The sequence below is a fragment of the Micromys minutus genome, assembly GCF_963924665.1.
Source record: "Micromys minutus genome assembly, chromosome: 5".
NCBI classification, from domain to species: domain Eukaryota; kingdom Metazoa; phylum Chordata; class Mammalia; order Rodentia; family Muridae; genus Micromys; species Micromys minutus.
In genome coordinates this window covers 49,318,152-49,599,218 of record NC_137974.1, presented here as the reverse complement: position 1 = coordinate 49,599,218, position 281,067 = coordinate 49,318,152, and the positions used below count along the sequence as shown (strand labels likewise).

Genomic DNA, 281,067 nt, shown 5'->3' with positions numbered 1-281,067 from the left:
ATGGGACTTCCTATTCCTTGGGAGCACTGCCAGCCTGCACTAGTAATTCCAACATGAGGCTGACATGGGCCAAGTCAAGGTCATCTTCATCAGTTCCCAGCAGATCTTGAAAAGTTTGCCACCTGTGCCCACTGGTGCTGCCTACTGAGTGGTCCAATTTGAACCTCTTTTCCTCAGATCTTTGCCTCTGTTTAAGAACGACCTCATTCACCAAGAGATTAGGATAGAGATGGTCAATATTTTCCACAGCATAATTACACTTGGGACATTTATTATTGTCCTCCAAGCTCTGATGAATCCACTTGTTGCAAAAACTGTGGCCACATTTTGTCATGTATGCCTCCACAGTCTGTGTGACGGAGATGTGAAGATTCGCCAGGGACCACCTGACATTATCATCCAACCTCACACTTGGCATGTGGAGATTTGCCTCGCATGATGCTTCCAATATCACTCCCTGTGTTAACGGGGATCCACTAGATTCCAATATGACCCCTTTATTAACAATTGAGATTTATGTGGTCCCTCTAATTGTCTTGATTTATGGCTCCCTTACTCTCCTAACGTGTGGTTGTCTCTTTGATGGGACAATATTAGGAGGCTGTTTGACCCCTCATGGATGACCACTTATGATCTGATGGGAGGAATGGCCATACTAATAAGTTTGTTACTAATAATACTCTTAAATAAGTGTCTCATATCTCCAGTGTTTCATAAATAAGGTGAGCCTCCAGGCTCTTGAAAATCCCGATTGCAGTTCCCCCAAGGAAGTGATCCAAGCTTGGATGGCAGATATCCGAGAGACCACCACGCAGGCTGTTCCTCATCTCCCCCATTACCGTAGGTCCCAGGGCTCTCTGCAGTACTCTACCCTGGCAGCTATGTGGCTGCCTGAGCCCTGACGCTTAAGAAAGGCACAGCCTGGCCCGTGGGTTTGTGGGGCAGGAGGCAAGCCTGAGGGTACAAAGGCCTCTTAGCATTCTTTTCTGTTCTTGAATGACAGCATGGCCCAATGTCCCTGTGGCTAAAATGAATGCCAGAAATGTGGGAGCCTGATTTTGTCGCATGCTTCTGTCAGGTTCCTTTGTACAGACCACCTCTCTCCTGCCCTGGCCGAGAAGGCTCACTAGATCCCAGCCTCACATCAGCAGTCTCTGTGCGAAATGGTGTTTAAAGGGTTCTGCTATATGTGGCCTTGCATGCAGGAGGCCCTGGGCTCCGATCTGTGCCCTGGCTAAACCTGCCTGGTGGAGCTCTGGAGACAAGAGGCTAGAGGGTTAAGAGTTCAGGGTCACCCTCAACTATGTAAGACCCAGTGTGAAAAAAATAATTAAAGAATGATTGTTAACACATATTTTTTAGAACATGGTCTCCTTGCTGGGGACAGAACTTACTAGAGAGAGTTTCTTAGGTTAAATGAGGACCTGGCTCCAGCCCCCCACACACACATAACCCCAGTGAAAACACCCCTGGAGTGTGTGTGTGTGTGTGTGTGTGTGTGTGTGTGTGTGTGTGTGTGTTGGTTATCTCTCTGGTGTGTGCACATGAGTGCACAAGTGTACTCACCTGTGAAGATAGAGTCAGAGGTGTGAGGTTCGTGTGGCTTCTTTCCTTCCTTTCCCTCTCTACCTTACTTTCTTTCTTTCTTTTTTTTTTTTTTTTTTTTTTTTTTTTCTGTTTGTTTGTTTGGTTTTTTGACACAGGGTCTCACTATGTAGCCCAGGCTGGGCTGGAGCTCACTCTGTTGATCAGGCTGGCCTCAAACTGACAGATATCCACCTGCTTCTGCCTCCCCAGTGCTGCGGTTAAAGGCCATCTGTTCAGCTTTATATCTTACCTTGTGGGGGGGAGCATGACCTTTGCTAGCCAGGAATCACTAAACTCTAGAGATCCTCCTGCTATACCTCCTCAGCTCAGGGATCACAGATTCACACTGCACACAGATCCCAGCTCAGGGGCCACAGATTCACACTGCACACAGATCCCAGCTCAGGGGTCACAGATTCACACTGCACACAGATCCCAGCTCAGGGGTCACAGATTCACACTGCACACAGATGCCACCCAGCTCAGGGATCACAGATTCACACTGCACACAGATCCCAGCTCAGGGATCACAGATTCACACCACAGCAGACTCTGTTTAAGTTCCAGTCCTTGTGCAGTGCAGAAAGATCTTTGCTCACTGCATCATTTCCTGGCCTCTCCTCGGGTTCTCCAAGAACTATCATAAGCTCAATTGGCAGTGGAACCCATAACATTAAGCTGAAAATGTGACCCACAGAGAAGTGAGCAGAAGTCACAAAAGTCTCCTATGACTGGGGAGGCTTTCCTGTCCCTGTGTCTGTGGGCTCTGCTGTCCTCCGAGGTCACAGATAGGATGATGTGTACAACATAAACACCTCAATAATTCCAAAGAAGAAGCGAGAATCCCTTGGGTGTGTCATGGAATAATGTCCTTAGTGTTGTTCACAAGGCCAGTCCTCACTGCAACAGTGAGAAACACTGTCTTGCCACATAACAGACCTCTCAGAATAGCCATGTTCTAGCCAAGTCTGATGACACATACCTGTCATCCTACTTATGCACATGCTACTCAGGCGGAAACACAAGAAGATGAAGAGTTCAAGGGTAGCCTGGGAAAGTTAGTAAGACACTATTTCAGCATAAAATCTATATTAAAAAGAGAAGGAATAATGAATTAGCCATACAGCATCATACAGGAGGGGCTGGGGGCATGGTCAAGGGTGGAGCACCCACCTAGAATCCCCCTGTGAGGGGCTGTGACTCAGTGGTCAGCACTTACCATACAGGAGGGTCCAACCCTCACCACCACAAAAGATAAATAAAATCCAGCAGCTGTGTACAGGATCTCTCAAGTTCCTCATTTGTTATGGAGCTGCTGTGGTGAAATCACATCCATTCATGCCAGAGAGAGAGGACAACTCTCAGGAAACCACCACCGGCCTCGTGATTCAGAATCTGGTCGGCATTCTCATTTCTCCTTGTAACGACTCTCAGCAGTACCGGACACTCCAGCCCACGAGTTCTCATTTCCTTCTCGAAATGTAATTCTTGGTGTCCTTATTTGCTTAACCAGCACAGGGGATGGAACCCAGAGCATACTACACAAGCACCTTGCCCTTGGGTTCATTAAGACAAGGTCTCACAACAGCCCAGGCTGGGCCTCGGTCTCCTGAATGATGGGACAAATGTCACCACCATGCTGAGGTAGTGGCAGCTGCCTTGAATTCCCAGAACTTAGGAGTCAGAGGCAGGCAGACAGCCAGAACCACAGAGACCCTTCGCCAAAATAAATAAATAAGTGTGTGTGTGTGTGTGTGTGTGTGTGTGTGTACATATATATACTAAGTCTCTCATCCATTCATTGCCTCTCCATCATCACACCTAGCCATCCATTTGTCCAACTATTCCTCTTCTAAAACATCCCACAGCCTCTTCCATGAATCTCTGGCTCCACTCCTGCTGCCTACCCCTTGCAAGCTCATCTGGCAGACTAATCAGTACTCCAATACGCTAACTAGATGTCTGTTCTGCTTGGCAAAGCATCACTCTGAGTAGGTGTTGTGTGTGTGCACATGTGTGTGGAGGTGCATGTGGAGGCCAGAGGTCAACCTCAGGTGCATTCCTAAATCCCACTCCACTGTGTTTCTGACACAGGATCTCCTACAGGCCCGGAGCTCATTGGTTATGCTTAACGTGCTAGTCAGGGGCCTTCATGTGTCTGCCTCTCAGTGCTTTGATTAGAAATTTACTATTGGCCTTAGGGATCACAATCTGTGCCCCAGTAACCCAGGTTCAGCCACTCAACTTAATAAGCCTATTAAAACAGCCAAATTAGCTGAATGTGGTGGCATCTGCTCTTAATTTCAGCACTAGGGAGGAAAAGGCAAGCAGATGTCTGTAAGTTCAAAGCCAGCCTGGTCCAGGCAACTGGGGCTGCATCGTGAGACCGTATCTCAAATAAATAGACAAATTAGTAGTGAAAAGAAGGGGGAAATGTATGTGGCCACATTGGGAAAAGGGACAAAAACATCCATGACTGCCACCCCCTTCAAGTTCATCTTGGGTATGTCACCAATGTTAAGTAGAAGGCAGGAGAGACAAGGACTGACGATACCAGCAGTTAGAGTACCGGTTGTTCTTGCAGAAAACCGGGGTTCAGTTACCTGCACCCATATAGCAGCTCACAGCCACCAGTAGCCCCAGTTCTGGAGAACTTGGTGTTCTCCCCTGGCCTCTGAGGGCACCAGGCACAAACTTAGCATGCATAGATACACACAGATAACACTCACTCACATAAAATGAAATAAATCTCAGAAAGAGTGGGAGATGCTAAATACATAGTCTGCTACCATGTGGTCCTGCCCATCACGTTTGCAGCTCCATCCTCAAGCAAGATCCAGCTAGGCGTCCATCTTCAGCGCTGGAACGTCCAGCAGCTGGAGGAGATTCTAACTTCAGGGATACCCAATAGTCTGGTACCCAGCAGGAAGCTCCTCTGTTTTTATCCTTACTCCCACAGGCAGGCCAGTGACACCTGTACAACCTTTAGGCCCAGTCTTTAAGAAATATTTGTATTATGTGTGTGTGAAATGGGGACACGTGTGTACAATGCCAGTATAGGCAAAAAAGGGCATCAGGTCCCTGGAGCTGAGTTACAGGTGTTTGTAAGCCGCCAGGAATGGGTGCTGGGAAATGGACTGAGGTTCTCTGGAACATCAGCAGGCTCTCAACTGCAACCCATCTCTCCAAAACCACACTCAGCTTTTTGATTTTTGGCTGGGGGAGGGGGAGGGAGGGAAGGAGGGAGGGGTAGGTTTCCTGGCTGTCCAGGCTGGCTTCAAACTCAGAGCTCCTCCCTCTGTGCCTCCAGAATGCTGAGATTAAAGGCCTCCACCATTACACTCAGCTACATATCCAGCATTTTCTGATGGGTTCTGGGGATTCAAACTCAGGTCCTCAAGCTGGGAAGAAACACTTTCCTAACTGACCATCTCCCCAGGTCTAATGTAGTTTTGATGAAAGGTTTTGGAGAGTTATTTCTCTACCAGTGAAATGAGATTCCAGCCAGATTAGGAAATATTATGTGCAGGTTTACAAGGAAGCTGCTCTCCAGTGCGTTCACTGGTCCAGGGAAGTTACCACGGGGTGGGGAGAGGTCGGGGAAGAGAAAGAAAAAAGGGGTGGGGGGTCTGGATTCTATAGGGAGGAGCCTCTGGGGAAGGGCAGCCCATCTCTGGGCTGGAAAATTCAGAATTGGGGGCAGGGTATGCCAGGTAAGAACTGAGGGATGCTGGGATAATCTGGAGGCCAGGTCAGTTTGGGTAGACAAAATATGGACCTCAGTCCCTTGTCCCAGGGCCTGAAATCAAAGAATCCGCAGACATGCAGTGATCTGACCCGCTGCCCACTTGATTGCTACCTAATCTTTCAGGCCATTCCCTCCTGCCTGTGGACCTTAGCACATGGTGATGAAACCTCTGAAACCACCTCTCTCTGATCTTATCACAACCTCCATGTTTTAACTTAGTGTGGCAGACACTGTTGTGAAGACTATTATCTCATTTAACACCCCCAAGAGCCTTAACATAAACTCAGCTGCTATGTTCATCATTGTGAACAGTCAAGCACCTGCCCAAGTGTGCAGTTTAGCTGGCACTGGCTGAAGCAGGGTTTGAACTCATCCATGCCCGACTGCAGTGTGAAAGGGTTTGTTTCATCTTGTTTGATTTTGTCCTGTCTGGTTTTTATCTCTTAGAATCCTGTTCTTTCCTACCGAGAGACAGAAAGAGACTGGATCTGGAGGGGAGAAGAAGAACTGGGTGGAGTAGAGGGAGAGAAAAACTGTAATCAGATTATACTGTATGAGAAAAGAATCTATGTTCTACAACAGGAATAAGAAAGACCCTGCCTCAAACGATAAAAGAGTGGGGGACTAAGGAAGGCTTGATGCATGGACCTCTCTCCCTCTCTCTCTCTCTCTCTTTCCCTCTCTCTCTCTCTCACACACACACAAACACACACACAAATGAAGGGGAGTCTAAGGACAAACCCAGAATGTTCTCTTGCTTCTTTTCTTATGCAAATATAGACATATATGTTTATTTTTGTAATAATTTATTCAGTGTTGGAATGGAAGTCAGGGTCTCCTGTGTGAGTCCCAGCCTCTCTCTTGGAAAGGAAGTGGGGGGGGGCTCACATCAGTGAGCAACTTCTTTGCTGAATGATGGTCTTCCCGGGCTGTTCCACTGTCCCCCTTGAAGAATAGACTAAAGGCAGCTTCAACCCTGCTAACACTACTGCTTCCTTTGGGCCTGACCTCAGGCTGTGATGTCACTAAATTCAGGTTGGGTGGGAGGGACGAAGGGATTTCCACTACCCCCTCATAGTCGAGGTAAGTCACCTGAAGTCACAGCTAGGAAATGCTGAAATGGAAATTTTTTAAAAATCTGTTGAGGCCCAGAGTGGCTGTGGGTTCCCAGTTTGGGTGACTCACACAGAGTGAGGAAATGCTAAACACATCCGTTGAGTTTACAAATACAATGCTAACAGCGGCAGCCCTGGGACCAGTGTATATCACACATCAGCTTGGGTTGTCGGGAGGCCTTCCTTGTGGCTGCAGTGAGTCCCATGCTCAGGATTACAGAGGATGGCCTTTACCTTCCAATCCTGTGAACTGCAGATATCTAGCTGGTTTGTAGGACTTCTCTGTTTCTTTTTAATTTAATTTATTTTGTTGTTTGTTTTGAGACAGGATCTTGCATATCCTGAGCTGTCCCACTTTGAACTCCGACTTCTCGGCCTTCACCTGGAGTCTTCAGTTGAGGGACTTCTCAGCCTACCTGACCACCATGAGGGGGATTTCCTTCACAACTTCTCCTTCATCCATCTGTATCTGTAACTATATTGCTCCAACAGATTGTGTCTCTCAACACAGTACACAGAGTCTAACACCATCCCGTCAGAAATCATAGGCTTTCACACCGGATGGCTGGGGTGGGAAGTTGTTTTGTTTTTGTTTTTTGCTTATTCCTAGTTGGATTCCCAGGAACAGAACACTCTGTGGTAAAGCACAAGCCTCACATGCATGAGAGGTTCTGGTTCTATCTCACAACATCTGCCACCCTGACGGAGCACTCAGGATGCTGACCTGAGTTTGAGGCCAGCCTAGGCTATATATGGACTTCCAGGCCAGCCTAGGCTACATAAGATTCTTGTCTCAAAAAAGGGGTAGTGGTACAGAGACACTTCAGCCAATTATTTTAAGGACCTGCCCGTAAGTACACAGGGGGTGGGAATGAAGACAGAAAGATTCTTGGGGTCCAATGGCCAGACAGCCTTGCAGAAACAGTGAATTCCAAGTTCAGTGAGAGTCCTTATCTCAAAAAACAAGGTGGAAGAAGACACTGAATCAAACTCTGTCCTTTATACATATGTGCACACATGTATACAAAGACATATTCATGAATGAATACCATAGACATGAACATTTTAAATTAAACAAGAAAAATAAAAAATAAAGACTTATTTACAAACATATTTATTTTTCACATATTAATATAAATATAAAGTTTGATTTGGGAATCTTTGGTTTCTAGCAGCTGCCCAGCAGTTTACTAATGCTATCCAATGAGTTATAAAGTCTTGCCTGAGCTATGTTCACAATAAATACTGAGTCCAGTTAAAGACAAGAAGAAAGTCCTGGCAGAGGGGACCCCTGCTCAGGCCCCATGAGATATAGCAGCTTGGGGTCTTAGCAACCAGAGGTCACAAGAAGGGTGGCTGAGAGCACCCATGTGCAGTATCACGTGGATAAGAATTCATCCCTGTGGGCTGTCAGGTTTCACAAGAAAGAGTCCAAAGCTGGTAGTATTGGGATGAGACAACTCCCAGTCTCTGTATGCATCCTGGGCTCCGTGCAGATAGGCCCTCAGACCCACACTGAGGCGGTGGCCAGCCTTCAGGAACAACAGGTCATTCCAGGATCGGTTCACTAATTTGTCCTCCATGGAGCAAGGGAGCAATTCCACTGTCAGGGCCAAGTTGTCCAGGTTGTCGACCTGAGGCGTTGCTTGCAAAACAAGAGAGACCCAGCCCTGCACCTTGTGACCCGTGTTTGTGGATGTTGGACTGAGCTTCAGTTCCAAGAACACGTAGTAGAGACCAGGATTGTCCACCACCAGCTCCTTTTTGTCCTCCTCGTACCTCAGACCTTGAGACAGGTATGAGCTCCCAGCTCCATCTCGGCTGTGCCAGTTCAGAGTCATGTTACTCAGAGACGCTTCTAGAAAAAGAAAGGTGACTTGCTGGGGGTTGTGGGGTGTGGGAAGGTGGGACCATGGGAATGGGGAAGAAAGAGAGGAGACAAAACCAAAGGGAAAGGAGGGAGGAAGGCCACTTAGAAGAGAGATAATTTAAGAAAGTGGTCTGGAGTGTTGAGTGGAGACACACGTGAGCTCCAGGAAGGTGAGTAAGGAGCCACAAAGGGGTGGGGAGGGAGAAGAGAGAGGAATCAGAGGAGGGAGAGAGGAAAGGGATGGGATACAGAGAGTGCAGGAAGGGAGGAGTCTCTAGGGACAAATAACTTGACAACTTAACAAGACTTGGCAGGGAGGGACTAGGGCTGGGCCTCATAGGGTGCCTGAAGCCCAAAGGCATTTATCCCAGCCTGCTGGAGGTGTTGCCAACAAGGTGGCCAGCCCCAGCTACAGAATGAATTTGGGGGAATCCTGGGCTTCATGGGAGGAAGAGAAGAAGGAGAGAGATCTGAATTCTCAATTCTCTGAGGACCTAAATAGGATCACAAGGATGACAGCTGGTGCTGTGACAAGTGAGAAGGGCTGAGTAGGTGAGAGAGAGGGACGAATTAGAAGGTTGAACGGGCCCCCTTGCTCAACCTCCCTGCAGGACCCGTTGGGAATAAATCAGGGGGCACTCACGGTTTTTAGCCAGTAGCTTGGCGAACACGGGAGAGCCCTGGGAAGAAAGAAGAAAGGTAGATGCTACCTTACATCCTAAAGAAGCAGATAGGAACTCATATGGCCCAGCATACACTGGGGTGTCAACTTTGGATGGAGAAGGCGCCCCAGGGGCCTAGAGGGACTGAAGGGAAATGCGCTGCACCATAGGGAGTCCTCCCCGCAGGTCTTCATCGGAGCGCTCGAGGGGTTAAAGCGCAAAGGGGCTTTCTCTCAGTGCGAGACAGAGAGGGCGAGAGGGCGTGCTTCAAGCAGAGTAGCTGGAGTGGAGCAGGGGTGGGGGGCTGTTCTCTCCGCATCAGTGCAAAGATGCTTCCAGAAGGTAAGAAAGGGTCCCTTACAGATAGGACGAGCCTCACCTGTTGTGTAGTGTTGGGGCAGCCAATGTGGGAAACAGGGGTGACCTGGTCTGCAGTATTCTCTCGGGTACCCAGGTCGGGCGAGGTGGTGATTGTGAGCGCTGGCCGAGGCTGGGTGAGGATGATGAAAGGGACACAGGCGACCAGGAGCAGCAACACCAAGGCGCCTAGGCCGTAGAGCTTCGGGTGGCGGGAACAGAAATGCAGGGCAGGAGGCCACGCGGCCTCGGGATCCCAAACATTAACTGCAGGGCATACAGCATCCGTAGGGAGCGCAGCGTCTGTGGGGCGCACAGTTTCTGCTAGGAGCTCAGCATCCGCGGGGAGTCGCGTATCTCTGAGGAGCGTAGCATCAGAGGGGCACGCAGTACCTGGTGGGTGTCGGGCATCCGGGGTATCCTCCACTTCAAGTGTGTGCTGGTCCATTGCCACGGTCAGGCAGTGCACGTCCCCCGCCTGTGCCTGCGCTTTAAAGGCTACGGAGGCGCCTTTTCCGGGGAGGGAGGAGGGAAGCCGCGGGGTTCCCGGGCTCCGCGCTCCGCCCAGCGACTCCCGGAACTTTTCCCCTCCTCCTCCTCCTGTCCAGTCCTTCCCCAGCATCCAGGCGCTGTGTCCCCGTTCTTCTTCCCCTTTTATTGGTGGTGGTGGTGGTGGTGGTGGTGGTGTGTGTGTGTGTGTGTGTGTGTGTGTGTGTCGCGCGCGCGTGTGTGCGTGTGTGTATTTGTTTTTTTTGTTTTTTTTGTTTTTTTTTTTTTTTTTTTTTTGGTTAGTTGCTTGCTTGCTTTGCTTTGCTTTGCTAACACTGACACTTTAAAGAGTTGTTTATATGATTGGGACCATGTGATGTCGGGATCCCTTCCCTCCCTGGCCTCTCCGGAGTCTCAGCTCTGTCTCCCTTCTTTTCCTGTGTCCCCACTGATAAGTTATTTCTCCGCCCTTTTTTATTTCTGATTTTCTGTACCAAGTCTCAAACCTCTGTTTCTCTCCCTGTCTCTCCTGCTCTCTTTTTCTTCCAACCTCTAACTCCCCATCCCTGGCATGTCCTCAGGCGTTCCCCTAAACACAGGGCTTTTGCCCAGGACTCTGGGGACATCCAAAACTCCCCACCTCCCAGCGGAATTGAAGAGCCCTGCAAAGCACCCACCCAGCCTCTTCCTCCCCAGGACCCCATCTCTACCCTGGGCTTTTCCTGGTTTGTCCCCACCCACTTTCTTGGGGATTCCTGTTAGTAGCCTCTTAGGACTCCAGAAACAGTAGGCTGGAGAGTCCAGATAAAGAAATCCCCTCTAGGCTGCCGACACAATTTCAATTTCCCATTCTTTCACTGTTCTTGCCTGAGGGGGAAGGTAGGGGGAGGGGGAAGCAGCAGAGAAGGCCCCCAAAAGCAGAAATGAGAGGCAACTGGCGCTGGGCAAACCCTGTCCTGGTCTGGTTCGATCTGCTGAGATGGCTCACACAATCACCAAGCCTGGTGACCTGAGTTCAGTTCCCAGGACCCACATGGTGAGAGAACTGGCTCCCACAAAATTTTCCTGCAAATGCCTTTTGGCCACTACATGCATACAATCAGTAAGTGTAAATTTTTTAAAAATTAAGTACTGACATGCCCAAGCCAACATGGACCAGACCATTTATCTCAGCAGGAAACAACAGGCTATGAAAAGGGGAGTTGTTTGTTTTGACCTAGGAAAGCCTCAAGCATGGGGAGCCAAGGTTCTAACAACGGAGACACCCCCAGCCCCCACCCCCAACCCCACTTGCTTTATCTCCATACTGGGCACAGAAACCACTGAGCTCCCTAGCCAAGCATGAAGAAATGTCAGTCCCACATCAGCTTCCCTGGGGAATGACAGAACAACCCCGCTTGGAGGGCTGGGACATTAACAAGATACAAAAAGACACTTGGGTGATAGAGAAATCGAAGGCTCCACCTAAGCAGTAGCTGCTGGGCACCAGCAGAGATTCAGCTGTGGAAACTCTGGCCCTCACACAGACAATGGTCACCGCTCTCTGCTGGACGCTCACACTGCTCAGAATCAGCCCACACCTGGGTGATTCTCACACACAGGAACCCCTCAATGCCTGGGATATTTTCCCCCTTCCTGCCTCTGCTGCACAGTGAAGACATTGTCTCATCTTCATTTATATCCCAGTTGACATAGAAGTGAGTAAAAAGACAGATGGAGACTTTCTCTCTCTCGATGTTTGAAGACTTCTACCCCACATGTTCATCATCCACGTCACCGTCACCGAGGAACTGGAGTCCTGACTTAGCTAAAAGTAACTCCACTCAGTCAGCCTCCTCTCCTGCAGAGCCTGACGGTGCCTTTATCATCCTGGGACGATTAGAAAAGTGGTGGTGTTTCTGAACAGAACACACACACAGAGTTCATACCATTAGAACAAACCATGTCTGGTGTTCACCTGTGAGCCCAGACAGGCACACACAGAGAGAAGAAAAAAAATTTTAATATTAAAATTAATTTATTTTGAACAGGATCTCATGTAGCCAAGGCTGGCCTGACACTCCATATATAGTCAAGGATAAACTTCTGATCCTCCTGCCTCCATCTCCAGAGTGCTAACAGGTCCCTGCCACCATGCCTGGTGTATAAGATGCTGGGGATGGAACTCAAATCACACACACACACACACACACACACACACACACACAGACCAGCTCCTGCCTGTTAAGAAGAAAGATTTAATCTCAGCACCTTCTAAGCTGCAGCAGCAGCAGCAGCTAGCTCCCAGACCCTGAGACAATCTGTTTACAATTAAAACCACAGGCCACAGCCAAGTATTGCCTAAGCCGGCAGTGACAAGAACTGGGAGGAAAGCATCTAGATCTACAATAACACCAGTGACAGAACCCCACCCTTGAAGATCTATGGAACACCACCCCAATGAGCTCTTTGGTTTTGTTTTCTGCTAAAACAGCCTTGCCATGTTGCCCTGGCCTTCCTTTCTCAGCCTCCTAAGACTGTGTGTAGGATGACAAGTGTACTTTGCCACTCTGGTGCCACAGGAATGTTATGCTGGCCTTCTACATCACCCACCTTGACTTCCTCTGTTAACTAAGTGCCTTCCTTGCTTATTACTGCCCCCCACTCCTGCTGATGTATGGCATCCTTAGCAGTGTCTCTATCCACTGTATTCCCAGGTACCCACAGCATATGGAGCAAAAAGTATCTCCATATTTATGGGAAGAAGGAATGAAAGAAGAGTGGGGAAAAGGAAGGAACAGGAATGGGTGAGTGAACGTATGGGTGGATGAGTGGATAGATGAATGGATGGGTGGGTGGGTGGGTGGATGGATGGATGGGTGGGTGGATAGATGAATGGATGGGTGGGTGGGTGGGTGGATGGATGGATGGGTGGGTGGATAGATGAACGAACAGATGGATAGATAGATGGATGGATGGATGGATGGATAGATGAACAGACAGATGGATGGATGGATGGATGGACAAGCAGACAGATGGACAGACAGATGTACAGATTGATAGATGAGTCAGTGAATAGGTGAATGGGCAGACAGGCAGATGGATGGATGGACAGACAGATGGATGGATAGGTAAGTGGGTAGGTAGGTAGATGAATGAATGGATGAATGGGCTGAAAGATGGATGGATAGATGGATGGATGGGTGGGTGGGTGGGTGGATAAATGGATGAATGGATGGATGGATGGATGGATGGATGGATGGATGGATGGATGGATAGATGGATGGATGTAAGAGTGGATAAGCAGGAAAGAAGAAGGTATATAGAGAAAAGCTCAAACCTGGTGCTGATTCTGCAGGACTGTGGTGAAGCAGGTGCAGCTCCAAGCCTACTGTGGTATGGGCCTTACAATGCTGGATGCACTGTGGTGCCTTTAAGCTACACTACACTCATTCAGGTACTGCAGTCAAACAGGGTCTGAGGGTGAGGCTCAGTGGCAAGCACTCACTGGGGTTCATCCCAGCACCAAAAAAATGTGGTAGATAACAAAAAATCTCTCATGGTTTTTGAGTTGTTTTTCTTATTTTATGAATACATATTAGCCATATACTAGCTGTAGATTGATGTCAAGGTGGTACATGATTGGTCAGTAGAGAGTAGGCAGAGACAGAGTTCTGGTAAGGAGACAGGAAGTGGAGAAAGGGAGAAATGGAAGAGGAAGCAAGATGGAAGCAGACATAAGTGTTTCTCTCATTTCATCTCTAGATTGATAAGATTGTTATGATTATTTCTAAGGATTTCTATGGGTCTATTTATCTTATCTGGATGGGCAGTTTATATCTTTGTCCACTGGTTGTAAGCTTATTGTATAGAGGGTTTGTGGATTGAGAATTTAACATATAAACCTGTTTGATAAGTTAATAGTTGTAGAGTCATGTTTGTACCTGGCAGTGGAGGAAAGTGAGTGAAAACAACACACAGGGGAAGTGGAGTGAATGGCACCTGAGTTTTTAGAAAAGGCATGAAGCAGCTAAGTCAGAGATACCCCGCAGTGCCACATGGCCCCATGGGTGCTGGCCTAAATGCAGAATAAAAGGTAAATAACCGTTTAATATTTACAACAATTAGCTATATAGTATTTCATTCCTGCATATAATTTTTGATCATATTCACCCCATTATCCTCTTACCTTTTTAATTTGATGGTTTCTGTGTCTGGTTTTTTTTTTTTTTTTTTTTTTTGTATTTATATATTTTAAGTGTATGAGTGTTTTGCCTGCCTGTATGTACGTACACCAACCTGCAGACCCAGTATCCAGAGAAAGACAAAGTCAGAACCCCTGGAACTGCAATTAATGACCGTTGCAAGCCACCGTGTGAGTGCAAGGAACAGAGCCCAGGTCCTCTGCAGGAGCAGCAAGTGCTCTAACCACTGAGCTATCTCTCAGTGTGTGTGTGTGTGTGTGCGCGCGCGTGTGTGTGTGTGTGTGTGTGTGTGTGTGTGTGTGTGACTGTGTTCCATGTGCATGCCTTTTGAGAGGCCAGAAGTGGAGTTACAGGCAAGTGTGAGATATCATGTGGGTGCTAGGAACTGAATGAGCAATGAGCACCCTCAACCACAGACTGCCTCTCCACCTATGCACCCATGATCCTCTCATCCACTTTCACTCTCATCCGTCCCTTCCTCTTCCTAAATATTTTTTGAGACTAGGTTTCAGGTAACCCAGTCTGGGCAGGTCTTGCACTTCGTCCTGTTCCTCCTGCCTCTACCTTCCCAGTGCTTGGGCCACTGTGAACTTAGGTGAAAATAACGCCCTGCTTTCTACCTAGGGGGACATCAACGCACATGCCATGTATATAGATCCAGAGATTCACTGTAAAATATGAAGCAAGCTGACCAAGGTGTTCCAGGGATGTTCTGAGCTGTGTGCCTTCACAGAGCTCTGGACCTTCCTATCTGGGAAAGCAGACCACATTCCCTCCTAGACTGTGAGGAAGCCAGCTGCAGCCTAGCTGACAATTGTGCTGTGCTTGGGACCTCAGAGGCAGGAAGCTCTACCCACCATGCTGAGCTGAGCTTCCCCCTACCTACGCCTCCCCCCCCTGCAGTCGTCCCCACTGTGGTGCAGTCACAGTCTGCTCCGTTGTCTTCCTCACAGCCTGGAAGAACTCAAAGGAGGAGAGCAATTAGAGTGACCTGCCCTACAGTGTCAGCTTAGACACATCTATCCCGCTTCTCAGGTTCACTGAACGGGCCAGTTCCCCACGATGTATGACTTGGTATTTTCTAAGAAAAAAAAAAGCAAAGGTTTTCTATCCCAAGGTTTCTAAGGCAGGATTCCGTTCCATTTTACTGTCACTTTCCGTCACTTCCCGGTCAGCCAGAACGAGTTCCAGTGCTGGGTAAAAGCTCCATCCCAGAACCACACCTCTTAACCCCCTCATTGGAGGACTCTAGACGGTACTCCACCCCCATGGTCACCGCCCCCAGCCCTTCACTGGGAGATTCTAGGTGAGGCATCACCCTGACCACTCCCCTAGCTCCTCAGTGGGGGAGTCTACACAGGTGCTCCACCCCTGACCACGCCCCCAACCCCCTCACTTGGAAATTCTAGGCAGTCGCTCTGTGCTGAGCCTAGTAATCTTCTCAGCCCTTAAGCTGGGATGTTATGTGTGCACTACCATAAGCAACTTAGTGTTAACTTTTTATTTTGTTTTGCTTTATTTTCTGATGTAGAGTCTACCTAAGTTGCCCAGGCTGGCCTCCAAGTCCTAGCTAGGTTCATGCCCACCTCCTGCCTCAGTGTTCCAAATGCTAGGATGACAGGTACTGACCCCCAGCATACACAATGAGTGTCAACAGCTTTTTGTTGTCTTACCTTGAGTCAGGGTATTGCTATCAGCCCCGGGCAGCCTCAGACCCTCAGACCCTAGTGTACCAAACTTGCATGTACACACCATCAGGCAGGCTTAAAAGTCAGCTTCCCTGGCTCTCCCACGGTGGGCCCATGGAAGCTACACAGCATAGGTTCAAATCTCAGCCCCACCTCCTGAGCAAGTTCCTTTACCTCTTGGTGCCTCAATTTCACCATCTGTGAAGTGAAAGTAACACCAATGACTATCTCAAAAAGCAAGGTGTCCACAGCGTGGGAACCAGCATGCTGCCAGACACACAGCCGGCACTCAGCCTTGCCACTGGCAGCCTAGACAGCCTAGCGTGTGGCAGTGACTACACGTGGACTTTGAAGCTCTGAAATCCAATACGTAGTTCCTGCCTCTGGGACGACCTGTGAGGATGTTTGAAGAGAACTACACAGATCCGGAACTCTGAGGTGGAGTTAGAAGGATCAGGAGTTCAAGATCAGCCTCAGTTACAAGTCTAGTTGGAGGCCAGCCTGGGGTACATGAGACCCCTTGACCACCACCACCAACAAAGCCCAGAAGCAGCAAAAAGTACAGAGAACAGAAATTATCTCTCTAGTCATCAAAGAGGAATTGGTTGAATTAATCTTGATGAGATCACCAGTCACACGACAGCAAAGGCAGTTAGCTCATGTCTTTGAACCGCTGTGACAGGATCTTCCAGCCTGAGTGAACAGAAGGTCACAGATGTCTGCTGGAGACTGGCCCACACTGTAGACTGTGGTACAGCTTTAGCCTGCATTTCCATGTGGACAAAGTTTTGATAGGTTCCCCTCTTCTTCCTCTTCCTTCCCCCATCCTCCTCCTCCTTCCTTTTAGCCATGAACAACCTGTAGTCAACAACCTGTAGGCACCCAGTAAGAAAGAAAAGGTGACCACAGCTGTCTGGAAGAAGGGAAAATTTAGTGTCAACAATAGGTGCTTCCCTGAGAAAGATGGGGGGGCTGGGCAGGCTGGGGACCCCTCAGAGGAGCAAGAGTTAGGTCAGTGATAGGAAATCAGCCAAGCTGAGTAGAAAGGGAATTCCAGCCTGACTACCATCTCTAAGGGACTCCCCACTACTGCCAGGGAAAGCAGTCGTTGGACAACCACAGTTAGAAATGTAAATGACACCCACAGCCAGGACACAGAACAGACGCTCACATCAACCACAAATACAACACAGTCTGTCTGTCTGTCTGTCTGTCTCTCTCTCTCTCTCTCTCACTTACTCACACACACACACACACAGAGAGGGGGGAGGGAGGAAGGGCAAGAGTGGGAGAGAGAGGGAGAGATCATCGTCAAACACACTGAAAAGGCAAGGTGTCATTCATATCTGTCATCTGAGCATTTGGGATGCTAACGTAGGACATTGCTCCACGTTTGAGGCCAGCCTGACTATGTATAGTTTCAGGCTGGTCTTAGCTTTAGAGATAGACCCTGTCTCATGAGAACAGAAAGAAGAAAGGAGATAAGAAAAGGGAAGAGTACTCCCACTCTGCTCTCTCAGAGAACCAGGGTTAAGTCCCCAGCCCTCACACGGTGGCTCACAACCTCCTGTAATTACAGACCCAAGGGGATGTGACGCCCTCTTCTAGCCTCCCCTGGCCCTGCGCTTACCTGCACCTACCCTGAGTCACACACAGACACATAAATACAAGTAAAACATTTAAATTTGTTTTTATATGCCAGTCATGCAGAGCTATCTCAGTGATACTTGTCTCATTAGCATGAGGACCTGAGTTTGATCCCTAGCACCCCTGGCTTGTCATTTTTATTTTATTTTATTTTGTTTTGCTTATAATCCTAGCACTGGGAAGGCAGACACAGGAGGATTTCTGAAATTCACTGGCAAAGCATTCTAGACAAATAGCTGGACTCCCCAAACCAGTGACAGATTCGATCTTTAAAAAAATAACAGTGAGGGGCTAGGGGGCTCGGCAGTTAAGAGCACTGGCCGCTCTTGCTCTTCCTGGCAGCTCACACCTGTCTGTAATTCCAGTTCCAGGGCTTCTGACACCTTCACACAGACATGAATGCAGGTAAAACACATATGAACACAAAATAAAATAAATTAAAAACAAAAACAAAAAGCAAACAACAAGAACAAAAACAATACTCCAATAAGACATCCAAGTGCCATCTCTGCACAACTACCTCCTGCTCAGCCTTGGATTCCAGCGCGGGACACACGCGCCCCCTTGAGGGCATCCTCCTTGCCAAGCCTTAGAAGGACATAATATCCAAACAAACCTGGAAGCCCGAGGGCCGGCCCCCCAGAGAAGCCTGTACGACCGCGGGGTACGATCAGTGAGGATGTTGTTAGGGGAGGCAGGTCACTGTTGTTCCTAATGAGCCAGTATCAGCAACACGAAAGCGGCCAGAGCCCATGGGTGACACTTGAGAGTAGAATCTGGTTTCCGAGCCCAGACACTCCTCAGCCATTCTCCTTAGGCTCTGCCCACTTCCCAGTTATCAGTCTTCCGGGCCCTGCCCGTTCCCTTGACTCTTCCCACTTCTCTACCATTCTACCTCTACTACCCTTAAGCCCCAAGCTTCCAAGAACCGCTTGTTAGTTCCTCCCACCTGATCTGTCATTCCCTCTTAGCCCCGCCCACTTCCCCGTTGTCACTCTCTCCAAACCTTCATTTGTAGTCCCTCCCAATGGCCCCTTCACTTTCTGTAGCCCCATATCCTTGCTTCTCTGCTGTGTGCTGCCCGGGTCTCTCTCACTTCTCTGGTTCCTCCGACTTCTCTTTCAATCTCTATAGGTTCCACCCACTTTCTACTACCATCCTCTCTGGCCTACCCCGCCCACTTTCTCAGTCCCTCCCAGCTGCTCTGTCATTCTCTCTACGCCCTGCCCACTTCCCCAGTCCTTAGCTTCCTTGAGATTGTGGAGTCCCACTTTTGACTTCATTCTCCCAGGCTCCGTTAGCTTCCCGGGCGGTTCAGTTCTCTTGCCCCGCCCACTTCCCTGCCAATCTCCAAAAGCCCCACTCAGGCCCTACCCCGTAGGCTTTTCCGACTTCTCCATCAGCCTCCCAGAGCTGGCTGGGGTCCTTCCCACTTCTCCACCATTCTTCCTATTCCATTTGGCCTTTCTTCTCATAGGGCTGTATGGTAACACCCGACCCTAACAACCTAGGTGAGAAAGTCAGCATCCCTCAGTCCTTCCTCAGAGAAAACTCACTCTCTTCGTCTACCTGGGACCTGGCTGAGGGCAGGGCAGTCTTCTGGGCCTTCTCTCCTTCTTCCGTGCCTTACAAACTCTCATTCAAGCTGCTGACATCCACTTTATTATCTTTAAAGTTCAGTTTGCTTTTATTTATTAATGTGTATGTGTTGCCTGTGACTGGGTACTTTGAGTGTTCAGAGAGGCCAGAGGAGGCTAGAGTGATTCTGAGCAGGGGATGCGTGCTGCGGACTGAACTCTGAGGCTCTGAAAGAGCAGCAAGTGCTCTTAGCCACTGAGCTATTTCTTTAGCCTCACCCCCAGTTCAGGAGACTACCTTACCTGAAAGTGGGGCCCAGCTTTGAGCCCCACTCCCTGAGGGATGAGGCTGCCTACCCCAGTGTACCTATTCATCTTTGTGGGATGCAACCAACGTGTTGTTTGTGTCAACGGGGTGGGGGGTGGAGGGAAGAAAGGGGCTCTGCATAGGTGTGGCTTCCAGCCCACCACACTTGGCATGCACAGGTGTGTATCTGTTTGTCGGAAAAGTGTGTACTGCATGTCTGATCTGCCCTGTTTGACCAAAAGTCAACTTGAGGAGGAAAGCTTGTGGTCTACCATCTAGGGATGAACTGGAAATAATGTAGAAGCAGAAACTGAGGCAAAGACCATGATGGAAAGGAAAGAAACCCACTTCTTCCTGTATGCTCAGCCTGCCTTCTTATGCAGCCCAGGACACCCTGCCTGACAGATGTCACCGCTCACAGTGAGTTAGACCCTCCCACATCAATCAGAAATCAAGAAAATGCCTCACAGGCCTACCCACGGGCCAAACTGATGGACTTAATGCTGTCTGAGTCACCCATGCTGCCTTAAGCAACCCTCGGAGTGTGTCTACTTGACACAAGGTAGTCATCAGAGAGGAAGGAGTGCCCCCATTAGATACAACTGCAGGCAAGCCTAAAGATTATTCTTTTTTTTTTTCTTGTTTTCTTGTAGGGGTGGGGTGAGACAGAGTTTCTCTGTATAGACCAGGCTAGCCTCCAACTCTGCCTGCCTTTGCCTCCAAGCACTGGGATTAAAAGCATGCACCACCTGATCTGGCATGGCATTTTTTTAACTTAGTGATTGATAGGGGAGGGCCTGCCCACTGTGAGGGCCTTCTCTGGGCTGGCGCCCTGGGTTCTATAAGAAAGCAGGCTGAGCAAGCCCTGAGGAGCAAACCAGTAAGTGGCTCCCTCCATGGCCTCTGCATCAGCTCCTTCGTCGGGTTCCTGCCCCATTTAGGTTTTTGTCCTGACTTCCTTGGATGGTGAACAGGGATGTGAAAGCATAATTAACCCTTTTCCTCCCCCAACTTGCTTTGGCTACCGTGTTTCAGCACAGAAATAGTAACCCTAGCTTTTATTAAGAATTATTTATTAAACACTAATAGACTCATTGCCTCACCAAACTGAGCCTCAGTATAATTGTTTGTTTTTCTTTCTTTTTTGAGTTGTCATTTTTAATTTATTATCTGAGTGTTTTACCTGCCTAGATGCCTGTGCCTCGCTGTGTGCAGGACCCATGGAGGCCAGAATTGGGCAACAGATCCCTTGGAACTGGAATTACAAATGGCTGTGATGCATTATGTGGATGTGGCAAACTGAAGCCAGTCCTGTGTTAGAACAAGTGCTTTAACCGCTGAACCATCTCTCCAGCCCCCATGGTTGTTTTGAGATAAAGTCTTAGTGTGTAACTCTGACTGCTCTGGAACTGGCTCTATAGACTAGGCTAGCCTCAAACTCCCAAATGCTGGGATCAAAGGTATATACCACCACACCTGACTGGGATTAGGTTTTTTTGTTTTGTTTTGTTGCCTATTGATGCCCTCTCTATCTGGCTACATTACTGAAAAGCCCAACTGCGGTCTGGGACTGAATAAAAAGAAAAGCATGGGGCTGGAGAGATGGCTTTGCTGTTAAGAGCACTGGCTGCTCTTCCAAAGGTCCTGAATTTAATTCCCAGCAACCACTTGGTGGCTCACAACCATCTGTAATGTGATCTGGTGCCCTCTTCTGGCATGCAGTACATACATAGAGTATTCATATATATATATGAAATTTTCATATATATAAAATATAAAGTTCTGTACATAGAGTATTCATATACATAAAATAAATAAATATTTTTAAAAGGAGAAACCATGCTGGACTGTAGACCTTTGAACTGTGAGCCTAAATATTTCCTCCATATGCAGCTTCTGTCAGGTGTTTCATTCCAGTCATAGACAAGTGACTAATACAACGGCCGTATGCCATCATCACCCCTACGTACATATGTTCTTCAAAGGGGACAGGGCCTTTATGAGGAGCAGAGGCTAGGCTGGGACAGGATCGTCATCTGTCCCCTTCTCAAGGCTAAGCAAGGGAGTCAGAAGCAAAGGGATGCTGAGTTTAAGCTGCCTGGCTTTACCAGACTTCAATGCATTGAAGTCTCAGTTGAAGTGAATCAAGAAGGCTCAAGGGGCTGGGCTAACGGCTCAGTTGGTAGAATGCTTGCCTAGCTTGTATAAAGTTCAAAGTCTCATTGCTAGCATGGCACAAAACTGAGTGTAGCTCCTCTATCATTCCAGAATTCAGGACGTGGAGACAGGAGGATCAAGGCCAGTGAGGAGCATATGGAAGGGAGGGAGGGAGGGAGGGAGGGAGGAAAGAGAGAAGGGAAAAGGAGAGGAGAGAAGAAAGCAGGCAAGCTGGAGAGGAATGAGAGACCTAGAATATAGTCTTTAGTGCTGGTCACCCTGAGAGAGAGCTCTTTGACATCAACCCCTTTCCTACATGGTTTGTTTGATCTCAGGAAGTGACAAACCCCACCTCCTGCTCACATACTACACTGTTGAAAATAGATTCTGGCTCAAACATATATACTGATGTCACATATGACCCCAAGCATGTGCTAGGACAATCCAGAAACATACATGTATAACCTTTTTGGGACAGTGAGATACGGTCTTACTATGCATCCTTGGCTAGCCTGGAAATCCCCCAAGTAGACCAGGTTAGCCCTGAACTCAGAGATATGCCTGCCTCTGTCTCTGAAGGTCTGGAATTAAAGGCTTATGCCACCATGACCAGCAAACTTTACTTTAAGAACAGTGTCTAATCCAGGATGGCCTCAATCTGACTCTCCTGCCTCCCTCTTCCAAGTGCTGGGATGACAGGTGTGTGCCAACTCAGCTTAATCAATGTTAGGAATGAAACCCAGGGCTTCCGCTTTGTTTGGCTGAAGACTCTACTCCTTTTCCATATGAAGGAAGGAGCAAGCTGTCTGACACCAGAGGCTGGAGGTTTCCAGTTCCCATGGTCCCCTTGGCCTCCAAGGTGACTCTTGCCTTCTTTATCCTACACATAGCCCAGAAAGATTGGCCTGGAAGATGTTGGTCCACCTCCTATGCCTGCGGCTATGCTCAGTGACCTGTGTGAAGATCTGTGAAGTCATAAAGCCATAGTCTGCTCTGGTCTGTGATAAGTGCACATCTTAAGTGACAAAGGCAGCCCCTCCTTGGACATGAGTCACATCCAGCCCCACCTTTTGGCCATATGCCCACCCACTATAACCGTCTCCTTCCATTGCAAAAGAAGTTGGACCACTGAGTTTGCATTTGGCTAGCTGGTGTTGCAGGAAGGTACTGAAGAGACAGACACGGTTCAGCACCAACTCCACCCTCATCTCGGGGGATTCCTCTATTCCAAACACCCCTGTGCTCGGACAGAAAGTACTGTGTCCTTTCTGGTCCATGGTCTTGAAATAGTAACACTCATTGTCAATTTGATAACACAATCTAGACTTACCTGGGAAGAGAGTCTAAATAAGGGCTTGTCTGTTTAGGTTGGGCTGTCTATTAGGGATTCCCTAATTACATTAAGTAATATAAAAAGACCCAGACCACTGTGGGTGGCATCATTCCATAGTTAGAGGTCTTAGACTATGTAAGAGTGAAGAAATGAAGCTAAACGTCAGCAAGCAACCAGACAAGCATGCAGGCACTCATTTCTCTGCTGGTGACTAGATGTCACGTGATCAGTTCCTATTTTGACTTCTCCACAACAGTTGAACTATAACCTGAAATTGTAAGCCAAAAATAAGCCCCTTTTCCCCATAAGTTGGTTTTTATGGGGGAGTTGTTTGTTTGTTTTTTGTTTTGTTTTGTGTCAGAGTATGTTCTTGAGCAGCAGACTTAAAACTACAACAGAGTTTAAGGGTAGGTTGTTCTTTCTGGGTAAGAGATTCATTAGAGTTATTAACTCCATAGATGGACAGACAACGGCACAGTGTGGACTCTGGAAAGAGACCAGACCCACATGGCAGAGTCCCTTTCCTCCTTAGATGTTGGAGGATTGAAAGAGCCATAGAGGTCAAGGACAACACAAGAAAACCTACAGAATCAACTAACCTTGTCACATAGGGGCTTACAGAGACTGAACCACCAACCAAAGAGTATGCATGGGACTGACCTAGGCCCCCATACATATGTAAGACTTCTGACAGCAGAAGGAAAGAATGTCTCTGACTCTGTTGCCTACCTTTGGATCCCTTTCCCCTAACTGGATGGTCTTGTCTAACCTCAAAAGGAGAAGATACACCCAGTCCTACTACAATTTGATATGCTAAGGCAGGTTGATATCCATGGAAGGTCTCCTCTCCTCTGAGGAGAAAGGAAGGGCATAAAAGAAGGGGAGGTGTGGGGGAAGGTCTGGGAGGGGAGAAGGGAGGGGAAGCTCCGGTCGAGATGTAAAGTACATAAATAAATTAATTAATAAAAAAATAAAATTATATCTGTTTAAAAAAGAAGTTGAAGGAGAGGTCACAAGACTGAGGAACATCCCATGGTACGTGCTGGAGCTGCCTTCCAGCTGTCTGAATCAGCTCGGGGTGAAAAGGGCAAGGATCTAGAACAAGAAGTCACTAGAGATGGGAAACCAAATGTCAAGGACTGTCACTGTTTGACAAAACTGGAGTGGTCCTAGCTAACACCCCTCACACACACAAACGTACACATACAGGCAAGCACACACACACACACACACACACACACACACACACAATCCACAGTGACGGGCAGGGCTTAGATTGGACTTAATATCCCTGCCCCCACACCCACACAAAATAGTCATTTTTAGAACCTCCATCTCCCATCCCTACAGCTGCAGAGGATTCAAGCCAAACCAGAATCACTCACTTGACAAAGTATCACCAGGACACAGAAAAACAAGACCTAGCTATGTTATAGCCTAAGATCAGGATGAGGAACTGGCAGAAAGCTCTGGGAAAGACTGTGAGTTAGATGTGCAACCACCCTTACAGCACAGATCCCCACCTCTTACAAAGACAGGACAGATCCAAGACAGGGTGAACTGCACTCACACAGCCACCACCCAGCTCCTGGAGGAGAATATGCAGAGGTACGAGCCCTGGCTTCAGGTTACCTGATGGCTTTGGACCCTAGCAACACTATTTTTCAAAGGCAAGACATTTGGCCATCAGCTTGGTTTTTTTCTCCTAATAGAAAGCAACAAAGTAGCAGGAGTCCTGCAAGCAATGAGAGCCTGGGTTTGGGATGTTCTGGCTTATGGCCTATTTCCAGCAGCAACAATGTCTCCACATTGCAGTGAGGAGCTCCTTTCTCCTTAGGCCTCCATTTCATATCTACAGAATTCGCATGAGCCGTTACCTCCAATCACTGCGTTAAAACCTAAGCAGATATCCATAAAGCACTTAGAAAAGGATGTGGCCAGTGGATTTAGGATAAAGATACTTTTTAAATGTCGTACTGGAGACAGAATAGGGACAGGCACATTCTAGGCAGGGGCTCCACTCCGACCATGCCCCTGACCCCTCACTAAGGGATTCTAGGTGGGGCTCTACCCCAATCACGCCCCAATCCCCTCACTGATGATTCTAGGCAAGAGTTCTACTACTTTGTGTTTTCAAATTTTTAATTCCAAGCTGTTTCAAACTCACAACTGGGGAAGTCATGGGCTCGCAGGAGGAGAAGGCTTATTACTGTTGTTCTTCTAAGTTGATTGGCTTCTAAAACTTTATGTTTATACCCATAGACAAGTGCTACTCCTAATCTTGAGCATAGAAGATTCTGCAGAGAGGAGGGGTAAATACAGAATGCTTAATGAGAATGCTTAAAGTGCTGAGAATGAGACCAGCCCTAAACAGGATGTTAATACCCTGCCAGCTAAGGATCTGGGAACATAGGAAAAGAGAGGTGATTTTTAGCAGGGCCACAGTGGTATCTCCTGGGTAGGCAAAACACAGATGTTACAGTCATAAACACACAGAGGCTTCTGCAGCCTGCACAGGACTGATTCTATTAGCAATCAATCATGGGTTTGCCGGCTTATGGGACCACATCTCTCCTTGCTAAACTATTGGTTTCTAGTGGCTTCTGGAAGAGCGGTAACCAATTTTTAGTGTTATACCCATTGATGTGCACCAGGATCCAAAGGCTACCCATGAGCACATAGACAGCCCTGGTAAATCTTAGTGGGCTGCAAGACAAAAGCTATGAATATAGGAGAAGGAAGGGTAGAAAGGAGGGGGCATCAATAGGAGTGGGAGGGAGATAAGAGGAGAGAGAGTCAGGCTTTATCAGTCAGATTAATTAAAAATCTGGGGGTTGGCTGGAGAGATGACGGTTCAGTGATTAAGAGCTCTGGCTGCCAAAGGACCCAGGCCCCCACATAGTAGTCCACAAGTGTCTGTAAATCCAGTGCCAGGGGATCTATGTCCTCTTTAGCCTCTGCTGGCTATATGTACGTGCAGTGTAGACCGACATCAGGCAAAACACCGATCCATGTAAAGATAAATAAACAAAATAAAACTAAAACAGGAAGACTTGAAGTTGAGAAGGTTGGGGGCATTGGGGTGGATCTGGAAGAAAACAATCTGACTAAGAAAGGAAGAAGGGACGAAGGAGAGAGGGAGGGAGGGAGGGAAGGAAGGAGGGGAAAGAAAGGGAGGGATAGAGGAAGGAGGGAGGGAGGAGAAAGCTTCAGTCTTTGGCCAGCTGGCAACATCACTATTGGGTCTGCAATGAGGAAAAACTGGTGTGGTGTTTGTGCGCTCTATGGGAGAGCACTTTCCAAGCATACACGAGTCCCCAATTCCCAATGCCATATAAACCCAGGACATGGTTCTGTACACTCAGGAAGTGGAGGCAGGAGGATCAGGAGTTTAAGGTCAGCCTTGGCTACTTATTGAGTGGGAGGTCAGTTTAGGCTGCAGCATGCAGTCCTGAGGAGAAATCTTTCACAACAAGGAAGGAACACAGCAAAGAGCGCCTATAACCTCAGGGGATGGATGGGGGGGGGGGGAGAAGAACCCATGGAATCCAGCAGTCCTTGGTCAACAAGAGAGACCAGGACACACTCTAACTTCCGCATATGCTCACACAAACTCATGAACTTGTTACAAGGATGTTTTAGAGGTCACTTTTAGAGGATGTTGTTATCTCTTGTAATCCCACCATTCCAGATGCTGAAGGCAGGAAAGTCGTGAGGCCAAGGTCAGCCAGTGCAACCGTGATATAGGGGAAAATAGGAAATCCTGTAATAAAAGAAAAAAATATCAATAACAAAGCAGATATGTTGAGGTGGGGAAAGCTTTCTGCTGTCTGTGGGGTCCAGTTATGAGTCTTAGCCCTCTGTGAATTTCCAAGCCCTCCTTGGGGTGACGTCCATCTTGCAAAAGACCCAAGTCCCAGCTAACAAGAGCCTTCCAGCGCTCCTCAGACCATGGAAGGAAACCAATAGAAGGGTTCCAAAAGAGACTTCAAGGAACCAGCGTATCTCACACACATCTGCCACCTTGAAACCAAACTCCACTCCGGAGAGCCTGGAGCTCAGAGCCACCGCCCTTCCCCACCTATACAAAGGTTCTAAGGAAACAGGCGGTCTCGAAGGAATGAAGAAGGGAGAAGCAGACAGAGGAATGTTGGCAGGGACTGGGGCTGAGATGGAGGACGCTGTCCTAGATGCTGTTTACAAGACTCCGCGGCGCCTTTCCATGCAGCCTTTATGAAACCCGAGCGGAAAGGAAGGATAGCGCCTGCAAGGAAACTAGAGAGGCATAGACCGGGACCCTGAGGTCTCAGAAAAAGCGCTTGGCGTGGGGCTGGGGTGGGGGGAGTTCCTACACCTCCGAGGCCCCTCCCTCCACCCACCTCCATAACTATAGTCTCTCCATCCTTCACTGCCAGCTTCCTAGGCGGGCCCAGGAGGTGGAGCACCCGGGTGACCCGGCGGTGACGCAGGTACGGCTCCGCTGATATAGAGACGCCCGAGGGTGCAGAGACAGAGCTCCGCAGCCTTCTCATCTAGAGCCAGAGCCACAGCGACCGGTCGACACCCGTCCATCAGCCGCCACCAGCAGCACCACCACCATGCGGGAAATCGTGCACCTGCAAGCCGGGCAATGCGGCAACCAGATCGGGGCCAAGGTGGGCCGGGCTGGGTAAGGGGTGGGGATGCAGAGGGGCTCAGAGAGGGGTCCTTGGCTCTCCCAAGACTCACCCAGGAACTCTGCATCCCAGGTGGAGGAGGGGAGCCAGGGCAGAGTGAGACAGGGAACAAAGAGGCTGATGATGGGGGCAGGGCCTGGCCTTATTTCCCTTGGCCACAGCTGGCCACACAGCTGGGCCACTGTCACTCTCACTTGCCTGGCACAAAGAGGCACGGTCCCTCCTCCCAGGGCTGGTGCCGGGATAGACTGGCACCAAGTGTCTCTGGTGGGGCCCAGCCTCTCCCTACCCCCAACGTCTCCCTTCTTGCTGGCTCATGCTTTGCTGTGGCTCTGGGTTCCCAGTCACCTCATAGGCAGACAGTCAACAACTGGAGAGGGGTTCTTAACAATGTCCTAGACACAGCCTCGTTCATCCCTCCCCACTAGCGCTGTCACCCACTCTGACAGCTTAGCACTTGCTGGGTAGAGGCAGGAGCCCGAAAGTAGCCTCCCATACACAGTAAGTTGGAGGCCAGCCTGGGCTACATGAAACCTTGTGTCAAAATAAATAAATAAATAAGGGGTGGGGCTATAGCTCAGTAGGTTGAGCCCTTGCCCAGGTATTGTGGTATACACCTGTCATTCCAGCCACTAGGCTGAGTTGAGGCAGGAGGATCAAGAGTTCAATATCATCCAAGGCTATCTGGTGAAATTTCAGGCTAGCCTGGGCTTTTGAAGGCACTATATAAAAAAATAATACATACATACATATATGTACGTACATACATAAAATTTTAAGACAAAAATCTATTCAGCACTTCCCATCACCCACTCCATCACTAAACAAACAATAAGGGGGGGGGCACTTATGGCAAAGCTTGACAACACAGGCATATGGTATGAACACACACACACACAGAGAAGATGTTTTTAATATTACTTATTTCATGTATATAAGTACACTGTAGCTGTCTTCAGACACCTTGGAAGAGGGCATCAGATCACATTGCAGATGGTTGTGAGCCACCATGGGGGGAATTGAATTCAGGACCTGTGGAAGAGCAGTCAGTGCTCTAACCACTGAGCCATCCCTCCAGCCCACAAAAAGGAAAACCTATCCACTTTGCCCCCATCCTCTAGTTCTGGGAAGTCATCAGTGACGAGCACGGCATCGACCCCACTGGGACCTACCATGGGGACAGTGACCTGCAGCTGGAGAGAATCAATGTCTACTACAATGAGGCCACAGGTAGGGCAGGGGGTGGGGGATGCTGTCAAGAAGGGACAGAATGTACCCTGGAGCCTGCTGGGCCTGGCTCTCACCCCAGCCACCTCCATCTGCCATCCCCACAGGTGGAAATTATGTTCCCAGAGCCGTGCTGGTTGACCTGGAACCTGGCACCATGGACTCCGTCCGCTCTGGCCCTTTTGGCCAGATCTTCCGGCCAGACAACTTTGTGTTTGGTAAGTCCCTCTCCAGTGTGGGCCCACAACATGCTTGTTTTTGTTTCTAAGTGTTTAAAGAATATTCTGTAACTAGCACCAAAGAACCCACCTTGACAAGGCAGTCAGGGATTTGATTAGGCACACCCAGAGAAGCCTGGGGAGACATCAGACACAGCTGAGGGGCTTCCTTAAAGAGGAGGTTCTATTAGATTGGGGCTTCTCTAACCTACAACTCTCTATTTGGGGAGGTTAGCCTTAAACTAACTTATGCAACTTAAGATAGCCCTGAATTCCTGATCTTCTTGCCCCTACCTTACCAGTTCTGGGGTAGCCCATGGGTTTCCGTGGTGCTAGGGTTGGAGCCTATGGCTTTGTGCATGCCAGAGGAGCATTGTACCCATGAAGGTCAGCCCCTATAAGAGCACTCTGCCCCCTGAGCCCATCCCCAGAGGAGCACTCTGCCCCCTGAGCCCATCCCCAGAGGAGCACTCTGCCCCCTGAGCTTCATCCCCAGAGGAGCACTCTGCCCCCTGAGCCCATCCCCAGAGGAGCACTCTGCCCCCTGAGCCCATCCCCAGAGGAGCACTCTGCCCCCTGAGCCCATCCCCAGAGGAGCACTCTGCCCCCTGAGCCCATCCCCAGAGGAGCACTCTGCCCCCTGAGCTCCATCCCCAGCCCTCTGGAAACAATGTGCTTAGGAAGGACGTGAGCAGGGTTTTTGTAGACACCACTCCACTTTCTGGAAGGGACTTGAGCTCGGAGGAGTTGGTGTTTGTCAGTCTGTCTCCAGCCTCCCTCCTTTAGCTGCCAGCTCCATGGGGATAGCAGGGAATCAGGGAGCAAGCAGGTGACAGCAGGTGGCCTTGGGCAAGTGAGTTTCCCTTTCAGATGGGTACAAACTTCGTGGAAGAGAATGTGTGCCTGAGTGAGTGTGGTGGACAGAAAGTCCTCTGGAAATGATGTAGAGAAAGATACAGAGAAGTGAGGTGGGCCAAAGAGCATTCACACAGTGTGTGTCTGAGACAGAGGAGGAGGGGTTAGGAAAGGAAGGCAGAGAGAAAAGAAAGGAAACAATTAAAGAGAGGCTTGGGAGATGACTGTAAAGTGTTCAGTATGCAAGCATAAAAATGTTGAGTTCAGTTCCCAAGCACTCATTTAAACACAAAGGCACAAGAATGTACGTCCGTAGCCACAGCACTGGGGATAGAGGCAACAAGAAAATCCTTGGAGCTCACTGTCTACGAAAGTGTTGAGTTCTGGTTGAGTGACAGACCATGTCTCAAAGTATGGAGGACAGACATTGACCTCTGACCTCCATACACCTGCGTAGACAGGCGTGCACTCGCAGTACACACACAGGTGAAATGGAGCAGAGGTCTGCTGGAGGTCAGGGAGGGGCCGTGAATACTAGTGGGGAAGGAATTCCAGGCAGACAGACTGGCCTGTGCAAAGAAAGGTCCCAGAGCAGGACACAGCCCTGTGAGATGGAGAAGCAGCCAGGAGGCCGGTGCGACTGACTATATAAATGGGAATGAGGAAACATGGAGGAAACAGGAGGGAGCAGGGCAGGCAGCGGGAGTCGGCCTTGGGCTGCAGGGCCAGCAGGAACGAGTTAGGAGGTGAAAGAGGAGCCTTTGGGGCCTGACTCAGGTCACGAGCGCCCTCTGGCTGCTGCGGGGAGAACAGACAGGAAACCGCCTCGTCAGGGGACAGGAGGAGGCAGAGATTTTCAAAGTTTAGGTGAGGTATGATTTTACTTAGCTTTTTGTAGTAGCCTTCTATCTTGTGGATGGTGTGGCAAAATTGAAACACATACTATTAACTTTAATTATCATATCATACAATGGTTGAGGCTGGTGAAATGGCTAAGTTTAGTTCCCAGGATCCTGGTGTGCTACAACCATCAACTCCAGCGCCTGAGCCTCCAAGGGCACAGACACACAGACGAAAAACTGCTCACGCCCCAAAAATATAAATAAAATAAAAATTGAAAGATAGCTATAGAATTAATCACATTTTAAGAGTTGATTGTTTGATAATGAAGTATTGATTATTATTTGTGCCTGTTACTATATTAAGTTGTGTTGTCTGTGATAATAGTAATAGTTGTGCTGTTACACAGTAGGGTTACTGTAGACAGTAACAACAGACAGGATCTCATACAGCTGAGGGGAGGGTCTTAAATGTTTTTAGGATAAATAAAACATTGATGTATGTTTGGGGAAGTTGGTATCTTTATCCTAATCCAAACATTGTATAGTATAAACCTATGTGTATGATTTTTATGTCTTGGCTGAAAAATAAATCTGAAGGCTTGTGATAGAGAAACAGTCAGGAGGCTTGTGTGTCTGGAGCAGAGGGTGTGAGGGGACAAGATGGAGGTAGAGGTGGAAGGGAACAGGGCAGGGTGGGCAGTTGCCTGGGTCCCATGTCCAGCACCACAGACACTGAGTTTCCTGATGTCTCTCAGCATCTTAGTGTTCAGTGGAGCAAGAAGAGCAGGAGTTCAAGATTATCCTGAGCTACGCATGGGGTTCGAGACCAGCTGTGGTAGTCTGTTCTGTCAGCCTAGCACTTTGCAGGCACAAAGCCAGAGAAGTTTATGAGCAGCCACGGCTACACAGTGAGAACCCATAGAAAGAAAGAAAGAAAATCCACCTAAGACAAACCACTGGAGGGCTGGAGAGAAAACTCATGGGTTAAGAGCACTTGCTACTCTTTCAAAGGACCTGAGTTTGAGTCCCTGCACCTATGTCAGATGGCCCCACAGCCACCCCCTGGATCCCTGAAGGTTCTAAGACCCTCTTCTGCTCTGTAGGGGCACAAGTATTATTTGCAGCACACACAAAAAATACAGCTTTTTTTTGGTTGGTTGGTTGGTTGGTTGGTTGGTTGGTTTTTAAAAGTCTCACTGTGTAAACAGGCTGGCCCTGTGTTCTGCCTCCCCAGAGCTGAGGTTAAAGGTACATACCACACCCAGCTAAAACAAAGCTATTAAATTAAATTAAATTAAAAATAATAAATAAATGAATGAAATGAAATAAAACTAACCACCACAGTCCCAAAAGTAAGTAAAATAGCAATAGTGTTAACATTTTTCTTCCAGTCTTTCTATTGTTATCTATTTGTAACTTATAGAATCTCATGTAGCCCAGGCTGGCCTCCAACTCATTATGTAATTGTAGCTAGTCTTAAATGCCTGGCCCTCCAGCTGCTACCTCCTGTGTACTGCAATGAGAATGAGGCCAACACACCTGGCTTCTGTTGTGACAAGGTAGGAACTCTAGGCCTCATGCCTGCTAGGCAAGGCTCTGTCCATTGGAGCCTAGCCAGGTACTTTTAACATTTTCTTGTCTAATGATACGGATAGGGTGCAGTGCAGGTGGGTTAGCGGGTCCACCCCTCCCCCATGCCTGAGAATTCAACCCTGTACCTTCCCCAGGTCAATCCGGAGCAGGCAACAACTGGGCTAAGGGTCACTACACCGAGGGCGCAGAGTTAGTGGATGCAGTCCTGGACGTGGTGCGCAAAGAGGCCGAAAGCTGCGACTGTCTCCAGGGCTTCCAGCTCACCCATTCGCTCGGAGGTGGCACTGGCTCAGGCATGGGGACCTTGCTCATCAGCAAGATCCGGGAGGAGTTTCCAGACAGAATCATGAATACGTTCAGCGTGGTGCCATCCCCCAAGGTGTCTGACACGGTGGTGGAGCCTTACAATGCCACGCTGTCTGTGCATCAGCTGGTGGAGAACACGGATGAGACCTACTGCATCGACAACGAGGCCTTGTATGACATCTGCTTCCGCACTCTCAAGCTGACCACGCCCACCTACGGGGACCTCAACCACCTGGTGTCAGCCACCATGAGTGGGGTGACCACCTGCCTGCGCTTCCCCGGCCAGCTCAACGCAGACCTGCGCAAGCTGGCTGTGAACATGGTGCCGTTCCCCCGGCTCCACTTCTTCATGCCAGGATTCGCACCCTTGACCAGCAGGGGCAGCCAGCAGTACCGAGCCCTCACCGTTCCTGAGCTGACCCAACAGATGTTTGATGCTAAGAATATGATGGCCGCGTGTGACCCGAGACACGGTCGCTATCTGACCGTGGCGGCTGTCTTCCGGGGACGGATGTCCATGAAGGAGGTGGACGAGCAGATGCTAAGCGTGCAGAGCAAGAACAGCAGCTACTTCGTGGAGTGGATCCCCAACAACGTCAAGACGGCCGTGTGTGACATCCCACCCCGAGGCCTGAAGATGGCAGCCACCTTCATTGGCAACAGCACAGCCATCCAGGAGCTGTTCAAGCGCATCTCGGAGCAGTTCACCGCCATGTTCCGGCGCAAAGCCTTCCTGCACTGGTACACGGGCGAAGGCATGGACGAGATGGAGTTTACGGAAGCCGAGAGCAACATGAACGACCTGGTGTCCGAGTACCAGCAGTACCAGGATGCCACGGCTGAAGAGGGCGAGTTTGAAGAAGAGGCAGAAGAGGAGGTGGCTTAAGTCACCAGCCATCACTCTGCCCCTAGGGCAGCAAAGCTTTGACCCTGAGCACCCCACCTCTGCACCCAGCTGGTCATCCCCTTGGACCCATGAGCATCTTCACCGAGAGGGCCAAGCCCAGGTTGCTTCCACTTGCTTCGCCTTTAACTCCTAAACCCCACTGTCTTTCCAACCCAGCCAAGAAGGGCTCCTCTAGTTCCCATGAGAGCCCCCCAACACACACACACACACACACACACACACACACACACACACACACAGTCCACCTCCTTTGATCTTGAAAATCCTTTCTTTTAACCCCTGTCCCTTCCCCAGCATTCCTGAACCGTTCTCCACCTGACATGCCCAGACATTTCTCCGGATCTTGACTTAACAATTCCCCAGCCTTCAAGCCCTCACCTTACCTGACCTCTGATCTCCTAGCTCCCTACTCCCGACCCAGCACCTTCGATCTGGCTCCCATAAGTCTCCTGTGTTCCTGCCCTTGTGCCTTAGTTCAGTTCCTACCAGAGAAGTGCTGGAGAGGAAAGAGAAGCCTGTTGCCTGGGGTGAGAACCCCTCCCCACTATGCACCCCACCCTTCCCTCTCTACCCCCAACCCCCCCTCCCCGCTGACCTTCCATCAATAAATGCTTTGATGTGGCTTTCTGCTTGGTTTAGTTTCTTCTCTGGGCGCAGCTAGGGAGTGGAGGGGTTCACAGAGTGGAAGAGGCCACTGAAAATCAGCTCCTGAGGTTGCAGAGCCAAACACACCAGGCTAGACCAGGGTAACTTTGCCACTTGCACACCAGGAACATGCAAGCTCTCTGCCCGTGTCACCAAAGCTGGGGCCACAGTCTAGACTCTACCAAATCAAGGGAGATTTATTCAGCATGGACCTGAGGGACCTTTTTTTTTTCCCCCTCTTTCCTGCGTAGCCACACTGAATGAATGAATCTTCCGCTGCTGCTGCTGCTGCGAGACAGGATCTCCCAATGTAGGGAGTTTCAGGTTGTCCTGGAACACACTGTATAGCCCAGGCTGGTCCAAAACACACAGAGCTCTGCCTGTCTGTGCCTCCTGAGAGCTAGGATTAAGAGGCGTGGCTGGTTGGCTTTTCAAAGATGGGTAGCTACACTTAAGACTTTTTAAAATTGTTTTTCAATATAATATTGATTTTATTTCTAATTATGTAAATGGGTATCTGGAAGCCAGAGGCATCAGATCCTCTGGAGCCATGTGATCCATCACTTATACTGTGTGTCTTAGGGTTTCCATTGCTGAGAACAGACACCATGACCAAGGCAACTCTTATAAGAACAACATTTAATTGGGGCTGGCTCAGAGGTTCAGCCTGTTGTCATCAAGGCAGGAGCATGGCAGCTTCCAGAAAGACATTGGTGCTAGAGAAGGAGCCAAGAACTCTACGTCTTGATCCAAAGACAGTCAGAAGACTGTCTTCTTTCAGACAGCTGGCTGAAGGGTCTCAAAGCCCACCCCCTCAGTGACACAGCTGAAGGAGTCCAACAAGTCACACCTACTCAAATAAGACCACACCTCCTAATAGTGCCGTTCCCTGGGCCAAGCGTATTGGAGCCAGCACACTGCACTAGAGCAGCACACATACTTCAGTACTGAACCATGTCTCCAGTGCCCTCAAGTTAACTTCTTGGGGTACAGATGGCACCCTAAATTTGGCAATACCCAGGCTGTCTGCCTGTCTTCAGTCAATTCTATGACCACTGATGGGGGGGAGGGGGTGTGTGTGCGTCAGTGTGCCCTTGTTCGTGCATACTTTACCTTCCATCAGAATTCTTGTGTAGCTCTAGCTGTCAAACTCTCAGCCTCTTATGCCCTTCAGTGCAGCTGCCCCCTGTAAATGACACGGAGAAACAGCACAGGGAAATGACGGGGGTGATCTTCGCACACTTTTAATACTCAGAGGACTCAGAAAGAAAGGACCTGGGTGTGGCCATGGGGACCATAAGGGTGAAGCTGGACCTCCCAACCTGGCCCTGCTTCCCACAGACCCTGTCCTCACCTAAGCTATGAAGCCGAGACACCCGAGTTCCTCACAGAGGATGGGGGTGGGGGCCTCATTCGTCTGGGACGTCACCCTGTTAAACTTCCTCTCTCAGCCACACAGGAAACTGAGCGGATCGGGGCCCAGCCCCAAGCAAACACAGGCTCCCCCAGCCCCAGACCCGAGGGGCCCAGCTGGGCCAGTCCTTCAGAGACCATGGGATCCACTGAGACGTAAGAGCTGGCATCCCTCCATCCTGTGCAGCAAGATTGCTAAACCTGAGCCTGGGTGGGGGTGGGGAGCTGTGTATCTGGGGCTATGGCAGGGGAAGGCCCTGGAAGCAAAGCTACCCAGCAACCAGGGTGGACTCTCGGGGACCTGACCAGGCCATGCAGGGTCCCTCTTCAGTGTTCCAGCTCTGGGTCTGTGTAATAAAAACAGGGTATAGTGCCCCAGTAAGGGCGGGGGGGGGGAGGGGGGAACGGTTGTTTCCAGGAGGGAGTTGGCAGTGAGGTGTGAGAGGGTATGGTGGAGATTGTCTATCAACCTTAGTGTGGAACTCATAGGTGCCTTGTGTCCGTACAACAATGAGATGTTGGAGGTGCAGCATCAGGGTGGTGTGTGTAACTGAATGGGATGCGGTGTTAGCAAGTCAGCTGCCTCCCTTGGTTTCTGAAAGCTAAGGCCTCAGCATCTTCTGCTAGATGTAGTGGACAGCAGGAAAGCCAGGCCATGGGGCTCGCACTTCATGCCAGGACACCTTGCTCTTCTCTCTCTGCTGAGTGTGGGCCCCACAAAATCTCACAAGGACAAGCCTTAAATATGCTCAAAGGTACAGGTAGAGAAGAGGTAGGACTCACAGCACACACCCGAGACACTGCAGATCCACAGACTCTCGGTAAAGGCACCAGAAAGAGTCATAAATATGCTCTTTTTATACAAGCTCTTGTTAAAGGCAGACACACCGTCACAGGCATGTCTCTCTGTCTCTCTGTGTGTGTCTCTGTCTCTGTCTCTGTCTCTCTCTCTCTCTCTCTCTCTCTCTCTCTCTCTCTCTCTCTCCCTTCTCTCTCCTCTGTCTCTAACCTTCTCTTTGGAAACAGGGTCTCGGTATATAGTCCTGACTAACCTGGAACTCATATATAGACCAGGCTTGCCTTGAACTCGGAGATCTACCTGCCTTTGCCTGAGGCTAAAGAGGCCAGCAGTTTTCTCTCTTTTCCTTCTCTTCTCTGCCCCATGCTTCTGCAGCATTGATGCTGGGCTCCATCCCTCAGGGCGTCCATACCAACTCACCTATTACACACACAGGGAACACACAAACAGAAGCATACAGAGTCAGACTCAGAACACACACACGCATGCACAAACACACACACACACACACACACACACAAGCTAAAGCCCCCACATGGTTCACAGAAGGCATCCCTCTGCCATGTTTGACTGGTTCTTCGAAGCTGGCCGCCCCAAATCCCTGGAGGAGGGTAAGTTGGGAGACCTGGGGCTGGAGAGATGGGAGGGAAAGCATGAGGCAGCAAGTTCAACAGCTGGCTCTTCCTGCAGATCCCCCCATCCTGTGGCAGTTCCCTCCTGACTTCCAGGAACAGGTATACAGAAGCCTTCCTAGGGCCGGTCCAGCAGAAGGAGGGGGTTTGGGCCTTGAACCCTGAATCAGGGAGCAAGGCCAAGAGGAGTGGTGTGCTAATGCTTCTTCCCTCTCTAGGAGGCCATGCAGATGGTGCCCCGGTTCTGCTTCCCCTTCGACATAGAAAGGTATGGAGGGGACAGAGATTCGGACACACACACTCTTTAGGACCCGAAGCAGGACCTTAACAACTAAAGCTTTATAGGCACAGGACCCAGAGACCCATGAACTGAAGGACAAAGGAAGCTAGGTGGTCCCTCAGAGGGGACTCAGAGCGTGAGTGTGTGTGTTCATTGGTGAGCAGCTGCACGTGGAGGCCAGAGGCAGACTTCAAGTGTCATTTTCCAGAAGCCATCTACCTTTTTCTTTTGTTATGTAAGCCATCTTACCAGCCCTGCATTGGTTTAGTTTGGTTTTTTTTAGATTTCTTTCCCATGTATGGGTGTTTTGCCTGCACATATATATGTACACCACATGTATACCTGGTGCCTAGGAGGATATCAGATCCCCCAGAACTTGGAGTAATGTGCATTGTGAGCCATGGTACGGATCCTGGGAACCAAACTTGGTTCCCCTGTGAGAGCAGCTAGTACTCTAACCACTGAGCAACCTCTCCAGTCCCTATACACACACTCACCTTGTTTTTTGAGGCAGGGTCTCTTACTAGCTTGGAGGTCTCCAAGGAAGCTTTACTGGTCATCCACCCCTAGGGCTTTGAAGATTTTACTACCCTGGCTCTGGGCCACATTTATTGCATTGTGTGTGTGTGTGTGTGTGTGTGTGTGTGTGTGTGTGTGTGTGCGTGTGTGTGTGAGAGAGATGTGGATATATGCTTTGTGGTGTTGCTTCTCTTCTACCATACAGGGCTCCAGAGATTGAAGTCACACTGTGCTTACATGTGCTTACATGTAAGCACATTTTCCTGTAAGCCACCCTCCCTTGCCTCCAGATTTTCTTTCTTTTCAAAGACAGATCTGTGGAATGGAACTGCAGTTGTTGGTCTTGCAAGGCACACACCTTAGTGGTGGAGCTATGAAACCAGGCTCCAGCACCCAGGGTTCCTGACTCCCAAGAACCCACATATACTGAGCTCTCATATGAAGCCTCAAAAGAAACACTGCATTCACATTCATAGGCCATCTTAGGGGTGAATAGAGTTGTGTTAGGAGAAGTGGGGAGCAAGGAAGTCAGAAAATAGATGCCCCATCTCCACCAGAGTCTCCCCCCCCCCCCAGGGAGCCACCCAGCCCTGCTGTCCAGCATTTCACCTTTGCCCTCACTGACCTGGTGGGCAACCGTAGATTTGGCTTCTGCCGCCTGCGAGCCGGTGCATGGAGTTGCCTCTGTATCCTCAGGTGAGTGATATGGGGGCCTGAAACCAAGTAGGAACAGACAGGAACAAACACTAGGGCCTCACAATGAATACAGAGACTCACAACTGATCCCAAGTGCAGGGAATAAGAGGCCAGGAAGTCCTCAGCCCGAAACGGGACACATGTACCTCCACCCTACATGAGGCTGAGGCGTCATCTTGGAAGCGGTGGGGTGGAGAAACTGTAAGAGTCAAAGGTCAGAAGGACCAGAATTAAACAGTGTCCCCTGGGCATGACAGGACCAGTGCCCATGAAGGCACAGGGGCTCAAGACCTACACAACAGCAAGCCAAACAAAATCCCAGCATGGCTAACTGTGGAGCTGTTAGCAGCTGCTGGCTGCTGGGGTCAGGCACAGTGGGTCTCTTTAGAGGTTTGCCATGCTCCTGAGAATGGCTCTACACCCATGTAGTATAGACACCACTAAGTGGACTCAGCGGGGCTTTTGGCAGGTCCTGGGGCAGGGGATGAAACAGGGTCTCAGTAAGTAGCCCTGGCTGGCCTGAAACTATTATATAGAACAGGCTAGCCTCAAACCCCAAGAGATCCCCCTACCTCTGTACTGAGAGCTAGGGATTAAAGGTGTGCACCACTGCCCCTGGCTGACTTGGTAGGTTTAGAAAACATCACATAAAATTGAGAGGGGAAAGTTGGGGTGGGGGAAGTGTTGAAGTGGTAGATATGGGGATAGATTTGATCAAAACACGTAGTATGCATACATGAAAACATAGTATGCACACACAAAATTCTCAAACAATACATTTGTAAAAGTATCCCTCGGGGGCACTTTCTACAGTCTGACCCTTCCCTTCTCTCCCCAGCCACCTTCCCTGGTTTGAAGTGTTCTACAAGATCCTCAACACTGTAGGGGACCTCCTAGCCCAGAACCAAGTGAGACCAGCCCCACCTTCAGTCCCCACCCCAGCTTCTCCATCACCTCTCTGATATGCCAGGTCTCGCCTCACTCAGAGGAAGACCCTCAGAATCCCAAATCGTCCTTCCAGTACTAACTCCTGCATTCCTCAGGTCGCTGAGGCTGAAGAACTCCTACAGAACTTGCAGCAACACCCACTTCTTGGACCAGGGTTTTCAGGGGGACCAGAGATGGTGAGTAGCTCCCATGTCTTTGGTATCAGCTCCTTGTTGGTTGTGAAGGCTGTGAGCCGGGCTGGGGAACCACACAGTTACTCCTGTCTCCCAGGCCAGCAGCAGCACCGTCTGGAGCAAGTGTGGGATCTTGCCTCCTGCCCTGGGGAATAGCAGGCTGGTGAGTGGAACCGAGGTCCCTCAGACCGGAGGGGAGGTCACTGCCAGCCCTGCAGACTGAATCGCTCCCCATATCCCCATTAGCTATCTTGTTTTGTGGCCCCAAATGCTGCCGGCCTGCCATCTATTCCTGAGAATGTGAGTAAGGAGGAACTATAAAAGGTGGGCGGGACAGCAAATCTTGGCTATTTGCCCCGCCCCCAGCCGCTGTGACCCTCCATCCCTCAGAGGAACCTCACCGAGCTGGTGGTCGCTGTGACAGATGAGAACATCGTGGGGCTCTTCGCGGCACTGCTAGCGGAGAGGAGGGTCTTGCTTACTGCCAGCAAGCTCAGCACTGTAAGGCGGGACCTCCACCTCCCAGGGGAGGGACACTCATAAACCTGCCTCACTCAGTCCCACCCCTGTGGGGACAATCTGAGGAGGTTGCACAATAGCTCCAATTCATGGGTAGCACAATTCACTGAGGACCATACCTGGCCTAGTTGGAAGAGGATGTTAAACTTTCCAGCTGGGGCCTTAGCTCCGTGGGTAGAGCACTAGCCTGGCAAGCATGAAGCCCTGGGTTACATTCCCAACCTGGCATAACCAGACCAGCCTGATACAGGCACCCACCAGGTCTCAATGAATGATAGATGATAGATAGATAGATAGATAGATAGATAGATAGATAGATAGATAGATAGATAAACACATTGATAAACAGATAAAATAATGGAAAATACATTTTAAAAGATTCTAGAGGGCTGGAGAGATTGCTCAGTGAACAAAGGTGTCTGCAGCCAAATTTCGAGAACCTGAGTTCAATACCCAGGGCACACATGGTAGGAAGACAGACCCAACTCCTACATGTTGCTCTCTAAATCTGCACAAGCGAGCTCACACCCACACTCACAAATATATAAACGTAATTTTTTATTTCTAGTTTTACTTTTATGTTATACAGTATAACGCTTTTTAATGTATATATCTGTATGTGGGTGCCCAAAGTGAAAAGCCCCAGAAGTTGGTGGTGAAGCAGTTGTGAGCCACCATGTTGTTGCTCAGAGCTGACCCAAGAACCTGCTAAAGAGCAGCCAATGCTGTAACCACTGAGCCATCTCTCCTGCTCCTCAAGTGTGTTTCCATGTGGTTGGGTTTTTTTTTTTTTTTTTTTTTTTTTTTGGTTTTGACTTGGTTTGCTGTGGTTTCAAGACAGATTTTCTCTGTGTAGCCTGGCTATTCTGGAACTCACTGTGTAGACCAGGCTGGTCTTGAACTCAGAGATCCACCTTTGTCTGCCTCCTGAGTGCTGGGATTCAGGTCAGAGCCACCACATAAAGCCCAGAGTGATTTTTTATCTGAGCACATTGAGCTGTGACTGGCCAACATCCTGGTCTCCACTCCCTTCCTAAGGGATCTGGATTCCACCCGGTGCCCCAGCAACGGATGGGAGAGACAGATCAGGGAGGTCTGAGTGCCCTCCTCAGCGCCCCTCCCAGCAACCCAGGATCCTGAGGTGAGGATTCTGAACCCACTGCCTTTGTCCTTCTCACCCCGCAGCTGACAGCCTGTGTCCACGCGTCCTGCGCTCTGCTCTACCCCATGCACTGGGAGCATGTTTTGATTCCCACGCTGCCCCCGCACCTGCTGGATTACTGCTGGTGAGACAAGAGGAGGTGGGGGACGAGGAGAGGTAGGCAGAGGGAAAGCCTGCAGTGCTGTTAGACAAAGGAAGGAGGATCTCCTTATGTCCCAGGCTAGCCTGGTCTACACTGAGTCCCTGTAAGAAAAAGTTAAAAAAGAAATGAAAGAGTACCAGGCTTGGGGGGTTGAGGTATGCATCTGCCTCTCCAGTCCGTGCTCTCTCCACAGCGCGCCTATGCCCTACCTAATAGGAGTCCATGGCAGTCTTGCTGAGGTAAATACCCAAGGCTGGAGTCAGGGAGGGATTCCCTCTCCCTCCGGTTCCTCAGAGTTCCTCCTCTATCCGGGGATCTGAATGACAGCTCGTGTTTGTCTCCCTCAGAGAGTTCGGGAGAAAGCACTGGAAGACGTTGTGGTACTGAATACAGACTCTAACACCCTGGAGACGCCCTTCGACGATGTGCAAGCTCTGCCACCAGATGTGGTCAGTGCCGTGGCCTCCCACCCTTCCTCCTCACGATGAGCCTCCATCTCTGCCCAACCCTGGGTCTCTCCTGTGTGCTCAGGTATCCCTGCTGCGGCTTCGGCTGAGGAAGGTGGCACTGAGCCCAGGGGATGGAGTGTCTCGTCTCTTCCTCAAGGCCCAGGCCCTGCTCTTTGGAGGGTACCGTGACGCCCTTGTCTGCACCCCGGTGAGCAGATGGAGGAGGAGAAATGCCCAAGGACAGACCTCTCAAGGAATAAATCACAACATTAAGAACACCTAGTGGTTTAGGGTCTCAGGTAGCCTAGGCTAGCCTCAAACTTTGAACTCCTGACCTTCTGGTTTTTGTTTTGTTTTCTTGAGACTGGGTCTTTGTAGCCCAGGCTACCCTGGAGTTCATTATGTAACCCAGCAGCAATCTCCCTACAGCAGCCCCTTACGCTATCAACATTATTTAGTGCTGACAGCCGCATTATAGATGAGAATGAGATGAGGCCCTGCGCAGGATCAGGTACACAGTAGGCAGCCAATTAGTGCTTGCTGGGTAGCTATGACATTGGAAGAAAGATGATAGAAGAAAGGAGAGCCCCAGGGAATTCCTGAAGGAATCCTTCTTCCAGGGTCAGCCAGTGACCTTCAGTGAGGAAGCTTTCTTGGCCCAGAAGCCCGGGGCACCCCTGCAGGCCTTCCACAAAAAGGCGGTACACTTGCAGCTGTTCAAGCAGGTGAGCGCACTGGGCGGTACCTAAGGTGAAGATCAGGGATGGGCTGCGGGCCCCTGGGGGCGGGGCTCACCGTGAGGAGTAAGGATGGGCTGCGGGGCCCCTGGGGGCGGGGCCAAGTTGGATGCCTAGTTTCTAGAATGGTTTCCTAATTTGGGGGGAGGTCTTGGTGGGACCCTGATAGGCTGGCTTTTAAGTCTTTAGGGAAAGCATGCACTTGAGTCTGACCCTCTCTATCTACCTCAAGTTTATCGAATCCCGACTGGAAAAACTCAATGCTGGAGAAGGTTTCTCAGACCAATTTGAGCAAGAGATCGTTGCCTGCTGTGGAACTTCCTCAGGTAGCCCGAGGCTCTCCCCAATCTGTTTCCCAAGCTTAGGCTGCCTTAATAACCACAGCTCTCTCCCTTCCTCCCAGGCACCATTCGCTCCTACCAGCTCTGGGTAGATAGTCTTAAGGTAATAAAAGCAACCCCCTGTTCCTGTTTATAACCAACTTCATCACCTTACTGCACAGCCCGCAAGAAGGTGCTTGGTTAAAACTGAGGGCACAGAGAGGGAGGATGCTGCCCAGCAGAAGGCAACCTGAGGTGGGAAGTGGGGTGTGGGGTCCAGACCAGGCGACCTCAGGGGCCCAAGTTTCTCCCATTTGGTGTTTTCTCACCCAACCCCTTACAGAAAGGTAGCGACGCCCTCCTGCATTCAATGAAGGCTAAAACCCGACCAGCGGTCAGGAACATGTACCGATCGGTAAGACTGGGCCCTGTGGCTCACAGTGACTGGGGTGACCACAGAAAAGGGGCATGTGGAGAGTTTGTGTTACGTGTTTATGTGCACGTGTGTGCCTGTGCATGTAGAAGCCAGGAGTTGGCATTGCTATGTACTACCCATCTTTGTTTTTGTTTGTTTGAGAGAGTCCCCACATGTGGCCCCGGCTGGTTTTGAACTCAGACATGCACCTGCCTCTGCCTCCTGAATTTGGAACTGTTCCCCACTGCATCCATCAGCTTGAGGGGTTAGGAGGAGGGGGAATACACTTATTTATTTTAGTTATGTGTTTGCATCATGGTGCATGTGTGGAAGTCAGAGGACAACTTAAAGAAGTTGATTGTTCATGTCTTTAATACCAGCACTCGGAGGCAGTGGCAGGCAGATTTCCAGCCTCGTCTGCATACTGAGTTCCAGGACAGCCAGGGCTACACACAGAAACTCCGTCTTGAAAAACAACATAGAAGTTGCTTGTGTCCTTCCACCACATGTGTCCCAAACATGGGAATCAAGCAAACTCAAGTTGTCGGGCTTGGCGAAGTCACTTTCACCAGAGTCTTTCGGACCTCACTACCTAGGCTTAGCCTGGTTGGCCAGTGCTCCAGGGATCTTCCCCGCCCGCCCCCCCCCCCCCCCCCCCCGCTCTAATGTTGCAGGCACATACCACCCCCAACTTTCTCTGTGGAAGGAAAGAATTTAGCTGACTGATCCTTCTCTCCAGTCTAACAGAGAGAATGTCTTGAGTATTTACAGAAGACATTAAATATCCCCACTTTAGCAAATTTAAATATTAACAAATTTTTCTATGCTATATTCATTTGCCATTTTTCTCTTTTTAGTGGGTAGGTGTGCCTGCTTGTATGACACCATGTGTGTGGAGGGCAGAAGAGGGTAGTGGATCCCTTGGAACCATAGACTGTGGCAGTTGTGACCAACCTGATTATGTGTAGCTAGTCTTTGCTACTTTGTGGGTTCTTTTTCCCACCTTTCATTCTACCCCTGATCTCACAAGCTATTACTAGATAGAAGAGAAGGGGTGGAGGAAAGAGAAAGATCCCTGAATCTAATTTCTTTCCTTTTTTTTTTTTTTTTTTTGACAACTACTTACAAACCATAAACAATCCCCCTCCCCATGATTACCTCCCCCTCGGGCCCCTAACATTTATATATAACCTGTGAACAGTTCCCAAAATTCCAGCTACCACACACTCACAGAAACTATCTGCAGCTAGCAAAACCATGTCTATGCTGGAGCCCAAGGCAAATCATTGTCAGCTGCTGAGAACGTCCTATATCCCCCACACCTGGGATTAAAATGAAAACTTTTATTTCTGTGTCTTTAAAGAAACCCAAGCTCCAGAACTGTCACTGCAGTGCTGTGACATGAGCCTGAGCCCTCTGCGTGAGCGGCAAGCTCTCTTACGGTGCTTCTTGCTGTCAAACCTGACAAGCCAAGTTTGATCCCTAGAATCTGCGAGAGAGCGGATACCCAAAGCTGTGCTCGGCCCTCCACACCTGTGCACGACGGTTTTTCTCCCCCAAATAAAACATAAATAAAATTAAGCACACACACAAACGCTGACAGCCAAGATCTGTGGACTACTTTTGTTACTTAGTTTCCATTCTTCATCCCCCCCCAACCCCCGTGGAAGGGGATCTGGAGCTCAAAATTTGGAGGCTAGCCTTTACATTTCAGATCTGTCCATTTGATTTTAATTCTGCACACAGTGGTCAAACCTTTGGGTTTTGGCAGGGTGACTCCCTCCAGGAATAATGTGCATCGAAGGTATAAACATAGCATGAAAGATACAAAGATGGAGTGGGTGGTAGAAAACAGTTGTGTCTAATACTGTGTCCGGTCACCACCTAGGCAAAGTGTGGCTTGAAGGGTATGCAGAACCTGCTTATGGTTAAGGTAAGACCATCCAGGGTGAATTCCCCACCCACAGATAACTGAGGGGAATGGAGGTGGTACTCCAGCACACACGTGCATCCCTTCACAGGATGGAGACTCTGGCCTGCAGAGGGGAGGCTCCCTGAGAACACCAAGCCTCACCAGCCGCTCAGACAGTCTGCAACAGCGCCTGCCTATCAGCCAGCACTTTGGACAGGTAAGGATGCCCAGTGTCCAACACACATACACACAGAGAAGGGGGGTGGGGGAGATGCCTGCCTTCCAACATATATACATTCACAGAGGATGTGCTCACCTTCCACCACACACATACATACACACACACACACACACACACACACACACACACACACACACACACACAGAGTCCACCACATATACCAGATTCTCCCCAAATCCTGCATTTGTCTCCAGTGTTCACCAAACTATCTCCCTTTGTTGAAGTTCAAATGTAGCTCACTTACTACACAGCCAAGCATGGATTTGAACTCCTGATCCACCAAACCCAGTTTAAATGGTGCTAGGAACCAAACCAGGGCACTGTGTGTGCTAGGCAAGACCTGCACCAACCAAGTTACATTCTTCCAACCCCTTGGTTGGGGGCTGTTTTGTATATTTTGGATCAAACTTGTCTAGAACTCAGAGATCCACCTCAGCCCTTGTCTTGTTTTTAGAAGAATCTCACTATATACAGGACTTGAACTCACAGTGATCCTCCTGCCTCAGGCTCAAATGCAGAGATGACAGACATGCAGTGCCATGTCCAGCTCTCTTTCCAATTCAAACTGGAAAGCCCCAGCCCTGGATTCAACAGCTCCTTCCTGAAGTTTCTCCCATGTCTTCCTCTCTTACCTTTTTCAGAACAGACCCCTCCGCCCTAGCAAGAGACTCAAGCCAGAAGGGGAACCGTCTGAACCACTGCAGGAGAGGTAAGAATTGAAGCAGATCAAAGGAGGTACAAGGGTCACAACCAATGGGGGGAGGGGTGTCTTCTAGACTCTGAAGACAAAGCCCAGGATGTCAATCCTCAATCCAGGAGCCCCACCTTGAATGCTGGGAACACTCAGAATTGCTGGGCAGAGGACTCTCTAGATGACAGCTTTCTGGGGTCCGGAGAAGAGCTGGATCTGCTGAGTGAGATTCTAGACAGTCTGAGTGTGGAAGCCAAGAGCAGCAGCCGGCTGAAGGCCAGCCAGAGTTTGGATTGCTGTCAGCAAAGGGCCTCAGAGAGCTGTTCCAGCCTGGTGAGAACCCCACCCCCACCCCACCCCACCCCACCCCTACCCTGTCAGCTTCTTCACCATCTGACAACCATACCCTCCATCCTGCTGTGCCCAGCCTGACATCCCAGTAGGATCACCATGGCAACTGGAAGAAGACAAGAGATCCCAGGATCTTCAGCCTTGGTCCCTGCCTGGTGACCTGTCACTTCTACAAGACACCCCATTTTCAGAGGTTGTAAGCTACTCAAAGAACTCCAGTTCTCAGCCACTCTCAGACGTCTCCTCTCTGCCTACATCTTCAGAGACTTCAGCAGAGCACCCCAACCATGGACCCTCACAAAGCCCTGGCTCCAGGCTCCTCAGAGTACCCACTCAGCCCACTCCTCCGAAAAGCCCCCAAATTCTTGCCTCCACAGAGCCCAACTCTGATGCTGTCTGGAAATCACAACCCAGCCTGTCTCCCTCCTGCTGCCATTCTGCAGAGAACCCCAAAAGCCAGCCTCCCCAGGTCCTGCTGGGCCAGGCTCATATAGAACCCCCCAATGAGCTGGGAGCCCCCACTTCTTATGTCTCTCATGTAAGCAAGCAGCAAGAGCTCCAGGGCAGGCAACCTCGAGTTGCTGACCTGAAGAAGCGTTTTGAAAACTAAAATCAGGACTGAGAGGGGTTCCCAAGTCTCAATAAAGCTGAATGTTTTTTCCTTGATAAATTTCTCTGGAGCTTTTCTATCAGCCCAGAAAATCTGCCTCATCCACTAAGCAATCTCTGTAAGGTTCATCTGAAGGCCCTTACCCCAACTTCCAGTCTATTAGGACCCCAAAAAGTTTACAATCCAAATCTTACTCTCATTTATCTAAGCTAATGTTACCACAAACTTAAAAAAAAAAAAAACCCAAAACAAAAAAAAAAAAAACCAAAAAACCTTTATTTTACCTATCAATTTCATATAAATATATAAAAAGTGAGCAGTCCCATCCTCCCTTGCCCTCGAAGTCAAGGACTTTGAAGAGCTTTCTTCCCTCCTATTAAGCATTGTGAGTCTGATTGCCCCAAGAGGGTGTGGCCTTCCCACAAGGTCACACAGCAAAGAAGGGAAGATGAATGACAGGGGAGGGGAGGAGCTAGATGGGCAAGCAGCCCCGCACTGGCTCCTTGGAGTCCTGGGGGGCCCGGGCCTCAGCTGCTGCGTGGGAAAACTGAAAGAAAGGACAGGAGGTTTGTTGGGCCTACAGTCACAGTAGGAGACACAGCAGAGGCAAGATCATATGAGGTAAATGGTGAGGGGTAAGGCCCCCCCTGTCCCGACACCCCCAGTTTCATGCAGAGCTAAGCAGAGGCAGCATAGCCCACCAGCTGGATGCCCCAGGGTTCCCCAACCCAAGTCCTCCTGAGTCATCAGAGGCTGGTGTGTCTCCGAGGTGGCTGCTGTGTGTCAGGGTGTGCCAAGGCAGTCCTGGGCGTTGGTGGTGATGCTGGCCTATGGCCGACACCCCTATGTTCAGATGAGCCGCTCCTCCGGGGGCAGCTTGAGGTTGGGGGGTGGTGGAGCACGGGCACCCACCTGCTCCTCACTGCTGGGCCGGTAGGTGCCCTCTGTCTGCCGCTTCTCTCGGAGTTTTCTCATTAGCAGGAACAGCCCCACTGCTATGAGGACGACTCCCAGGATGGAAAAGACCACAGTGATGGCCACAACAGCCTCTGAAGACTGTAAGGAGAGGGGAGTGGACAGGTGACCAACTGCACGGGGTTACCCACTGAAGTCTCCAACCAGGGCTCCTGTCTCTGGGAGAGGTTTCTGGGCTGTTTTCAAACTGAGAAACAACTCCCTTCAGCACCTCCCACACTGGTACCTGGTACCTATCCTGTCCCTTCCACGCTATGAGCATCTGGGGCTCTAACCAGATACAGTCCTCTTGTTTTTTGTTCTTTCTTCCTTTGGTAGTGGTTGTTCAGTCTCCTATAATCTTTAATTTACTATATAGCTAAGAATAATCCTGAGCTTCCTTCCTTCTCCTCCTCCACAAAACTGGTACTGGGAATACAGGTGTGTGCCACCACACCCAGAGTTTTTATTGTCACATGATCTCATTTATACCTCAGGCTGGTCTTAAATTATGGCAATCCTCCTGTCTCAGCCTCCGGTGTGCTAGGGTGAGTGACAAGTGTGTAATGCCCATCAGGCAAGACACTGTTTGGTTTTGAAACAGGATCTCGCAGTAGTCCTGGCTCGCCTGGAATTCACTATGTAGACCAGGCTGGCCTTGAATTCAGAGCTCCACCTGTCTCTCTCTCTCTCTCTCTCTCCTCTCTCTCTCTCTCTCTCTCTCTCTCTCTCTCTCTCCCTGGAGTACACAGGTTACCACACCCAGCATTCCTGTCCACTGTTATGTAGAGAGGTCTTGCTACCTTCTGTCTGGGACACAGAAGTCCCATTGCTGTGTGGCTTTGTGGGTAAAGTGCTTGCCTGTCATGCATAAAACCCTGGGTTTGACTCCCAGCACCCCATAGACCCAACGTGATGCTGGACACATGTTAACTCTGCAATGAGAAAGGCAGTAGGATTCCAAATCCAAGGTCATCTGATTACAGAGGAAGTCTGAGGCCAGCCTGAGCTACACCAAACCCCATTTAAAAAAAAAAGTCAGGGGTAGGGCTGGGGTGTAACCTGACTGTAGAGCATATGCCTAACATACACACAGCCTTTAATAGTAATGTCCCTGCACCTGCCCCAGTGCTCTGGTTCTCACACACCAGCTCTTCCCGCTTACACCTTCCCAACTCACCAGGCCCCCGCTGGACCCATCATCGCCTGGGGGTTGAGTTGTGCTATTTGTGAAACGGTCCTCTGCTGTGGAAGAGAAAGAGGAAAAAAAAAATCCAAGCCGGGGTCTTCACTAGGCATTGCTTACACAGCACTCAGCCAGACCTTGCAAAACTCCTTCCAGCTGGAACAGAGGCAACAGGTACAGCAGGCCACCCACTCCACCCTCAGGTGTGATGCTGGTTCCTCTGGCCACTCTCAGCCCAGCAGGGAATCTAGCCACCCAGAGTCACCATTGTTAGCCTATTAGAATAGATGGCTTCCAGAACAGTGTCCCCTCCACCATCACTCTAGCCCAGGGCCCTTAAGGACCTGGGTGGGGCTCAATCTTCCCCTGGAGTATGTGACTCACAAGGCCCCCCACCCCCAGGCTCCCGAAACTGGAACCAGAGAGACTGAAGGAAGGTCTGGCTGGGTCCACACCTAAGAAGGGCCAGCCCTGTCACCTGGGCCTTCAGGCCTCCTCCAGATCCCCCTGGCTGCTTAAGACTCTCAACTATGCAGACTCAGGTGCCCAGGCGCTCCCCTCCTCCACCTCCGGGCTCTGCCCAACAACCCCCAGCTCCTAAATTCCACAAGACTTAAGGGCTCAGGAATTCTAGGATACGGGTACGGGGTTTACTTTTCAGACTCGTCCCCAAACACATTCCAAGCTCATTCCTCAGACCTTTCGCCCTCTCTGGGTCACAAATGCCCGGCACTTCTGAAATCAACTCGGGAACCCTCCTCCCACCCGAGCGCCGCTCGGGACGGTACCTACTTGCTAGGCTCCAGCCAGAGGACAGCATCGGCAAGCCAAACGCCAAGAGCGGCCCCAGGCCTGGGGTCGCCATGAGCTTGGGCGAGGAGTTGGTGGCGCCAAGGACAGGACTTCCCCAGGGCGCCAATTCCTACCGCATCTTGGGTCGAGGGCACCTGCGACCCAGGACCTAGGAACCAGACCAAGGGGAGAGGGCGCAGCATGGGGTGAGGAGCTGGACTCCAGCTCAGGCCCCAAAGACAGGCAACCCAGTCTTGGAGAGTGCTCCCCGCCCTCAGCGCCAAGGGTCAGAGATTAAAGATTAACTCCCCGACCCGGTTCTTGGGCCAGGGAAAGGGAAGGAGGAGGTGGGGACAGGACAGGCTGCGCAACCTGCCTCCCTACCTTTACCGGGCGTCTGAGAGGGATTTCGCTCAGGTTCCCAGTCCTGGGTTTCCCACTGGAACCCCAAGTCGCTGTCCTTCACCCGGTCGCTCCAGATCCCACCCGCCCCGCCCGCTCACGTGACCCGGAAAGTTTAGTCACCCACCTAGGCAAAGAGCGCACTTCCGGCTTGTGCACCTGAGCCTGGCTGAGAGGGGCGGGGCGAAGAGGGCGGGGCCCCGCCGCCAGAGCACCTGTAACGGGAACTCCATTGCGACAAGGAGCAGTGCGGAGGCAGAAGCCAGCAGGGACTGCACAGCTGGGGTCCCTTTGTAGCATAGGTGTGCAGACGCGGGGGGTGGGGGGAGGCTGGCGACACTCCAGAAAGATACACACCTGTAAGGGGCGGGCTCCGATGAGTAATACTGAAGAATTCATACCTGACGTCAGACCTGGTAATGCTAACCTGTATCCTAGGTGTACTGTGGAGGTTGAGGCAGGAGGATCCCAAGTTCAAGTCCAGCCTGAACAAACCCTATTTCAAAAGTAAAAGGGCTGGGAGCGTGGCTCAGAGCCAGAACCCGTGAAGGTCGCCTGCCAAGAATGTCTTAGTGACAGGATCGCCCCTTACTCAGCCATGAATTCCTTCCTAGTATGCCTGAGACCCTGGGTTCCATTTTCATCCCTTAATCAATCAGTCAACCAACCTGTACAGACTAGTTGTGTAGAAAGACACACATGTGTAGAAAGACACGGTGTAATCAGAACACCTGCTTAGAATTAAACCTGTGCGGTAAAAGACACCGGGACAAAGCACTGTGCAGAATCTCGCCCATCTGGAAGCTGAGATAGGGGTGGGACTTTCACATGTTCACCAAACATGTATGGGCGCAGCCTGAGTGAGAACCACACGATTTCTCGATGTATCTTTGGGTAAAAGGTGGTCATGAACCGAATATGATAGCACAGGGCTACCGTCCCAGCAATTGGGAATCTGAAGCAGGCGAATTACTGCACATTCAAGGACAGTTAGGCTACAGAGACCTGAGTCAAAAGAACAATAACAGCAAATAGTCGTAGAGCTGAAGCTGGAGTTCATTGTCTAGACTGACTGTCTAGCACATAGGAAGCCCTACAGCACCCACTGTAGTAACATATGCCTTAGATCCCCTGTCTGAACAGTGACTTCCATGGCTATATAGAGAGACTGTCTTTAAAAAAAAAAAAAAAAGTGGGCTGGAGAGATGGCTCAGTGGTTAAAAGCACTGACTGTTCTTCCTAGAAGTCCTGAGTTCAAATTCCAGCAACCACATGGTGGCTTCACAACCATCTGTAATGGAAGCCTATGCCCTCTTCTGATAAAATAAATAAATCTTTTTTAAAAAGAAAGAAAAACTAAGAATAAATAAAAGAGGCGTGTCCCTTCCTAGGTGTGGTGGTTTAAAATCTGTTAAAATCTCTGCTCTGTCCCTAAATGGGAATCCAGACTATGAATTTACGCTTTTGCTCTCTCCACTGTAGCGTGGGAAAAGCCAGTGCCACCTACCTACCTACCTCGCAGGGTTTGGGCAGATTCGGTACTGAGCCGCAAGTGAAGGACTCTGGCATGCGCAACACACTCAATGTTAGCTATTATTTATTATTCCCCAGTCAAACGGACGCCCTTCCCCCTGACGGTGAGACAAGAAACTGCACCCGAAACTTATGGGAGGGACTTCAGCAGGTGCAACCACAGTCCCCGGCTGCGGCCCCGCCTCCAGAGCTCCTCCCCCTTCTGATCTTTATCCTCTGTTGCACCGTAGATTCTAGTCCCGGACTCCCTTTCCAAACAAAAGTGCAAGGAGCAGCCTTCTGAAAGTCTGATCTGGGCGCGGCCCCTTTAAGAGCGCTCAGCGGGCTGCGGGCGGCCCGACTGTAGGCCGCGGCAGGTCAACCGCGAAGCCCCGCCCACGTGGAGCGGAGGGCGCAGCTCCGGCGCATCTGACCAATAGAGACTTAACTTTGCAGCCGCGCCGCTCGTTGACCTTGCGTTTCTCTCTCTGAGGGCCACCAAAAAAAAGGAGGCGCGCGGGCGAGCGGAATGAAGTGTTGAGGAGGGAGCCCACCCCTCTTTGTTGATCTCCTGTTTCTGTCATCAACTGGGGAAAGAGCAGGCAGGCATAAGAGGCTTTTAAGCTGGTTCAGAATTCTTGCATAGTCCTGGGAGAAGCAAAAAACTTGAATTTCTGATGAGGGTTCCGTAGGAGAAAGAGGTGTTAATGAACGACATTACGAAATCCAATTCCTGACAATTTCCTACCAAAACCATTTAAGGAAAAGGGGTAAACTGAGGCAAGCAGAGTACTAAGACGGTTGCCTCTCCTACCGTCCCAGGAATGCGCTGTCAAAATGTGCAAAACCAGAGCCTCCTAGAATGCTTCCCCACGCCCCCTGCTCCGCCCCCAGCCCTCTCCCCCAAGTAATGCGGATCGGAGGAGGAGACGCGAGTTCTGGCGCGGGCGGGGACGACTAGCATTCATCACTTCCAGCAAGTGCCAGAGCTCGGCCCCGCAGCGAAGAGGCTGCGGTGCGGGTGGGCGCGGGAGCTGGGCCTGTGAGGACCCCGGGGGGGAGGGGGAGCCGGAAAGCCCCCCCGAGGCCATCGCTGCGGGGCCTCCCCTCCCCCCTGGGCGGACGCCATGCGGGGGGGCTCAGGCGACGCGGAGCGGCGACAGCGCTGGGGTCGCCTGTTCGAGGAACTAGACAGCAACAAGGACGGCCGCGTGGACGTGCACGAGTTGCGCCAGGGGCTGGCCAGGCTGGGAAGGGGAGATCCGGACGGTGCACAGCAGGTACTATGGGCAGCGACAACCGCGGCAGGGTTCGCCCGCGCCGTAACCGGTGCCCCTTAATGCCGCGGCTACAGCAGCCACATGCTACCTGTTGGCTGGACCCCACCACCTCTGTCTAGGCTCCCTTCCCTCTGTCCACCCGCGCCTGGCCTGACGTCGCCACGAGACAAGGCTGCCTAGGCTCCCGGGCCTGCAGCGGCTGCGGCTGCCAGGACCCAGTGGCCCCTCCCCCCACCCCCCATGGCCGTGGGATGCCTACTGGGATGGACTGCAGAGCCGGACGCTTTCCTCTCCCCTGCCCGGAGCCAAACCCTCCACTGCTCTATGCACAGTCCGAGGGGTGACCGGCTCCCACCTGCAGTTAACGCAACTTCACCATTCTGCTGGAGCACATACTGAACCCCTAGCCAGGTCTCCTAATTTCTTATTTGCATCCTCCCAACCCCTGCGCGCTTTTCCAGACCTGGCCAGTTGCCCCTGGACACTCCAGCTAGGGATGCATTCCATCTGGGGTCATTCCGCCTCCACGGGGCTCTGACCTGTCTGGGAAGGAATTTGAGGTCGAGGTCGGAGTGCACTTTATCGGTAAAGCACTTTCCTAGCATGTGCAAAAGCCCTAGCTTACAGCCCCAGCTTGGGAGGTGGCAGTGGGGAGCAGCAAAAACTGGCCCTTCCTCCATGGGACAGGTATCTCACATGGAGCCCCTAGACTTCCCTAAAACAGACCTATTGCATTTTTGTTGACCTTGAGTCCAACTTTTGGATAGGATATAGTGGTTCCATGGCTGTTGGACAATATATGAACCAGGACTGTTTCTAACAGGACAATACACACACACACACACACACACACACCAATAAGACAGCCAAGGAGATGGGGTTTTATAAGAAAACGCTGGGTGGGCAGGTTTGAGAGACAAGGTGATGAAACAGTCAGAGATCAAGGTCTCCTCTAATACACAGAATTTGAGGCTAGCCTGAACTACATGAGACAGGTGTCTCAAAATGACAAAAAAAAAAAAAAAGTGCCCCAGGTTGCCACTTCCCAGTTGTATGACCTTGAACTGCCTCTGTGACTCTGTAGAGTTCTAAGTCAGACAGACAGACTGAGGCACCTAGCAGATTCTTACTGTGGCCTGGGCCATCTTGCTGCAAAGTGGGCTAACTGACCACAGAGGTGAAGCCTCCTGTTCCTTACATGAGGAGCTCTGAGTTCCTAAGGCATGAGGCATGTTTTAGCTGTCCTTCTCACAGACACCCTGTGGGGGTACAGTCTGCTGGAGTCCCCTGTGTCCCCTTTTTTCTCTGCTAGGGCATCTCCTCTGATTGGGACTCTGACCCAGATGGCGGCCTCAGCCTGGAGGAGTTCACTCGATACCTGCAGGAACGGGAACAGCGCCTTCTGCTCATGTTTCACAGCCTTGACCGGAACCAGGATGGTGAGATGGGCTCTAGACTGGGAACGGACACGCACTGAGGAATGGGGAGGGCTCCTTCTGACTCATGGGGTATTTCAGGAGTTCTCAGCCGCAACTAGGTGATTTGAGCCTGAACCATCCCATCCCACCTCCTGCTCCTTTTGCTGTAGACCCCTCTCTCTATCCCTACCCATTTCTTTTCAGATGGTATGGTAGGTTTAGAGACCCTCAGATACAAGGATACAGTAATACCCTTTGACCAAGCATTTTTTAGATTCCTGAAGTTATTACCTTAAAGTTGAAGAGATAGATCGAGGGTAAAGTGCTTGCCACAAAACCACAAGTTCCTGAGCTCAATCCCAGCTCCCATGAAATGGCTGGATGCAGAAGAACATGCCTGTAAGCACATCCCTGAAGAGGGGGAGATGGAAAATGGACAAATAACCACATACAGCTTCAGTCCCTTGTAACATAGGTACCTCTGTGATCACCCCTGAGCTCAGCCATTCACTCCTGGAATAGAAGACTCTCACCTCACTCAGTCTCAACCCTGGATAAAAATCTCTCCCCTTTCCATGGTGCCAAACAGCTTTGATCCCAGCACTCAGGAGGCAGAGCTCTGAATTTGAGGCCAGACTACAAACTACAGAGTGAGTTCCAGGACAGCTAGGGCTTTAAGAGAAACTCTGTCTCAAAGGGGACGGGGAGGAGTCTCCCATGAGGCTGAGGAGCTGACTCAGTTAGAGAGGGGTCTGCATTCAAGCCCCAGCACCCATGTTGAGAAGCTGGGCATGGCGGCACCTGCCTGTGACCCAGCACTGGTGAGTGAGGTGAACCTTAGGGTTTGACTTCCAGATAGCTCAGTGAACTCCGGATTCAGTAAGAGACCCTGTCTCAAAATAAATTAAAAAAAGATGGGGAGAGACTGAAGACAGCCATCAACCTCTGACTTCTTCCTCATCCACATGCACACAGAAGTACACACACACACACACACACACACACACACACACACACATGGACTTCTGAATCTCCCAGGCCACCTATGGTTTGGGTATCTCCTGGGGCTCCCCTTTTCCAGGTCACATCGATGTCTCTGAGATTCAGCAGAGCTTCCGGGCACTGGGTATCTCCATATCAATGGAGCAAGCAGAGAAAATCCTACACAGGTAAGTTAGAGTCTCACCCACACCTCATCCCACCCCTACCCTGCCAGACAGCACTGTCCTCTGAGCCCCAGACTGGGTTGGCCAGGAGGCGGGAATGAAAAGTTGGACTTTGGAGTCAAACAGATCTTAGGCTAGTGGACTGATGACCCTCTCTGGGCCTGAAAAGGACTGGTAATACAACTACCCCATAGGGTTGGTCTGAGCAAGTTACACATGGAAGCCAGCCAAACAATGTGACTAGACCATACCTGAAGACTGAACCTGTCATCCTAGCACTCGAGAGACCAAGGCAGGAGGATTACTATGAGTTTGAGGACAACTTGGACTATAAAATGAGACTTGACAAAAAAAAAAAAAAAAAAAAAAAAACCAAAAGCCAGGCAAGTGAGGCTGTAGGTAAGGGCACTGACCCCTCAGTCCTGATGGTACAGTTCGATTCCAAGACCCGTGAGGTTGGAAGTTAAGAATCAACCCAGCAGGCTGTCCTCTCACCACTCCATGCAAGCCTTGGAGCATGTGGCACTCTCATACACACATGAACTTGTTTTTAGACATGCTGGTACAGTACTATAATCCAGCATAAAGGAGGCTGAGGTGGAAGGTTTGCTATGAGACCCACGCCAGCCTGGGCTGTAGAGGACTAGCCTGACTCGCTGAAACAGGGCTGGAGAGAGAAATGGCTCAGCAGTTAGGAGTGTGCATGATTCTTCTAGCAGAGTCTGATTCCCAGCACCCGAGTCAGGTGGCTCACAACCATCTGTAACTACAGCTTCAGAGGACTGAACACCTGAAACCTCACAGGCCACACACACACAATTTAAAATAAATGGATATATATATTTTTTTTAAGTTGTAAAGCTCTTTAGCCAGGTAGTACATGGAAAGCTAATGCAGGAGGATTGCCCTGAGTTTGAAGCCAACCTAGTCTCCAGGGTAATACCCTTCACCCACTCCCCTCTCCACCCAAAACAGTCATGGAGGTGCCCTAGTACTCAGGTGCTAAGGCAGGAGGATTGCTGTGAATTGCAAACCAGCATGGACTGTAGAGTGAGATCCTATCTCGGACAAGCCAATGCTATAGGGCAATGAATTCTGCACTCCCCAAATCCATAAAGGCTAGTGGCACCCACGTCCTCCAGCCCAGACACTAAACCTGTGCCAACCCTCCCTCCAGCATGGACCGAGATGGCACCATGACCATTGATTGGCAGGAATGGAGAGACCACTTTCTGCTGCACTCTCTGGAGAATGTGGAAGATGTCCTGTATTTCTGGAAACATTCTACAGTAAGTTGGGGACCACCTACAGGGTGGGGGCTAGTTCCAGCTTCTCCCCAGGGCTCAGAAGTTCTAGGCCAAGACTCAAGAGGTGTTGTCAGCATCTGAGGACTCTCTCAGTGAAGCTCTGTGCCTTTATTATTCCATCTGGGGCTCAGGAGCCTAGTAACCACTGATGGTCACATCTGCTATCTGCTCAGAATCCTTTGGTCCTGCTTAGACTCCCAGGACAGCTAGTAGGAATTGGGGTTGGGGGAAGAAAATACACCAAATGGTGTTCCCACACTCGACCCACACAACTGCCAGATGCTGAGCCCCTGGGGCTGATCGAAAGATGCAGGTAGACACTGTATCTTGAAGGTTCAAAGGAGTCCACAGGAATGGGGAGGAAGGTCAGCTCTTGCACAGAGGTAGGAATCACTAAGGATCTTGTGGTGTCTGGAAGATCAATCTGTGGGATCTGACAGGACCCCTGTCATGTTGGCTTTTTCTTGGGAGATGTCAATAGCATCATCTATTTACTCAGTTAGGTAACAACAGACCATCACTTGGCGAGCCCATGAGTTTCTTCAGCTTAATTGCAGAGCACAGTGAGGGGTCACTTACAGGACCTAGAATACCCCAAACAACTACAGCACTGCTGATTCTCATCCCATCATGCAGTCTGCACCATGGAATCTTTCAATTAGCCTTCGGCTTCCTTGCTAGTGTTCCCCAGGATTCCTTGCAGCTGGGGTGGGACAGTGAGTGGACTTCCATGTTACATCCTGTGCCCCTACCCCTCACACCCTAGGGGGGTGTCAAGAACACCATTACCATAGACCCCGTTATCACCAGATTGTTCTGCTCAGTTTGTTGCCATGGCTACCAGGCCAAGGTAATCACTGCCTAAAAATGGCACTGGGGTGATGATGTCATGCTCAGAGGAAAAAGCCATACTACAATCCTCTCGGGAGATCCAGAGACGTCCACCCCCAAAAATCTACTGTTGGGAAATCTATTGCTAGACTCTAAGAAGGAGTATATTCCTTGGGGAGGACTCCTAGAAGAGGGCTTCTAGAGGAAGACTTAGGAAAAGACACCTGGGGAAGACTCTGGGGGAGGACTTCTAAGGAAGGACTCTCCATGGAGGAGATGGCTGAGAAAGCAGCTCAGTGGATCTTGTGGTCGAATCTGGTAGATTCTTCAGTAGGATTCAGTAGATTCTTTGGTGGGACTCTTTGTGAGATCAGGGGATTCTCTGGTGAAATCCAGTAGCCCATTTCTTAAGTTTCAGTGGATTCTTTCTCTCAGGGGTGGGGATGTGGAGACAGGGTTTCTCTGTGTAATCTTTATGTCCTGGAATTCATTCTGTAGAGCAGGCTAGCCTCAAATGCACAGATCTGCCTGCCTCTGGCTCCTGAGTGCTGGGACTAAAGGTGCATCACCACCACCCAGCTCAGTGGGTTCTTATGTGTGGAGAGGCACATGTGTGGAGGTCAGAGGACCACTTGGGGAAGGGTTTTCTCCTTCCATCATATGCATCGTGGATGTTGAGCCCAGGTCTTCGGGCTTAGTCACACACATCTAAGGAGCCTCTCACAGGTCCCTCAGTGTACTCTTGTGGGAGTCTGTGGCTCCTTTGGTGGAACTCAGGGGACTGAATTATTATTTGGAGGACTCAATGGACCCCGTAGAATAATAGTTCTCACCCTGTGAGTTGTGACCTCTTTGGAGTTCGAAAGGCCCATTCATAGGGACTGTATATCAGATGTTTATTTAGTGGCACAAGGTAGGATCCAGAAGGAACCTGCTGGGCTCTTGAAGCAACACCCTTTGGTGGACTCTGGGATGTCCTAGAATTCATAGAGGAGACTTCTCCACTTAGGGCCCCTGTGCATCCTCCCCCTCTGCTGGAACATGACATCAGCAGCCCCCATCCTCAGGTCCTGGACATTGGTGAATGCCTCACGGTACCTGATGAGTTCTCCAAGCAAGAAAAACTTACAGGCATGTGGTGGAAGCAGCTGGTGGCTGGAGCAGTGGCTGGCGCTGTGTCTCGGACAGGCACAGCTCCTCTGGACCGACTCAAGGTGTTCATGCAGGTGAGAGGACCTGAAGGGACCCACCCCACCTTCCAGACCCAGACCCAAAAGGGTACTGCAAACCCACCTTCTCTCCCCATCAGGTCCATGCCTCCAAGTCCAACCGGCTCAACATCCTAGGGGGCCTGAGAAGCATGATTCAAGAAGGGGGTATCTTGTCCCTGTGGCGGGGCAACGGCATCAATGTGCTCAAGATCGCCCCTGAGTCTGCCATCAAATTCATGGCTTATGAACAGGTAGGGCAGCTCCAGGAGAGAGTATATTCAACTTTGGGAAGCAGAAAGTAAACAAGAGGGCTTGTGGGCTTAACTTGCAGTCCCAGCACCGTGCCTCCTGCTGGCCAGCACTGTGGCAGGCAAAGAATGGTGGAATGCAAGGATCACTCAGTAATCCCCAAGGTTCCTATGCACCCAGTCCCACAGGCATGTTCCACCCTCAGATCAAGCGGGCCATCCGTGGGCAGCAAGAGACACTGCACGTTCAGGAACGCTTCGTGGCTGGCTCCCTGGCTGGGGCCACAGCTCAAACCATCATATACCCCATGGAGGTGAGAAGGAGGGGCTGGAGGAAGATCCGGCATGGGAGGGTGGGCCTCCTGTACCATTTCATTGCCCACTCTGCACTCCGTGTAGAGCTAACTATAAATCCGACTGCCTGACTTGGACAGAAAGCCACTTCCTGTCTAGCTTGTCTGGGTATCTCAGTTTGAGCTGTAACTCCTAGGGACTTGGTTAGAACTGTTTGCACAGTAGTCATAGCAACTGGCCACTTATGGATATGCCTGCCAAGATCGAGGATGACCTACCACACCTGGTTTATGTGGTGCTGGGGATAGAACCCAGTGTTTTTTGCACCCTAGGTGGGCATTCTACCCACTCACCCCAGCAGGGGCCTCAGTACATCTGCTTTCAGGAGTAGCCACTTCTAGGTGATGTCACTCTGGGCATGATGGTTCTGAAAGCAATTTTCAAGAAGTTAACAGAGTTCTCACCCAGGTACTAAAGACTCGGCTGACTCTGCGCAGAACCGGCCAGTACAAGGGGCTCCTGGACTGTGCCAGGCGAATCTTAGAACATGAAGGGCCCCGTGCCTTCTACCGTGGCTACCTGCCAAACGTTCTGGGCATCATCCCCTATGCAGGAATCGACCTAGCTGTCTACGAGGTCTGTAGATAACCACCTTCCCTCCCTTCTTCTTCTGGGATCCGGCCTAGGTCTCTCCTTGCTAGTTGTATAGACTTTTTATAACTTGGATGGGCAATGATGGGTCTGAAAACTATGTTGGGTCTTGGAACCCTGGAGAGCCCCTCCAGACATCAGACCTCTACCTTCCATCACGAAGGGCTGCAATGGCCTTGTTTCTGGCTTCACATGGTGTTACATGCTTGTGGCCATGGGATGTGAGAAGCTGAAGTAGGATCTGGGTTCAAGGCCATCCTGCCCTAGGGTAGTCAGTTTCAAGACATTCTGGTTGTCGTGTGTGGCAGTGGTGGCTCATGCCTTTAATTAATTCCAGCACTCAGGAGGCAGAGGCAGGTAGATCTCTGAGTTCAAGGCCAGGGTGAGTTTCAGGACAGCCAGGGCTTCACAGAGAAATCCTGTCTCAAAAAACCACTAAAAAAAAATCCTGCCTTAAAAAATTAGCAACAACCAAATAGAAAAATGGGGACTAAAGAGATGGCTCAAAGTCTTTACTGCTTTGACAGATGACCTGAATTCAGTTCCCAGCACCAACATCCAGGTCTAACAAAGCTTTCTAAGTCTAGCCCCAGGGAATCCAATGCCCTCTTCTGATCTCCAAAGGCATTGTACTCATATGGTGCACACGCACACACATATATATATATTTTTTTATAATTTTTAAAAGTTATGCAAAGCCTAACTTTTGAGGCTGGTGTCTGTCACCCAATACCCAGAAGGCTGGTGCAGGAGTATTACAACAACTATGCATATTAGTCTAAGGCCTTTAATCCCATGCCTCGGGAGGCAGAAACAGAGGGATCTCTGTGGGCTCAAGGCCATCCTGGGCCACAGAGAGAGGCCCTTTCTAAAAATAAGAACAATAATAGAATCATTCTCCCTCCTAGGGTGCTGGGGATGAAACCAGGGGTTCACATTTGCCTTCTTGAAGTTATGGAAGCTTTAGTTTTATAGGAATTGGGGACCCCTCCAGCTCCTAGGAATAGTGAACACAGTACACAGTACCATACAGAGATGCCCATCTTCCCCAAAGTATGTGTGTGTTTGCCTTCTTCTCTAGGCCAACAAATTACCCCCCCCCCACATCTGTAAAAAAATATTTTCAAATTTTATTATTTTGGGTGTTTGCCTGACTATGCTGTGTATGTATATGTGCTGCCTGTGAAGGCTAGGAGAGGAGGCCAGACTCCCTGAACTGGAGTTACATCTGGTTTTGAGTCACCATGTAGGTGGTGTGTATTAAACCTGGGTCCTCTGCAAGAGCAGCCAGTGCTTTTTTTTTTTTTTTTTTTTAATTGGTATTTTCTGGATTTACATTTCAGATGCTATCTCCTTTCCTCCAATCCCATTCCCCCTCCACTTGCTTTCATGAAAGTGCTCCCTCTCTCAACCAACCTCTCCACCTCAGTGTCTTGGCATTCCCCTACACTGGGAAAATGCACCCTCACTGGACCAAAGGCCTCTCCTTCCATTGATGCCAGAGAATGCTATTCACTGCTACATATGCACCATGGGTCTCTCCTTGTGTGCTCATTGGTTGGTGTTTTAGTCCCTGGGAGCTCTGGAGGGTTTTGGTTGGTTGATAATGTTTTTCCCATGGGGTTACAAATCCTTTCAGTATCTTCAGTCCTTTCTCTAACTCTTTCATTGGGGTACCTGTGTTCAGTCTGATGGTTAGCTGGAAGCATCCTCAACTCTATCTGTATGACTCTGGCAGAGCCTCTGAGGAGACATCCATATCTGGCTCCTTCCAGTAAGCAGTTATTGGCATCAGAAAAAGTGCTTGGGTTTGGTGGCTGCAGATGGGGTGGATCCCTAGTGAGGCAGTGTCTAAATAATCTTTTCTTCAATCCCTGCTCCTCTATTTGTCCCTGTATTTCCTTCTGTGAGTGTTTTGTTCTGCCTTCTAAGGACTGAGGCATCCACATTCTGGCCTTCCTTCTTTTTGAGCTTAATAAGATCTATGAATTGTTTCTTGGGTATTCAGAGCTTTTGGGGACTAGTATCTACTTATCAGTGAGTGCATACCATGTATGCTCTTTTGTGACTGAGTTACCTCACTCAGAATGATATTTTCTAGTTCTATCCATTTGCCAAAGAATTTTATGAAGTCATTGTTTTTAATAGCTAAGTAGTAAGTACTTCATTGTGTAAATGTACCACATTTTCTGTATCCATTCCTCTGTTGAAGGACATCTGGGTTCTTTCCAGCTTCTGGCTATTATAAATAAGACTGCTATGAACATGGTGGAGTATATGTCCTTGTTATATGTTGAAGCTTCTTTTGGGTATATGCCCAGGAATGATATAGCTGGGTCCTCAGGTAGTACTATGTCTAATTTTCTGAGGAACAGCCAGACTGATTTCCAGAGTGGTTGTACCAGCTTGCAATCCCACCAACAATAAAGGAGTATTCCTCTTTCTCCACATCCTTGCCAACATCTGCTGTCACCTGAATTTTGATCTTAGCTATTCTGACTGGTATGACGCAGAATCTCAGGGTTATTTTGATTTGCATTTCCCTGATAACTAGGGATGTTGAGCATTTCTTTAGGTGCTTCTCAGCCCTTTGATATTCCTCAGTTGAAAAGTGTTTAGCTCTGTACCCCATTTTTAATAGGATTGTTTGATTCTCTGGAGTCTAACTTCTTCAGTTCTTTGTATATATTGAACATTAGCCCTCTATCAGATGTAGGATTGGTAATGATCCTTTCTCAATCTGTTGATTGCCATTTTGTCCTCTTGATAGTGTCTTTTGCCTTACAGAAACTTTGCAATTTCATGAGGTCCCATTTGTCAATCCTTGATCTTAGAGCTTAAACCATTGGTGTTCTGTTCAGGAAAATTTCCCCTGTGCCTGTGTGTTCTAAACTCTTCCACATTTTCTCTTCTATTAGTCTCAGTGTACCTGGTTTTATGTGGAGGTATTTGATCCACTTGGACTTAAGCTTTGTACAAGGAAGGATTGATTTGCATTCTTCTGCATGCTGACTGCCAGTTGAGCCAGCACCATTTGTTGAAGATGCTTTTCTCTTTCCATTGAATGTTTTTAGCTCCTTTGTCAAAAATAAAGTGACCATAAGTGTTTGGGCTCATCTCTGGGTCTTCAATTCTGTTACATTGATCTACCTGCCTGTCTGTGTACCTATACCATGCAGCTTTTATCTCGATTGCTTTGTAATACAGCTTGAGGTCAGGGATGGTGATTCCCCTGGTTCTTTTATTGTTGAGAATAGTTTTTGATATTCTGGGATTTTTGTTATTCCAAATAAATTTTCAAATTGCTCTAACTCTATGAAGAACTGAGTTGGAATTTTGATGGGGATTGTAATGAATTTGTAGATTGCTTTAGGCAAGATGGCCATTTTTACAGTGTCGATCCTTCCAATCCATGAGCATGGGAAATCTTTCCATCTTCTGAGATCTTCTTCAATCTCCTTCTTCAGAGACTTGAAGTTCTTGTCATACAGATCCTTCACTTGCTTGGTTAGGGTCACACAAAGGTATTTTATATTGTTTGTGACTATTATGAAGTGTGTCGTTTCCCTAATTTCTTTCTCAGCCTATTTATCCTTTGAGTAGAGAAAAGCTATTGATTTGTTTGAGTTAATTTTATATCCAGCCACTTTGCTGAAGTTGTTTATCAGCTGCAGGAGTTCTCTGATGGAATTTTTGGGGTACTTTAAGTATACTATTATATCATGTACAAATAGTGATATTTTGACTTCTTCCTTTCTGATTTGTGTCCCTTTGACTTCCTTTTGCTATCTAATTGCTCTGGCCAGGACTTCCAATACTATATTGAATAGGTAGGGGGAGAGTGGGCAGAGTTGTCTAGTCCCTGATTTTAGTGGGATTGCTTTAAGTTTCTCACCATTTAGTTTGATGTTAACAACTGGTTTGCTGTATATTGCTTTTACTATGTTTAGATATGGGCCTAGAATTCCTGATTCTTTCAAAACTTTTAACATGAATGGGTGTTGAATTTTGTCGACTGCTTTCTCAACATCTAATGAGATGATCATGTGGTTTTTTTCTTTGAGTTTGTTTATATAGTGGAGATCACATTGATGGATTTCTGTATATTAAATTATCCATGCATCTCTGGGATGAAGCCTTCTTGATCATAGTGAATGATTGTTTTGATATGTTCTTGGATTATATTTGCAAGAATTTTATTGAGTATTTTTGCATCAATGTTCATGAGGGAAATTGGTCTGAAGTTCTCTTTCTTTGTAGGATCTTTGTGTGGTTTAGGTATAAGCGTAATTGTGGCTTTGAAGAACTAGTTGGATAGTATTCCATCTGACTCTATTTTGTGGAATAGTTTGGAGAGTATTAGTATTAGGTCTTCTATGAAAGTCTAATAGAATTTTGCACTGAACCCATCTGGTCCTGGGTCAATGTGTATGTGGGCATTTTGTTGTCTTTGTTGTTATCAAAGACCTGCCTTAGTCCATGGTGATCTGCATGGGAGTATTTCAATCTTCTTATATCTGTTGAGGCTTGTTTTGTGACCAACTATATGCTCAGTTTTGGAGAAGGTGCTGTGCAGAAAAGAAGGTGTATTATTTTGTTTTAGGATGAAGTGTTCTGTAGATGTCTGTTAATTCCAATTGGTTCATAGTTTCTGTTAGTTTCACTGTGTTTCTGTTCAGTTTCTGCTTCCTTGATCTGTCCATTGATAAGAGTGGGGTGTTGAAGTCTCCCACTATATATACTTCCACTGTATGGTGTAATATATGCTTTGAGCTTTAGTAGAGTTTCTTTTATGAATGTGGGTGCCCTTGCATTTGGAGCATAGTTGTTCAGGATTGAGAGTTATCTTGATAGATTTTTCCTATGATGAGTAAAAAGTGTCTTTTATTATCTTTTTTGATAATTTTTGGTTGAAATTTTATTTTATTCGATATTAGAATGGATATTCCAGCTTGTTTCCTGGGATCATTTGCTTGGAAAATTTTTTCTCAGCCTTTTACTCCAAGGTAGTATCTCAATAGCCCATAACAGCTCTTAGTTTTTTTCTCAGCCTTTTACTTCGAGGTAGTGTCTCGATAGCCCATAACAGCTCTTAGTTGCTCATTTGATATCTGTTTCCTCAGCACTGAGACAGTGGCTCTCTTTGCCACCTGTAGATCTAGTGCCAGTGGATCAGATGCTCTCTCTGGCCTCCATGGCCATTGCTTATGGTATATGGACATACATGGAGGCGAAACACCCAAACACATAAAATAAAAATAAAAAATAAAGTTAAATAAAAGTAAAGGCACATCCCTTAAGTCTCAGAACTTGGGAAGCAAAGGTGAGTAGATCTCCATGAGTTTTGAGTCCAGTTTGGTTTACATTGTATGTTCAAGGCCAACCCGAGCTACAGAGAGATCCTGCCTCAAAAAACAAAACAAAACAAAACAAAACAAAAAAACCAAACCAAACCAAACAAAAATACCAGGTTGGGGAGCTGGGGAGAGGGCTGAGTTGCTAAGGTACCCGCCACATAAGTATGAGGAATTCTGATCCAGAATCTAAATAAAAAGGAAGAGTATCTGCCACCCTGAGGCTGGGAGGTGGAGGCAGGAGAATCACTGGGCTCAATGAGCTCCAGGTCCCATGAGAGACCGTGTCTCCAGTGTAGGTGAGAATGGCTTAGGAAAACTCCTGTGTCAACCTCTGGCCTCCACACGTCCTTGAGTACACATACACATAGACCCCCTCCCCCAGAAAATAAAAAGGAGAAGGAAGGATAAGTGGGAGGAGAAGAAAGGAAGATCTTGGAAAAATGCCGGAGCTTTGAGCACATGGCTCCCTTTCCTTCAGTTTCTTGTCTGCCAAGTAAGAACCTCATGAATAGGCATCTGCCATTGGCTGAGATATTCTGAGGTTGCAGTGAGCACCGATGTGGGGATAAGAGGAAGGCAAGGCCTCTTGCTCAGTGGCTCACCTCGGGTGACTAGCCGGCCAGCCAGCCTCAGAGACCCTCTTCCTACCTCCCCAGAGCTGGGTTCACAGGTGTCTGCAGCCTCCCCGGTGCTTGTGTGCAGGCTGGGACTTGAGTCCAGGCCATCTAACTCATATACAACTCTACCTGTGGAGCCGTCCGCTCGGCCTCTTTATTTTAAATTTTACTTACTTGTTTTTTTTTTTTGTTGTTGTTGTTTTTGTTTTTTTTTGTTTTGTTTTGTTTTGTTTTTTATCATAGTGTTTCACGTTATTGCCCAGATGAATCTCAAGCTCCTCGGCACAATCAATCCTCCTGCCTCAGCATCCTGGGCAGCCTAATTGACAGATTGTCACTGCCATTCCCTGCAGCATTCTTTCACTGTAAATTGATCACTCCTACTTTTTAAATTTATTTTTATTTTATGTGCTTTGGTCATTCTCAGCTACATAGTAGGTTCAAAGCCCGTCTGGGCCAAGCAGGAATGCACCTGTGTTTGTTTTGTTGAGACAGTTTTTCTATATATAGCTTTAGCTGTTCTGAAACTCAATCTGTAGAGCAGGCTGGCCTTGAACTCACGTAGATCTACCTGCCTCTGCCTCTGGAATGCTGAGATTAAAGGCTTCCATACCACCATCGCCCTAGCCCTGGAGTACATTTTAAAAAATCCAAAAGGGTGGTGGCACACACCTTTAATCTCAGCACTGGGGAGGCAGATACAGGTAGATCTCTAGAGTGAGTTCCAGGACAGCCAAGGCTACACAGAGAAGCAGTATCTCTAAAAACAAACATAAATCCAAACCAAGGAAACAAAAACCCCAAAAGTTAATCCTGGATGTACAATCCTTCCTGCTGTGGACAGAGGTCCCAGGCCTGGGGTGCACAGTACAGAAAACAAAGAGGAAGGAATACAGGGGAACTGCTCATAGAAGCCAGGCTGAGTAGCACAAGCCTGTCATCCCAGCACTGGGGTGAGTGAGAAGATGACAACTTCAAGGCCAGTGTGGGACAGACTAAGTCCGTGTTCCACAATGACAGTTTTAAGAGCGAGGGATGTAGCTCAGGAGGTGAGTACTGAGAGTAGCTCAGGGCAGAGCGCTGCCACTCCCACCTAGAATCACCCAAGGAGATGCTGCGGCATGTGACACTGGCCCATTGGGGAAGACAAAGCACATCATCTAGTCCAGTCCCAGCAAGTGTGGTACAGAGAGCTGACAGCAGCGGCTTTGACAACAGGAGCTTCCCATCTGCAACTCTGAACCCAGCTGCTCCTTCTCTTCTAGACCCTGAAGAATCGCTGGCTGCAGCAGTACAGCCAGGAGTCAGCTAACCCGGGCATTCTCGTGCTCCTGGCCTGTGGCACCGTCTCCAGCACCTGTGGCCAGATCGCCAGTTACCCTTTGGCACTGGTCCGCACCCGAATGCAGGCCCAAGGTGAGAAGTCTGGGCAGGAGGCTGGGGTAGGAAAGTCAACCACTTAGCTTCCACCCTTCTTACATAACTGTGTAGGTAGAGTCCTGAGCCAGGATCCTTGTGGGTTTGGGTGACCTTCATAAACCCTTCCTCTTGTCTGAGCTTCAGTTTACCCATCAGTGACCCTGAAGAAGGAGGATTTTACCTTAATGGTCTGAGAGTTCAGTGGTGTCAAAAGTACAGGGAAGTACCACAGACAACGTTGTGGCATTGCTGGGCCTGCCAGTAACTTGAACTGTTATTCAAAACTGAGAGAAAACAAGAGAGTGGGCGTTGCTAGGTACAACATTGCCAAGGTCAAGGAAGGACAGTTTGCTGGGTCCTTCCTTCCTTCCTTCCTTCCTTCCTTCCTTCCTTCCTTCCTTCCTTCCTTCATATATTTTATGAGACAGGACCTCACTGTGTAGCCCTGACTGGCTGGAACTCACAATGTAGTTCAAGGTTGGCCTTGAACTCAGAGAGAGCCCCCAAGTGCTTGGGTTAGAGGCATGGCCAAGCAGGCCTAGCTATATTACCGTTGTTATTGTTAGACAAGATCTCACCATGTGGCCTGTCTAGCCTGGAATCCACAAAGACTTACCACTGGCCCTGCCTCCTACACTCAGCCTTAAGGATAGCCTACTTGCTATGTTTTCTTTCGATTTTAAGGTATTTAAATTTTTTAAGATTTATTTTTTGGTTCTGCACACATGCATGTGTGTGTGTGTGTGTGTGTGTGTGTGTGTGTGTGTGTGTAAGAGAGAGAGAGAGAGAGAGAGAGAGAGTGACAGATGGGGGAGGGAGAGACCCACTGAGGCCCATCAGACCCCCTGGAGCTAAAGTTACTCTGGTTCTCTGGAAGAGCAGAAAGCATCCTCTGGCTGAGCCATCCCTCTGGCACGTGATCTTAGGTTTGCTTTTGGTTTTGTTTTTTTAAGACAGAATATTGCTATGTACCAGGCTGGGCTAGAACTCAGGATAAGCCTTCAGCCTCAGTTTCCCCGTTTTTGTTTTTCCTCTGTACTTTTCTCCCATGAGTTATTCTCTCTCTCGTTCTGTTATCACTAAATCTGTTTTTGTGAATCGATCAGCGAGTGACTAAATGCACTCTCTACCTTCATGTTCACCCCCCGAGGATGAGGACAGAGATGACATAAATCATTCCATGATCAGGTGTGATTTAGGAGGAGAGGTAGGAGCCCAACTTAGAATAGGTACCACGGAGAGCTCCTCCAAACAGCCAGCTTTGGGAAGGAGAACAGGGGGATGAGTAGACTAACCCTTGGGGGGAAAGCATTAACTTTAAGAAAGGGGGGATTTTTCACCTCTTGTCACACACAGACACACATATGTATTCACACATATGCACTCTTAAATACAGACACAAGTATTTCTTATACACAGAAATACCTAATTGCTTACACACAGAGACATACAAATACATACTTTTACACTCTCACACATGTACATAAGAACTTTCACACATGCATATGCACACACAAAGACACATTACACACTCATACATGCATACATACATTTATGCACCCTCACACACAGATACATATATGCATTCTTATATAGTTGTACATATGCACCCTTATACACAAATAAACTGTGCAGCCTTATACATATACACAGACACACTCTGACACATGTCCACACAAATCACAGATATGCACTCTCACACATGCACACACCGACATACATATGCATTCTCATATAGTTATACATATATGTGCTCTCACACATACACAGACATACTCTCACACATGTTCATACAAGTCACACATATGAACTCTCACAATGCACACAGACACATATATATGTACTCTCACACATGTTTACACAGAGACACACATACATGTACTCCATAATGCGCACACACAAACAAATGTACACAGACTCATGTACATATTCTCATGCATGTACATACCTGATGTTTCCATTCATCCCCAAATGTAGTCCCTAAGAATAACAGTTCCTAGACCCACAGACATCCTGGAGTCTTGTGGTAGGTTCCACTGTTCCTCTGTCTTACCCTCCTGCCTCCTGTTTAAATGGTCACCAGCCCAGCCCTAGGGTGAGGCAGGAGGGAGAAATGAGATGGGGAACCTTTGGTCTTAACCTAGCTTCCAATCATCTACAGCCTCCATTGAGGGTGGCCCGCAGGTCTCCATGGTGGGTCTGCTGCGACACATCCTGTCCCAGGAAGGTGTATGGGGCCTCTACCGGGGCATTGCCCCCAACTTCATGAAGGTCATTCCAGCTGTGAGCATCTCCTACGTCGTCTATGAGAACATGAAGCAGGCTCTGGGAGTCACATCCAGGTGAAAGACTGGGAGCCTGTCCCCCAAGAGTTCCTCATCTTCATCATGGTATCCCCTGCGCTGATTGTCTTCAACCACCAGAGACTGGTGGCCTGACCAGTGGATCCTAATTCCCCACCCCAAGGCACTGGACCCCAGTACCCAAATCCCAAATCCTAGCCTTGTGTCCTGACCATGGTACCACTGCACCCCACACTTCAGCCACAGGATCCTAGGACTTGATCCTCAACTTCATAACCAGACCCCCAAGCCCAACCACTGGACCCCACATATCAGTAGTCTGACACTTGAAACGTAAAACTATCCATACTGTGACCCCAAACCCCTTGATTCTGTTCAACTACACCCCAAAGCTGGATCCTGCTTTTCCTTGTCCTACTGGGTACTGGGCCTCCCTGTGCAGCAGCAGGTGGCCCCAATGCCCCAAGCATGGGGGCACTCGTCCACATAGCCCATAACCTAGAACTCAAAGCCTCAGGCACCAGACCCAGTGCCCTAATGCCACACTGTACTAGAGATCCCCAAACTTGCTGCTGAATTCCCTATTATCTGCCTCACAGCCCAGCCACTGGATTCTAGGAGCCAAGAACTCTGAGCTACAGGGTCCTGACAGGGCAATGCCAAGATCCTGGGATCTGTCACTGGATTCCTAGATCCCTGGATCACAGGTCCCTTACCCTAGCCAATACATTTTTCTCAGTTTGGGGTTTCATATCTTCCAATTTACACAACCACTGAACCCCAAGTCCCAATCCACTGGATTCTTGCTCCTGGAAGCATGGGTGTGCGACCTCCAATCCCTCATGTGGATCCCACGTGCCCCAGCTGCAAAATTCCAGATCCCACATTCTTTCAACCCCTTCTCTGGACAACATCCATAGAAGGCCAAACTCCCAAACACCTCTAGACCCCAAGGTTTTTGCTCCCATACCCCAAATGTCACTCCCCAAGTCTAGATCCCAATAGCCCAGTGACGGCATCTCATACCCCAGACACCCTGGAGCTGATTCCCACTGCACGAAAGCATGCCATCCGAGGAGCCTTCTGGAAGCTCAACCAGAAGGAGCTTGGGACATAAGAAGGCTGAATCGCACCTCAGCTAGAACACACACCCCTCCCACCGCTCCCCAAGACCACTACAGCCCTGTCCTCCACTCTCTCCAATGTCTTCCACATTCCCCAGCCCTCCTTCCAGGCTGGTAACTCCCAGAGCCTAGGCCCCTCTGGGAGAGTCCAGTCTGCTTGTTCATGGGTTGGGAGCTGCCAGGGGAAGTCAGGGACACCACCAAGGGGACCATCCACCTTCCACACTGCCAGCCCTGCTCGGGCCTCAGAAAGTCACAATCAAGGACCAACACGCAACATCCTTCCTGAAACCCAGCCCAATACTCAGATTAAGTATCCCCAAGCTGACTCGGGGTCTATTTTTCTACCAGACAGAGAACAAAGTCCCCTGGCTCCTACCATATTCCCATACCCTCCGCACTTGGAGATTAGATTCCGAACTTAGAACTGGGAGTGCCCTGCTTCACCTCCCAGTCTTTAGGGGACCTCATCAAAGGACTGAGAGGAAAACTGGGATGTTGGGGGACATGGTTTCCACCTCTCCCTCCAACCTACACCAAGTCCTATCTCCCTGCCGTGTGTGTCATTTCAAAAAAAAAAAAAAAAACAAATAAATTTTCTAAGCTCTTATTGTTGCTTTTTAATTGCTTGAGTTACATTTGCTTATTTGAGTGAGGGGCATGTGGAAGGTAGAGGAAAACTTGGAGTCTCTCCTTTTGAGTGTGTGTTCTGGGGACCTCAGACTCAGGCTTGGTCTGGGGTTCCTTGACCTACTGAGCCATCTCACTGACATCATTGTAGTTTTGTGACTTTTTTTAAAAGTATGAACAGGGGCTGGAGAGATGGCTCTGTGGTTAAGAGCACTGACTGCTCTTCCAGAGGGCCTGAGTTCAATCCCCAGCAACCACTTGGTGGTTCACAACCATCTGTAATGGGATCTAATGCCTTCTGGTGTGTTTGAAGACAGCTACAGTATACCCACATATATGAAATAAATCTTTTTTAAAACAGGTGCACATGTGTGTTGTATGTGTGTAACCAATGTGAGGTACTCACAAGGAGATGAGACATGGGTCTCTATGTCTCTCTCCTTTCTGTAACACATATACACACTCCCCATACTTCCACCCTCTTTCACCTTATACCTTCCTTTACCTCTCTCCTTCCTGCCTTTCTCTATCTCCGTCCCTCCCCCTTTCTTCCCTACTTTCTTGCTTTCCTTCTGTCCCCTCCTCCTCCTTTACTTCCTTCCTTCTTCTGACTTTCCATTGTTCCCTCCCCATCTCCTCCTCTTTCTTTTTTCTAAAAGATTGGAGCCTCAGTTTTCACTCCATTTATAAAGAGCAAGGTAGCTGGAGAGATGGCTCAGTGGTTAAGATCACTGACTGCTCATCCAGAGGTCCTGAGTTCAAATCCCAGCAACCACATGGGGGCTCACCACCATCTGTAATGGGATCTGATGCCCTCTTCTGGTGCGTCTGAATAGAGTGACAGTGTTCTCAAATATAGATTGAAAAAAAAAAAAAAGTTGCAGTCTCAACACCCACATAGCAGGTCCCACCCATCGGTACGGCCTGCTCCAGGGATCCAGTGTTCTCTGAGGACACTGCACTCATATACACATGCATACAATAAAGTGACCTCCTCTATCAGATCCCTAGGATCCACACGCAAGAGAAAGGATGGAGCAGATGTGCATGCACCTCTGTACATGCACCACAGTATGTATGTACACACACGTACACATGCACACACACATGGGGAGGGGGACTTAAAATCTGGATGAGCTGGCACAGCACTTGAACTGGTTAAGGCAGGAGGATCAGGATTTCAGTCTTTCTTGAGGTCATCCTGAGCTACATGAGACCCAGTCTAACTGATTTCCTACTTTTAAAAAGATTAGATTTTATTTACATTTTTATTGTATGCAGATGTGGCAGCATGGAGCCCATTTACTGGTCTCTGTAGCTACCCCCACAACTCATCTCTGGAACTCTCCATCGGTCCACACCAAAGCTCGGCCTCTGTTCAGCACCAACGTCATTCTGCTTCCTGCCTTGGAAACCAGAGGCAGGAGAACCAGAAATTTAATTTCATCCTTAGCTACTTGGTGAGTTTGAGACCAGCGTAGGCTGCATGCCACCCTGTTTCAAAACAAAGCAAATGAATAAATAAATTTTGGTTGGGCACCATTCAGAGGACCTAAGCTGTAGGAACTAGGATGTGGACACTGGGAAGAAAAGGACCAGCCACACTGCCTACCATCATGCTTGTGAGCTCACAAGCACTTTTGTGACCTCATCCCCCCTTTGCCCCTAAAATCACAAGGTCAGATAACCAGCCACTCTCCGCTGGGAGCTGGATAGATGCTGCAGGGGACACTGAGACTGGGACCCTAATCCTTCAGCAGCTATGGGAGTTCATCTTGAGGTAACTCAGGATCCCTGTCCGAGGATCCAGACCTTGCTTAAGAGGGTCAAGGCCTCATTTAGGAAAGTGCTACCCTGTCCCCCACCCCACCCTTCTCCACTCTACCCCACCACTATCTGAAGCCTGGAACCCAGGGTGCATACACACGTAAATGAGTATGTTTGGACCCATGGGTGAGAACAACCCTGAGCATCCACCATGGTAGCAGTCTGGGGAGTAAGGTGGCACAGGCTAGACCAAAGGAAGACAACTTCAAGGTCCATATGGTATGGCCCATCTTCTCTCTCCAGGCAGAGTAGAATAACCTACATGACACCATGTGTGAGGTTCATACCTGTTATCCCAGCACTCAGGAGGCTGAAGGCAGGACACCGAAAGTTCAAAGTCATCCTCAACTGTTTAATGAGTTAGAGACCAGTCTGGGCTACTTAAGACTCTGTCTTAAAAGGGGAGTGGGGAGGAGAGAGGGAGGCTGGGGCTGAGGAGATGGCTAAGGAGATAAAGTGCCTGACTCTACAAAGCAGACTTCAGGTCCCTAGAACCGGTGTAATCTGGGCAGGCCTGACAACCACATGTAACCCCAGCAGCCCAGAAGTAAGAGATGGGGGAGCAAGCTGGCTAGCTAAACTAGATGAACTGCTGAGCCTCTGGGCTCAAATGAGGGACTCCACCTCTCTATATAAGGTAGAGGGTGGTCCAGGAAGACACTGGACATCAAATTCTGCCCTATACACACTCACACATACAGACACATACTACTACAAACATGAATGTACTCTCTCTGACACACTCACAAATATCCCTACACACACTCACTTGTGTGTACTTTCACACACACACAGTTACACATACCACTGCGCGCACACACTCACTTGAGTGCATTCGCTCACACACACAGTAACACATACTCACATGCATGCACTCACACACACAAAGATGAGAAAACAGACTGGAGCAGTTAAGAGTTCTTGCAGAAGACAAGAACGCAGTCCCCAGTACCCACACGGTGGCCCACAACCATTTGTAACTCCAGATGCACTGAACCCAATGTCTTTTTCTGGTCCCCTTGGATACCTTCACACACAAACAAAAGGTAAGTCATTAAGAAAGACAGGAATAAGCTGGGTGGTGGTGACATATGCCTTTAATCCCAACACTTTGGAGGTGGAGGCAGGCAGATCTCTGTGAACTGGAAGCCAACCTGGTCTCCACTGTGTGCCAAGGCAGCCTACACAGTGAGACCCTGCCACAAAACAAACAAACAAAAAAGCACCCCAAACACCTAACACCACCTCCAAAGAGTTGTCCACATCGAGGAGGCAGCAAACAAAAAAGTAGAGCAGGGTTCCAGACGGAGTGAGCTGCTTGAGTACCAAGCATGGCCAAGTGGTGGCTGTTCCTACAGGTTCTGGACACGGGAGAGCAGCTGCTGGTCCCTGTGGATGTCTTGGAAGAGGAAAACAAGGGGGCCCTGTGGAAGTTTCTGCTCTCCGGAGCCATGGCTGGGGCAGTGTCTCGTACAGGGACAGCACCTCTGGACAGAGCCAGGGTGTACATGCAGGTTTGTCCACAGAACTGGGACCCTTCGCAGGGACAGTATCGATGGAGAGGTGGAGTTGATGAGACTCAGGATGGACTGGAACTAGACACAGAGCTCTCGGAAAGTTGCTGTGGAGGCTGAAGTTGTGGAAGATGGGGACAGGAAGTAGAGAAATGTTGGGGTTAGGTTTAGAGAACTCCAGACTAGGAGAGGAGGTAGAAAGGTTTGGAGATTTGGGGGTTGTGGGTGGTGTCTTTGGGATGCTTGCTGGGCAATGGAAGAAACTGAAGATGGACCCCCAAGGCTTCATGCATACCCGAAAAGCATTCACTGCTAAGCAAGGATCCCAGACCACCTTTCTTTTGAAAACAAACGTTTTGTTTTATATGTTTGAGTTTGTGCCTCTGTGGACTGTGTCATGCAGTGCTGCTGGAGGCCAGGAGAGGGCGGTGGATCCCCTGGAACTGGAGTTACCGATGGTTGAGAGCCACTGTGGGAGCTGGGAACAGACCAGTTTCCTTTGCAAGAGGTGCTCCCGTCCCCTGAGCCATCTTTTCAGCTACCAGCTCAGTGCTCTAAAGAAACTGTCTCACCAGCTACCCTCTTGTCACACTTTATTTCCAGGCATCTCAGTAAGTAGCCCAGATAATTCAGAAAGAACTTGAATACAATGTTCCTGACTCAGTCTCCTAAATAGTTGAGATCACAGATCAGCCTTGCCGGAGGAGGTCTTTTGAGAAATGTGAAGACTAAATAAATGGATCTAACTAGTGGCACAAGCCTGTGATGCCAGCTATTCCAGAGGCTCACACAGGAAGAGCTCCACTTCAAGGCCAGCTCAGACAATTTTAGTGAGAAGACCGTGTGTCAAAATATAAAATAAAAAGAGGTCTAGGGATGGCTCGGGTGGCGCCTCCCCACCCCCACCTAGAATCCCTCAGTGAGGGTCTAGGGGCGCGGTCAGGGTGGAGCCCCTACCTAGAAACCCCCTTAGGTAAGGGGTTTGGGGGGGGGACACCCGGAGGGCTCTCGGGGCTGCATACTCTTCCTTCTCCCCAGGTGTATTCCTCCAAGAGTAACTTCAGGAACCTGCTGAGTGGACTGCGGAGCCTGGTGCAGGAGGGCGGCATCCGCTCCCTCTGGCGGGGCAATGGCATAAACGTGCTCAAGATCGCCCCAGAGTACGCTATCAAGTTCTCTGTCTTTGAGCAGGTGAGCCTGAGTCTCACCACAGATCAAGCCCCAAGAGTGCAAGACAGCTCTCCACCCGCCCCAGACATACAGTGGAAGTGACTCTCTCACACCCACTCCCCTTGCAGTCTAAGAATTTCTTCTACGGTGTGCACACATCCCCGCCCTTCCAGGAACGGGTGGTCGCAGGGTCTCTGGCTGTGGCTATCTCCCAGACACTCATCAACCCCATGGAGGTAAGGCAGGGGCGCCCTGGGGGCCAGAGCTGGTTCTGGGGCACCCCTAACTTCCTCCTCTTCCTGTCCCACCCTTTACATCCCTCCTCCCTCTTCCTCCTCGTCTCAACCTCCTCCCTTCCTTCTTTCCACTCTCTCCCCTTCCTTGCTCTCCTCACTTTCTTCCACCCTTCTGCCCTTCCTTTTTTGAGGGGGCAGGTAGTGCTGTTGTTAGTGGTATTTTGTTTTGTTCTGTTCCCCTGAGACTGGGTTTCTCTGTTTAACGCTGGCTGGTCTGTCTCATAGAAATCGTCCTGTCTCAGCCTACCTGGTGCTGGGATTAAAGGCGTGTGCCACCACATCTGGACCTTTTCCTTATCCTTCCCTCCTTTATTCTGTCCCTCCTCCACTTTGGTTTTTGTGTGTTTGAGATAGGATTTCTTTGTTTAGTCTTGACTGTCCTAGAACAGGCTCTGTAGACCAGGCTAGCTTTGAACTCAGAGATCTGCCTGCCTCTGCCTCCAGAGTGCTGGGATTAAAGCCATGGAACACCATTCCCCAGCCTTGCCTTTTCTTTTTAAACTGTACTATTTTATGTGTATGGATATTTTGCCTGCATGTGTATCTATGCACCATGTGAATGTCTGGTGTTCATGAAGGCCAGAAGAGATCACAGAATCCCCTGAGACTGGAGTTAAAGATGGTTGTGAGCTACCTTGTGGGTACTGGAGCTATTCTGGGTCCTCTGGGAGAGCAACCATCTTTCAGCCCCATTCCTTTTCCTTCCCCCTTCTTAGTCCCTCAACTCATCCCTTCCTTCTCATTCCCTTCTTCCTCTTCCTCCTTCTTTCTCCTCTGTACTCCCCCTTTCCTCCCTCGTTTATTGACACAATTTTCAAATTGTAACATGGAACAGCTTAGAACAGAAGATCTGTTGCCCTGCCTGGGTCTCCCACGTGCTAGACTCCCAAGTTATAGACACTAAAGGCAGCTTTCTTCATTATTTTTTTCTTCTCTGATGCTGGAACTCAGGCCTGTTCAGGCTAAGCAAGCCCTCATCACCGAGTCACCACACTAGCCCATACCTCCTTCTCCTTGCTGTGTGTCATGCACTGATCTGTCACTCCAGATGGCCCATCCCTTGTTTACAACAATCCCACAGATTTGCTATGTACTTTCCTAAGGTCCTAAGCTTAGTTATAAACCTTCTTACGGTGCCCAAGTTCACACACACACACACACACACACACACACACACACACACACACACACAAGCAATGTGCTACATCTTTTGGCTTTTTAAAAAAAGATTTATTTATTTATTTTTATACATGAGTACACTGTAGCTGTCAGACACACCAGAAGGGGGCATCAGATCGCATTACAGATGGTTGTGAGCCACTGTGTGGTTGCTGGGAATTGAACTCAGGCCCTCTGGAAGATCAGTCAGTGCTCCAGCCCTAGTTTTGTTTTTTAAAGTGTAGCCCAGGCCGACTTTAATCACGACATGTAGCCAAAATGACCCTAAATTCCTGATCCTCCTGCCTCCAGGTGTGCACACCGCACCCAGCACAATCTACTCTGGTCCAAAGTCAACTAGAAGTTTCCAGTCAGCCTCAGCTCTCCCTACAGTTTGCCAGGATCTCTCTGCAGTGCGACCCTCCCAAGGCTGCCTTTTCTACCAGGACGGTGCATGGCTTAGTGTGCTTTGAGTTTTTTCTCTCAGGCTGTGACAGATGTGTGAAGATGTATGTGTCCCAAGGTTTACAACAGCCCCAAACCACCCATCTCTCTACTCCTTTGCTTCAAAGACACTCAGCCTGCCTTCCTAGTTTACTGTTTAACTTGTAGATTTAGTCAGACAGGGTGACCATACCCCTAACTCCAGCACTCCAGAGGCAGAAGCAGGAGCATGTCTGAAAGACCAACCTGGTCTACATAGAAAGTTCCAGAACAATCAGACCTGCAGAATGAGGCCCTGCCTCAAAAAAAAAAAAAAAAAAAAAAAAATTTAGAGACGCTTTTGTATTTCAGAAGCTAAGTCTTTGTTTTTGGTTCTCTCTCTCTCTTCTTTGTGTGTGTGTGTCTGTGTGTGTGTGTGTGTTCATGGAGGTACCTCTTTTCTTGTGGGGCAGGAGCACCAACGAAGATTAAGTTCAAGGTTTTGTACATAGTAGGCTAGCACTCCACCACTGAACTACATCCTGTCACCCTGTCCTGGGTTTTTGTGTGATTTTTTTTTGGGTGGGGGGATATGTCCATTTGTGCATGCAGTGGCTATAGAGGTCAGAAGAGACCATCAGATCCCCAGGAGCTGGAGTTACCAGGTGGGTTCCACAATCAAACTTGAGTCTTCAAGCTTGGACCAAATGCCTTAATGCATTTGAGCATCTCACAAGCCTCTTCTGTTTTTGGTGAAGTCTCATGTAGCCCAAGCTATATATCTCAGGATGATCTTGACCTCTCAATCCTCTTCAGCTACACAGCGAACTAGGGGCCAGCCTGGGCTACTTCAGACCCCTTCTCAAGCAAACAGAGTAGAAATTTGGTTGTACCCTGGGCAATGATTACAGTTAGAAGGCAGACCACCAGACCCCACCAGACCGAGTTTCTTTGTGTAGCCCTGGCTGTCCTGGAACTCAGTCTGTAGACCAGACTGGGCTGGCTTTAAACTCAGAGATCTTGTTCTGCCTCCCTAGTGCTGGGACCAAAGGTGTGCACCACCACTGCCGGCTTTTTTTTTTTTTTTTTTGTTTTGTTTTGTTTTGTTAAGACAGTTTTTCAGGTTTGGTAGGGTAGTAGGACGTGTCTTTAATCCCAGCACTCTAGAAGCAGAGGCAGGACAATCTGTGAGAGTTTGAAGTCAGCCTGGTCTTTCTTCATAGTGGGTTTCAAGCCAGCCAGGGCTACATAATAACATATTCTATCTCAAAAGAAGGAGCAGGGTAAGGTTTCATTGTAGCCCAGGCTGGACTGGTACTCTCCTTATATAACAAGATGACTTTAAACTTCCTGTCCTGGGGCTGGCGAGATGGCTCAGTGGTTAAGAGCAATGACAGATCTTCCAGAGGTCCTGAGTTCAATTCCCAGCAACAACATGGTGGCTCACAACCATCTGAAATGAGATCTGATGCCCTCTTCTGGTGTTTCTGAAGACAGACACAGTGTACTTATATATAATAAATAAAACTTAAAAAAAAAAAAAAAAAACAGAAACAAAAACAAAAACTTCCTGTCTCATTTCTACTTTTGGGTGCTGAGATCACAGATGTGTGCCACCACACCCAGTTTATGGGGATGCTTGGATGAAACTCAAGACTTTGTACTAGGCATGCCCTCTACCAAAAGAGCCAGAGCCTCCATCTGTTGTTTTTTTGTGAAAGGGTCTTGCTGTGTAGCCCGGATTCGGTTGAAGTTTGTGATCCTCTTGCTCCAGCTTCACCAGTGCTGAGATGATGGGTGTGTTAGCAGAAAGCCTAGGTTTAATCTTTAAAAAGCTCAACAGCCACAGGTATTATGTTATATGAGAAGAACCTAGCTAGTGCACTTCTGTAAGACTTCCTCTCTTCCATATAGGTGGTCTATCTCAGGTTGCATATGTACAACTGAGCCCTTGACAATATCTCTACCTACAAGGGACAGGCTAGGGCAACAGGCCTGGCAGAGCGTTAAACCAAACGGACCTCCTCCTGCTCCAGGTACTCAAGACGCGACTGACCCTTCGCTTCACCGGCCAGTATAAAGGGCTTCTGGACTGTGCCAGGCAGATCTTGGAACGGGATGGCACCCGAGCCCTTTACCGAGGCTACCTGCCCAACATGCTGGGCATCATCCCCTATGCTTGCACTGACCTGGCTGTTTATGAGGTGTGTGTCTCCAGAGGAGAGAACACTGGCTTCAGGCCAGCCCGTAGTTTTCTCCCTGTTCCTTCTCTTAAATCTTGGTTTTTAGATTATTTAATGCAGCATTTGGGAGCTGGGAACTGAACTTGAGTCTTCTTGGTGGGGGGGGGGGGGGGGAAACAAATCCTTTTTACTGAGGAACCATCTCGCCAGCCCACTGTTTTTGTTTGGTCCCCTGATCGCCACACAGGGGTTCTGTGTGTATCCCTGACTGTCGTGAAACTCACTCTATAGACCAGACTGCCCTCCTACTCAGAGATCCAAAGCCTGTTGTTTTTTAAGACAGGGTCTTGGTATGTAGCCTTGTCTAAATTAGAACTCAGTATGCACATGAGGCTAGTCACAAATTTAAAGAGCTCCTCCAGCCTCGGTCTTCCAGTGCTGAGTTTAAAGGTGTGTGCCATCATGCCTAGCCGGCTTTGATTTTGAGACAGGATCTTAGTATGTAGCCTTGGCTGTCCCTGAATGTAGAGACCCACCAGCAGATCCAACAGTAGAGGGATGGACGGTGAACACCACCATGTTTGTCTTGACTCTGAGTCCCTATCAAGAGCGCTCTTGTCTCCTTTTGCAGCTACTCCGGTGCTTGTGGCAGAAGTCGGGCAGGGACATGAAGGACCCCAGTGGCCTCGTCAGCCTGTCGTCTGTAACACTGTCCACGACTTGTGGCCAGATGGCCAGTTACCCACTGACTTTGGTGCGCACGAGGATGCAGGCACAAGGTCCGCCTGACTCCAGGAGCCACTGCACATACCTATCCCTTGCCTTACTCCAGCTCACTGAATTTTCTCACCCTTCCTACCAATTTCCAGCCTCTCTATAACCCATCTGGTTTATACTTACCTTTGCTAAGTACTGAATCCACCGAAGCTTAGGTTCACCTCCAATCTAATCCCGGCCCTCAAAATAACATGCCTATCACCCGTCATTTGGGAGGCCAGCCTCAGCTACCTTAAGGCTGGGGCTCAAGGTACAGAGTGTGCCTAATATGTATGGGCTCAATCCCTAGTACCATGTAAACTGGGTGTGGTACTGTTGATACTCCAGCAGGAGGTATTAAAGGCAAGGGGATCAAGAGTTCAAAGCTAGCCTCAGCTACATATGGAGTTCTAGGCCAACCTGCACCACATGATACCATCTCAAAATAGACACATACACAACAACTGAATGATATCTGCAAGTCCTTCAAAGTGTGACTCAGATCCTTCACTGTGACATCTCCTGTCACACCCAGTGCTAAACTTGTCTTTGTCTATTCCCAGACACTGTGGAGGGCTCCAACCCCACCATGCTGGGAGTCTTCAAGAGGATACTGAGCCAGCAGGGTTGGCCTGGGCTATACAGGGGCATGACACCCACATTACTGAAGGTGTTACCAGCAGGCGGCATCAGCTACCTGGTTTATGAAGCCATGAAGAAAACCCTGGGTGTACAAGTCCTCTGCAGATGACCTGCCCGGAACGAGAGTGGAAGACCCGGTGTTCCTGAGTCTCAAAAAGCACTTCAGGCTCAGGCTTTAAGCCATTTTGGTTTGCAAAAGCCATCCAGGACTAGGGTTAGAAGAGTGCTGCACGCCCTTCCTGCAGGGATATAGTCTGCGTTAGGATTCCAGCCTGGTTTTTGCAGGCTTGTCCAAGAGAAGATGCAGACAAGGAATAAAGATAGTTTTGGATATCTGTGTCTGGGATTAGCTGGTTCTGGGTGGGGATCTCGGAGAATGTGGGTATATAGTTCAGAGTTTTTGCCTAACATGAGATCCTAGGTTCAATCCTCACCCTGACGACCTGGGGAACAAGGTGACCTGAGATTTCTTGGGTGAATGCTTGGAGCTGGAGTCTTGAACATCCCTATAAAGGGACATGGGACTCCTGAGTCCAAAGTGGCAACTGGACCCCTGTAGAAACTTGGAATCGCCTCTGGGTCCAGGGTTGGGAGCAGGAGGCTTGGACCCCTGTGGGGTACTAGGGTCGAGGTTGGGAATAGGCTTGAAGTTTGAGGGGTTTGCCATGTGTCTTGGAAGTGAAGGCTCTAGGTCCTTTGTATGAGAAAAAATCCTGGAGGCTTCACCCAATTTCGGGCCATCCACAAACCTATAGAAATACCGATTTCCCAAGGCTTCAAACAGGCCACGTGCAAGGCCTCCCCAAGCCAGGCCACTGATTTAAGGTCAACCCATAGTTCCGGCAGAAGTTCACCACCTCCCACATCCTGCCATTCACTTCTGCTACCACTAATCCGCTCTTGCCGTCTGGTAGCGGGTTCCACCCCAATGCAGATGCACTTTCACTGGCTCCCATCAAAACAGAGCGCTATTACTTCCGTTGCTGCCATTTGTCCATGGAGGGGTCAATCATTAAACGCTTGCCCTTGTCGCTCAGCCATTGGCTCAGAGGTTAGAGGGACACGGATTCTGAGAAAAGTCACGTCCAAATCCAAAACGCTTCAGGGACTGGGTTAAATGGCTGCCAATCTGGGCAAGCACCGCCTCCTAAGTGTATTCATTAGCTGGTATTTACGACTATCTCGCTGAGCGCCCGCCCTGCTCATCCAAGAGAGCTTTCATAAGTCCCGCCCCCAAGACCACGTGACTGGCCAGAGCCATCACTCTTATCCTAGAACCGCCCCGAGAATGTGGAACTCATGCTTCATTGGGCCTCCTGAATTCTCGCGTGACTTCCAATTGCCCGCCCAGCGCCAGCAGCCCTCGGTTTATTGAGTCCTATAGTCGTCAGTCACACCGCGCCTCCCGCCCCCAGCATCTTCTGGAACTCTGACTGGTCGTCCAGACTTACAGCCCACGATTGGCGGGCACAGGGCGAAAGCCGCATCCTACTGGCTGTTCCGCGCCGTCCGTCAAGCCGGCGGCGGGAGGAGGTGCCCCTCCTTCCCCCCCCCCCTCGTCGCCTTCCCAGCCGCTGGCTTCCCATCGTGCTCCGCGGCCGAGTGGAGCGAGGCCTTGTTCCCGCGTTGAGCCGCCGCCGCCTCCTCAGCTTGAAGCCTCCGCGCCAGGCCCGTCCCCGCCGCGCCATGTCGGACTACAGCACCGGAGGTCCTCCGCCCGGCCCGCCGCCTCCCGCTGGCGGAGGAGGAGGAGCCGCGGGTGCGGGAGGAGGCCCTCCGCCGGGCCCTCCGGGCGCTGGAGACCGGGGCGGCGGAGGCCCTGGCGGCGGCGGCCCGGGTGGAGGAGGCGCGTCCGGGGGCCCCTCGCAGCCTCCTGGTGGTGGCGGCCCGGGGATCCGCAAGGACGCCTTTGCCGACGCGGTGCAGCGGGCCCGCCAGGTGAGGGGGCCGCGAGGGCGCGTGCGCGCGCGGGGGAGGGGGCGGCGGCGCGCGCGGGGTCGCGAGAGGGTCACGTGGGCGGCGGGCTCGGGGCGGGGAGTCTGGGGCCGTCACATCATAAGGGTGACCCTCTGCGTGCGTGGAGTTAAGGGTGCGCTGAAGGCTGATCTTCGAAAACCAGACTTTGCACTGGACTATTCCTCTTAGGATACCAGGGCTTGCAGTCTTTGGGGTCTCTGAGACCCACCCCCGTACTTACACCTGGTCTTCTCTATTTGAACTAGACGGTTGCAGTTTAATCCTTGGAGTTCCCAGGATTTTATTTCTGAGTGTACTAGAAGATTCCTCTAGGATCCATAAAGGTTGCAGTCTGGGACAGTGTTCCCAAGAGCTGTCCCCAAGCTTGCACTCCTTATTTCCATTCAGGACATAAGGGCTTGTATTCTGAGGACCACTCCAAAGTCTAAGAGTGTTTGTGATTTGGAGAGGTCTCCTGGTTTCCCATAGGCCTCAGCTTGAATGTTAAGAGGGTGTCCCCAAGAATCATTCCTGGGTTTGCACTTAAGCACCCCCTTAGGACTCATGGGGTCTTGGAAACTGAGGCAGGTCCGTAAGAGCTATTCCTGAGTTCATGAAGAATGGGGTCAGAGATGCTGTGAGACCCTTGGAATCTTAGGGTCCCCAAGAGCCTCTCGGGGTTTGTAAAAGTTGCATTGCAGAATGCTAGAGGACCACTATTCAGAGACATGAGGGCTCAGAATATATTAGTTCCCAAGACAGCCCTAGGTTTGCATAGGGACTGAGTTTAGGCATATACTTAGAAAGTGAGGAGACTCACCTTAGCACATATTTGCCCCAGAAGTTCAACTACCTTTCTGAGGATCTCACTTTACACAGTTACTCCTATTTTCATATCAAAACGGGTCCCCCAATCCAGTCCATTTCTGACCCTTACCTAGGAAGGGATTTGGTGAGGGGTGGGGAGAAGTCCTTTCTGTTGGATCCAGATGGTGAAGAACGAACCCTTTATTAGAGAGCCTGGTCTTCAGAGTGAGGTGGGGAAGGCAGACCAGGGAAACTGCTTTTTGCTGTTTGAATTCAAAAGAATTGTCTCCCTTTGGGAACATGGCTTGTTTTCATGAGAGCATATAGAAGTGTTATGTGCTGGTGTGACCCGGCTCAGCTTTGCTCACAACCCCACTCAGGTCTGTTCTGAAAGTTGGAAGGGCCGGCCTTACTGCAGATGCTGGTATCCTGGGGTTATCCCAAGGCCTCTGGGCTAAGAACTGGCTTCTCCCTAGGTGGGAGGACTCATTGGGTTAGTGCCCTCTTCCTTATCATCTCTGCCTTCCTCCAAGTTGGGGTGGGCTTTAGCATGCCTTTTTTCTGGTCATCTCCTAAAATTAAGAGGCAGCTTCTCATGGGTAAATGTTATGTCATACCCATAAGTGCTGTCAGTTGGGGTGATACTCCCTGTCAAGGGTAGCATGCTTTGGGGGGGGGTTATAACAGTAGGCCAGATCCTGAGTTCAGGATTTTGGATGTATTTGCTGGCTTAAGGGTGATGTGAATATGTTCTCTGTGCACTTGAAACTCAGTGTGTGCCCCAAAGGGGCTTTTGTGGATGTCAGGTGCCTTGAAGATTGGTTGAGATGTTTCAGTATGTTTTGTAAAAATGTCCATAAGAGACAGGATAGTTGGAAGGACCACACTGAAGTCCTGTTTGCTGTCCAGGTTACTTGTGAGAGCTGGTCCAAGACTTGTGGGCACAGGTCCTGACCATAATGGGGACAGGGAGCCTGCAGTTCTTAGAAACCTTGGGAGACATTCATAAAAGCTTCCAGAGTGTCTGTGCTTCTCAAAATCAGGGAGTCACTCCAGGCCAAGGCTAGAGATAAACTTGAGGGTTGCTTTGGATGGGTAACTCATCTATACTTCTACCTCACCCTAGATTGCAGCCAAAATTGGAGGTGATGCTGCTACCACCGTGAATAACAACACTCCTGATTTTGGTTTTGGGGGCCAAAAGAGACAGCTGGAAGATGGAGGTAACCAGTGGTGGTGGTGGTTGACTCTCACCCAAGAGAGAGGCCTGGGGCTGAGAGTAGCATTTTGTCCCAATGGGGCTTCAAGACAGGGGAACCAGCCCAGCTTTTTGTTCCATCTGCCATTCTTGAGTATCAGATAGCTGAGAAAAGAGCAGGTTGATTGTGACCAGGGAGAGTGGTAGGTTCTCAAGATTGCTGCTTCTCTTTGATAGAATGACACAGGGCACAAAGTAGCTTTTAAGCAGGACATTTGTTTCCTGGGCAAGTCTGACTCTAATCTGGGAGGACCCTGTGGTGTTAATAATGTTCATGTGTTAAAAGTTAACTTTGTCACTCTGAGTTAGTAAATGAGATGGGCATGTTGCCCCTTTCTGGACCAGCACCTTCTAATTCTCCATCTCAGCTGTCATGTAGATCTCTGCTGGTGACTATGCCTAGAATATGCCACACCAACTTTGGGGTTGAAGCATTGCGGGTGGGTAGTGTCACATCTGACAGGCTCTCTCTCATCTACAGACCAGCCAGACAGCAAGAAATTGGCTTCCCAGGGAGACTGTAAGTCTACTGGGTGTGTGCAAGCAGGGGCATCATGGGTTGGGGTTGGGGAGCCCAGATAGATGCTAAGCTAGACTCTGCTTTGAATTTCTCTTCCCAGCGATTGGTTCTCAACTAGGACCCATCCATCCTCCCCCCAGGTAAGCTGTACTGAGCCTCCTCCTGTCTTTGTTTTAAAGGGCTGGCATAGAGTCATCTTTGGAGCCAGAGGATGCTGGTGGACAGGGAAAAGGGTGCACTTGTGTCCATGAGTGTGCTCTATGAATAGGGGTGGATTGTAGCCATTGTAGCAACATGGTTCAGCACTGGCTATGAGTGGTCAGATGCTCCCAGGGGCATCTGGGAGCCTGTGGAGTATACTGCTATCTGGCTGCCTCAGATGGCTTGGGGTGAATATGACTGGGTTGTTGAGATGGGCCACAGGTTTTCTTTGAATGAGTCTGTTTGAAATACAATGGACACTAATCAGAATGAGATGAACTACGTGACACGTCCTGGACCATAGGTGTGGTATGGAAATGTACAAGGTGGGGAAGCTATACTCAGTCAATAGAGCATTCACCTTGGACCCCACCCCACCCCCAAATACCTTGCCTCAAAACAAAACACCAGGCAAAGTGATACACATCCTCTTACCACGGGGGAGGTTAAGGCAGGGGAATCAGAAATTCAGTGCCAGCCTGAGCTATATGACATTTTGTCTCCAAAAATCAAATTCAAGTGTTTTTACCTGAGGAAATAGGATTGCCATGGGCCACTTGTAGACTCTCTGGTCCTGAAGACATTGCCCTTCTGTTAGTAGCAGGGCGTGCTGCAAAGACCTGGAACTTCAAAGGGCTACCAGGCCTTTATTTCCAGGAAAGCTGTATGGTTTCTCCTCTGGCTGGAGGCTGATGTTGAGTGTCTTTTCCCACAGGACCTCACTGACAGAAGAGTACAGGGTTCCAGACGGCATGGTGGGCTTGAGTGAGTGTGGGTTCACTTGATGAGGGTGGGTGTCTGAGAGCCTGTGGCCAAGGAATTTCTGTGCAATAGTGTTCAAAGGACTGCTGGTGGGGAACCTTGGTCTGGGTGTCCTTAGCCTTCACCTTTCTCTTCTTTCCACTCAGTCATTGGCAGAGGTGGTGAGCAGATAAACAAAATCCAGCAGGACTCAGGCTGCAAAGTTCAGATCTCACCAGGTACAGTCCTCCATCTATAAAGTTGCCTGGGACTTCAGGGCAAAGATGGCTCTGCTGGGTGGATACTTCCTGCAGAAGTGCAGATACCATGGTGGCAATGTTTGTACTGTTGTTTTTTGGGGGGGGGTTTGGTGTGTTTGGTGTGCACCTGTTATGGTGCACACATGGAGGTCAGGCTAGCTCTCCCCCCCAGTTATGGAATCCAGATACTGAACTTAAGTTATCAGGTTTGTTGATGAGCACCTTTGCTCCCTGCCCTTGTTTTTCCTCTTTGCTTTTGGGGTAGTCTAGGGGAACGTGGGCATGGACGTGGAGGCACCACTTTCCAGGTGGCGGCTCAATGGTGTCACCTTAAACTGCTGCAGAAAGCCAAATGGCAGGCTCTCGAGCTGCTTGGGTCTGCCTCTGTGGAGCATGTACATGGGGCTCCTTTTAGATTTAAGGTGGGGTCCTGGGTGTTAGGAGTAATCCTGAGCTGATTTCTGGAGTCTCCCCTTTTCTCTATCCTCTTGCCTTAGCCGCTGGGTTCTAGGAAAGATGTAGTGCTCTGCGTGTCTTCCTCCTAACTTCTGTCTTAACCTGATGGGTTTTAAAGAAACAACCTTCTAGTGTCTCATGGCAGGGGGTGAAATGATTTGTAGGAGAGGGCTGCAGGTTGTTCTGGACGTTTCTTGTCCCTAACCCCTCTGCACTGAGTCCGAGTCACTCTTCTCTGCAGATAGTGGTGGCCTCCCTGAGCGCAGCGTGTCCCTGACTGGAGCACCTGAGTCAGTCCAGTAAGTCCCCAGAAGTTAATGACACCTATGTGTGTCCTTCCCACTAGACTTTTCCCTAGATCTTTATGGACAATTTGACATCCTCTCTCTCAATCTTGAACAGCCCCAGGTCTGACACCCACCAGATAACTCACCTGAGCTGGGTGTACTGCAGATGCACACTCTGAGTGCCACCCTGTTATCTTTCCAGAAAGGCAAAGATGATGCTGGATGACATCGTGTCTCGGGGCCGTGGGGGCCCCCCAGGACAGTTCCATGACAACGCCAATGGGGGTCAGAATGGCACAGTACAGGAGATAATGATCCCTGCTGGCAAGGCTGGTCTGGTCATTGGCAAGGGTGGAGAGACCATCAAGCAGCTGCAGGTGTGTGTTGGCACAGGCCAAAGTATTAGTCCCCACGTTCTCCAGCGTCCCTGAGGCTGCCTCTGACAGGTACTTACATTATAGGAGCGGGCCGGGGTGAAGATGATTTTAATTCAGGATGGCTCCCAGAACACAAATGTGGACAAGCCGCTGAGGATTATTGGGGACCCATACAAAGTGCAGGTGAGCTCCCAGGAAGCATGGACTTGGGAAGGCGTCACTGTCCAGCCTTGCCTGGCTATTGCCAGTGCAGCCCCCCACCCCCCAAGCCTTTCAGCCTCTTGCCCTGGATGAACAGCTCTTTAAGGCATTTTGCAGCTCCACAGGGATGTCGGGGACCCTCGCAGGTGCCAGGAGGTGGGTGCAATGGCAGCACACTTGCCTGTTCCCACTGTTGAGTGTGGTATGTTCACAGCAAGCCTGTGAGATGGTGATGGACATCCTTCGAGAACGTGACCAGGGTGGCTTTGGGGACCGCAACGAATACGGATCTCGGGTTGGCGGAGGCATTGATGTGAGTGCAAGCGCTCCAAGGAGGTGGGAAGCTGGGAGCAGGGCAGAGCTAGCAGCACACCAGGTGACCCTGTGTCTCCTGGTCTCCCAGGTGCCTGTACCCCGGCATTCAGTTGGTGTAGTCATTGGCCGGAGTGGAGAGATGATCAAGAAGATCCAGAATGATGCCGGTGTGCGCATCCAGTTCAAGCAAGGTGAGGGGTGGGTGCCACCTTGGCCCAGGCACTGGTGCTGCCCGCCAGCTTTCCAGACCCTCAGTGCCTATAGAGGCTTGGTGCCTAGTTCCTGTCAGTTGCTTTTCTGAATTCTGTGGACCTCGAAGGTGGGAGGATGCTCAAGCTGTTAATCTGAGTAGATGGACGTGTTCTGAGAAATAGGGCTTCCTGCTTGTCCACATGGAGGCAGCAAACCAGAGGAGCTGATTTTGAAGGAGCTTGGCTTTGCTTTGAGTAGTATCTGTTTCTTGGATGTCAGATGACGGGACCGGCCCTGAGAAGATTGCTCACATCATGGGGCCTCCAGATCGGTGTGAGCACGCAGCCCGAATCATCAATGACCTCCTCCAGAGTCTTCGGAGTGGGCCCCCAGGTCCTCCAGGGGCTCCTGGCATGCCTCCTGGGGGCAGGGGCCGGGGCCGAGGCCAAGGCAACTGGGGCCCTCCTGGAGGAGAGATGACTTTCTCCATTCCTACCCACAAGTGTGGGCTGGTCATTGGCCGAGGTGAGTTCCTGAGGCTCTGCTCTTTCCCTGCCTGGCTCTGTACTTGCCAGCCCTTCACTGTCTCTGGTCCCACAGGTGGGGAGAATGTGAAGGCCATTAACCAGCAGACAGGCGCCTTTGTGGAAATATCTCGGCAGCTGCCACCCAACGGGGACCCCAATTTCAAGTTGTTTGTCATCCGGGGCTCGCCCCAGCAGATTGACCATGCAAAGCAGCTCATTGAGGAGAAGATAGAGGTACGTTCACAGGTGCTGGTGAAGGTGCCCTCTCCCCTTTGGGTTGCTCACTGCAGCTGCCACTTTTTCCCTTAGGGACCCCTCTGCCCAGTTGGACCAGGCCCTGGGGGACCAGGCCCTGCAGGACCCATGGGGCCTTTCAATCCTGGACCCTTCAATCAGGGGCCTCCAGGGGCACCCCCACAGTGAGTATTTTTCTTGGCTCTTGGGTTGTGTTTAGTGTTGTGGGGCCTGGAAAAAGAGACAGGCCCTTTCTCACTGGACTGTGCAGCCCAGTTCCACTACCTTTGACCTTGGTCTTGGTTCTATGTCAGCCCCAGTTTTCTGTTGTTGGTAAGGACTTCTGTTTTTACATCCTCGAACCAGTTCTCATGGCCACTTCTCTTCTCCCCTGCAGTGCTGGTGGTCCTCCTCCTCACCAGTACCCGCCTCAGGGCTGGGGCAATACCTACCCCCAGTGGCAACCACCTGCCCCTCACGACCCAAGTAAGTGTCAACACCACGTAGGAAATTTGGGGAGTGACACTAAGCCAGTTACTGGGCCATTCCTCAACCAACCTTTCTTCCTATAGACAAAGCTGCAGCAGCAGCTACAGACCCTAATGCTGCCTGGGCTGCCTACTACTCCCACTACTACCAGCAACCCCCAGGTCCTGTGCCAGGCCCTGCCCCAGCTCCTGCAGCCCCACCTGCACAAGGGGAGCCCCCCCAGCCTCCACCTACTGGCCAATCAGACTACACCAAGGCTTGGGAAGAGTATTACAAAAAAATTGGTAAGTTCAGTGCTGGGGAGTAGTGGGTATTCTGCACAGGGTCCAGCTTCCCTAACACCCTATCCTGTTCCTCAGGCCAGCAGCCCCAGCAGCCTGGGGCTCCCCCACAGCAGGACTACACCAAGGCCTGGGAGGAGTACTACAAGAAGCAAGGTAAACTGCTGGGTGGGTACGGGTGGGGCTGCTGTGGGGAGGGGAGGTAGGATTTTGCCAGCCACTAACTAATCTCTGTGCCCACAGCACAAGTGGCCACTGGTGGGGGTCCTGGAGCACCCCCTGGCTCCCAGCCTGACTACAGTGCCGCCTGGGCTGAGTATTACAGACAGCAGGCTGCTTACTACGGACAGACCCCAGGCCCTGGTGGCCCACAGCCACCTCCCACCCAGCAGGGACAGCAGCAGGCAAGTGGGAACTGCCACCCTCCTCCTCCTCCTTTCTCCTTCCAACCCCCGGCCACCGTCCATCCTGCCTTAGTGGGTAGCGCCGGAAACCCTTTCCCCTGCGGGGTGTGCCCTTGATGCCAGCCTCGGGCGCGTGGCCAGAGTCTCCCAGAGCCCCGCAGCCCCGCCGCTGGGAAGCGCTCGATGGGTGCAGAGGCTCACGGAAGAGGCTCCTCCGGTAGCCACTGTTGGTGCGACGTTGGGTGCTGGGGGCACGGACCGCAAAGGTGGAACTCTGAACTGCTGGGGTGTCCCGGGTGGGGGCAGGAAGTGGGGACTGTGCTGGGTGCCACACCGGTTGCTGAACCCGCTCGCTCAAAATCTGGCCACTTGGGAAGAAAATGTATTTTTTTTCCCCTTTCAGCATCACTATTTTGGGTTTTGTTCTTTTTTATTCTTTTTTTTTTTTTTTTAAGCCACCATCTTTATTCCCCATGCCCAAGTAACTGCGTGTTGCAGGCGGCCCTGGCTCTGCTGGGATGGAGGGGAGCCCACTGAGGGGACTGGGCCCTCCCTGCCTGGCAAGGCCACCTCTGGTGTGCTTGCCTCTGTGTCCCGGTCTTGTCTGTGAAGTGGGCATGACGATCGTTGCCACCTTCCAACCTACCTCACAGGGGTGTTGTGGGGACACCATGATCTGAATGTTGTGACGCCGAGCCACCGCCTCCCTCCTCTGTCCCCTCCCCCCTGGCACTTCTCCCCTGTATGCCCTCTTCCACACCTCTGGCTTCTGCTGCAGACTACTCCTCCTCTTCTTCCTCCTGCTTCTCCTCCACCAAGGAGCAGTCTGACCAGTGGAGTCCCCAAGACAGACAGTCATAGCCCCCTGCTTAGCCTGTGGGGGCTTGGGCCTGGCCTCTTGGCCCACTGCCTGGAGTCGCAGCCTCTTGTAGCCAGGCCGCCCCTCCTGCCATGACCATTCCTGTCTCTCCCTCTCTGCAGGCAACTGAAGCAAATGGATATGAACTTCATCTGTGAAAATATTTTTCCCTCCATTTTTTTGTTCCATTTGGGGGTTTCTTTTATTGGTTTCTATATTTGATTGGTTTGGTGAGAGAGCTGCCTAGGGTTCAGGGGATCCCCTTCATGCTAAGGCGCTCCCTCTCATTCTGTGTGTCTCACATTTTTCCTTTCCAAAATCGGGATCCTTCATGTTGAGCCAGCCTTAGAAAATAGCGAGAATTTAACCTCTGCCAAAAAAAAAAAAAAAAAAAAAAAAATTTAAAAATTAAATCACAAAGAGCAGAACAAAACCTATAAAATGATATATATATAGAAATATATAAATCTCTATCCCCCAGCCTTCGAGCCCACCCTCTGAGGGAAGCGATTCACTATCTCCCTACTGTCCGGGGCCCTATTCTTGTTTTTCAATAAACTTTTTAAAAGGAAAGAAACAGTCACTCTTGCTATCTCTTTTTTTTTTTTTTTTTTCAGTTTTTCTTTCTCTTTTTTTTTTTTTTTTTTTAAGTTAGAGTTGGAACATTCCTTGGACCAGGTGTGGGTGTCACAGGCCCCTCCTGCCCATTTCTCTCTGTCTCTCTTTCTCCCTGCTCCCCCCACCCCCCCTTCCCTGGCTCCTCCCTGTACCCACCCCAACCCCAGGACTGGCCTGGTACGTTGTCATCTGTTGAAGATGAGATAAACTGAGAACAAAACAAATTGTATGGCAGTTTTTACTTTTTATCGCTCGTTTTTAACTTCACAAATAAATGGTAACAAAACCTCCCTGTGTCTTGCTGGCTGTGGTCTGTTGGTCTCCTCTGCCCTTCAAGTAGTCTTTGGAAGCTTTCAAGCATAATCCTGGTGATGAGAAGCAGGGATTTTGTCTTAGCTTTAGATAGAGGACAGTTTGCAGGCATGATCTTTCCTGACCTCCCCTTTCAGAGCACTGGGTAGAGAGAATGGAGTTGGGTGCAGTCCCTGAAACCACTTATCTTTCAGGGAGCCCTGCCCAGCTGTCTCTGCACTTTCCCTTTGGGACCTGAGGAACCAGGCACTGAGAAGGGTCCCTGGGGTTCATGTTCCCATGGATGTGGCCACACTTGTCACTAAGGGCTGCCTCATGGAAGCCTCCCATTGGGGGTATGGGCCTGACTTGAGTGTGTGTAGCTAACATTGAGTAGAAAGTAGGGGCCAGGCCTGGGTGAGTAGTCAGTGCCAGGGGTTCTGAGGCAGAGTGGCAACCTGTAAAGCTCCTGCGATCAGAATCAACCAGGGAGATGGCCTAGCAGGTGAAAAGTGCTAGTCCCAAAGCCAAGTGCGGATACTTAAGTAGTCTGAGCCAAATGTGCTTGTGGGTCAGCAGAAACAAAGACTCCCCATTCTCCAAAGTTGCCCTCAAATTGTATTAAACCATGCCTTGCTAAAATAATTACCAAAGTCCACATGATACAGTAGCAGCTGCCACTTGTAGATGAAGTTGGTTTCCCTCCAGCTGTGCTAGGTACCTGTCTGCCCATAGGGACCCTGTTAGCACCAGGGACTCACCGAAAGTCTGGGTCCTGTGCTGTGAGAAGGGAGGCAAGATGTTGGCCCTGTCCTACCTAGCTCATTGCAGACTCTCAATGACTGAACAGCACTTGGCAAAGATGCTTTCAGGGGCTTCTTCAGCCAATATCTAGGGGAGAAGACATAAGATCAAAGATGGAGCCCATGGCAGGAGCTATATTCCAGCCCCTTGAGGTGAGCCCTGATACAAGCAGGTTTGCTGTATTGAGTGTCATCCCATGTCCTATGACTGGGTATGGGGGCGGGGCAGGAGTGAGCCTTGGGGACCCCATAGGTCCAGGGAACAGAATGCAGCCTCCCATGCTTGCTTCCCACAGGGTTCCAGAGCGTCACAGCTACACAGGTGTCAGTTGGAGACCCCATTGTAGCTTTCAGAAACTGGAAGCACATTCACTGGCTCACACCTATAATCCTAGAGCTCTGAGGTAAGAGGATTACATGAGTTCAAGGCCAGCCTGGGCTACACGAACCCTCTAAGGAGATGGAATCTGGAGTTAATCCCACCCCTACTCCTGATTTCGTAGTGGACAAAGTTGAAAACCACAAGCTCGCCATATGAGGCTTGGGGCTCACTTCTGGGTACCCACATTTCGCAGAAGGTTTTTTTGCTGGTAAAATGTCAGGACGGGCTCACATAGGGTGTAGTGTGTCTCTAGGCGCTTTCGGATGGCTGGCTCTGAATCATCTGCCCGGTGCTCCAGCTGTCCTCGTCGTAGCACTCTGCGCACCATGGTCTCCATGGAGCAGTCAAACACTATGACTATGTTGGGGGCCCTACCCACCTAGGAAGCAACCAACAGAAACCTAGGTGAGAGCCTTGCACCCATTTCTGAGAGGCACCAGACCTCTGTGCTCTACTTTGTAAAGTGCTGTGCATGTGCTCATGGAGGCCAGAAAAAGACGACAGGTCCCTGGGAGCCACCTACATTGATGCTAAGAACTGAACTCAAGTCCTCTGCAAATAGCAATACACACTCTTGTAAACACTTTTGGGCCAAATATAGTTGGCTCATGCCTTTAAATTCCAGCGGTCCAGAGGTAAAGGCAGGAAGAGCTCTGAATTCGAAACCCAGTCTGGTCTATGGAGCGACTTACTTGGGGGTTGGTTTGTTGGTTGGTTTTGTTTGTTTTTTTAAAACAGTGCCTTGAACTTTCAGAGACCTGCCTGCCTCCTCCTCCCCAGAGCTTGGATTGAAGGTGAATGCCACAATGCTGAGCCATTTCCCCAGGCTGCAACCTTGTTGAGGCAGGGTTTCTACAAGTCAGCTAGGCTGGCTGACCAGTGAGCTGCAGGGATCCTCCTGGCTCCCCATTCAAGAGCTCAGATCAAGCATGTACACCACACCCAGATTCCCATGTGGCTCTGGGGATGGAATTCAGGTTCACACACTTGCAGGGTTAGCAACTTTGCTGACCTAGCCATATCCTGTACCCCTTGGTTTACTTTTTGAGACAGTCCAATCATGGAACTCCTGATCCTGCTGCCTCTAATGCTGGAGTTCCAGGTGTGCACAGCCACAGTGGATGTGTTCTTTTCTGTTTTACTTATTTACTATTATTTATTTAGAGACCAGACTGTTTTATATTCCTAAATCTAGCCTCAAACATCCTTCCTGCCTCAGCATCCTATGTGCTGATACCATAAATCCTTTTATTTATTTTTTTGGATAGGGTCTCATTATATATCCCTGAAACTGATCATGTAGATCATCAGGCTGGCCCTGAACTCAGACCAGATGCTGGGATTAACTGTATGTATGCTGCCTTACCCGGTTCTTTTTTGAATAGGGTCTCATGAAGCCCAGGCTGTCCTGGAATTCCCTATGTAGCACAGGATGACCCTGAATCCCTGGTCCTCCATCTCCCCAGTTTCAGTGCTGGGATGATGGGTATGTACCACCATGCTTAGTTTCTTGCTTCCAGTGGGGAGTTAGGGACATCACCAAAGTCCCTTACCCCACAGTCTTGAGTTGACACAAATGGGGGTTTTACTTCTACACTTCTAAGCCCTAGGGCTCAATAGAGCCCAGGGATTCAAATATGGGAAGTGAATTCTCTGTCCTTTGAGCCTAGTTCCACCCAGTCTGAGGCTTAATTTGCAGTGGTGGGTAGAGCATGAAGGTTCTCTCTCCCTCAGCCCCCCCCCATAGGCAGCAAAGTCACCTGCTGCCTGGACATCTGACAGTTGTGTCACCTGCATGTATGGTTCTGGTACTTCATTCCTTTTCTTTATTAGTATTGGAAGGAGGGGAGGCATGTATGAAAGTCAAAGGATAACTGTGGAAGTCTGCTCTTTTCCATTTTTAGGTGGATTTCAGGGATAGAACTTGGGGTTTTCAGGCTTAGCAGCAAGCACTTTTACCTGCTGGCCTCGTTTCATTCTTTTTAAAGATAGTTTTTAAACATATATATCTGTGCTACACAAGAGTGCTGTTGCCAACAGAGGCCAAAAGCAGAAGCTGCACATGGAGCTATGCAAGTGGGTGCTGGGAATTGAACCAGGTCTTCTGGAAGATCACTGAGTGCTACTAACTACTGAGTCAACTTTCCAGTCACTCACTTTCTCCCTCTTTCTCCCTCTTTCTTCTTTTTGTCCTCTTGAGACAGGGAGTCTTCTCTGTGTAGCTCTAGTTGTCCTAGAACTTTGTGGACCAGGCTGGCCTTAAAGAGATCCACCTGCTTCTGCTTCCTGAATGCTGGGATTAAGGCGGACTGCCATCATGTCCAGCCCTGTTTTATATAAAGATGCTTGCCCTGTACACTTCCTCACAGAATGGAGACCATAGGCTCCACACTGGCAGACAGGTATTTCCTTAATACCACAGGCTCAGACATCCTAGATAAGAGAATCGACTTGACATCAGTTCTGTAATTGCCCAAAGCTGCCCACATCCTCTACACCTTACCTGTAGATGACTCAGAGCACCAGATAAAATAGCCACAGTGCTTATTGTCAAAGCAAGTTTGTATGTGTCTGGTATAATATATCTACTTCCATGTATTTACTCTGTCCATGTCACACATGTTAGGACATGTTAGTGCATGTATGGAGGTAGAGAACACCCTACAGGTGTCAGTTCTCTCCTTCCAGCATGTGGGCTCAGGACACAAACTCATGTTCTCAGGCTTGGCTACCCTAGCAGGCCCTACCCACTGCTTCTGGTCTGAGCTTCATTACGTGTTTGGATATGGGACTGGTAATGAGCCAGGGCCAGCATATCTATATGCATCTCGCAACCCAAGACAGAAGTGTCCACAGTGCATCCCTGAACCACACCAAAACGCCAGCTAGGCAGTGGTGGCCCACTCCTTTAATGCCAGCACTAGAAGGCAGAGGCAGGTGGATCTCTTGAGTTTGAGCCCAGCCTGGTTTACAGAGTCAGTTATAGAGCCAGAGCCACACACAGAAACACTGTCTCGGAAAAAAAGTCCTGTGTGGGTATCCTAGAGTGTACCCATGTACCCAAATACAGTGAGTGCATAGTTAGGGCCACTGCATGGCTCAGTGATAGAGTACTTATTCTTGGAGAGGACCTAGATTTGATTCCCAGCATACACACAATGGCTCACAACCATCCTAAGTTTAGTTCCGGGGATCTGATGCCATGTGCACAGCTAGACCTTAAAAGGGCACCAGGCATAACTGTGGTAGACATACATATATACAAGCAAAACACTCACATGCATACATTGAAATATCAAAAAAGCAAGTAATTGGGACCAGAGTGGTTAACGCAGTCCTGAGTTCAATTCTCAGCAATCACATGGTGGTCCACAAACATCTGTAATGGGATCTGATGCCCTGTGGTGTGTCTGAAGAGAGCGACAGTGTATGCATATACATTAAATAAATAAAATATTTTTTAAAAAAAGAAAAAGAAAAGGGATAAAGAGCAAGAAATTAACTGTTACCTGTCCAGCCTGCTGTGGTGATGTGTTCTTAGCTTTCAGGAAGATTGCAGGGACTTCTAGGCCAGCCTGGCTACATAGAGAGACACTGTCTCCAGAAAGAAAGCAAAAAGCAGCCAGCCAGCCAGGGCTGCCTCACTTCTGTTACCCCAGCATCAGGGAGGTGGAGGCAGAAGCATCCTCAGCTCAGGGTCATCTTGGATACTTAGAGATGGAGGCTAGCCTGGGCTACAGAAACGTTCTGTGAAGTGAGGCTACTACTCCATCCTGACTTCTAGCCCACAGTTCCCTTTGGGTTACACAGTTTAACATTTTAAGAAATTGTGATCAGTATTTAAACGGGGTGGAGGGGGGCACTTCTGCAGCACAGCTCTCAGCTTCCCATAAACTCTACTGGCTTGGTAACGTGGGTCCTGCACATCCCCATAGCAACAGCAGTGTGAATGCTTCCTAAGCCCATTGGCAACACTCTCCGTGGTTAGATTCACCCTCTGGAATCTTCCATAGGCTTACACCATCGGCAACCCAATTTCTTCATTCATGTGTTTGTGTGTGTGTGTGGCAGCCAGAGGTCAGCCAGCATGAGGGCCTTGTTCAGTTTCTATTGTTAGTTTGTTTGAGACAGGGTCTTTTTATGGAATTCCCAGCTGAACTCCAAACGTAGCTTAGGCTGGCCCAAAAATCACAGTCCTCCTGCCTCATAGGATCCCAGTGCTGGGGTGACAGGCATGTACCTCCACGCTCAGCTTCTGACATTACTAATGCAGAAAATAAATCACATGTGCAGGTTGGGCAGAGCATGGTAGATGGAGGGCTCGCCAAGCATGCCCAAGGCCCTGATTTCCATCCTCAGCATATAAACTAGGTGTAGTGGTACAGCCCTGCCATCTCAGCACCCCAGAGGTGGAGGCAGGAAGAGTAGTTCAAGGTCAGCCTCTACTATGTTATGGAGTTTGAGACCAGCTTAGGCTGTATGAAATCTGAAGGAAACAGGAGATGGAGGTGGGGCTCAGGAGAGGAAGGAAGAAAGGCTGAGTCTCCCAGCCACAGGTCCTCCATCCATCACTAGGGCTGTATGGCGAGTGGGGAGGGTGTTCTGGAGCCTCCACTCAGGTAGCACACACCCTAACAGGCGCTCCGGTTCTAGAGGATCTTGTCACTCACAATCCGCTCAAACTCTTTGGCCTGTTCCAGCTCTCTGGGGAAGCCATCGATGAGGAAGCCACGGCTCTTTGGATAAGACAACAAGTTGTCACTAACCATGTCCAGAATGAGACCCTGGGAAGGAAAGGGTATAGACTCAGGATCCACCTCTCCAGAGAGGCCAGGGGTTATAAAGGCCATTCAGTTTGGAGCCCTTTGTAAGACAGAGAAGCAGGTGCCCCAGAAGTTAGAGATGTAGGATCCCCTGGAGCTGGATTTACAAGCTGTTGTGAGCCACCTGGGAACTGAACCTGTGTCTACAGAGCAGTTAAGTCTAACAGCTGAGCCACCTCCCCAGCAACTAGGCATGTAGCCCAAGCTGTCCCTGAATTCAGAGACTCCCCTGTGTCTGACTCCCGAGTGCTTGGCTCTTTTTCTTTCCTTTATTCCGAACCCTTATACACCCATACACCAAGGCCTCACAAATGCTAGGCAAACCCTTGTTCTCTGAATGAGACTCACAGACTCCTCATACTTTGTTTTAGAGACAGAGTCTCACATAGCCAAGCTCGTTGGAAACTTGCACTGTTCTTAGACTCAGATATCCTCTTGCCTCTCCCTCCCCAAAGTTGGGATGAAAGGTGTGCCAAGTTCAGTGACCTTCTTCTTGCCTTCACCTTCCTGAGTGACAGGCTTGCCCCACTCTGTCCATCAGATATCTTAAGACTCTGATAGCTTATATTACCTGACATACCATCAATCTAATTCTAGATACATGGTTATGCTCTGCTGTATAGGGAAGGAAGTGTATCCCTGTGTAGCAGTTTGCTTCCTGGACATTTTCAGTAGGGTCCATCGAAAACGTGGGCAAGCAGTTTGTGGATACAGCAGCTGATGTGCTTAATTTACTTACCTAGGGTCCATGTAACCCAGGCTGACCTCACATTCCCCATCCTGTCTCAGCCTCCCAGGTTTGGGGATGGCAGGTGTTTGCTACTTTGTCTGGCTTTCTTCTTCCCTCCCTTTCCCCCCTCCTTTGTCACCCCTCTCCCTTGCCTGATATAGCCCCTGACATATCCCAGGGTTAAGACAGGGTTTCTGTGTGGCCTCAAACTCACTTTATAGACCAGACTGGCCTAGAGCTCCCAGAACCCCTTCTTCCTATGCTTTCCCAAGTGCTGGGATCAAAGATGTGTGTCACCACTGCCTGGCCAGGCTATACTGTTATACATTTACCATCTAAATAAAGGTATTAGATCTCTTTATTATTTATATAGTTGGGGAAGGATAGTGCATGTGCCATTCACAGGATTGAATTCAGGCTGTAAGGCTTGGCTGCAAAATGTCTTCATCCCAATGTGCCATCTGTGGCCCCTGGCATGGACTGGACTTGTCTATGCAGTCAAGGATGCCTTGAAACTCCTCATCCTCCTGACTCCACCTCCAGAGGACTGGGTTGCCCAGCATGTACCCAGTTTCTGCATTGCTGGAGATGGGACCCAGGACTTTTTTATTTGTATGTGTATCTGTACACATGTGTGTGAGTGTGTGCAGAGCCCTCAGAAGCCAGAAGAGAGTACCAGAAACCCTGGAAATAGTTAACAGATAGTTGTGAGCTCTCATTTGGGAAACAAATCCTCTGGACAGGGGAAGCCAGTGTCCTTAACCCTCACATCATCACAGCATTGTCAGATAAGAACAGTGTTAGTGGACTGGACAGATGGCTCTGGTTAAGAGCACTGACTGTTCTTCCAGATGTCCTGAGTTCAATTCCCAGTAACCATATGATGGCTCACAACCATCTATAATGGGGTCAGATGCCCTCTTCTGGTGTGTCTGAAAACAGTTACAGTGTACTCATAAAATAAATAAAATCTTTTTTTAAGTGTTACTGCAGCAAGGCAGTGGCTGGGCCACAAGACCTGGGCTTCTTGGGGACTGTCTGGTTGAGTCCCCTTCTGTGAACTCTCACCGTGGGTACCAGGAGTCCCTGCTGCATGATGTTCTGGATCTGCCGGCCCCTCTGAGTGCTTCTCTGAGCCTCTTCCCGCAGCAGTTGGCCCAGTTCCACGTGGTAGAAGCCATATTTCATAGCCATGTTTCTGCACTGGGTCCCTTTTCCGCAGCCAGGCCCCCCCACCACAAAGATGATCAGGGGATACTTCAGGATGTCTATGGTGTTCAGGGAAGAAAGGGGGTGCTAGTGCGAGTCTAAGAGACCCTGGCCTCACTGAAGGCTCCCTCTGTTGGATTTTCCTGAGCAGGGCACAGGTGATTTGCACAAACATCTATAAAGTGCCTTAGCGACTCTATCACCGGATTTTACAGATAATGAAAGAGGAAGGCCCTCAGACTCACCCAGTACTACCCTGCTCTGCCCAACATGGGGTCTTTTCTATCCTACCTGCTTGCAGCTCTATTCATACAACCCCTGAGTTAGGATAACGCTTCCCTGCCCTTCCCTCTCCTCCACACTCAGTGATGTTTTTTTGTTCTTTGTTCCTTTCAACTTCATTTGGTCTTCCTAGCCAGCCTCTGTAACTCAAAATGCACTCTCCTCGAAAGTGAAGAAATGAATGCCTCAGCTACCAGAAACACCTGTGGAGTCAGTTGTTTATGGTTCTGTAAAGCTTGTCACGGAATCAGCCTCTATCATCCCTCTCAGGTTCAATATCTGTGCCTGCCTTGCCCCTCTGCTTAATCAACTCCCCTGCATCCCGCAGGCCCCCTTTCTCTGATCCCTCCCTCCAGAATTGTACTTTGCATGTCTGACAATGGCTCCTCTACTCAAGATATATGCCAAAGACAACAACCAATGATGGGGTAAGAGCATGCGCAGATGCGTTCCTGCCATGCAAGGGTTGGTGTGCACACCCAGGTGGTGGGGATACCTGCCCACCTCCCCCTTCCGTTGCCCCATGAAAACCACTACCCCACGTTGTTACCCTTCTCCTGGGGCCTTAAAGCTCTGCCCAGCTGGGGCAGCGTGGACTCGCACAGACCCATCCCGCCCGTAATGCCGGGGTAACGATGGGGCCTGGTCTCCACCCTGCACCGACCCTTCGGCTCCGTTTTACGTCACAAGGGACTCATTTTGCAAGATCCTCGGGATCCCCAGACTCCAGGACACAAAGAAAACGGAATCTCAGACCCACCCCAGAAGAGCCGGGAAAGACTCTCCACAGAGCGGGCCTCGGTTGCCTAGGCAACGCGGCCTCCGCTCCCGCTTCTTGGACACATTTACGCTTGCGCAAAAGTACCGAGGACCCGCCCATCAGAAGACTCATCCCACCCTACCCAGGATGCTCCATGTTGCCTGCGTTAGACGTCACGACGGAACGTGTCCACACGTGGTTCAATTATCCGTGCTGAGAACACCGTCAGAAGGCCGCTTTATTTTTCTCAGAAGCTGGGAAACACATAGCTAGGTACAGCGGTAGCTCTGGTCTCGGTGTTGCAGTTCTACTTCCGGGTCAGGCTGTGACGCGTGCGCAGAGTATTAGGTCTCTTTTTTCTCATCTTCCAGCATTCTCGGAGACTGAAGGGTTTGGAAGTCCAAAGCACAGGATCACATTAACGTGACAATCAAGAAAGGTGCCTTCCCTGGGACCAAGGGACACAACAAAGACCATCCAGGTCTGGCCGACCTGGTGCAGCTTGAGCAACGGCCATGGCGGCCCTCGTGAGTATGAATGAGGTGGGGATGGAGGTATCGCAAGACAGATCCCGTGCCCTCTCCTCGCCTTACAGACCTCTGCTCTCTTGCAGGGCTCCAGCAGCCAGAATGTCACCGAGTACGTCGTCCGAGTCCCTAAGTAAGTCTCCCTCCACCCACACTTTATAACCTCGGCCTTGTGTTCCCCTGCCACACTTGGCCCTGCTGCTGCGTCCAAGACATAGTTACACCTTGTTAGTTAATGTCAGGGTCGGTGACTTTGCCCTGTTTCAGACTGGTCAGGCCAGACATGATGGCTGCCTTTAATTTCAGCACTTGGGAGGGAAGCAGAAGCAAGAGAATTTCTTTGAGTTCGCAGTCAGCCAGGTCTATATAGTGAGTTCCAGACCAGCCAGTGAAGACCTGTCTCAAAATAAAACGAAATTCCAAACTGGTCACAGGTGATACACATCCTGTTTTCTGTGCCAAGTGCCATGTCCCTCAATTTCTAACTTTATCTTAGGTGGGTATGTGCTAGGCAAGCATTCCACCACTGAGCCATACCCAGCCTCCTTTTATTTTTTGTTTATTTTGAAGACAAGAGTCCTACTATGTAGTCTAGCTGGTTTGACCAGGCTGGCTTTGAACCCACTAATACCCACCCACCTCTATCCCTTGCTGAGTGCCCTCCTCTCTACATAGTGGTTCTCTACACCTTTGTTTTTTTTTTTTTTTTTTTTTTTTTTTTTAACATTTATTTATAGTTATCTATGTATGAATGTTTGTATATGTGTATATGTATGTGCTCTAAGAGTGCTTGGGGCCCATGAATCTTATCTGGTGGGGTTGGATGAGACGATCTTGATTCCTTAAAAAAAGAAAACAAAACAAAACTGGAGCATTGGTTCTCAACCTGTGGGTTGCCTAAGACTATCAGAAAATAGATATTTACAGTTATGAACTAACAACAAAAATAATTTTGTGGTTGGGTCACTACAGCTTGAAGAGCTGTATTAGAGGATCATAACTTTAGGAAGGTTGAGAACCACTGTTCTGGAGTTTTTATGAGTTCCCAGAATTACCTCTAGCCAAGGGTGTAAATCATAGATTGTTGACTGAATAACCAATAGATTGAATACTTTCTTGCCCATTCCAGGAACACAACCAAAAGATACAATATAATGGCTTTTAATGCAGCTGATAAAGTCAACTTTGCTACCTGGAACCAGGTAAGTGTGTGATTCTGGGTGGCTGGGGCAGAGACCTACCCCTGGGCTGGTGACTCTACAGGAATAACTTTACTGAAACAATGGTGTCCACACCTGCATGCAGTTCCAGCCAACTTGTGATTCCAGTCATTTGATGGCCGAGGCAGAAAGACTGGGTGTTTTAGACCAGCCTGTGCTACATAAAGCCTATCTCAAAGAAAAGAAAAAGCATGCCTGAGAATATGGTTCGGTTGACAGAGCACCGGCCTAGCATATAGGAAGCTAAGTTGGACCACCAGCGCCATATATACTGGGTATAGTGGCACATGCCTGTTCTCCCAGCGTGGGAGAGGGGTAAGATCTCAAACTGAAGGCCATCCTTGGCTACATAGCTTGAGTGAAGCCCAGAATACATAGGCCATGTCTTAAAAAGTTGACTCAGTAAGCAAAGAAGTGGCTCCAAGTGTGTCCTCAGGCCTCACAAGAGGCAGGCCATGTCATGTACAACCTCCAGGAAAACAAATATATTTTAAGAAGTTTGGAGTTTTTGTTTTTAAGATAAAGCTGGCCATAGTGGCACATACCTTTTTTTTTCTTAATGTATGTATACGAGTATTCTGTACCTGTCTCCAGACACACCAGATCCCGTTACATTACAGAGGTTGTGAGCCACCATGTGGTTGCTGGGAATTGATCTCAGGACCTCTGGAAGAGCAGTCAGTGCTCTTAATGACTGAGCCGTCTCTCCAGCCCAAGTGACACATACCTTTAATGCCAGTTCTTGGGCAGCAGAGTCAGTGGGTCTCTGACTTCAAGGCCAGCCTGATCTGCATAGTGAGTGTCAGAGCAGACTGACTATATAGTGAGACCCTGTCTCCAAAGGATAAAACCACACCACAAGATGGGTACAGCCATGGGTACTGTAATCCCAGCACCAGGGAGGTAGAGACAGGAGGATCATAAGTTTGAAGCCAGCCTGGGCTACATAACAGAAATCTCTAGATAATACTAATAAAAAAATTTAAAGGCCAAAGTTTCAAACTATCCACTATTCTGGGTGCCATTTTAAAATGTCACTATCTCCATATTGTCTGGGTTGTTCCTGAGCCTTCCTCGGGTGGTCACTATTCATCTCTGTACCTGTCAGCGTGATCTCATGGACCAGGCTGGTTTACTCTTAAAAGTCCCACATTCCCTGTGAACAGTGTGTGTGTGTGTGTGTGTGTGTGTGTGTGTGTGTTCTCGAGTGTGCGCACACACTCGCGCACATGCATCAGGTATCTTCCATAGCCATTCTCCACCTTATTATTTCAATGACATCTGTTGGGCCACAGATGTGTGAGGGATACAGTTCGGAGATCGGAGAAGACTGCTGGAGTCAGTTCTCACCTGACAGGTGGTTCCGGGGCTTGAACTCAAGCCTCAGGCTTGGCAGCAAGTACTGTCCTTTAGCTTTTTCAGTTTTGAGTCTGAGTATCTAGCTGAACCTGGGGCTTGCTGAACCGTGGGTTCCAGGGATCCTCCTGTCTACACCTCTCTACTGGGATCTCAGATGCATACTGCCATGTCCAGCTTTGTGGGTACTGGGGGTCTGAATTCCTGATCCTTATGCTTGCAAGGCTGAACCGTCTCCACAGCCCTCTCCTGGGCAGAGAGAACAGGTGTTCACAGCCCTGGCCTTCATGCCACATGGAGAGTCTGCTGGGAGCACATGAAGCCCAGCACAGGGAGGGAGAAGAGCATTCCTGCTTCTCCCCCAGGCACGGCTAGAGCGAGATCTGAGCAACAAGAAGATCTACCAGGAAGAGGAGATGCCAGAGTCTGGTGCAGGCAGTGAATTCAACCGTAAGCTGAGGGAGGAGGCGCGCCGGAAGAAGTACGGCATCGTTCTAAAGGAGTTTCGGCCTGAGGACCAGCCCTGGCTACTCCGTGTCAATGGCAAATCAGGGAGGAAGTGAGTGGTGCTGATGGTGGGAAGGGTCCAGACTTCGTCCCTTACACATGCATACTTTAGAGGCATCTTTCTCAAGTCTATTCCCAACAGGATGGGGGTCCCAGGACTACCTCCCTTATCAAAGTTTAATCACCTGGATACTGTTAGCCTGAGTGTGGCCTGGAGATAGGGCATGGACACTTGGGATCACTTGGGAGAGGATACTCCATTGCAAAGAAGGCGGAGTCTGATAAAGCCAGTGACGAGTGCCCTGTGCATAGTTATCCCATGAACTGATAGCTGGTGCCTATATGGTGTAGGACCCTGGGTAGCCATGGTGGGTTATAGGCTGGGAGCAGGATACACAGTGCAACATGGCCCAAAATCTGGCAGCAGCTGTGAGGATGATGGCCACCAGGTGGCAAGGTAATGTTTGGGCTAATGAGATGGTAGTCATGCCTCTGTCCTAGTCATTCCCTAAGGAGCCCAAATATGGGTACTGTAGAGGAGCTGCATGGAGTGCAGGCAGGCCCTGTGGGTGGGACCCTGACCTAACCTAGGCTCTTCACAGGTTCAAGGGCATAAAGAAAGGCGGGGTAACAGAGAACACGGCCTACTACATCTTCACACAGTGTGCCGATGGTGCCTTTGAGGCCTTCCCTGTGCAGAACTGGTACAATTTCACACCGTTGGCCCGACACCGCACACTCACTGCTGAGGAAGCAGAAGAAGAATGGGAGAGGTGAGCCAAAAGTGGTTGTTACAATGTGTACACCCTTGGAGCTGGCAGCTGTCTGCTCAGTGCTTGCTTGGGCAGACCTGTCTCACATGCTTGAGTCTTTGGCCTGGGAGCTAAGTGAAGGCTAGTACCACAGATAGGCACAGCCTGGGGGTTCAGGGAGGCACCTCCTAATGGCAGCTGCCTCAGTTTTAGCCTGGGAGGTAGAGACAGAAAGACAGGTGCCAGGAAGCTGGGATAGAGAGACTGGGATATACAGTGTAAGATGTCTTGTACACCTGCTGAGGAGGGGACCTCTGCTCAGAGAGGGTTGTTGGAATTTATGTGGTTGGTGGGTTTGCTTTGTGCTTCCTACAAGCCTGGGCCAGTGCAGTTTCTCAAGGGGCTGGGATTGAAATGTCAAAAGCAAGGGCTTGAGAATGGCTCAATGGTTAAGAGCACTGACTGCTCTTCCAGAGGTTCTGAGTTCAAATTCTAGCAACCACATGGGGGCTCACAACCATCTGTAATGGGATCTGATGCCCCCTTCTGGTGTATCAATACAGCTACAGTGTACATATATAAATAAAAATTAATAAATAAATCTTTTTCTGAGAGAAATGTCAAAAGCAGCTCCTCTTGTTATGTTTAGTTTTGTTCTGGGCATGCATAGGTCCATGGATGCTCCTTGTCTTCTCTAATCCTTGAGATAAATTAACTATGGGGGTAGTGTATGTGCATACCTGGTACCTTAGCACACGGATGGTAGAAGCAGGAGGATCAGGAGGTCAGGTCCATCTTTTGTTGTATTAAGATTGAGGCCAGTTTTGGTTATACAAGATTTGGTTTCAAAACACTCCAGAACTTGCCAGAAAATAGTACATGCTATTTTTTTAAAGACTTATTTATTACATATAAATACACCATAGCGGTCTTCAGACACACCAGAAGGGGGCATCAGATCCCATTACAGATGGTTGTGAGCCACCATGTGGTTGCTGGGAATTGGACTCAGGACCTCCGGAAGAGCAGTCAGTGCTCTTAACCACTGAGCCATCTCTCCAGCCCTGGTATATGCCTTTTATCTCAGCACTTTGGTGCACAGGCAACAGGATCTCTGAGTTTGAGGACTGGTGTATATTCCAAGTTCCAGCCCAGTTAAGTCACATAATGAAATCCTGTTTTAAGGAATTTTCATTGGGCCAAGGCTGATGGTGCACATCTTTAACCCCAGCACTCCAGGATGCAGAGGCATGAGGATTTGTGAGTGCAAGGCCAGCCTGTTCTACAGAGTGAGGTCTACGGTGGCCAGGACAATAGAGAGATCCTGTCTCACAAAAAACAAACAACAACAACAAATACCAACCAACCAAATCCCCCTCACAAAAAACCCAAAAAATTATTTAGCTAGCCACTGTGAAGGCTGGATCTACCTGGAACAGACCCTGAGTCTGGAGGAGCTAATGTGCACATGGGCCTGAGGTCACCTCAGGGCTCAGCCTATATTGTTAGAAGATTTGTGGAGTGTGAAGTGACCCAGGCTGCCTGCCCTGCCCTGCCCTGCCCTTTCTTCTGTTGCAGGTTGTGCCATGGGGCTCAGGTCAACATCCTGCAGGGTCTTTCTCCTCTAACCTCTGTACAGAGTGCCTGTCTTAATGAGGCTACCCTATCATGCCCATCTGAGTGTCCCATTCATTATCCACCATCCTCCTTGCCCAAGCAGCTCTTTGCTGTTCCCTACTCCTCACCACCCCTGCCACACAAAGTACTTAGTCATGTGTCCCCTTGTGCAGGAGGAACAAGGTCCTGAACCACTTCAGTATCATGCAGCAGCGGCGGCTCAAGGACCAGGACCAGGATGAAGATGAGGAGGAGAAGGAGAAGCGCAGCCGCAAGAAACCTAGTGAACTTCGCATTCATGACTTGGAGGATGACCTGGAAATGTCCTCTGACGCCAGTGATGCCAGTGGAGAAGAGGGTGAGTGGGCCCAGGGGTAGCAGAGACAAGGCCATATTGAGTTAACACCACCTGGGAAGCTCAGGAAGTGAATGGCACCTTTACAGAATTCCCATGGGATCAGTTTGTTTAAATGTTTCAAGGTTGCTGTGCTGCAGGTCACATGGGCCTGGCTGGTTACAGGTATAGGCTTTTTTGGATGTCAGTACTGGTGGAGGAGGTGAGGACAGTGAGCTGAGGTACTTGCACAGGAAGGTAACCCTTCTACTTTCTCTAAGAATTGGCTCAACCTGGGTGACCCTCCCTGTCAAGATATAGCACATGAAAAGACATGGTGTGCTTGCTGTGATCCAGAACTCCGGTCTGAGGCAAGAGAATTCCAGCCCTAGCTTTGAAAAATGAAAAAGCAAGATGGTGATAGCACACACCTTTAATCCCAGCAGCTGGAGGTCAAGGGTGGTGGATCTCTGAATTCAAGGTAGTCGGTCTATAGAGTATGTCCAGAACAGCCATAGACAGACAAAGAAACCCTGTCTATAAAAACAAAAACAAGCAGAAACTCCCCAAACTCCACACAACAACATGAGTAGGTGTTGGGAATGTGGTTAGGAGTGGAGCTCATGCCTAGAATCCCCTTTGGGTCACAGGGGTCACATATCAGATAACTTGTATATTAGATATTTACATTACAATTCATAACAGTAGCAAAAGTACACTTATGAAGAGCACCAAAAATAATTTTATGGTTGGGGGCTACCACAACATGAAGAACTATGTTAAAGGGTCCCACCCAGCATTAGGAAGGTTGAGAAGCACAGGCCTGGGTTACATGCTCTCCTCTACCTCTGTCCCTCTCTTGCCTGAGGTTTCTCTGTGTCCCCCCCCCCTGCCTGTGGGACACTTTATATTTATGTACTATTTAAGGTCACGCTCTCCTTCCTCTGTCCCTCCTTTGCCTGAGGGACACTTTCTATTTATGTGCTATTTAGACGGCAATTCAGTAGCAGTAAGAATCCTCAGAAAGCTGGCTAAAGGTGGCACCAGGTCTGTGACCCTAGTACTCAAGAAGCTGATGCAGTGGACTGGGGAGATGGCTCAGCAGTTAAGAGCACTGTCTGTTCTTGCAGAGGTCCTGAGTTCAATTCCCAGCAATCACATGGTGGCTCACAACCATCTGTAATGGGATCTGATGCCCCCTTCTGGTGTGTCTGATAGCGTACTCATATATACAAAATAAATAAATAAATTTTTTTTAAAAAAAATGAAGAAGCTGATGCAGGAAAATTAATTTAGGGTAAGGCTGGACTACAAATCAAGGCTTCATATCAGAAGTAATTACATGTGTGTTTTCTCTGTAGAGCTAGACAGCCATCACCATGATGACTTGGAATAATTTCAGATCTGTCTTAGGGTTACAATTGCCATGATGAGACCAAAGCAAGTTGGGGGGAACAGGATTTATTCGCCTTCCACTTCTGCATCTTAGTCCAACACAGAAGGACTGGACAGGAACTCAAGCAGGGCAGGAATCTGGAGACAGGAGCTGCTGCAGAGGTCATGAAGGGAGGTGTTTGCTGGCTTGCTCCTCATGGCTTGCAAGCCTGATTTCTTATAGAACCCAAGCCCACCAGTCTAGGGATGGGACCACCCACAGTGGGCTGGGCCCTCCCACATCAGTCACTAATTAAAAAACATAGCTTACAAGCTTGCCTACAGCCTGATCTTATGGAGAGGTTTTCTCAACTGAGGCTCTCTCCTCCCTGATAACTGTGAACTTGTGTCAGGTTGACATAAGACTAGCCAGGACAAAGTTCTTGATTTCTTTCCCATTTTCTCCTGGTGACTGAATCAGCTACGCGTCCCCATAGAGCTGCTTGCTCAGATACTTTATATCATAAAGGCTTCAGATGCTATGTGAACTGCTGTCTTCCCTGTCACTGCTTGAGTATAATGATGCATGTGGCATCAGGTGTCAGGGTTTCCTGGCTAGATGGGGACTGCTGCCTGTGGGTATAGTCCCTGCCTAGAATCTCCCAGTGAGTGGGGCTGGGGATTGAGTGGAGCCCCTGCCCAGCAGTGCACAAAGATCTGGGCTCATCCAGTCTGAGCCCCTCCTATATTTTACTTCCTTTTACAGGCAGCAGAGCCTCCAAGGCTAAGAAAAAGACCCCAGTGACCAAGGCTGGCAGGAAGAAGAAAAAGAAGAAGGGCTCAGATGATGAAGCCTTTGAGGACAGTGATGATGGGGACTTTGAGGGCCAGGAGGTAGACTACATGTCTGACGGCTCCAGGTGAGGCAGGGGGTGAGGCAGAGGTGAAGCAGGGGCAGGGCAGGCCTGTGGTCACCCAAGTTCATGGTTCCCCCTTCTCTGCCCTACAGCAGCTCTCCGGATGAGACAGAGGGCAAGCCCAAAGTGCCCCAGCAGGAGGACGGCCCCAAGGGTAGGTCCCCTGGGGACCAGCCAGGGAGTGGGCATTCGCCCAGCAGCTGCTGCTTCTCACACCTGTGACCTGTGTCGCAGGTGTCGATGAGCAGAGCGAGAGCAGTGAGGAGAGCGAGGAGGAGAAGCCCCCCGAGGAGGACAAGGAGGAGGAGGAGGAGAAGAAGGTCCCTACCCCACAAGAGAAGAAACGCAGGAAAGGTGGGTGAGGCGTGCAAGGCTGGGGGTGATGATGACCAGTGTCCTGCTGTTCTTTGGACACCTGCGCACCGGTGGTGGCAGGCTTTGGCTAGGGTCTCTGCTTTTGATCTATGTCCTATGCAGACAGCAGTGATGACTCTGACAGCTCAGAAGAGAGCGACATTGACAGCGAGGCCTCCTCTGCACTTTTCATGGCGGTAAGTCAGCGCTCTCAGGGCTTAAGGGGATGACAGTCTGAGCCTTCAGACTCACACCCCAATCTCTGCAGAAGAAGAAGACACCCCCCAAGAGAGAGCGGAAGCCATCAGGGGGAAGTTCAAAGGGCACTAGTCGTCCAGGAACTCCCAGTACAGAAGCAGCAAGTACCTCTTCTACCCTGCGGGCTGCGGCCAGCAAGCTGGAGCAGGGTGAGTGCCCAGAAAAGCCTGTCCCATCCTTCTGCACACTTGGTGTCCCCGATCTGAGCCCACCTGGACCTGACATTACTCTCTCCACCAGGGAAGCGGGCAAATGAGACTCCAGCAGCCAAGCGCCTTCGGATGGACACAGGTCCCCAGAGCCTGTCTGGGAAGTCCACACCCAGCAGCGGGTACGTTCAGACAGGAGCAGGACCATACGTAGGATTGGGCTAAAGGGACTCTCGTATGACCCCAGCCTCCCTCTCTTCCCCTCCCACAGTGACGTCCAGGTGACAGAGGAAGCTGTGCGCCGATACCTGACCCGAAAGCCCATGACCACAAAGGACCTGCTAAAGAAGTTCCAGACCAAGAAGACAGGGCTGAGCAGCGAGCAGACAGTGAACGTGCTGGCGCAGATCCTCAAGCGCCTCAACCCTGAGCGCAAGATGATCGGTGATAAGATGCACTTCTCCCTCAAAGAGTGATGCCAATAAAGAGCATGCGCAGAGTGCGAGTCATCACTGCCACCCTGCCCTCCTGGAGCCTCGAGGCATCTGAGCCTCCATTCTTATAGAACACAGCCTTCCCGCCCACTGAGCTCAGTCCATCGCCAGGACCTGTCCCCTGTGCAATCTTCACCTGTTTACTTTCACCTTACCTCTCCCCTGGCTACACCCACAGCCCCTCATTGGGGGACTCTAGGCAGGCAGGGGCTCCAATCCTGAGCCATTATGTCCTAGTCCCTACTTTGGATCAGTGTGTGTTGTGTGGGCTTATGGTGGCATGCATTTGGAAATGCTCAGCTTCCAACAGTCCTCCAGGAGTGTAGGTTTGGGTTGTAGCTCAGGTGACGAGATACTGGGACTCAGACCTGCTACCCCATCCCTAGTCCTCTATTACTGTTGTAGCTGAGGATCCTCCCACCTTTACCTCTGGAGTTTGGGATGATAGGCATGTACCACTGAAGTGCATGGCTTTTACTTTGCCTTTTGAGAAAGTCTTGCAGTGTAGCCCAGGCTAGCCTGGAACTCAGTTTCCCAAATGCTAGGATGACAGTCATTTTCCCCAAATACAGCCCAGCCCACCTTTAGTGTGCAGTACTAAGCTTGGGCGCGTCCTTTAATGATTTCTGTGATCCAACCTATTCCTGGTGTTGGCACCTAGATGCTGTTTTCCAAGTGACATTCCTGGGGTCCCCCTTATCTCCTGACAGGCCCAGAGATATATCTTGTCCAGGCCAGCCAGGCGTTGCTTGGGGAGAGTGCTTTACATTCCTGGGTAGTGACAGGGCTGATTGGCCTCAGCTGCTACCTTGAAAGCTGGGCCCTGCGAAACCTCGGTGAAGGGAGGGCTTCCTCTCTCGAGCAGCTGACAGCAGTGCAAACTCAGTCCCACCACCCCTGGTTGATTGGGAATGCCTGAAAAAGGGGCTGGTCCTTAGGAATGTCCATGCTCACTGAACATCCCTGCCCGGCTGCTGGCCCTTTGAGCCAGGGTCTAAGGTGCCATCCACCCTAGGACACAGGGTGCACCTGTGTTTAAGGGCAAAGCCTTGCTGTCAAGGGAACCCAGTTCAAGTGACTTTTAAAAGCTGTTTGTTTTCCTTTATGAGAAAGGGTCTCAAGTAGCTCAGCTGGCCTTGAACTGGCGATCCTCCTTCCGCAGCCTCCCCAGTGCCGAGTCGACAGACACTTGGTATCATGCCAGTCTATGCCGTACCTTCGATGGAGCCACAGCCACTTTGTTGATGCTCAGCAAGCATTCTACAAACTCCAAACCTTGTCTTTTTAAAGATATCTTCTCTGTGTGTGTGTCTGTCTTGTGCAGCATGTGCTTGCCACCACATGCCTATAGTGGTCAGAGGACAACTTTTGAGAGTCAGTTCTCTCCTACCATGTGAATTCTGCAGTTCACACGGGTTGGCTCTGGCCATAGCTTTTACCTGCTGAGCTCTTCCCACTGTGTACTACCCTATGATGGCCTCACCTTGCAGCAACCCTGCCCTGGCTTCCTGAGCACTGGGGCTACTGACATGCACTGCCACACCCAGCATCTGTTCTATCCTTTGTCTCCAAAGCCTATGTTCACTTGCTGGGTGGGCCTCACGGATTCAGAAATCTGCAGAACCTGTGCCTTTCTGGGAATCATTTGTCACTGCCTCTTTGTCTCTAATACTCCAAAGCCCAGACTGGCTGCTGCAGCTGTGGCTTCACAGGTTGGCCTTCCAAGAATGGGAGTCCCAGCCCTTGGCTACCCCCTAGCCTCTCCCTTTTCCTGTTTTGATGCCGGCTCAGCCAGGCCCGGAGACAAGGGCATGATGTCTTAATCCTGGCTGAAGCTGAGATGGACTAGTGCCCACTGACTCTCCTGTCATGTGCCCCACATGGCCCACACTCCAGTATGAGGCCTACCACAAGCCCCCTCCAAGTCTCCCTGTACTTCTTCCATTGACTGCAGGTGGGGTGGAGACATGGGTTGGTAGCCAGCTCTGGACTTGCTTCTGGCTGATGGTGGGACACTCATAAATTAGGGGCATCAGGGTGTCGGAAATGGGTCTATGGAATGTCTGGGTGGGTAAGCCATCAATTCTTAGGGATGACGATGTGGGGACAAGGTGGGTGGGACACCTATGGCTTCCCTGGGACAGGCAGGGAATAAATTCAGGGCACCAAGGTCTCTCGGCATCCTGGGACCCGCTTATCACAATGGCTGCAGGAAGACTTCGGATCATGTTTCTGCTGTTCCTGTCCTTGCACCTGGGCCTTGGCTGGGTCCTTGATCTTCAAGAGGCTCCTGTGGCAGATGAGCTCTCATCTGGGAAGATGTCAGAGACTGGAGGGACCTGGAAGCCCCATCAGGGTAAGAATTCCTGGGGGCCTCCTGACTTTCCAGTTCCTTCTCTCAAAGCCCTCACTTTGCCTCACAGTCCTATTCTACCTTGCACCAGGTAAACACCAAGCCCGCTTTCCAAGAGCTTTGGCTGGTTCATGCCGGCTGTGGAGCCTGACCCTACCAGTGGCTGAGCTGGGCCTGGGCTACGCCTCAGAGGAGAAGGTCATCTTCCGATACTGTGCTGGCAGCTGTCCCCAAGAGGCCAGTACCCAGCACAGTCTAGTATTGGCCCGGCTTCGAGGGCAGGGTCGAGCCCATGGCCGACCCTGTTGCCAGCCCACCAGCTATGCTGATGTGACCTTCCTCGACAACCATCACCATTGGCAGCAGCTGCCCCAGCTCTCAGCCGCAGCTTGTGGCTGTGGTGGCTGAGGCTAGCCTGGTGTCTCAGAATCACAAGCATGAGGCAGCCTTTGAAAGGCTCAGGTGACTTTATTAGAAACTTGCTTAGGTGAAGATAAAAAGGGAAAGGACCTGGGTGTGGGCTTTTTTTTTGTTTGTTTGTTTGTGTTGTTCTTTTTTGTTTATCAGTAGTGAATGCAATAAACAATATTCTCAAGGCCTTAAGAGTGTGTGTGATGGGTGCACCCTAGCAGCCACCAAGCTATGTAAATCCTGAGACCTTGATCTCTTAAGGGCCCCAGCCCTGGCAGATGGTAATTTGAAGATTCCCATGATATCATTTTCCCTACTTTATTCACAAGTCCAGAGGCTATGTGGAGAGGTTAGCAGGCTGGAGGTAGCTCTTCTGGCCTTCCTGGTCCCATTCCCTCTGGGAGGGAGCGGCAGATCACTGAGATGCGTCGGCCCCGGGGGACCCGATGCTCCCCAAAAAATGATTCTTCATCTCTAAGGATCTCGTGGGAGAAGTCATATCGGGCAGAACCCCTGCAAGAAGAAAGGCTGAGTGGGTGGAGGGAAGTTGTCCCTTCAGCATTTCTATACTTTTTCTGGGTGGTGGTGGCAGTGACTTCCACTGCTGTGAGAGTAGAAACGAGCTGTTAGAAACACTTGGCCTCATTTGGGGGCTCTAGGCTGGGTCGTACCTTAGGATATAGAGAGAGCCTGGCTCCAGCAACAGTTCCAACCACTGCTCAGGCTTCTGTGTATGCACCAGCTTCATGACACTTGGAGACAACAGGGAAAGGCCAGCGATGGTAGATCCACAGAACTGGAAAAGGGGTATAGTGTATGTCTGGGGTGAGGCTCAGTTCTGCCCTCCTGCCCACTGACAACCTGGTTAGGAGTTTTGAGGGACCGCCTTCTGCCTACCTTGACACTGTCAACGTGAGGCTTGATGTAGCCCTGATGCTCTAGGTCCAACACATGGACCGAGGATAGCAGGGTCTGGTCAGGACCAAAGGCAGCCGCCCGGACCCGCTGCAGGATGGCCTGGCTTGCATCAGACCAGCAGGATTTCTCTGTCTCCCTGAAGCCATGGATGGCCTGTACAGAGAGCTCAAGTCATAACTGGAACTACCAAGACAAGAAATGAGGGGCATAGTACAGGGCAGGCAGATTTTCCAGCTTTAGCTCACAAATATAGCCTTTAAACTGGCTCAGCAAGGTTTCAACCACGCATTTGGTCTTCACGTTTTGATTCCCAGTGGTCCCTAGTGCTGGCCACCCCAATATTCAGATCTTGGTCTTCAGTCTCAATCTTTCAAGTTCCTAGTGAAACTCCCAAATGCTGGCATTTCCAGTGTGCTTGCTTTCTGTTCCTAACCTTGTCATCAAGCTCCTCGATTCCAGAACCTTATGTCTGAAGTGGCATCCTTGTCCTCATTACCCATTCCTCGGTGTCCTCCAAAGCCCTGCCTTCTGAACCCAGGCCCAGCCCCACACCACAGCGATTTGCCCCCGCTGTAATACTGCACTGCTCTACTCCCCATGAGCTCAACGTTGCGGGTTCACCTTCTCCAGCTCTGGTCCCTTCCCCTGCTCTAAGTAACATTCCAACCCCCCAGCTGCAGGCCTGCCCCTGGACTCTGGCATCAAGTTCCATAGGGCGTCTTGATCGACTGTCACTCTCGAGTTGCCCATCACCCGCCAAGTCCCACACCAGACAAGTTGGTCGCACACAGCAGTTGAAGGCCCGTGTCACTTGGTCTCACCCGAACTTACACGGGGCCTTGCCCAAAACACACCGTCCCCACAACCTGGAGGATCCTGCCTAGGCCCCGGCTCCTCAGCTCTTCACTCCGCCCCCTCCCCCGAAGACCCCGCCCTCTCATGTCCCAGTGGGCGTCCCCATAGCTCGCCTCTCCGCCCACTCACCGCGTCCCAGTGGTCATACTCGTAGCGCCGGCGCCGCAGCTGGGGTTCCAGTTCGCGTGTCAGCGTGTCCTCCTCCTCCCGGCTCAGGAAGCCTGGATGCACTACAGCCTCATCACGCAGGCGGCTCAGCACGGCAGAATCCGAGCCGCGCACCCAACTGCACCCAGAAAGCAACCGCATCGCCAGCCTCCCACTGCCCGCCATCTTCCAGGATTGACCGCACAAGGCTGAGCCACACCCCCCACAAGCCATTGCCTGGCATGCACCACGCCCACCAGCGATTGGTTCTCCGGTTCGCTGCCCCTCCCGCAAGCATGCACTCACATCCTATTAGCTATGCTCTAAATTAGTCTACTGCTGGTCCCACCTCTCCGCCCTGAGCAAGGTCTCAAATAGTCTTAAAGTTCCAGAGGTGCAGAACAAGGGCGAAACGGAAGCTCGGGGTCACGTAGGGGCAAAGCTAAGGTTAGAAGTTCAACCAACCTAGCACAAGCCTATCGCCTGTCAAACAGCAAGCACATCCTGGTGGAGAAAGGGTAATTCCAAGGTCAGCCCTTGAGTTTGAGGCTAGTCTGAATTACAGATATTGTCCACAAAAATAAGACAAATTGAGGTGGGGACCTCAAATACTGAGTTAAACTTAAAAAGAGAAAAAGAAGTCGACTTCCTTCCACACCATGCTAATAAACGGCCTAGGAAACTGGCTCAGCACTTTGAACTGGCTTTGGTTTGACCCACAGAATTCCCAAAACACAGTGCAAGCTGGAAAAAAAAAAAAAAAACGACTCCTGCACTTGTGATCCTGATTTCCACAAGGTCATGTAGCACCTACACCCTTACACTAGTCCAACTCCCCTTTTTAGCTACAATTTACATATCCAATCCTCTGCTTCCATTTTTAGTAAAACTCCATTAAAACTTCCTGGCATTCTCTCTGGCTTCAGTTGGCTTTTTAAGGTGACTTTGCCACCAGTGCCAGGTCTCATGGGTCTGAGGATGAATCCAAAATTGGTGGTAATCCAAGATGGTGGTGGCTCACAACCATCTGTAATGAGATCCGATGCCCTCTTCTGGTGTGTCTGAAGACACACAGCAGTGTACTCACATACATGAAATAAATAAATCTTAAGAAAACAAAAAAACCTCTTAAGTTCAGCACTCACAGGGAGGCTCCAGGAGACCCAATACCTTCTTCTGGGGAAACTGCACTCACATGCACAAACCCACACATAATCAAAAATAAATGCATAAAACCATCTTTCTACCTGCTGACTTTGGGGTAGTCTGTGGCTTAAGTCGGCTGACAGCCTGGTGTGGCAGCACACACCTTTAATCCTAGCACTCAGGAGGCAGAGCCTGAGTCTGAGGCTAGGTTGGTTTAGAGCTAGTTCCAGGACAGCCAGGGTTTGCTGACTGAAGAAGTGGTTTGTCACGGTGAGAGAGGCCTGCTGTTTGGAGAAGCAATGGAAGGTGCTTCAGACATGGGACAAAGACCACAAAGATTTAATTTAAAATCACAGTGTCTTAGGCAGGCTGCCCCGCTTTGAGGGTAACCTCAATCCACATCTCCTCCAGGGGTCGTTCTTGGGCCCAGTAGAGGAAGTGTAGCAGTCCTAAGTCTGGCCCTTAGGTGCCTGCTGGGGCAGGAGGATCCATCGGTGCTGTGGCAGTCTCCTTCTGTACCAGTTCTGGTTCATCCTCTCCATCCTGAGGTGGGTGGACCAAGACCTTGTCCAAGATGCCAAACTCTTGGGCCTCCATGGGGCTCATGTAGCGGTCCCTCTCCATGGCTGACTCTGGGGAAAGCAGTATATGTGGGTAAGAGGAGAGACCTGAGAATATTTTCCCAATTCCTAGGTTGAAGCCCCTATCAGCCATGGGATGATTTATGGTTTGCGAGGGACTCCTACCATGGAATTTACGCCCTTACAAAAGAAAGAAAGCCACATGGGAGGCAAAAGCAGAAGGGCTACAAACCAAGACCATGTCTTAAAAGAAAAAGAGAGAGGAGTTCTGTTGGTTGAGCACTTTCCTAACCCACACAGAGCCCAGGTTTCTCACCTAGGACTGAAATTACAGGAAACCAAAGGTGTAGAAGCCATTAGCATCAGGAATTGATAGCAACACGGAAACATCACCTTCAGGCACTGGCTATTCCTGACTTTCCTGCTTCCAGGACTGAGATACACATTCCTAGCATTTTAGCTTCCAGACCATGATGTTTTGTTCCAGCTCCCTGAGTTATGTAAGGCACATGCTTATTCTGATAATTCTTCCCCGTGGGGCTTGGGAACTTCTGTGTGACTCAGTCTCCCCAGTAGTAAAATTTTTGTTTTATTTCAGACTGGATTACATGTAGCCCAGGCTGGCACCAAAGGGATGCCCTTCAACTCCTGAGTCTCCTGTCTGCGCTTGCCAAATGCTGGGATGTTGTGGTCTGCATCACAACAACACATTGGCTTAATTTTTACTGACTACTCAAATACAATCAGGTCCCAGGACCCACATGGTAGAAGAGAATCACCCCATGAACATGTCCCCTGACCTCCAGACATCATGGCATTCACTGGTACATCCACACATCAATAAAAGGCAACTAGAAAAAGGTCACGTGGTATTATGTGGTGAATCTTAGACTGAACATATGTGACCAGCAACAAGATATATCAAATAATGGCATGTGGGACAGCAAGATGGCTTGGTGAGAAGAAGGGCTTGCCACAGAGTCTAATGACCTTGAGTTCAATCACCTCACTTCACAAGGTGTCAATAGAGAACAGACGTTTACAAACTGTCCTCTGACTTCCACACATCACTCTGGCAGACACATGCTTCCCAATTCAACTATTTAAAAAAATGAAATGTCACAGGCACCAGGGAAGTGGCCCTTGCTACTTTCTCCCCATCAAAACAACCTCTGTAGCACCAGCCAGCTAAGCCAGCTTCTGTGACTGAGACTGAAACCCGAAACATTCTCTAGGTCAGTTTATAACTCATGATTCTCTCTCTACCTCCCAGCACTGGGATGATAGGTGCCAGCACACCCAGCTTGCAAAGTTGATCCACAGGGCTCAGAACTGGGGATTTTAACCGAAGGGAATTCTGCCCAGTATGCTAGGAACTTTTGTTTTTATGATGCTGGGGACAGAGAACCCATATCAGGCCAGGAATGTTGCCCCAACACTGGAGAGTTGGCTCAGAGAGGACCTAGATATGAGGTCCCCACTGTGTCTCACAGCTGTCTGTAACTTCAATGGGATTCTACACCCTCTTCTCACCTCCACAGGCACTTATACACACACAACCACTTACAGACATACAGGCTGGAAAAATAGCCATACACATATAATAATAAGAAAAAAAAAAAAAAAGAGGGCTGGAGAGATAGCTCAGTGGTTAAGAGCACTGACTGCTCTTCCAGAGGTCCTGAATTCAATTCCCAGCAACCACATGGTGGCTCACAACCATCTGTAATGAGATCTGATGCCCTCTTCTGACCTGTAGTATATACATCATAAATAAATCTTAGAGAAAGAAGTAATGAAACTAAGAAAGGAAGGAAGGAAGGAAGGAAGGAAGGAAGGAAGAACAAAAATAAATGAATCAGAAGGGGGGGGGGGATGTATCCTTAAGGTTCACCTGTAGTGTTCACTGGGGAACTTCAGACTGGGGCTTCATGCCCAACCTTGCTCCCAGCCCCTCACTGGGAAAGGGCTTATTCTAGGCAGGAGCTCTGCCATACCCACAGTGCCCCAAGCTTTTGGCTAATAGCATTGGACGGGGCCACAGACAAAGAGCATTGTGGGTCAGGGATAGGTGATCACACTATAGTCATCTGGTTTTGACTGTCTAGGTGAGGAAGCCCTGCTTGGGACAGTACTGATGTGCCCATGTGTGCTGTGAGGCTGTGTGCTCACCGATCACCTGCAGGCTCTGTTTGGTGTGTTTGGCATAGATGTTGTACAGCTGCTTTTTCAGCTTCATGATCTCCTCTGCCTGGATGGCGATGTCTGTGGCTTGGCCCTGAGGAGCAGTAAGTTGAGGAAGAAGATGAAGCCCAGAGCTGGAGGAGCCTCTCATGAAACACTAGTGAGGGAACCCTGTGTGTCAGACCTCTTTTTCCCACTCATCTATTTTTTAATTTATTTTATTTTAGCTTTTGACAGTGTCTCTTTACATAACTCTAGCTCTCCAGAAACTCACTATGAAGTCCAGGCTGGCTTGAAACTCAGAGATCAGCCAGTCTCTGCCTCTGCTGCCTGAGTACTGGGATTAAAGGCGGGCATTGGAGATGGAACCCAGGGCCTTGACTCTGCTTGGCCAGCATTCCACTCCTGAAGAGCACTTCCCCTGCCATGAGAACACTTATCTCACAACAGTGGCAGCAGATCTCAGAGGGTTAGAGGCCAGCCTGGTCTACATAGCTGAACTACAGCACAGCTGAAGGCTGCCCGATGCAACTCTGTCAAAACAAACAAAAGCAGCAGCGCTCCCACTCCGGTTCCCACTAGCCGTCCCTGAGAACGTGCACTCACCCTGGCTCCTCCAGAGGGCTGGTGGATCATGATTCTGGAATTGGGCAGTGAGTGACGCATGCCTGGGCTGCCAGCAGCGAGGAGCAGGGAGCCCATGCTGGCAGCCTGTCCAACGCACCACGTGCAGATGGGGTTCAGAATATATTGCATTGTGTCGTAGATGGCCAGGCCTGCAGTCACCACACCACCTGTAGGTAGTGGAGCAGGTAAGGACCCAGGGGGATCTCACCCCAGTGCCCTTCCAGCAAGCCACAAGGGCAAATGTTAGCAGGAGGGGTGAAAGAATCAAGAGGTAACAAGGAGGGTCCTTCCTTCAGTTAGCTACGGTCAGACGTCAGACGTGTACACGTGATAACACACAGAATTAAAGGTGTCAAAAGGCTGTTAGCCCCTCCCACTTGTGTATTAACATATAAACTAGATATTCCCACTCTTTGAGGCACACGCCCGGTATAAATCAGAGGTGAGCATTCTCACTGTCCACATGGAGCTTTGATGAGAAGACAGTTAAGTTCCTGCCAGCCACATGCCCAATCATTGAGACTGTCCATCCTGGAGCTGCATTATCTGGTGCTCACCACCAAGCCTAACACACCGAATTCAATTCCCAGGACCTACACGATGGGGGGAACAGCCCACATGGTATGGTGGTTCACATCTGCCATCTCAGCTGAGCCCCTAAGATGGGAAGGCTGCGGAGAATCCGGGCTACAGAGTAACACTCTGTCTCACAGGCTCTTTTTCTTTTTTTAATCTGGCTACTCTCAAGGCTAGGGAGACTGCTCAGTTGGTAAAATGCTTGTTCCACAAGTACGTGGACCCAAGTTCAGATCCCCAGCCCCCACAAAGTAGACATGGCAGCACATGCCCAAAGCTGGGGAGGTGGGAGACAGAAGGATCTTTAGGCTCACTGACCAGCTAGGCTGGCCTACTTAGAAAGTTCCAAGTCACAAGTCAGTGAGAGACCATCTTGAAATGACTTTAATTAATCTTTTTTTTTTTTTTTTTTTTTTTGCTGAGACAGGGTTTCTCTGTGTAGCCCTGGCTGTCCTGAAACTCAGTATGTAAACTAGACTGTCTTCAAATTTAGAGATCTACCTGTTTTCCCGAATACTGAGATTAAGGCATTCACCACAGCCACACACTAAAAATTCCTAAATTTCTTGTTTTTTTGAGATAGGGTTTCCCTGATATAGCTCTGGCTATCTTAGAACTCACTATGGAGACCACCCGGGCCTCAAACTAAGAGATCCACTTGCCTCTGCCTTCTAAATGCAGGAATTCAATGTGTGCACTACCATACTCTGAGCAATTTTAAATCTTAGATTCTGCAGAAGGCTGCACCTCTTCCCCAGATCCCCACAACCAGGCTGGCCTGGCTTACCTGGGCTGTTGATATACATATGAATGGGTTTCTTGTTGCTTTCAGACTGTAAGAACAACAGCTGGGCAATGACCAGACTGGCCACACTGTCATCAATCTGCAGGTGGGGAGAGCAGAGGTATCCTCAGGTTGAAGGTGGGATGGAGCTTAAGGAGCTGAGGCCCTGGAAACCAGGAATTTCCAGCATAGGAAGAGATGGGTTAGGAAGCCCCAGATAGTGGAAGACCTTAAGCTGAGGACAAGGCTGGAATAGAGGGCTCTCCTAGCAGGCACAAGGCTCTGGGTTTAAGCACTGCCCAAACCTGGTGTGGCTTAGGCACCCTGATCCCAGCCTCAAATGTCCTGTCAGCTACATAGAGAGTTCAAGGCCAGCCTGGGACCCTGTCTCAGAAGACGACATAATAAAACGAAACAAAAAAACAGCTGACAACAGCAGACTATGGTAATAATGCACATTTTACACCCCAAATTTGGGACGCTAAGGCAGGACGACTACAAAGCAAGAATTTTGCTCAAAAAAAAGTTTAAGGTCAGGGCCTAGCTAGGGCCTAGGAGGTCACCAAATGAGGGGCTTGACAACGGAGAAATGTTGGGCAGCAAGGTGTCCCCGGAAAGGACTGGGGTTGCTCACCGGGCCCATGACGCACACGATGCGTTCCCGCAACAGTCTCGAGTATATGTCATAAGCGCGCTCGCCTCGACCCTTGGTGGGAAAAGAAGAGGTGAAAGGTCAGCGACCCTTGCACACCGACCGACTACAAGCCTCCGCGCCACGTCCCCATCAGGTCCCCGTACCGTCTGTTCCACCACTATTGGGATGAGCGGGAAAGCTCGCGTCGTAGTTCCATGCAGGCTCCTCCGCAGGGGTGAGCCGCTCCCAGCAGTCCATGGCGGGGAGAAAGGCACCGCGAGGCGAGACAAGAGAGCGCAATATCCACCCGCAGCAACCCGGGCCTCCCCCAGCAGCACTCTGGGCCACATGCCGCCAAGCGCCCCGGTTTGGCTTCCGGAACTACAACACCCGGCGTGCTTTGCGAGAGTCGCTAGCGCGTCCACTTCTGAGAACGGAATAGGCGGAGCCGAAGAAGGCGGGGGTAAGTCTGTGGGTAGGGTCCTCGATGGTAGGCGTTCGAATAAATAAAGAAAGCCCGCGTCTCTGTCCCATGAAGGCTCTCGGATGAGGCTGGGCTGTCCCCGGTGCCCACACTGGAAGAAGCTCACGGAGGGATGAGAAGAGGCCTAGGCAAGACACCTGCCCGCCACCATCACTCCCGCACCAGTCCTCAGGTCCACCTGCCGCCCTGTAACCAATCGGTCTTCCAGGACTACAATTCCCAGCTGCCTTGCGCACGTGACTCTCACGTATAGGCTCGCTAGAGAAAGGGGGCGGGCGCTGTCTCGGGGACCGGAATCGCTGAGGGATTTATTGAACAATGTAGCTTACAGAATTGTGAACACTGAGATGGAGGAGGCCTGGATCTTGACACCTGTATTAGTTGTCAGAGGATGCCTAGCTTTCTTTTTTTTTAATTAATTTTATAAAATATAGCTCACAAAATTTGTTACATAATAATATATGATGAATACACAATTTTTTTCTTTTTCTTTCTTTTTTTTTTTCCTAAGAAGGACTGAGGCTTCCACATTTTGGCCTTCCTTCTTTTTGAGCTTCATATGGTCTGAAAGTTGTTTCTTGGGATTTAGAGCTTTCTAGGGCTAGTGTCCAATTATCAGTGACTGCATATCATGTGTGTTCTTTTGTGACTGGGTTACATCACTCAGGATGTTATTCATTAGTTCCATCCATTTGCCTAGGAATTTCCTAAAGTCATTGTTTCTAATACCTGAGTAGTACTCCATTGTGTGGTGCCCAGCTTTCTAAAAACGTTCCTTTCTTCTCATTCCAAGCGAAATTTGGGCGGTAGGTTGACAGTTCCATGTGCACGGTCCTATACCTTGAGAAATACTGTTCCTGCCATCTTGATCTGTGGCCAGAAGACCAAGATCCCTGGAGCTTCCTCCACCGCCATACCTGCCTTTCCTGTGCCCATCTTGCTTCCTTTCTCAGCAGCTGGAGGCCCTTGGAAGAGGTGAGACTGAGCCATCGAAGCTTTGACATCATGGCTCTCTGTCAGTCACCTCTGCACTCATCTTCTTTGTCATCTTTGCAACTCTAGCAGCTACATTTTCTCCCTTCTGCCCTGTGCTAGGCTCCTTTACAACACACCTATAATCAGGCTGAGACATCTTGCTTTGCACCACCCCAGCACATTCTGGAACTTTCTCAATTAATTGTGACCTGACATAAGCATTACTTAAAGTAGTTGCTATATTCCCTGAGGAAGATGCACTTGCATAACTAGAGGCTTGTGCCTTTAAATTGCATAAAGGCCAGAAATGAACTCAGAAGCCAGAGATGTTTCTTCACAGAGCTCTCCAAACAACACAGGCTCTTGCCATTACTCTTGGTTGCCCTCCATAATCAGATGACAAGACTCACTTTGGTTACAGGACATGCAGAAACCAAACTGGAATTGACATGGAGATTTCCTCCCTGCTGATTCAATTTCATAGTACCAGAAGGTGACATTCGGTCTGCTGAGGAGAAACGGCTTCAGTGGTGCACTGATGGTGTGGGCTGCTCTGCAGGAGGGACTGACTATAGCCCACACTCAGAGGTTACACACCAAGGACAAAAGCTTGCCTTTCATTGCTTTGCTGAATGGCTGTGCTGTGAAACTGTCTTCGGAATATTGGTTTATACCCACAGATTGCTCCTCTGGGCCCTCGTCAAAGACACGTCACTTTGCAGTAGGAATCTGGGAATTCAGAGGCTCACAAGTCAGAATGCAGAGAAAGAACTGGATTCAAGTGCTTGCCCTAAGAGGGACAAGAGCTGTGAAAGGCTGTCTAATGGATGTGACATGGCCATTACACTTGTGACCTCACAGCAGCAATGGCTGCCTGGACAAGAGCAGTGTCCCAACAGGCAGCAGTTCCTGGACTTTGTGGGTTACAGAAAAAGGGCATGAAGGTGGGAGGAAGCTGTGCCAGGAGTGTTAGGGAGAAATAGCAATGGATCTGAGTAAATATTTTGCATAAATGTTTGAAATTTATAAGAATAAAACATAAAAATAAAGAAGTAGGCCAGATGTGGTAGTGCACACCTTTAAACCCAGCACTCAGGGAAATCCTGCCTTGAAAAACCAAGGTGTGGTCCAGGCTGTCCTGGCTTCAAGCTCAGAGATCTGCCTGCCTCTGCCTCTCAAATACTATGATTAAAAAGTATGTACCACCACACCTGACTTTATAGTGTACATCTTTAACTGAGACAAGAGGATCTTGTCTCTGACATCAGCCTGGTCCATATTGGGAGTCCCAGAGCCACCAGGGCTACATAGACCATATATAAAAACAAAAACAAGCAAATAAACAAAAACATAACAACTTTTTGTTGATTTTGAAGGTTTCTTGTTCATCTTAATTGTGGGTTTGTGGATGTGCTAGTGCTGCAGGGGCCAGGAGAGGGCATCAGATCTCCTGGAGCTGAGGTTACAGAAGGTTGTGAGCTGCCTGATGCCCACATCCACATTCTGGAAGCCAAACCCAGGTCTAAAGGAGAATAGCAAGCACTCTGAGCCTCTCATTCTGTGTGCTCAGATTAGCCTGGCATTCATGGCCATCCACCTGCTTCAGCCTCAGAACTACTGAGATTGTGGGTATGCAGCTCCAAGCCAGGCTCACTGCAAAAAGTCTTTGTCCGGCAATTGGATCTTTCTAGAAAGTAGTGACTATCTTTTCCTTAAAATCTATTCGACCAAGCTGAAGTTCTGGGGGGTGGAGTCTGCTTTCTGTTCTTCAAAGAATTGCACAATTTCCTCATTTGGTGATTTTTGTCTATTTGGGACAGGGTCTCCTTTAGCACAGGCTGACCTGGAACTTACTATGTTGCCAAGGCTAGCCTTTAATTCCAGAGCCTCTTCTTGGGGGTTGGGCAGACAGACATGAGCCACCACAGCCTTTTCTTTGAATCTAGTATTTAAGCTAATTAAGCTCATAACAGTGTAGTTCACACAGAGAACACTCGGGGAGAGATGTAATAAACCCTGAGGAGTACAGGCCAAGGCTATTGAGACAAGATTACGATCTACAGATGTCAATAGTGCCAACTCACTGGTTTTGAAAGCAGAGTTATGTAACATGGCACTAGTGGAGCATTGGCTCACCCTTGTCTTGTGGGAATCAGTTCTCTGGGCAAGACAGCCACCACTGCTGTGAAGGTCTCAGACTGTCATCCCAGCACTCAGGAGGTGGAAACAGGGGGACCAGGAGTTCAGGGCCTTAGCTACTTGGTTTGAGGTTGGCCGGGACAATAAGATACTAAGAAGCAGAAAAAAGGAGAAAGGAAGAAAGAAAGTTGCCTGAACGTTTCCCTGGGAGATGTGAAAAATGTCACTTACCTTGGACAACACACCTGGCAACCTTCCCACCCTGGTCCACATTGGTGAGCAGTGAGTTTACTGGGTTAGTTAAAGGAGCATGTCAGAAGCATCATCCAACATCTTCCAAAACTTGGTAGGTAGAGCCCCACCACCACACACACTTTGATTTTTGATCTCTGATGCTCCTGAGACCACATTCACGGTTTCAGACCAACAATGGTCAGAATGTTCTGCAGCTGCAGCAGTGCAGGGGTGGGGAGGCTGTGGCAGCCTCAGACGGGTTATGTCCCTCTCCATCCCCTTTTATTAAAGGGCTCCTCTCTCTTCTGACACAGGTTCTTTGTAGCACAGGCTGTCCTAGAACTCGTTCTGTAGACCAGACTGACCGAAAACTCAGAGACCCACCTCTGAGTTCTGGGTTTAGAGTCATGCGGAGGCACACGCAGCTTTACAGGTATCTCTTTGGTTGGTTTTTAAGCCTTTTTTGAGACAGGGTCTGTTGTAGCTCAGGCTGGCCTGCTACTGGCTACATAGCCAAGGATGACCTTATAGTGCTGCATTGTCAGATGTGTGTTACTACACTGTGTTCCATTACCGTCTAGGGTGAATCAAATTTGTGAGTTACTTGGAGGAGATGTGGGCAAGAGGCCTCAGTGTAAACCTGAGGACCCAAGTTCAATCCCTGGTACCCACAGGTGGAAGAAACCCGATTCTCTTGAGCTGTCCTTTGACCTCTCACATGCACATAATAAATAAGTAAATGTAAGGGATTGAAAAGGAAGGAAGAGAGCCTATGCAGCTCGGGACATGGGCACAGCAGGGCTCCTCACTCTGTGTAGCTGAGGATGACCTTGAATTCCTGATCCTCCTGCCTCCATCTGCAGAGCATTGGATCAGGTGTGTACCGACATGCCTGGAACTAGTTGGGATTTCTGGCAGATGGTCAAGTTCAAAGGTCCTGGGTGTGTTGGACTGATTACAATAGAACTGCTGCGTTATGAGGGAACCAAATGGCTGTTCTGGAAGAAGACTAGGAAACTGAAGCCACACTGAGCAAGCAGCTCACAACTGCCTGTAACTCCAGCAGATCAGATACCCCTTCTGGCCTCTGAGGGTGATACATTCATGAGCACATACAAAGACACATGTACACATGTAATAGTTTTAAGAACCCATTTTTTTTCAGATAAATTTAAAAAAGAGAAGGGCTTATTGGGCCTGCTGGCATAGCCTGTCATTCCAGCATTTCGAAAGTGGAGACAAGAAGACAGGGAACTCAAGAACATCTCCGAAACCTAAGTACCTGCCCTGTTCTGATTTAAGCTCTAACATCCACATGGACGCAGGGCTCAGTGCCTGCACACACAAGTACACAAACACACACAGAGATACACACAGATACACACACACACACACACACACACACACACACTCCCTAAAGCACTAGGGAGGCAGAGGCAGAAGGATTCCTGGGCTCTGTGCGACCCTGCCATCAGGTTCAGTGACAGACCCTGCCTCAGAAAGCATGGTGGAAAGGCTGGAAAAGGGTCTTGGTTCACAGCCCTTGCACATCATCTTGAGAACAAAGCTCAGATCCCAACACTGACAAAGCAAGCCAGGTATACCCCAAAACACCAGTCACACTAGCTCTGAGCATGAAGAGACAGGGTTACTGGGGACTGCTCGGGGCAGTGAGACATCAGCCCCAGCTTCTGGAAGACACACGGCTGTAAAGGGCTGGGAAGAGAAGGATGGAAGAAATTACGGATGCTCCCTTCTGGCCTACAGCACACTCATAGGGTAATAAATGAATGGCTTTAACATATGACTCCTGAAATGAAAGTGCTCAAGCCAATTCTGAAAGCCATGTAAAGGAGGGAGGAGAGAACTCACTGCACACAGATGCCCTCTGACCTCCAGATGTGTCCTGCAGACACACACACACACACACACACACACACACAGTTAGAAGAGAAACACGCTTTTAATTCCAGCACTTGGGAGGCAGAGGCAGGCAGGTCTCTGAATTTGAAAAGCAAAGAAAATAAGAGGGGCATTGTGAGCAGACAGGCTCAGAGGGACAAGAGGTGAAGATTATCAGACACTGACACATATACTTATATCTATTCATACACATATGCACACAAATGCACAGTACACATGCATGCACATGCATACATATATGTGTAGTTGTGTAACATACATATACATAAATACACATACACATGCACATGCATGCATACATGTATACATGCATATACATATGTGCACACATGTGCATAGGTGTATACCATACATTACATACATGTATACACACATATATACATATACATGTGTACACCCATATATACACACATATGCATATGATGCATTTGTATATATATATATATATATATATACAGCTCTATATACATATGCACACATATATCTATACACACATACATATACACATGTGCATATGCACACATATTCATATATACACATGCATATACATACATATATACATATATAATATACATATGTATACATACATATCCATACATGTACTCATTAATTATTCACAAATGTATATTTAGATACATACATGTGTTTCTATATGTGCACTTATATACATATACACATATATACACATACATATATACACACACATAAAATATATGTACATATATAAAAAAGCATCACATATATTTGCAAATGTGCATGTATATATATATATACACATACAGGCATATATATATATATACATATATAAACACACATACACATAAATATGATTTTTCAGTACTGGGATGGCCTTTACACTTGCCACAGATCTACATCCTCAGTTCTATTTTTGTTTTTTGTTTTGTTGAGGCAGGTCTCACTATGTAGTCCAGGCTGAAACTGTCTATGTAGCTCAGGATGTCTTGAAACTCACAAATTAAATGTGGATGTCACCATGCATGGTTAAGATTTTATTTTGTTATTGTATTTTTTAATTTATTTAAATTAACCAATTTGTTTATTTTTCGAGACAGGGTTTCTCTGTGTAGCCCTGGTTGTCCTGGAATTTGCTCTGTAGACCAGGCTGGCCTGGAACTCATAGAGACCTGCCCGCCTCTGCCTCCAGAGTGATAGGATTAAAGGTGTGTGTGCCACCACCACCAGACTTCCCCTTTTTTTTTGAGACAAGGCCTCACTATGCAGCACAGACCAATCTTAAACTCCTGATCCTCCTGTCTCTGCCTCTTGAGCAGTGGGGTGACAGATGTCATCACAACTGGTTTTGTGAGTGCTGGGATGGGCCTCTGAGCTTTGTGGGTGTTATCTGAGTGCTCTATGCCCTAAACCCAGCCCTAGCCCCTTATTATCACAGTATTAAAGCAGTCAGTCCCTCATGTCTTGCTCCTCAAGTGCCAGCTTGGGAGGCCTCCTCCCTGCTAAATGTCGCCCAACCCAAGGAACACCACCCCTCAGCAGCTGCCTAGGGCAGCCTCAGTGCCCTACTGTGCACATCTGCCAGGCTACCCTGGTGCAATAGGGAGCCACCCAGCAGGTTTTTCCTCTCAGCCTGCTCCAGGGCCCTGAGCTGTTCTGTCTCCACCTCTCCCTGGCTGGGCACTCCTAGGCTCGCTCACTCAGCTGGCTCACTTCTGCCAGGCACAGGATGCATGCACCAGACACCAGAGCAAAGATGTCCAGCATCTTTGCCTATCAGAGCTCTGAGGTGGATTGGTGTGAGAGTAATTTCCAGCACTCGGAGTTGGTGGCCGAGTTCTACAATACGGTGAGGGCCTGGGCAGGGTCTTTGAGAAAGGTGGGATGGGGTAAGCTTACTGAACGTGATTTACCAGATGTGGGATTAAGCTGCATCTCCTCCATGGGGAATCTTGTTTGAGCAGTTGGCTGTGTGTTTGGTCTGGTGGGTCAGCTTGTATCCATCCAATTGTCTTCCTGTTGAACTGAGAGATCTATTGCAGGTTTTTAGCCTTAGTTCTGAGGGATGGTGCTGTGATGGTGGGCACACCAGTAACCTTAAAGACCCCCAGAGGAGGCTCTTTGAATCAGTAGGATTGACTCTAGGCAGGCTTTTCAGAAGAAGTAAGGATGTCTGTTCATTCATCTGCAACCTCTAGCCAAGGATGATCAATGCATCCTGGTTTTTCCCTTTCACGATCCTATTTGAATCACTTCAACCTTTCTATACCTGATACCACATAATAGTGGGAGTACTCAGTACTTAATACACAGTGATATTGTTGTTGGAGAAACTTGGGAGATGCAGGCAGGTAGAGGAGGCTCTATGAGCTTGCTTCAGCTGCCTGGAACACAGAGCTACTTAGCCATGAGGAAGGAACTTCACCAAGACCCTTTTCTGGAGACAAGTTCCTGCCTAGAAGCTCAGAGCAGCTGCCATGTATGTCCTCTGGTGTTGAATCTGAATGCTCGGACTGGAAGCCTGCACCCACCCCACCCATCCCAGCCTTTATTCATTGCTTGCTGTGTGCACATTGTACTCAGTACTTGCTGTGTGCACACTGTCTAAACCTTTCACCTTCATAATCTCATCTGATCCACACAGCTTCATGGCGAGACAGGGAGACGCCAAGAGGGGTGTCTCACTGTACAGTAGGTGTTTCAGGGGGTTAAGGACAGGCTGCAAATCACCCTGGTGCTTAAATCTAGACTTTGGATTTCAACTTGGCAAACCCAACACACACACACACACACACACACACACACACACACACAAAATGAAAAAGGGCTGGTGAAGGTGATCGCCACCAACCTGACAGCCCGAGTTCAAGGCCTGGGACTGACATGTCAAGAGCAGAGGATCAGCTGCTCAGAATTGTCCTCTGACCTCTGCACATGTACCATGGCAACCAGGTGAGATACACATACAGACACATACATAGACACAGACTCACACACAATAATATACTTTTGTATGGGAAATTGACAGCACAGGAGAGACAGGAGCATTCATTACCCCACACTAGTGAGGCTGAAAAAGTGGGATGTTTAAGAGTTTAAAGCCAGCTGGGACAACCAATGTCAAATAATAGCACACAACTTTCATCCCAGCATCAGGAGGCAGGGACAAGTGGGTCTCTGTGAGTTCAAGCCAGTCAGGGTTCACAGTGGGGTCCCTGTTTCAAACAAAACAAAAACAAGCAAGAACCCACAAAAATAAAATCGAACCAATAAAATTGGTTCTCTAGTTTTGGACATAGTTCAGTAGTGGAGCCCCTGCCTAGAATCCCCAGTGAGGGGCTGGAGTCATGGTCGGGAGTGGAGTTCCTTCCTAGAACCCCCAGTGAGGTGGTGTGGGGTGTGGTCAGGATGCAGCTAGGATTCAGGATGCCTAGAATCCCACAGTGAGGAACTTGTTCCTCTGTGGTCCTTCCTTGGTCCTGTGTTTCCATCTAATTATTGTAATTGGTTGAAACTATCCTTTGGGAGAGGTTAAAGAGAATTGGGTTTCTACAGTTCCTCTTGCTGCCTCTCCAAAATTCTCTGGGCATCTCAGTCCACTTTGATGGGTATCCTATAAATGATCCCAAGAGAATACTGAGTCAGGTTTGTCATGGCCTCGGCCTCTCAGTTCAAAATGGCTGTCAGTACTCTACACACTGGGCAGGAGACTTCACAACCTCAGCCACTGGGACGTTTCCACTTGTAGTGTGGCTGTCTCACAAAATGAAAATGAAACTCCTCCCAGCGTGAATTCTTTTGACTTGTTCTTTCCTTTTGTTTGGGGTTTACTATATAGACCAGGCTATCCTAAAGTTCAAGATCCCTCTTTCCCTGCTCCACCCCACCCAAACCTCTCCAGTCCTACTACAGGCAAGTGTCTGCCATCATATCTGACCTTAGTTTTATTTTTTCTAATACAGTTTATTTATTCATTTATTTATGCTGTATGCATGCACATGTGCATGTTTGGGAGGTCAGAGAGCAGATCTAGCTGGTGAGAGTTCCTGGCTGGCTGTGTGAACAGGGAGGACTTGTCCAGGGGTCATTTCCACTGTGCCAAGGCAAAGTGCCCTGGGGAAAATGTAAATGAGCCGTGATAAGGCTACAAGCCAATAAAACTTTATTGGCAGAAGCTGGGAGTGGTGGTGGCTCAAACCTGTAAACCTCTGGAAGGAGAGGCAAAGATTATCAAGAGTTTGAGGCCAGCCTGGTTTAGGGGGTAAATTCTAGGCTAGCTTGGCTTACAGTGTAAGAGTCTGTCAAAAGAACAGGTTGCAAATTGAAGGGAAGGAAAGAAAGAAAGAAAAGAAAAGAAAAGAAAGAAAGAAAGAAAGAAAGGGCATCATGGTGCACACCTATCATCCCAGCACTCCAGAAACTGAGGCAGGAGGATTGTCCCCAACTTGGCCCTCAGCTACATGGTGAGTTAAGGCCAGTCTAGGCTGCAGAAGATCCCATCAATAAAGGAAAAGGAGAGTTTGCTTTTAGTCCACATGGGCTCTCTCCCCTCTCCTGTTGCTTCATGCAGGCAGTTTGCCAGCTCCAGAGTAGACGGACTGAGGGAACTGTGGCCCAGCTTTGGTTAGTCAGTGCACCATGGCAATGATTTTTACCTAAGAAATCATCATCAACAGACAGGATTTATAAACCAAGTCATCTGGAGTCACATTGCCTGGGACACAGATGGGCAGAAGCATATTCTGGAGCTATACTGTGCATTTAAGTGTGTCGTGCCACAACTGGGCCAGCAGAGGTTACTAAGGAACTAAAGACCATCCTTTGCTAGGGAGAGTTGTAGCCATCCTGGGCTACAGGAGGCCAATGAGAGACCCCACCTCAAGGAAAAAAAAAAAAAAACCCAAGTGATGTGTTTTTATAAAGAGAGGGGGAATATGTTTTATGGAGGTGTGTGGTGAGGTATGGGGTAAGAGGGTGCCTCGGTAGGCCCACGCTGAGGCATCCCTTCCCCCTGAGGGACCAGCCACACAGCAGTATAGTATAGAATGGAGTTTATTCAGGGCATGGGGAGGGGAGTCAAGAGGGTAGTAGAGGCAGAGAAAGACAGACAGAGAGAGAGAGAGGAAGGGGGAAGGAATAAAGAAGTAGAGGCCCACTATGAGTATGAGGAGGGGAAAGGGAATGGGGAGAGGGTGGGAGCAGGAAGGGAAGAGCAAGAGAGAGAGAGAGGAGGGGGCAAGAATCCCTTTTTATAGTAAGTCAGGCATACCTGACTGTTGCCAGGTAATTGTGGGGCGGAGCTTAGACAAAATGCTAACATTCCCCCATTTCAGCTTAATTAAAAAAGAAAAAAAAATTAGAAAAAGGTGATGGTAAAGCAGGAATACGGTAATCGTGATCTCCAGCTACTTCCTGCTGGCTGGAGGTTGCTTCTCTGGAGCTGTTCTGGAAGTAGTATGCGCCTGGACTTGACGAGATGCTGAAACAAACACACATTAAAGGTAGAGAATAAGATTACGTTTGTTTGGGAGAAAGAACATCTTTTCCTTAGATGTACATTTGAAACCCAGAGGAGGCCCACCCTCTGGAATAGGTAGTAAGCAGGAACTTTAGGCAGACGTATTTCTCTGGGTGGGTGGAGTCTATTTGATCTATGAGGGGTAGATCTGAGTGGGTTTCCTGTAGCTTAAGTTTGAGATAACAATATGCGTTAACAACATGTTAACTTATACCTTAAACATTCTTTAAGGTAAGCTTTTCGTGGGTCAGAAGGGACAAGAATTTCTGATTGTACAGTTGGATCGTATAATGGAATGTTTCATTAGAGTTAGGCAAAGTTATAAGAACTCAGATAATGTTGGGACAGTCGCATGGCAAGAAGAGGAAATATAAAGCATGTAGTCAATGGAAACTAAGTTTTGGTAGGAAGTAACAGATTACGTCTGTGAAGCTTAGTCTGTAAGAAATCTGGCAGTCTTAGCTAATTAACAAATTTATTAATGAAAAAAATGTACCTTAGGGTCTGTTGTCTAGGTGTCAATGTAATCAGAAATCTGGCGAAGAATAAATTAGAATCTAAGGTCATGTATTTAAAAAATGACAGTTCACCTATAGTCCAAACAGCTCCCTGTGGTCTCTATGGCAACTTGGCGGGGTCAGTCTGGCTTTCAATCCCAGAAGGCTGAGGGCTTTTTATGAAGAGCCCCTTTTCTCTGGGGATTAGCTAACACATGAAATGAGACGTGTCTCACCTTGACTCCGACAGTTTGAGTCCACAGTGTTGGCCAAGCCTGGGCAGTTTTTCATACCACAGCTCAGGCAGCCTCTTGTAGTGGTGTTCCTATCTTCTGAGACCTTGCTGGTTAAACTGTCAGTCTTTGGGAGATTCTGTCTGTCATAAACTTAAGTATATTAATAGTTAGCCGACTTCTGACAAGATTGAGAGCTGTACCTTTTGGTCATATCTGAGTTATACAACTTGTTTGTTAACTTACTTGTTTGAGAATGTATATAGTAAATATAAGACACTATAATTTGATAGTAGTAGCAAAAGTCACTATCAAGACAGGGTGGGAACAAAAATCTTAAGTAACTTTGGCAGGTTGTGTAAGTAGAGAAAAACACATCTTTGCATTAGCAGAGAAACACTTGGCTTAGAGTCGGTGTGGCGCTGGCAGCGATGGCATAAGATCCTGGCGACAGAAAGTGAGTTTGTCCAGGCGGGTTCAGGACACGTACCGAGCTGGCTGGAGAGCTGTGGGACTTAGTAGGAGCTGTGATAATGGCATGCGCCCCCAGGGAGCGCCGGGCCACAAGGCTGCTGAAAGGTGGAGCAGCGGTAGTTGCGCAGTGTGTTTCCTTCAACCGAGCAGGGCGGCACTTCCTCTCAGCAGCAAGGAGCCAAGGCCCAGAGCTTCCAGCTGTGGAGTGTGCGGTGGGGGGCACGGGGCGGGGCGGGGCGAGGGAAGAACCCGAAGTGTCTGTTACGTTCCCTATCCCTGCGGTGGCTGGTGGCGGGGATCGCATTCACGTTATGAGTCCCTGGCAGAGAGGGAAAGAGAGGTTCCCTCACACTTCAGGGATAATGGCTTCTAGGACAGGGCGAAAGTCCAAACTAAAATAGTGCTCAGAGTGGTCACAGGGGCCAGTGGTGACAGATAAGGTGGGCTAGAGCCAAAGCTGTTTTTCCCGCAGGCAGGCAGAGCACAGGAGCCCCAGGAGAGAGAATACGTGTTGGTGGTGGGTCTAGTGTGGGAAAACAAGTCTCATACAGAATCCCTGGTGGGTGGTGGAGCCAGGCCTACTTTCACACTCACTCAGTGAACCAGTGGAGGGAGAAACGTACAGATACTTTCTTTCTGCTTACCGTGAATTAGACCAAGACATCCCAGTAAGTAGGGACAAGGTGGCAAAGACAGACCTATGGGTGAGAAAATAGGGTTATTCTGCCCCTATCAAACATCCTGAGGGCATGATTAATGACCAGAGAGATTTCTAGCACAGGCCAGACCAGGTTGTCATGTGATGGACTGGGGTCTACACTTGGGGACCGTGCCCCTAAGCTACAGAGAGCATTCCCCCCCCACCCCCCTGGGCCCAGGGAGTCTCAGAAGTAGAAAAGAAACTCTCAAAGGAGAGGAAAATCTCATCCAAGTCCTAGAACAAGGGTCGGTGAAAAGACTGACTGTCTATACTCAAAGGCAGCACAGGGGTAGCTCTGAGCTCAAGAACTCTCCCCTAGGACCAGAGGGACATTTACTCTGACCAGTGGTGGGGGACGGGTTTACCAGTTCTCCAGTTTAGGCTAATGAGGTAGCCTAAACTTTGAGGTACTCCATGTGGTAACAGGGTGGATGCAAAGCTGCAGAGTTTCTAAATCCAAGACACAACACCATGTGATGTGTTTATAAAAAGATAAAGAGAGGGGAGATATGTTCTATGGAGGTGTAGTCAGGGAGCCCATGCTGAGGCATCCCTTCCACCTGAGGGACCAGTCACAGGACAGTATAGTATAGAATGAAGTTTATTCGGAGCATGGGGAGGGGAGTCAAGAGGGTAATAGAGGCAGAGAAAGGCAGAGAGAGAGAGGGGGGGGGTGGGGAGAGGGGGGAATCGGGAGTGAGAGGGGTTTGAGAAGAGAGAAGGAGAGTGGGGAGAGAGGGGGGGTGGAGAGAGAGAGAGTAGAGACGTAGAGGTCTGCTATGAGCATGTGGAGGGAAAGGGGGGAGGGAATGAAGAGAGAGTGGGAGCAGGAGGAGAAGAGTAAGAGCAAGAGAGGAGCAAGAGATGGGGGAGTGAGCATCCCCTTTTATAGTGGGTCAGGCATAGCTGGCTATTGCCAGGTAACTGTGGGGTGGAGCTTAGACAGAATGCTAACACCAAGAACCCACTAAACAAATTTATTTAAGGCACTTAGGAACAGCACCAGAGGCTGTTTGTCTAGGTTATCGACTGGTGTGAAGGGACACCATGACCACGGGAACTCTCTTTTTTCTTTAATTCTTCCTTTATACAATTTATTTCACCTGCAGTTTCCACTCTCTCTACTCCTCTCAGCTCTATTCCTTCTTCCTTTCTCCTCCATTTCCCTTCAGAAAAGAGCAGGCCTCCCGGGGATACCAGTGGAACTCAGCATAACAAGTTACAATAAGACCAGGCATATACCCTCAAATCATGGCTGTGTGAGGCAACCCAGTAGGAGACACCCCCACTCCCACTGTTAGGAGTCCCACTAAAACACCAAGCTACACACAGGACCTAGCATAGACCCATGCAGGCTCCATGGCTGCAGCTTTGGTATGTGTGAGCCCCTACAAGCCCTTGTTTAGTTGATTCAGTGGGCCATATTCTCCTGGTGTCCTCAATTCCTCTGGCCACCTTCAGTGATTTCCTCCAAAAGGGCCACACCTCTTAATAGTGACACTCCCTATGGGCCTATGGGGGCCATTTTCTTTCAAACCACCACACTACTGATCCCCACACACAGATGCACAGACACACTGACACAGAATAAAACAAACAGCTGCTTTTGTTTTAGCACATGACCAGAGGGCATCCACCAAAAGTTTTATATATAATACAGTGATTTCATAAGCCACAGTCCACAGCTGGAAAAGACGGCTTGGAGAATGAGTTCTTTGGACTTGACACAGGATCTGGTTCCATAGCACAGGCTAGCCTCTAGCCCGAGGTCCATAGCACAGGCTAGCCTCTAGCCTGAGGTCGTTTCACTTCAGCTTCCCAACTGTTGGAAATTGCAGGTGGGACCACTGCACAGGTCTTGTCTATTCTTAATTATAAGTAATCAATTATATATGTATATTATTTATTACATTTAGTTATATATATATTTAGACAATACATATAGACAATATATATTTATTTAGACAAGGTGTCTCTATAAAGCACTGGCTGTTCTGAAACATACAAAGTAGACCATGCTAGCTTCAGACTTACCACAAAGATCTACCTGCTTCTTTCTACCTGTTGGAATTAAAGGAAGGCATACATCACCATGCCCACTAAACAAATTTATTTTGATTTATTTTGACCAAGAGTGGTAACCATGCCTTTAACCCCAATACTCTGGAGTTAGAAGCTGATGACTCTCTGTGAGTTTGAGGCTAACCTGGTTTACACAGTGAGTTCCAGGACAGCCAGGGCTATGTAAAAAGACCCTGTCTCAAAGTAACCAAAAAATGTAAAAATTATTTTAAATTATGTATAAGTGGAGTGTGTGTGTGCATGTGAGTGTGGGGTCTGATCCCCTGGAATTGGGCACACAAGTGGTCATCAGCTGCTTGACATGTGTGTTGGGAACAGACGCAGGTCCTTTGTAAGAACATTGTTTGTCACGTTTTAATTTGATGTGTGTGTGTGTGAGAAAGTGAGTGTGCGTGTGTGAGTGTGTTTGAGTGTGTGTACATGTTGTATGTACAACATGTGTGCATGTTGTATGTGTGTGTGAGTGTGTGTGCATGTTGTATGTGTGTAAGTGTGTGTGTGCACATGTGTATGTGTGTGGCTTAGGACAAGCAGAGGAAATAACACACATCTGAGCCTGTGTGGCTGAGGCATGAGGCAGAACTGAGTGAGGGGAATGGTGGCAATGGGCAGTCAGGACCGGTGTGAACTGTCTGAGATCATGGTGCCAGGAAGGAGGGCATCTGCAAAGGCCCCATGTGAAAAAGCCCAGCCTGTTGGGAAACAGTGGGTAACTTGGAAGAATCCAGAGCCCAGTTGCTGTGAGGACAGGACCAGGGCCAAACTAGAAGCAACTGGCTGAGGGATACAGGCTTTATTCTGGGAGCACTGGGGGCATCGCTGCTTAAGCATCATAGTGTGAGGTCAGCTGGCCGCTTGCTCATGTTTGGGCCGGGGCTGAAACAGCCAGGCAAGACCATGGGAAGGACCTGATGTCAAGGGTGTGGAGGAGATGGCTTCAGCGGAACAGGGACTGAACTTGGGAGTCATATCAGTTTGCACCTGTTTGAACTAGCCTGAGAGCTTTGGGTTTGCTGGATGCTTAGGGGAGTTTCAAGTTGAACCATGGACAGTGGGTGTTTTCCGACTCACAGCTTCTCAGAGACCGCATTGCTTTACTTATCTGCACGTGTGCATTTGTGTTTGCATGTCTGTGTGTTTGGGTGAGCGTATGCCATAAGTGTTCCATGCTATATGCCTAGAGACAAGAAAAAGGCACTGGGTGCCCTAATGCAGGCTCTTGTGAGCTGCCTGGTATGGGTACTGGGAACTGAACCTGGGTCCTACAAGAGCAGCAAATGCTCTTAATTGCTGAACCATCTTTCCAGCCCCAAAAATCTGTGAAGACACAGAACGAGGGAACTATACAGCCCAGGCAAACATGAGGAGGTAGGGGCTTGGGGCACTGAAGAAGGAAACAGGGCAGGTAGAGTGTGACTGCCACCCACCAGATCCTACCTGGGTCTTCTGAGCAGCTCACCGCTGACCACTTCCACCTCTTCCTTGAAGGCTGCATGACCACCATCTATAGCCTCTGCCTTCACATTTATCCACAGGTAGAGCAAGAACAACTGCAATCAGGTTAGTTCAGAGGATAGGGAGGATCTTATTCCCAGGCAGAGAAGATGCCAGGGTTATATAATTACTAGTGAAGAGTGTGCCAAAGTCCATTGATAGATAAGTTTGTTTGGGTGTCATGTGTGTATATGTGTTTGTGTGTGTGTGTATGTGTGTGTGTGTGTGTGTGTGTGTAAGGCAGAAGTCAAAGTTAGGCAAAGTTGACCTTTTTACTTATTTATTTAGGTTTATTCAAGACATAATCTCATTATGCAGCCCCGATTGTCCTGGAGCTCACTCTGTAGACCAGACTGGCCTGGAATCCAGAGATCTGCCTGCCTCTGCCACACAGAGGTGCTGGGATTAAAGGTGTGCTCCACCACCATTTGGCCCCACCTGGCTTTTTAGAATAGGTTATTAGAATTTTAATCCAGTCCCCACTATCACAAGACAAGGGCTTTACTGACTGAGCCATCTCTGTATCTGTCAGTTGGTGGCCTCTGCCCTGCTGGGCTTCTGGGATGGATGACGTCCAAGTCAACGGGACAATAGTCTCCTTATTTTTCTCCTCATGAGCCAAGGAAGGAAGAAAACAGCTGGCGTGTTCTGAGCTTTGAGACACAGAGGGGGACCAAAATAGACAGAAAACCTTATTTATTTATTTATTTATCTATTTATTTATTTATTTATTTATTTATTTAGTGGTGGGTCTGGTGTTGGAAAGGAGACACAGATATTGTTGTCATGGGTGCAAGAAGCCAGGCAAGGATCTTCAATGGGAGAGGTGAACTTTCTCATTCTCTGTCTTTGACTGAATTAATGAACTTTTGTTTTGAGGTAGGTCTTCTGTAGCAGACACTGGCCTCAAACTGGCTGTGTCATCAGGAATGACCTTGACTTTCTGATCCTTGTTTCTATACTTCCTGAGTGCTGTGATGGCCAGTGTGCCAACATAACCTGATTAAAGCCACTGAATCTGGCCATGTGTTGGGGTGCACACCCTTAATCCCAGCACTCGGGAGGCAGAGGCAGATGGGTCTCTGTGAGTTCAATGCCAGCCTGGTCTACATAGCAAGTGAGAACCCATCTCAGTAAAAACAAGACAAAATGACAGGACAGAACAAACCTCTATAGCTTGTGGCATGTCCTAGGCAGTGAAGAGGGCAAGGCAGGAAAGTAGCTAAGCCTGAGGACTTGAGTTTGATCCTTGGGACCCACATGGTGGAGAGAACTGACTCCTGCAGGTCAGTCGCTGACCTCTGAAGGGGTTCATACAACCAACCTCCTTGCTAATGATGATTAACAAATGAAAGAAAAATTCAAAGCTGTTCCCACAACAAACTCAGCAAACATGACCGTTATTAATACTGACATTTATTAATACTTATTTTGGTATAGAATAGAATTTACTCAGGGCATGGGGAGGGGAGTTATGAGGGTGGTAGGGGCAGAGAGAGAGAAGAGTAGAGAAGTAGAGGCAGGCCATGAGCACATGGAAGGGGGCGGGTAAGGAAATGGGAAAGGAAGGACAAAGGGGCAAGAGAGGGGAGCAAGAGCCAGGGAATAAGAGAGAGAGCAAGAGACTATTAATACTTATTAATACAATATGTTTTAACAGTAAGCCTCATAAAATTTCTTTGCAGTAGCTACTCTTTTCCACCTCCTGTGGGCTTTCCAGTTTTGCTACATAGCCTCAGATGGCCTGGAACTGTTAATCCTCTAGCCTTAGGTTCTTAGTCCTGAGATGACAGAGGCAGACCATATTCTAACAAGCTGGAAATTCTAACAAAGCTCAGAGAGATTTTGCTCCTTGCCCAGGGTCACACAGCAGAAAAATACAGAGTCCTGGCTCAAAGCTCTTCTTGCTTAACCACTAAGCCAGGAGGCTGCCGGTGTTTAACCAGCACATGAATGATAATTCCTACAGGTAAGTCAGGTCGGGCAGCGGGCACTGCCTCCAGGCACTCCTCCCTAACCCACAACCGTGGGCAGGCTGTAAATGGCAGCAAATGACAGGGGCAGGCAGTGGAGACCAGAATGCAGGCAGTGAGCACAAAGAGTAGAGGTAGCACTGGAGAGCTCTGCCTCAGTAGGTCCAATAGGTTCTCTGCACTGCACCTCCTGATCCCCTCCTAATGAAAGGGAAGTGGCGTTTGTTATGGCGAATGGGGGATGTTTATTGGCTTACAGTACTGACCGTGAGACCTAAAATCTCTTCAATCCGAGGTCTTGCTCTGGTGGAGCCATGCACCTCTCTCCTTACTCAAAGATAATGAGGCTGGAGGAAATGCAGTCTTGGCCACGCCCTTAGCCCCTTATTCTAGGCAGGGGCTTTACTTCTGAGACATATCCTAAAGTCTTTTCTCAACAAGGACTGTTGTTTTTAAATGGGGTATTGGCATGTAGTCCAGGCAATGTTTTTTTTTTTTTGTTTTTTTTGTTTTTGTTTTTGGCTTTGTTTGTCAGTTTGGCACAAACTAGGGTCATCTGCAAAGACAGAACTTGAGAAAATTTATCCCTCAGATTAGTCAGTCTGTAGGCAAGCTGTGAGCATTATCATGATAGATGTTTTATTCAGGAAGACCCAGCGCACTGTGAATGGTGATACTCTGGGCTGGTGGTTCTGGGGTGAAAGTCAGGCAGCAGCCCTCCATGGCCTCTGCATCAGTTCCTGCCTCCAGGTTCCTGACGTTCCTCATGATGTGTGCTGCTTCACACTGAGTTCAGATGAGCTTTGATCACGTTGATTTAAGAGCCTTGTGTTCTCGGTGTTCTTCTTCTGTCGCTTACCCTCTTTCTGCCTCTCCTTCTGTGGGGTTCCCTGATCTCTGAGGTGAGACATTGGATGGAAACATCCCACTTAGAGCTGTGAGTTTCAAGGTGTATTTCTCTCCTCTGTATAATGCCTCAGCCTTGCTTTCTGTAGCAGATGTCGATTATCTGTTGTAATGGGTTCCACCATAACACTTTCATGTATGTATTTAATTTGTGTGTCATGCATGAGTATGTGTATATGTGTACATGCACATACCAGGGTGTGCACGTGCCCATGAGAAGGCATCTTATGGGTGTCACTTCTCTCCCATATTGTGGGTTCTGGGGATCCAACTCAGGTCGTCAGCTTGGCAACAAGAACCTTTACTCAGCCAACACACTCCCTGACTTGATATCACAGCTCAGTTATAGACACTGGGAATATATATTTGTGAGTGTGTATGTGTGTGTGTGTGTGTGTGTGTGTGTGTGTGTGTGTATGGACATGTATGTGTGCCGCATACATGCAGGTCAGAGGACAATCCCAGGTGTCATTCCTTGCCATCTGTCTCCTCAGAGCCATCTTCTCTCTTTGTTATCTGCAGCTGAGCTGTTGCTGGACTGTCTGGCACAGAGACATACATTTATTTATGAGTGCTTAGGCCTGTTAGCTTAGGCTTGTTCCCCACTAGCTTGTATAACTTAATTTTATATTTCATTTTAATTTATTCTCTGTTTATTCTAGTCTAAGTTTTGCTATTTGGCCCATTACCTCTCCTTCATTCATGACACCTGTTCCTTCCTATGTGTCTGGCTGGTGAATCCCCCATGCCTGATTCTTTTCTATCGTTCCCATTTTTACTCGAATGTCTGGCCTTTTCTCTTGCCCTGCTATAGGCCATCGGCTCTTTGTGGAACCAATCAGAAGGTGACAGTGAAGAATGTTTATAAAATATGCAGGTGCTGACCAATTAGAATAACAGTACCAACATCCAGACTGTTCTCAGCTCTCTGCAGGCACAGAAATCAGCATTTGAATAATACAAAATCATCTCAACATCTCTCTGTTCTTACCCAATGAAAGACTTTCTCTAACATCAACAAACTATATACAATAAGAACAATTATGAGAACTCTCAGGTAAGAGTTACATTCACAATGTTCAGTCCATATGTATTTAGCAACCTTGGAGAAAGTACTACACTATCTATCCTATCTTGGTAAGTTAAACGTTCTGTATCTGAATCACTTTCTATTATAACTTCCATTTATTAAACATAACCATCTTTTAGACCCTTAAATCATTTTCTTAAACCCTAAACAACTCCAGCTTCAAATGAAACTATAAATATCTAGTCTTCAACCCTATCAGAGACCTGAGAAGGATAAATATTACCTGAGTAAACAGGAAGTGCAGAGCCAGCAGCTTCCAACACTACAGAAATGACAGATAGCGGGGTGCCTGGACAGTCACTCCAAGATTCCTCTGCAGTGTTGGAACATCCATCTTCAGACTACTGGTTCAGAATATCTGACAGACTTATCTGTGATGCAGGAATTATGTGATACATAATTATGAAGGAATTATCTGTGATGAAGAAATTAAGCCAATTTGTCTTGGCAAAGTTGGCCAAGTGACTTCCCAGTGTTCTGCTCGCCCACAGTTTAGATAGCATGCTGTCAGTAGGGAAGGACAGGTTTTTTGCACAGTCTCTAGCTTTGCCATAGCACACCTGCCTCAGTGTCATGAAGAGCCTTATGTTATTAAAGCATCTAAATTATGTCAATATCTGGAGTATCTGAGACCATCTATTTATCTAAAATATATCTAAATAAGCAAACATTGCTTGTTTCTAGCTACCTACTATCTGTTTAATTTTGAAACCATCTACAGGAAGCCAAATAAAGCTTATTTTTGTAATAAACTAAAGTAGACCACAAGTTTAATTATGTTTTTTAATTATCTTTAACAGTTTGTAACTGTAGCTTTCAAAGACTAGAACTTTACATTACATTTTAAAAAGACTTGCATAGGTACAATACCTTAAACAAGAGTTGAAACATATATACAATACGATGCAACAAAAATAACCTTAAATTTGCATCAATATATAAAAACCCATTCCAATTAAAAATATTTGAGATTGGTAGCTCCTTTTTTAGTGTAAAAAGTAGATTCAATAATCTACACTTTTATCCTATCATTCCTATATCCCCTTTGTCACTCCTCTCTTCCTTTAATACTATAGAGGATAGAAAGAATAGAGGAAAGAAAAAGTAAAAGATCCCTGAATCCAACCTCCTTTGCTTTGTTTTCTCCCTGACCAAGACCATTAATAACTTGTGACAACCCCCTTAAGTGATAACATCCACCACCCACTGAATGACCAAAATAACCCACCCCACCTTTTAGGAATGGAGGTGTCTTCTTAAAATTGCTTCCTGCTATCTGTAGGGTACAGCAACTTTGGGGGTCTCCTGTGAAAACTGTAATGTTGGCCAAGTCCTGGGAGTGCTAGCTGTATGAATCATTTGCTGATCAGTCTTTGTGTGATGGGAAAGCGCAAAGCTTAACTGAAGTCCTGGCTGGAACAATCTGTGAGGCTGAACCAATTAAACTAGCTACTTTAAAGTTGTTCTGGATAAAGACTTTTGAGGGAACAGTTACTGAGGCAATCTGTGAGGTTGGATCACTTGGAATATTTGTCTTATCTTCACTGGTCCTTTGTTCTGAATGCACACAAACTTTTAAAGATAATACCCATTTCTCCATTAACACATTCATGGAATGTGTGGCATGCACAAATCTGTTAAAACTGATTCTCTGCTCTTTGAGCAGGAAAGAAGTCAAACTTTATAAGTCCATTTGGACTACATAACAAAATTGTGATATAAATCTCCATCCATGCCAAAGATAGCATATAACAATAAGTCCCAAGAATTCTGTAACCAACAAGATTTATTGGTTATGCAGAGACATGTCTTAGCCAGTCTCCCAGTTGTTTCTATGTAGAGGAATCAACATTTATGTCACCTGTTTTGTTGTTCATTTTGGTCTCTTCTTTCATGTCTGCAACCAAGATTTTCAGGAGGTCTTCCTGGGTCAGATCTAATTTTTATTAATTTTGAAGGAATCCACAGCTTTTCATTTCCTGTTAAAGCAAAGATATAACCTCTCCCTTCAATGCAACACATTTCCTGACTTCCATTCTGAAGTTGGAATACCCTTATAATATATAGGCTTCTTTAATCTAGCAGTTCCTTCTGAAATCCAGTGTTTTTAAGCAGCTGTGCTGTCTCACTGACATTTAAATAATTTAAAGCCAATAAAACATGATTTAATCTATCTCTGGGAGACCTTACATCCCCCTTCTGTTTAATGAGCATCACCTTTAAAGTCTTGTTAGATCTCTCTACAATAACTTGTACTTAGGGTGTAAGGAATAACAGTAACATGTTTTATGTTATATTTAAGAATTCTTGCATTTTACTGGATATATATGCTGCAGCATTATTAGTTTTAATCTTTAAAGGTATTTCTAATACAGCCACCACTTCTTTTACATGTGTTATTACAGAATCAGTCTTTTCAGAACTCAAGGCACATTCCATTGGAATCCTGAATCTATCGTATATGATGTACATACTTCAGCTTTTCAAACTCTGCAAAATGAAACATCCATTTTTCAAATTTTATTTCTATGGTTACCTTTAGGATTACTTCCAGCAGGTAAAGGAGCTTGATTACTCAAATAACAAGTAGAAGAATTTTTTTATAATTTCTTTAGCTTGTTGCAAGGTTATAGGAAAAAATTTTAAACTTCTATTTACATGATGACTTTTATGTAATTTGAAGCTTCTAATACATTTCCTATTAATAATTTGGTCTATTTCCTCATTTCCTAGTGCCTGTCAATGGCCCTGCAAACCTACATGGGATCAAGTATGAGTTATTTGTATCGGATGGTCTCTGTTTTGAATTACTTGTTGTACTTGTATAAATAACAGTTAATTATGAATCATCTGGAATAAGTCCAGCACTTTCTATGTGCAAAACCACTCTCTCGGCATATTGAGAAGTAGTAAATATATTAAGAGGTTCTGGATAACCTAACAGAACCAGAATAGCATAAAGTTTCGACTTCTGAACTGAAGCTTGTGGACATTGCATTTATTTACTTATACTTTCTTACTTACAACCAGGTATTGTTGACTTACTGGCATCTGTATAAAAGGTAGGAGCTTTAGACATTGGTATTCCTCTCACTTTATGAGGAAGAGTTCAATTAGTTCTTTTGATAAACTGAAGCCAGTTGCTTTTGGGGTATTTATTGTCAATTTCTCCTAAAAAAGATCACTGCAAGCTCTTTGCCAGTCCCCATTGCTTACCATAATGAGTTCTTCCAGCAGTAATATAAAACGCTGCAAGCTGTGCTGGGTCTATTTCTGCTCATTGACAAAGTTTTATTCTCCTTTTCACACTCAAATCAGAAACCTTTTCTATATAGGTTTTTCTTTTTCTTCTTTTCTTCCTTCCTTCCTTCCTTCCTTTCTTTCTTTCTTTCTTTCTTCCTTCCTTCCTTCCTTCCTTCCTTTCTTTCTTTCTTTCTTTCTTTCTTTCTTTCTTTCTTTCTTTCTTTCTTTCTTTCTTTCTTTCTTACTACTTAGAATATCTATTCTAAGATGTTACCTTCCCTCTGCATTAGAATTCCTGTGGTAGAGTAGAAGGTAAGGTGACTAGAAAGAACATGAAGCTTTGGAACCAAACAGTTCACATGCATCCTGTGCTCTTTTTTTCTACCAGAACCAATTCTTTTTTGGCTTCAGCTTCAGCTGATACTTTTTCTTGGACTATTTAAACTTTGCAGAGTTTGAAATGAATTACTTAGCTTTTGAGTAGTCAATACAATTATGGGATATAGCCAATCATTATCTCCCAAAAGTCTTAGAAAATTATTGCGTTCGTAATTGGTCTCTTTTGATCCTTACCTTTTGTGAGTGGCTTTCTTATAGAACTATCTTATATCCTAGATAATTAACAGAATCTCCTCTTTGTATTTTTTTCCAGAGGCAATCTGTAATCTTTAACAAGGCAAAATTCTTTTTACTTCATTAAACATTTTCTCTAAGATACCAGCATCTGGATCAGGCAGCAAAATGTCTTTCATATGATGATAAATTACAGATTGAGGAAACTGTTTACAAATTATTTCTAATGACTGTTGCACATAATATTGACACAAGGTGTGACTGTTTAACATTCTTTGTGGTAAGACTTAGTTGGCATGGTATGGTTAAATGTGGGCACAGTGAATCTCTATCTTGCTTCTTTAGGACTATTGAAAAAAAAAGCTGTCTTTTAAATTAATCACTATAATAGGTCATGCCTTATGTAATAGAGCAGTTAAAGGAATTCCAGATTGTGAAGAGCCTTTAGACTGAAAGACTTTATTAATTACTCTCGAATCTATAAACATCCTACATTTTCCAGATTTCTTTTTAATGACAAATACAGGAGAATTCTAAGGGCTGGTGGACTCTCCTAAATGTTTAACCTCCAGTTACTCTAGGATTAGTGGTTCTAATACCTGTAACTATTCTTTATTTAAGGCCGTCACTCTACTTAAATAGGTTTGCCAGTTAACTGTTTTGGTAATAATGTAGTTGGTACTCTATCAGCAGTGACTTCCCCTTCTAAATTTTGAGAGCTAGGCTCTGCCGTGTCCTGCCTATGGACAGCCTAGAAAACCTGTAACTTTTTTGATAACATTTTAAAATTTCTTTATTAGGAACCTCTCTTTTACAACCTGTATCTAAAGCTGGAGGAATGCTAGTCTATGCTTCCCACTGTTGCAATACAGCTCTTCTCCAAAAATTCATGGATATATGTGTCACATATGGCTTTAATTTTTCTACCTGACCTTCTGGTCCTATGCATTTAATCCATTTTAGACATTGTTTGACCTGAGACAATGTCCCAGTTTTTAGGAGCTGTGTAGATAGTGGCCAAACTGGATTTCAGGAATCTTGTGAAATTATTGTTATATCTGCTCCTGTTATATATAAGCCTTTAATATTAATTCCATCTAAGAGTAATTTTATCTTTGGTCTCTTATCATTTATAACAGTTTTCCAAAATATCTGTCTTTTGGTATCTCTAGAATCTCGTTCTATCCAGAGGGGCTGCTCTGTCTCTGTGAAATGGTTTAAATTTTGAGAAGCTCTGTTTGTCCTGTCAGGCTTTAACTTTTCTTGTTGCTTTCCAGACTCATTTTTCCTTGGCTGACAAGAATCAAATGGCTTGTGTTGTTTTTTGTCAGGCCTTGAGCATTTAAGTCCCCATTAGGAGTTTTCCAACTCTAAGGAATTGATTCAAATATCTTTGGATGACCTACATTCATAAGACCCGTGCCTGTTCTTTTCCTATCTTCTCCATATCACAGGAATTTCTCCATGAATTATGATTAAAGTAGAATTCTCCTCAGGAGCTGTTTGTTTTCAGTCCTTTAGGGAATGACCTGATCTTTCATATACACAGCAATGGGCATTTTAAGTTTTATGTCATCTGTAATTGTTTGTCCAGTCACAACTGAGTTGTGAGCATTAAATCTGCAGTAGTTTTGACCCATTCACAAATAGGTGCCTGCTTGCATTTAGCATCAGCATTCTTAAAACCTAAATATCCAATTAAAAATTCTCTAGCATTTGGATCTGTTTTTGCTCTATTCAGGGCTGTACTTAATCTTTGCAAAAAGTCATTGAAAGAGTCACTGAACCTTGGGTTATTTTTGTAAATGATTCAGCTTGTCCCTGTTGACCAACCTTCTCCCAAGCATTTAATGCTATTGTATGATATTGTTCTAAGATAATATCATCAAAGCATAACCTGTACTCTTAATTCAGAATATAACTCTTCACCTAGTAAGTGCTCCTTGACAATATCAATGCCTCTAGTCCTATTTCATTGCTCCATAACTGAAGCCTCATCTTTCCACCATGTTAGCCACTGTAGTTGAGGGCCATGTTCTAAGATGGCTGCCATCAAAACTCTCCAATGTTTTGAAATTATATGATTTTGTGTGGTCGAGTTATTTACTACCTGTATTACATACGCTGATTTTAAGCCATAAGTCATTACTGTTTCTTTAAATCTCTTTAAGTCTAATGTCTCTATGGGCCACCACTTAAATTCTTGATAACTTTGTAGATTTCTCTCATCTGCATCTAATTCCATTATTCTGGCTGGAATAACCATTTTAAGGTTTTTAATGGATTTGAACTGCCAGTTTGTAGTTTTGTCACAAAGTGGCACTGTAGATTTTGCTGGGAACAGCATACCATGACAGGGACTGCCAGCAGCAGGCAGGGATGGAGACATCAGTAGTCCATGGCAGCTCCTCGTAAAAAACAGTTGTTCCCATTTCTCCTAATCGTAGCCCCGGACAACAGCTATATAGATTTCATTTGTGCATGACTGCTTTCCGTTGGCCTATTTCTTTCTCCTTCTGCTCTTGTGAATTCTGTGAAACTAGATGTTCCTCGATGCAATGATTCTTTCTTTCCTTTTTTTAAAAGGACTTTTAAAGATTTATTTATTTTATATGAGTACAGTGTAACTGTCTTCAGACACACCAGAAGAGGACATCAGATCCAATTACAGATGGTTGTGAGCCACCATGAGGTTGCTGGGAATTGAACTCAGGACCTTTGGAAGAGCAGTCAGTGCTCTTAACCACTGAGCCATCTCTCCAGTCCCCGATGTAATGATTCTTAAACAATTAAAAATTGAAGCATAGGGCTGCAGCACAGTGCAGTCCCAATGGCCCAGGTGCATGCTGTGCGTGCTCATTTTGGAAACAATGTAGTAATTACACAATGTTAGTTCCATTTCGAAGAAAGTTTGAAGAAATTATTAGAAAATGAATTAGAGCCAACATTGGGACCCCGAGAAAGGAAACATCTATTGAAGTTATGAAATAAGTTTTGCACAACGTCTGAGAGCAGTTCCTGGATAAGAAAGTATAGAATGCATGAAACTATACACTAGTAAAACTAAGTCAGAGCACTGGGACTGTAAGAAGAGTCACTGTGTGCAATGTGCAGAAACAGAAGCTAGCGGAACTGCTGAGTTAAGGGTCAACCTGATTCTTTCTTCTGACAGCTTTGCCCATGTCATCTATCATTAGAGCTTTACAGGAAAGTGTAAGTAGCTGACCTCGGAGCTCTGAGCTCTAGAGTCAAAAGTTAAAGTTTAAACAATGTTTGCCATTTTAGAAATATTTTTTATGTATTATATATAAGTTACACTGTAGCTGTCTTCAGACACACCAGAAGAGGAAGCTGGATCCCATTCCAGATGGTTGTGAGCTACCATATGGTTACTGAGATTTGAACTCAGGGCCTTGGGAAGAGCAATCAGTGCTCTTAACCGCTGAGTTTTCTCTCCAGCCTGGTGCTTGCAATTATTATTATTTTTGGCCACAGGCTTGGGAATAGGGGAAGCTTGAAACTTTAGGGAACAATTGTAATTCTTTTTTTTCCTGTTATTGATGACATTTATGAACTTAAAACTGTCCAGTAATGAGCCTTTCAGTAAAGGTAGCAACAGTCAGCACAGGAACAATGGAATGGCTCACAGCCCCTTTTCCAGCTCTCAGATGAGGGATCAGTACAGAGACTCTGAGCTGATGTTGGATGGGAACAGCCCGTGGATTGGAACGTTCGCTCATCAGAGGGAACTGACTAGAAGAGGGTACCATCTTCTGGGTGCACCTGGCCTAGGCCCCCTCTATCTCATCTTTCAAAGCCTCTGCATACCTAGTGGGGTAGGACCTGGGACCCTGTTTAACGATGCTAGCAAACAACTTCAGTATTTTCACTTTGGTGGTTTCAGCATGTGCCCTCGGGCCCCACTGATGCTCACTGGCAGGAGGATCACTGTCTGGCACTTGTCTGCATTCTAGACACCCTTCCTGCACAAATGCTCAGTAAGGAGGACCCATGGATCCCCATACACAAAATGATCTCTCCATGCATACGGCGCCATGTTATTCAATTCACACCACACCTTCTCACTGGTACAATTGTCCTCTGTGAAGATGAAACTTAGGACAATGATTACTGAGCCTGTCTTGGGTCCACCTGGGAAACCATGCTGCATCCTGTCACAGGGGATCCCGAGGGCATGGACAAGAGAGAAGTGGACACGGGGGTTTCTTTTTACTATGTCAAGACCAAACGTCAGCCAAACAGTCAGATGCCTTAGCAGAGACTGCAGGGAAGTGCTTCTCATCACTTCAGATGACCATATGCAGAATCTCTGCCTTACATGTCTGCTGCTTTCTCCTGTACTTAAGGAGCAAGAACAAAACCAAATCAATTACTTTACTATTGAGTACATCCTGCCTGGGGGAGTCAGGGTCAAACACTTCTCTTACTTGGCTGCCAGAGGCTAGTGGAGCCTATGGCAGTGGCAGGGGTGGAGGTGGAGAAGCTCTCTGAGCACTCTGGGATGAACCCAGCCCGTCCTGAGGTGGTGGCATAGGCCTCTACTTCCCCTGCCTCAACTCCAGAAACCTGGGCACCCTCCAGGTCCCTTGTCTTCCTTTGAAACTCAGTGCTGTCTGGATTGGCATTCTGCGTGTGCTCAGGAGAATCCACGCTGGGTTTCTTTGGAAACAGAAGCAGGAAAGTGTGCAGGTGACAGGGATGAACTCACAGGCCTTGCAGATGGTAAAGTCCATTAGGTTCCACATGCATTGACTGTCCAGGTTCTTAAGGCAAGAGGCTATTCTGGATTCCTGGTCATAATTGATACCTCTGGCACAGAAGCCAGGTTCCCTCTGGGCTCCTGGTTGTACTGTAGACTTGACAGGCTCACATTTCTGGATTCAGAAAGCATGGCATAACAGGCACCCTGATAGTCTTGTCTCACACACACACACACACACACACACACACACACACCAAAAACCAAAAAATCAAAACAAAACATAAACAAAAAACCTTTTTTTTTAATGGTGAAAACAAGCTGTATATTCAGAATTAGCCATCTGGACTCAGTTTAGACGATCCCAATCTTGTTGGCAGCATCTAGAGCCTCACAATCAGTAGCCAATCGAACATACGCCTTCTTCTCTCTGTCAGGCCTTATCAGGGTATTGACGTTGGCCACATCAATGTCATAGAGTTTCTTCACGACCTGTTTGATCTGGTGCTCGTTGGCCTTGACACCCACAGTGAACACAAGCGTGTTGTTGTCCTCTATTTTTTTCATGGCTGACTCGGTGGTCAGTGGGAATTTGATGATAGCATAGTGGTCCAGCTTGTTTCTTCTGGGTGTACCCTTTCGAGGATATTTTGGCTGCCTCTGGAGCCGCAGGATTTGGCCACCAGAAAGTGGGTGACTTTCAGATCTTCTTTTTGTGGCTGTGGACGCCTTTCAGCACTGCCTTCTTAGCTTTCAAGGCCTTGGCTTTGGCTTCGGCTTTGGGAGGGGCAGGAGCTTCCTTCTTCACTTTTGGTGCCATCTTGGCGAAAAGGACAATTGTAATTTTTGATTCTTTGTGGGATGTGGTCACTCTTTTGAATTTGATTTGGCAATGATTGTACGATGTCTTTTTTTCTACCTGCTTTTTGGAGTATCAATAAAAGACTGGGGCAAGAGAAAGGATCGAGTGAGGTGCACGCGAGGTAGGTGTGTGTGTGGAGAGAGTGGGGTGAGTGAACGGAGAGTGCATACGGTGTGTGTGAAGGGTGTGTGAAAGGGGAACACACAGAGGTGTGTAGGAGTGTGACAGTTCAAGAAAAGAAAAGCACACAGGAGAAAAGCAGAGTGTGTGCAGCCTCAAGCTGCGAGTGAACGAGAGCAGTGAGAGACAGAGACACACAGAGACAGAGAGACAGAGAGACAGAGAGACAGAGACACACAGAGACAGAGAGATAGAGAGACAGAGACAGAGACAGAGAGACAGAGAGACAGAGACAGAGAGAGACAGAGAGACAGAGACAGAGAGAGACAGAGAGACAGAGACAGAGAGAGACAGAGAAACAGAGAGACAGAGACACACAGAGAAACAGAGAGACAGAGACACAGAGAAAGACAGAGAGACAGAGAGAGACAGAGACACACAGAGAGAGACAGAGACAGAGAGAGACAGAGACACACAGAGAGACAGAGAGAGTCAGAGACACACAGAGAGAGACAGAGAGACAGAGAAACTTTAAGCCTTGAAAATTGCCTGTCAGTTTGTACCTGAAAAGTCGTCTGTATCTGTCTGCTATGAGCGTCCCTGATATCCCTGCTGCCAGGTGAGAACTCTGATCCTATGCCGAGGCTGGACCTGGACTGATTTTAGATTGGATTTACCTGAAAATTATGATTCAACGAATTGTCTAATTTTTGTTATGTTGTTTGTAACTTAGCATGAATCTTTCAGCTTTTTTCTTATCTAATTATATTTTAAAATCTGATTTCGCTTTTCTATAAAACTGTAATCATTACTAGAAGTATATTTATTTCTATGCTGATAATTTAAACAAAATTATGTGGCGTCCACATGCACCGTGTCATTGTTTCCCACTTTCTAACACAGAAAATGTTTTTCTCTTAATCTCTCTCTCCTTCTTTTGAAAGATTCATTTTATTATTTTCAAACTAATTACTTCTATTTTTTTAGTACACCGGTATTTTTTTTTCATCTTTTACTGTTTTCAAACTTAATACTCATCAGTTTTGGGCATTTTAGTCACACTGCAGCTCTGGAAAAATGTCCCTTCTGCTGTCCTCTGGGTCAGCAGGCTCCTGCTGCTCAGCTGGCACATGGTGGTGGCTGCCTCTGCCCCTCGGGCCAGTCCAGTCCTCCCCTGTCCTACATTAGTCTGCCGGCCCATGTGCCAAGCTTCTCTGCCAACCAAGCCACTGAAGAACTGCAGACTTTCCCCATGGGCATCTGTTGGCAGCTACACCAACCTTTACTCACTAAGCCGTCTCTGGAGCCCCCAGTGCAGTCGTCCAGCTTGTTTCTCTGGTCTCAGAAGCACAGGCCACTTCCACAGGCTTAACCTGGCAGAAACTGTAGCCACTGAGGCTTCAGATGAAGATGTAGAAGCCCTCAGCTCCAGTAGGTCCTGGGCATTTTGGTGAGCAGTACTGGAGATGCGACTGTGCCTCGGTCACAGGTCAGATATAAATGCTGGGGAAGTAAGTGTCATTCCAGAGCCTCATGATAGTGAACAAGGTGGCAGGGACTAAAGCTCATGCCACTTCAGTCCCCAAGCATGAGCCTCAGAGTAAGTGTGTGTATGGTTGACAACAGGACCACAGCGGGCCAAGGACTACAATGCTTCACACCCAAGGAAGTGGGAAAACCTTCTGCCACGAGGCTCAGGGAACTGGCCCAGCTGGTCTGGTGTGGATGACAACAGTGTGTGCAAAAATTAGCAACTATCGTGTTTTAGTTAGGGTGTCCACTGCTGTGAACAGACACCAACATTTCATCAGGGCTCACTTACAGGTTCAGAGGTTCAGTCCATTATCATTAAGGCAGGAAGCATGGCAGCATCCAGGCAGGCATGGTGCAGGAGCTGAGAGTTCTACAACTTCATCTGAAGGCAGCCAGAAGAAAAATGTCTTCCAGGTAGTTGGAGGAGGGTCTCAAAGTCCACCCCACAGTGACACACTTCCTCCAAAAAGACCATACCTAATAGTGCCACTCCCTATAAGCCAAGCATATTCAAATCACAGCACATAGCTTCCTCCTCTGAGGTCTCCATAATTTGAGACCACTTCCTTATAGAGAAGTCCGTGAGGATCAGCTGAACTACCTTGCTCAGCTGTGTACCACACAAGCCTTCCTCCTCCATTTCAACAAGTACGATAAACGCTCTGAATATATTGGTGGCACTTGTTGCTACATCTCCAGCAGAGAGCATGAACCACCTGATCCCAGCTTTTCTGTGTCTGTGTGTCTGTCTTTTCTTCATTCCCTCATGGCTTTCATGGAGTTTTCAGGACTAAGCTGTGCAGGATTGGTTCTCATACCCATTAACTGTGACTCAATAAAGCACCCTGAGATGGCTCAGGAGGTAAGTATGCTCCTCAAGTATTTGGGCCTGAGATCAAATCCACAGCAGCTGCATAAAAAGCTGGGCATTGCTGAACATGCACAAAACAGCACTGGGAGAATGGAGATGCTAGATCCTGGGAGTCTGAAGACCAGTAGCCTAGCAGAAATGCAGAGGGAGAGACCTCGGATCACCAGGAGGGGATGGAGAGCAGTGGGTGAAGGCATAGAGCACATACCTCTGAGGTGTCTGGAAGCGAATCATTTAAATTTTTCTAGGTGTATTTAATTTATTTTATGTGTATGAGTGTTTTTATGATCATGGTGCATGCAGTTCCTGCAAAGGCCAGAAGAGGGCGTCTGATCCCCTCGGTCTGGAGCCAAAGATGGTTGTGAATGGCCATGTGGACGCTGGCCAAATCTCTGCAGAGTGAAACCTGTCCAACAAAGAAAGGAAGTAAAGAGAGGAAAGGGGAAGGAAGGGAAGTGGAGGGGAGGGAAAGGATGTGGAAATCTTTAGGAACACAACCTGGACGCTATGGATATGCTTGTATCTTATTGGCTAACACCTAGTTGGGCGATTGTATGTAGCTGCGAGGAAGCCTGACTAGCATTTTTGCTACAAGAGAAGAAAGCAGAGACTTAGATCAGTATGAGTAAGGTGCTGTTGTCTCTAGGATTTACCTCCTACATGGCTGACCAGGTCACATCATGGTTTAGCTGAGGGTGAAGAAGCAGGGATGGTAGTCAGAGATCTGTGTAGTTACCTGTCATGTGGTTGTGACAAAATACTTTGCCAAAGCGATTTAAGAGTTTATTTTGGCTCACAGCCAGAGGCTGTGGTGGGAGGAGCATCAGAGGATAATCTGTGGGAGTGAGTTCTGGGGATCTAATCCAGCTCATCAAGCTTAGCAGCAAGCATCTTCAACCTCCTGAGCCCTCTTTCAGGCCCTCAGGTCTCTTATACAATGGTGCAATTTTAGTTTAGAACACGTTGATTTTCCCCGTACGTAGTCTTTAAATATTCTTTAGATAATCTGCTGAGGCAGATGCATATTGTATGCATAGGTATTGCCACGTTTTCCTTGTCTCTGTGTTGGAGACAGGGTCTTACACTACAGCCCAGGATGGCTTGGAACTCCTGACAGTCCTGCTTCAGCCCCCAGAACATTACAGGAGATTAGAAATACATGACTTGAGATTATGGGTATTACTATACTGAATGCTTCCTGGTGTGTGTGTGTGTGTGTGAGAGAGAGAGAGAGAGAGAGAGAGAGAGAGAGAGAGAGAGAGAGAGAGAGTTTAATTTGGTTTTGTATTTTCAAGGCAGAGTTTTTCTGTGTAGCTGTCCTGGAACTTGCACTGTAGACCAGCCTGGCCTCTAACTCACAGATACGCCTCTACTTTTCAAGTACTGGAATTAAAGGGTGCACCATGACACCCAGCGTATTTTGGTTTTTGGAAAGGGGTCTCTGGAGCTTAGTCTGGCCTCAAACTCAGAGATCCATCTGTCTCTGCCTTCTGAGTGCTGGGATTAAAGGCCTGCTTCACTATACCTGTCCTGAATATTGTTTTTAAGGATTTATTTATTTGTTTAATGTATATGAATATACTGTCACTATATTCAGACACACCAGAAGAGGGCATTGGATATCATTACTACAGATGGTTGTGAGCCACCATGTGGTTGCTGGGATTTGAACTCAGAACCTCTGGCAGAATCGCTAGTATTCTTTAACTGCTGAGCCATCATCCTTCCAGCCCTGTCCTGAATATTTTTAGTCCACAATTACAGAGCTCACAAATTTAGAATTTTCCTTTAAGAAGAAAGTGAGGCAGAACATGTGAAAAAGATTTAGTAGGTCATCCATACTTCTTTCCCTGAGTAAATGAAGGGACCAGTTGGATAATGGGTGGAATATAGGGATGGCTCAAAGATGGCCAGGCTCAGTGGGGGAGAGGAAGGACAGGCTTGGAGATAGAACCCCTGCCTAGAATCCCCCAGTGAGGGGTTGGGGTGTGGTCAGGAATGAAGCTTCTGCTCAGACTCCCCCAAATGGGTCTCTGGGGTTCTTGTTAGGGGTAGGTTTTTTTTTCTAGTGGTCTGCCCAAGGTCCAGGGTTCCTTTAGTAATAATAACTATTTTGTGTGTGTGTCTCAGTATGTAACAACCCTGGCTGCCTGGGATTCTCAGTGTAGACAAGGCTGATTGAATTAATAGAGATTAACCTACTTTTGCCTATTGAGTGCTAGGGTTAAAGGCCAGTAATACTAATAAAAATAAACGGAGAGCTAAGCATGATGGTACACACCTTTAATTTCAGCACTTAGGAGACAGAGGCAGGTGGATCACTAGGACTTTGAGGCCAGTCTGGTCTACAAAGCGAGTTCCAAGACAGTCAGACTCTTATAGTGAGACCCTGTCTCAAACAAACAAGTGAACAAAAACCTAAAATCAGGGAAGATGAGCTGGGAACTAGGACAAATTTCGGCTCATTCCTGGACAGCCCATGCGATGGAGCACTTAGGAATGAGTCCTAGCTGCACAGGGGCTCCTGCCAGTTCTTGTCTTACTAGCCTTGTTCTTGCTTCTCCTTCAGTTCAGCAATGTGTTCTTCCTCATCTTTGGGCCCCTCATGATGTTCCTCATGCACCCTTATGCCCAGAAGCGTACCTGGGGTATCTACGGAGTGTCAGTCCTCTTCATGGTCATAGGTACGTGTGTGAAGCTGGGGAAGTGTTCTGAAAACGGTCCCTCCTCTTGACAGCCTCTACTTGCCTCTGCTCTCCTACAGGTTTGTTCTCCATGTATTTCCACATGACGCTCAGCTTTTTGGGGCAGTTGCTGGATGAGATTTCCATCTTGTGGTTGCTGGCCAGTGGATACAGTGTGTGGATGCCCCGTTGCTACTTCCCCAAATTCCTCAAGGGGAACAGGTAGAGCAGGCACACTGAGTGGCCAGGGTGGGCTTGCACTTTCCGTGGACTCTGTGTCATCTCCCCTTACTCTGATCATCAGTTTGGTACCATTTGAGAGAGCCTTGAATTTCTTCCCAACCCTAGGCCACCCATGAATTTTCCAAAGATCCTTCATAACTTCCTTGGGTTTCCACATACCAGTCAGCTGTGGGGAGGGGAATTAAAGGAACACATACTAAGGGTCTTCTGTATCCAAAGAACCTTCATAATCTTTACCCAGATATCTGTTCTCTATCTTCTGAACTCCTCCCTTTCCCTGATCTTACCCACCGTTAAGTTCCCTGACCCCTCCTTATCTTCCTAGCCCACCTCAGGCTCCTTAGTCCTAGCCTGGTACACCTGCGTTCTCTTAAATCCTGTTCTTCCTGAGCAGACCCCAGAAAACCCAGAGGCTCTTGGTTTGTTGAATCTATTTTGGCTGCCCAAGGTGACCTCGCTGAGTCCGTCAACTCTGGGACACACTCCCACCCTGTCTCACCCTCAGGTTCTACTTCAGCTGCCTTGTCATTATGACTACTATCATCAGCACCTTCTTGACGTTCGTGAAGCCCACAGTCAATGCTTATGCCCTCAACAGCATCGCCATCCACATCCTCTACATTGTGCGAGAAGAGTACAAGAAGTGAGTGCTAGGTGATGGGGGCGTGGACAGGGTGGAGCCCCGCCTAGAATCCCCCAGTGAGGGGCTGGGGGCCTGATCAGGGTGGAGCCCTGCCTAGAATCCCCAGTGAGGGGCTGGGGGTGGGGTCAGGGTGGAGCCCCGCCTAGAATCCCCCAGTGAGGGGCTGGGGCGTGATCAGGGTGGAGTCCTGCCTAGAATCCCACACTGGGCTAGGTGTTCAAGTGTAAAGCCTCTGCTTAATATGTTCTAGTATGTGGGTTCTATTCCTAGCACCACAAAAAAAAAAAAAAAAAAAAAAAAGAAAAACAATTGCTAATGCTTTTTAGGAAGCGAGTGGCAGTTGCAGTTGCCTTAGTTTCCTTCTGTTCCCCTTTGGGGCTATGTACTTTTCAGCAGTTTTGTGTGCTTTTAGAGTTTCTAATTCTAGGCTTCTGGAGGGGACACTCATTCCCCATTTTGACCTGTGAATAGAAAGGGCAAGGCTTCTGAGCAGTCTGTCAGCCTGCAAACATTGTCTTAAAACATACACTGTAATGGTGCTAGTGGTACACGCCTTTAATCCCCAGTTCTCCGGGGACAGAGGCAGGCAGATCTCTATGAGTTCAAGACCAGCCTGGTCCACAGAGCGAGTTCCAAGACTGCTAGGGCTATACAGAAAAACCCTGTCCTGAAAACCCAAACCATATATTTTATACTAGTTTATTTTTATTTATGTCCATCTCACAGTATCTGCGTACCACAGTGTGGGTTCCGTCCATCCAACTGGGGTTGTCAGGTTAGCCGCAAGCGCCTTTACCTACTGAACCATCTTGCAGCCCAGAGCCTGTCCTCTTCACTTACCTTTTAGTATTTACAGTTCAAGCTGACTAAATCCATAGACTAAGCCAACTGTGTACATAGGTTGAGCCAACTGAAATCTACAGGTCAAGCTATACAAAACTTGTAAGTGAAACAACTGGAAACCATAGCTCACACAAACTAAACTATTGGCCAATCCAACCAGAAACCAAAGGTCAAGCCAACGAAACTATAGGAAACTGGAAACCACTAACAAAATCAACCAGAAACTATAAAGACAATGGAAACCATAGATCTATCCAGCCAGAAACCATAAGTCAAACCGACTAGAGGTCAAATAAAGCACTGGTCATGTTAAACAGAAACTATAGAATAGTACAAGTGAAGGCCATTAGTCAGGCCAACTGGAAGACAGACCTATATGTCTATTGATACAGGACAGCTTTTTCATTCATCTCTAGAACATTCTCCTGGGCATCTGGATTTTATTCTGCTGATCAGGAACCTACATTTTGGTCTTGAGTTGTTTGAAGACATGATTACCAGAAAAATGCACTGCCCTATTGCACTCCTGAGTACACACATCCATGTGCACTTGTGCACACACACACCCACACCAATATACACATCCCCATATAACCTACCCCCTACTCCCCCAACACCTTATTGAGTCTTAACTATTAGCACACAGTAAGCACTGTTGTTAGCTCTGCTGCTATAACACAGCTGAGACAGCACAAAGGGTTAAGACGAGTCCCACATGACCTCACAGGACATAGACCTGAATAGTCCTAGGTATTTGTGATGCTAACAAGAGGACTAGTTTAGCCTAGGAGTTTGAAGCAAGCTTGAAACATACAGGCAGATATAGTGTGTGTGTGTGTGTGTGTGTGTGTGTGTGTGTGTGTGTGAGAGAGAGAGAGAGAGAGAGAGAGAGAGAGAGAGAGAATGAAAAAGAGATAGAGACGAAATATTCTAGTTTTTTTCTTTCTATTTCTTTTTCTTTTTTCTTTTTTTAAATAGGGCTTCACTCTGTTGCTCAGTATGGCCTCCAAAATCTGAGTGACCCTCTTCCATCAGCCTCCCAGGTTCTGAGACAATGAATGTGTCTTTCCACATCTGGCTTGGGCTAATTGTTGTTGTCTGTCTGTCTGTTTTCACTCATGGTTTTAGAGGTTTCTGTACTGGTTGCTTGACTCTATTGACTTGGGTTGGGGTTCCCATAAGCCTTTTCAGGAACACATTTTAAGTGAACAGAAGATCTTTTCTAGGCCCCAATTCTAAAAGGTTACATTACCTCCCTACAAAGTGAAGGTAAAGACAGATCTTTTAACACAAGAGTCATTGGGAGACACCTTAGAGCCAACTCACAGCAAACACCAGCTCCCTTGAAAATATCACTTGTTCCTCTCCCAACCTATGAGACACATCTCTCGGATACATGAATTTCCCATCAGCCACTTAGTTTGCTGCCTTCTGTGTTAATGCAGATGATTCATTAGACCTCTCCATCTATCATCCATCCACCCACCCACCCACCCATCCATCCATCCATCCATCCATCCATCCATCCACCCACCCACCCACCCATCCATCCATCTATCTATCCATTCATCCATCTATCCATCCACCCACCCACCCACCCATCCATCCATCTATCCATCCATCCACCCACCCACCCACCCACCCATCCATCCATCCATCCATCTATCCATCCATCCATCCACCCACCCACCCACCCATCCATCCATCCATCCATCTATCCATCCATCCATCCATCCATCCATCTATCCATCCACCTACCCACCATCTATTCACCCACTTTAAAACCCACCCATCCACGTTATCACTCAGTCCCCATCCATCTACCTACCCACCATCCAAACATCCATCCAACTGTCCATCTGTCTATTCACCAACCCATTCGCCCATATATTTCCCATCCACCCACCCATCCATCCATCCACCCACCACTCACCCTCAACCCAGGTCCTCTCTTTGTCCCCAGGACTACCAATGGAGATCTTCGGCATCTGATTGCGATTTCTGTGATCTTATGGGCCGCTGCCCTGGCCAGCTGGATCAGTGACCGTGTACTTTGCAGTTTCTGGCAGCGGATTCACTTCTTCTACCTGCATAGCATTTGGTAAAATACCCCCTTGGGTCCCAAGACCCCCAAAGTCAGGGTTCAGATGCTAGAGCTGTAGAGGAATGTCTGGGGCACAAGAACGGAAGATCCAGACACTGGGATGTAGAGTGGTAGGGAGAGGTTACAACTGGCTGCCTGGAACTAAAGACACCACAGCCATGAAAATCTGAGAAGACTAGGTAGGGCTGGGGCACTTCTTGGTTTCTTACCCCACCCTCTCTCAACCACAGGCATGTCCTCATAAGCATCACTTTTCCTTATGGTATCGTGACCATGGCCCTGGTGGACGCCAAGTACGAGATGCCAGATAAAACCCTGAAAGTCCACTACTGGCCCCGGGACAGCTGGCTCTTTGGGCTGCCCTATGTGGAGATCCAGGAGAATGACAAGAACTGCTGAGCTCTGCTGTAGTCTCTGCTCTCCAACCAGCCACCCAGTCTCCTGTGTTCTGAGGATACAGGGCAGGACCAGGCTTTCAGCGGGCACACTTGCAGGTCCTCACCCATGCTCTTTGCCCTGCTCTGTCGGCACAGATAGACTTACTAGTGGCTTAGGGTACTAGTTTGGTGACTGAGGGGCAGGGTCTGTCTGGTGTGTGGAATAACTAGCCTGTGTCCTACTTCTGCCTCTGAGACCACAGCCTCTCCATGGCCACTGAAGTGGGTGGGGTGGGTGGGTGTGTGGCTGATACAGAGCCTGCTTGAAGCATATGCTTGCTCTCTGGCAGCTTGCACATCTGGGACTGTTTTTGAGTGTTACAGATTCAACTGGGTCCTGATTGTATTCTGGGAAAGTGGGTAGTATCCAGATAGCATTCTAGGCCCTACCACATAGAGACAGGTGTGTGTAGAGACCTCTTTGAACCACCACATGCACCCAGGGCATGGTGTTGAACGTGAGAGCAACGAGTGAGGAAAAGAGGGTTAACCTGGGTGACATTATGGGACAGGGTGTGTCAGAGGGGAGCATGGTGGCTATTCTAGTCACTTAGAGGGAAGGGTACTGGGAAAAGGGTTCCCATGATGGCTAAGGACACAGAGTTAGACCTGCCAAAGCTTGACTTTCTGTTTCACAGTATTTAATTTGCAAAGTCCTAAGGGGTGTGATGTTTCAAATGCTGTTTGTAAATAAAATTTCATTTCCTCCTGGAATTTCTGTTGATTAAAATTAGCCCATGTATGTGAAGTTTTCAGTTATAGCCTTGAAAATATCCATCTACCCGCCCAACCACCCACCCATCCATCCATCATCCATCCATCCAACCATCAACCCATTCACCCACCCATGTACCTACCTACCCAGCCACCCAGCCACCAACCTATCCATCCATCTGTCCGTCCATCTTCTCTCCCTTTCTTTTCCTTCCTCTTTCCATCTATTTCCTTTCTTACATCCAGCCATCCACCTCTCCCTTAATCCACCTACACAAGTTGAAGTTGCAAGTGTGGGCTGCTTGGATGGTTCAAACGGCTCTGATGGCTTGCAGCCCAGGATGGTGACCTGAATTTGATCCCTGGAGTTTGCACGGAAAGAAAATAGAAAGCGAGAGAGAACCAACTCCTACACGTTGTCTTCTGACCTTCACAAACATGCAGTAGCACACACAATGTGGCAGGTGAACACACAATAGTTTTAAGATGTAAAAAGTGCAAAGACGGTGCTTGAGGCTCAGCAGGTAAGAGCCCTGTCTGCCTTTGTAGCCGACCCAGGGTTGAGTCCCAGAACCCATGTGGCATGCCATTTATAACTATCTGTACCTCTAGTCCCAGTCTCTCCTGGCCTCTGTGGGTACCACCCAGACATGGTTCTTGGGCACACGTCCGGGCAAATGTTCACATAGGTAAAATAAAATAACCCACAATGAACTTGGCTAATTTTATTTTCAGTTCACTATTCCCTATACGATGCCATCCTCTTTGCCAGACAGCAGACACAGAATCCCACACTCTGGTAGAGGTGATGGAGGCTGACTGCATGGGCACCAGAGACACTGATATATGGTCCAAAGAAGGCAGTGTTGAAGGTCTGCTGCACAGGGCCACACTAGAGGCTTCCCTTGCAGGTGGCGAGATGGATGTACCCTTTTTGGAAACAGGGAGCCCTCTAGTTCCTTGGCTTCATGGGACAAAGGAAGAGAGACAGGCTAGCTGTCCCTGCCTGGGTAAGGGGTCTGAAGCAACAGGGAAGGGTTTCCACAGCTCACCCAGGAAGGAGTACACAAGGCAGGGGGTGCCTCTGTTCCGAGTTTAGAGACAGGGCTTTTCTGTGTCCCCGACCTCTGAATCTTCTGGCCTCTCCTCCTGGGTACCACGGTGATAAGCATGCTTAACCATGCCTGGCTACTCTACATCTGGTGGGTGGCATTCTACATCTGGGGGTGATTGTGACATGTGTCACAAATTCGTGTCTGGGCATATTACTTACCCCCTGGCATGCAGCACTTCAAACACACAAGAATACTTTCTCATCAGAGACAAGGCTCAGAGGAGGCAAATGATTTACCCAAGAACACACAAACTGGGCTTCGTGTCAGACCTCTTCTTCCTGAGAGCTTGTTGGACTCCCTTGATGGGGGTAGAACTTGGACCTCCTTCTGGGTTCTTTCTGTCTATTTTCAAACCTAGATATTCTTCAGCTGTGTCTCCTGGATGGATTCCAGTCCTGAGAGATGGAAGTGATTCTGTGAACCTATGATTTTGTTTTTGTTTTTGTTTTTATTTTTGTCTTTTGTTTCTGAGACAAGGTCTCTCTGTACAGCCCTGGCTGTCCTGGAACTCTCTGTGTAAATTAGGCTGCCCTCCGCTTCAGCTTCCTGAGCACTGGAATTAAAGGAGCGTGGCACCAGTGCCAGGTTTAGCCTGCAACATTATCAGCAAACTTGGGCCTATGGGAAAGACATCATGTTTGATTCCCCAAAAGTTAAGACTCTCACTCAGAGTTTCTGAGGCAGGGGGATAAGAAGAACACCTGTAGTGATGGTACTAGGTGCCTTTTTCCCATATAGAATGTTCCTCTGCTATGCAATCAAAGGTTATCCCAGTACTCAGGAGACTGAGGCAGGAGAAACAAGAGCTCAAGATCACCCTCAAGTTCATAGCCAGCCTGGGCTACATGAGTCTGTCTCAAAAAAAAAAAAAAAAGAAAGGAAGAAAGACAGAAAGAAAGAAAGAAAGAAAGAGAAAAAAAGAAAGAAAGGAAAAGAAAAGAAAAAGAAAGAGAAAAATGTCACCATGAAGCCATACATACATGGACACATACATGTGTCCCAGAACTCACTGTGTAGCACAAGCTGGCCTCAAAATTACAGCAACCCTTCTGTCTTAACCTCTAGGGTACTAGATGGATAGTTGGAATTCACTATACACAGCTTTTTAAATATATATATATATTTAAAAATATATATATATATATTTTTTTTTTTTCTGCAAAGCCATCTATGGCTCCAATGCAGAGGACTGTCCCCAGTGGGCTCAGCATCAGGACTCGTCTGAGCCGTTGGGCTTTACTTCAGCCTGCTCACATTTTCTCAGCATCAAAGGGCCCTGCGAACATTTGTGATAGTCGGAAAACTGAGACACAGAACACTTTGGAGGCCAGGAAGAAGGGTCTCAAAAATTCTCCTGAAGGATCATCTACAAGGTCAAGTTTAAAAAATATTAAATGTAGTAAATGGGGAGTCAGACTCTGGGGTAAACCCAAAGCGACCAGCAGAGGGTGGTAGTGGCAGGCACAAGGTCAGCAGGTCAGGCAGGAGTCAGCAGGTCCTGAAGGTTACTGTCTCAAGGTGGAACTCTGATCAGACTGGAGTTTTGGCATCCTGCTTCAGTATTGGGAAATCATGGGTCATGTACCAAGAAGATGTCAGAGAGATCTGACAGGATTAGTTACAACTGCACCAAACCCCAAAATTGCCTTTTGCTCTTGTCTCTTCCTACTTATCTCTCCCTCCTCTCCCCCATTTCTTTCTATTCTTCTTTCTGTTTGATACAGGGTTTCAGGCTAGCCCTAAACTCTCCATGTAGCCAAGGATAGCCTTGAACTCTTGATCTAGATGGCTCAAATCTTAGTTATAATATAGGAGATCTATTTTCTTGGGCCTGGAATGGTTATGGGCTCTTTTTATTGAAGGATGCAGGTTACTTACACTCACTTACTCACACACACACACACACACACACACACACACACAACACAACACAACACAACACACTGCAGAATAACAAATATGCTGGGTGGTAGTAATGCACCCCTTTGGTCTCAACACTCAGGAGGCAAAGGCAAGTAGAGCTCTATGAATTTCAGTCCTGCCTGGGCTACACAGAGAAACCCTATCTTATAAAAAGTGATCTATCTATTTATTTATTTATTTATTTATTGGTTTGTTTTTGATTTTTCAGGAAGAGGTTTCTTTGTGTAGTCCTGATATCTATGAACTGGCTCTGTAGACCAGGCTAGACTCAAACTCAGAGCTCTGCCTCCTGAGTTAAAGGTTAAAAGTGTGTGCCATCATGACTCATTTATTTATCTATTAGGTGTGTGTGTGTGTGTGTGTGTGTGTGTGTGTCTGTGTGTCTGTGTGTGTGTGTGCCCCACATGCATGCAAGTGTCTGTGGAAGCCAGAAAGTGTGTCAGATCCTATGGAGGATTTGACTGAAAATGGTTCCAACAGGCTCATCAGTTTAAACTCTTGTTTCCCAGTTGGCAGGCTGTTTGGGAAGAATTAGGAGGTGTGTTGTGGTGAGAATTTTGTTTTCTTAAAAAAACATAGAAATATAAGAGTGCACTAATATAAATCCCAGGTGTGGAATATGGGGCTACTTAAGACTGTCCACAGAAGAAAGGACACATGTCCTCTAGCAAGGGCACACGTTTGCCAGCTGCAAATATTTTTTCTTGCAATTGTGTGACATTTGGAATTCTGGGGACTTTTCAGAGGATATATGGGGGGGGGGCTGGTTGGCTAATCGGTGGTTGGTTGTGGTTTGATAAGTAGTAGAAGAAACAAAAGAACAAAAAGAAATTAGATATCCTGACAACAAACATCAAATTTGCCCCAAGAAACGTGACTCCCCTAATCAGCAAGAAGTAGTCTATACATAGCGTTACCCCTCTCTCCCTCTATCCCCTTTTTTCTCCTACCTAGTGTGAGGGGTGGAAAGGTGTAAGGAGAGGGGAGGAGAAGGACCATACCACAAGAAACATGGTAAGGTAGAGGACATAGTCAAACTTCGGAAATCTCAAAACTTGGGACTGGCAGGATAAAACCAGCTCCTTTCTTTCTCTAGGCCTGCCTCACAACATGTAATCAGATGGCCCCCAGCAAGGCAGTCACAGGTAGTCAGCCATATATCCGAGCACCCTGACTGTCTCCCCATGCTAATGAAGTACCTCAGTACCTGAAAATTCAGGCAAAGACATTTTCCCTCACTGGATATTCCCCTATTCTTCCCCCCCAAACTACGTACCCTTTGATTCACTCCAAATAAAATGTATGTGTTCAAACCCACCCCTGAATAAAGAAATTTAAACACGGTAAGACCTTTGGAGAAGGCCACTGCTGATGCCTCTCCACATCCTGGGGAGAGGAGGTCCCAACCAGAAAGGGACCCTGAAGTAGAAATGTAAGGTTTGTTTGGAAAGTCGGTAATGTTGTATAGTGTTTTATGGGGCAGGCAAGGGAAGGAGTGTTTTCCTGAAGCACACACAAGTGAAAGCTGTTCTGATAAAGCAGACACTTGAAGTAATGCTTCACTGAAGCCGACAGAGGTGAAAGGATACTTAGCCAAAGCAAATACGTGAAAGGACACATGTTGTTGTTGTTTTAATCTTTTTATTGGATATTTTATGAATTTACATTTCAAATGTAATGCTCTTCCCCCCTTCCCTCCCTCTCCCCTGGCTTCCATGAAGATGCTCCCACTCTTAGCCACCCATTCTCACCTCAGTGCCTTGGCATCCCCCTACACTGAGGAAATGAGCCTTCACTGGACCAAAGTCTTCTCCTCCTATATTGATGCCAGACAATGCCATCCTCTGCGACGTGTGCAACTGGAGCCTTGGGTGTCTCCATGTGTGCTCATTGGTTGGTGTTTTAGTCCCTGGGAGCTCTGGAAGGTTTGGTTGATTGATATTGTTGTTCTTCCTATGGGGTTACAAACCCTTTCAGTTCCTTCAGTCCTCTCTCTAACACCTTCATTGGGATCCCCATGTTCAGTCTGATGGTTGCTGTAAGCATCCTGGTCTGTATCAGTAAAGCTCTGGCAGAGCCTGTGATGAGGCAACCATATCAGGCTCCTGTCAGCAAGCACTTCTTGGCATCAGCAATAGTGACTGGGTTTGGTTGGTGCATATGGGATGAATCTCCAGGTAGGGCAGTCTCTGGGTGACCTCTTCTTCTGTTCCTGGTCCACACTTTGTCCCTGTATTTCCTCCCATGAGTATTTTGTTCTCCCTTCTAAGAAGAACTGAAGCATCCACATTTTGGTCTTCCTTCTTTTTGAGCTTCATATGAGAACACTTGATGTTAAGAAGGAATATAAATATAATCCAACATACGGTGGACGATGCTGGATGGTATTAATATTCCTTCCATTCCTTAATCGTTAATTGTGACTTCATCAAAAGAAACACACCAAAGACTTCTGATGGTGTTCTGGTGGTTTCTTGCTGCTTTCCCTCAGACTTGGGCCCATTGGCAGAGTGGTGTCAGCTGATACAGACTCATGTGGTGTTTTGCTAAGACAGACAGACTCATGTGGAGCTTTGCTAAGACAGACTCATGTGGTGTTTTGCTGAGGCAAGACCCAGGGAGAATATGTGACATTTGGAGGGAGTATAAATCAGACCCAATGAACAGTGATGGGGCTTGCATGGCTAGCTTGGCAATGTTCTGTTGGTCTCGTGTCTTCATCTTTGCCAATCTTCACTTCCGTTGAGAGAGGCACAGCTGAGAACCAGAGAACTGGCATCCCTGTTGGTCCTGGTTACTTTTGCTGACTTGTGATGATTTGGCAGAGGTCTGGCTGTTTCTCCTAGGCCATGCCACTGTTGCTGACTCGTGTTTGCTAGCCTGACACTACTGAATCAGACATTAAATTATTTAGTCTGTGCCTGGGGGTTTTTACTCTCCCTTTCTGTTTAATAAGCATCTCTTTTTAGGTATGATTGGCTCTGTCTATAACTGCTTGTTCTGGTGGATTTTGTGGTATACCAGAGACATGATTTATATTGTAATATGCAAAAAGTTGCTTCATCTTATTAGATACATATGTAGAAATGTTGTCAGATTTAATTTGTGCAGATGTCCTCATAATTGCCATTATTTCCAATAAATGTGTAATTACACAATCAGCCTCTTCAGAATGTAAAGCAAAAGCCCATTGAAACCCTGAGTATGTGTCAATGGCTTGGTGTATATTCTTTTGTTTTTCACTTCTGCAAAATGAAAAACACTCATCTGACAGATGTCACTTCTTTTGGTACCCATAGGGTTAGTACCAGTAGGTAGTGTCATTTGGTTGTACCGAAAACACGTAGGACGGTTTTTTTTTTTTCATTATTTCTTTGGCTTGTTGCCAAGTGCTGAAATTTTTTTTCTTTAAACCTTTTCCATTAACATAATGTTTCCCATGAAAATTTGAGGCTTCTAACACATTTCCTATTAGTAATTGGTCAATTTTCTCATTTTCTTGAGCTAATGGACCTGGCAAACCTGTATGAGACCTAATATGAGTAATATGTAATCGGTAATTTTTACTTCTGATGGCCTGTTGTAATTGTATAAATAACAAAGTTAATCCTAAGTTATCAGGTACAAATTCATCAGTGTCTATTAGCAGAACAACTCTTTCAGTATATAAAGGATCAGTAATTATGCTAAGAGATTCAGGATAGTCTAATAATACCATAAGGATTTCATACAATTCTGATTTTTCAACCAATGTATATGGACTTTTGAGCACCTTGCCTATTTTGTCTGACTTATAACCTTCTATTCCCTATCTTGTTTGTATCAATATAAAATTTTGGTAGCTCTGGAATTGGTGTTCTCTTTATTATACATGGGCAAATCAAATCAATTTTAATAAACTGTATACATTTGCTTTTTGGATATTTGTTATTAATTTTATCCAAAAAGTTACTCCAAGATTTTTGCCAATTCACATTTTATCACCTATAATGACATAATCTCAGCATTTGTAAGAGGTACCACAATTTCAGCTGGATCTGTTCTTGACAATTGATGTACTTTTATTCTACCTTTTATAATTAATTCAGACATCATATATGTGTGTGTGTGTGTGTGTCTTCAATTTTTTTACTTTGTTTATAAGCTAAGAAAATTCATTCTATAATTTATATAACTATAAATTAAATAACTATAACTATCTTCCCTTTCCATAATGAGCCCAGCAGGAGAATGAGTCGAGGGTAAAGTGATCAGAATATAGTCAAGGTCAGGATCAATTCTATCCATGCATGCTCTAGAAGTCTCTGTTCTCCAAGAGTTAACTCTGTTCTGCTTCAGCTGTTAGACACCTTGGCCTGTTTAAATTGGAATCTCCTTGTACTGTTTGAAACAAATGCCTTAACTTATATGTACGTAGTCTAATTGTAGACCTCAGCCAGTTAATTTCTCCCATTAAGTTTTTAACATTGTTAAGAGTTTGCAGTTGGTCCCTATGGGTCTGTACCCTTTGTGGTTGAAATGTTTGTTGATTGATTTTGTAACTGTGATGGTTTGTATATGCTTGGTCTAGGGAGTGGCACTATTAGAGGGTGTGGCCTTGTTAGATTAGGTGTGTCATTGTGGGTGTGGGCTTTAAGACCCTTATCTGTCTGGAAACCACTATTCTGCTAGCAGCCTTCAGATGAAGATGTAAAACTGTGAGCTTCTCCTGCACCATGCCTGCCTGGATGCTGCCATGTTTCCACCTTGGTGATAATGGACTCACGCTCTGAACCTGTAAGCCAGCCCCAATTAAATATTGTCCTTTTAAGAGTTGCCTTGGTCATGGTGTCTGTTCACAGCAGTAAACCCTAAGACAATAACGTAAATAACTAAGTGATGACCTGTAACCACCAGAATGGCAGAATTCTTTGTGTTGTTACCTTAAACATAGTCTCTTTGTCAGAATCAGTCAGCAAAATGTCATCTATATAATGATAAATGATAGATTGAGTGCTTGGCTTATGTATTATTTCTAATGGTTGTTGCTCAAAATACTGACATAAAGTTGGACTATTTAACATTCCCTGTGGAAGTACCGTCCAGTGGTATCTCTTTAGTGGATGACTATTATCCAAAGTAGGTACTAAGAAAGCAAGCCTTTCCCTGTACTATTCATACAAGGGTATTGTGAAAAATAATCTTTCAAGTCAATTATTATTATTATAGGCCATGACTTTGGTAACAAAGATGGTAAAGGAAATCCTGACTGTAAAGGACCCATTGGTTGAATTACCTTATTAACTGCTCTTAAATCTCTTATCACCTCCATTTACCTGACTTCTTTTTCAACAAACACAGGGATTCCACAGGCTGGTAGACTCTTCTATATGTTGAGCCTCCAGCTGCTCTTGTACCAGTCATTTAAGTGTCTATAATTTTTCTCTTGTCATGGGCCACTGCTCTTGACAGAGAGGCTTGTTTGATAACCATTTAGGGGCAAGGCTGTTGGTGTGTCAGCAGTGGCCCTGTTTATAAATTTGGAAACTCAGTCCCGGTCATGTCCTGTTTTTTACCATGGGCACAGCTTGTGATTGTTCTTTTCTGTCCCCTGTATTAATACCTTCCCCAGGATCCTCTACCACATCACCCTAATTTCCTCATATCCTGTCCCTGGAATTGCAGGAATATTAATTTGAGTACTCCATTGTTGTAAAAGATCCCTTTTCTATAAGTTTATGAGGATGTCAGCCATTTAAGGTCTCAACTTCCGTGTTTGCCCTTCTGGTCCCATGCAGGTAATCCATTTGACACTTTTTCTTATTTGTGATGATTTATCATTTCTATAAATTGTGTGTAAACCTTCTGAAGTGGCCAATCTGAATTCCAAGATTTTTGAGGAAGTATACTAACATTAGTTCCTATATCTATCAACCCTTCTATGTCCACACCCTTCATTTGTACCAGTAATTTGGGTCTCTGATCATTGACCACTGTTTGCCAGAGCACACATTTCCCAGTGCTCCCCAACGCCACTGCTTACTCAACAGGAGCAGCATTGCCTTGATGTAGGGGACCAACTACAACTGAGCAAGTGTATCCCCTGCTTCTATTTGCTTCTCCCTTTTCACATTTGATTATTTCACATGATTTTTATGTCTTCCTTGCTGTCCCCCATCTACTACACCTGGATACACAATAAATCCTTGAGAAGTTAATACACTTCTTCCCAAAATTATCCCCACTGTCCCTGAAGGACCCAAACCACCAGTGGTTACCTTATAACATTCAACCTTTAAAGATAATGTAAGAGGGGTATCTGTGGCCAGGTCCAAAGCTTCCTTCTGTAACGTGCATACAATTAGAAATACCTAATTTTGATTTTCTTGCCTGCTTGGTACCTCCTGACTGACCACAGGAAAACAGCTCGTATTGTTTGCTGTAGGGCTTGAGCTGAAAGGCCCCTCAGCTGCTTCCTGAAGGCAAGAGGTTACCTTGTATGTCTCTCTTAGGCCAGCAATCCTTAGAGCAATGTTTTCTTTTCCACAGTGGCTATGATACCCTGAAAGCCTTTGGAACTTGTAGCAACTGGAACCTCCTTGTTTTCTTCGGTGACTACCATATTCTCTAGAGTCAATATATCTGTTATTTTTGTTCTGAATCCTTTAGTCTTACAGTTTCTTTGGAAATGACCAAACTGACCATAATTAAAACATCAAGCATTTTGATTCTTGATATTTCTAGCTGCGATTGGCATTACGCTCCTGAGAACAAATACCAGGTGTCTCCCTTATCTGTTCCATGAGCTTCCAATGGTCTGATTGCTCTCTTACGTTCAATGTTTGCATTCTCAAAGACCAAGATTTCTATCAATGGCTGTCTGGTAGCTGAACCAAGTCTCTGTAAGAATTCTGTAAAAGCTTTTCCAGAACCCTGTATTATCTTAGTAAAAGAGGTGGGTTCCCCCCCCCCCCAGGCTCCTCAGTCATATTCCAAGCTCTTAAAGCTGCAACTTGACATGTTTCAATTACGCCATCAGATTAGATATGTTCTTGTAAGTCAGCATAACCCCTTCACCAAGCCACTGGTCTTTAGTAACACTTATCCCCCTTGCTACATTTCATTGTTCTATTTTTGTAACTTCCTGTGTCCACCATGACACCCATTGTCTAGAAGAGCTGACACCAATCCCCTCCAATCTGGTAGGATCACCCTACACTGTGTAGTCGAGTTATTTAGCATTTCTTTAACCAAAGGAGAGTACAAGCCTTATAGTACCACAGCCTCTTTAAAATGGTTTAGCATGTCTATCGGACACTGGGTCATGTCATTATGTCAGGAATACCACCATTGGCAAGCATATGCTGCACAAAGACTGGAAAGACTGAAGGTGCCTGCAGAGGCCCAAGCAAATTCTCTGGTGGTGCACTGGACTGAACACCTCCCCCTTGTTCCTGTGCTGCTCTTCTCTGACCCTGGTTTCATGTAGGTGTTCTGGGCGCTTGGCAGTGAAAATGTGTGTTAGTACCTGAAGTATGCTGCTCTCATGGCCCTTTTGTGTTCCAAGCACTTCTACCTCTATCTGCAAACTCTCTAAGTGTGCAACCAGCTCTGCAGTCTACTCTAAGAGAAGAGAAATGTCCAGTTTCCCCTTAATAAAAATAAAAAATAGTGTACATGAAAATTATGAAGCCAAACCAACCAACCAAACAAACAAAAATCCTTCTGGGAGCAAGCCAGGACCACCCAGCAGCAGTAGCTGTCATTTTGCCAATCTCCTTAGGCAACAATGCTAACCTCTCACAATGGGCGATTTCCTCTACCTCTTTAGAAGCAGAGTTAGCCATTATGCCTAAGGCACATTGGACATCACCTGTAGGCCTGAAATTTCAAATCCTACTTTTAAAAAAGGGTTCTTAAATGCTTTAAACCTCCTTCTAGCCCACCCCTACCAGAGATAATGGAAAAGAAAGGGTATTAAGAGGAGGCGGACCTGTTTAGAAATAGGTTTTTTGGAGCATATCCAATCTGTGTTGTTAGGATATATATCAGCAGTCTGATTCAGTAGTGTCAGGATAGCAAACACGAGTCAGCAACAGTGTCATGGCCTAGCAGAAACAGCCAGACCTCTGCCAAATCATCACAAGTCAGCAGGAGTAACCAGGACCAACAGGGATGCCAGTTCTCTGGTTCTCAGCTGTGCCTCTCTCAATGGAAGTGAATATTGGCAAAGATGAAGACATGAGACCAACAGAACATTGCAAAGCTAGCCATGCAAGCCCCATCACTGTTCATTGGGTCTGATTTATACTCCCTCCAAATGTCACATATCCTCCCTGGGTCTTGCCTCAGCAAAACACCACATGAGTCTGTCTTAGCAAAGCTCCACATGAGTCTGTCTGTCTGTCTTAGCAAAACACCACATGAGTCTGTATCAGCTGACACCACTCTGCCAATGGGCCCAAGTCTGAGGGAAAGCAGCAAGAAACCACCAGAACACCATCAGAAGTCTTTGGTGTGTTTCTTTTGATGAAGTCACAATTAACGATTAAGGAATGGAAGGAATATTAATACCATCCAGCATCGTCCACCGTATGTTGGATTATATTTATATTCCTTCTTAACATCAAGTGTTCTCATATGAAGCTCAAAAAGAAGGAAGACCAAAATGTGGATGCTTCAGTTCTTCTTAGAAGGGAGAACAAAATACTCATGGGAGGAAATACAGGGACAAAGTGTGGACCAGGAACAGAAGAAGAGGTCACCCAGAGACTGCCCTACCTGGAGATTCATCCCATATACACCAACCAAACCCAGTCACTATTGCTGATGCCACTATTGGATGCCTCATCAGAGGCTCTGCCAGAGCCATACTGATACAGATGAGGATGCTTGCAGCTAACCATCAGACTGAACATGGGGACTAGAGAAAGAACTGAAGGAGCTGAAAGGGTTTGCAACTCCATAGGAAGAACAGCAATATCAATCAACCAAACCTTTCACTTGTGTGTGCTTCAGGAAAACACTCCTTCACTTGTCTGCCCAGTCAAATCACCATCCAACATAACAGACTTTCCAAACAAACCTTAATTTCCCACTTCAGGGTCCTGTCCCTTCCAGGCTCTGATTTGCTCTTTCAGCCTGGTGTGCAGTTGGGTCTGGACACCCTGAGAGGAAGATTAAGCAGGAGACAGGGAACCACCACATTCATTCTGGATTCCATTTCCCTTTCTTTGCCTGACGTGTAGCACCATCTGATGCTCCAGGGGGAAAGGTAGAGTTTGGACCCAACCCGTTTTGGACTTCACCCTTCCCTCTCTGATATATGGTGTTCCAGTGGCATCCAGACACAGTGAGGAGAGCTGAAACGCAGAACCACGAAGGATCTGGTCACTGGGGATTGAATTTTGATGGTTTGAAAGACTCCTGAAATTTGCATTTTGCTCTCTATCTCCTATGTGTGGATCCAGACCTGAGCTCTCCAGGGTTCCTATCTTGATGCCTTTGCTCTGCCATGATGAACTCCTGCCATCTGAGATTATAACCCGAATTAAGCACTTCCTTCTCTATGTTCCCTTGGTCATAGTGTTTCGTCATAGCAATAGAGACATAACTAACATGTTCTCTGGAAGCTGGAGTTACGTGTGGCTGTGATCTGCCTGACAAGCAGCTGGGATCCAAACCATGGTCCTCAGTAAGAATAGGACATGCTGCTCATGATTGACCCATCTTCCTAGGTCCTGGTTCTCTATTTTGATTTGTGGACTACATTATATAACTGTTCTCCACTGCCTGTGTCCATTCCCATAACACACTGACTTTAATCGTGCGCACACCCAATTTTTCATAGGCATAAAATGGGAAATAGGGGATTCCCCCCTTACAAAGCTTCTGAAGGACACAGTTTTGCTCTTACTGTGCATGCACCTCAAACCAGTTCAGGGCAGATTGACCCTTCTAGTCTTCATCCCTGGACACATTTGGTAGAAGCTATCCCAATTTGATTGTCAGCATAGGTGGGAAGGCCTCTCTTGTCTCTTGTTTAGGGCTACCTGCAGCATGACACAGGCACTGGGACAGACTGACTTTGCAGGCACTAACTCACACACACACAATAAAATGTAAATAATTGTTCTAGATGTGGCGGCTGTTATCTCAGGGCTGCCAAAGCTGAGGCAGGAGGATAGTTATGAATTTGAAGTCTGGCTGGGGTACAGAGTGAGATGCTGAATTAAAAACCCAAAATAACTCAGGTGTGGAGGCATGCACCTTTACTCTCAGCCCTTGAGATCAGAGGATCTCTGTGAGTTTAACGGCCAGCCTGGTCTACAGAGTAAGTTCCAGATCAGCCATTGCTACATAGTGAGACCCTGTCTCCAACAACATCAAACAGAAAAGTTAAGAAAAAACTTCAAATAACTAGATAGGTAAATAAATAAATACCAAAGTCACTCAAAGTGGTGCTTTTTTCTCCCCATTATGTTTTCTGTTTATAATGCTCGGGTTGGGTTTTCTCTGTCTGAAGAGCTCATTTACCAAAACCAATTTTGTACCACGAAGTGTTATAAATAAGGTCTGAAGTCAGGCATCACCTTCAAAGGTTTTCTTCTGGTTGTTGAAATCTGGTCTCACTGTGTAGCCCAGGCTGGACCTAAGACTTGCCTTGTCTCAGCCTCCAGAGTACTGACTGAAATGTGTTCCTGGCTCTGCTCCCATTCCACAGCAACTCCATCCTCCCTAGGTTCAGCCTCACCACCTTACCTCCCATCTTTGAACCTGACTGCTCTGGGGATCCTGCAGTGTGTATCCTGTATCCGAATACCCTTCATCTATTTGCAGATACCTAGTATATTCTTTTACACTACACTTTTAAATAGTCAACACTTGGTCTATTTCCCCATTCAATCTTGAATTAAAAAAAAAAGTTTAATGTTTAGTTTTGTTTTGTTTAGGCATTTTGTTTAGTTAAAAAAATGATTAGTTTATGCATTAGGAATGCCTGTCAGAGCACGCAAAGGGTCCTCTCCGGTTTAACGTGGGTTCTGGAAGACAAGATCCTTGGCTCATCTCTACAAGACATGAGAATCTATTCCCTGCCAGCTTCTTTCAGAACTAGACCATTGGTGTTTCTCCTCACTTACATCCATTTACCTGATCTAGTCTCTCTGAAAAGTGAGTGCGCCTTAGTCATCTTTAGGGCCAGTTAAGCCACTGGTGGCATAGGTAGGGCAGGTAGCCACCTCACCACTGTTCTGAGCTCACAGTCTTACTGCCTTCCACCTCCTAGTGTAGGAGGCTGGTCTGATGCTGTTTGTATTCAGATGCTAAATTCTGTATCCCAAGATCTAGTTGCCAACAGTGAGGACATTCCCACATACACCAAGTGATGCTATGTAACCTAACTCCCCAAGTGATAGGGCAATACTTAGAAACAGGCAGGTTTTCAACCACCTGGCTGGAGGTCACAGGTAGAGAACAGAGAGAAGAAAGGAGAGGGAACCTGGAGGAGGCCACCATGAGAGAAGATGTTCCATGAGCGCGTGGCCAGGAAAAGCAGCAGATAACAAGGAACACATGGCAGGGATGTAAGTTAAATAGCTCCAAACTATCTTAAAACTAGAGTAGCTGCACAATCTAGACTTACAGTTTGTAAATAAAGTACTTGCATTGTGTCTTTTTTTTTTTTTTTTTTTTTTTTTTTTTTTTTTGGTGTTTTCTTTCTACATTTTATTATTTCAAATCATGTGAACAACTCCATAAAACATGTGAAAAAAAGCAAGGAAGTGTTCAACGCTGGAGGACGGGAGCCTGGAGCAAGGGCGTGAGGGGCCTGGCCCCTCGGCAGGTAGCGGGCGGTTCCAGGATTAGCACTAAGGAGCTACATTTAGGTTAATGGAGCCTGGGCCCAGGGCTTCAGGGCAGGGCCCCCAGTGACTTTGGCAGTTGCCTGGAACAGCCCTTGGAATCCAATTCTGTGGAGGGCAGGGCAGGGGGCCGCCCAAAGAGGGATGGGTGTAAACTTGCAGACACACTCAAGGCACGGAATCACTGGAAAGGGGCTGGGGGCAGGGTGCTGGTCAGGACCTGACAGTTTTAAGTAGGTTTCTCTAAAAAGTTTTCCAGATTTGCAGTTTTCCTTTTTTTCCTTTCCTTTCTTTTTCATTTTTTTAAAGCTACGAGAATGAGCGAGTGGATTTTGTCACCAGGAATGGCGGTATCTCTCACACTTCTTGTGCTTTTTCCTTTGGGGCCTCTGAGCAGCAGAGAGTAGGGCAGGCAGGAGGCTCCCTGTAAACATTTGGACTTGGGTCAGGGCTGGTGTTGGACAAAGCCAGGGGTCTAGGCTGGAGGAGTTGGGAAACTCTGCATGCGCTCCCCGCTCACCCCAGAACAAGACAATGGTTAGAAAGCCCAGGAAGGGGGTGCCATGGCTACTCCCGGCACCTCAGACAAAGCTGGGTTTTAGACAGGGAGGCCTGTGGCAACCCCTTCCCCAAGTCTAGAGTCGAGGGAGGGGACGGGGAGCTGAGAACAGAGAGAAAAGATGAGAGAAGCAGCTGGGGGAACAGGCAGGGAGCATAGTCTTCTTGCCTCATCTTCCTCATGGGTAGTGGGGAGCAGAGTCAGCGGTGGCCCATCCTGCCAGGCCCACTGCCCCTCAGAAGAGGCCACAGTCCTTCAGGTTGTTCTTGATGATGACGTCAGTGACGGTATCAAACACAAGCTGCACGTCCTTGGTGTCGGTGGCGCACGTGAAGTGCGTGTAGATCTCCTTGGTGTCTTTGCGTTTATTCAGGTCCTCAAACTTGCTCCGGATGTAGCTGGCTGCCTCGTCGTACGTGTTGGCCCCCGTGTACTCAGGGAAACAGATGGTCAGGGGGCTCTGTGTGATCTTCTCTTCAAACAGGTCCTTCTTGTTGAGGAAGAGGATGATGGAGGTGTCTGTGAATCACCTGTTATTGCAGATGCTGTCAAACAGCTTCATGCTCTCATGCATGCGATTCATCTCCTCATCCTCAGCCAGCACCAAGTCATAGGCACTCAAGGCGACACAGAAGATGATGGCCGTGACACCCTCGAAGCAGTGGATCCACTTCTTCCGCTCGGATCGCTGCCCGCCCACATCAAACATCTTGAAGTGTAGGTCCTTGAAGGTGAAGTGTGTTTCGACGATGCCTGTGGTCTTCACACGGGTCCGAAGCACACCCTGCTGCATAGGGATGTAGTTACTCTGTGCAACGCGCTCCAGGTCACTCAGGTAGTATGCAGCTGAGTCATTGAGCTGGTATTCCCGTGAGCGGCCAAAGCAGGCTTGCACACCATGGTCAGCCCAGAGTCTCCGGATGACGCCAGACAGGTCTTCAGGAAGCATACCTTGCTCCTCAGCAGCACAGGACAGTGCTAACAGCTGCCTGGCATCATCCGCACGCTGAGGGTCAGCAAAGTCAATCCGCAGGTTGCCCATGATAGACTGGATGGTGTTGCTGTAGACGACTGCTCGGTACTGCCCGCACTCCTCCTCTGAGTAGCCATCTTCCAGCACCTAACAGAAGCAACTTCACCTCCCGTGCCGCGTTCTCTCCGTCCTCCCGCAGGTTCTTGTCGATCATCTTAGAGCGCTCGGCTGCGCCTTGTCCTCGGCCCGGCCTGGCCCCCACACAGCTCACAGCCCGGCTCGGCCCCGCCCGACCCACTCCGCTCCCACCGCCCGCCCTCTGCGGGAAGCCCATTGTGTGTCTTTTATACAGGCTAGCAAGAATTTATATTTCCTTTTATTTCCACGTTCTAGGATAATAGGCATGTGTCACTGAACTTGGCTTATAAAGTGTTGAGGATAGAACCCAGGGTTTCATCATTCTAGGAAACTGCACTACCAAGTATGCCCCAGCCCCAGCCTTCAAGTTAAAAGTGAAAACAGAGCTGTGGGCAGAGTTCAATGAGCCCAGGGTTCAATCCCCAGAATGGCAGGATACAGTCTACAGTTGACTACTGACTACTGTTCCTTTCCCTGTGTTGAATGAATGAGACTGCTGATCATTTAGAATGGCCCTGTTTTAGATGTGCACTGTTACATCCACAACAAGAAGAACCACCCAGACAAGTTTTTTTTTTTTTTAAAGCTTACATTTTAAATTGTGCATGTTTGTGTGCGAGCGCTAGCACCTGTGTGCAGTACTTGAGAAGACCATAAGAGGGCACTGAAGTTACATGCTAGATTTTACAGACACAAACAGAGCCTTGGCAGAGAGAAGCGGGCTGAACCCACTAGCTTTACACGACCCAGACCGGTAAGCTAATCGCCGGCTCTGTCACCCAGCTTCACCGAACATCACCGGCGCTCCCTCCCTCCGCAGGGTTCGAACCTAAAGTCTTAAGGCCTTTTTAAAGACGTTCCCCAAGAGCCGCTCCGGGGCCCAGTGCGCAAGCGCCAGCCACGGCTTGGCCCACCCCCTCCACGTGCGGCGCACACCTCGCGCAGCTCGGCAGCGTTCGCCTCGCGCCTCCTTTACTCCCTTCGCCCGCCCCCTGCGGCGCCTGCTTCCTATTGGCTGACGGCTTCGTCGTTCCGATTGTAGCCCGGCGGGCCCCCACCAGCCCGGAAGTCCCGCCCCGCGTGCGGTGCCCTGGCCTTCTGACAGGCTTGTAGGCTTGTCCGTCCGCGAGGCCGGGCCCGAGTCGGCGGCTGGGGGCCCGCGGTCGCTGAGCGGCCCGGGCTGGCGGCGGTTTCCGGTTCAGCGCGGCTGGCGGGCGGGCGGCCCGGAGCGGCGGCGGCGACGGCCCCCGACAGACAATGAGAGCGGCGGGGCGTTGCTGAGTGGAGGCGGCGAGAGCGACGCGGGCCCGGGGGCGGGGCGGGCGCCAGTCATGGACAATCAGGTAAGAAGCCTCCGCCCGGGACTGGCCTCCGCTGCCCTGCGCGGCGCTGTGGCCGGCCCTGCACGCACACGGCCCCGTGGACGCCCGGTGTGCGCGCGCCCATTCGGATGGGCCCTTCTCTAGCCACCGCGACCCCGGAGCGTCCTTCTCCCATCGCCATCTCTGGATGCCCCTCCCCCCACTGCGACCCCACGCACCCCTCCCCCTTGCGACCCCAGGACTGTTGCAGAACCCCTTGGATTCTCAGCACCCCAATGCTACCCACTCCACCCTGGAGATGTGTTTATTTATTTATTTATTCGCCAGCGTAGTGTATCCACACCTCTGCGGCATCTTGGGGGACACAGCCTGGGCCAGAGCCCCGTGAGACACCCCTTAGAACCCTTGGGCATCATTCAGAAACCCAGGATTTCAGCACCTTGGGAACTCCATCTCATTCCAGAGGTCCCCGGAGGCATTCCTTAGGAACCCAGTTTACACACAGACTCCTGAGGTGCTTATCAGGATCCCAGGGCATTAGCACCCTGGGCATCACAGTCTGGAATCCTTTGGGATTCCCCTTAGAGTCTTGGTACTAACATAGCACCCTGGGGGATCCCCAGCCTGGTCCACAACTCTCCAGGAAGACTTGTGGAGTCTGTAGCCACTCCCACCATGGGGATCTATTATTCCTGGCCCAGAATCCCCTGGGGAGTCTTTTAGAATCCCAGTACAAGAATGGAACCCACTGGAATTAACAAAGCTACTCAGTCTAGCTGGGAGCTCCAATGTACTCACGTCTCCTGTGGATACAAATCTAGCTAGACTCCCTTCAGAACTCCAGTACAGGCTACAGCTTCTAGCATTCTTGTCTGGCCCAGAACCCTTGGAAACATGTCTCAGAACTTCAGTGGGACTTCCAGCCCCTGTGGTCCCTAGTATGGCTTAGAATCTGTACAGACCATATAGAGTTCTGACAGACAGCTCCAGGAACTCTAGGTTGAGCCCTCATATGTCTTCTTAGATTCCACACCACCCCAAATATGGCCCGAACCTGCCTCTTTCTTTGGAAGATTCTTTCTTCCTGGGACCATGACCCCAAGTCTCCCCAAACTCCAGGAACCCCCAACCAGGTGCTAGTGTACTGGTCAGTTTCAGGTCTGTTTTGAATTCTCTCTGCCCCAGCCCCACCCTCTCTCCATCTAAGACACCCACTTCAGGTCACTTCTCCCAGCCTCTTGCCTAGCCTGCCTCCTCCTCACTACCTCTTCCCCTCATGAGCATCTGGTTCCCTCGCATTCTGCCCTGGGATTCTGGCCTTTTGCCTCTGGGAACTTAATTCTGATGTGGGACCTTGAGCCTGGGCCAGAGTCTTAAGCCCCTTTGACCCAACCTACTGCCCACTCTGCTCTGTGCCCGGGACCCAAGGGTGGCACTGCCTTTCTGATCTAGACAAGGCTACTCTCAGACCTGGTCTCCTAGAAGCCCTTCAGAGTCTTGAGACCCTGTGATGTCCCTTGGCTTTGGCCAGTGTTATACCTGAGACAACGGTTTCTGATTCTCCATCTGTAACCCTCATCTAGTCCTCTCACCCTGGTAAGCCCACTTTGATTTCAGCTGGTCTTGCTGCAGCCATGGTCCCTAGAACAAACATCCCTTCTATCCCTGCTCCCTCTCCCCCTCACATTCTTATTGCCTTCCACCCTTGGTTGGTTCCCCAGGCTCCCTGTTGGCAGCCCCCTGCCCTGTTGGTTCTTATAAACCTGAGGGTCTTCAGGCACTTGTGCCCATGTGACCTAGCTTTGTACTATGAATTCCTCCCCATTTTCTTGAGATTGCCCTCACCCAGGGTCACATCCAACCCCCTTCCCTTCCCAAGCCCTAGGAAGGCATGGGGGCTGTGGGGGTGGCAGCTGATGGCTTTCTCTGCTGTTGGTAAGGGCAGGGTGGGCATCCCTAGCTGCTGGTGCCATGAAGATGGCTTTGTCTGGTTTGTGTAGTTTCAGATGCATGGTCAGGGACCTTCCTGTGTGCCCCACTATCTATGACCTAGGATCATTGGGGTAGGTAGCTGATGGCGTTGCTTTTGTCCCTGGTGTGCCTGGCTTTTTGTTAGTGAACAGGCTGTTTGCTACCTGGGCCCTTCAGATTGAACCACACAAAAAAATTCCCCTCCCTTCGGCACCCTTTACACTCCAGAGCTCAGGAGTCCCTGTCCTCCTCAGTAGAGTCCCCAGAGATTGGAGGCCATTCTCTCTGGTGTGCTGGGTGGCTGTCACTTTGTGGCTGCGATGCTGAGGAAAACCAGCAATCTCAGTTAAGGACAGTGGGGAACAGGATTTGCTCAGGTGTAGGACCCCTAAGAGCTGCCAGTGCTCAGCTGTGACTGGCAAATTTTAGGTTTCAGCCAAGTAGTATGAAAAGTTGAGTCCTTAGATCACAGGAGCACCTGTTAAATGCTGGGCAGTCATTAATGATTGAATACCCATTCCATACCAGAGAGTAACAGGACCCTGGCACTAGAAGTGTACCAGTGGTGCTGGGCTGGGGTGTTGGTGTGCATGTGCCATCTGCCTTTCTTTCCCTGCCAGCTCAGAAGAACCCCAGCAGCTGCTCTCCTTGCAAGTATGAGACCCCCTGTGGGGAGTGAAGAGCTGGCCCTCAGAAATGTGATTGTCCTCAAGGGACTGTGGGTGTGCAGGGTAGAGTCCAAGCCTCTCTCCATCATGGGGTTGCCATGAACCCATATTTGCCTTACTGGGAAGCAGTGTGCCCAAGTTTGGGTGCTACCCCTGCATGCATGCCTTCTCTGTCTCCGTCCTGGTCTCATGTTTGCCTGCAGCTCTGAGACTGGTGCAAAGGCCAGCACAGAAGCAGTAGTTTTTACTCTGGGCTTCCTGTTTTCCCTATGGGCAGGAAAGCCAGGAAAGTGTCTCAGGTATCCCCTTCACGCCCATGACCACCCCACTCCTCAGTCCAGTCTGTCTGTTGTATTGGATTTCCATGTTGAGCAAGGGCATACCCAGGATTGCTTTGGGGAGGACTGGGGTGGAATTGGCTTTTTGGGGTATAATGCTAGAAAGATGAGAAGGGTCTGAGAGCCTAGTGGGGCTCCTCAGCAAACCATTAGGGAGGGTGTTTAACTCCCAAAGAACCTAGGAACCCCCTTTCTAGAGTACCTCCTGGCCTGGCCTTAGAAAAGGGGTGCAGTGTAGTCACAGGTGGCCCTGTTTGGGACTGTTCCACTCTGGGAATGGATATTTTTGGCTCAGGTGTGGTGCCAGTGTGGGTTCTTTCCCTGATGTCCTGAGTGTCCCACCTTCCTACAAGGACTCCTGGCAGGGAGGCTGTGGGCAAAGCACTGCAGTTGGAGCTGAGGCCCTGGTCCTCTGTAGCTAGCCTTAGGCTTTGTCACTCTGTTCTGCTAGCCTGTCTGACAGGGGTAGGGACCTGCAGCCTGGATTGGGGCTGCCAACAGTTGCCCAGGGAGTAGGAGACACAGAGTGGCTCTCTTGTGTTGTAGACACCCTCAGTCTTCTCTTGGTATCTGCCATATCCATGTGGGTGGCATACCTGTCCTTTCCCAGCCCCTTCTCATCCCTTTGTTTTGAGCATTGTGTCCTGCCAGAGGGAAGAAGGTAGCCGGGCCCAGAAAGGAGGTGACAGTGGCTGGAGTCTGGGCCCCAGGGCTGCCAACCTAGATGTATTGTTCATTTTCTGTTCTCTAGACTGGCTTTGCCTTTTGGCCAGGTGCTTTCCACTATAGTGGAGGTCTTCGGGGACCATGTGTCTCCTGTGCTCCAGGAATGCAGTCTGGGATAATTCCAGAGAGCTCAGTTGACTTGCTCTTGTGTCACCAGTGCTCTGCTGGGTCTGGGTCCTGGCACCTTCACCATCAGTGTGTGTGAACCTTGCTGTGGGTGCAGACCGATGCTTTTCCTTACTGAAGGTGAGAGTCAGATGCATGCTAAGGTATCACCAGCAGGAGCCAGATTACAAGTGTAATTATACCATGGGGTGTTGTGTAGATTCCCAGAGGAAAGGGCATTTATTACAGAGAATTCTCCCAAGAAAATCAGATGAAAACCTATAGGAAAATTAACAGTTAATGACTGCCTCCTGGGCCAACGCTCTGACTGGGCATTTGAGGGTTGGCCAGGAAGAGTGGATGGTAGATGGGTGGGAGAAATGGGTTGATTGATGTGTGGATGGGTGGATGAGTGGGGGATGAATGGGTGGGAGGGATGGATTGGATGGATGGAAGGGTGGATATGTGAGGGCAGCATGGTGAGTGGATGGATGGATGGGTTGGTAGATGTGATAGATGGGTTGATGGTTATGTTAGTGCATGGTGGGTGAATAGACAGATGATAGATGGATGGGTGATAGGGAGGGATGAATTGAGGGATATATTGGTGTATGGTGGGTGGATAAGGGTGTGAGGGTGGATTTGGAGTCACAGAGCTGTGAGATGGGGTGTTCTGCCCTTTGCCCCACCACACTTAGAGACAGTGGGCTCCCTCAGGAAGGGCCTGTGAGATAGATTCCCCTTGTGTTGTTTGTTTGGCTCACTGGATTGGGATTCTGGGTCCGAGTGCCTTCTGCCAGTTGACCTGGCAGCATGAAGTCTCCTTTTGAGCCTAACTGACCCCAGGTGGCACTCTGAGGCTTTGGGCTGCTGTGCCCCTTGGCTTCTGATCTCCAGCAGCAGGATGGGGTGACACTTCTGGGGCAGGCCCTGGCTACTTATCTCTACATGGGGGCTTTCCTTGGGGTCCAAGCAGCAAGATCACTTGCAGCTCCCATTTTGGGGTTGTGCAGAGGCATCAGTGCACACATGATGGTGCTAGGAGGGCCTTGCAGGCCTGGCAGCACGAGGTGAGCTGTGCTGGTTATGACAGTGTCTCCACTTAGTTTCCACATCAGCACTACTCCTGGAGGACCAGCTGGTGTGTTTGCTCAAGTGTGGCACTGGCTCTGATGGGCACAAGGGATCCAGGTAGAGAGCAAAGAAGGGCCTGAAGATGATGACACCAGGGTAGCTAGGGCTTAGTTGCACCTTGAGATGCTGCAGCAGCTTTAGGCCCCTTTCTCATGATGATGGCATAGACCCTGTGCTGTCTGTCCAACCACTACCACACCACCATTTCTAGAAGATCCTGTCCCTCCCCTACCCCCCAGGGTATGTGGGTCTCTCCTTGAGGTTTTAGCACAGAAAGGACAAAAGAGATTAAGTCTGGGGGACGTGGACACAACTGGGGTGTTGTGGCCCTAGTTGGCACCAGTATTTTGGGCATTAGTGTCGCTAGCCAGTGCTTTGGGCACAGGCTGCCAACGCCTCAAAACCTCCTGTTTACTTTGGCTTGTGCCTTGAAATTCTGGCGCCTGCGTTGTAGCCCCAATGGAGCTGTGGTCATTTGTTCTTTCGCAATAGCCATTGTGCTGCCTGCGTTGTGGCCCGTATGAGAACCTCATGTCAGGCAGGCAGCCCAGGCTCAGCTGATGAGTTGTAGGATGTAGAGATAGGTCTACAGTGGATAGGAGCTCCAGAGAAGTGGCTCAGGGCAATAGGGTCATCAGTGTTTTGGAGTCTTGAAAGCCTCCAGCCAGCAGTGGCCCTCTGATCATGTTCTCCAGGGTGTTGGCAGTATTGCTCTGGAATCATGTTGAATTCTCTACCCAGACCCCATGCTCATAAAACTGCTTGTGCTTCGTCTGTAGTTTGTCCATGCAGGTGTCTTGGGGTCTAGCCATGCAGCTGAGGCTGGCCTTTAGCATATCCTCTTAGCCTCTGCCAAGTCACTACAAGCACCACACCCAGCAAGGTGTGTTGATGGGTAGATTCCCAAAGATGTTCCTAGTGCTGGGATCTGGGCTTCTTTCTGTTCTGCCAGTGTGAATGTCTATGCAGTTACAGCCCTGCCCACTTGTCCCAGAGACCACATTATATCTATACTCAAGTTTCTACTGTCAGGCCTCCCTTCCCTTTCTTCAGCTTCTTCCCCACCTGCCACCATTTGTGGCCAAGCATGTCTTTCAGATGTCCCTGCCATTACCCACTTACAGTCCACTATCATACCTGCTGTGCTCCATCTGGTTGCCCATCTTGCCAGCCCACTGGAGCTCTTCCTAGGAGCCTAAACTATGCTTGTCCTGGTAGAAATTTGTATACACAGGCACTAGAGGGGTTATGTGGTCAGGTGTGGGGAGAGGGTTGTAGATTCAGGTACGACTTCTGGGGTCTAGGCACCTGGACATTGAGGAGAGCTAGCAGAGGCCAGTGTGTGGGAGTTCCTGGGAGAAGGTGTGATTGTCTTGCTTTTCTGGGCAGGGCACTTAGCAAGCCAGTGTGGTCTCTGCTGCTGTCAGGACCCTGTTTCATATTGTCAGGCCCTTCCATCAAGTATATTTTGGTGGGGTCAGACAGGAGACCCCAGCATTCAGGAAGCAGAGGGGTGGAGAGTACAAGGGCAGCCTGGGCTGCATGGTAAGACCTTGTCTTTAAAGGGTTGGGGCTTGAAATATTAGGTCTGAGCATGATGGCATAAGTCTCAGAACTGAGTTCAATGATAGTCTGGTTTACAGAACAAATTCTAGGCTGGCCAAGGTTACTTAAGTGAGACCCTGACTCAAAAATAAATGTCTAGGGAGGGCCTGATGGTGTAGATTAGTGTTTGCCTGACATGCATGGAGGCCCTCAGTTGATTCCATAGTATCACAGAGAGAGAGAGAGAGACAGAGAGACACAGTGTGTGTGTGTGTGTGTGTGTGTGTGTGTGTGTGTGTGTGTGTGTGTGTCCGTACTTTTTTTGGGCTGAAGGAATGGCTCAAGAGTGCTGCATTGCTAACATGAAGACCTAAGTTGTGTCCCTAGAAGTCATGTGATAAAGCTGGGTGTGGTGCTTGCTTGTGATCCAAACCTTGGGGAGCTGCAGACAAGTCTAATTGGTGTGTTCCAGGCTTATAGGAGACTCTGTCTCAAAGAAAGTAGACCTGGGCAATGGCTAGATTATTAAGAACACTTGCTGCAGAGGGCCAGAGTTGGGTTCCCGGCATCAAACAAGTAACTCACAAGCTCTAGTTATAGGGGATCCAGTTCCCTCTTCTGACATTCCCTCACCCCAGCTCCACACACAGCAGATACACAAATATGTAAATAGAGTAAAAAAAAAAAAACAGTGAATAGTATTCCTGAGGGTGACCTTCAGAGCTGTCCTCTGCTTCCATACACACACACACACACACACACATACACACGCATGTATACACACGTTAATACATACACGTGCATATACACATGCACACATACACACATGCATGCACACACACATACCACATTAAAAACATAAAAATACTGGGGAGATGGCTTGGTGGCTAAAGTGCTCACTGTGCAATATGAAGGTGCAGTTGAGCTCCTAGCACCTGTGTAGACCAATACTGGGGAGGCAGAGGTCCTCTCTGCTTTCTGTTGCTGGGGTAAACACATTACCAAAGACAGGTTGACTTGGCTTATATGTCCTAATCGCAGCCCATCAAGTAGCCAAGGCTTGCTCCTCGGGGCTTCCTTAGTTCTGTTTTGTGTTCCAGGACCACCTGCTGAGATAGTCCGTGGTGGGCTGAGCCCTGGCATGTCAATCATTAATTAAAAAACCATAGCACAGGACAATCTGATAGAAGTGCTTTCTCAGTTAAGTTTCATGTTCAGATGACTCTGGCTTGTGTCAAGATGACAAAAAGTAACCAGCACCTGGGCAAGATGGTGACCTGGATGAGCCAGACCAGCACCGATGAGAGGCCCTTGGTTAATATGTACAGTTGGGTGGTGAGGATCTTTGGGCTTGCACACATGTACATAACATGTCCAGAGAAGCTTTTACAGACTGCAGGGTAGTTTGGGGCTGGCCTGAGTCACCTGGGGTTTCAGGGTATATTATTAAGACACTTGCAGGAGGAAGGAGGATAAGAGTACTCCATCATGGAGCTGTTGTGACTGGCTGGGACTGCCTAGTTGTGTTCTTCGAGGTCTCAGACTCTGTGTTCAAGTGAACAGCAGGGGCCATGATAGCTTCCATAAAGAACACAGATTGGGAGGTGGTCAGGTGGATGCCCTGTGGAGGGGACCATCAAGTCTTGTGATGTCCAGGGGATAGCAGGGAGTTGAAGGGGCCAGAGATGTTGATGCTAGGCCCTCTTTGCATGTGCTGGGGACTATGGTGCATGTGTGTCTGCTTCCTGGAAGCATGCATAAGTATGCACAGCCAGCAGAGAATGGGTCTGCCTCCATGCTGACCAAGTCCCTGCCTCTCTCTTTCCCCTCAGTGCACTGTCCAGGTGAAGTTAGAGCTGGGGCACCGTGCCCAGCTGCGGAAGAAGCCCACCACTGAGGGCTTCACCCATGACTGGATGGTCTTCGTGCGTGGCCCTGAGCAGTGTGACATCCAGCACTTTGTGGAGAAGGTCATCTTCAGGCTGCATGACAGCTTCCCCAAACCCAAGCGTGGTGAGTGTCCTTGCCCTGCTCTTTCCAACCTGTGGCCCTTGTTATCTTGGAGGTGGCAGAACCCTTTGTGGTGTGAGTAGTGACTATGTCCCACCTACTCATGGGAACTAACTGGGGACAGGTGGGTGCTGGAGCAGTCAGGAAGCATCCTGGGTCAGAAGCAGGTAGGGTGATGGCTTAACTCTGAGCATTCTGACTGGGTATACAAACAACTCTTAAGGACTGAGGGCTGGCCCCATGCCCAGCACAAAACAAACTCAACAGTATTTTTGGAGTTGTTTTTTGTTGTTGTTTTTGTCTTGTCTTGTTTTTATTTATTCTTTCTCACAGTGCTTTGTCTGGGCTTTCTTCTTCCCTTGTAGATCTTTGGATTATACGTTAGGTTTGTGCGTTTCTTGTGCTTTCTCTTTGGCTTTTTTTCCCATTTGTTTCTTCTATTCTGTTTTTGTTTGTTTGTTTGTTTGTCTCGTATTACTGTTATATTTTAGATGCTTGTTTGTAATCTAATGAGAGAGAAAGAAAGGATGTGGGCTTGGGTGGATGGGAAAGGACCTGAGAATAGTTGGAAGAGGAAAACTAACCAGAATGTACTATATGAACAATCTATTTTCAGTAAAAAGAATACATGCTATTTAGGGCAGAAAGGTTGTAAGGGCTATTATCACTACTGTGCTCGTATGTCTCTCCTGGGCACCGTATTCTAGGCTGTAGCATGTGGCTCTCATCGCTGTCCCTCACTTCCTCATCTGCCTCAGGAGCAGCTTCCCTGGGGACAGTGTCTGGTGAGGTTTGTGATCAGAGTTGACTTCTTATGGCAGATGCTCTCTGCTAAGGTGTGTGTGTGTGTTTGTGTAGGCTGGTCAGGCTGCCTCAGCTCTTCAGTCTTCATTCTGGGTCAGAGCTGGGCATGCCCTGGAGTCCACAGCAGTTTTCTTTTTGCTCTGTGCTAATGATAAAACACAGAACAACATTTAAATGTTAACTGAATATTTAGAGCTAGGTCACACACCCAATTCAGGGGCTTTAATCCTGACCACAACTATAGCACCTCACTGGGGGCTGAGCTCTGCTCCTAGATTCCACTTAGGGGCTTTACCCCATCACTCCTCCAGCCCTACACTGAAGGATTCTACTCAGGGGCTTCACCCTCTCATGCCCCAAGACTCTCACTACAAGATGAACTACAATACATGCTATTTTTTTTTTTTTTTTTTTTTTTTTGGGTGGGCCAGAACTGGGCAGAATGTTTTTCTTTGGTGAAGCTCTCTAACTGGGGAGATCTGTTGTAGACTGTCCAGCGGTTGCACTGCTGTGTGGGCTGCAGCCAAGAGCATTGACTGGGCCTGCAGTGGGTGACAGGTTATGCTTGGACCAAGCCCCCCCCACACCTATTTGTTTGTTTTGTTTTACATCCCAACCACAGTTACCCCCTCCCTCCTCTCCTCCCAATCTCCTCTGTCCTCCATCCCTGTCTTTTTCTCCTCTGTTTTTCTTCAGAAAAGGGTAGCTCTCCAAAGAATGTCAACCAGCCATGGCAGATCAAGTTGTAGTAAGACTAGGTACCTTCTCTCCTATTGAGGCTAGATGAGGCAACCCAGTAGGAGGAAAGGGTCCCAAAGGCAGGCAAGCAAGGAGTCAGACAACCCCTGCTCCCTGAATCCCACACGACCCAGCTACACAATTGTAGCATACGTGCAGAGGGCCTAGGTCAGTCCCATGTGTGCTTCCTTGTTGGTGGTTCAGTCTCTGTGAGTCCCTATGGACTCAGGTTAGTTGATTCTGTAGTCTGATGGTGTTTTTCACCCCTCTGGCTCCTCCAGTCCTTCCTGTGGTCTCTGCATTTGTTTCTATTAGTTACTGGGTGAAGCCTCTCTGATGATGGTTGGGCTAGGTGCCAAAATATCATTAGGAATCATTTTACTGACTTTTCCCCCCATTTATGTTTGGTTCTTTTCTTGGTCTCTGGGCTACCCAGCCTCTGGTTTCTAACCTCCAGGCAGTGTCGGTGGTGGGCTCCCTCTCATGGCATGGGCCTTAAGCTGGACCGGTCATTGGCCACTCCTACTTCTTCTGTGTCACTTTTTCATGTATGATGTTTTGTTCAAAAAGTTGTCTCCTGTGCCAGTGAGATCAGGCTATTTCCCACTTTCTCTTCTATCAGGTTTAGTGTGTCTGGTTTTATGTTGAGGTCTTTGGCTATTGCTTTGTAGTACAGCTTGAGGTCAGGGTTAGTGATAACTCCAAAAGTTCTTTTATTGTATAAGATTGTTTTAAAAATTATGTTTGTTTGTGTGTTGCCATTTTTCTGTATGAAGTTGAGTATTGTCCTTTTAAGCTCTATAAAGAATTTTGTTAAAATTTTGATGGGAATTGTGTTGAATCTGTAGATTGCTTTTGGTATGATGGCCATTTTACTATGTTAATTCTATGATCCATGGGAAATCTTTCTATCTTCTGATATCTTCTCTGATTTCAACTATGAAGTTGTCATACAGGGCTTTCCACTTGCTTGATTTTAGTTACACCAAGGTATCTTATAATTATTTGTGGCTATTGTAAAGGGTGTTATCTCCCTGATTTCCTTTTCAGCCCATTTATCATTTGTATAAGGAAGGCTACTGATTTCTTTGAGTTAATTTTGTATGCAGCCATTTTGCTGAAGGTGTTTATCAGCTGTAGGAGTTCCCCTGGCAGTATTTTTGGGGTCACTTATGTGTACTTTCCTGTCATCTGTGGATAGTGAGGACTTCACCCGAACCTTCTGGAAAAACTTGTGTGTGGCATGTGAATAATCCCTGTGTTGGGGATGGAAACCAAGGGATCTGTCTTAATTAGGGTTTTACTGCAGTAAACAGACACCATGACCAAGGCAACTCTTATAAAGGACAACATTTGATAGGGGCTGGCTTACAGGGTTAGAGGATCAGTCTATTATCATCAAGGTGGGAACATGGCAGCATCCAGACAGGCATGGTGCAGGAGGAGCTGAGAGTTCTGCATCTTCATCTGAAGGCTAACACAAGACTGGCTCTCACGTGGTTAGGAGGAGGGTCTCAAAGCCCACAGTGACACACTTCTTCTGAAAAGGCCACACCTCCTAATAGTGCCACTCCCTGGGCCAAGCATATACAAACCAACATATTCTCCTTTAGTTGTCTAATTGTTCTGACTAGGACTCTTCAAGTGCTATACTTGAATAGATATGAAGAGAGTGGGCAGCCTTGTCTGTCCCTGAGTTTAGTGGAATTGCTTCAAGTTTTTTTCTTCACAGGCCAAGCAGTTCTAAGGGGCAGCAGTGGTTTATTTTTCTTCTGTTTTATTATTTTTTCTTTTGTGCTTTTCATTCAAATTCCTCCTTTCTAAGTATTCATCTTCTGTATTTCTACCTGTGTTTCTTCTTCCTTCTCTTCAACCACATATCTATTGATCTGTCTACCCATTTATTTAGCCACCACCATGTATTCATTACCAGTCCTATTTCCTGCCACCCATTCACCCTCCCACCTGTCTGTCCTTCCATTCCCTCTGTCTTCTGTCAGTCCTTTGGTTCCCCTAGTTTAGAGCATGGCAGCTATGGCATAGCTGTCTCCTGACAGCCTTCATAGGCGAGCAGCCAGTCCAGAGGTGTAAGACACCTGTCTACCTGGCTTTAAAGTGAGTCAGCTGGCTGCAGTGGTGCATTTCTGTGGTCTCTGCGGGATCGTGTTGATGGCCAGCCTCGATTATATAGTGAGCCTGAAAACTATGGTCCTCCCTTGGTATGAGTGCTGGGCTCACATCCGCTTGCTTTATTTGTTGTGGCCATGGTGCCTGCAGGGACCTGAAGTCCTCCCCAGGTACTTACTAAGTGCAAGTGGCTTATCCTCCCTCCTTGTCGGCTTTGGACCAACATTTGTTTCCTACTGAGGTGGCTGAAAAGCTATGATCAGACTCATCTCTCCTGGAGCCTTCACAGCCCTCCTGTTGTGGCCACCCTTCACCCAGCTAAGGTTCTGGGCTCATATGCCCCCTTCTCCAACCCCTTCCCCCATTGGAGTGAACAGTGAGTCTGATTGCATTGATTGCAGTTCTGATTGTGGATCTCACACAGGATGGTGTCACCTGGTCTTTCTCTAGGCCCCACCTTTGAGTTTTTCTAAGAGAGACTTAAAGTCATTGCAAGGTCAGATTACAGGGTCTTTTCACTGTTTGTGGTTAATTTAACTTCCTGAGTGCTGGGGTCCCAGGTGTCCCACTCCTCCCCCACATGAGATTTTCTGTGGCATGAGCTTCTTTCCCTTGATGTTAGTCTGTCCTTCCTTCCTTCCTTCCTTCCGAGTTTGTGGCATACTGCAGCTGCCTCAGGTCTTCTTCATAAGCTGCTCCTCTGTGCCCTCCCTCTCTGTACCCTGCATATGCTGCCACTCATCCCTTCTGGTGTCTAAGCTGCTTCCACTGAATTCACTTCTCTTTAATGTTGTATTCTATAAGTATTTTTTTTATCACATTTACATTTTATATTCTGTGTATATGTGTGTCTCTGTGGGTGTGTGCTAGGGAATGCAGGTGCCCCAGGAGTCCAGAAGAGGGCATTGGGTTACCTGGAACTAGAGTTGAAGGTACTTGTGAGGGGTACTGGGAACGGAACAATTTAATTACATTAATTCATTTATTTTGTATATATGGTAGAGGAGGGCTACACCATGGTATCTATATGGAAGCTAGAGGACAACTTTTCTTCCCTGTACCATGTGGGTTCCAGGGATCAAATGTAAGCCATCAGGGTTAGTGCAGGCCTTTTTTACCTTCTGAATCATCTTGCCAGTCGAGAATTGAGTTTTCTTTGTTGCCCTCTGGGACTTTGCAGAGGGAGTCTCCAGAGAACCCTGTCTGCCCCTAACTGTTCCTTTTGGGGAGCCTTAGACACACAGGACTTCTTTCCTGACATGAATAGGCTGAGCTCTTGCCCATCCCTGATGAGGTGATGTCCTCCCTGAGTGGCTAGTGACCTGGAAATCAGAGACACTATCCTGTTGTCTTTACCTGGATATCCAGTGTCTGGGTGAGACCTAGAAGGGTTTGTTGAGAGATGGTGAGGTTGGAGTATGTGGGCAGGTGTGAGTACATATATACAAAATAAATGAATTATCGAGAAATGAATGAGAAAGCTTTGTGGATGCCGTGACTCATGTGTAAATTCTGATGTAGGTCCCTAGGAATGGCTGGTGCAGGTGTCCAAAGCATTGTTAGAGCAGGGAGGGCAGGATAGCCCTGGAGGAAGCAGTAGAAGGGGGTTTTGGGCCCATCTTTCTCATGACTGGAGAGCCACAGGCTAGTCTGTTTTTTGCAGTTGTCTGCCTGGGTCCCATGCAAAGATGTCTCACTGGTCTTGTCTTCAAGGGCCCCTAGTGCCTGCAGGCTACTTGCTTACTAAGCTTGGCTCCAGTCACACAAGGTGTACCTGAGAGTGTCATTGTTATCTACCCCCATCTTCCTCAGCAGTCTTTCTCTCTCCCTCCATCTCCATTTCCTTTTGCTATCATGACCGCATGGCTGTTCCTCAGCAGTCTCATTTGGGTAGGGTATTGGAAGGAGATTGTGGGTAGACAGTGAGTGGGGCAGGGTTGTTCCAGGGCCAGGTCTTCAGGCAGTTGTGTCTGAGTAACTTGGGGAGGAGCTCCTTTTGCCCCCTGCCTGGCACTTCTGCTGTCAAGGTGCTTGTCACTGCTCAAAGTGCTACATGTTGTAGGGCTTTGCCTGTGGTAGCCTGCCCCTCCCTTCTGCTGACCACACAGAGGCCCTGCCCTGCCCTGCCCTCTTCCTGACCCCACTCTGCCCTGTCATTTTTCAGAAACCCTGATCTGCGCTCCATTGTTCCTGCATCCCAGTCTCCTGAGCAGCCTGAGGGCCTGGAGGGCTGTGGTAGGCAGGAAGCTGATGGAGTATTTTCACTCTCTTTGCAGTGTGCAAGGAGCCTCCCTACAAAGTGGAGGAGTCAGGCTACGCAGGCTTCATCATGCTCATCGAAGTGTACTTCAAAAACAAGGTAAGAGGCTGAGGAATGGGAAGCACCTGTGACCCTGGCAGGAGCCAGACTGAGTGAGGGAGGGAGTAGAGGTGGGGCTAGGGGCACACACCTGTCAGCCAAGCTCAGACCCTAACAGAATGAAAAGCAGAAATAAAAAGTGGAGGTTGAGCCAGCTGCAGTTTGCATATAGTTGAGAGGAGCAGGCAGTCTAGGTCACTGCACCTGACTAGGGCAGAGAAGTGAAGAGAGACACAGAGATCTCCAGTCTGGTTTAGGCTGAATTCAGAGACACTGCTGCTGTCTACAGACATCTGGACAGGGATGCCAGTTAGTTCATCTCTGTAGGAGCTCTCTGTACGGGAGCAGACTGTAGCTGTCAGCACCTAGTGTGAGAAAGCTATGGTGGATATTGTATACCCTGTCAACACTTGTAGTTGCTGTGTGTGTTGTGTTCCTCCTCAAGGCTTTTCCATCCCTCTGAACCTGAGGCTATAGTCTCCTTGACATGGGTGTCTGTGTCTGTAGTGCACATTCAGTCAGAAAATAAGGTCTTAACTCTCCCATAGTTCAGTGTCTGGAAAACGAGTAAGCGGGACATGTCCCCTGGGGTGGGTTCTGCTGGTGAGGCCACACAGACCTCCAGACACTAAATATTCTAGGCTGGCAAGTGGGGAGGCTTGGTTGGCTGTGTCCTAAGTATCCCCTTCCCAGGGGAACAGCTGTCAGTGTCCCTGAGTCAACAAAGCATGCAAAAGTAGTGTGCCCACAGAAAGGAACTTGTCTGTTAAGGGATAGCTGGGACAGCATGTGGTGTGAGCATGTTTTCACTAGCTGCTTCTACTGTGCATGCTGGGACTGTTTCACAGCAGCCAGCACTGCACAGGGACAGGGTTCTTCAGAGCTTTTACTTCTGTGTGCTAGGAACCTAAGTTTGACCAGTTGTTCTTTGCAGTTCTTACAACTTTATAATTTTACTCTGTCCATGTATTTATATATGTATATGATACATGCACATGCACACACAAATGCACACACACAGAACCCAAAAGACAGTTTGTGGGGAATTGGGTTTTCTCCTTTTATCAGGGGGCTTTGGGTTTAGAACTCAGGTTATCAGGTTTAGATGTAAGCACTTTGATCTAGTGATCCCTCTTGCCCACCTTCTATCAGTTGTTTTGAGGTTTATGATGCCTCTATACGATGGCACAGTGAGGTTCTCTTTTTTCTGAGTTGTGTGTCAGTAAGTGTTCATGGAGGCCAGAGAACATCTTCAGAGACTGAGTGACTCCCCACCCTACCTTGTGAGAAAGTGGTCTCACTGACTTGCCTGCAGTGAGCTCTAGGCATCTGCCTGTCTATACCTCAGCTCTGGGGTTACAGATCACACTCAGGTGTGAACTCAGCTTCATGCTTGTAAGCAAAAACCATCACCAGTGAAGCTGTTTGCCCAGCCTCTGTTGCACACAGTCCAGGAGCATCATGTTTCTCTCTGTATTAGAAAAGGCTTCTGTTGCAAGGGGTACCTTGTTCCCACAAGGCCCCAAGTTTGTCTCAGCCTTTTTCGTATCAGCTCTGAAAAGATTTGAGAGTGACCTCTGGGGACAGGCTCAGGTACTGCCCTGTGGGAGTGATTGGAAATGCATCCTGAGTTCCAGCCCTGCCACCGTGGCGGCAGAGCCTGGTCATGAGTGCTTCTCCAGCCTTTGGTGATCAAGGAGTTGTCTGTCCTGCTGTGCTCCAGGAAGGGACAAGGAAACTACTGCTAACCTGTTTATGGGGCGGTCTTGAGCAGTGGGGCTACTGGGGCATCTGACCCACCTCTGGGCCAACAGGCTCAGTGTCCTGGAAGCTTAAGGACTGTTGCTAGTCCCCTGTGTTCAGAGGCCTGTGTCCCTGACGCTTGTGGGCCTCTTTCTGCCTGGCCAAGCATGTGGGCTGGCTGAGTTCTGGTTCCTCAGGCACCCTAACCCTAGCCACCCATAGTCCTTTATAGTTTGTACCAGAACCTGTTGTGCTAATGGTGAGGAGGCTGTGTGGTAAACGTATGCCAGTGGAAAGCACAGTGCTCTGAGAATAGGCAGGGTCTTGGTTACTACCCAGGTTTGTACCTGGCTCTGTAGTGATAAGTCCCTCTCTGCTCCCCTAATCCCATAGGTTGACTTACTGCAGGTCTAGCCAGAGTTGGCTGCTCTGTCTCAGCCTAAGGATGGCTGCCAGAGGATAGAGTGATCTGGCTTTCTGATTGCAAGGCTGTAGTCAGGTATAATGTCCCTGTGTCCTTACATGTTGTTGGTGTCCCCGAGGGTGGACAGCATGGAGTTCCTGGACCGGGGAGCATAGTGGCCTACTTGGAGGCTGTTTCCCTTGTTCCTGTCTCACTCCATCTGAAGCACACCCACGATGAAGTTGTCATTTCTGCCCTGGCATCTTGAGCAGACCTTGTGCCAGGCATTGTTTAAGGGGAGAGTCACACTCCTGGTGTTTCTTAGTTGCTTTGGCCATGGTGGGATGAACCAGGGCCAGTAGGCTATGCCATAGTACATTCCTGAGCTTCACAAGCAGAGCAGTGCCTTCACCTGGCTGCTCACTTGTGTCAGCAGGACGGGGTGAGTGTGTTGCACTACATGCTTGGCCTCTGCTTTTCATCCTTGCAAAAGAGGTGGGGGAAGGCTCTTTGGTTTCCCGCAGCCTTTGGGTGTGATGAAGCATGGCTGCTCATTTGCCACCATGCTTTCTGGACCAGAAGCCTAAGGTTGCTGTGCACAGGTCATATAGTCTGCTTCATCCAACAGCCACACTGGGAGTGTTCATCTGGCCCTGAGGGCAGGTGCCAAGGCAACTCTGCCCAAGGTCTTGAGACTGCCCTATGTCCTGTCCTAGGGAAGAGGGACTACACACTGGGACGTCAGGAAGGTGCAAGCCAGGTGGTGGTTGAGGTTCTGTGTTCCTGCATACTCTCAGGGATCCCAAGGGCTTTGTGTGAGCTGCAGGCCCGATGTTGTCATGGACCCCTTGTTGCTTTGGGATGTTGACCATGCACAGTGCCATGTCCCCACATTTCCTTCTGAGGCAGTTCTTGACTCTTACCTAACTCATCACAGGGTCTCTCATGTAGTGAGATTCTTTTGCTGAGGGTATGAGTGCTTTCTGAGTCATACTGGACATCTGTACAATAGCTTCCTTGTTTGTGCATATACAAATGAAGACTAGCCCAGGGAATTGTGTCTCTAAGGGTGCTGGGAGTCAGTCCCCTGGAGGGAGGAGCCCAAGCTGTGGTCACACCAGTGGGGCCTGTGCTGAGCAAGATCTTGTCTCCTCATTACCCAGGCTACAGATACAGGAGGGGTCACAGCTGCTATGAAGTCTGCAGGGCAGTGTATTGACAGCAGTGCGCTCTGCCCACATTACCTTATCAGTCTCTCCTGGGGAAGTTTGCTGAGGATTGGGCACTTGGAAGGAGTGTCAGAGCCTCAGAGCAGGACCTAGTACAAGATTGAGAGCTTGCACCTAACTGTAATTAATACCATTCCCCACCATCTCTAGTCTCAGAGTGGAGCCAGGCCACTCACAGCTGTGCTTAGGCCTCCGGTGTCCCCGTAGTTTTAGTCAGGGTTTCTGTTGCTGCAGTGAAACAGAATGATCAAAAAGCAAGTTGGGGAGGAAACAGTTTATTCAGCTCACATGCAGAGACCGTGGAAGGGTGCTGCTTACTGGCTTGCTTAGCCTGCTTCTTATAGAACCCAGGACCACCAGCCCAGAAAGAGTACCACCCACATTGGGCTGGGCCCTAGCCAATCAACTACTAATTTAAAAAATGCCTTATAGGCATGTGTAAAGCTTGATATTATGAAGGCATTTCCTTTTCTCAGATGACTCTAGCTGTTGACATAAATCTAGCCAACACACCCATTATTACCAACCTCAGAATAGAGCCACACCTGCTCTGCACTGTATAATGTGGGTACTTGGATCTTGCTCTGGGTAATATCCAGATAAGATACTGGAGGCATACTGGTCTCCCTGTCACCATACCCCTGGTGTGTGCACCTGTGTGGGACTGCTTATGCCTTGTATAGAAGTGATTACTCTCCGACAAGAGATAACGCCAGAACAGGGAGAGACAAAGAGACACAGGATGCCCAGTGTCTGGAGGCAGCAGGAGTCAGGCCAGGCAGGGTTACAGGGGTGCCCCTGTCTCAGCAACAGCAGAAAGAGCATAGGCTCTAGATGACATACCATGCTCAGATCTCAGGAACTGCTGCTGTCAGAGTGGACAGGTAACCTCTCAGGGTCTTAGGTTCAGTCTGGGAAGTGGTCAGAGGCTTCTGCAAAGGTCATCAGAGGGGCAGTGGGCAAGGGCATTCCAAACACATCTGTTCACAAGTGTCTGTGGGCGGTCATAGAATCTCCTTCCTTTCCAGCCACCTGGACCCAGCTAGAGGAGGTTCAGTGCCTCTGCAGGCTATAGCTGGAAGAAAAGCTAATTATGATGTGGCCTGGCTTCTTGAAAAGCACGGTGGATTTGTAATCAGGCAGTGAAGGGCTTGCCTAGATCCCAGGGCCTGTTTTCTTATAAGCTGAGCTTCTCTTGCAGCTGGGTGCTTACCTTGAGTCTATGAAGGCTTGTGTATTAAGGAATTAGTATTTAAAAAGAAGGCATTTCCTTCTTTTCAAACACATGACATTTGTATATGCGTTTGTGTATTTGTGTGAACACATGGATGCTTGTATAGAAGTGTTTCCACATATGCATATGTTAACATGTCAACAAAATGACACCTGCCTGGGTCACTTTTGCACACATGCTGTAGGTTGCAATTGCGTTATTCAGGGCTAGCTCTGGCTTAGAGGCTGAATGGTCACTCCCAAGGGAGGTCAGAACTACTTTTTTCTGTTTTTTCATACCGAGCTTTTTGTCCCTGGTCATTGAGTGCCCTTGCATGTGCTTCTTTAAAGACCTCTGATTTAATGTTCTCTGCTGATTGTGGACATCAAAATGGTAGCTTGATCCTCCAGCCCTGCCCAGCCTGAACTAGGCATGCGCCTAATAGTATTTACCAGGATGTATACAGCCACCTTGGCTGTTTGCTTTTGCTGTCCTTTCTGAGCACCAGCAAGCCACACTGGGGGCCCATTCCTGCCTTTCTTCTTCACACACTCTCAGAGGCTCCTTTAAATAGTCTATTGTCAGAAAATAGATGAACCACCTGCCAATATTTGACAGGAGAGGCTCAGGCAGCAGACTGCAGGCTGTCTGCAGAAGTTACAGAGGTGAGACCCACAGGTGGGATCAGCTCTGCAACTTCACTGTTCATCCCCAGTTTCACTTTGCTGTTAGAAACACCATGACCATGGCAGCCAGCACATTTGTGCATGCCATTGTTTTGGTAGATACTAGTAGAAGAATTAGGAGGGGTCTAGGAGGGGTGGGGGCCTGGGAGTAGGGGGAGTACTGGGAGGAGTAAGGGACCTGAAAGGAAAGGGGTGCCTGGGAGGAGTGGGGGCCTTGGAAGAGGGGGTACTAGGAGGAGTTGGGGACATAGAAGAATAAGGGGCCCGGGAGGAGTTAGGTTTAGCTTCACTTTCTGAACAGCTCCTCATGTCCTGTGGTGGCTGCACCATTTTGCTTTCACTGTGATGAGACTTCTATATTTGTGTGACCTCAGCCACACCTACTCTATGTTTGAACTATGGCCAGCTCAATGGACAGATGGGTTTTCTAGGTTCTTGCCTTTTCTTATTTGGTCATGATGGCCAGCATCTTGTGATGGCTCACTGGTCACTGATAACATCTTCAGAGTTGATACTGCTGTGCTGCATGTTAGAAGCTCTTTGTGTACCTTGGGTATTAAACTCTGGCCAAGTGTGACCGGTAGGTGCCTTACTTCCATCTGCAGTTGTTTTCCTATTTATGTCCTTTAATGTACAAAGATCTCACATTTTTATGAAATTTGGTAATCTGGTTTTCCTATTTTTTGCACTTGACTGTGTTATCAGTTGCAACCTGCGGTCATAGAGACCAACCCTTAGGTTTACACTAGTTTTGTAGTTGTGGGCTAGTTTGGTGCTGGAGACAGAGCCTGGGCTACACACATGCTGGGATACGTTCTGCTGTAGAGCCCGATCCTCCAGCATCAGTGTGGTTTTTACTTTTGTGTGGCTTTTGAGACATACTATGGAGACCAGGTTCCAGGCTGGCCTTCCATTCATTGAGATCTGTTAGTGCTGGCATCAGTTGCTTGTGCCATTGTGCCCTGCTTCGTTTTTATAAATGTATGTTTTATTATACTTGTTTATTTTTGTGTCTATATGTATTTTGAGGCCAGTGGGTCCTAGGGATTGGCAGTGAACATGTTTCTTTACCTGTTAACCATCTTGCTGGACCATTTTATTTATTTTAATACAGCCCAGAATGTCCCACAGTGGACAGATCTCATTTCAATTAACTTAATCAAGGTAGTTCTCACAGAGTCCTGTCTCCCAGGTAATTCCAGATCTCATCATGGTGACACTTAGTTGAGCTATCACAGTTTCACATCTTCATCTTCAGTGGATTTATTAGTAATATAGGTTTAGTTTTGTGTGTGTGCATGTGTTAGTGTGTGTGTAGTGTGTGCATGTGCATGTATGTGGTGTATATGTGTAGGTGGTTTTTCATGTGTCCCTCACATTATCTGCAGTCAGCTTGGCTTCTTGTCTCATTGCTCTGGTGAGTACTTCCAGCATTTGGTAAAGTAGGTGTTTTAGTCAGGGTTTCTATTCCTGCACAAAACATCATGACTAAGAAGCAAGTTGGGGAGGAAAGGGTTTATTCAGCTTACACTTCCACATTGCTGTTTATCACCAAAGGAAATCAGGACTGGAACTCAAGCAGGTCAGGAAGCCGGAGCTGATGCAGAGGCCATGGAGGGATGCTACTTACTGGCTTGCTCCCCCTGGCTTGCTCAGCCTGCTTTCTTATGGAACCCAGGTCTACCAGCCCAGGGATGGCACCACCCACAATGGGCTGGGCCCTCCCCACTTGATCACTAGTTGAGAAAATGCCCTATAGCTGGATCTCATGGAGGCATTTCCTCAACTGAGGCTCCTTTCTCTGTGATAACTTCAGTTTGTGTCAAGTTGACACAAGTAGGCATCCTCACCTCCCTGTTTTTAGAGGAAGTTTCCATTGGCTATGGGTCTTTTGTAAATGGCCGTTACTGGGTTAAGGAGGCCTACTTCTAAAAGTAAAAAAAACAAAACCAAAATTTTTACTGCCACAGCTTAGCTTAGGGCTATACACACGATCTGCACAGTGTGCACAGCATACTTAAGTGTAGCCTGCAGAGCACGGCTAATCAAGGCCAATCAAGATTGCAAGGGCATGAGCAACTTCTTTGTTGATGTGAGCTTGGGACCAGAGTTTCCATGGACCTGTGGCTCCTGACCATTAGGAGATGACAGGACTTTAAAATGCTCTGTCCTGAGAGAGGCAGGGACTAAGCACAGAGCTTTTGTATGTCACACATGCCCCTAGTTTCCTGTCTGTGTACCACACATTCTCTTTTATGATGAAGCGTTATTTTTTCTGCCACTGTCAAGTAGAACCATGTGGTTGCTCCCTTCCTGTTACCAGAGCTCCACTCCAGGTGCTTTGTGTGTTCTGCCTCGCACCCCTTGTCTAACTCTGCTGTGTGGTGTGCACCATCTTCACAGCTGTCAGATCCACCCTCCTAGTGTTTCACAAGGCTGTTAGTGTCTGTGTTCATGGGCATTGTCAGTAACTGGCCTACTGTGGTGTCCCTGGTTTCTGTATGGGTTGATGTCACCCACACAGACTATTTAGAGAGTGGCTGCCCCCTTTCTCACCCTGCTGAGCTCCTTAGGACAGGTTATTGTTTCTGCATGTTCCGGAGGGTATGCCAGGGGAAGCTTTGTGTCCAGGAGTCATATCTGTCTGTGGCAGATCTAGAATCTGCTATCCTCCTGCCTCAGTCTGCACAGTGCTGAGGTTCAGGTATTACCACTGGCCTATTGTTTCCAGAGAGTTCCTGACAGTTGCTTGAGTCTCTTGCTTGTGGTGGGTTTGTTCAGAATCTCTATTTTTTGTAGGAAGTTACTTTGTTGAAAAGATAAACTTTACGTGTTTGAATGTTTGCCTGCATATCTATCTGTGTACCACACATTTGCCTGGTACCAAAGGTGACCAGAAGAGGGCGTCAGCTTCCCTGGGACTGGAGGTTGATGGTTGTGAACTGCCATATGGGTGCTGAAAAGCAAACCTAGCTCCTGAGGAGTAGCTGCTGCTCCTACCTGCTAAGCCACACCTCTCTTGTGGATTCTGCTTGTGAGTAGAAAGACACTTGCTTTCGCTCGATGATTTGTCTGTTGGTGTTCCCTATCCCATGTCCTTTTAGCATTTTCTTAACATTTGTGTGCTGTGTCTGTCCTATCATGTATGATGAGTACATGTGTGTATTAGCATGTGTCCATGTGCGTGTCTGTGGAGGCCAGAGGTCAATATCAAGTGTCTTCCTCTTTCTTGGCCCACATTTTTTTTTTTTTAAATTGGAAAATATCTTTATTTGTTCTAAGACATTGGTCCTAGTCCCCTTAGAACTTCTGAAACTGCTTCTTGGTGCCGGCAGCCTTGGTGACCTTGAGCACATTGAATCGAACAGTCTTGCTCAGGGGCCTGCACTCTCCAACAGTGACAATGTCGCCGATCTGGACATCCCTGAAACGGGGGACAGGAGCACAGACATGTTCTTGTGACGCTTCTCAAAGCAGTTGTATTTCTGGCTGTCATGGAGATAGTCCCGGCGGATGACAATGGTCCTCTGCATCTTCATCTTCGTCAGGACACCAGACAGGATGCACCCTCTGATGGAGACATTACCGTGAAGGGACATTTCTTGTCTATGTAGGTGCCCTCGATGGCCTCCTTGGGCGTCTTGAAGCCAAGACCGATGTTTTTGTAGTACCGAGGAAGTTTTTCCTTGCCGGTTTCTCCTAGCAAGACACGCTTCTTGTTTTGAAAAATTGTAGGCTGCTTTTGGTAAGCACGCTCTGTCTGAATGTCCGCCATCTTCCCAGCAGCCTGAGAAAAGGAGAGGCAGGCACACTCTCAGCTTCCTTATTCCTTGGCCCACATTTTAAGAAATTATTTTACTGTATCTTTTAAAATGTAGGATTTGGCTTATTTAAATTTTTATATGTATGAGTGTTTTGCCTGCATGTGTGTCCATGTGCATGCCTGGTGCTTGCAGAGGCCAGAAGAGGGCATCAGATCCCTGGAACTAGAGTTACAAATGTTGTGAGGTACCATGTGAGTGCTGGGAATTGAACATGAGTACTCTAGAAGAGCAGTCAGTGAGCCACCTCTCTTGCCTCCCTGTACCTTAATTTTTGACACAAGGTCCCTTACCAAACCTGGAGCTCATGGGTGGCTGGACAGGGTGAAGGGACCAAGCCTTCACCCCCCCCACCCCCACTTCTCCAAGGCTGGAGTTATAGGCATGTGCCACCGTACCTAGCTCACACAGGGACTTGATATTTGCACTTGGGTCTTTGTGCTTGTAGGATGGACACTTTACCCTCTTCCATGCTTGCATTTTCCAGTTGTCTGTGGCTTGGTTTATTTGTGTGTTATGCTGTGTATTTTACTTCACATGCAAGTGTATGTGTGTGTTGCAATATGTGTACAGAACTTGTAGAGATCAGAAGTTTGGTGCTGGGTCACCTGAGTGCTTGTAACTGTGATGCTGCCACCTGGCTGGTTTGCCTAGTCTGCCACAGACTGATTACAGTAGCTGCTGTCATCAGACAGGCAGTTTGCACTGAATTATTCCATGTTATCTTTTGCTGTGTACTTTTAAGCCTGAGTCAAGGTCTCAAAGCCCAGGTTAGCCTTCTTGGCATCCTTCTGCCTCTGGGATGACCAGTGCTGCATCCTAGCACAGTTCCCTTGTGTCTTTTTGTCTGAATCTCTGCTTGCTGAGGAGTGTGTCGCATGGTTTCAGCCTTCTGTGAGGTTCCCTTGCCTCTCCCTCTGCAGAAAGCTGCTGTTCTCTCTTCCTTAGGTCTCACTGCATCTCCCTGTGCTGTTGCTGAACCCTGCTCTGTCACTGTGTATGCTCCTCTTTGGGACTGAACTCGGGATAGCCTCTCATGGCCACATTGATCTTTCTAGTAGGTTCTGAGACAGTCATCCTTGGTGAGTCTCCTTGGTGCACCTGGAAGGCTAACCAGTCTGGCTATGAGGATGAGTAGCATCAATCCCATCTGTCCTCAGGTCTCTTTAGTCCAGCAAGCACACTGTCCATAGACCTGCAGTGGCCCACCACAGTCCCACCCATGGAGTCACATACACATCACACTTGTACAGATACAGGCCCACATGTTAGGTCCATAACTCTGATCCCTGAGTCTCCCAAACATAGTTAGTTGAAATCATCCTGGCAACCTCTCATCTGTTCTAGTCCCCAGCTATGGCTCTGCCGTGTGTTGGTCTAGGCCTTGCTTGGTGGAAGATTCCAATGTAAACTGGGCTCCAGTTTATCAGGCAAGGAGTGTCTGAGCTGCTCGTGGCTCCCAGTCCTTACATAGGTGCACTCTATCTCCACTTTACTGTAGGTTTCCCAGGGTGCAATTTCTCCACCTGAGCTACACACACTACAACAACCTGTGGCTGTCCTCACTGCCCTGCCGTCAGAGTGGCCCTTGGTGACCATCAGTCCTTCTGTCTCCTGGCTGTCAGCTTTATTTTAGGTCAGGGCTTTGTGCACCCTGGCTGCCCTCAAGTTCTGTGTGGCCATGGATGACTGAATTGTTCTCATCCGTGCACCCTGTGCTTGGGTTAAGTGATTTATTCTTCTCTCTCTCTCTTTTTTTTTTTGAAAGATTTTTTAAAAAATTTCATGTGTATGAGTGTTTGCCTGTGTGTATATCTAGGTATCATGTGTCTGGTGCTGCAGAAGCCAGAAGAAGGTGTTTGATTCCCTGGAGGTGGAATTATCAGGCAGACTTTCAGAGTCACCATGTGGGTGCTGGGAACCAAATCTAAGTCTTTTGCAAAAGCAAGTGCTCTTACCTAAGCCATCTCCAGCCCAAATAGTGGGTCCTTAAACTGTCCAAGATGCTCATGCCTTCACCTAGGGCTTTCTGTCCATGTGCAGTGTTTGCTGCTGGCTGGAGCTTCTACTTCTTACTGTCACCCAGGGTGTCTTCTATCCTTTTTTCCTTCAGGGTGGATGACACTTGTCACTACAGCCAGAGTGGGCACTAATGCATATTGCTGGGGGTCCTGAGATGGCAAGCTTTTGACTACATCTCCAGGAAAGCCCTATTGGTGTGGGCAGTGAGGCATAGCCATGGGTGGCCTGGCTCTCTAACCAGAGTGTCCCTGATGCTGCTGAAGGCTGGTCTGTTTCGCAAAGCCTGGGGGTGCCAAGTAAAGAGATGACAGCAGAGCATATTTAGGAGTGGTTTGCAGTGTAGAAAAGTTTACACTCTGCAGAGTAGAGGGCTGCTTGCCAGCTGCCCGCTCGCCTGTGGCGCCTTTTCTTTGCTCTTGGAGTGTTTGGATGTGAGCCTTGCCAGCTCTTCGGCTCTCTGTGTGACCTGCAAACAGTCCACTGCGCGTCTGTGGGAGATAAGGCTTTCAGACAGTCGTCAGGGCGCCTGCAGATTTGTGCCCTAGTGTCTACCTGCTGCTTTCTGGTGCCTCAGGCAGGGTTGGCCACATGTGTCTCACTTCTTACTGCTGAGGGTAGAGCCCAGGGCCTCTTACAAGAATGCCAGGTACATGCCTGTCATTGAGCCCCGACCCAGTTCAGATGTGAGTGTTCATGTGTGAATTTTGTCGTCTGTTGGTCTGTCTTGTACTAGTCTTTTTGCTCAGGATTTAAATCAGCAATCAAGGCAGGCCTTGGCTTTTGGGCTGGGTTTCAGAGCCTCTTTTCAATCTTTCCCCTCCCACATTTATTTGCTATGAGCTTTTGAGTGATATTGCCTATTATGTAAGGCATAATGTGAGGGCAGCATCTCTTGTGAACTTAGACTTGGATCTGGAACTGCACTGGGGGCCTTGTGGGGACTGCTGTTATCTCACACTTGGGTGGGGAATGGGCCCAGGGATATCCTGCCCTGAAGCCCTTCCTCCTGAGTTGTGTGGACTCCTGGCTCCCTTGGCACCAGGACTGGTCTGGCCAGTTGGGTGGCATTGCAGTTGACTCAGCCTGGAGAGACGCTGGCTCACTGCCTTCTGGTGGGTATGGGTGGCTGTCTTGTACAGGGGGCATGTAATGAAGCTGCTTGAAGTTAGGACAACTTGGAGACTAACTGAAGTGACTGAGGACTTTAGCTTTGGGAGAGGGGGGGCAACGTACTGCTAGCCCTAGTCTTAGTATGCAGGCATATCTCCACCTCTCAGAATCTGTGTCCCTAAGGAGGCCTGTCTCCTCCTGTTGTTTCTCACCTGTCCTGAGTCAGCATGGGTGACTAAAGCCACAGTGCATTGTCTCAGGATGCTCTTCCTGTCACTTCATAGAGAACAGAGCTCAGCTGGTAAAGAGCTTGCCATACCAGCATGAGGACTTCCCAGCACCCTCTGGAAAAACTTGTGTGTGGCATGTGAATAATCCCTGTGTTGGGGATGGAGACCAATGGATCTGCCTTAATTAGGGTTTTACTGCAGTGAACAGACACCATGACCAAGGCAACTCTTATAAAGGACAACATTTGATTGGGGCTGGCTTACAGGTTCAGAGTGTCAGTCTATTAACATCAAGGTGGGAACATGGCAGCATCCAGGCAGGCATGGTGCAGGAGGAGCTGAGAGTTCTGCATCTGCATCTGAAGGCTAACACAAGACTGGCTCTCACGTGGTTAGGAGGAGGGTCTCAAAGCCCACAGTGACACACTTCTTCTGAAAAGGCCACACCTCCTAATAGTGCCACTCCCTGGGCCAAGCATATTCCGATCACAACAGGATCCTTGAGACCTGGTGACTTAGCTAGCCGAAAATTGGCTAAGCCAATAATTGGATTCAATGAGACCCTGCCTCACAAAATAGGTTGCAGAGTGACTGAGGAAGACACTGAATTATGCATGTGTGTGAACATACACACATGCCCAAGAGCTTGGCCCTTTTTCCCTAGGGTCCTTGCTTACCCTGTTGGGCCAGCTCTGCACAGCCCTTCCAGTCACTGCCATGGTGGAGCAGTCGTCTTCTTGCTAACTAGACTGACTGGTTAGTCCTTTCTCTCTTCCAGTCAGGATCTCTGAGCTCCACTCACTACCCTCTTCATTCTTTTTCAGCTGTAGTTCCCCCTCCCTTCCTTTGTTGGCCAGTCCCACCCCTCTGGGATGCTAGTTTATCTTTGGAACAGTTTCTCTCTCAGGTGTGGCATTGGATCCTGAGGCTTGATGGTCACAAGGGCACAAGTCTGAGCTTACATCTCTGCTGTGGGTCAGATGGCCAGGTCCAGATCCTGTGTCACACAGTAGCAACTCCTCCCTTCTTGACCTGCTCTTATTTCCCTGGCTGTGTCCTTTTTGTAGGGAATGCAAGGTGAGTGCCAGGTCATCTCCACTCTAGCCAAGACAGGGTTCTCCTCTGTGAACAGTGATGTCTGGGATCCAGTTCAGGGCAACCTGAAGAGGGCTCCAGTGGGAGATGATGGCTTCTTGTAGAGATGACCTTGGGGATAGGGTGGGCAGAGTTTTCTGCTGACTCGGTTTCCAGCCTGCCTGTGGCACCTCTGCTAGCCTCTTTTGTGGGCGGAACAAGAAGGGTGGAGCATATCCCCCACTCATCTAGACCATCTTTCTCTCTGTTTCCTAGACTATGCAGAAGCCCATGTCTATTAAGCTTGGGATCGCTGCCCCCAATGTTAGTCTCATTCCCTACTGTCCTTCACTCACAACTCTTGAAGGACCTGTCCAGTGGTAGGTATGCCATCAGATGGACAGGACACCCAGGGGCCACTGTGTTCTTTGAGGATGGCTTATTGCTGGCTGAGCCCCTGCTCAGAGTCACCTTAAATCCTGAGAGCTTATACAGCTACCACTGTGTAAACTGTCCTACATACCCCAGGGAGGCAAGGGAGACCCTTGTCTGTTCCTTCCCACATCCACTGAAGTAGTCCTTGGCAGGCTCAGGGCACAGCTGCTGGAAACAGGGTTACACTGGACCTAGGGCGTGCCCTCCTGTTGCCCACAGAGGCTTCCTGTCCTGCATCCTGACTTTTTGAGTGGTGGAGGAGGTGGTAGAGGAGGAAGAAGAGGTGGTGGTGGTGGTGGTGGTGAAGATGATGGTGGAGGAAGGGGAGGAAGAAGAGGAAGTGGTGGTTGTGGAGGTGGTAGTGGTAGTTGGTGATGGTTTGCTTGGGTTTTGGTGGGATTACTTTGTTGTTGTTTACTCGGGAGTTGAAGCTGTTTTAATCTCACTGATTCGCTAATGTGAAGCTCACTGTGTTTCAGTGGGCTTAAAAATGAAGCTGCTGTCAGTTACTGGACTGGGTCCATCTCCACTGTGATGGGGATTTGGGAGTGGTGAGGCAAAGGCTCTCTTATTCCACAGGAAGTGCTGATCCTTTATCAAGGATGTTGAAGTAGCTGCATTCTGTTGCTAAATATATCCAAATAAGAAGTCAGAAGGAGAGTAGCTCCCAAGCCTGGCCATCACTTGAGAAAGCCCAATGCTTAGGGCTCTGCCTGACTAGACACTTCCAACCATGAGACTAGAGTCTCTGGGATTCAGCTTGGAGGTAGTGGCACCCTGGATGCTCAGCCGGTGGCAGCTATTGTCTTGACATGTTCCCAGCAGCCATGAACGACTGTAGCAGTTACAGCTCCCACATGGGCCTAGGGTGTTTTGAGTGTCAGGTCCTTCAGCTTGTGACACAGCCTTCCTTGGCCTTGTGTCCTAGTTCTTGGACCTTCAATCTCAGCTGTTCCTGGAGTTTTTAAGAATGAAAATGTCTTTATTCTCTTGTCCCTGCCTTCTTAAGCTTGCCACACCCTCTCCTGCCATGTGGTCCTCAGACTTGCATGGCAGAAAGCCCAACTCTCAGCCAGCTGCTCACCTGAGTCCCTTTCTGATTGCAGGGTGAGGTGGGGCTCCGTTGTACTTTTTATCATGTGTCTGTCTAGTTGTAGCAGCACCATTGAGGAGGTTTTGCCTCCATGGAACTGTGCTGGTACCCATGCTACAAGTCAGTTGTCTGCCCCATATCTGTAAGTTACAAGCCCTGGGGATGGGGACAGGCATGGCAGTGCTGTTCCCATCCCAGCACTCAGAAGTCAGAGGCAGGAGCATTGTGGCAGCACAGCATCACTTGGCAGTGGGCTGTCAAATCACCCAGAGAATGGTTCCTCATGTCTTCCAAACCACTGTACACAAAACCACTGTCTGGCCTTTGGTTTCTGTGATGGCTCCCAAGTGCCTCCTGTGTTAAAACCATGTGATTTGACCCCACTCCTCCTGTTCTGCTCTGGGTTGAGACCCAATGAATATATATCTGGGAGGATTCCAAGGAAAGAGCAGCAGGGAGTGCCTTGCTGGGGGAGGCTTAGGAAAGAGCCACCTCTCTCATGCTTTGCAGTTTGATGGGGCTCTCAGAGGTGAGAGTCTATGTCCTCTTGGGAGCATAGGGCTCAATTGTTAATGACTGTCAAGTCCTTTGAATGGCAGATGAGATGAGCATCTGGGATTTAAAGAAGGGAAGGGAGGCTGGGCGGTGGGCATGAGAGAGACCCTGTCCTGTGCAGTGTACTGTGTTTCCCACTCATTGCTGAGGGACTTACCTGATGCCCTGTGTTCTAGGAGGAGCCGAGGAAGGTCTGCTTTACCTACGACCTATTCCTCAACCTGGAGGGCAATCCTCCTGTCAACCACCTGCGCTGTGAGAAGCTCACCTTCAACAACCCCACCACTGAGTTTCGCTGCAAGCTGCTTATGGCTGGCGGGGTGAGTGTGCCTGCCTCACCTCTGATGTTCGTTGGCTGGTAGCATGGCCAGGCCTGGATAGACATTAACTGGTGGGGTGGGGAGCAGCCTGAAAATGACTCAAGGTGTGGAGGGTCATTGACAAGGGCAGACAGCTACAGCTGGACTAGCTGCTGAAGGGCAAGATGGCAAAGCCACCTGCAACCTAAGGTCACAGAGCATACATGCCAAGTGCTAGCATAGGCTTATGATGTGTGGGTATGGGTGTGGGGGGCTGAGGGTATGGTTCCTGTGAGTATGGGGGCACTGTGGGAGTAATTCTGTGGGTGCACCATGGTTCATGTGTGCATGCAGATGCACAAGCATGGTAGTGGTCTGGTGTGGGAGTGATTATGCATCGAGTGTGTTGTTTCGTTATGTGGTATTCTATGCATTGCTACTTGTGGTCTGTAGATATGTATGTAGCATGTGTGGTTGTGGTGTGAAAAGTATGTGTCTTATGTTCTACCTGGTACTTAGAGTATGTTTAATGTAGAGTGTCTGTGTGTTTTTGAAGGCTGTATGTGGCACCTATTTAGGAGAATGTGGTGTTCTGAGTGAGTGTGTGTGTGTGTGTGTGTGTGTGTGTGTGTGTGTGTGTACTGTGTGTGTGTACTGTGTGTAGTATTTAGAGGCATGAGGTAGAGATGTGTGTGGTGTTGTTTCAGTTGGTGTACACATGTCTGTGAGGTAGGGCTTGTGTGTGGTGGTTGGTCTGTTGTGAGTGTGTAAAAGGTGTGGGGGTGGTCTGTGATGTGTGTATGTGTTGTGTGAGAGGAGTGTGGTGCTCTGTGGTGACATGAGTGTGTGACCTGCCCTCTTTCCTAGGTCCATGTCAGCCAGGGTGTGTTTCTAGGATCAGGCACCCCCTTTCTCTTTTTTCTTTATAGCCAGGTCTCTCAGGAACTGCCTTCCTCAGAATGGAAATGGTTATTCTGAGGCAAGGGTTTGAGAATCCTGTATGTGAGACTCTGTGACTGCCTGGGTGGGGACAGGGACAGGGGCAGGGGCAGCCTCAGGTGTACCCACACACATAATGCTGGTCTGCCCTTGAGTCCTGGAGTGGCTGAGGGTGTGTGGGTGTGTGCAGAAGCTGCACCAGGTGCCTCGTATCCACAGTGTGTGTGGGCAGTCCCAGGGCCCCAGGTCAGCTTCTTGGAAGCGTCAGTGTCTCAAACCTCTCAGGTGCCAGGGGAGGTGTTACCCAAGCTCTGAAGACAGTCTCAGGGCATCATCTGGACACAGCCTAGGAGGGCCAGGGAGGGAAGGCTGTGTCCAGCTGGCCTTGAAGAGAGACTGCAGTGAGGTCCCAGAGTGGCCCAAAGGAGCCAGCCAGATACTCTCCAGTTTCAAGTGGTTTTGGCTATGGGATGATGGCTCACAGGTGACTCCTGGGATCAGGTAACTGTGACCCTGTGTTGTTGACCTGGGTTGTGAATCTCTATGTGGGTAATGCTTATTGTTCAGGAACTGTAGTTACTGGGGAACTAGATGTGGTATCATGCTAGGGCCTTGTGGCCCTGTAGTGGCTATAGGTCTGACCCTAGGCATGCCCAGACTGGGATCCCACTGTTCTACCAAGTCAGCCAGCCTGTGCCCAGCTCTGTTTTATCTGCTGATGGCCTTAGGCTATTTGCACCAGGGAGCCTGGTCAATGTGGCAGCTGGTCTGTGCCATCCCTGCCTGGCCTTGGGCATCTCGGCAGGGAACTCAACTGCTTAACCTGGAGGCTAGGCAGTCTGGCAAATGGAAAAGAAGTCAGGCCATTCGTTGATCATCAAAGTCCAACTTTCCTAGAGTTGGTGTCCTGCACTGGGCTCCTACCCTGCCCTAGAAAGCCCCTTATTCATGGCACCATTATCTTGGGGCTGGAACCTCACAGCTGCTTCTAGGATCTGGTTCACAAAGCCTAGCTGGGGACACGCAGCCTCCTTAGTAACCTCGCCTCTGTTGTGGTTGGGCAGGCTCTTATGAGCAAGTCACAGCAGGGCAGGTCACATTACTACCCTGTTTTGGTGCATTGTCATGTAACCTTGGGATCAGCATCCCCAGATGAAGGGCATGGCTGGCTAGGTGCATAGCCCAAATGCTCCTCTTCTGCCAGCCAAAACCCTTTCTTTGAAGCCCCCTCCTCCCCTTGTCTGCTGCACTCTGCAGTGTTGCATCCTCAGTGGCTGAACTCCATCTTTGTGTGAACTTGCTGTTTAGAGGCCATTCCCAAACTGCTTTGGGCGTCTAGGAAGCAACTGATGCAGGGCAGCACTTCCTGTGCCTCAGGCTGGTCCTCTTCCTAGCCTGTGACCCTGAGCTGGCCAGGGTTCCCAGCAGCCCCAGCACTGACTGGTTCCTTTGGCTCTTCTCTTACCCTTCTTGCCCTTGGCCCTGTTCTTGGCTTCTGCCTTCCTGCTTGGGCTCTGTGTGGCCAGCTCCAGCTGCCTGTACCTGAAGTAAGGAAGACTTGTCCCAGCCTTATCTGTGCTGATCCCTCAGAAGCCGCTCTGCTACCACCACCACTGGCAGAACTCTCCTGCTGTGCCTCCCTCCAGCCTCCTTTTCAGCGCTCAGTGCAGTCCATGGCCCCAGCTACATCCCTTGCTTTGCTTCAGGCTCTGAATCTTCTTGGCCAGGGCTGCAGTCTGCTGGCCAGGGTCCCTCCTGTAAGCCTTAGGGCCATTTTGGTCCCTAGCTGCTCTCCATCACAAGGACAAACTTGTGACTCTTCTGGGCAGCTGACCTCAAGCTTCCTTCTCCCTCCCCAGGAGGCCAGCTCCACGGCCGCCAGACCATTGCCTGGCGCCTGTGGATAACCTCTGTCTCTTCTTTGTCACTAGGTGATGGTAATGCCCGAAGGAGCGGACACGGTGTCCAGGCCCAGCCCTGACTACCCCATGTTACCCACAATTCCACTCTCTGCCTTCTCTGACCCCAAGAAGAACAAATCATCCCACGGCTCCAAGGTTAGTGAGGTGGAAGGCCAGCGTTGTGGAGCGTGGGCCTGGCCATTGGCAATCGCAAGCCATCGCCACCACCATATGCAGATCCCAGCCCTGCACACCTGCTGCCTACATTCAGAGCCTCTGCTCCTGCTCCTTGTTGCTTCGCTAGCTAGCGTGGCCAGGAACAGTGCTTGGAATCTGGCTGCTTGTTTTGTGCCCAGCTCTTCTTCAGTCGCAGGTCTCATGGGCCCTCTTTCCTGCCCAGCAGTGATTTGTCCCCAGCTTCTGTGCGGGGCATCTCCATCATTGGTCCCTTGGCTACTTTCTTGGCTCCCGGTTCCTGGCCACACCTGCCCTTGCAGCTTCCAGGTCTGGTGGTCAGTAATGCTGGCATGGAGCCAACTTGGAGGAGGCTGGGGATAGCATGCATGAGACTGAGCTGACTCTCCAGGACACACATTGTCCCCTTTGCTCAGCACTCTGGACAGTTCATACTGGGCCTCCTGGAGGAGCCACCCCAGCCACTGGCTGGCCAGTGCTGTCAGCACCACTGCAACATCTGAACCTAGAACCCTGGGTCTGTCCCTCGAGACACCCAGGTACTTGGCCTTCTTGGGACCCTCTGAGGGTAACAGATGCCCTTGTGTGTCTGTCCTTCATTTTCACATTCTTCTTGCTTCACTTGCCTAATGACAGCTGGGCATCCCCATGAGACTTGAGCACCCTTGGGCCATCTTATCCATGGGCACCACAGGAAGAGAAGCAAGCACCAGGGCAGGCTCCTTCCACCTCTTTCCACAAGGCTAACAGGCCTGAGACATCCTCAAGCTGGTCAGCATCTTGGAGTCCTAACCAGGCCCTGATGTCACCCTTCACTGACCTTTGGAGGTTAGAGGAGAGGCAATCTTTGCTAGCAACCTGGGCTTCTCACCCAGCCATTGTTTGGAGACCACAGAAGCAATGAAGGATAAGGTTGCTATATCTCACGGGTGCCTCTCTGGTGGCAAGCCTTCTCTAGCATCACTGTGGGATTCTGCATGGGGTTCCACAGATATCTAAGCAACACAGTTTCTTCTCTTTGGATGACTCTCCAAGAAGCCCCAGCCTTAGAGTGTGGTCCAGACCTGAGTGTCAGGCCCTGTGCTACTCTGGCTGAGCAGTCTCCAGTAGCTGCACAAGTCCATGGTGAGCAGGTGAACCTCTCAGGGACTGTTCTCAGGCCCACTCAGACCTGTTCCCTTAGAGGCATGGGCTGTGTCACCCTGATGGGTAGCAGGCCATGAGCCTTGGCAGTCTCTCTGAAGTACACCTCTTCACTATTTAGGAGTGAGGGCATCCTCACTGACTGTGCCTTCCTAGATATAAATGATTTTCCAGTGTTTGAGACTGAGTCTCACTATGGAATACTAGTTGACCTGGAACTCTGTAGTTGTCTAGGTATGACCCCAGGAGAATGATTCCTGTCACGCACTCACAGCTGTGGGCACATTCCCATCAGCCACTCCTGCCCTGCACTCCTGCAAGCTTTTCCTCTGCAAGAGAGGGTGAGGACTACATGATTCCCATTTCTTGCCTCCCTTGTGGCTTACTGGAGGACAGTCTCCCCCTCTACCCAGTCTCTATGAGGCACTCATTGCCAGCCCTCATGCCAGCTGCAGTGTCCCTTGTCAGGGTTAGAGGAACATGGCCAGTGGCATAGGCCATAGTCCTCAGGCAGCTTCATCTGTCTGTAGACACCTGGGTGGTCCAAGTTTGTTGTAGAGTCTCTTTGGCCAGGTACTTGTCCCACCGGCTTGGTGTTCTTGGTGGTAACATGTCCTTCCTGGGTTAGGGTCTGCATGGAGGAGCTGTGGCCTGGCTAGCTCTGAGCTCTTTGCCTGGCCGCTGGCTGTGCCTTCTGAAGAGAAGGCTGGAACTGGTAGAAGTGTGAGTTGAGCACTCCAAAATGGGATGCGAGTACTGAGGACATGGACCAGGGCCTCAAGGATGGAGGATGGTTAGCACCTTCAGTCAGGTGCAGCCTCAGGTCTCCCAGATATGGGCAGCTGTGGACATTGGTGACCCTGCAAGTTTCTGGGCACAGCTCTGCTGTGTCTGTTGGTCACACACCCTTTCACTCTGCAGATTCTCTCTACATATTTCAAACAGGCAGATCAGCCTTTGCCCAGGTCGGGGTGTCAGAGCCAGGCGGCCCCAGCGTGCCGCTGACATATATTCCTCACCTTCCCTGCCCTTGGCCTTGCAGGACGCCAACAAGGAGAGTGGCAAGGCTTCCAAACCACACAAGGTGGCCAGGGAGCACCGTGAGCGGCCACGCAAGGACTCAGAGAGCAGGAGTTGCTCCAAGGAGCCAGAGCGTGAGCCCAAGAGTGCCAAGGATGCTGTACGAAAGCTGCCCAAGGAGGAGAAGGCCCCAGTGCCCAAGGCTGCCTTCAAGGAGCCCAAGATGGCACTAAAGGAAACCAAGCTGGAGAGCCTGTCTCCCAAGGGGGTGCCCCAGCCTCCTACCCTGCCTAAGGCCTCCAGCAAGAGGCCAGCTGCCACAGACTCACCCAAGCCCAGCGCCAAAAAGCCTAAGAAGAGTGGGTCAAAGGGGGCACGGCGTGCACCAGGCACCTCACCCCGTGCCTCCTCCTTCCCTGACAAGAAGGTAGCCAGGGACAAGAGCAGCAAAGGTGACAAGGGGAAAGCAGAGAGTGAACCACGGGAGGCCAAGCGGACTCTGCAGGCTGAGGACTCAAACTCTGAGGATGAGGCCTCCTTCCGGTCAGAGGTGAGCAGGCGGTGTGGGTATCCCTTTGGGTCGGCTCTCCCCTGCCCATGCAGTGGTAGCTGGGGTTCCCATGTAGTATGGGCCTTATAGCACTGTGGTTCACAGCTCTAGCCTCATGCTACCCGGGGGATGGACAGTTTTGGTGGCTCTTCAAGATTAACCCGATCGTTCTCCCCTCTGTGCTCTATCTTTCTTGTGGGCCTTGGCCCTAGTACCCATCAGGAAGGCATGGAATGGCCATACAGAACTCCCTTTTCCTTCTGCACCTGCCACACACAGCACGGTATAGGGTGCAGTTAGGCAGCATCTAGAGAGTTGCATGCTTGTGTCAGGAACCTGGGTAGGCAGCTTTGAAGATGCTCTTGGGGGTTATCCTGAACTGGTTTGGAGCCTAGAGTTTTGTAACCTGGTTCTAATGACCTTCCACAGTCCTCAGCAAAAGCAGAACTGTGAGTAGCTTCCAGGGATCGTCACTGGAGCTGTCTGTGGGATCCAGGCCCATGTCTCAAAGGCAGGCACTGGGCTGTGTAGGGCTCAGCAGCCAGGCTTGACCTCTTCTGCTCCTCCCCCAGGTGGAGCCAGCCCTTCCTGAGAGCTGTGCACTGATGTTTTTTCCCAGGCGAGGAGTTCCCAGGACATGTATTGGCATTTCCTCTCCCAGGGCCGCTGCCTCCAGTCACGAGCTGAGTGTAGGCAATACATGAGTACCCCAGTCAGAGTACTGTCACAGCTGCCAGGCCTCAGACTCCTGGGGAAGAGATAGGCAGCTCTGAGGAACAGCTATTGTTGCAAGTTTGGTGGCTTGCCACTCTCCTTCAAACTGCTGCCCACACCCCAGATCCTTCTGGTTCCTGGACCATTGAGTCCTAGTCACCAAAGGCCATGTGAGAAGTAAGGCAGCTGTAGTGCTGTGGTACCTGCTGGGCCTCCTAGTGAGAAATGCTTCCAGATTCTGTTAGTCCTTGCCCCTGGCGTCTCTTCAGGGATGGTGGCGGGAGGTCTGCGGACCACCACAAGCCCACTGAGGCCTCAGAGCACCTGTCCCCAACAGCTCCTGGTATATGCCTGCGCCTGGTAGGTAGGACATTCAGGTAGACCTGTAGAGCCAGTCCCGTACAGGTGGGGAAATTGAGGCTTGAATCTAGAGCCTGCCTTGGCCTGGAGCAATACCAGATAGCAGCCATTTTTTCTCACTTTGTGCCCAGGGAAAACAGAGATTGGGTGTGTACAGGGGAGAGTGCCTTGGCTGCAGGCCAGGTCTATGAGGTTCCACCCTGAGAACTTGATAGTGGACAGACTTATGGGTGCCTAGGGTATTTTTCCTAGGCACTGCCACTGGCTTGTAGGAAGGTGGATGAGAAGAGGCCTCAGAAAACACAGTTGGGCTCCAGTGGGCTAGTCTGCGATGAGCCCTGCATAGGATAGTTTCTTCCTTCAGTTTGGAATGTTCCCTCTCAGGTAGACTGGCTTTGCCAAAGCTGAGGTCTTTTACACCCTGGGCACTGCCCTGCCCCTTGTTGTCTCTACCACAACGGGTATGTCCTATTCCTACCTCACCCTTTGACCAGGGGAAGGGCTGTAGCCACTCTGTCCCAGGTGAGGGATAGGCTTGGCAGGGCCTGCCTTTCTGTAGCTTGCTCGGCTTCCCACCATGGCCAGCCTCCTGCTGGTATTTGTAATAACTGAGTATGAATCATAATCATATCCCCAACATCATATGTAATATACAAAGCACACACCGCACTTCACATATCACACTACATATCATAACACGCATCACATACTACACACAACACACATGCAATGCACACAGTTACATCTCACACAATACTTCATACTACACACAGTACACACTACAGTGCATACTTCACATTTCACATATTACACATCACAGCACACACACACACACACACACACACACACACACGCACGCACGCACGCATATACACTCTAGCCTTTCAGCATTCACTTAAGGGTTCATGCAGTAGCAGCCTCTTGTCTTATATGATGTCCTGGCTGTCACTGCCCCCTGGTGGCTAAGTCCATCCCTTTGCAGCCACAAAAAGACCAGGCAAGGTGTGCCCTGCTCCATGATGTTTGTGACACACAGCCCTGCCATCACTCCTGTGCAGCTGGTGGGTGATGGTGAGGCTTGGGTAGGATCTGGACATTTGGTCTTTGCCTCATCCCCCAGGAAGGCAGTCAGCTTTACTTAGAATTCTGTTTTCTTGTCTTCACAAACTTCAGTCTATGAGCTGGGGCAGAAGGCTGTCCTAGGGCCTCAGGGCTGTTTGGCCCCTTCATTACCCCTCCTCTGACCTGAAAGATGACAATCTCTTCTTTTCCTCTCGTGCTGTCCTCACATGAACTGAAGTCGGCCCAGTCAAGCCCAGCTAATGCCAGCTCCAGTTCTGACTCCAGCTCTGACTCAGACTTTGAGCCATCTCAGAACCACAGCCAAGGTGAGTCGGAAGGGAAGTTGGAGGCACAGGAGTGGAGACAGGCCAGTAAGCATGGCCTAGGAAGGAACAGAGACAAGCAGAGAGAGGCATGGCTCTCTTGAGTGATAGGCTAAATCTTCCTGCTACTTCAGAAAGACTGAGCCTGGGTTTGTACCCCTAGGCTGAATGCTGCTGGGCTGACCTCAGTGCCCGGGAGGCAGTTGAGGCCCCTGCTGTCAGCCAGGACACATACCACAGTTCCTAGTGGTGTAGGATTTATAAATGACAAGTGCTCAACCAGAAGCCAGGTCAGTCCCTGGGGTCCAAAGACCTATAGCCATAAAGACCCTACTTCCTTCTAATAGACCATCACTCAGCATTGCAGGCCCAGTCTGTGCCAGCTCATCAGATGATGGTGTGTGTTCTGGGCCTGCCTACTCTGGTTTTTACCAGGGAAAGGCTGGAAGCTAGGCTGGCTACTGTAACCTGCCTCAGAGGAACCTTGGCCTGCCTCCCATGGTGGCAGCCTCATTGGGGGCAGGAGCTTGGCTGGAGGATGGGTGTTCTTGGTCTCTAAGGTTCTTATCCACTGGATAGGGAGGGAACCAGCTGAGTCAACATCATGTGACCACAGTAATTAAGGGCTTTGTGTCCCTCTGTTGCCTTGGTGATGGGAATATAAACCAAGGTGCCATTCATAGGGAGGGGACTGGAACTGGGTGCCTCTGGAGAAAAGGGAGGACGGTGGATCAGAGCACCTGTAGGGTTACTGAAGCACTGGGCATCCTTACAAAGGGGTGCAGGCTGCCTGGGGACTCTGGTCCTAGGCAGAATGTGTGACCTTCACCTTGCTGGCCTGCTTGGGTTTGAGCCTTTGGCTGCTGTGGTGGAGAGATCTTGCAGGCCACTAGCAGACAAGGAGCCTGAAGCCTCTGAGGAGGGCCAAGAAGGTAGGGGTGGGAAACCTGCTGCAGGCCAGAGGAACCCTGCAGGTGGTGGTAAGTCTGGGGGGGCCCTGGGAAGGTAGCCAGATGCTCAGCTTTCTTTATTTTCCCTCAGGACCCCTGCGCTCCATGGTAGAAGACATGCAGTCTGAGGGTTCAGATGAGGATGACTCATCATCAGGAGAGGAGAGCACCGTCAAGGCCAATCCAGGCCGGGAGTCCAGGTGCGTGGGCAGTACAGTCAGGCTGGTACCAGGGTGCTATATAGGCAACCCAAGTGCAAGGCTTCACCAATAGGGCTGGGCTGGGAAACTTGGAGCTGGCCAGGGTTTCCTTTTTATCATGGCCTTTGTTGGCATCCACCATCATGGTTTAAGTTTAGCTGCCTTTGGGAGAGCTGGACATGACAGGTATGCTGGAGAAAGGGAGGCATGGGTTCCCGCTAGCTAGGGTTACCTCAGGTCCCCAGAAGGGGAGATTGCCTGGGGTCTCTTTTTCTAGGCCTCCAACAAGCTGAACATGAGGCCATGACAGGCAGAGCTAGGGATGGATAGCACCCCAGGGCTCCATTGGCCCTACTGTAGAGTAGTATGCCCAAGAGTTTACTGCAGAGGTACCAAAAGGTTTGACACATGCTGGTGATAATCCCTCCCTGATATACAGGGCTCCAGCCTTTGCTTATCCACAGGGAACCAGGGCCTTCCCATGCATCAGCAGCACACACCAAGGGCTGTGAGGTACAAGAACAAGAACATGGCTTCTGCTCACAGGGAGGGCATGGCCCTACGAGCAAATGGGGAAGTAGATTCCTGAGAGTGGCAGGCACAGTCCTGTCTGAAGGAGTCAAAGTTATGTGGGCCCTACTATGGGGACATTATGTTTATGGAGGGCCCTTGGTGAGAGTTTGCCAGCCAGCAGGCCTGCAGTTTTCCCTGTGTCACAGAAGTTTCACACAGGTAGGGCATCAGAACACACAATGTGGTGGCCGGGCTTCGAGTCTTGCTTTGTTCCCTAAGGAGCCAAGGCCCAGCACCTTCAGCTGCCGTCTGTTGAGCACAGAGAGGGCAAAAGTGAGGGGACCTGAAACTGTGCCTGCCTGGTAACAGCCTGATATAGATAGAGCATGGGCACGAATGACCGAGAGCTGAGGGAGGAAGAGCCATCCTGTGGGTAGCTCAGTGGATAGTCACTTGGTCACTTGCCACTAGTCCTTTTTTTTTTTTTTTTTTTTTTTTTGCCACTAGTCTTGATGACATGGGTTTGACCCCAAAACCCACATAGTGCAAGAACTAATGCTGGAGACTACTGTGGCCATCATTCTTGCCTGGGGTTCCTAAGACCTCGTACATTCCTGTCACTGAGATTATAGAGCTAGGAGTAGGTTGGGAAGTTTCAAAGACTCAGGCCTGCTGGCATCATGTGACTCAGTAGTACTACCCACTGTGCCTCAGGACATCCATCACTTGAGCACAGCCTGCTTTGCAGGACTACAACAGGGTTTGAGACCTGCCCCCATGGTTTCTGGTTGCTGGAATGTAAAGGGTCAGCCACATGAAGCAGTAGGGGGCAAGTGTGATGGTCCTGGTGCTCAGAGCTGGGCAGGAAGACATGAACACGGGGCATCTCACACCTGCTAGTGTGGTGTAGCATGTTACTACCTCTGACTCCACCCTGACTGCTCTGCAGGCTAAGCTTCAGTGACAGCGAGAGTGACAACAGTGCTGACTCCTGCCTGCCTGGCCGTGAGCCCCTGCCTCCCCAGAAACCACCCCCTCCCAGCAGCAAGGTGAGTGGGGTTCAGCTCTGTCCTGGGAAGGCTGAGAAAGGCATGCTGCAGCTCACAGGTCTGGTCCCCACAGGTGACTGGTCGGAGGAGCCCTGAGTCCTGCAACAAGCCTGAAAAGATTCTGAAGAAGGCTACCTACGACAAGGTGGGAGTGTCTGGGCCTGAGGGTGTGGGCAGCTGCTGCCTTGACCTACGTTCCCCTGGATGCCCCCAGCCCACTGACTTGCTTCTACACAGGCTTACACGGATGAGCTGGTGGAGCTACACCGGAGGCTGATGGCTTTACGTGAGCGCAATGTGCTGCAGCAGGTACTGAGTCCTCCCCTCCCAGTCCTGAGCATTGGTACCCAGCATCATTCCCTGAATCCATCAAACCCACCTTACAGATTGTCAACCTGATTGAGGAGACTGGCCACTTCAATGTCACCAATACCACCTTCGACTTTGACCTTTTTTCCTTGGATGAAAGCACTGTTCGCAAGCTGCAGAGCTGCCTGGAGGCCGTGGCCACATGACCCTGGCTGCCACTGTGGAGCCACGGTGGGCATGGTGGGCACGGGAGGGGCTGGGCATGAGGGCTGGCCCGCCATGACTTCCGCTCCCGGTACCACCCCCAGCTAACCATGGTGCCCCAGTGCCCCTCAGTGGTTGGTGTTGAAGGGGTACTGCAGGCCACACTTCCACAGGGCGGGGTGACATAGGACACACATGGCCTGCAGCCCCTCACTTAGTCTCTGCCAGTTGTCCACTGTAGGTGGGACTGAATGGCAGGTTACTGCCTGGGCTTCTCCGAGTGGCCAGGATGACCACAGTCTTCCACACAGTTTGCAGGCCTCCCTCAGCTGGCCTGTCTCCTAGACTTGAGGGTCCGTTAGCATGACCAGGGTCAGCTGTGCACACCTGCCTCTGCCATGCAGCCTTGTATATTGTGTGTGCTCTAGGTGAATCCAGCAGCTGGGGAGGCTCATGCCACCCCTCTGCTGGAGGCACGGAGGATCTCCCCTCTAGATCCCAGGATGCCACTGCTTCTTGAGACCCCATGCCAGTGAACACTACGATAGGCACCAATCTTGGAATCCCAAGGGCCACCACTGCAGCCATGTGCCAGCCAAGCACCCACAGTTCCAAGGCTGGCCAACCATTCCCCATGGACCTCCTCCTCTGCTCTCTCACTGATCGAGTCTTTGAACTTTGAAAACATGAGCTTTTGCCAAATCTGACAGGATGGTGTGTGTGAGGTGGGCCCAGCCCCAGACTGCTTCTGTTCCTGGCCACATGGCTCTGCCTCTGCAGTGCACCTGGAGAGGCTTTGGACCTGTGCCCTGCAAACTGCCAAGGGTCAAGCCAGCCCCTTTCCCATGTCTGAGCCTGGAGTGCCACCCCTTCCCCAACTCCAGTTGTTGTCAGTGTTTGTGCCCCAGCCAAGGTGTTTGAAAGTGGCCTGAGCTGAAGCTAGCTCACAGTCGCCTCGTTGGTGTTGTTTCCTCCCCAGTGTGGGTTCACCCCTGGAGGCCTGGCCTCCCCGCTCCCTCTCCTTGTCTCTGAACACTCCTGGGGACCCTAGCCTCTAAGGCTTCCTTTACCCCCAGGGAAAGGAAAAGGCCTCTGCCTGCAGCCCCTGTCCCTGCTCTCTCCAGCTGGGAGGAAACAGGGCTCAAGCCCCACCTCTTCCCACACAGGCCGACAATACTCTCCATCAGGTGTTCTGCAGCCTCTAAGCCTTTGCATACAAGGCCCTGGCATCGTGGCAGCTGTTGGCCTCCACATGGAGTGCACCAGGGTCCCAAACAGCCTCAGCCCAGGGCACCATTCTTCCTCTCATGGTTGCCAGTGGCCCAGACCTTCTGCTGCCCTGGGCCTTGATGTCTCGTCCTTCCAGATGCTTCCAGGGCACTCCTGAAAGCACCCACCCATCTCTTCAGTTACCTCCTCTGGCCGGAAGGTCACACCACTGTCCTCCAGAGCCACTCTGGGGCCCATACTGGCTGTCTGGAAGCCTAAAGAAGCAGCCTGCAGCCAGAGCCCTCAGGGCTCTAGGGACTTGTCCATAGGAAGGGGTAGTACCATGTCTGCCCCCAGTGAGTCCCTGTGCTGCAGCCTCCTGAACCAGTTCATGACACTGAGTGCAAAAGGTATTGGATACCTATCCCTCCCCAGGGCTTTACAAGACATGTCTCCATGAATAGACATGTCACTGGCCCAGATGAGCCCTGGACAGAGGGACCAGGAGAGCTGTGTTTGTAATGAGCTGCAGGGCCATTTGTCCCGCATTTTAAACTTTTTTTTTTTTTTTTTTTTTGTTAAATTGTGAAATGATGGAGGAGTTTTATAGAAAATAAAGTGAGATGGGAGCAGTGGGTGGACTGCCTTCAATTCAGTGAGGAATGGGAAGATCTGAATGGGAGCCTGTGGAGAGGGGTGTCCCGTACCTGTGCTGTTCCCCTGCAAACGTGGTTACAGCACCGTGGGTCCTGGAGTGATGGGTGGGGCAGCAGGAGGGTGGAAGTGGGAGGGATGGCACCCCTGCAGGAACTCCAGAGCACACGAGCCTCTAGCATCACTCACACTGGGCCCATTTTCCAGACCTGAGCTCTACCCAGAGGACCACAGGTGCATGAATGGCACACAGAAGCCCACATCCTTGGCAGCCCATTAGCAGGTGGAAACGTTTTCCCCAGGCACAACTCTACAGTACTTAGGCAGGAGCAGGGCATCTCGGCTTGCCAGTAGCCAGTGTCCTGCTCCTGTCACTGCAGGAGAAGGGTCTGCAGGTCTCAGTACTGTTGGATCTGAACATCAGCACAGGTCACAACCTGGGGTTTGTACTCAGCAATCAAATGGATTCTTCTGGGGTCTCGATCTTGACACAGCCATCCTAGACCCTTCAGTAATCAGGATTCTGCTTGCTAGAGTTGTTTCTAGCAAACTTGGTATGATCTTGACACAGCCATCCTAGACCCTTCAGTAATCAGGATTCTGCTTGCTAGAGTTGTTTCTAGCAAACTTGGTATGACCTTTGGCAGACATTTGCTTGCTTGTCACCCTCTAGTGGCAAAAGCCAGCAAAGAGATCCATGGGTGACTTAAGATTTCTATATGTGTCTCTGTCGTGTTGGGAGGTGCTACAGGAGGGTGCAGATCACCAAGTTATGCAGTGTAGGTTCTAAGGACTGTACTGGGATCACGGGAGAGCAGCAAGTGCTCATCACCTCTGAGGCTGAGCTAGTGAAGACTGACCATTTTCAGGCTCAGTGGGAGGGAGGAAAGAAAGAAAAAAAGGATTTATCTGAAGAGGGTTTGACCTCTTCTCCACAGATATACATGTACACGCAGTTGTTATTAAAAACATGTATACACACAAAGTTTGAATTCTCTACATTTGTATTAGTAAAACTTACTGGCAGTTTAGATCACTGAAGAATACGGTCTGTGACTGTGACAACTTACTTGAGATTGGGTAATGTATAAAGAAAAGGGTCTGTGTATCTTACAGTTCAGAAAGCTGGCTCCAGTCAGACCACTGCATCAGCTTGGCTTCTACTGAAGCCTTTATGTTATACAAGTGGTCAGAGAGCAGGTGTGTGCATGATGAGAAAGAACTGAGCTCCCATAACATGTTCCTATAAAGAGCAGAAGCAACTCCTGAGAAATCTGCTCCCCACAGTCTCCCTCCCAGTAGCCACGCTGAACCAAGATGAGTAATATCACTGGTGGACCATGCTCAAGCTGCCTAGTCCTTCATACTCATTTCCTCAGCCAAGTCATTTCTTGCTAACCTATGGGGTCATTGTTAAAATGTATAGCTCACACTAGCCTTAAACTGATCTACCGTCACCTCCTGAGTGCTGGGCTGAGAGGTGTGTACCCCAACTCTGGTCTGTGTGGTACTAGGGATGGAATCCAGTGCACACTTCATGAGTGTTTTACCTACTGCGCTGCAGCCCAGCCCTTTAGCACTGTTAACTAAGTTGACTCCTATGGAGATGATGGGATCATTGGGGGATTATCAATGGCATTCTCATGAGAACTTTATTAGTTCCCTAGAAACCTCCAGTCTCAGCATACTCAGCATACTGGACATGTATGTCCAGTGACCTTATAATCAGGCAACTTGGCCAAAATTGCTATGTTATTTGTGCTATCTAACCTCTCCTTGAAATATTACCAGCCTCAAGTGTTTTCTTCCAGCAGCAGCATAACCACTAGTCTTGTCTCAAACAGAGGTCTCCCTGCTTGATACTGGTTCTAGTAGTAGTTTCTGTTCTGGCCAGCCAGGGTTGTCTGTATCCGCCTCTTATGTGGTCCCATCCTCTGTACCCTGGTAGATGCAGGAACTGTCCACATTCAGCCTTCTCATATCTCAAGGATAGCAGTGGCCTCCAAGCTACTTACAGGTCTAGGAGTCAGAAATTGTATCTGTGTACTTGCTTTGTTTGTCACAACACAACAGACCAAGATGTCAGCTAGCTTAGTCAAGGAGATTGACAGGGAACTTGGAGTTCACCCCAATATGAGTGCTGACTCCAAGGCTGTGTCCCTGGAGATCCCTACATGACTCCTTGCCCGCAGCCTCCTCCCCTGCCCCAGCAATTATGACAGCATATATGTGTGGGCAGGGGCTCGGGAAACTTACTTCTTCCAGAACCTTCTAAATGTCATTTCTTACATTTTAATGAGCCTTACAAGGGGATATAAACTCCATTTTCTCTGTTGTAAATTCTGTGCACCATCTGACCCAGCTGACAGGATGTTATCCGACCAAGTCACTGTGGTCCCTTCCAGTCCCATCAGAGCTTACACATCTGTGTCACCAGGGACATCCCAGTGCATGCTCTCTGGAATGCATCAAGAGTTCAGGATCATTGCTGTAGTTTGAGGTGTTGAGAGTTGGGGGTGGGGTTGGGGTATCCCAGCTGGTTCTGATTAAGACAGCATGAGATCTTTTGAGTCTACCCACTAGACTCCATGTACAGGGGCTTTGGTCAAGTCCCTTTGTGTGCTTCAAGGCTCCCAGCTGGAAGCATTTGCACTGTCTCTAAGGAACACTGTAGGTCCCAGCAATTCCTCAACTTTGCATTTAGCACAGTGTGTAAAGGGCCAGAGATTAAGAGCTCGTGCTGCTTGCTCTTGTAGAGGGCCCAAGTTCAGTTCCAAGCATCCTCATGGCAACTCACAACCCTCTATAACTCCAGTTCCAGGACATCCAGTGCCCTCTTCTGGAGTCTGAGGACACACACCTCCAATGGGAGACTGGTTGTGGCTGAGAACTTTCTTGGTCTAAGGACCTAGGCTCCAGACCAAGCAACCAAAAATAGCTTCCAGTGTAAGAACCAAGTCTAGGGTGAGAGCCCTTTCAGTTTGGGAGTCTGAGGTGTCAATAAGAAGCCTGAGTTAGGAGTTGCTACAGATTCGGGTCTTAACCCTGGCATTTGTGTCTGCAGGTCCCTACAGAGTGCTGTGCTGTGTTCTCAGCCTTCACCTACTTCTCACCTGTCACAATAGCCACATGTCCTCAGATGTCATCTAGTAGTGTCCCTTGACAAAATTATTTCTGGGTGAGAGCCACCACTTTAGTGAACACATTTAATTTTTTTACAATTCAAATACCAACTCTAGAGGGCAGGATATGCCTGTCCACCCAGGGCCTTCACAGGGAGCCCTCCCTCCATTGTAGAAATTGTCCCCCAAATAGCAGGATGGAGATGAAACGCCAGCACTTGAACGAAGATTGGAGTGCATGGGGTTCCTAGGAGGTCGGATTCTCATAGAGCTTCTGGATTTCTTCCTGGTATATCTTGACCACAGTGGACCTGTTAATCTTGCTCATAGGTCCTGTGATTAAAGCAAGGTTGTCAAGAAGGCCAAGTGCTTGTTAAGGGTGCATGATGTGGAGCTGGGGTAGGAGCGAGAAGTGGGAGGTGGGAAGTAGAAGCCCACTCCAACGGGGTGGTGGCAGTGGTTAAAGTGCAGGCATAAGCTCCCACTCCATGGACCTGGAGTCAAACAGCCACAGGGCAGTCAAGTACTGAATCCTCCAACATTCAGATGCTGCCTCTGTAACCCCAAAAGTCAGGAATTGACTGGAGTTGGCCCATCTTCCAGGGAAATATGAAGAGGAACGATACGGGATCAGGCTCAGCACACCATGCTTTATACAAGCAAGGCTTGGATGTGGGAGGTGTTTTTAAATTTCTATTTTGTTATGTGTCCTTGTGAGTGTGTGCATGTGTGTACATGTGCTTGCAGTGCCCTGGGAGGCCACAAAAGGCCTCCAGAGTTAGCAGGCAATTGTGAGCTGTACAGTGTGTGTGTGTGTGTGTGTGTGTGTGCTCAGAACTGAACTTGGATCTTCTTCAAGAGCAGCAAGTGCTTTTAACCCCTGAACCATCTGTCTGGCTCCAGCCCCCGCCCCTTGCATGTGTGCCAAGCCAGAAGAGAGGAGTCAGAGGTCCCACTCCATCTCTCTATACTGTCCATTCTTTCAGCACAGGGGCTCTCCCTCAACCTTGAACTAAGCTGGTTGGTAGCAAGCCACAGGGACCCTTCTATCTCCGCCCTCAGCACTGGTATGAGAGGCCTGCAACTCCACATTCAGCCTTTTAGGTTAGCTCCTGTGGTCCTTATGCACAGCCCTCATAGCCATTGAACATCTCCTGAGCTGTGTGTGTGTGTGTGTGGTGTGGTGTGGTGTGGTGTTTGGTTTTGGATTTTGGGTTTGTTTTGTTTTTTCCTGAAGCAGCGTTTCACCATGTAGACCAGGCTATCTTGGAATTAACTATGTAGACCAGGCTTGACTCAAACTCACAAAGATCCACTTGCTTCTGTCTCTCACCTGCTTGGATTAGAAGTATGTGCATCACTCCTTCCAACCCAACTTTTTAAAAACAATCCAGGTATCACAGGGAATTCTCAACCTCCCCAGCACTGGGATTACAGGTGTACTGGGAGCCACGTGGCTCAATGCCTTTAATCCCAGCACTTGGGAGGCAGAGGCAGGTGATCTCTGAGTTCAAGGACAGCCTGCTCTACAGAATGAGTTCTAGGACAGCCAAGGCTATGCAGAGAAACCCTGTCTCGAAGAAATGAAACAAACAAAAAGGTATACTGCACCTGGAGAGATGGTTCAGCAGTTAGAGCACTGACTGCTTTCACAGAGGGCCTGGGTTCAATTCCCAGCATGTGGCAGCTCACAACTACCTGTAACTCCAGTCCCAGACTACTGGCCTCTGACAGCACTGGACATACATGCAGAGTCATAAACATAAGTAGAAAAATAAGCCTTTAAAAGCAGCCACCTGTGTGTCTTTGGTTGTTTTGGGGGAGGGGGGTTGGTTGTTTTGTTTTTAACGTGGGTTCTGGGAATCAAACAGGCCTTCAGCTTGTGCAGTCAGCATCTTTACAAACTTAAGCCTTTCCCCATCCCCAGGTTTGTTTATGAGACAAGGTCTTCTTTCTATACCCTGGACAGCCTTTGAACTCATGATCCTCCTGCCTCAGACTTCTGGGCACTCAGCTGAAAATCAGCTAAAGTCATAAGAACTCAGATGCTTCCCATACTCAATGGGCCAGGAGACTGGGGGTCCATGGTCCATTCAGACCCATCACTCACCAAGCTCCCCGCCGTCCACAGAGAAATCGTTGTCTAGAATGACCCACTTAATGATCTTGGCACCCACTGAGGGCGCCTCCGAATTCACATCCTGGATGCCCTGGTTAATGAACTCTGTGACCAAAGGGTCACGGTCATATAGGACATCTGACAACCAGGTGGACTGGCTTCGAAGCTTCCGACAGCAGGCCACAGCCTCACTGGTCAGGGTACCCCGAGTCTCTCCAGTCTCTGGATTTATCTGACACTGGAAAGGGACAGAGTTAATGCTTTGGTGAGCACCCCCGTCGGGCCATATCCATGGCATAGCTCCAGGCTACAGGTACCCGTGGATCAGAAAGGCTTACTAGCCCCACAGGTAAGGAGCAGAGCCAGTCTGCATCTCAACGATCATGCAAGCCCTGCAAAGCACACATCTTGGAGTTCACTCTCCCCCTCCACCATGTGGGTCCTGCGGACCATCTCAGGTTGTTAGTCTTGGCAGCAAGCACCCTTACCCACTAAGCTGTCTCTCGAGCCAGATCTTTTGGCTCCCCAAAGCCCATCTTCTCCTCAGCCAGACTGTGGTTGGTATTCTCAACTTGATACCTTGGTGCCAATGGCCCTGTGTCCACACTGTGAGGGACACCATCTACAGGGGGAAATTCTAGATCCTTCTACACCCCTCCACAGAGCCATCACATAGAGCTGAGGGGCAACCACACAAGAGCTGCTTCAGGCACACCTGTGTGTCAGTGAACCAAAGGATGCCTGGGTTTCTAGAGAGGCTTAACTGAGATGAAAACGCCCACAAGCAGGGCTGGTGAGTCAGTGGGTAAAGTCCTCAAAAGCCTGAGGAAATGAGTTTCATCCCTGGAACCAAGTACCGGTGAGAGAGACTCCATCCCACAAAGTGAACATGGATACTCCCCCTCCTCCTAATAATAATAATAATAATGATAAAATTTAAGCCAGGCATGGTGGTGCACACCTTTAATCCCAGCACTTCAGAGGCAGAGGCAGGTGGATCTCTGAGTTTGAGGCCAGCCAGTTCTACAGATTGAGTTCCAGGACAGACAGGGCTTTGCAGAAAGGCCCTGTCTCACAAGAACAAAAACAACTTCCTTAAAGTGCATTAAAACTTTTTGTGTGTAAGGGTCTGTGTACAGGTTCACGTGTACACAAGGCATGGAGGTCAGAGGTCAGCCTCGGGTGTTATGCCTCTGGCAATGTCTACCGTTTAAATTCAAGGCAGGGTCTCTCACTGGCCTGGAGCTCACCAGTCTCCTCCCCAGCACTAGAAATTATAAAGTCTGCTCCACCCTGCGCATCTTTACGGATGGAACCCAGACTTAGGTGATCATAGTGATAATAACAAGTACTTTATCCATGGGGTGTCTTTCCTGGCCCTTAAATTGCTTCTTAGTTATTTAGTCATAGTGACCAAAAAAAAAAAAAAAAAAGCCATTAAAACAGTGACTAAGTGACTTTCATCTAGCCCACCCTCCACTGATGAGTCCCGTAGGTACCTTTAGTGTGAGGAGGGCGCACAGGTATGGGGCGTCCTGGCCCACCAGCATGGCATAGCGCACGATGGGGATTCGTGTCCTCACCCGCTCCTCAATGGGATACGGATTGACCATTTCTCCTGACCTCAGCCTGATTATATCTGTAGTAACAAAGAGGGGCGTTTGTCTCTGAATGGCTTATAGGGACCAGGGTGGGGCAGAGTCCCCCAAGCCCCCTTCCCTAGGGAGTGGAGCCAGCCATATGTGTGCATTCCTTACCGTTAGTGTTCCCCATGACATAGAGGAATTTGTCGAAATCCAAGACGCCCAGGTCGTTTGTATGTAGCCAGCCGTGGGTGTCCAATTTCTTTTCTGTGCTCTGCTTGTCTTTGAGGTACCCCATGAATACGTGGCGGCCCCAGATACACAAGTTCCCCACTCCGTTCTTGTTCTCCTTTTCCACCTTTGTGTGGGATTTGGGAAGTGCCTTCCCAGAGCTGTGGGCATGGAAGGGCACCATAACCAGGCTAACATGTTCCCCCACCAACCACTTGGGCTTCTCTCCCCACCCCTCCACTGTCTCTCAGTCGGAACAAGGCAGCACAGAAAAAACATAAAATAATTCAGGTTAAGGCCCCAAAGTGCCATCAGAAGAGACTGACATTCACACCGCCTACTCCGTTTGAGGCTTGGGTCAGTATGGTTGGTCAGAGGCATTCAAAACAACCAATTAGAATGCGTTTGCAGTTTTAGGATTCAGCTCGAAGCCGGATGTGATGGCACATGTCTGTCATTGCAATGTTTGGAAAGCTGGCGCAAGGGGATTGCTGGAGGTTTGAGGCTAATTGTAGCTACACAGGGAGATCCTGTCTCATAAAATACAACAAAGGTGGGCAGGCACTCATGCCTTTCACCCCAGCGCTCAGGAGGCAGAAGCAGGCAGATCTCTGAAAGTCTGAGGTCAGCCTGGTCTACAGAGGGAGTTCCAGCATAGCTAGGGTTACACAGAGAAACCCAGTCTCAGAAAAACAACAACAAAAAACAGCGCACCCCACCCCCACCCCCATTCACAGAAGCAGTGTTCACCGGAGCCCCATCGCCAGGCTCACTCTCCGAGGGAGGCTGCTCACCATATGTGGGTGCCCAAAACTTGCTTGTACTCATAGGGGCCTGGGTCCCACCTCCATCACCACCCCAGCCCCCCCCCAATTTTCCAAATAAGGGAAGCCACGCCGACGAGGCTCAGCAGTCCCTTGCTGAGGTGTCCAAATCCAGGGGATCCCTGGATTGGGCTGCTGTCTGGAGGGAAGACAGAGGCCTGTCCAGACCCACCTCAGTACCCGGTAAGCGTGGAGGTTGGACACAGTGTGCAGTCCTGAGCACTCCGACAATCCGTACACCTCCATGATAGGAATGTTCATGCTGAGGAAGAAATCCAGCGTGCCCCTCGGCAGCCCCGTGCCCACGTTTAGAAACTGCTGGCAGTGGTTGAGACCCAGGAACTTCCTGGCAGGCTCGTAGGTCAATCTCTTAGCCAGGCCGAAGCACAGCGGCTGGTGGATCTCCCTTTAGAAGCAGAGCCGTGGAAGCCACGTGTGACTGCTGCCCCCGGTTCCCATCTGCCCCGCACCCTGGACCCAGCGCCCAACACCCCGGTCCAGCGCCTGCCACACCCCATCATCTGCCTCTTGTTGGTGCTGAGGCCCATGCGCATGGCCCAGCGGTCAATCTTCCTGCGGAAGGTGGTGGAGTCCAGGTATTTGGTCTTCAGACTGTCCAGCATGCGGTCCCACACCCACGGGATGCCACAGAACGTGGTGGGCTGGACCTCGCGGAGCATCTCCATCAGGAAGCCCTGAATGGGATGGGATGGGGCGCTGGGGGACCCCCATACACACCAGGGACACGAGGCAGGAAGCTTCAGCCCGGGGAACCAGGATAGGACTGAGGATAGCTTCAGGTGACAGGCAAAGACATGCCAACAGAGGTACCTTCCCCCAGTGGGGGAGAGACCAGAAAGGCCAGACTGAGGCCGGAGGATGGAGGGAACGTGCAGCACCTCTGCCCTTACCCTTCTCAATTGGACCCTGTACCTCTCTCCTCACAGCAGGGAGCAGGGTGACCATTCCCACCTCACCCCCACCCCACACCCACATCGGGCCACCGTCTCTCTTACCCCCAGCGCTCACCGTGCCAGGGACTCGTGGTAGCCCACTCCACTTCCCTGACTCTAGCGAGGGGAAATAGACTGTCCCAGCCACGGAGATGGCCACCCAAACATCCAAGATCTGGATTCCAGCAAAGCAGAGTGGCAGGTAGCTCACCAGGACCTCCTGGCCATAAGGAGGACACTTGTACCCAAGGCTTTGAACTGTGGCTGCTGTGGTCCATGTGATCTGGAAGGCACCTTGCTCAGTCAGGGCGAGGTTCTTTATTCCAAGAGCGGCCAGGCTGGGCCAGCCCCTCAGAGAGGGCTATCACTCACATTGTCATGGCTGAGCATTATGGCCTTCGGGGTCCCACTGGTGCCCTGGTTGTATACCAAAGTACAGCACTGATTGGGCTTCTGATCATCGATGATTTGGTCCAGTTTTTCATCCGAGATGTCATCCGCGAGGTCCAGGAACCCTTTCCACTGCAGAGAGGCTGGTCAGTGGGCATCGGGGGAGTAGAAGCTATCCTAGACACCCTCCCAGACCATCCACCTCAACTTCAACCACACACTGGAATATTCCTTAGCCATGAGAAGAAAAGCCGTTTGATGCATGCCCCCAAATGGAGAAACTCTGAGAATATGCTGCCAGGTACCCAAGGACACACTAAAGAATCCCACTTTGGGCTTTCTGGACTCTCACCCTGAACCAGGCTTGGCCTCAGTCTCCAGACCTGTGGCTGTCTGTCCTGCCCTTACTGCCCAGTTTGGACATACCGAGTATAGATTTGGCTGCACTTCCTGGATATCTTCCCTGTACTGTATGATGGCCTTGAGGTGCTTCAAGTAGCCTTGGATCTGCAGGACACCGTGGGGTCAGCACAGGCAAAGATAAGAGGTTCCCAGTGATCCTGAGCCCTTGGACCTGTGCTTGCTCTGCACACAGGAGGAGGGACTCCCAATGGTCTTCTTGTTTCCATGACTGGGGAGATGGGGTTTCCTGTAGCCCAGGCTGGGCTCAAACTCACTGTAGCTGAAGATGCTCTCAAGCTCCTGGCAGGTCTTACTGCCATTCTCTGCTTTGTGGTGCTGGATGAAACCCAGGACCCCATCCATGCTAGGCAAGTGGTCTGCCCACTGAGCTCAGCCCCAGTGTGTGTGTGTGGGGGGGGGGTGTGCGCACGTGCGCGTGGTATGTACATGTGCTCACAGGTACTCATAAAGGCATGCCCTTGGTATCTTCCTCTATTGCTCTCCACCTATACCATTGTTTAAAATTTAGTACTAATACTGTGTGTAATGCAGGCATGGGTATCCCAGACCCCCCCCCCATGGGCGTAGAGCGTCCCAAATCCACAGAGCCCAGAGCATCTCACCTGGTTAATCTTCTGCAGCTGTCTGTCATTATCCACCACAAAGATGTCCATTTCTGAGGTCTCAGCGATGATTTGGCAGGCTTTGGGAGAGTTGCTGCTCAGGATGCCCACAGAGATGCCACTAGAAGAATGATTCAGGAGCTGAAGACCTACCAAGTGAGAGCTCTAGGGAACTGTGGGGTTCTTGGGGGGTTTTACACCTGTTAGAAGGTGGGACTCGGGGGGAAACTCCTTCAAAGCTCCCTCAAATGTTCCCCATGAGTGTAGGAGTGCTCAGTGCTAGGATATGGACAGAAATAGGAAGTGTTTTCAGAGGAAGGGGCATTAAGTGTTGGGCTCCACAGGACATATTTGAGTTAGATAAGGGGAGCCAATGTCTGGAAGAGAGAACGAGAGGAGCTGGGTCAGAGACAAACCCCTCTGAAAACTGAGCTGTAGCCATGCACACTCCTGGGACTCAGAAACCCCTGGCTTCCAAAGACACAAGACCCCAAGACATTCAGACCGGCCGGGTGTCTCCCTTACCCCGCCATGATAGCTCCGATGCTGGCAATCACCCACTCTGAGGAATTGATACCCATGATGCCCACACCGTGGAAGCGTTCCAGGCCCACCTGAGGGAGGAGAGACCTTTGCGAGACCCAGGAGACTCGGAAGTCCTCACCCTGGCCTCATAGGAGTCTTCAGCTCAGAAGCTCAGTTCCTCGGGACTGTTTGCCCTCCAGACACAGGTGCCACATTGTGGGAATGCTGAGAGGTACTGCTACCACACACTTCTGCTATCTGTCTGTCTGTCCTCTGCAGATGCTGTCAGTCACCCTCTGCCCGCTCACCCACCCTCACACTCATCTACCCACCCACCCCCACCCACCTATCCACCCTACCATTCATCCATTTATTCACCCACCCATCTACCCCATGCACCTAAAGTTACCCCAACACACCAGGTTTGCATCCTTTGCATTGAATGTGTTCTAGCCCAGGGCCCTTGAATGGTCTATGCCCTTGGCTTGGTTCCTCCCTAGATTTCTCAATAGCTCATTCCTACACTTGGCAGAGATTTTGCTGTCTGTGAACCCTCCCTTCTTGGTCACCATACTTTAAAAGTCCACTGACTTCCTCTGGCCTTCTCTTTCCCTATATTCAGCCCTGGATCACGGACCATGACCTTATTTATTTGGCTGACTGGCAAGTCACTTTAGATTTATTTTGTCCCCGTTCCTAATCTGAAGGATGGGGCTTTTAAATTTTCATTTAACAAACACCAGAGGGTGGAACAGTGGCTTCTCATGGAACCGACCAACTACAAAGCATCCCATCATGACACCAGGTAGCCAGAATGACAGGTCAGGCGAGTGGGGTTAGGAGGTGGCTGCATGAGCATGCGCAGGAGAGGGCTTCATCACACTGGTGATTGCTCACGCTTGAGCCGTACCTTGAGGAAGGCCTTGGCAGCACGCCGGCAGGCCTCGTAGTACTCGATGTAGGTGAGCACCTGCCAGCTTTTCTTGTACTTGGAGCCGATCGCCAGGTAGTGCGAGTACTTTGTGGCTGCACTCATGATCAGGTCGGGCACTGTGACCGGAGGTTCGTTCTCTAATGGGTTCTTGTTCATGCGCAGCTGCACCTGGCCTTCCGGCTTCGACGTCCAGTAGCTGGTACCTGTGGCAGGGTCAGAGGTCACTCCTTTTGTTGGGAGGAGAGATGAGGTCCTCGGGAGGACAGTGAGTCAACTCTCCCAAGAACAGGACAGAGAGTTAGAGGTCCCTTCCCCCATGAAGATTGGAAGAAGAAGAGGGAGTTATTGTCACTGTCCCCAGGTGGATGAGACCTTGATGGTTGGTCACATGATCACCCCAGCAAGGATCACAAGGCTACAGGTATCACCCTTACCCTGGCCACCTTCCCCTCTGGGGCCAGTGCTGATCCAGGAAGTGTGCCTGGACTGACGGAAGGACTCCCTAGGACCCCGCCCTGCTATCTCCACCTTCTCCCTGTACCTGGGGGTTCCCACCTGAGCCCCTTGTCTCCAAGTTTGCTGCTTGTGCCTTTTTCAACCTTGTGCTGTGAATTTTGTTCTTCAAGATGGCTTTTGTTTTTAGGAGAGGCCTGCTGGTCTCAGGGTTATATTGTTCCTTGGGGGCAGTCATCTCCATGATGCGGACCCAGTACCCAGCTGCTCACGCACAGTTACGAGGGCAGAGAACCAGCTGTACACAGTAGGGTGTTTGCCTCCTTGGACAGTGGAATGGATGGTGGTGGAGGGAAAGAGAGGAGCCTCTCAGACCAGAGGATAAAGGGATGCCTGCCAGGAGAGAGACCCAACAAGCTGGGTGTTAGTGGGGACACTTCCTGTGTGTGTCGTGTGCAGACCTGTGGAAGACAGAGGTAGTTAGCACACATCTTCCTCAGCCACACATCCCTTCTGAGCTATGTCTGGCCATGGCCATCTGCACCCTCCCTGCCTAAACCCATAGCTTGCCTATTGGCTAAACTGGCTGTCAGTTAGTATAGGTGGGCTGCCACACCCATGGGGAGGGGTCTGAACTCAGGTCCCTCAGTGTGTGTGTGTGCTATGTGAACTCAAGGGTAGCCTGGGCTACAATGAGACTCTGGAGACAGGAGCAGAAAGGAGGGGAGAGGGAAGAAGAAGAAAAGAATGGGGTTTCCAGTACCTTCTGTGCTTAGTGAACTGCTGACAGGTGCTTCCTGCCACCTCATCAATTGGTATGGCTGTGGTGACTCCTGTCCACCTCTCACCACCTCCCACTGTCGCCACAGAGGGACAAGCAGTCCCTAGACTGGATGTGCTCCAGAACATTCCCTTCTACAGCTTAAGTGCAGCCGTTGTGACATCATTGTGTTCCGTGAGCCAGGGCCAAGATGGCAATGTGACCCAAGGCCCCCTTCTGGGCAGATACCAGGAACCACTGAAAGGGACTCGGGGCTGTCCATACCATATCCACACAGTTGCCACACCTAGCTCATGCTCACTGACAGATGTGGGAACGGGGGTGTGAGTACTCCAGGCCACGAGAAGATCTTCTGATAGGATACCCACTCCAACATGGAGGGCCCATGATCACACTGTCCAAGGAAGTACGCCAGAGGAGGGCACATACACCAGGGTCCCACTGCAGGCCCCAGAGCAAATCACAGACACAGGAAGTGGATGGTGGAGACCTGGGAGGGGTGGGAGTAAGCACTGAACGGGGCAGAGCTTCAGAGTGGAGAGACAGAAGGCTCTAGAACTGGGTGGTGATGGTGGTTTCACGGTGTGAATGTTTCGTTTGAGGCAGGGTCTCACGTACATAGCCTGGGCTACATTTAAATTGTACAGCCAAGAACAACCTTGAATTTTTGGTCCTTCTGCCTACACCATCTGCAGTGTTGGTTTGACAGGCATGTGCCACTGTGTCATTTATGTGATGCTTGGGATGGGACCCCGAACCTTGTGCATACTAGCCCAGCACTACCAACTAGGCTACAGCCACAGGACCCTGATGGTAGCTTTTGGTGTGATTTTTGATTGTGAGAGTCCCCATAGGTTCTTGAATGGCCCTGTCTGGTTTCCAGTGTGATGTGTAATGCTTAGCACTGGAACGGTAAAAACTGTACAAGCACATACAGATGAATGAATGAATGAATGAATGAATGAATGAATGAATGAGGGAATGAATGAACTGGTGGACAACGAGTGAAGGAAGCCCATGATACCCTTTCCCTGGAAACACTTTTCTCCTGAGGCAGGGTGCAGGGGAGGATGGCTAGTGATGTCATAAGGGGAGTCCTGAGCAGAAGATTCCAGAAGCCTGAATTATGGAGTTGTGTTGGGTGGGAACCCATCTACCTTCCTCTCTCCGTCCACTACCACCATCACCCTGGCTAGACTGAGGGGTGACCAGAGCAAAAAGGGACAGCACACACACAGACACACACACGCTTCTGGGACAACCCACCACTGACCAGCTCTGTGGAAGGAGAAGTCACTTGCTGAACAGATGTCTGCATCGGTGACACCTGGCCGCCTTGTGAAAGGTTGGTGAGGTTCCTGAGAGGGTCTCTGCGTGGGGCATATGACCTTGTCAGAACAAAGCCCACACTTGGGGAAGGCCAGAGTTTAGCTTTTCCCTTTGGAGGTGAGATTTCCTTGAGCTCCCAATCCTCCTGTGCTCGTTGCACTAAATGTGTGGGCTTCCTAGGACCTGAAACTGACCACGGTAAAAGCTGGGCGCAGTAGGGCCTACCTCAGTGCCAGCACCTGCAGTAGTCAGTGTGAAACAACAGAGAGACCCATGGTACTGTGGTAATGTGCACGTGGTCTGTAGGGACCCACAGTGTCAGCCACACACAGAGAATGTTGAAGTCCACTTTGTGTATTTGTGGTCAACTTTGGCTGCCACCCCTCAGGCCCTATCACCGCAGAAACAAGAACTTGCTGAATAGGTCAGATAGCTCCAGCAACCATGCCTCTCCAGAGCTGGGGTACAGAGCACATCACACCACACCTGGGGTTTGGCATATGCTGGTGATTCAAACTCAGGCCCTGTGCCTGTGCTGCAGCAAAGAAGCCATCTTCCAAGCCCCTGAGTTTGAACTCTGAATTGCTTTGTGAGAGCCTCACTGTGTACCCCAGCTTGCTTGGAACTCTTCATAGCTCCGGCTGGCCTTAAACTCACAATGACCTGCCTGCCTTTTCCTCTCAAGTGCTGGAATAGAGGCTTGCACAGGTTTACAATCTCCTTAGTGAGAAATTAAAATGTTTTAATTATTGTTATTTTTTCTGAGAGCGGGTCCCACATTGCTCAACCACCCTTGATCTGTGATCACAGCCCTCCAGAGATCTGCAATGACAGCACACACCCTCTGCCTAGCTACAGATTTTTAAAAATTATTTTATTGTTACTGTATGTATTTGTGCCTCTGTGTGGTCATAGGACAACTTGGGGTGCTCAGTTCTCCCTTCCCATGTGGATCCTAGTGATTGGACGCAGGTTGACAGGTTCAGTGGTGAGTGCCTTCATCTGTGAGCTGGCTGTACCAATGATGATCATGAACAAAAGGAGAGAGCAGAGGGATGGAAGGAGGGAGGGGGAGAAGTCTGGTAGAACCTCACCCCTGAACACCCTCTAACTTAGACATGCACCATTCTCTGGCATATAACCCATCCTTCCAGGGCAAATCAGGCATGACTAAGCAATCCCAAGGTCTAGGCAGACATTATCAGTAGATTGGAAGTTGGCCCCTTTGCTGTTCTTGCCAAACTTCCCTGTTTCCTTCATTGGTTTGTCATCTGTGGCTCTGCAGCACTGTGACAAGTGCTTCTTGTGACCCTGAAAAGGCTGGACCACCAATGACTCAAGAGAAGAAGGCAGAAGACCCTGAGAGAGGTAGGAACACCACCCCAGGTTAGTGATGGCTGACAGCACCATGCAGAGAGGGTGGATGGTTCCTCCCAAGGGGCCACCCAGCCATCTCAGCTTGAGCATGTCTCACCCCCGCTGGGCTGTCATATCTTCCTGATTGGGTATGAATTAGCAAGTGTTCAGCCATTTGGGGTCCAATCACTTAGGTCACAGTTGATAACTGGGGGTCAAGAGGCACAGCACAGGTCATTGCTGTCCTGGGAAGTACATGTGCGTATTACCTAGTTTCTGGTGCTGAGATAAATGGTCCTGACAAAAGTGACTTGTGGGGAAGGGTTTGCCAGCTCTCCGTTCCATGTTAATAGCCACTGAGACAGGCAGTCAGGCAGGAGCTTGATGTCACATGATATCTATGCTCAGAGAGAACACGAACCACATGCAGCTGCTCTGCCCTCTATACACCTCCTCACGGAGACTCTTCCAGGTAACTCTAAATAGTGTCCCTTGACAAAGCTAACTACACAAATACTTCATTCAAAATATTTCATGGGGCAAGAGAGATGGATCAGTGGGGTACACATATACTCACACACACAGGTGTATGTGCACACATATGCACACTCATTCACACAGACATACACACACAGATACATACTCATACTTTTAGTTGTGTGACACTTTTCCTGGGAAAACCTCAACAAATACCTGCCCACCCTTATTGTGTGACAGGACTTTTCCCGGTGAGATGCAGGACACAGGTGCACTCTCCTGAGGCAGGGAAAACACATCCGACCAGAGCATGGACACCGCCAATGTCCAGTGTGGTGCCTCGAGTTTTATTAGGGTCACTGACGGATATATGTGTGAGGGGTCACGTACAGGAGCAGAAATGACTCGGGGACAGCTGCATCACCAAGGCATGAGTGACAGCTCAGAGCTGGGAACCTGATGCTCACCACACAGCCTGCAGGCAGGCGACAAGCTGGGGAACTTTGTAGGCAGCTTTGCATCTCTGAGAGTGTGGCTCAGCAGTCCTGATGGGAGTGTCTTAGTCAGGGTTTCTATTGCTGTGATAAACACCATGGCCAAAAGAAGCTTGGGGAGGAAGGGGTTTATTTCATCTTAAAGCCTATGGTCCACCATCCGGGAACGTGAGCGCAGGACCTCATGCAGCGGCCGTGGAGGGCGGCCTTATGGACGTGCTCCCCAAGGTCTGCTCAACTGGCTTTATGCCATGCAGGACCCTCCTGCCTAGAGATGACACCACGCCCAGTTGGCTGGGCCCTCCCATGTCATTGTCAGTCTATAAAGTGCACCACAGACTTGCCTACGTGTCAGTCTGATGAGGCTTTTTCTCAGGCTAGGTTTGCGTCAATTTGACAAAAGCAACTAACACCCAGGGAGAGGAACTGCTGAATCTGGTCACTTCTCAGGGGCTTCCCAAAGGTTCTGAAGTGTTTACTTTCTAAGCTTATGGGTGTTCCCAAGGTCCCCAGGGTCGTGTCTGTGCTGCAGCTGAGCTCTTCCCGCCTCCTCCCTTCCTTCGTGTGTTGGTTACTTCCTGTGGTATGAAAGGACATGACCAAATGCAATGTAAGAAATAGGCTTTGTTTGGCTTGTAGTTCAGAGGGACGAGTCCACCATGGAGAGAGACATAACAGCAAGCAGCAGCCATGGTGGCAGGAACTGGAAGCAAAGTACAAGCAACACTGGGCCTTTTAATCCTAAAGCCTGTCCCCGTGTTTCCTGCACCAAGGCTGTACCTAACCAGCCAGCAACAGCACCAGAACTAGAGACCAAGTATTCAAATAGATGTGCCTATGTGGGCCATTCTCATTCATTCCACCCAGAAGCCGGGACAGGAACTCACACTGGGCAGGAACCTGGAGCCAGGAGCTCATGCAGAGGCCATGGAGGAGTGCTGCCTACTGGCTTGCTCTTAGGCCGGGCTCAACCTGCTATCTTATAGAACCCAGGGCCGCCAGCACAGGGATAGCACCACACACAGTGGGCTGGGCCCTTCCACATCAATCACTAATTAAGAAAATGCCCCACAGGCTTGCCTACAGTCAGATTTTTATGGAGGTATTTTCTCAGCTGAGACTGGCCCCTTGCTGAGGACTGTAGCTTCTGTCAAGTTGTCATAACTCTAGCCAAGCACACAGGAGACCCCACTACACGGCCTGGTCTCAGCATCTCTCCGGCATCTATTGTCCATCTTCAGCTAGCTTGGGATGAGTTTGTTCCCTAACCACAGCAGCAGCAGCTTTTCCATCTCTTGGCTTCCCAGGAGCATAGAAACCCAATGCTCCCTGAGGAGCTGGGAGCTTAGCTGGGTGGGGCTTTGCCCTGAGGGTCTTCCCCTGCATTCTAACACAGACCTCTCCATGGTGCTGATCAATCATCTTATAGGTCAAAGCCTCTGGCACCAACCTTCAGTGCAAACTGCAACATTGAGTTTCCTGGCACACTTGCTTCAAAGTGAACATCTTGAAATACTTTCTGCCCCTGTTGCTCTTTTTCACTGTAGTCCTGCATAAGAGCTGCCATTGTAACTACAAGACAGAGCCCACACCATGCTTAAACCCCCTGCAACAACGAAATAGTTCATTACTTTTTTAAAATAGAAATTATCATTTTATTTTATGAGTATGGATGCTTAGATTGCATGTGTATCTGCATATGTCACATGTTTCAGTTTAGTCTGAGGTCCCTGCTAGAGATGGGCTCATTTCCTAGCCCTCAATATTGTGGAATAATCTGTTGTTATAAAACCTCCCAGCCTCAGACACACAGGCTCAGCTAGGAGAATATGAGTCTAGCTCAGAGGTTTGAATGAGACGTGTCCCTCACAGTCTGGGGCACTTGAACAGTTGGTCTGCAGCTGGTGCTGCTGCTGGGGAAATGGACAGGACATGTTGCAGAAAGTCTGTCATAGAGGTGGGCGTTGAGATGGGAACCCAATTGCCGGAGCAATAAACAACAAACAAACAAAATGGTCTCAGCACACGGAATGCAGCTTTGCTTTAAGAGCCCACTCATGTGAGAACCACTGTACTATGAATCCTTCTTTAGTAAACAAAACAAAAACACCCCCGAGCCCTCCCCCCAACACTGAAACCCATCAGTGAAATCCCCAAGGTGGTTTAAAGCAAGTGGGTCTCAGCTTCTGGGATGCGATCCCTTTGCAGGTTGCATGACCCTTTCACAGGGTCCATGTCGGACATCTTCCATGCCGCACTCGATTCATAACAGTAGTGGATTTAAAGCTATGAAGTACCAACAAAAATAAATTATGGTTGGGGGTCCCCACAGCATAAGCAACCATATTAAAGGGTCACAGTATTAGGAAGGTTGAGAACCACCTAGGTCTAGAAGGAACTTACCACACTTAGCCACAGTGTGCAGATGTCCCATGATCCTGTTGTCTGGTAATAGCTTTTCTCAGTTTCTATTTGTTGTTTTGTTCCCCTTTATGAGATGATGTCTCATTTAGCTCAGGCTAGTCATGAACACATTATGTAGCTAAGGATGACCTCAAACTCTGGTGTGTGTGTGTGTGTGTGTGTGTGTGTGTGTGTGTGTGCGTGTGGAGGCCAGGAGGTGGCACTGGCAGTCTTCCTGAGCCAATCTCCTACTTATCTGAGATAGTGGACACAGACCTGCCTACTCCTGGACTTTTTAACCCCAGCTCAAGTCTTTGTGCTTGCACTGATGGGCTGAGCCTGCTCCTTTGCCCCAGCCCTAAACTTTGAAATTTCCTGAGCACTGCCAAGCAAGCAGGTCTGTCTCCTCTTTTTAAGATTTAGTTATATGTATTTGTTTGGTTTTGAGGGTGGGGCATGCCTCAGTGCACATGTAGAGGTCAGAGGGCAACTTTCAGGAGCTGGTTCTCTCCTTCCTCAGTGTGCTTTCCAGGGCTTGAGCTCAGGTCAGCCTCTTGGTGGTGAGTACTTCTGCCCTGAGCCCTCCAGCCCCTTCCTGCATTTGATGGAGACATGGGGGCTGGAGATAAGTTTCACAGTGCACAGACACATTTAGGCAAAACACTTATATACATCAATAAATAAATATAAAAGTGTTTTGAAAATGCCCACGAGGGCTGAGGCTGTGGCTCAGCTGTAGAGCGCTGGCCCAGTATACAGAGCTCCCTCCCCCATCCCATTACCACACCATTACTTACCTGTGACTCTTACAGCTGTCCTCAGGCTGTGGAGCACTCACCGTGATGGAGAGGTGCTCCTGAGGCTGTCCAAACATGGGCCAGGCCATGAGACCCCGATGACCATCCCTGAGCTCTTTCAGGAATCTGTTGAACGATTCTACACTTATCCAGCCCTAGCCTCGAAGAACGGTAAAAAGTGGGACATGCTGACCTTCAGCCAGTACTATGAAGTGTGTCGAAAGGCAGCCAAATCTCTGATCAAGGTGAGCAGCTTCCCTCCCACTCAGCCATTCAGAAGCAGTGTTCCACAGAGCTTAGTGTGGGAGACTCTGGGGACCCACCATACAGGGAGCTGAGGCAGGACGGTTCTCAGTTCCAAGCCAGCTTGAGGTACAAGGTGAGACACTGTCACAGAAAAGAAACAAAAAAGAAAAGAAGTTGGGCTGGGCTCCAGGGGCCAGAGAAGTCTCCTGCATGCATAAAATCTGGGTTCCATTCCTAGCACCACATAAAATGAGGTGTGATGGTACACACCTGTCATCCTTTCTCAGGATGCAGGAGGGCCAGTAGCTCAAGGCCAGCCTAGGCAACACAGTGAACTAGAGTCCAGCCTGGGCTATATAAGACACAGTCTTAGTTATTTTTCCATTGTTGTGAGGGGACATCATGACCAAGGCAACTTATAAAAAATTATATATATATATATATATATATATGTATATATATATACTAAAAATTATATATAAAAGAAAATTTTAATTGGGGCTGGCTTACAGTTTAACAGATTTAATCTTTATTATGGTGGGGAGCATGGGGAGATACATGGTGCTGGAGAATTTAGCTGAGAGCTTACATCTGAGAGCAAGTCACACAGAAAGCAAGACTGGGCCTTGGGTGGAAATTTGAATCCTCAAAACCCACCCAGTGACACACCTCCTCCAACAAGGCCACACCTCCTGACCCTTCCCAAACAGTGCCACCAACTGGAGACTAAGCATTCAAGCACATGAGCTTATGGGGGCTGCTCTCATTCAACACCACATTCCACCCCTCCTCTGGCCCCCATAGGCTTGTGGCCATACCATAATGCAAAAACGCATTCAGTACAACTTTAGAAGTCCACATTGTTATGCAATATAACACGGCACTGGGGAGAGGGCATGGGGATACCTGGCAGGCCCATATCAAGGTGTCCCCACTGAGAAATCACACCATGATACAGACCTGATTTAAGGGACGTTTATTATGTGTGGGGGAGGGATCCAGGAGAGCGGACCTGGAGAAGGACTAGATGCAGAGAAACAGAGAAGTGTAGACAGAGAAAGAGAAGCCGACCGGGAACACATGGGAATAGAGAGAATGAGAAGGAAGAGGGAGAAGAAGGAGAGGAGGGGGGTGGAGTGGAGAGCAGGTAGTCATGGCTGCTGCTGCGGACATAAGCTGTTGCTAGGTTGCTGTTGGGAGGAGCCTAGCAGAATTGTCTGTAAGGCAATGCCGTCTACCACTGTCTCAACACTCTTCCAAAGTCCAAACTCTCTTCTAAGACTCAAGGCACTCTCTTACCTGTAAAGTCAAAACTCAGATCACATATATACAGCATGCAATGACACAGCACATACATTGTCGTTCCAAAATGGAGCAAAGGGAGAGTAGTGAGGAAATGCTGAACCAAAAAAGACCAAAACCCAGGAAGGACAACTCCATACTCATGTCAAAGGGCTCAGGTGGCTCTTTGGAGCTCGGTTCCAGCCCCACTGCGTCTCTCCCTTGGGCTAGCTCCATGCCCAGTGTGCAGCCCCCTCGGCAGATATTCCACAGCTCTGGCAGCAGCTCCATCATCTCAGCTCCGGTACAATCCAGGCTTCGCTTCCACACACTGCAGCACTCTCTCCAAGACTCCATGCAGGGACTCCCCTGCCACATGCCTGGCCTCAGCAGCTCTCCTTAGCCACAGAGATTCCACAACCATTTCCTCTTATACCCTCAAGACTCTAAAACCAGAACCACATGGTTGATGCCGCCAAGTCCTGCCTACTCGGGATGGAGACCTACATCTACATGAGTGTTGATGTGTTACTGCTTTCCTTTGTTGCGTAGACCTTCCTTTAGTTCCTTGGGCACTTTCCCGCCACAGGTTGCAGGATTCAGCAGCAGGCTTTCCTCTCATCTCCACAGGCCCCTGAGCACAGAACTTGTGCCCTGCACTACATTTCCTGGTGCTTCTTTTTCTCTTGTGTTTCTCTCTGCTGTGCACGCTCTCTTAGATAAAAATTCACGTAAGACTGAACATTAACAACCACATGACAGTCACTCTCATGGTGTTTTGATCTCCTCTGCCAATGTCATTAATCCAACTCTTCCATTTAGCCTCAGGCAGGTCATTGTCTAAGATGCCAAATACTGTAAGAAAGGTCTCTGGCCCTGCTGCTTATATTGTTTCTTTCTGAAACTACTTGAGCTGGACCTCCATAGCCAACCAGCTTTCCAAGACCCTACTAGGAAGACCCATTAAGTCCCGTTTACAGTGTTCAACTATTTTCTGTATCCAAAGTCTCAACAGGTAACATGGTCAGGATTGTCACATTGGTACCCCATTCCTGGTACCAACTTTTGTCCAAGTCACTGTAATATCGCTGCGAAGAAACATGTCCAGAGCAAATCTTATAAAGGACAACATTTAATTGGGGCTTAGGTACAGTTTTAAAGAGTTAGTCTGTTATCATCATGGTGGGAAGTAGGCCTGACACTGGAGCAGCAGCTGAGAACTTTACATCCTGATCCATAGGCAGTGGGCAGAGAAAGAAAGAGGGAGACTGGGTCTGCTGTGGACTTTTGAACCCTCAAAGCCCACCCAAATGACACACCTTCTCCAACAAGGCCACAGTTCTAATACTTTCCAAACAGTTCTAGTAACTGGACCAATCATTCAGACGTATAGACCCATGTGGGCCATTTTCATTCAAACCATCACAGTAAGTAAAGGTAATTTTAGAACGTTGGGGCTGGAGTGGAAGATCAGCAACTAAGAACTCTTCCTACTCTTCCAAAGTGTGTGTTTATTTAGCCACGAGGTTCAGTGACTCACAGCCACCCACAACTCCAGCTCCCAGGGACCCAACACCTTCTTTTGACTTCTGCGTTGGCATAGCCACACACAGACATACACATGTCTGTATAATTAAGACAAAGGATGCTCCCTTGATAGAACCCAAACTGAGTGCCAGAACCCACGTCAAAAGCCTGAGTGTTCCTACAGTCCTGCATCAGTGGGTAAACAAAGGCTTGTTTCGAAAGCTCACTGGCCAGATGGATGGTATGTGAATGGCATGTGAGCAGTGACTCTCTCTGTGTACACACCCATGGACAGGCACATACAACCTTCATACACATTTCCTGCAGATCAGGCATACAATCAGCAGACCACCCGGAACTTCCTCCTCACACCATATGCTCAGAGGAATCAAGATCAAGGTCTTAAGGGGAAACCTATTCATTTGTATCTGCCCAGCACCATCCACACAGCAGGAGATAAGCAGCTCCAAGTGACCAGTGTTGTTACATAAGCAAAATGTGATGTCTATGCAACAGGATGTTACGCAGCCTTGAAAACAGGGGACTCTCGTACAAGGGGAAGGGACCTGGGGACAGAATACTCATGGCTGGGAACCACACACAGAGGATGACTGCAGGATCTCATTCCCAAGGGGTTGCTAGAGCCATCGGCCCACAGTGTCAGGAATGGGATGGTGACCAGGAAGGGTGGAGTTAAAGTTGAATGGGTTTAGAAAGTCCTATGCAGAGAGGGGAGGCTCTGGAGGTGGACGATGGGAATGGCTGCAGTCAGGAGGACATGCTTTCTGCCCACTGAACGACGGCTAAGCAGTGACTTCCACACCCTGTAGACTTCACAAAGTAGGTAGGAAATAAAGAACAGACGGGTGTGAGCAAAGCTCACTACACCTCAACTTCAGGCTGGATAGGGGGCTCCCCACTCGGTGTGGCTGCTTGTCTTTCCTCGCCTCTTAATGACTTGAGTAGAAGTAGACACACCCAAGAGCTGATGTATCTTTCTTGTGGTTTTGTTCCCTCCAGCTGGGCCTGCAGCGCTTCCACGGTGTTGGCATCCTGGGCTACAACTCGGTCGAGTGGGTTGTTGCTGCTCTGGGCACCATCTTGGCTGGGTATGTTCTGTCTTTGGTTCATTGTGTTGACAGACCACTGCCACCAGCTGCTCAGTATAAAGCCTGAGTCTGAAGCCAAGGCTGAGAGTTAATAGCCTTTCCATCCTTGGCCTTATCTTTTAAAAATAATACCTTAAAATCTGTGGATTTGTGCACATGTGTGGGTGCACGTGTGTGTGTGTGTGTGTGTGTGTGTGTGTGTGTATGCATGCATACATGAGTGCAGATGTCCACAGAGGCCAGAAAAGGGTAGGGGGATCAGATCTCTTGGAGCTGGAGTTACAGACCATTAACATTGTTAGGCATATGAGTGCTAGGAACTGAACTGGGGTTCCCTGAAAGAGTAGCCTGTGCTCTAACCACTGAGCATTCCCCAGTCTGGGCCTAGTTCTCACTGCTGGAGACCTCCAGTGGGGGGTGAGGGTTTGAGGCTCTGTTGCAAGAGTGATTCTTGTTAAACCTCACAGGCTGCAGGGGAGCTGGATGGTGCCAGTACAAAGGCCTACATAAAGCACTAGGTAACTCAAATGCCAGGTCAAGGCAGATGACAAGAATTTATTGTAATCAAGCCATCACTGATCATCGATCAGGGCCACAGAACAGACGTGAGAGCCTAAGGACGACTCTGCAGGGATGTCGTTCAGCATATTTAAAGATGAAACCATTAAGCAAGGGGGAGCAGGGCGGGTTGCAGCATTGTCCTCTCATATTTTGGCATGAGGGACTGAGCATGGGGGTTGCCATCAGTCAGAATAGGAGCTGGTTCCTGGGCCTGGGAACATGAACAGTCTGACCCGCAGCCAGAGAGAGAAGCTGTTCCTGAGATGTCTGGACTCAGACAACTGTTTCCTTACAAGAGAAGCTGTGTGGTTACTGGGAAGCCTCCAATTCCTCTAGGGCTTGGGACCTTGAATTTAGTTTCTCCCTATGCTTAAGTGGAATCTGGAAAAGTGGTATTAAAACAAGTGTCTTCCACCTGTTCTCAACACCAGCACTGGCTGGGGAGATGGTGGCTCAGCAGACAAAGGCACTTGTCAAAACCCTGCTGACCTCAGTTCCATGCCCCACTGGCTCCTCCTCTGATCTCCATGTGCTCACTGTGGGATGAGCCACCGCATTCACACAAATATATGTAATTTTAAAAGAGAATTCTGTCTAGAGCAATGACTCCCAGAGGACCCAGATTCAATTACCAGAACCCCCACAGCAGCTCACAGCCATCTGTAATGCCAACTCTAGGGATCCAGGCACTGTAAATATGCAAAGTACCCACATACCCACAAATTTAAAAAAAAAATAAATCTTTTTAAAAAAGAATCAATTCTTTCAAAAGCACATAGTCCATGTGCAAGTGAGCAAGTCTTATGTCCCCAGGGGCCTCTGTGTTGGTATTTACGCCACCAACTCGGCAGAGGCCTGCCAGTTCGTCATCAAGCAGGCCAACGTGAATGTCCTGATGGTGGAGAATGACCAGCAGCTACAGAAAGTCCTGTCGGTGAGTGCCTGGGCTGCTGGCTGAGGGGTTTCACAGAAGCCCTCAGAAAAACCCAGTTTTGAGGGGGAAGCAGGGTAAGTCAGCTGGGCTCACTTCCAACCTCTGTATAAGAGCTGCCTTCACCCGATGTAATGAGGCACTCGTAAGCCCTGCGCTGGGGAGGTGGGGGTGGATAGGTGTCCATGGTCCACTAGCCAGCCAGCCCTGCCTCACTACAAGCATCAGGCCAGTTGACACCCGGTATTCTAACACAGTAACACAGCATGAAGGGTGACTGAAGAACTACAGATGAGGCTGACCTTTGACCTCTGTAAGCATTCACACAAATGTGCACAAACACATGTCTATGGACTCTGCACTTGGTAGACTGAACCAGGAGGATTTGCTACAAGTTTAAGGCAAGCCTGGGCTAGAGAGAAAGTTCCAGAGTAGCCTTAGCTACATTACAACATCTCAAAAAAAAAAAAAAAAAAAAAGAAAGAAAGAAAGAAAGAAAAAAAAGAAAAGAAGAGACTGCTTCAAGCTGCTGTGTCCTGAGCACGAATGGTACGGTAAATATCAAAAATAATCCGCTGCTACCAATCTCCACAGAACCGCTTCAGTGTGGAGCTGAGCACCTGGTCTCTTTCTCACGCAGTCTACAAGCCACAGAGCTGGATCTGCATGGCCCTGGGCTGCTTCTCTGCCACGTGGTCCACGGGCTGCCCTCTCCATGTGGTCCCCACACACACATCCAACTCCACAGCAGGCTTTGTGCGTCCCACCACTACACCCTCTTTTGAACTCAATTAAGTTGCCACATCAAAGAACACACCAAAATACTCTGATCCAATTGGTATGATAAAATTTGTCCACCTAGATAAGTCAGATCATCCTGTACAATTCCATCCCTTATAAAATATTCATAACAACCTGTATCCACATAGAGATGCGCAGAGAGAAACATCTACATCTGCCTCCATGTTACATCTCTTCCTTCTTCCTCTCTCCCACCTTACGAACATATTGTCCCCGCCCCACTCTCTTCTGTCTAATCATTTATCACCAAGGCATCAACCTCCACATCACTCTTTCTGTTTACTTAGAAAAAACAAACTTTTCTCTCAAATGTAAGCTGTATACAACAATTACCATTTGAAATTCAGCTAAAGACTATGTTTTCTCAAAGTTAATTATCTTGGGTAGGCTATGAGACTAAAATATTCTTTAATTCCTTCAGAAATCTGAAAACAACTAACGTTACCTGAAATTATGCTTCTCATGAGAAGCATAATTTCAGGTAATATGAGAAGCACAAAATGTAGCTTCCAAAACTTAGCCACTTTATAGAGACCGCTGATCACCTGGACAGTCCCTCACCCCTCAAAACACTGGAGCATCAGTCTTCAGCCTCTGGCCCAGGATCATCTGACAGACCTTTGTAATGCAGAAGTTTGAAGGGCTGATAATTCTGGCTCGGCAAAGATTTATCAGTCAACTATTCTGCATAATTGTGTCCCTTTCTGGACAGTATTGTCCATAGATGAATTGAGACAGTTCTTGCCTAGTGGCTGTCTCACCACATTTGGGGCAACTCCACTGATGCTCAGTTTCTTCTTAGAATCTAAGAAAGGGTGCTCTCAGGAGCAGACAGGTCTGTAGTCAAATGATCTTTAAAGCAGAAATGTCCATAAGCATCATATTCTGTGGACTTCTGACACCTTTGAAGACATTTCCTCTTGGCCCTCTTCAGCCATGTTGCCACTCTGCTGTGTTCTGAACTTACATGGCACACCCATTTGCTTTACAGTGAAATCTTCCCTTTTGTTCACTTGTTTGTTTTTGTGTGTGCAGTGAAACCTGGCTTCTCTTTCTGTTCTTGTGGCATTTCTTTTCATTTTCCTGTTTTATGAATGTTACAGAAACAGCCATTTCTCACATGTGCACAGATGCCCTGCAGTCCCCTCAGTCTAGCAGGATGATCTAGAGGGAGGGTCCTTGGAAGGAGAACCCAGCTGGCTAGACATTGTGCACCTCCATCTTGGTCATCAGGGACTGGGAGGATGACAGGGACAGAGACCCATGGCCAGCCAGTCATCAAGAGACTCGAAGAACAACCAAGGTGACAGAGGAGGTACCAGGCCTCATCCACATGCCACCCTCTTCCTGAACACACACAAAGACACACAGACACAAATATTTTTTTCAAAAAAACAAAATACAAGAGCCACCAGGACAGTGGGTCTATGTTGTCAGACTTGGATCAAACAGTACCTAGAGGCTTCTCAAGCAATATGTCTGTCCACCCATGGTCTAGTTGTGGGTCCTGTGTCCCCAGTGAATTTCTTCTGATGACTGGAGGCTATGACCATGTGCTATAGCTCCCTTAGACTCCTAGTTGCCAGTCTTAACCTCCTTTTGTTTTGAAACTGGGTTTCCAGCTCACTGTGTAACTGAGGATGACCTTAATTTAAGGTCCTGATTCTCCTGCCTCAACCTCCTGAATACTCAGAATGTGTACCACCAGACCTAGTTGATGACATGGATCCAGAGCTTTGTGAATGCCCAGCTGTGCTTTACCCACTGAACACAGCCCTAACCTCTAGTTTTACAAGTTATTTTGGTTTTTAAAAATTATTTGTGTATGTATTTTGTGTGTGTGTGTGTGTGTGTGTGTGCAAGTGCATGCATGCTGTGGTGTGTGTGGAGGGTAGAGGAAAGCTTTGTGGGTCCAGCTCTCCTCACCCAGCATGTGGCACTCCCGTGTCATCACACTTGCAGGCAGGTGAGAAGGCATGAGAAGGTAACGGGATCTGAACTCAGGGTCTTAGGCAGTGGTGTGCTGTGGACCCTGTGTCCCAGGACCCTGAGCTCACAGGGAACTCTTTCAGATTCCACCAGACAAGATGAAGACCGTGAAAGCCATTGTGCAGTACAAGCTGCCCTTGATGGAAAGCAACACAAACCTGTACTCTGTGAGTATGGGAAGTATGTGCCTGTGGGAGAAGTGGGGGCTGTGGAGAGGGGCCTGTGGGGCAGGGCATGTGGGCAGGAAGGGTTCTGTGGGAGTGACAGGGCGTGTAGGCAGGGCCTGAAGGAAAAAAGAAGAGCATGCGTCAGCCTGAGGTAGTAGGTGGAGCTACACAGGGAAAATGTGTAGTGAGTGGATGAAAAACTGTGCACAGGGGCCACTCTTGGGAAGGAAATGAGCCACATGAGGAAAGGAGCAAGGGCTACAGGAACAATGTTGCAAGTGATTATGGCAGGTGCCTCCTGGTTCTTGATGTGGTCCCTCAGCCCCAAATCAGTAGATGAAGGCAGGAAGTCATTATTTTGTGTGCATCAGAAAATGAAAGTAGTTGAAAAAAATTCCAAATGGAAAACTACGTAGATTAATGCATGTTTTTTAAAACCTTATTTTTAAATGCCAAGGGGAAAACTGCATACACGTATTTGCATGTTTTATCTTTTTGAGAAAGGCTCATATTCTATATCATAGCTATTTATAACTTAGTATATAATTTCTCTCTCTCTTTTACTAATCTTATTGCAATAACTTATGTTAGGAGTACATATACAGGTTAGAGTCTGTGGGGAGGTTAAACAGTTGCCTATCTTCCACCATGTGAGTCCTGGGGAAGTAAACTCAGGTCATCAGACTTGAGCTGTCTTATCAGTGCTACAACAAAATAGTTGTAATATCTGTATGCAGTGTGGAATGACTGCATCAAGACAGTTAACAGTTATCTTTAAAAATAATACAACTGCCATACCTTTAATTCCACCCAGCACTTGGCAGACAGAGTCAGGAGGATCAATCACTGTGAGGTCAAGACCAACTCGATATACATTGAGAATTCCAGGACAAGTTGGGCATGATTGTGCACGCCTTTAGTCCAAGCACTCTGAAGGCAGAGGCAGCCTGGCAAATCTAGTCTACACAGTGAGTTCCAGGACAGCCAGTGATACATAAAGAGACTCTGTCTCAAACAAACTAAGAAAGAAATAGAAAATAAAAATTTTCAGAGATAACACAAGATCTAATTTCCCCACAATTTCTGAATATAAAACTTTTCATTTTAAATTTTAGTATTTTACTAATCTCCAAGTCATTAATAGGTGTGTTTCTCTTAGTGATGCAGATTTAAGACAGAGCAGAGCAGATTAATTGGCACAACTCTTGGGCGGGGAGGTTTTATGATCCTTCCCATCAGATGAGGGCTGATGAGGTATTAGCCAGGAGCTGATGTAAGTGAAATATCTATACTATAAATGTAGCAGTGAATTAACTGATAGCTATATTTCTTTACCTCATGCTCTTCCCCAATAACCACACACAAAACCATTAAGATTAATTTAAAACTGCACCTCAATAGCTGAGCAGTTAGATGACCTATCTTTACTTTCTGTGAGAATCTTGCTACACCCCATTTTCATCCCATAATACTTGTATGTTATTGATCTGACTCTGGGCTTCAGGTGTGTTTCCATGATCTCTCTTCATACCTCTTTCTCATGACTCCACACCCTCCATCCTCCTCGATGATCTGAATTTCGCTCTCTCTCTTCTCTGGCTGGCAGATCTCCCACCCTATTCTCTATTCTCGACCCAGCCATTGGGTGCCCAGCATTTATTGACAAGGCTGAGAATAAATGGTAAGGATTATTCACACAAACGTGAGACATGCCATGTTCACACTGAAACAGGATATGAGGGAGGAGAAATCAGCATTTGAATACCACAAGGGTAAACTTTACACAGCACACAGAAACAAACTTACAAGCGTGGTCAGAAGCTGGGCTCCTGGGCAGGCACGTGAACGGGCTGGCTGCATCAGAACAGCTGGTTACATCGGCAGCCAGAAATGCAGAAGTGAGCTTTCGGCGCCCTCCCTATGTTCAGAGTTTGTCAGTGAAGATGGGTTGGGGGAAAGACAGCAGACGGGGTTTCCCAGCTTGTGCAGGGGCGAGCAGCAGGCTCCAACCAAATAGTCATAATCTATTATAATTTTATTTTTGGCTATTTTTAGCTACATGTATTCAGATTTGTAAATGTTTCCTCTAGCTGTTGGGTCTTTCAGGCACCATATCACAACACGGTCATCTGAGGTCTTTTGTCACTACAGCAGCAGTATCATAAGTCTTGGATCACTTTAAATTCATCTTTGAAACAAGGCTGGGGACACAGGCCTGCCGTCTTAACTTCTAGGGAGGCTGAGACAGGAGGATTGTGAGTTTAAGGCCAGCATGAGCAACTACTAAGATCCTCTGAAAACAAATAGATCTGGGGGCGTGGCTCAGAACTGGGGGCGTGGCTCAGAAGTAGAACTGCTGCCTAGAATTCCCCAGTGAGGGGCTGGGAGTGTGACTATCTGGTTTCTTCTTGCCTAGTGTGTGATTCTTGGTTCAACCTTAAGTAGTGTGTTTGAAGGAGAAAGAAAAAGCAAAAACCTCCTTAGACGCATCCTGACCACATTCTTCAGTCTTGGGACTGTTGAGTTTGGGGCAGAATACTCTCGGAAGAATACTCCTAGAGCAGTGGCTCTGGCTTATAGCCACTAGGTGGCAGCAGCATTCTCCCCATAGTAACAGCAAGTCTATGCATAGGTAGGTTATGCCATGATCTCTGTGGATGCGAGTACACTGACAGGGGATGATTCTGTTACATACCGTGGCATCTACTTATTCTGCAGGGAATTGGAGACCCAATGAAATCTGAGTAGAAATAGATATGGATATGTACCCCAGGCGAGTCTAAATTCATAGCCCATGCTGGCCTAAAACTGGACAGTGTCCTGCCTCAGCCTTCTGTGTGCTGGGACTTAGTCTTGCCATCTTAGGATTCACTTTAGGAATGGAACATTCTTGTTAGGCCCAGTGCCTCAGTTAGCTCAGCCCCCCCGTTTGAACCTAAAGGATGCCATTGCTTTCACACAATAAAAACCCAATCCTAAATGGCTTGAGCAAGAAATGTCATTTGTCAGTGCCTTTAACTACAGCTCAAAATATGGGCTTCAGGCCGGGCTGCAACCAAGGAGCCCATATCCTCTGGGCTTTTTGTCGCTAATCTCCTGGTTCTTTGTGAGCCTTCAGCCACATCTGTAGTGACAAGTCTAGGCAATAGGAAATCTTTATTGCTGCTAACTTCTTCATCTTCACAGTGATTGGAGTCATATATCTCACATCCTGGCTAGTCACTGGCACCTAGACTGATGAAATACTCAGCTTCATCCAATCAGGGATGACTTTGGGGGTGAGGGTGGAGTAAGACACATCTAGTTTGTAACTCAGAAGTTAGAGAACCCATGATGTGAACTCAGGGAAGGATGGAGCTCTTTCCAGTGATCACTGCTTCCTTCAAGAAGGCTTGGCCAGTTAAGGGGCTCGGCAGGTAAAAGGGCTTGCTGCCAAGCCTGATGACCTGTAGCTTGATCCTAGGAACTCACACAGTGGGAGAAGAAAACTGACTTCTACTCATGCATTCCCAAAGAAGTAATTAAATTTAAGTCTAAAAATCTTTTGTTTAAACTATTTGAGGGACAGGCTTTTGTCATTTACAGCTGGTGTTGTCCTTAAAGATCGCAGATACACCAGAGGGCTGGGTTAAGAGAGAACAGCTGCTTGCCCAAGACCACAGCACAGTCAGTCAGTCACTGTTTGGGACTACCCAAAGACAGGGCTAGTTCCTGTGTTATAACTGAGGTTCATCTGAGCTCACAGGCCTACCAGCACATTTCTGAGAGCTCTCCCAGCCTTTGACCCTTCTGCCAACCTCCACTGGCAACCTGCCGTGGAGTGAGCCTATGGGAGCTGGGGTGAGTCAGGATGGAGTCTGAGCCAGTCTGAGCCAGCCAGGTTTTTACCCTCTATCCACCTTCCCATCCACAGTGGCATGACTTCATGGAGCTGGGTAACTCTATCTCCAATATGCAGCTGGATCGGATCATCCTGAGCCAGAAGGCCAACCAGTGTGCGGTCATCATCTATACCTCTGGGACCACAGGGAACCCCAAAGGCGTGATGCTGAGCCATGACAATGTAAGCAGGGGCCCTCTGGGGCAATTCTTATCTGGGCTCATTCTGAGCCCACAACAGGCATCAAGGAGGCATTTGAGGTCTATGTGGGTCTTTCCCACAGACAGTTGGTAGAACTGGGGGCTTGGGTGCAGACCTGGGTACAGCAAAGCTGTGGAAGGGCAAGAAAACTGGCAGCACCATGCCTCAGTTGTGTGTGTGTGTGTGTGTGTGTGTGTGTGTGTGTGTGTGTGTGTAGGCCAGAGACAACCTTGGCTGTGGTCCTTCAGGAGTGTCTATTTTGGATTCTTTGAGATAGGGACTCTCAATGGCCTGGATCTCAGTGGTCAGGACAGGCAGGCTGGCTATCTGTTCTCCCGGACCACCTCTCCAGTGCTGGGATTACTGATGCACACCACCACACGAACTCTGAGAACTGGCTCTTAGGTCCCCTGCAGAGCACTTTAGCCACCATGGTTGGCTCATTTTGTTTTGGTTCACTTGTTTACTTGCTTTGAAACAGGTTGTCACATAGCGCACACTTGCCTCAAACTTTCAGTGTAGCTGAGGCTGACCTTGAACTCCTGATTCCTCTGCCTCAGCCTCCTGAGTACTGGGATAAGAGCTTGCTTGTGAGAACACATGTGTGCAGGTGTCTGAAGGCCAAGACTTGCCACTGGTATCTTTTTTGATTGCTCCCCTTCTTATATAGGGAATCAGCCCTCCCATTTGGAACCAGGATCACAGATCCAGCTTGTTCTGGGAGCAGTCCTTTGTCTCCCACTACCAAGTGTCTGGGGCTGCCAATGGCTGCACATGCACTGTGCTGGATAGTTTTATGTCAACTTGACACAAGCTAGAGTCATCTGAGATAAGAGACTTCATTCAGAAAATGTCTTTGTAAGATCAGCTGCAGGCAAGCCTGTTGAGCATTTTCTTAATTAGTGATTGATGAATGAGGGCCCAGTCCACTATGGATGGGGCCACCCCTGGACTGGTGGTCCTGGGTTCTTTAAGAAAGCAGGCTGAGAAAGCCATGGGGACCAAGCCAGTAAGCAGCACCCTGCATGGCCTCTGCAGCAGCTCCTGCCTCCAAGTTCCTGCCCTGCTTGAGTTCCTATCCTGGCTTCCTTTGATAATGAACAGAAATGTGAAAGTATAAGCCAAACAAATGCTTTCTGCCCAGCTTGCTTTAGTCATGGTATCTCATCACAACAATAAAAACCTTAAGATATTCATAGCATATCAGGTCCTGGAAATCTGAGCTCCAGTCTTCACGTGTATGTGGTAGGAGCTTCAGCATGTGAGCCATCTCTCAGACCCTGCAGGTTAACATTCTAGATTAACCATCACAAACAGGTAGCCCTAGCCTTGTGGGCTGGGCATTTGGAATTGTGTTAGTATTCATGTGGAGGGTGTCTCTCTACCTTCTGCTTGGGGACAGGACCTCTCACTGAACCTTATGTTCACCTGTGTGTTCAGGCTAGTTAGCCACCAAGTCCCAGGAAGCCTTATCCACTATCGTGATGACAGCAGTGCCACAGATGCCAAAAGATTGGGCAAGAGTGTTGGGAGATGGCTTATTGCAAACACAAAGACCTGAGTTCAATCCCAACACTCATAAAAATCCAGGCATGGTGATGTATGGTTTCTAATTTCAGCTCTGGGGAAGCAGAGACCTGAAGACACTGGGGGCTCACTGGCCAACAGCCTAATCAAATCGGTGAGCCCCAGTTCCAATGAGAGACCCTATATCAAAAACAAAGTCAGAGGGGGTGATGCATCGGTTAGGGGTACTTGCTTCTCAGTCTCAATGATGGATAGATCTCATCACCCATATAACAATCTGAGGGCTGGATTCCAGAAAAGACCCAGCCCTCAAAAGAGTGAGACAGTCTCCAGGTGCATACACACTCACAGTGAAAGATGTCTCTTAGGAAAGTGTGTGTGTGTGTGTGTGTGTGTATGTGTGTGTGTATGTGTGTGTGTATGTGTGTGTGTGTATATGTGTGTGTGTATGTGTGTGTGTATGTGTGTGTATGTGTGTGTATGTATATGTGTATGTGTGTGTGTGTGTGTGTGTGTGTGAGAGAGAGAGAGAGAGAGAGAGAGAGAGAGAGAGGCAGAGACAGAAAGACAGCAGGTATCTGTGGGTGCCCTCAGAGGCTAGAAGATGTGATCACCTCAAGCTGGAGTTAATGGTGTCCATCTGACCTGTGCTGTAGGTGCTGGGGACTGGACAGGTCCTCTGCAGTAGCAGCAACTGCTCTTAGCCTCAGTGAGTAAAACTGAAAAGCAGTTAGATAGGGAGCAGTTGAGGAAGACAACCAACTGATCTCTATCTCAGGCCTCCTCATATGCACACGTGTGTGCACATAAATATACACATGTGTGTGCATGTATACACATGTACACAGTGTCCTCAGGCATGGCACAGAAGCTCTGGATTACCCTTGTTTTCTAGATCACGTGGACAGCAGGAGCCTTGGCACAAGAGATTGAGTTGACCCACGTCTCAAGGAAGCAGGAAACGATAGTCAGCTACCTGCCCCTCAGCCACATTTCAGCCCAGCTCATGGACATCTGGATCCCCATCAAGATCGGCGGGCTCACTTTCTTCGCTCAACCAGATGCACTCAGGGTAAGGCTGGATGAGGTCCTCACCAAGCATACAGGGGCCTTTGTGGGAGTGGACGTTGTCATCTTCTGTTCCATTGCACAGCACCGAGAACAGCTAACTCCTGGCTTCATCTTCTCCTGCAGTGCCATTGTCTAGACCATTCTGAGCAGGCAGGAGGCCAGAGTGGCACAGGAAGTGTAGCTTTCCAGCATTTCTCACATGCATTTATTCACTGGGGGTATCGCATGGTGCACATAGTAGTGGGAGGACATGTTAGGGTTCTTCCATCCTATGTTCCTGGGGACAAACTTGGGTCATCAGACTTAGTGACATATGCCTTTACCTAATGAGCCACCTTGTGAATTCTCCCCTTTAAAAAAACCCTGTGAGTGCATGCATGCACGTGTATGTTTATGTATGTTGGGAGCTGTTTTTGTATGGGGTATGTGTATGGAGTTTGTATAGGGTATGTGTGTGTTTGGGGTATGTGGGGTTGGTTTTATGTGTATGTATGGAGTGTGGAGGTGTGTGTATAAAATGTGTGTGCATGCATATATGGGGTGTGTTCATACATGTATGGTGTGTGTGTGTGTGCACGCACACACATGTATAGGGTTTGTGTGAGTGTATATGTGTGTATATGGTATATTTGTGTGTATGAAATGTGTATGTGTATGGGGTGTGTTATGGGGTGTGTGTATGTGTGTGCTCACATGTATGAGTTGTGTGTGTGTGCTCACACATGCTTCTGTGTGTAAAGCTCCTGAGGAGTTCTGATTCTATCTGTCAGGGTCTGGTCTGCGTAGTAGGAAGGAGTTGGGGCTTCTGCTGTAGAAGTGTTAACAGCTAGATTTTAGGAGACTTTAAAAAATGCTTTGGAGAAGTCAGACAAGACCTGAGCTTTGCTTACCTTTCTGAAGGTCACAGATATCTCCTAGCCCCTGTTCCCTAAGTTCTGGGGCGACAATACAGCTCTTCCCCACTTTCCAGTCTGAGGATCTGAGAGACATATAGCTCCTATACTGAGATGACTTTTTTGTATTCACCTCTAGTGTCTTGGAATATGTGACATTACCACTTTTTGATTTGTCATGTATTATTTTCCTCTGTGTTAAATGGGCATCTGGCTCCTTCACTGTCCCCACCCTCTCTCCCTTCTTCATCTTATGAAAATAATCTTTGCTTTATAAGCACAGCCAAGGGCTAACCGACAGCCCCAGCCGTATCTGTTGCAACTTTTGTTTTTCCTAGAGTTATCAATTGCCTTTATTTTTCAGTTGGGTAACATTTCTTCCTGACAGTTTTTCTTCCAGCATTTATTTCACTGTGAACCATGATATTTATCATTTTTGTTATCTTCAGTTGGGCTAGCTGGAAGAGAAACCTGAGGTGGAATTTTGTAGCTTATTGAGGTCAAGTAATAATTGGAAGGAAATGAGACAAGCCAGGGTAGGTCGGAGGACCAAGCCAAGAAAAGATGTAAGTTAAGCAGTTCACACAGACTCTTGGGGCACTCTGAGCACGAGTCAGGTCAAAACTGTCCCACATCACAAGGGAGTTGGGCCTTTGTGTCTACCTGCAAGGTGAACACTGGGCACAAGCTCAAGTACACACGAGGCAAGCACAACTCTACTACTGCGGGTCTGTGGGGGAAAAGCTGCGGGCCAAGAGGGACCAGGAAGGGTTTGAGCAGTGCCTGGAGCACACTGCTCTGTGACCCTGCAGTGGCTCCTGCTTTGGGCCCCATTTTCTGGGGTCTTTACTATCATTGTTACTTCCTTCTTTTTTGTCTTCCTTCACATGGCTGACCCTTTGGTAGATTTTTCAGAATATACATAGGAAGGAAATGTCCATTCCCTTTTTATGAACTTTGCAGACTTCCCAAAACCAGACAAGAAGTCTGGAATTCACCTCACCCCCACTGCCATAACAAGAAAAGAACTTGCTTAGCCCAGTGCGCATGCGGTTTCTTGAACTCTGGGTTAGAGGTTTAAACTGGGCTGTTACAGAGACTCCTTCCCTGCCTTTTCTAAAACACTATGTGTGCATGTGTATATGTGTGTACACGTGTGTGCTCATGTACCTGTGTGCTTACAGCACAAACCTTAGGACCTGAGTTCAAACCTTGAACACTCATGTAAAAAGCTGTGTGTGGTCTGTCAGACAGAGTAGATCTCTGGGGGATTACTTGCTAGTCAAGCCCCGGTGGTTCCTTATTCCTCTCAAGGGAATCAGGCAGAGTACCCATAGGACTCTGGTTCTCCTCTGCTGCATGTGTGGGCTTCTTGGTCCCCATGTGTTTTGTTTGTAAAACGAGACAGGATGCACGGTAAGCGTTCAATGTGGAGTTGTGTACCTTTGAATGTGTAGCATGTCTTTATTGACCCAATGGTCTCCAAAGGGTCCCATTTTGAGGCATTTTTATCAATGTGGGATAGTCTCACTAGATTCCCTGCTTCACCACTGCCTCCCAATGCAAGTTACGTATCCATTTTAAAAAGTGCCGTCATCACTGTTATCTCCTCAGTGTGACGTGGTACACGTCACCGTCTTCACTCTTATCTCCTGGGTGTGAAGCAGCATATGACCATCCTCACTGACATTTTCTTCATTATTAACGATAATGCTGGACTTCTCATGGGTTCATTGGCCCCTTGGATTTAATTTCTTTTCTTTCTCTTTTTTTCAGTTTTTTCTTATTCTTCATTCTTTCACACACTGCATCTTGACTGCAGCCTGCCTCTTCATCTTCTTATGCTGAGTTTGGTTGACGTCATTGAGGGGACATTGCTCTTCTCCAAAGAGAAATGAAGGAGCACTTAGATTTCATTTCTGTTCAAATCTTCTGCATTTAAAGGTTTCTTTGTTTATCTAATCATGTTGCTTTTAAAGGGTTCTTTATATATTGAGGCAACAGTTTTTTACCAGATACCATGATTTGCAACTGTTTTCTTCCAGTTCTTTGGCTGTCTTTTTGGGTTTTGTGGTTTTGGTTTTTGGTTTTTCCTTCATGGTCTTTTGAAGCACGAGGGAAGCCTTTGAGTCATTGACTTTGAGTCAATGAGTTATTGACTGATTGCTCACATACTCCACTATGGCAAAGCTTTTCCCCTGTTTTCTTTTAGTCACTCTTTACTTTCAATTTTTCATTTTGAGTTGACTTTCATGTTGAGTGAGCAGTAGGGTTGTAGGCCAAGCATGACACTACTTTTGTACATTAATTTCCTTCCCCAACTTTGAGAACTGCTTAGAAAGCATGTGCTAAAAGATGATCATAGATGTAAAAATGTGTGTGGATTCCTGTTATGTGTATCTGCACTTCATATGCACACAGGCAGAGACACACATGCACACACATGTACACATGCATACACACACACACACGCACACTTACACACACATGCACACATGCAAATGTGCATATATGGGGTGGGGTGGATGAATCTGAGTCTGACTGGCTGCTTTGAAATCAGGGGTTGTTCCCCAGATCTGGTGCAAAGACTGCACTAGAGGAAAGGGGGAGAGACACATGAAGGCCATGCGTGTCTTGTGAAAGTGCTGCGGTGCTCACCTTCTCCATCCCACACAGGGCACCTTGGTGCACACCCTTAAAGAGGTGAAGCCTACTTTTTTCCTGGGGGTGCCACGCATCTGGGAAAAGATGCAGGACACCATCAAGGAAAATGTGGCCAAGTCCTCCAGCCTGAGAAAGAAGACGTTTGCATGGGCGAAGATTCTCGGCTTGAAGGTCAACACCAAGCGGATGCTGGGGTAGGCAGTGTCCTGTAGTGGGTGTGAGGGAGCATGGAGGGGGCTCTGCTGTCTGAAGCTGGATCTCCCTGTTCCTGCAATCCCCAGGAAGCGAGACATCCCCATAAATTACCGCATGGCAAAGGCCCTTGTGTTCACGAAGGTCAGAACCTCCCTGGGCTTGGACAACTGCCACAACTTCTTCAGTACGGCTTCGCCCCTCTCTCAGGATGTCTTAGAGTTTTTTCTCAGCCTGGACATCCCCATTGGTGAGATCTACGGGATGAGCGAATGCTCTGGACCTCACACGGTCTCCAGCAAGAATGTCTACAGAGTTTTGAGGTACCAGGCTCCTGCAGTCCTCAGATCTCCAGTGTTGTGGGGCAAGGGCACAAAGAGGGAGGTGAACAACTGCTGCCTCAGTTTCCTTTCTGTGCCTCTTCTCATGGGGTTGAAGTAGCTTCTCATACATCCCCTCTCTGGGGAGATTCCAGAAATCGTTTTGTTTTTGATTTTTTTAAGACAGGGTCTGTGTAGCCCTGGTTGTCCTAGAACTCAGTTTGTAGACCAGGATGGCCTTTAACTCACAGAGATCCGACTGCCTCTGCCTCCTGAGTGCTGGGATTAAAGGTGTGTGCCACCACCTTTAATTGTGGTCTTCAGGGGTTATTCTCCTCACATCAATGAAGTCAGAAGTCTGCAGGGTTTCCAGACACACAGAGCGTTGAGAATCTGAATGCTGGATCAGACTGAAATCCACGGTGTCTTGGAGGGGCATGAGTTTAGCTAGGATAGCCAAATTAGGGTCCTGGGCTGCTGCCATAAGAGGACCTGGAGGTTAGACACTGCCTACTCTCTGATTCCACCCCCCCCCCATCATGTTCCTGGCAGCTGTGGCAAGGTTCTGACTGGCTGCAAGAACATGTTGTATAAGCAGAACAAAGACGGTGTGGGTGAGATATGCATGTGGGGCCGTCATGTCTTCATGGGCTACCTGGATAAGGAGGATGCCACGCTGGAAGCACTGGACGAAGACGGCTGGCTGCACTCTGGGGACATTGGCCGCCTGGACAGCCACAACTTCCTTTATATCACTGGCCGAATCAAAGGTGCCAGGCTCATTTGGGGCACAGGGTACTGGTTATGCTGGGGAGCTCCAGGGAATGTCGGGGTGTCGGGAACTACAGCACTGGAGAGAGTAGCATTCCCCACTGACCAGGGGTCTTGGGGACAGACAGGTTGCTCTAGCTCTGTGCCCTAGAGTCAAACTGCAGTGGGTCTGTCAGCTTTGCCAAGCAGTGGAGCGGCGGGAAGGGCTGGGTGAGGCCAGTGTCAGAGAGGTCACCGCAGCACTTGGGAGGCTAGAACTGTGGACTGGGGTATCCTGGACTGCACAGGTGAGTATGGCTTGACAAGCTGACAAAGGCTGACCAGACTGATGGCATCCGTGTGGGACCCTGAGGATGCAGAAGTTTGGAGGAAGCAGGAGTGGGTGGGGACTTGGGGTGTCAGAAGGGAAGCTATTTCAACGTCCAGCCTGGTCCCAGGTGAGTGGGGACCTGCACCAAACTAGGCTCTCATTCCAGAAATCCTGATAACCTCTGGTGGGGAGAATGTGTCTCCCATCCCCATTGAGACCCTAGTGAAAGAGAAAATCCCCATTATCAGCAATGCCATGCTGGTGGGTGACAAGGCCAAATTCCTGAGCATGCTGCTGACGCTGAAGGTAATGGTGCACTGCCTCACCAACACCAGGGACAGGTGGCAGGGGGAGGGGCTGCAGGTGGCAGGGGGAGGGGCTGCAGGTGGCAGGGGGAGGGGCTGCAAGTTGCTGGAATCAGGCCCTACTTTCTTCTTCAGACCCTGGGTTGGTGGTCAGGGATGATGATGGGTGGGTGTTGGGGGGCTGGGCATGGTGACAGGTTGTCCTGGGGCAGTGTGAAACAGACCAGATGAGCGGAGAGCCTTTGGACAAGCTGAACCTGGAGGCCATCAGCTTCTGCCAGATGCTGGGTAGCCAGGCACGCACTGTGTCGGACATTTTGAAGACTCGAGACCCAATGGTCTACACAGCCATCCAGTATGGCATAGACATCGTGAATCAGCAAGCAATCTCTGACTCGCATAGAATTCGAAAGTGGATCATCTTGGAGAAAGACTTTTCCATCCATGGTGGGGAGCTGGGTGAGTCACCCCGAGGCACCTGGGGGTCTGGGCCTTACCCCTCTCTGGAAGTTATGTCTGTGGAACCAACTAGGGCACAAGATACTTCACCCCCACCAACTTCATCTAGCCTCTTCACCAGGGCTGACACCTTCATGCTCTGGAGGTAACAGTGTCACTCTAGCACCGTCTACCCTTACTGAGGACCCGAAATCAGACCCCAGCAACTAAGGTGGACAACTCACAGTCATTTGTAACCTCCAGTGCCAGGGAATTAGATGCCCTCTTCTGGCCTTTGCAAAATGTGCCCTTGCAGCTCACACACTTGTGCACTCATACCCCACACATAGATACATAAGATACATAATTAAAAATTACATAAATCTTGGGAAAAAAGCCTTCATTATAGCCAGAAGCCTCACTACGGCCAGTCTGTATCCCATAATCTCTGCTCACTAAGGGCAGGAGCAGTAGTACGCCCAGTCGCCTGGTCTAGCTCCAGACTGTCTCCTGGATGTCCACAGTAAGTGTGGAATCTTTTCTCACCTCCACAACCTGACTACTCTCTCCTCTCTCCATAGGACCAACATCAAAACTTCTGAGACGGGTCATAACCCAGAAATACAAAACACAGATTGACAACATGTACTTATCATGAGGCTGTGGCAGAGGCTTTCCCCCGTCCCCATGGTGAGACCCAATGGCCTGGCTCTGCTGGGCTACGTGGTAACAGATGACCAACCTGCCCTCTCTGACCTTAAGATAGTGTTCCTGGCTAGGACCAACATTTTTTCATGAATTCCCACTTCTTTATTTTATCATCTTGTAATGTGTGTGTGACTGCCTGTCCCTACTCTGCCAAGTCCAGCAGCCTAGCAGGCCCACAACCTTCCAGGGTCTCTGCTTTCCACTCCCACCCCCTGGAAGTGGAAACTATCCTGCTGGGTCTGGCCACACATGGGCTTTGAGGATTTGAGCTTGGATTCTCACACCCCTGTTTCGAACACTTTGCTTCTGAGGCATTTTCTTATGTCCCCACGTTCTATATCTTTTGTTCAGAGAAGGTCCAGGCCCTAGAAATTCAGTGGCAGAGTTCTACAGGTGACTGACTCACTACATCTACTGTCCACACACTTTTCCCTTTCTCGGGATGTGTCTACAGGGAGCAACCTCTGTGTGTGTGTGTCTGTGTGTGCGCTTGCTCACCCGTGAGCATATACTTGCACTGCATCCATAGTCACCCTCACAGCTGCCTGTCACTGTTCCATGTGAAACCGGTGTCTCCAACCAGACCACCCCTCAAGGACACCTCTGAGAACCATTAGGGACAGATCAGTACCCCATCTCCCTTCTTGGGTCTTAGGAGGCCATTTGCTCTCTGGTATCCTGCTGTGTGCGCATGGTGCATGCATGAGTGTATCTGTGTGTGCACATACACACACATGTGTCTTGAGATAGTCTCTCACTGGCCTGGAATTTGCCAAGTAGGCTGGGTTGTCCAGGGAGCCCCAGAGAGCCCCTGTTCTGAGCGGGATGCAAGTGTGCAGAACAGTAGCTCGCTCCCCTCCTCTCCACCCTGCTTCCGCCTCTGTCCCTCCCTCCTCTTACACAGGTCTTGGGGATTTGAATCCAGGCCTTCAGGCCTGCTCATCCAGCACTTGTCTCATGTCCCCAGCTCTTCTGAGGAGGACACCATGGGACTGAATGAGGACTCACCCTGTGGCACTTATCTTAGCTCCTGTAGCAGCCCTAATTTTTACACAAGGCCAGTGTGAGGCACCAGGCTCAGGGCTGCAGGAATGGCCCATAGCACTTCTTACCCAGTGCCCAGAGCTTCCAGGTAGCTCATGGCACAACCCTCAGCTTGCCTACCTCCTGCAATGGCACCAGCTTCCTGTGCAACACAAAGAGAACCTCAGGCTGTTGTGGGGGTAAACATGTGCCCCCCCAAGAGCCAGAGATGAGCCCTTTTGCTTCCAGAGGCTCAGCCTCAAAGTTTAAAATCATAAGTGATGTCAATATAGGCAAAAGTATGTGGGGGACATGCAGGCCAGAGGACACCATATGCCCTGCTCCTTTTCTGAGACCGTATTATCCCCTTGAGACTGAATCTGCTGCAGGGTGGTCACCTTCAGCACTGCTCACAGGCAGAAGCAGCCGGCCCCAGCTTTTCACACCCCCTCCCCCACCCCACAGCCCTCTCCCCAACCCAACACTAGAAGATTTTAACTGCATATGTGGTTCATGTGGCTGTTCTTGCATGATGTTCCTGTAACTCTCACAGCTGGTGGCTGTGGGAGTGGGGACCATTTACAAGTGGCCTATTTCCTCCAGGGTATTTACTGTGTGAAACCTCAGGAACCCCAGGAACCCCCACAGACTAACCCAGTGTCTCCTCTCCAGTCCCCAACAGGTCGGCCCCATCTCAGTGAGGAGCATTCTCCATCCAAGGAAGCCCCTTCCCATGCAGAAGAAGCCACACCCCCACTGCTCTGTTGGTCCTCCTAAGCTTCCAAAGTAGGAGCCCACAATAGGGACCACCCCAGACAGGACAAGCCTTCCAGGCGGGAATGGAGTAACCCTGAAGCTGCCACAGATTCTTCCTCTCCTAATACTGGATTACAACAGAGGCGTGAAGACCCAGAGCCCAAAACACCTTCCTGGGAGCAGCATGGAAACCCCTCAAATAAGTTGTGCAGTCAGGAGCCTCACTGCCTTGGATCTTCATTCTTGGCCGGGTACAAATGCCACCTGTGCTGCTGTAATGGGGACAGTGAGGTGCTGGCCAGACCCATGCACTCTCCTGTCAGGTACTCTGGCTCTTGTGTGGTGTTTCCTGTATGTGGTTAATGTGTGTGCACATGTGTACTTGTGTGTACATGCTTATCTCCATGTACATGTATGTGCACATATGTGTGGTTGTGTATATGTCTGTGCATATATGTGTCTTTGTTTGTTTGCATGTGTAGTTGTGTGCACTTGTGTGTGTGGGTGTCTGTGTGTCTGGTATACCTGTGTGCTTATGTATATGTGTGTATACTTGTATATCTGATGTACTTGTGTGTGTACATATATGTGTGTCTAGTGTACTTGTATGTGTGGCTGTGTGTACATCTGGTGTACTTGTTTATGTGTATGTGTGTGAGTTTTTTGTATTTGTGTGTACATGTGTGTATATGTGTGTCTGGTGTACCTGTGTGTATATATATGTGTGTGGGTATGCATGTGTCTGTCTGATGTACCTGTATGTATGTACATGTGGATTTTCATCCCCAGGCCACACAGAAGCAGGCCTCAGGGCCTCCACATTTATTGTATTGATCATGGCTTTGGGAATGTCCTGGGCAAACGAAAGCTTGGTGCCGAGTCTGCCATGTGTGTTGTGGCCATAACCTATCGGAGGCTGTGCCAAAGGGTTTTCTTGGGGGAGGGGATCCCATTCTTTACCTATCAGATCATACAGGTTGACTTAGAGACAGGGATGCAGGTACCTGGGGGCATAACCTGGGATGTTGAGTTGGCAGTCTTTCCTGTGGCCATATTGATGCTGGCCCAGATAAGGTTAAGGAGCTGCTGTGGGTTGGGTATTGTAGTACATACAGTAAAGAGACCCATAGGTTCATTGTAACTTGAGTTTAAGAGGGTTGGAAGGGTGCATGGTAGTCTTATTTTCTTTGTCTCCACTGGTTCAGGTCATCCTGAAGTGCAAACCAGTCTGCAACTCGGGTGTGAGTATAGTGGCTCCACACTGTAATCCCATCAGCCTTCAGCAAGGTGGTCAGAATGATGATAAAAGGGCCTTTCCAAAGAGACTCCAGTGTCCCTTGGAAGTATCTCTTGACTAGGACCCGGTCTACAAACTGAAATCAATGAGGCTCCAGAGGTGGACGTTTTTCATAGGGGGTACAAAGTTAAAACCAGATACATTTGTGGACCCATTGAACACCCTCAAGGTCGTCCAGTAGTTGGTGGTCATCTAGCTCAGCAAAGACTTCTGTCTGAAGGTTAGGAATGATGGGAGGGGAAGAACCAAACATATCTCAGTGAGGGTGAATTCCATCTGTACAGGGAGTTCCTTACCCTGTAAAGAGTGAAGGGGTCACCAAGTCACCACCAGTCTCTAAGGTCAATTTAGTTAGGGTCTCTTTTAGAGTCCTGTTCATCCATTCTACATGTCCTGAGCTCTGGGTCTATATGCATAATGAAGTCCCCAAACAATCCCCAGAATATTTGCTAATCCCTGACTTACCTGGGACACAAAAGTGGGTCCATTATCTGATCCTGTAAGTCCTGGGAAACCATACCCTGGAAGACCATTTTCTAACAGTTTCTTTGGCACTGTTTGAGCAGTCTCATATTTGTTGGGAGGGGTCTCAGTCCATCCTGAAAATCTATCTATAAACACAATTAAATATCTATATCCAAATTTCCCTGGTTTTACCTCCATAAAGTCTTGCCTCCCAGTAGGCTCCAGGCTTTGTACCTCTGAACCTATCACTGGGGTTCTTCTCATTAGTCACCATGTCAGCCAGCTGTCAGGCTTCATAGTTCTTGACAGTCTCATCTGCCTTCGAGTTGGCGTCCCTAATCTTGATATTAGTATGCTGTACCAAATCTCTGGACACCATATGGGAAGAGCAGTGAATCTTCTGAACTATGTGTAGTTCCATTTTTTTTTTCTGGTACAATGAGTTTGCAATCTGCTGTTCTCTACCATCCTTCATGACACTGGGACATGGGTGAAATTCTAGCCCAGGTTATGTCATCTTTTGAATCCTCAGGGTGATCAGGGAGCGTAGGATCCCTGGACTCAGAGAGGCCAGGAGCAAGAGAGATTTGGTTTCTAGGGCAGCAAGTCAGGCTGCTTCACCTGCCCTATTGTCACCTGCTGAAGCTGGGTCCTTCCCTCTCTAGTATCCTAAACAGTGGGTGATGGCCAGCTTTTTAGGCCCCCATAGAGCCCTGAGTAGGGAGAGGATTTTCCTCTTTATTTTTGATAGTCCTTTCTGCCGTCAGAAGGCCTCTCTAAAATAGCCCCATGGACATGAGTGTTGGCAAACACACACCAGTTATCCATGTAAATATTAGGACTCTTGTCTTTTCCCTGCTCCAAAGCCCTGGCTAGAGATATCAGTTCAGCTTTCTGGGCTAATGTTCCTGCTGGGAGTGGTTCCGTGCATATGATCTCAGCGTTTGAGACTACCACGACCCCAGCATACCTCTCTGTCCTGAGTGAAGCTTTTGCCAACTGTGAAGCGAGTTGCCGCTGTATCTATCAAGGGGGTATCCCATGGATGTGGACCAAAATGTCTGAGTAATCATGTAGTCTGCTATTGAGGTCTGGGTCAGGCAGCAAGGTAGCAGGGCTCAGGGCAGTTGGGGCCTGGGGTCATTTAAGGGGAGAGACTGGTAATGAATCTTTGTGGCTTTGGTGAGCCGTTGATCAGGGGTCTGCTTAAGTACCCCTTTGATTTCATGAAGCGTGGTGATGGTCAGGCTTTGGTTCAATGACAGTTTGCCAGCATCCTTGACCAGGAGGGTCATTGTAGCAATGACCAAACAAAATAATGCACAAACATGGGGGGATAGCCTCTGGCTACTGGGTCTAATTTCTTTGAGAGGTAATTCTCTAGACAATGCCAGGGCTTAAGAGTCTGAGTCAATACCCCTTTTGCTATCTCATATCTCTTGTCCACAAATAAATGAATGTGCTTAGTCACATCTGGCAACCCCAAGGCTGGTGCAGAAATTATGGCCTTCTTTAAGGCATCAGAGGCTTTCTGATGTCCAGACAGAGCTCTCAGGAGGCCCTTTGGTGGCCTTATATCGTGGTTTAGCTATTTTCACAAAGCAGAATTCAGTGGACCCTAAGAATTTCCTTACCTGGTGGGAAGTCTTGAATGTCGGAAAGCACAGGACAGTTTCCTTCCTGGCCTCAGAAAGTTATCTCTGACCTTCCTTTAATATGTACCCTAGACAGGTCTCCTGTGGTTGGCAGAGTTAGACTTTCTTAGTTGAAACTCAGCAGCTCAAATTCCCTAGGGCCTCCAAGAGATCCTAGGGTCTCTTCAGGCATTCTTGTTTGATCTCTGGTGTCACCAGGAGGTCATCTATATATTGCAAAAGAGTTAGGATAGGGTGCTGGGTTCTATACTCACTCAGGTCTTCATGGAGGGCCTCAGCAAAGATGGTAGGTGAGTTTTTAAATTCTTGGGACAGATGGGTCCAAGTCAGCTGTCTGCTTATCCTGAGTTCTGGATCATGTCGTTCAAAGGCAAAGAGGTCTTGACTCTTGGGTGCCAAGGGTAAGCTGAAGAAGCATCCTTTAAATCCAGTTCTGTTTACCATTGGCACTCAGGAGGAACTACACTCAGGAGGGTGTCGGGATTAGGGACAGTTGGGTCAATATTTACAACCTGTTTATTTCTTAAGTCTTGTACTAGTCTATAATCATTCATTCTAGCCTTCTTGACTGGTGGAGGGGGGGTGTTCCTGGCCGATTGTCAGGGTCTCAGAATCACCTCATTCAATAGCCACCTGATGGGAAGGGGGGCTACACCTTCCCTGGCAATCAGAAGCATGAGGTACTGTCAGACCTGTACAGCCTCAGCCCCTGGCTTGAGCTCAATCCAGATTGGGGTCCGATGTTGAGCCATCCTGACTCCTCCTGTCACTGCGCAAGCATTGGGGAAGCGATCTAACCAAGTAGTAATTTCATCCGCTGAGGTGGGGAGGGACTCAAACAACTGGTGCTCTTCAGCTGCAGTGGTGGTCAGGGAATGAATAGGCTTCCCATTTGTCTTTGTTTTTCATTAATTTTTTGTTCACTTATTATTTTATTTATTCAGTTTATACCCCAGTAGAAGACCCCCCTCCGTTCTCTCCTCACAGTCCTGCCCTTACAAATCCACCACCACATTACCCCTCCCGACAATACCCCTCCCCAACTCCTGAGAAGAGGAAGCCCCCATTATGTTCTAGTCTGGAACATCAAGTTCCATCAGGACTAAGCATAACCTCTTCCAATGAGACCTGACTAAGGGAAGGGGATCCAGTGGTAAGCAACAGAGGCAGAGACAGCCCTTTCTTCGCTTGTTAGGGGACTCTTATAAAGACCCAGCTGTAGGCTTACGTTTTTAAAAACCTACATTTAATAAGGGTTCCCGAACACTTTGACCCCCCCTTCTAGTCTACTGTCCAAAGAAAAGATAGTAAATAGGACAAGGGCTTGTGGACCTGTTTAGAAGTAGTTCCTTAGGTCAAGTCCAATCTCTGTCAGGATACCAGACCAGCAGTCCAGTTCAGTAGTAGGATAGAGAACATGAATCGGCAACAATGGGACAATCTTGCAGAAACTGTCAGTCCTCCATAGTCAAACTGGCATGAGTCACCAGCAGTGACCAGGACCAACCCAGAAGCTGGAAGTACTCTGTCTGCCCTCTGCTCTCAACAAAGTGAAGATCGGTGAAGATGAAGACTCAAGACCAATGACATATTGCAAAGCTAGCTATGCAAGCTACTGTGACTGTCCATCAAGTTCTGTTTATTTTCTCTCCAAACACCAGGTGTTCTCCAACAGGTCTTGCCTCAGCAAAAGACCATGTGAGGCAGCCTTACTACAAGAGTCTGTATCAGCAAAGCACCATGGGAGTTTGTATCACCTGACATATCCAGAAACTTCTACTTTTACCTAGCTGTGCCAAATGTGTGGGGTTGTCTAGGTCAAACACAGCCTGTTCTTTGGTTTGTGGTTCAGTCTCTGTGAGCCCCATGGGCCCAAGTTATTTGACTTTGTCAATCTTTGTGTGGGTGTCCTTGACCCCTCTGAGTCACACAATTCTATCCCTCATTCTCCCACAAGACTCCTTGAGCTCCACTTGATGTTTGGCTGTGGTCTCTGCAATTGTTTCTCATCTGCCCCTGAATGAAGCCTCTTAGGATATGGTAAGCTGTTGTCAGCAAACATAGGAGAGTATCATTGACAGTCTCAGGTGTTGGCTCTCTCCCAGGGAATGGATCTCCAGTTGAGCTAGTCACTGGCTGGCTTCAATCTCTGCTCCATCTTTATCCCTGCACACATTTTATAGAAATGACAAATTTTGAGTTGAAAGTTTTGTGGGTGGCTTGATGTCCCCTTCTCGCCACTGGAAGTACTACTGGCTACAGGAAGTGGTCACATAAGGCTCCATATCCCCAGCAACTAAGAATCTCAGCTAGGGTCACTCCCATAGACCCTTGAGAGCTTCTCCTTATCCCAGGTCTCCCACTAGTCCCAGAGGTGCCTCCCCAAGCCCCCTTGCAAGCCCCTTCCAATACCTGATCCCCATTCCCATTTGTCTTGTCACCCCTTCCCCCACAAAGTTCCCTCTATCCATCCATCTCCCATGCCTATTTTTTATTTCCCCTTCTGAGTAAGATTCATACATCCTTCAATTCTCATTATTACTTCGTTTCTTTTGTTGCAGTATCCTCCTCAACCCAACCCAAATAAAGCTATTCAATGAAAACACAACTCAGTAATTAGGAAAACAAGCTGCGTGTCTAGCGTCTATATTGGGCAGATTTACCACTACACTCTCTATTCCCCTCCTAGGAGATCCCTTATAACTTGCCCTTTTTTCCAGCCTCCGGTTGCCACTCCTTCCTCTCCTTCTCCTCCTCTTGACTCCTCCTCCTCGCTTGCTAAGTGATCCTGTTCACTTGCTAATGAATCTTCAGTCTGCTTTAGCTGTTTGTCCTTTTCTGCATTTTCTGTAATTCTTCAGCTAGAACTGAAGTGGAGGTCTTAGCTGCTATCTGGGAATGGAATTGTTGAATCTGAGCCTCATTTTGTTCCAAAATATCCTGCCCTTGGATTTGCAGACTCTTCTCTGCTGACCCTCCTTCGCTCTGATTCCATTAAGTGCATTAGTCTTCACGCCAACTGCTGGTTTGATACCACGGTGTCTGTGAGCTTACTCTGTAGACTCCAGACTTCATTTTCTTTGGCCACAAATTTACTTTGTAAGTCTTGCTGTGCAGGTTCATGCTCTGCTGTCCTCTTCCTGATGTAGCTTTGGACGTCTTCCCTCCGCCTCTCAGCTTCTTGTAGTTGAGTAGCGGCTTGACCCTCATTCTTCTCTGGACTCCCTCTTGCTGCAGCTTTCCTGTCATTCAGCTTGCTCGCCAGCCTCTGTTGTCCTGTACTTTATGGCTAATGTTTAATTATCCGTATGTATGTACCATGTATGTCCTTTTGGATCTGAGTTGAATGACTCAGGATATTTTCTAGTTCCATTCATTTGCCTGAAAATTTTATGATGTCTTTGTTTTTAATAGCTGAATAGTATTCCTGTATAAATAAACCACATTTTCTGTATCTATTCTTCAGTTGAGAGAGACATCTGTGTTGTTTCCAGCTTCTGGCTATTACAAATAAGGCTGTTAAGAACATAGTGGAGCATGTGTCCTTGTGTTATGGTGGGGTGTCTTTTGGGTATATGCCCAGGAGTGGTATAGCTGGGTCTTTACATAGAACTATTTCCAATTTTCTGGTGAACTGTCTGATTGTTTTCCAGAGTGGTTGTACCAGTTTTCAACCCCACCAGTAATGGAAGAGTGTTTTTGCTCTACATTCTTGCCAGCACTGTTTCTTTCCCAAACAGAGGCGTTCTTGATCCTTAGCCGCCCCCCCCGCCCCCCGCCCCCCGCCGCCTTCTTCTCCAGAAGACATCGTTTATTCATCTTCTATGGTCTGGTTCTGTGTGGCTGCAAGCAGGATCCTTGGCTCTACTCCTTTGTCTACCTTTCCTTCATTTGCTTTTCTGCTTTCATCTACTTCTGCTCCAAACTTTCTCTTTTATCACTAAGTGTGTCAGACTCTTTTCTCCTAACCTCTCAACCCTTTGATACCTAGTGCTGCCTGGTTTTAAAAGGCTATAGCTACTGCTGCTTTCACTCCTGGTGACTCAGGGTCCATGGGAGTGCATTGTCCCTCTCGTAAAAAGCTGCAGAGCTCTCCTTGTCTCCCTGACTAATACACACTTGGACCAGATTAAAGGAATTTCCCCTTACCTTCAACGTTGTTAAGGTCCCGATCTGGGCAGGTTAAAAGAAAACCAGCATCAATAGCTGCTTGGCCATTGGTGAGCTCCCCAAGTGGGGCCTCTTTCTGTATCCTCTCCCTCTCTTCTGTGGTGAAGAGAACCTGCAAGAGTTGCTGGCAGACATCCCAAGTGGGTTGGTGGTGCTGCAGTAAATATTAGAAGGATTGGTGGCTACCAGTTTTCACGCATTCTCACTCTGCGTGGCCCACAGGCCACTTCATTGGGGAACCATGTGCCTGGGCTGCTTCTCTGCTAGCCGGGAACTTTGCTCACATTCCCCACAGCCCAGTAAAACCATGACTCAATAATCAATAATTTAAGAATCAGATTTACATGTTAAATTCTCAATCCACAATACATCCACACAATAAGCTTACAACCATTGACAGATATAAACCGCCCACCTAGATAAGACAAATTTACCTAGAGAAACCCGTAAAAATATTCATATCTGGATGCCTCCTCAGAGGCTCTGCCAGAACCATGCTGATACAGAAGAGGATGCTTGCAGCTAACCATTTGACTGAATATGGGGACCCAATGAAGGAGCTAGAGAAAGGACTGAAAGAGCTGGAAGAGTCTGTAACCTCATGGGAAAAACAAAATGATCAACTAACCAAACCCACCACAGCTCCCAGGGATTAAAACACCAACCAATGAGTTTATATGGAGAGACCCATGACTCCAGGTACATATGCAGCAGAGGATGGCATTCTCTGGCATCAATGAGAGGAGAGGACTTAGATCCAGGGAAGGAAAATTTTCCCAGTGTAGGGGAACACCAAGGTGCTGAGGTGGGAGAGGTAGGTTGTGAGAGGGAGATGGAGGCAATGGGGAAAGGGGTGAGGATTGGCGGAAAGACTTCTGAAATATAAATACAGAAGATATCCAATTAAAAGAAGAAAAAAATCAGTATTTTTTATCGGTAATCAAAAAAAAATCATATCTACCTTTCTCCAATTAAGACCACCTGGATCTAGATCCTCCTCCATCTCCATCTTGATTCTTCTTTCTCTCCTCCTCCCTCCTTCCTAGACTTTTCCCTGCCTACCCTTCATTCTCATTCAGTGATAGGCTGGACTCACCTTGCTGTATAATGACATCATCCTACAAGTGGGTGAGGAGAATCATCTCAAACAGTCCAATTAAATCTTGGGGGTTGTCTGAAAAGGAGGAGCTCTGAGTTCTCCAGTTGTAAAGGTCACTGCTGGCAAAAGACCGATGGTGGTGGGGTTGATTCTGTTGGTCACCTACTCACCATGCTGTACACAAGGACAGGATGATGGCCCCCCCTCTACTGTCTGTGTCAGAGCTGCCTGTGGAGTAAATGAAGCTGGGGATGGAAAGATAACATCCTCCTCCAAATAGAAGAACGGCACAGAAGGAGGTGGGTAGTCCTCAGTTTCTTCCTTTGTGTCCTTGGACTTTTTGCTAACCAAGTCAAAAACTTAGGCATGTTGTCTGAGGAAAAAAGGTTTAAGCCAAGAGGGTGGGTCTTCTAGAAGGTCTCACCAGGACACCACATAAGGTATTTGATCCATGTGGCCAAATTTGGGTTTAAAAATAAGCTTTTTGATTTCTTGGACCAATCCAGGTCAAAGGATCCCTCCAGGGTCTAGCTGGTTTTGAAGATGGACCATTCTAGCCTACAAAATGTTAATTTATCTTTCCTAATGGTGACAGAAAGATTCTGTCCCTTAGTCTTAACATCCATAAGATGGCTTAAGAAGCAATTCTAGTGGAGTTGAAGGCGCCTGTCCTATGTTACTGTTTGTCAAAGTCAAAGTCGCCTCATAACAAGAAACACAAAAATAGACCATTAGTCCCAACAGAAACAACAAACACAAACACAAGCAGAGTGGTCTGCGCTTCTCCACACCAGGAGAAACAAAAATTACCGGTGGCAGCTGCCCACAGACCCCAACTGAGATGCCAAGGTCTCTTGATCCAGGCCTGAAATGTCTTCCAGCCCTGTGTGACCATGACTTCCTACAGTGCACACCTAGTCACTTTGACCATTAAATACAGATTTTTATTTTAGGCCTCTTCCCAGAACAGGATTACTGCAGTGCTGCACAAACACAGAACAGAATTATTGTGGTACTGCACAGAGCACATGGAACAGAATTACGGCAGCACCTCACAGACAGATTTACCATATGGACAGACACAGACAGACAGGAACTTCTTATCAGCTAGTATCAAGACCCCTTCTAGGCCAATGCACCAAAATGTTGTGCCATTGATAAAGCATTTGAGAACCCCCAAAGACCACCAAGGAGCCCATTCCAATGTGATTGCATTAGGGTCTTTATTTAAGCTCAAGATTGGGCTCCCTACCAACCCTAACAGCAGAATGGGAGGGAGGGTGAAGCCCTGAGCCCTCAGCAGAACAAGTTTTTATAGGAAGTATCGAGCAAGCGAGGGGGTTTCTAGCCTGACAAGCATCTAATTGTAACCTAATAAGCATCTAATTGTAAGACTATTGTAAGCCAACAGTTGGGTGCTCTGAAGCAAAACCATGAACAATCACAAATGGTCTGAAAGTACATCTGAAACTATCAGACTAATCTTGATTGGCTACTGTTAGGGAATAACTCTGGGGTATGAGCCAGAGATGTGGTTCTTCCTGGAACTTGGGTCAAGTTCTCAGGCTCTTTTTCTTTTAAAATGGAGGCTGGTTCCAAGATGGAGTACGTTTGGCCTCTCATTCCTATTGATAGAGCCTCCCCAGAAACCCCTGAGGAGTCACTGGGGCTAACAGTTCACACAGGGGAAGCAAGAACAGATAGCTGGCCTGGGCTAGCCTTGCACTTGGGCCAGTCTAGACTTGGGGATTATGCCTCAGTCTCACCAGTGTTATTGTGACAAGCATGCATCACCTGCATGGTTCATTTGTGTGGTTTGGTTTGGTTTGAATTTTTTGTTTTGGGGGGGTTGGTGGGTTTTGTTTTGTTTTGTTTGTTGTTTTTTTTAGTTGGGGGTAGTCTTGCTGTGTTGACCTGTCTGTCTTAGGACTCATTATGTAGATCAGGCTGGCCTTGAACTCATAGAGATCTACCTGCCTCTGCCTCTGCCCCTGGTTATAAAATTCTGTGCTCCAGGTCTGGCCCACAATCCCACTTGTAAAAGTGGAGAGAGGACTGAGCCCAGGACACAGCCATCCAAAGCAGCCTAGCACTTGGCCTCATATTTGGACTCATGCACATCAAGACTCATTGAATTTCAAGATGAAGCCTCCTGGCTGGCACCAGAAGACATGGTGAGGACATTTGTGGATGGTTGATGACTTATTCATGTATAGGTTACAAGAGGTCAGAGGACAACATGTGCAAGTCAGCTCTTTCCTTCCACCAGGTTCCAGGATGGAACTCCATTCTTGGCAGCAAGCACCTTTACCCATTGAGCAATATTGTTGACCCCCTATCTTAGTTAGGGTTTACTGCTGTGAACAGACACCATGACCAAGGCAACTCTTATAAGAACAACATTTAATTAGAGCTGGCTTACAGGTTCAGAGGGTCAGTCCATTATCATCATGACGGGAACATTGGCAACATTCAGGCCAGCATGGTACAGGAGGAGCTGAAAGCTCTACATCACCATCTGAAGGCTGCTAGCAGAATACTGACTTCCAGGCAGCCAGCATGAGGCTATTAAAGCCCACACACACAGTGACACACCTGCTCCAACAAGGCCACTCCTTCTAAAAGTGATACTCCCTGGGCTGAGCATATACAAACCATTGCATCCTGTAAAAAAATTTCTTAAATTTAAATCTCGGGGGGCTGGAGAGATGGCTCAGTGGCTAAGACCACTGACCGCTCTTCCAGGGGCCCCAGGTACCCACTTCGTAGCTCACACCTGTCTGTAGCTCCAGTTCCAGAGGATCTGGTGTTCACACAGACACACATGCAGGCGAAATGCCAGTGCACAGAAAATAAATCTTTTAAAACAATTTTAATATTTGAAAAATGTGTGCTTTATTTTCTGAACACGTGTGTTTCTCATGCATGTCTGTGCACCAAATGCATGCCTGGTGCCCAGAGAAAGCAGAACGGGACATTAGATCCCCAAAACTATAGTTACATATAGTCGTGAGCTGCCATGGGGTGCTAGGAATCAAACCTGTGCCCTCTGGAAAAGGAGTCAGTGCTCTTAACTGCCAAGCCACCGCTCCACCCAGCAATTCAGAATGCTAGGATATAAATCTGGCTGTGGTGGTGCATGTCTTTCATCCTAGCACTCAGAAGGCAGAGGCAGGCGGATTTCTGAGTTACAGCGCAGCCTGGGCTACAGAACAAGTTCTGTTTTTAGAGTTCTTTTTCATAGCCTTAAGGGCTGTCCTGAAGACCACAGAAATTAACTTTTGGCTGAGACATTAGCTACACTTTCACCTACTGGGCTTGTATTGTCTCTAACTCAGATGGAGTCATTAACATTAACAAGGAGGACATTCCTTGAAGGAGGAGCATAAAATGTGTACTTTATCCAAATGAGCCCTATGCCCACAGCACCCATTGACACTCTTGAAGGCCCATGCCTGCTGGAGGGGCAGGAACCATGTCATTCTGTCCCCACCAAGGCCATCCAGGACCTGTCAGGTTTGAAGCTGCTGTCTTCCAAGGGGTTTCTGAGAAACCCAAGTGAATTCACAGGAGGATCCTGGAGAGTTGATATGAAAAAGAAAGAAAAAACTGAAAACAAACAAACTCCTGGCTCCTGTCATTGTTGCTCTAAGGTAAGATATGCATCTGTCTAGAGAGCTCAGAGGGGAAGCCGAATGTGTCCTTGGGACACACAAGGTGAGAGGAACAAAGTGATCACATGAGTATCATAATATGCACACATCACATCCTAAAGAAATAAATGTAAAGATACTAAAAATCTATGTAAGAAATGTACCAACAGTATTGTCAGCCAGCAAGAGGCTTAGGACTCTGAGATGAGAGGTCTTTTTTTTTTCTCCTGTCCACGAGTGTTCCAGGTCTAGAAAGACTTCTGCAATACTTCCCAGAGTCTCCTTGCCAGGGACGAGGCTTCTAACCCACGAGTCCTGGGGACACACTTCTTAGGTCTCCACATAGAGAGTGCTGAAGGACC

At 48.7% G+C, this 281,067-nt stretch overlaps 16 protein-coding genes and 4 pseudogenes across 26 annotated transcripts; 10 read left to right on the top strand and 10 right to left on the bottom strand.

Moving 5' to 3' along the window:
* Positions 1-7,734: 7,734 nt before the first annotated feature.
* TNFSF9 (TNF superfamily member 9) lies at positions 7,735-10,260 on the bottom strand. The gene is made up of 3 exons (XM_080917549.1): positions 9,362-10,260; positions 8,964-9,000; positions 7,735-8,308 (listed from the first exon to the last, which is right to left on the bottom strand). Exons 1-3 carry the CDS (start codon positions 9,959-9,961, stop codon positions 7,845-7,847), a joined length of 1,101 nt encoding a protein of 366 aa, XP_080773675.1. The 5' UTR covers positions 9,962-10,260; the 3' UTR covers positions 7,735-7,844.
* Positions 10,261-27,254: 16,994 nt separating this feature from the next.
* TUBB4A (tubulin beta 4A class IVa) lies at positions 27,255-33,837 on the top strand. The gene is made up of 4 exons (XM_080917524.1): positions 27,255-27,376; positions 28,519-28,627; positions 28,732-28,842; positions 32,267-33,837. Exons 1-4 carry the CDS (start codon positions 27,320-27,322, stop codon positions 33,322-33,324), a joined length of 1,335 nt encoding a protein of 444 aa, XP_080773650.1. The 5' UTR covers positions 27,255-27,319; the 3' UTR covers positions 33,325-33,837.
* A 1,616-nt stretch (positions 33,838-35,453) lies between these two features.
* On the top strand, positions 35,454-46,999 carry DENND1C (DENN domain containing 1C; the record flags this gene model as incomplete). 5 transcript variants are annotated; one of them, XM_080916701.1, is made up of 23 exons in its annotated part: positions 35,454-35,559; positions 36,749-36,813; positions 36,893-36,936; positions 37,053-37,102; positions 38,210-38,329; positions 39,168-39,237; positions 39,373-39,453; positions 39,548-39,613; positions 39,697-39,750; positions 39,841-39,951; positions 41,155-41,255; positions 41,467-41,512; positions 41,621-41,722; positions 41,805-41,930; positions 42,343-42,447; positions 42,692-42,785; positions 42,863-42,903; positions 43,123-43,194; positions 45,083-45,127; positions 45,216-45,323; positions 45,989-46,056; positions 46,164-46,371; positions 46,466-46,999. In XM_080916701.1, the coding sequence occupies exons 1-23, from the start codon at positions 35,543-35,545 to the stop codon at positions 46,997-46,999; spliced, it is 2,328 nt and encodes a 775-aa protein (XP_080772827.1). In that variant the 5' UTR covers positions 35,454-35,542. The 5 variants fall into 5 exon arrangements, with proteins under 5 accessions (XP_080772827.1, XP_080772830.1, XP_080772829.1 ...); XM_080916704.1 differs by having other exon boundaries at positions 41,449-41,512; positions 41,621-41,719; positions 46,167-46,371; XM_080916703.1 differs by having other exon boundaries at positions 41,449-41,512; positions 41,621-41,719.
* A 472-nt stretch (positions 47,000-47,471) lies between these two features.
* CRB3 (crumbs cell polarity complex component 3) lies at positions 47,472-50,383 on the bottom strand (the record flags this gene model as incomplete). Its single annotated transcript, XM_080917239.1, has 5 exons — positions 50,316-50,383; positions 49,932-50,100; positions 49,134-49,198; positions 47,912-48,055; positions 47,472-47,546 (listed from the first exon to the last, which is right to left on the bottom strand). Exons 2-5 carry the CDS (start codon positions 50,002-50,004, stop codon positions 47,472-47,474), a joined length of 357 nt encoding a protein of 118 aa, XP_080773365.1. The 5' UTR covers positions 50,005-50,100; positions 50,316-50,383.
* Positions 50,384-52,812: 2,429 nt separating this feature from the next.
* SLC25A23 (solute carrier family 25 member 23) lies at positions 52,813-71,681 on the top strand. Its single transcript, XM_080917281.1, has 10 exons — positions 52,813-53,125; positions 54,438-54,564; positions 55,625-55,712; positions 56,887-56,998; positions 58,915-59,073; positions 59,157-59,309; positions 59,513-59,620; positions 60,069-60,236; positions 67,491-67,641; positions 69,806-71,681. Exons 1-10 carry the CDS (start codon positions 52,973-52,975, stop codon positions 69,988-69,990), a joined length of 1,404 nt encoding a protein of 467 aa, XP_080773407.1. The 5' UTR covers positions 52,813-52,972; the 3' UTR covers positions 69,991-71,681.
* A 3,178-nt stretch (positions 71,682-74,859) lies between these two features.
* Positions 74,860-81,779, top strand: SLC25A41 (solute carrier family 25 member 41; the record flags this gene model as incomplete). The annotated part of the gene is made up of 6 exons (XM_080917428.1): positions 74,860-75,042; positions 76,081-76,233; positions 76,341-76,448; positions 80,126-80,293; positions 80,904-81,051; positions 81,592-81,779. 6 exons carry the CDS (start codon positions 74,860-74,862, stop codon positions 81,777-81,779), a joined length of 948 nt encoding a protein of 315 aa, XP_080773554.1.
* Positions 81,780-83,273: 1,494 nt separating this feature from the next.
* KHSRP (KH-type splicing regulatory protein) lies at positions 83,274-92,886 on the top strand. Of its 2 annotated transcripts, XM_080917317.1 has the most exons (19): positions 83,274-83,608; positions 85,560-85,656; positions 86,173-86,211; positions 86,312-86,351; positions 87,128-87,177; positions 87,321-87,392; positions 88,111-88,168; positions 88,359-88,533; positions 88,618-88,716; positions 88,949-89,047; positions 89,138-89,240; positions 89,521-89,766; positions 89,842-90,002; positions 90,078-90,187; positions 90,400-90,488; positions 90,575-90,775; positions 90,851-90,928; positions 91,016-91,176; positions 92,158-92,885. In XM_080917317.1, exons 1-19 carry the CDS (start codon positions 83,357-83,359, stop codon positions 92,191-92,193), a joined length of 2,166 nt encoding a protein of 721 aa, XP_080773443.1. In that variant the 5' UTR covers positions 83,274-83,356; the 3' UTR covers positions 92,194-92,885. The 2 variants fall into 2 exon arrangements, with proteins under 2 accessions (XP_080773443.1, XP_080773442.1); XM_080917316.1 differs by having other exon boundaries at positions 91,016-92,886.
* A 54-nt stretch (positions 92,887-92,940) lies between these two features.
* LOC308420619 (adenylate kinase isoenzyme 1-like) lies at positions 92,941-101,784 on the bottom strand (the record flags this gene model as incomplete). Its single annotated transcript, XM_080916751.1, has 6 exons — positions 92,941-93,018; positions 93,706-93,835; positions 94,314-94,508; positions 98,800-98,913; positions 100,751-100,950; positions 101,724-101,784. 5 exons carry the CDS (start codon positions 101,782-101,784, stop codon positions 93,767-93,769), a joined length of 639 nt encoding a protein of 212 aa, XP_080772877.1. The 3' UTR covers positions 92,941-93,018; positions 93,706-93,766.
* A 326-nt stretch (positions 101,785-102,110) lies between these two features.
* Positions 102,111-111,864, top strand: GTF2F1 (general transcription factor IIF subunit 1). The gene is made up of 14 exons (XM_080917000.1): positions 102,111-102,206; positions 102,305-102,460; positions 102,547-102,593; positions 103,590-103,662; positions 105,402-105,595; positions 106,146-106,316; positions 108,086-108,270; positions 110,387-110,540; positions 110,630-110,691; positions 110,772-110,891; positions 111,015-111,088; positions 111,160-111,298; positions 111,390-111,480; positions 111,570-111,864. Exons 2-14 carry the CDS (start codon positions 102,449-102,451, stop codon positions 111,772-111,774), a joined length of 1,527 nt encoding a protein of 508 aa, XP_080773126.1. The 5' UTR covers positions 102,111-102,206; positions 102,305-102,448; the 3' UTR covers positions 111,775-111,864.
* A 1,974-nt stretch (positions 111,865-113,838) lies between these two features.
* PSPN (persephin) lies at positions 113,839-114,556 on the top strand (the record flags this gene model as incomplete). The annotated part of the gene is made up of 2 exons (XM_080917002.1): positions 113,839-114,148; positions 114,237-114,556. 2 exons carry the CDS (start codon positions 113,839-113,841, stop codon positions 114,551-114,553), a joined length of 627 nt encoding a protein of 208 aa, XP_080773128.1. The 3' UTR covers positions 114,554-114,556.
* Positions 114,557-114,614: 58 nt separating this feature from the next.
* Positions 114,615-116,663, bottom strand: ALKBH7 (alkB homolog 7). The gene is made up of 4 exons (XM_080917001.1): positions 116,459-116,663; positions 115,454-115,627; positions 115,228-115,352; positions 114,615-115,069 (listed from the first exon to the last, which is right to left on the bottom strand). Exons 1-4 carry the CDS (start codon positions 116,660-116,662, stop codon positions 114,907-114,909), a joined length of 666 nt encoding a protein of 221 aa, XP_080773127.1. The 5' UTR covers position 116,663; the 3' UTR covers positions 114,615-114,906.
* Positions 116,664-117,938: 1,275 nt separating this feature from the next.
* CLPP (caseinolytic mitochondrial matrix peptidase proteolytic subunit) lies at positions 117,939-123,745 on the bottom strand. The gene is made up of 6 exons (XM_080917192.1): positions 123,173-123,745; positions 123,009-123,080; positions 122,378-122,474; positions 120,994-121,181; positions 120,376-120,481; positions 117,939-118,254 (listed from the first exon to the last, which is right to left on the bottom strand). Exons 1-6 carry the CDS (start codon positions 123,356-123,358, stop codon positions 118,085-118,087), a joined length of 819 nt encoding a protein of 272 aa, XP_080773318.1. The 5' UTR covers positions 123,359-123,745; the 3' UTR covers positions 117,939-118,084.
* A 6,720-nt stretch (positions 123,746-130,465) lies between these two features.
* ACER1 (alkaline ceramidase 1) lies at positions 130,466-162,541 on the top strand (the record flags this gene model as incomplete). The annotated part of the gene is made up of 6 exons (XM_080917394.1): positions 130,466-130,585; positions 158,195-158,309; positions 158,390-158,531; positions 159,058-159,195; positions 162,002-162,139; positions 162,373-162,541. 6 exons carry the CDS (start codon positions 130,466-130,468, stop codon positions 162,539-162,541), a joined length of 822 nt encoding a protein of 273 aa, XP_080773520.1.
* LOC308420854 (melanoma-associated antigen 10-like) lies at positions 151,308-152,431 on the bottom strand (annotated as a pseudogene). The gene is made up of 2 exons: positions 152,348-152,431; positions 151,308-152,199 (listed from the first exon to the last, which is right to left on the bottom strand). The product of its transcript is annotated as a melanoma-associated antigen 10-like (transcript).
* LOC308420853 (large ribosomal subunit protein uL23-like) lies at positions 152,594-153,059 on the bottom strand (annotated as a pseudogene). Its single transcript has one exon. The product of its transcript is annotated as a large ribosomal subunit protein uL23-like (transcript).
* Positions 162,542-178,968: 16,427 nt separating the features above from the next.
* On the bottom strand, positions 178,969-180,040 carry LOC308421120 (guanine nucleotide-binding protein G(i) subunit alpha-2-like; annotated as a pseudogene). Its single transcript has one exon. The product of its transcript is annotated as a guanine nucleotide-binding protein G(i) subunit alpha-2-like (transcript).
* A 968-nt stretch (positions 180,041-181,008) lies between these two features.
* Positions 181,009-224,878, top strand: MLLT1 (MLLT1 super elongation complex subunit). 2 transcript variants are annotated; one of them, XM_080917298.1, is made up of 12 exons: positions 181,009-181,187; positions 189,486-189,666; positions 195,609-195,691; positions 211,482-211,625; positions 214,475-214,600; positions 216,825-217,352; positions 219,727-219,814; positions 220,853-220,961; positions 222,424-222,523; positions 222,597-222,668; positions 222,761-222,832; positions 222,910-224,878. In XM_080917298.1, the coding sequence occupies exons 1-12, from the start codon at positions 181,176-181,178 to the stop codon at positions 223,036-223,038; spliced, it is 1,644 nt and encodes a 547-aa protein (XP_080773424.1). In that variant the 5' UTR covers positions 181,009-181,175; the 3' UTR covers positions 223,039-224,878. The 2 variants fall into 2 exon arrangements, with proteins under 2 accessions (XP_080773424.1, XP_080773425.1); XM_080917299.1 differs by lacking the exon at positions 214,475-214,600.
* LOC308421061 (small ribosomal subunit protein uS17-like) lies at positions 204,266-204,740 on the bottom strand (annotated as a pseudogene). The gene has a single exon. The product of its transcript is annotated as a small ribosomal subunit protein uS17-like (transcript).
* A 3,390-nt stretch (positions 224,879-228,268) lies between the features above and the next one.
* Positions 228,269-237,296, bottom strand: LOC308420615 (long-chain-fatty-acid--CoA ligase ACSBG2-like; the record flags this gene model as incomplete). Its single annotated transcript, XM_080916747.1, has 13 exons — positions 228,269-228,354; positions 230,132-230,378; positions 231,640-231,779; positions 231,898-232,115; positions 232,951-233,184; positions 233,292-233,473; positions 233,808-234,014; positions 234,104-234,253; positions 234,548-234,628; positions 235,147-235,267; positions 235,672-235,760; positions 236,582-236,808; positions 237,161-237,296. The coding sequence occupies 13 exons, from the start codon at positions 237,294-237,296 to the stop codon at positions 228,269-228,271; spliced, it is 2,118 nt and encodes a 705-aa protein (XP_080772873.1).
* Positions 237,297-240,499: 3,203 nt separating this feature from the next.
* Positions 240,500-266,537, top strand: ACSBG2 (acyl-CoA synthetase bubblegum family member 2; the record flags this gene model as incomplete). The annotated part of the gene is made up of 13 exons (XM_080916779.1): positions 240,500-240,554; positions 244,711-244,940; positions 248,770-248,858; positions 250,233-250,353; positions 253,224-253,307; positions 257,221-257,370; positions 259,811-259,987; positions 263,556-263,737; positions 263,825-264,058; positions 264,608-264,825; positions 265,303-265,442; positions 265,654-265,900; positions 266,461-266,537. 13 exons carry the CDS (start codon positions 240,500-240,502, stop codon positions 266,535-266,537), a joined length of 2,004 nt encoding a protein of 667 aa, XP_080772905.1.
* Positions 266,538-281,067: the final 14,530 nt, after the last annotated feature.

Coding starts and splice junctions, on each gene's coding strand:
- TUBB4A (XM_080917524.1), top strand. CDS start 27,320: ATGCGGGAAATCGTGCACCTGCAAGCCGGGCAATGCGGCAACCAGATC. Junction 28,628..28,731: donor CTACTACAATGAGGCCACAG/GTAGGGCAGGGG, acceptor CCATCCCCACAG/GTGGAAATTATGTTCCCAGA. Junction 28,843..32,266: donor GCCAGACAACTTTGTGTTTG/GTAAGTCCCTCT, acceptor TACCTTCCCCAG/GTCAATCCGGAGCAGGCAAC.
- CLPP (XM_080917192.1), bottom strand. CDS start 123,358: ATGTGGCCCAGAGTGCTGCTGGGGGAGGCCCGGGTTGCTGCGGGTGGA. Junction 123,081..123,172: donor CAATAGTGGTGGAACAGACG/GTACGGGGACCT, acceptor TTTCCCACCAAG/GGTCGAGGCGAGCGCGCTTA. Junction 120,482..120,993: donor AGCCCTCTGGAGGAGCCAGG/GTGAGTGCACGT, acceptor ACTGCTCCTCAG/GGCCAAGCCACAGACATCGC.
- ALKBH7 (XM_080917001.1), bottom strand. CDS start 116,662: ATGGCGGGCAGTGGGAGGCTGGCGATGCGGTTGCTTTCTGGGTGCAGT. Junction 115,628..116,458: donor AGTATGACCACTGGGACGCG/GTGAGTGGGCGG, acceptor CTCTCTGTACAG/GCCATCCATGGCTTCAGGGA. Junction 115,070..115,227: donor GGCTCTCTCTATATCCTAAG/GTACGACCCAGC, acceptor TTCTTCTTGCAG/GGGTTCTGCCCGATATGACT.
- TNFSF9 (XM_080917549.1), bottom strand. CDS start 9,961: ATGCTGGGGAAGGACTGGACAGGAGGAGGAGGAGGGGAAAAGTTCCGG. Junction 9,001..9,361: donor GCCCCAACACTACACAACAG/GTGAGGCTCGTC, acceptor CTTTCTTCCCAG/GGCTCTCCCGTGTTCGCCAA. Junction 8,309..8,963: donor CAAGCTACTGGCTAAAAACC/GTGAGTGCCCCC, acceptor TTCTTTTTCTAG/AAGCGTCTCTGAGTAACATG.
- KHSRP (XM_080917316.1), top strand. CDS start 83,357: ATGTCGGACTACAGCACCGGAGGTCCTCCGCCCGGCCCGCCGCCTCCC. Junction 88,169..88,358: donor GGAGCACCTGAGTCAGTCCA/GTAAGTCCCCAG, acceptor TTATCTTTCCAG/AAAGGCAAAGATGATGCTGG. Junction 90,489..90,574: donor ACCTGCCCCTCACGACCCAA/GTAAGTGTCAAC, acceptor TTCTTCCTATAG/ACAAAGCTGCAGCAGCAGCT.
- MLLT1 (XM_080917298.1), top strand. Junction 189,667..195,608: donor CTTCCCCAAACCCAAGCGTG/GTGAGTGTCCTT, acceptor CTCTCTTTGCAG/TGTGCAAGGAGCCTCCCTAC. Junction 195,692..211,481: donor AAGTGTACTTCAAAAACAAG/GTAAGAGGCTGA, acceptor CCTGTGTTCTAG/GAGGAGCCGAGGAAGGTCTG.
- GTF2F1 (XM_080917000.1), top strand. Junction 103,663..105,401: donor ACTTTGCTACCTGGAACCAG/GTAAGTGTGTGA, acceptor CTTCTCCCCCAG/GCACGGCTAGAGCGAGATCT. Junction 106,317..108,085: donor GCAGAAGAAGAATGGGAGAG/GTGAGCCAAAAG, acceptor CCCCTTGTGCAG/GAGGAACAAGGTCCTGAACC.
- SLC25A23 (XM_080917281.1), top strand. CDS start 52,973: ATGCGGGGGGGCTCAGGCGACGCGGAGCGGCGACAGCGCTGGGGTCGC. Junction 59,310..59,512: donor AATTCATGGCTTATGAACAG/GTAGGGCAGCTC, acceptor TTCCACCCTCAG/ATCAAGCGGGCCATCCGTGG. Junction 59,621..60,068: donor CCATCATATACCCCATGGAG/GTGAGAAGGAGG, acceptor GTTCTCACCCAG/GTACTAAAGACTCGGCTGAC.